Source organism: Gobio gobio (assembly GCF_949357685.1).
Source record: "Gobio gobio genome assembly, chromosome: 3".
Lineage (NCBI taxonomy): Eukaryota > Metazoa > Chordata > Actinopteri > Cypriniformes > Gobionidae > Gobio > Gobio gobio.
The window spans coordinates 42,079,932-42,358,842 of record NC_137099.1 but is presented as its reverse complement, the minus strand read 5'-3'; the positions used below and the strand labels follow the sequence as shown (position 1 = coordinate 42,358,842).

Here is a 278,911-nt window from a genome sequence, read left to right as displayed (position 1 = left end):
CTAAGCAAACTTCTTTCTAAATGACAAAGATTCTGCTATGTCTATTACCAAAGACTTGAGGGAATTTGGTGAACCTTTTAAAGTATGATCATCACATTGCAACATTCAAATCTGTGTTCGCACTGCTGCTGATCCAGAGAGAGCAGCTGTCATGTAAATGTACAGTATGAAGCAGCTTCACAAACAGACTTTTACATTATCATTATGTGTTAAAAACATTTAAATAACAGGGCTGGGAGCAAATGTGTACTGGGATGAATCTTTATAGTTTGAGCATGAACACTGATATCTATATGGTAGTGTACTAGTTATCAAAATAGAGCAAAACACCTTTTTGAAAGTATTTTAACACTTGCATGTATTGTATCGATTATCTTGTTACACCAGGAGGTGGCGACAAGTGACTGTTTTAAAACTGTTTTTGTCGTTGAATCGCTCATTCAAGAGATTCATTCACAAAGGCTGATTCATCCAATAATGAAAAAAGTCTTTATGAATGAGACATTGAATCCTTCATTCAACAATTTGTTCAAATTAATGTTTTTTTAACAGACTGGACATGTCAGAACCTATAGTAAATTATTTTGTTTAGTTATCTAATGTTTTTTTTTTCATAATCATGGCCGAATCACGATCTTTTAACAACATACATCTTCATTTAATATAACTTCTGAATTATATAACAGTTAAGAAGTTGATAATGAAGGCTAAGCTCTTGAATACCGAGATCATGAGGCTCTTGGAGCGTAATGAGGTGTGGAGGACCAGTATGCCTTCATATACTGTGAGGAAGTGCACAGTATCAGCCCATTGTGGATGGTTCCACTGTCGTAGTAATAACTTAAAGGAATAGTTCACCCCAAAAAATGAAGTTCTTTCATCATTTAGTCATGCTCTGTGGCACATGAAAGAAGATTCATTTAGTTTTAGAGTGTGAAAAATGACTGAATTTTTGGAGTGAAATGTTCTTTTTAAAAAATTGTTGAATAAAGTATTTTTTGCTGAATGCTTGTTAAAAGGAATCAAGCTGATTAGATTCGATTAAGGTGTCTTGAATTACACATTCACTTATGGTAGTGTATAACGTCACTGTCTGCAACACTGGCTGCCATTACTGAGAAAGTAATTCAGACTAGTGTCTTAACAGCACTTTAAACAGAGCTGTAAATGGTTTAAAAAAACAAAACACCAGTTCTTCACAGGCAGTTAAGATTTCAGAACATTTAAATGATTTTAATGTCAAACATTAGAGGATTAAAAAGCCATATCTTAATTTCTTTTTCAATAACCATAAAGAAGTCATTTTCTTCAAAAGCAGCCTTTCAGCTCTTGAAGTGGTCCTTACATATGCTAGTTGCACACGTTTTATGAAAATATGAACCAGCGCCGCTTCCGAGATGTATTTTTTTAGAGGTCATTAATTAATAGGTCTTCAGTGAAATGCGATATGATGTTTCTTGTGTTCAAATAAAATACGTCCTGTGCACTCTTGTCTTTTGACATAAAAAGCCATTTAAAAGATCAATTAAAGCTACACTATGTAACTTTTCCGTCCACTAGAGGTCGCCGGTTCAAAACAAAGGCGTAGTTTGATGACGCCTCGTTTGAGCGCAGAATCTTGGGACGTGATCTTCACCTAACAGCCGGTGGAAAAGAATCGGGATAGGACTCATCGGGATAGAAATCATGTTCATGGATGTGATTATTAACGTTACTGTAGTATGAAGCAGAGCAGGACCGAGTGTTGTGGAGCTGAGCAAGGCCGTTGGAGCGATTGTTAATGAGAAGATTAACAATCTTCTTTTTATTATGACACAGTCGCCGGTGCCACTTCCGGTTTTCTGGTCATGAGTATGAGGTAACGCAGCTCTGTTGATCATATTAGATACATCTGAGTGTGTTGATGTTATGACGTTACTCTGTGCGTTCTCTCAGCGGCTGCTATAACACTTGTTGCACACTGCAGTGAGAGTAAAGCATTTCTGCAAAATAAAACTGGAAACCGAGGGTAACGCAGATATGACGCAATCAACAGGCGACTCCCTCACACGTCCCGGTTCCTTGGTTAAAATAGCAATTTCTCACGATTTACAAATAGTTGGAAACATTTGGGATATTGTAAGTACTCAACTGAACAAAATGTATAACACTGGCCTAGTGGTTTTTAGATATTTTACTCAAAATGTTTTAAATATTGCACCTTTAAAAAGCTCTAATCACTTTTGCTGCCTTCACGTGCTATCAGAATCATCGTAAATACAAGTTTTTATGAGGTAAAAATTGCACTTGAACGCCCTCTGATGTCATGTATACCATGATATATTATTTTGATACCCAAATTCCCGAGATGGGTGTGCCATAAACTTTAAACATGGTGGCAGGGAGAACTACTGCCGTATATGATTTATTCCTTTTCACCCCAGCTAGATCTTCTAGTCTTGTTGTTAATGTAGTGCATATTTACATACACAAGTAATCATTTGAAGCGTAGGCTATTATATGTTTTATACACAGCAAAAATTGCCTGCATTTGACCGAAATTACAGAATCTGACATCGTAAATGTTTATGGTTGTCAGTGCATGTTACACTACATATAATTTTGGTTTTAATAAGATTTTCCCAATAAATAGGCAAGAATAAACATGGTGTCTTCCATGATTCCTGTTCATTCTGACAACATAGCACTTGAATGGAACAAGCTTGTAATCACGACTTCTGAAGTGGGAAGTAGGACATTTCCGATTGCATGTGAAAGGCAGCATTAGAGCATGAAAGTATTTTCTAAAAGAAAATTAACCCTGAAATAAATAAATGGAAAATAAAATGCATCTGTAGCCGCAATGAAATGTCCCTGATCCAAGTCTTCTGGCATTGTTGCGAAAATAGCAGCTTGGACGTTTTGAGATACACAGTAGTGGCCAAAAGTGATGCCCAAAGGGGATATTAGCAAAATATGATATACTGGGAAGGAGAATACACCAAACTTGGTAAACGACAACATTATTTGGCAAGAAAGGCAGTCTCCTGCATATCATGTAATATGGGTTTTATAGTGTCATGCAAAAAAATTACATTTACATTTATGCATTTGGCAGACGCTTTTATCCAAAGTGACTTGCATTGCATTTAAGGTACACATTTTTTGTCAGTTCTTGCTTTCTCTGGGAATTGAACCCATGACCTTGGCCTTGCTAGCGCCATGCTCTACTGTTTGAGCTACAGAAAACAGTTCGAGTTAATAGAAAAACAAAAAAAGCTCACAGGAAATAAAACATACATTGACTACAATGTAACCAGTATGTAATATTTTGTTGATTCTGGGTATTATTAACTTTGCACATTTGTTTACGATCCTCCTTAAGTTTTTTCCCAAAGTTGAGCTTTATTGGAAGACCTTACGTCACACATCAGGTGTATAATTTCCCATGTAAGGTTTTCAATGGGTTTAAGGTCAGGGGACTGAGGAGGCATCGATATGTTGGAAAAACCATTTGATCTCCAGACAGATCCTTCATATTGGACTACGTTGGGTTCAGCAGAATTCATAAGTATTGGTCCATTTTCAAAACTTTGTAGATCCTTCCAACACCTGCTGCAAACATGCATCCCCAATACCATTATGTTTCCCCTGCCAGGCTTAATGGCACCACGCATGCATTTTAAATTAAAGTATCCTACGAACAAACCTGACACCATCCTAGGTTGTTCAATTTGGACTTGTCGGACTGCAGAACGTGGCTCCGATCTTCCATACTCCAATCCTTATGTTCTTTGGCAAATGCAATGTGTTTTTTGCAGTTGATAAAAGTAATAAATGGTTTCTTTACTGGTACACAACCTCTCAATCCAGCCTCTTGTAGCTGTTGGCTTATAGTTCAAGTTGAAATTGGAGGTTCCTCACAATTACACATCTCATCCAGGTCTTTAGAAGCTTTCGAGGTGGTCCCACATTCAGGTGATTTTCAACCTTCGGACAAAATGCTCACTTGGTCAAATGCTCATAATAGATTTCCTTGACCAGCCACAGCACTTCACATTCTGCATGGTAGGGGTCTCTTTGAAATAATTATGTGGACATTGTGACCATTCACATCCAGCCCATGAGCAATATCTAAAACCGACTGACTTTTAGCCATTTACCAATATCCTCCTGGGTTGCATAGGACAGCGGTACTTTGATGTCATACACCGTCGAATAAGCCTATTATGTGTTTTATTAGACAGGTGAGCAGCTGTTTGGATACATTCATCGACAGAAAACTAATCATTGTTATATAGCTCAACACAGTCTTTTTGTTTAAATATTTTTTTGTTTGTTTACCACGAGTACCATGTTTTACCATGACTAATATCGATCTAGCTTAGTGTGCAACAAGTGTCTCATAGTAGCCACCAAGCGAGAGTAGCATTATAACATAACTTTCAACACACTCAAATATGTCTAATAAAACAGCACTGCGTTACCCCACATACATGAGCAGAAGAAGCGGAAATGTTTGTCTGTGGCATAATAAAAGCTCCACTGCTCTCAGGCCGTGTCGAGCTTGTCTCTCATTAGCAATCTCTCCAGTGGCCTCGTTCCGCTCCAACGGCTTTCAGCCCCACCCTGCTTCATACTACAGTAATGTTAATACATCTTTAACAACGGTACACAAAACTGATGGTTCGGTACTTGGTTTTGAAGTCACGGTTCGGTACAGCAGAGAGAAAACTAAATATAAAATTGCTTTTTTTGTTTGTTTACTGAACAAAATATTGTGTCTGTCCTTAAATGAATTCAATTATAACAAAAGTTTCTTAAAGATAAAAAAATATATCTGCTAATGCTGTAAACTATATATATAGGTAGCCCTTACTTGCACATTACTATAATATTAAAGGTTAACAACAGAGCCCAAACTATTAGCCTAAATTCAGCTGCTATTTATTTTAGATATAATAAACACTCAAATAACACATTGTTTGCAAACATGTAAACTTCACATTAGGCAGTTTTTGCATTAACTTCCAAATTCCAAAATTATGCTTTTACTCCAATTCGTTGTTGAAATATAATAATTTATACACAGGAGCGGCCATTTTCATGACATTTATTTAAACATACCGGTACATTAAATAATCAAGACATCACTAACTGGTCAAGTAGAATATAATGAATAGGCTAATATAGTGCATATATTTAGCAAAATAATGTCTCTAGTAAACTAACAGCTGTGGACTTGCCTGAGGTAAATGTAATGCTACATGACATTGTTTACAAGCTGTTTTATTGACGTATTTCCACCGTTGAAACACTGAGTGATTACACGAGATATGTTTCAGTAAGTTGTAATGTATCCTCAACAACATACCTTCAGATGTTAATTCATGTTTATTCTTTGACTAAAGAGATGATCGCCTACACAGTGATCTGTCACGTCACATTAAAGAGCGTCAAAACGGCATTTATTGTTTGATTTCCGTGATAAAATGGACAGAATACTTAATATGTTCGTGTGGGAACTCGGATAGCCGACTATTAAAGATTGCATTCGGTACACATGTGCACTGTACCGGAAGTCCTGTACCGAAATGGTTCGGTACGAATACGTGTACCGTTACGCCTCTATTTAACACATTAGCTCATCCGTGAATATAATTTCTTCCCGAGTCCTGTCAGATTCTTTTCCACCGGCTGTAGAGGTGGAGACAACAACTCAAATAATTCCGCGAAATCCAGGCTTGTGATCGAGCTACGCCTTTGTTTTGAATGTGACCTCTAGTGGCGAAAATTACATATTGTGCCTTTAATAATATAGTTAATAGAGTGGTGCAGGTATGGCGTCACTTTGTAGGCCAACCGGCAGTTAGCATCACACTGGATTATCGCAAAAAACAAGCGCTGTGATCAGCTAAAGTTTATGATACTTGCATGTTTTGTCCATCAAGATAATTATCACAGATGAACACAACTTTTTATTAATTTTGAAGCCTAAATGCAGTCACCAGAAGCAAAAAGCTAGAGGTAGGCTACGGACTACACCACGGTCGCTTGACTTCAAAGTCACCATCACTAAGCTTTTTATCTAAAAACATTTTCCCCGAACGTTTGAGGAACGTTAGGTTAGTTTATAAGAGCACAATTATGAGCATAATGAGGCTGTAAAAGCAGACTGAGTTTACCTGTTTGGCATGATGACATTTAATCTCCCTGACAACCTCTGTAGTCCCATTTAGCCACTTGTTAGCAATCACCTTTTTCAAGACATGTAACAGCTTCAAAAAAATCACGAGTGGGGTAAAACTGATGTATTTTATGTCGTAGAATAAAACGGGAAAATGTCTTGAGCTTGTGTTCACCACAGACAAGCTTAGTATGACACACTTCGTTATGTTTCACTGTTTCATGACAAATGATACAATTGAAACATGGAACATGTACATTAGTTTTACACTTTAGGGACAACTTCACAACATGCATACAATATATTTAACTAAAAGTTTGAATAAAGTGCGAAAAAGCCAATTTTCCTAGGTCAGACATCACTTTGGGCCACTACAGTATATATTTGCAGAAGAATGTTATATATGTCTAAAACGTCATTTATTTGTTGGTGAACTATATCCCTGACTACATAATAATTGCAGGTTTTGTGACAATATTTTATGTAGCTCATTCTATAACTTTGTGTGGCTGCTCATATTTTCATCTCTGAGTTTGATGCATTGCAGTATTACACCCACCTGATATGAGTGGTGTCATTGCTGACACAGAATAGGCCCACTAAGTTTATACTTGAAATAGTAAAAAAAAAAATCATGTTCTTCCATTTTTTTCTCTGAAATACGGTATGTTGTTAATACTAAAGGTCACAAACACCTCAAAGCCTAAATTAAAAATACAAGTTGGTTGATAGATGCAAACTGCACAATGCGGGAAGTTATCAGAACTATCATTCTGGGTGTATGATGGTTTTTCCCTTTGATGATTTGATTTGGGTGATGAGTCTGGAGGTGCTGCTAAAAATAATTATTGTAATGGTCTTTTGCTGGAAAGGAAAGTATTCTGTGTGAGCAGCAAAGGGGGTTATAAAATGCCTCAAAGAAAGTTTACAGAAAGCAGATGAAAACCTGTTCATGTGTCAGATGGTGTAGCTGATGGAGTGCTGCAGCATAGTCTGTTTGAGAACCAAGTGCAATCATTCTCTGGAACACAGCGCACTGACAGCCAGCCAGCCAGACAGCACTGTCTAAGAGAAGACAGACCAAAGCACAGCAGCCCTCTTTAGAGGTGAAGTACAGATACCTAAAGAAAAGACACGGGTAACACATCAAATTGATAACGATGCTAGTTTTACTCTGTTACATTACATATTGTGAGAGGATATAGTAACACTTTTAACTTGATTTTACAGACAGTGGCCATCTGAGAGCTGACAGAAAATTATAGGCAGATGATAAGCTCCATAAGGCATTCGATTCAAATGATAATATAATATAATATTCTCAGCATAAAAAAGAAACGTCCTCCTACTTTCAACTGCTTTCCCCCCCAAATTTCTGAATGTGTAAATATTTGTATGAACATAAAGATTCAACAACTAAGATATAAACTGAACAAATTTCACACACGTGGGAGTATTGATATCCAAACGGTCTTTATCTGGTGTGGCACCAGCTGTTTTACTGTGCATCTCATCCTCATGGTCTGCACCGGATTTCCCTATTCTTGCTGTGAGATGTTACTCCACTCTTCCACCAAGACACTTGCCAGTTCTTAAATATGTCTGGGGATACATATGGTTACACGTGGTTTACTTTACTTAACTTTATTTTCTTTGAAGGCAATTCTTTATGTAGACAGCAGTATACATATACATACATACAGCAACACAAAACACATGAAATAAACATTTCATAATAAGTAATTTAAAAACATGATTGCAGTATACAGTGCTTTAAGTGGAAAAAATAAAGTGCCGGTACTCACCAGAGGGGGCGGGGCTTTGTTGGGGGCGTGGCTATGGGGGGATTGTTTAGTCAATAATTCAAGAAGGTCCGTATTTTAAAGCTCTTTCTAACTTGTTCTCAGCCTTAGAACTTACATATAGTTCTTGTAATTGTGTAAATATATCATTTGTTACAATAAGGGTTTATTTACAAAGCATGACCATTGACGGCACCTCATGAGGCTACCATGCAGGCCAATGTTCACTTTTTTCTTTCTTTTTTCTAATCAAATAGCAACACAGTTAGAAACTATAGCTGGGTCATTCCTGGTATGCGGTAACATTTTGGCTTCATAAATGTTTGAAAAAAAAGTACATGATTTTCATGTTTTTAGCATTCTACCAAAATGGTGACATGTTTAACTAGTCGGAATACATATTGGTCAAGCTCAGGGACTAAAAAAATAATAATTATGGGTAGATTCATTGTTCAGACAGGGGCCGTGAAGGTGTTCCACCCTGTTAGGGACATATACATAGTTATCACAAAATGTTAATAATGTAAATGTTAAACAATAACAAGTTTTTCTTGGGTAGTATATGTCCCTTATGCCATCATGGTATTTTTTTTAAATTCTTGAAACAATAACAAAACTATTATTGATGAATAGAATGTCTTGATTATTAAGAACAGGTACTTTTTGTACCCATTTTTGCCAACAGGATGGTAAATAATAAAAAAATGTGTTTAAAAACATATATTGTATATGCTTTTAATGATCCTCACCTCCCAAAATGAAACATAAGTATGCAAAACATTTAACGTTGCTGTCAAATTATTATTTAAAAATGACTCGCCTAACAGGGTGGAAGACCATAACAGTGGATGAGTTTTCCATCATTGTCCTGCATGATTTGCCATCAGTAATGTGTGGCACTGCACCTATATAACATGGTTTTATATAATATTTATATATGCATATATGTGTTTATAGAATTTGCAATATACACAAAATACGATTTATTCTATTAGAATTTCCACCCTGTTTGGTTTATAGATCTAACAGGGCGGAATCAACAGGGTGGAAAATTTTAAGATAAGTTAGCCGTAGCTCTTTGAGGGATCAACGTTTAGCTAACTAACCTTTTACAGATAAACAGAACTTTTATAACTATGTCAGATATGTTTTAAAAAAAATTTGACCGGACAAACATTCTTCATAACAGAGCCTAACAGGGTGGAACTTTAAGAGTGGGACAAGCAGGATAACATTTCAAAAACTAAAAAAAAAAGGTAGAGGTGAGTTGAAGCTTACTTAATTTTGTACGGTTGAATTCCAGCAGGAAAAACTAATTATGTGATTTCCTGAAAATTGTCTCAATGAAATTGTGGTCTTTTTTGGAAGTCGAGAAATACATACTAACAGGGTGGAAGATGACTTCAGGGACACAGTAAATGAAGACAATTGTAAAAAAAAATAATAATAACTATAGTTTCACATGATTTATATGTATAACTAGAGGTAGTTTAGCCTATTCTATAACATAATCTAAAAATTTTTTGAGATTTTCATCATTTCATGGTTTATAGTTCTTGTGGAAGTTGATTACTTTGTACTGAGGACATGATAAAATTGAATGCATATATCAATAAAAAGGTGTGTAAAATACAAAATAGTATTTTTAATACCTATTATATCTGTTTAAGAGATAAAGAAGACCTACATTTATAATTTAAGCCATTTCTTATGTGACTCATTTTATAGAAAATATGAGTAAGCAAATCATAAAGACAGAAAAGTCACTGTATAACAGGAACGACCCAGCTACAACATGCGGATGTTGTCATCGGTAGAAGTGGTGCCACTCTCGTCCTCGTCCGCGGCACAAGTGCTTTGTATTTTAACCAAAGATTTTAAACGAGCAGCTATGGTTGCGCGTTTCCAACCCAGTCTCACGTGGTGTTTCACACACCCTCTCCGGACCACTTTGAGTTGTTGACACTGACAGCGGCAAAAGCGACGCATGCGCTTTTCACTTGTAAAACTCAAGGGTGTATGGGTAATGTAGTCTCTGCTCGCAAATGAGCGTACCGGTACGCTAAAAGCACGTTCTGGGCGCACGGAGAGGTGGCGGTACGCTCAAGAGCTATATTTGGAAGTGGCGGTACTGAGTACCGGCGCGTACCGGCCCACTTAAAGCACTGGCAGTATAGGTATAAACATTTTTTTGAAGGGGTCATAGAATGCCATTTTTGTACAAGTTAATATGATTCTTTAGTGTCTAAATGAAAAGTTTGTAATATACTTTAATTAAAAATTCTCATTAGTATTGTAAGAAAACACTCATTTTACCTGGTCAAAACTAGCTCTGTTTTCAGCAAGTCATTTCAGTGCATGTGACTTTAAATGATAATGAGCTTTGCTCACCCCGCCCCTCTGTTCTGTGGCGCGTTCAGTTCAAGCCTGTAGTGCTCCTCTCAGAAACTGAAGCTTCCGTGCCTCGATCGCCCCCTGGTGGCCGGTCCCAGTATAGCTCCTAAACCCCACCCCTCCATGTATTTGAATGGACGCGAGACACACTAAACAATTCAATTACACTTCAAATAATTGTTTTCAAAAGATGGTTTCTGTCATTTTAGGCAGTTTTTATCACGATGATTTCATTTCAAGTGTTCGTTTTTTAAATAAGTTTAGTTTTTAGTGAGTTTTTTGATGCTATAAAAACGGGGGGTGTGACGTCATGATTGACAGCTGAGATTGACGGCTTCTCTGAGTGAAGTTGTCACTGAGGCACTAACAGACTTTTTTCGGGATTTTGGGGAGGAAATTGGAGCTTTAGCTTTCATTTCTACATTTCCATAACTGTTTATTTCACACCAACATTATGAATTGTTCTGCATCTGTGAGAGTGTGGGCGGGATTTTGATAATCGCTACCAATAGCTACGCAACAACGCTACATTTGTATTTGCATTTGCATGTCATATGGTCATCTTTTTAGCATTTATCTTGTCAGTGCTGTAAATTTTATTTGGGGAATGAGCTAGATAACTAGTAACAAAAAACCGTTGTGAAAAGCCGAATGATTTTCTTTTCTTATTTCAAAATAAATATGTGTGTGTATATACAGGGGTGTAACGGTACACGTATCCGTTTCGGTACAGGACTTCCGGTACGGTCCACTTGTGTACCGAATGCAGTCTTTAACAGTTAACAGTCGGCTTGTTTTACGCGCGTTACAGACTTCAACCCGAGTTCCCACACAAACATATTAAGTATTATGTCCATTTTATCACGAAATTCAAACGATAAATGCCGTTTTGACATTTCTTTAATGTGAAAGATCACTGTATATCACTGAGTCGGCTTGGGGAAAAACAGTCCATTCCCCCACAATGGAAATTCATGGCGTTAACCCAGTATAGCCTGTGTTGAATCACTGCCGCTCGACAGAGCAAGATATATATATATATAAACTGAGCCGTATTGGGTCAGATCGTCCGTACAGTATCTGTGACGATATACGACCCAACAGAATCAATGACCAGGGGTGTCATTTTCTCGTCAAAATACATGCTGCTCCCCCAACCCCCAAATATGACATGCCTACTTCATTAATCACCGTATTAATAACGTCTTTCGATGAAAACGTTAATTCAGTGTTCCTGAATTTAATGGATTAAATGTATGTATTAAATACATTTAACGTTTTAAAATGATCATAAAATGTGTTTTGTGCTTTGAAATTGATATTTTTCTGAATATGCCGTGTGCAATGCAAAGGGCGTTTTGTTGGGGTAACAGTTTATGACCTAGGACCAGAAGTGAAAAGTGAAGACCAAGAGTCAGGGGTGCAGTTAATTAAAGAAAAATTTACTGAAGAATAGTTTGCAGTTTCATCAAGAGAAGCCAGCTTCAAGTCTCTCAAGGAGGCTGCAAACTAAACAAAAAGGTTTATTGAAGATAATGCTGTAAACTATAAAGGGAGCCCTTACTTGCACATTATAATATTAAAGGTTAACAAAAGAGCCCAAACTAGCCTAAATTCAGTTGCTATTTATTTTTAGGTATAATAATCAACACTCAAATAACATAGTACGCAAACATGTAAACTTCACATAAGGCAGTTCCCTTTCGAGGGAACTCCCACTGCATCGGTAACGACGAATTTGGGGACACTCCCTAAGCAACAGCGCGTCTGAAGTATGAATGAAATCAGGCCAATCCTGATTGGTGTTGCGTCATGACGTAACTATGACGGCGTACCCGGAAGGTACATATAGGGCAGCCCAGGCATAGTAATGGCAGTTATCGCTCTTCAGCATAGCGCTCTGTGTGAAATCTGTCTGTCTATTTATTGTTGTTTGTCAAAAAGTGAAAGTGTGTGTGAAATGGCGACTGGAAAGTGAGAGAGTTTAAGCAGTGTGTGCATCCGTGTCCCCGTTACATGTCGGGCTCGGATGCACACCTGCTGTGTGTGCAGTGTCTGGGTGTTCAGCATACTCGGGCGGCTCTCGAGGGAGCCGCTTACGAGCGTTATGAAAGCTGACACTCAGGCTGCTCCGCTCTCGGCTGGCCGTGTTCAGTGAGACCAGCCAGCCTCGTGAGCCCTGTGGATCGGTCCCGCATCCGCCGAGGCGGTCCGGCGAGGCCGGTCATGGGGCTCACGGATGGACTGTCAGCGGGACTTGGGACTGCTGAGGCATCTTCCCAGTCTTTGTCTGACAGTTCAGATGTTCTCCTTCCCCGTGTGGAAGCCCGCGCTGCGGCTTCTTCCCCCGGGGCGGAGGACCCGATGCTTCAGCGGTCTGATTCTGAGGAATTAGACGCGCTCAGCATCGAGGCAGTCAAAGTCATGAAGCACTCCTTATATATGCAATTAAAGTGAACACACGCGATCGGTGTGCATGAGATACTGGATGGCTACATTTAAATCTGAGGATTTAAATGAAATATGAGCTGACTCTGAGGAGTTAGATATTCAGCCTGTCATCATGTTTCACCGTATTGTTTGAAACTGTTTGGCTTTTTTTTTTCTCGAGGGATGAAAGCCAATTGTATTATGACGGCTTGAACCACGTTGCTGAGGCAACGCGGGGTTTATGAGTCCATATAATACAAATAAACAGTTCGTCTGATGATTACGGCCACATTTAATTCTGAGGAATTAAATAAAATATAATCTGACTTTGAGGAGTTAGATATTCAGCCTATCATTCAGACTTTGTTTCACCTTATTGTGGCTGCATTTAATTCTGAGGAATTAAATTAAAATATTATCTGACTTTGAGGAGTTAGATGTATTTTAATGCAGCCTGTCATTCAGTTCAGTTGGCACGGGGTTGGTGATTATGATGGCATTTAATTCCAAGGAATTGAGTGTCGTGTTATCCGACTTTGATAAATTGGATACTTTAATTCTGTCACCCAAGCGTGTTTAACTTGTGAACTGGATATTCATCTAAGATGGAGCCCTCCTGAAGTGATGTCGTTCTCGCCGCCTTGTGGCCTGCGGGACACATCAGGTTTAGGCAAGGGCTAATCGCAGTGTCCGTCCCTTAGATGAGGCCCCTGCTGGCCACCCCCCTCTCCCGGGTAGGAGCGACCGAGGTCGTTTTCCCCCAGGAGCTCTCGGGAAATCAGTGCTGTGTTCCCGCCGTCAAAGACGCTTCGGGCCTCACTGATTTCCCGCGCACGCACGCCGCCGTCGTCGCCTCCAGTAGGACTTGCGACTGGGCAGCGAACGTGTGCGCCAACCGAAAAACGTTCTCGACTGCTCCCTGCCGGTTAGCCGCTTCAGGGGGTCGGGAATGAGTTTCGGTTGACACCCGAGGCCAGCCTCGAGAGGCTGGTTCCCTTAGTAGATTATCTCGGCGCATGGTCATGCCTTCCGAGTGTGTCTACGTGGGTCCTGCAGACTGTAGAGCTGGGTTACAGGCTTCAGTTCGGTTCTCCTCCCCCGAAGTTCAACGGGGTGGTCCGGACTGTGGTCGGCCCAGGGCAGGTTCGGGTTATGGAACAAGAAGTACAGCCCTGTTACCCAAGGAGGCCATAGAACGGGTCCCTCTGGCAGACAGGAAGTCCGGATTCTAATGCCGGTACTTCATAGTTCCTAAGAGGGATGGCGAGTTGTGTCCAACTTTAGACCTGAGGTACTTGAATCGTTCTCTGAGGAGATTCAGATTCAAGATGCTTAGCAATTCCTCCATTGTGATTCAGATCCAGTCTGAGGACTGGTCTGTCACGATGGGTCTGAAGAGGACGCATACTTCCCTGTATCCATCCTTCTGTGTCACAGGAAGTTCCTGAGGTTCGCTTTGGGGGCAAAGCGTACCAATATCGGGTTCTTCCAGGCGGCCTAGCCCTTTGAGACTCTACACGCAGTAGCGTGTTGACGCCTTCTCAGAGAACTGTGTTCCTGGGAGTCGTATGGGATTCTCTACGTTGGGGGCACAATTGTCTCCCGCACGTATCGAGTCCATACGGGCGGTGGTCTCTAGAAGGAAGCTAGGCCACAGCATCACTGTGAAGCAGTTTAAGGACTGCTGGGGCTCATTGCGGCTGTGTCCAACAGAATATCTCTTGGCCTGCTGCATGAGATCCTTACAGTGATGGCTGGGAATCAAGGGGTTTTCCTCGAGGGGAAAACCATTCTGTATGATCAGGGTAACGCGCAGATGCCTTCGTTCCCTAGTCATATGGAAGAACCTTGGTTTCTGTCCCAAGGGCCAGTGTTAGGAGCGTCCTGTTGCCGGGATTCCGTTTCAACAGACGCCTCCCTCACTGGCTGGGACGTGGTCATGGCAGCCGCTTGCGAGAGGTCTGTGGGAGACCCGGCATTTCTCCTGGCACATCTATTGCCTGGAAATGCTGGCGGTCTACAAAGCTCTGAGGAGCTTTTTCCCGGACCTCCGCGGCCACCATGTCCTGATACGGAAGTAAACCAGGTGGCTTTCCTTAAGGGGAAATCTATTCTGTATGATCAGGGTAACGCGCAGTGGCCTTCGTTCCCTAGTCATATGGAAGTAGCCTTGGTTTCTGTCCCAGGTGCCAGTGTTGGGAGCGTCCTGTTGCCGGGAATCCGTTTCAACAGACGCCTCCCTCACTGGCTGGGACGGGGTCATGGCGGCCGCCTTGCGAGAGGTCTGTGGGAGACCCGGCATTTCTCCTGGCACATCTTTTGCCTGGAAATGCTGGCGGTCTACAAAGCTCTGAAGAGCTTTTTCCCGGACCTCCGCGGCCACCATGCCCTATACGAAGTAAACCAGGTGGCTTTCCTTAAGGGGAAATCCATTCTGTATGATCAGGGTAACGCGCAGTGGCCTTCGTTCCCTAGTCATATGGAAGAAACCTTGGTTTCTGTCCCAGGTGCCAGTGTTGGGAGCGTCCTGTTGCCGGAAAATCCGTTTCAACAGACGCCTCCCTCACTGGTTGGGGCACGGCATCAGGGGGTTGAGGTCGCGCCCTCTATGCAGACTGGCGCATCACATCCTCCTGTGGTCCCAAGGGAAACTGTTGTCCATCAGGGCAATGTATGTCCCGGGGGTCCAAAATCAGGGAGCAGACATCCTGTCGAGGCAGGGGCTGAGGCCCGGGGAATGGCGACTCCACCCGGAGGTGGTGGAGGCCATGTGCGAGAGATTTGGCCCAGTGGAAGTGGATTTATTCGCGTCTCGAGAGACGACCCACTTTCCACTGTGGTTTTCTCTCACGCATCCGGCCCCTCTGGGGCTGGATGCCATGGTGCAGACATGGCCGAGGCTACGTCTGTATGCATTTCCCCCGATCGCTCTGCTCCCGGGAGTCCTGGAGCGGGTCCGTCGACAAGGCGCCAACCTGCTTCTGGTGGCGCCACGTTGGCCGACTCGGGTTTGGTTCTCGGACATCATATCTCTGCTGGCAGGTCAACCCTGGGAGATTCCTCTGAGGAGGGATCTCCTGTCTCAGGCAGGGGGCACGATATTTCACCCCCGGCCCGAGTTATGGAACCTTTGGGTCTGGCCCCTGAGGGGGCCAGATACCTAGAGGCTGGCCTGCCGGCCGATGTGATCGAGACCTTACTCAGTTCCAGGGCTCCATCTACAAGGAGACTGTACAGCCTCAAGTGGAATGTGTTTTCCACTTGGTGTAGAGAGCGTGAGGTGGACCCAGTTAACTGCCCAGTGGCTTCAGTGCTGGAGTTCCTCCAAGATCGTTTCTCTGCAGGGCTTACCCCGTCCACACTCAAGGTGTACGTGGCTGCCATTGGGGCTTTCCACACACCGTTGGGTGATGGGCCTTTGGGTAGGCACCAGTTGGTTGTACGGTTCCTCCGTGGGGCTCGGAGGATGAGGCCTGCGGCTCGGTCCAGAGTCCCAACCTGGGACCTGGCAGTGGTTCTCGAGGGATTGGCTGAGGCCCCCTTCGAGCCACTAGAGTCAGCAGACCCAAAGAGCTTGACCCTTAAGATGGCCTTTCTCTTAGCCATCATTTCTCTGAGGAGGGTGGGGGACCTTCAGGCCTTGGCGCTTACGCCGACTTGCCTGGAGTTTGCCCCTGGCGAAGTGAAGGCCATCTTACACCCTAGGGCCGGTTATGTGCCCAAGGTGCCATCAAACGTGGTCAGGCCTTTGGTTCTTCAGGCATTTCATCCTCCGCCTCACGTGACGGCGGAAGAAGGGAGGCTTCACCTGCTCTGCCCGGTCAGAGCCCTTAAATTATATGTGGAGAAGTCTGCGCAGTGGAGGAAGCTGAGCAGCTATTAGTGTGTTTTGGTTCATCTAAGAAGGGGCTGCCTGCGTCAACCCAGACTATTAGTAACTGGATTGTCCAGGCAATAGCCACGGCCTATCAGGTGCGCAACCTGCCTTCACCTATGGCCGTGAGGGCACATTCCACCAGGGGCATGGCCTCTTTGGTGGCCCTCCTTTCTGGGGTCCCCTTGCAGGACATTTGCGAGGCGGCCGGATGGGCTACTCCACACACCTTTATTAGGTTTTATAGTCTGCACCTCCCTGCGACGCCCGGTGCTAGGGTACTCCAGTCCTAGCTGTGCCCGGTTTCCGGCTTCACACTAGGACTGGTGCTACCATCGGTGTGGCCTAGTGGGTACTCGTTCCCCAAATTCGTCGTTACCGATGCAGTGGGAGTTCCCTCGAAAGGGAACGGCTCGGGTTATGTATATAACCCTTGTTCCCTGAGAAAGGGAACGAGCACTGCATCTCGTCGCCACACCTCGGCAGGCCTGGAGCGCATGCTTCATCGCGATAACTGCCATTACTATGCCTGGGCTGCCCTATATGTACCTTCCGGGTACGCCGTCATAGTTACGTCATGACGCAACACCAATCAGGATTGGCCTGATTTCATTCATACTTCAGACGCGCTGTTGCTTAGGGAGTGTCCCCAAATTCGTCGTTACCGATGCAGTGCTCGTTCCCTTTCTCAGGGAACAAGGGTTATATACATAACCCGAGCCGTTTTTGCAATAACTTCTAAATCTATTTATAAAATAGTTTTTTTTCTCCAATTCGTTGTTGAAATATAATCACTGAGTGGCTGTCATTTTCATGACAGGTTAATTTAAAGTCCTGTACCGAAACGGTTCGGTACAAATACGTGTACCGTTACACCCCTAGTGTACATATATTACTTGTTGACGCTTTCACCCTGGATTTAGGCACATAGTGACCTTCCAGATTCTGGAGCAGGCGCCAGCTTGCCCAGAACAACAAGTCCAAGAATTGCAAACAAGTCTTTTAGGATGCCAGTAATCCACCTCCAATGCTGATCTGTAAAACGGAATACAGTGCATATACACAGAGACACAGTCTCTCCAAGGTTCTTTAGGGTTTCAGTAAAAGGAAATATAAAAGGAAATAAAAAATAAAATAAAATGAAAGACAAAGATCCATATTTTATATCTGGAAGCCGGGCTAAGTGAGCAAGCACTGTTACTGCAATCCTGTCGAGTTAGGGGTGTGTGATACCTCCAAAATCTAAACACACGACATGTTCTGAAATCAAGTGTTTAGAGACACATCACACAGACCCTCAGTCACACTCAGAGACCAAATACAAACTTTAGAAAATATAAAGGAAGAAACAATCATTGGTCCTATTGATTAAGCAAAATCATTACTGAAAAGAATCATTAAAAATCATCATATAGGAGGAAAAATATTTATTAAGGCTTTGTTTAGAAATTTATTTAGGATATATTCAATTATAAGTATGTGTACAATGTGTAAGTATGTTTGGGCTAGAATAGAAACATTGTCAAAAGCCTAACATCCAGTTATATCATGAGCTGTTTGGCATCAATGCCAGGTTTAGATAAAGTTTAGACATCCGTCAGTTTTCTGTTGTCTTGCATGCATGTAGCTTTATCCGTTTATTAGTTTTTCTTGTTAGTACAGCCATGCACAAATTAATTCCTAGTTCAACATTTACATATTACGAAGCAAATTTGGAGTGTTAGTGTCACAATATTATTCAAATTACTGACAATAGCAAAGTTTTTTGTTGTTGCTTTTTTATAGCAACCGTCTTCATCAAAAGACTGTGTGGTTTATGAAGTAGCCTATAGCTATTATGTTGTGTAATATTTGTGTGAGAAGCATGCATTTTGACGAGAAAATGTACAAGTGTCGTACAAATAATGTGACTATCAGCTTGTAAGCTTGAAGCACAAGCATGAGCCCAGCCCTTCCCATCATGAAATAAAGAAGATTTTTGAATGTTTTGTACATTAATAACTTCATGCATTATGTGGCTATGTGATCACTCATTGTGAAAAACTGCTTTATCGATAAATTGACTGCATTTCTGACGTCGTTAGAGTCCCGTGACAAGTATGACTTTATTGGCGTTTTGTTCAACAAACTTTTGTCATTGCAATTAATTAAATATATTTTTTTTAATCTTTACAATAATACCAGCATCATGTATAGTGCAAATGTTTAAAGGTCTCATGACGTGGATTTTAAAAAAATAAATAAAAATGTTTCCTGATGTGTACTTATATTGTTAGTATGATTTTTACATCATAAAATGTCACAATTTAGAAATAAAAGGGGTTTTTCTATCCTGATTTTAGCCCTCTGGCTTGAATGCTCTGTTTGAAGGGGTGTCTCTGCTGTAAGACTTCAGTGTAAACACCCACTGTTTTGATTGGCTGACATTTGCATTTGAAATGCGTATTACATGTGGAACCCCTCTCTTTGTTTGTAGCTTGCACATTTCTGTGCACTTCAATTTGTTGTTAAGACAGGAACAGTCGGGAAGCTTGCAGATCCGTGAACACTTGCAGGTCATAAGCTCCAGAACAGCCATTGGTGCTGGGGGTCCCCGCATCCAGTCTAAAATCAGCATACCTGTACAAATAAGTGGATGATATTGCTCATCCATTTCAGTGAGATGTCTAAATGTCTAGAAATTACCTATACATATTTATTCTATTTTATTATTAGTTATTAGTTATTGTATTTATTAGAAGTTTGGGAAGGCTTTACACAGCAGACCTGTCCAACAAGAACATGGCCGCCTCCATCACCCTACAGCTCTCTGAGGGCCTTGAAAAGATTGCCCAAAGCTTGCTACCTGGCAAAATGAAGGTCTGGTGTTACCATTTTACCTTTTACCATCGCTTGATGTGGCCCCTCAAAGTGTGTGACATCGGCATATCAGCAGTCCAGAAGAAGGACTCAAAGGCTAACAACTATATCGGGAAGTGGCTGGGCCTTCCCCGATGTCTGTCAAATGTAGCCCTGTTTGGAAGAAACACCTTGAGGCTCCCAATGAAATCCATCAGCTTGGGCTACAGGCTGAAGAAGGTGCGGCTGGTATTCAAGCTGAACGACTCACCGGATTTGGCAGTGCAAAACAACATGGCCCAAGTGCAGACTGGAAGGAAATGGAAAGCATCACAGTCAGTACACCAGGCCATTCCCCACCTAAACACCAGGAGCTTGTCGGATTGGTGAAATATGGCAGGGCAGGCTTCGGTCGGGAAACACCACCTAAGATGTGGTCCAAAGCCTCAAAGGTAGAGAGAAAAAACCTGGTGATCTCCGAAGTTGTGAGGGAGGAAGAGGAGGGCTACAAAATAAAAGCTGTGAGCCAATGTCAACAAGGGAGATTGGCTAACGGCTTTTATTTTGTAAAACAAGGAGACAAGGGAGATAGACAACCTGGGTGGCTGTCATCGACAGGGCTGTGACGTGGGCTGATTTGTGCAGGATGCCTCAGGCAAGGCTGAGCTTCCTAATCAGGGCCATGTACAATACCCTACCAAGCCCCCAGAATCTGCACCTTTGGTATGGCTCAGAGAAGATCTGCCAGCTTTGTGGCCATTAGAACCCCAACTTACAGCACATCCTATCCAGCTGCAAAACGGCACTGACCCAAGGACTTTATGGTTGGCGTCACGACCAGGTCCTACGAAAAGTAGCTGAAGTCATCAAGGCACGCAGATTAGAAGCCAACAGGGCCAGCCCAGCAGCAACTTACGGGCTGATCCAGTTTGTGAGGCAAGGGGGTGAGGCATTAAGCAGCACCTCAAAGGAGTGTTCCTTGCTGTCACCCGGCGGCAACTGAGAGCTGATCTTGATCACCAACTGAAGTTCCCACAGCAGGTCACCATAACCTCCCTCCGTCCAGACATTGTGCTTCATCACAAGAACTGTTATTATGGTTGAACTGACTGTGCCATGGGAAGATGGCCTAGAGTCTGCTTTTGAGAGGAAAAAGGCAAAGTACGCAGACCTATCAGCTGCATGCACAGAGGCACGGTGGCACGCTGTCATGTACCCAGCAGAAGTCTGCTGTCGAGGCTTCACTGGAACTTCCATGCAACGGCTCCTGAAGTCCCTAGGTTTCAGAGGTGCCAGGTTGTCAAAGACACTAAAAGAGCTAGCAGAGACAGCAGAGCAAGGGAGCTTCTGGCTCTGGCTCCAGAGAAAGGACGAGGTGTGGGGCAGAGAAGGATCCTAAGGCTGGTTGCAGGGGGCAGTAGGGAGACGTCCCAGAGATGTTCCGGGATTAAAGGAGCGAAACGTCAACGAAGGCTCTGATGACTCTGCAGCCAGCCCAAATGGTACCGTCGAAAGTGCGTCAGACTGAAATGCCTTGCATGTATTCTTACCTGTGCTTACAACTAACTAAGCATACCTTTGTCATCAGTTGTCCATCCATGTCCATTCTGTTGTCACCTTTCCTGACAGCTGCTCTCCTAATTGTAACATCAGCTCTCAACTCTGTGCATTTTGTCAGGTTCTCTTTTGTCCTTTGACCTTTCAACTACTTGCTACATTTGTTGCATAATATACATTTGGCCTCATACACCCTTGATGCCGGTGGACCCTAGTCTAGTGGATTTTCTTAAGTCTTCTGTGAGAGAGGTTAGAGTCATCATCCGAACAGTGTATTAAACACACTGGCTGTGTACCACTTGCACTTTGTTCTGCCATATTTCTCTATTCTGTGATGTACATTACTCTGAAAATAACAGAAATACCGGTATATCAAGAACAAGGAACATTTAAATATGTGGTGCTTAAAATAGCATCAGGACTAGCCGTTTCCAATTATGCTAGTCTGTGCAACAAAGTATTGTGAAGTAATCTGGTTTTAAAATTTCAGCCGTCTTAAAATACTTTCATCTCTGTATCTCCACACGCTCAATCTTTTTTTAATTACTCATGAAGTTGTTATTGTATAAAACAGACATCAATTGCAAGAGTGGACCTTCTGCTTCACAGTGACACTAGTACTGTGAAGCAGAAGATTACTCCGATCATCTTTGTTCTACAAGCAAGGTAGCCTACTAGACCTTGCTTGTAGAACAAAGTTGATCGGAGTAATCTTGATTTGAAAATGCATCAAATTAAACAAAGTTGCAATCATCTGTAATTTCTTCACTCATTTTCACAAAGCTGAGTCACAGCTGAATAAGTCGCAAAGTGCTGGTAGCCTCCTAGGTTAACACATATCAAAATAACCAGCAGTATTCACCTTTTCAGATGATGCTAGTGGCTTATCTGTACAACAAAGTATGGTGGTGTAATCTGGTTTTGAAACTAGCACCAGTCGTTGTTCTTGCATAATATACTATTTAATATACAGTATATGCATTTTATTTTTCAAATTACTATGTCATGGATTGTCCCACCATCATGGTTCTGATATCACCAGATTACAGATAGTCTTCTCTATCCATATCTGAAACGATATCCTCCCTAACATCAATACATTTTGAGATAGATATACAAATATAACAATTTAATAGATGCAAAAATATGTTTTCTTTAATATGAAGGCTAATATAAAACATATACAACAAAAATAACGTCAAATTATGGCAGATCTGGATAGCCCTGACTGTCCTGAAAAAAAATCAACATAGCATGTATGGCTACCTCTTACAATAGACTTCATACAAACTGTAGGACGATAATGACAAAAATAATGATCGTCCCAAAAAATTAGTAAAGCTACTAATTTTAAATGGTTATCATGTTTCAAAGTACTTTTATGGACTCTACAAACAAACTGGTACCAAAGAGATTTTGCCACCTTAGGTGGTACCAAATTCTGGCTTGGCCCATGGACTATAAACGGATATGACGTTTTGTTCAAAAGGCAATGCGGCGCGCAAGTGAACGCGATCATCTCTTCCTAGTCAAAGAATAAACATGGATTAACATCTTTAGGTATGTTGTTGAGGATACATTACAACTTACTGAAACATATCATACCTCGTGTAATCGCTCAATCAGTGTTTCAACGGTGGAAATACGTCAATAAAACAGCTTGTAAACAATGTCATGTAGCATTACATATACGTTACCTCAGGCAGTCATTCAGTATCCACATTTAGTTCACCTATATATTCATTATACTCTACTTAACCCAGTTAGTGATGTCTTGATTAGCCTGTTTAATGTATGTTGAAATAAATCTGTCATGAAAATGACAGCCACTGTGTATGAATGATTAAATTTGAACAACAAATTGGAGTAAAAACATAATTTTAAAGTTAATTCAAAAACTGCCTTTTGTGAAGTTTGCATACAATGTGTTATTTGAGTGTTGATTATTAAAAATAAATAGCAACTGAATTTAGGCTAGTTTGGGCTCTTAACCTTAATATTAAAGTGATGTGCAAGTAAAGGCTCCCTATACTAAGTTCACAGCATTATCTTTAAGAAACTTTGTTATAATTTAATTAATTTAAGGACAGACACAATTAGTAAATTAGTGTAAGAGGAATTATGTTAAGTGTGGATAGAGGCATGCTGTCAGAAAGATAAATAGAATTATATCAATGTGAGAAATAAAACATCTGAAGGACTAAGCACATTGATTATGTCAGTTTAAACCAACTACTTATCTATGATTATAATAAACGTCTTTATCATCTATAGTATGTCAGAAATCAGAGGGAAATCTCTCTCTACATAAGAACAGATAAGGGACCAATTCTGTTAATCTATGTAGTTTGTCTTTGTAAGAAACACTAGTGATTGCCACCAAGAGTTTCAACAGTTTGTGCCTTTTTTTTTTTGGCATCACCTTTGTGTGTGTGTGTGTGTATATATATATATATAGTGAGGAAAATAAGTATTTGAACACCCTGCTATTTTGCAAGTTCTCCCACTTAGAAATCATGGAGGGGTTTGAAATTGTCATCGTAGGTGCATGTCCACTGTGAGAGACATCATCTAAAAAAAAAAAAATCCAGAAATCACAATGTATGATTTTTTAACTATTTATTTGTATGATACAGCTGCAAATAAGTATTTGAACTTGAACACCTGAGAAAATCAATGTTAATTTTGGTACAGTAGCCTTTGTTTGCAATTACAGAGGTCAAACGTTTCCTGTAGTTTTTCACCAGGTTTGCACACACTGCAGGAGGGATTTTGGCCCACTCCTCCACACAGATCTTCTCTAGATCAGTCAGGTTTCTGGCCTGTCGCTGAGAAACACAGAGTTTGAGCTCCCTCCAAAGATTCTCTATTGGGTTTAGGTCTGGAGACTGGCTAGGCCACACCAGAACCTTGATATGCTTCTTACAGAGCCACTCCTTGCTTATCCTGGCTGTGTGCTTTGGGTCATTGTCATGTTGGAAGACCCAGCCTCGACCCATCTTCAATGCTCTAATTGAGGGAAGGAGGTTGTTCCCCAAAATCTCGCTATACCTGGCCCCGGTCATCCTCTCCTTAATACAGTGCAGTCGCCCTGTCCCATGTGCAGAAAAACACCCCCAAAGCATGATGCTACCACCCCCATGCTTCACAGTAGGGATGGTGTTCTTGGGATGGGACTCGTCATTCTTCTTCCTCCTAACAAGTTCTATTTTGGTCTCATCTGACCACATGACTTTCTCCCATGACTCCTCTGGATAATCCAAATGGTCATTGGCAAACTTAAGACGGGCATGGACATGTGCTGGTTTAAGCAGGTGAACCTTCCATGCCATGCATAATTTCAAACCATGACGTCTTAGTGTATTACCAACAGTAACCTTGGAAACGGTGGTCCCAACTCTTTTCAAGTCATTGACCAGCTCCTCCCGTGTAGTTCTGGGCTGATTTCTCACCTTTCATTGAGACCATTGAGACCCCACGAGGTGAGATCTTGCATGGAGCCCCAGTCCGAGGGAGATTGACAGTCATGTTTAGCTTCTTCCATTTTCTAATGATTGCTCCAACAGTGGACCTTTTTTCACCAAGCTGCTTGGCAATTTCCCCGTAGCCCTTTCCAGCCTTGTGGAGGTGTACAATTTTGTCTCTAGTGTCTTTGGACAGCTCTTTGGTCTTGGCCATGTTAGTAGTTGGATTCTTACTGATTGTATTGGGTGGACAGGTGTCTTTATGCAGCTAACAACCTCAAACAGGTGCATTTAATTTAGGGTAAAAATGGAGTGGAGGTGGACATTTTAAAGGCAGACTAACAGGTCTTTGAGGGTCAGAATTCTAGCTGCTAGACAGGTGTTCAAATACTTATTTGCAGCTGTATCATACAAATAAATAGTTAAAAAATCATACATTGTGATTTCTGGATTTTTTTTTTAGATTATGTCTCTCACAGTGGACATGCACCTACGATGACAATTTCAGACCCCTCCATGATTTCCAAGTGGGAGAACTTGCAAAATAGCAGGGTGTTCAAATACTTATTTTCCTCACTGTGTATATATATATATATATATATATATATATATATATATATATATATATATATATATATATATATATATATATATACGCACAGTTTGAAATGCACTGAGGATCAGTTCCTTTTCCACTGAGTAAAGTACATCTCTCCTTATGTAGCAACTTAATGACCTAAAAGCTATAGTTTCCTGTAAGCTTCATCTTCAAACTAGAAACAAGTTTGACACTTTGAAAAACAAAAGTCCTCCATGCCAGTAAAGAGGCTGTTCAGTGTGAAGGCAAAAGTTTTCAGACCAGAGAGATGCAATCTGTCCGATATGGTGTTTGGCAAATCATGCTCAGCAAGTGTAACAACAATGACAGGTGATGTAGGTGTTGAATAAATGAAAACATACCTTTTACTTTCTAGCATATTTTACATTATCCCACTCTGACAGCTACTTCTTATGTTTCAATATTTCATGTAACCGTAATGTAAGTGTTGGAAGATAAATAAATTGAATATATTCAGTATATGAAAACTTAAATTACTGACAAATAATAGAGCAGCTGGTTTGCCATGGTGCTTTGTCTGATTTAGCTCAGGTTTAATATAGAGAAAAGGCCTGCAATGAGCTCTCTTCCCGCCTCTCTCCATTTCAGCCTTGATAAAGCACTGGTCTTTTGTCAAAAGCTTTGTAAGTGTAGATAAAAACTTTGATCATAAATGTAAAGGATGCCCTCTTAGAGAAAAGTGTACAAAGTGGAATGAACTAAGATAATGTCTTATTTCATTTGGCGCATTGTCTCCATTAAAACCCAATCTAATCTATTGCATGAATTGATGTGCTGATAGCTAATGAAATAACCTGAATGCAGGATGACATTTTAAATGAACCGCAGCAGACTTCACTTACCTTTATGTTTGCTGCAGCATATGGAATGTGACACATAGAGCTCCATTAAATATCCATCAAACTTGCTTCCCATATGGTTGCAGATTACAAAAAAGAAAAAAAGAAAAATGTGGAACAGGGACCAGTAACACAGGTGAGAAGATCATCAAAGTGTTACAGTTGTGATTATGAAGTGTTTAACACTCTTTATTTGCAATGTTCTGATCATGTTTAATTGCTGATCCACAACCATGTCTTCAATTTAGTACTGAATTGCTTTCGTACACCAATGTTTGGGTGTGCTAAAGCAGTTCAGTTGATGAACTGGAGAAGTTCTGTATGGAGGAGTAGGCCAAAATCCCTGCTGCAGTGTGTGCAAACCTGGTCAAGAACTACAGGAAACGTATGATCTCTGTAATTGCAAACAAAGGTTTCTGTACCAAATATTAAGTTCTGCTTTTCTGATGTATCAAATACTCATGTCATGCACTAAAATGCTAATTACTTAAAAATCATACAATGTGATTCATTTGGATTTTTCATTTAGATTCCGTCTTTCACAGTTGAAGAGTACCTATGATAAAAATTACTTCTACATGCTTTGTAAGTAGGCAAACCTGCAAAATCAACAGTGTATCAAATACTTGTTCTCCCCGCTGTATGTATCAATTTTGGTCTGTTTTGAATAAAACAGATGGCGCTGCTCGCTATTGCAGTTTCTAGTCGCTTTAATTCGATTTGCCGCCGTTGAAGACGGACGCAAGAAGCATCGTGTTGTCATTCTTATATTGAAAGTAAGCCACATTATAACCATAGACTGTAAAAAATATGGATGTAGTGTCCATGACATCACCCATAGGTTTCTGAAGAGAGTTTTTGAAGCCTCAAAGTCGGCCGTTGCCATCTTGGCAGCGTGTCACTCCCGGATAACAGAAAATGGGCAAATAGGACGGGACGTGGCTGGAGCTGAGGTGACGTAATGATTAACAGACAGCAGACAAACGGCAATCCACCTGTCACTCAAAGTGGCCACGCCCTTAATTATGCAGAACTTTAAGGCTTTCTATAATGTAAACGAATGAGTTATAAAAAAAAATGTGTTGTCATGCGCAGGTCATGAAGGTCAAAATTAGCCCAAAACCACAAATTGTACCAGGCTGTAAACATGTTTTTTTTTTTCTGCTGTAAAGTTGGGCTTCTTAACATGGGGCTCAATGAGATTCTGCTCCCTTTTGGAGCCTGTCTCTAGCGGCCAGTCGATGAATTGCAGTTTAATCACTTCCGTATTGGCTTCAAGAGAAACTGGGGGAGGTTGCCGCTTGATTAAAACACACATAATCTTCCTAATACATCTAACGTTAACCTAACACAAATTACTTTCACACTGCCAATGGCAGCTTTTTGCTGTTTTCAATCCAACACTTTCCATTGACTTTGCATTGCGTTAGGCTGCCTCCTTGTCATTTCGGACTTATAACAAAAAACAGAACAATGTCCAAAAGCTGACAAAGTGACAAAGTGTACAGCAAACAAGCAAAAAAACACAGAAATACGTTTTTATAAACTGTCGACCCAAAAAAACGAGCGTTTAAGGAGACAAAAGTGGATACAGGCAATAAGACGTGAAGCATCAGCAGGAAGAATGGGTAAATTTTGGGATCCTGACACTCAGTATGCCTATGTGTGCAGTAAATATTATCACTGTTAAGTCAAATATCCAAATTTCAGTTTTATATATGATATTTCCCGTCGCTGATTATGTTCAACTCTAGTGGGTGTAGTTCTCAGTGTAATAATATGTCGTGCTCTGTCTCAATTGCCTGTATCCACTTTTGTGTCCTTAAACGCTTATAAAAACTTCTGGGTTTTTGGTACTGGGTTTTGTTTTGCTTGTTTGTTGTACACTTTGTCACATATCAGCTTTTAGACATTGTTCTGTTTTTTGTTATAAGTCCGAAATGACAAGGAGGCAGCCTCACGCAATATAAAGTCAATGCAGAGGGCATGGTTTTCAAATTATGACACGTGTCGCTCTGTCTCTATGTGCTAGTGGCAAACAAAGGGAGATTTTAAAACCCCTTCAGACCTGATTTTTTTACACGGAGCAATTTTTTTAACTCTTCAATGTAGAAATGAATCTATAAAACAAAAATTTCCTACAATTTTTTTTTTTATTAGATTTTAATAAAACAATGTCACTACAATGGACATCATGACTGAAGCAACTTAAAAATCCTAATATTTTAACCATACTTATGAACTAGAGTTTGTGAACTAGTGTTGAAATGGTGTTCAAGAGTTGAAAAGAACACACACTGTAAGAATGAGCAATGCAATAAGAATGTAGAAAAAAGGCAAGATGAAATAAATTCTAAAGAAAAACGCCCCAGTGTTTACAAGCGCTCATTTGTAGACTAATACAAACCCCCTGTAGCAAAAAAAAAAGGTAAAACAATGATGTTGGATGATTTTAAAGTTGAAGATGGAGTGTTTTTTGGGTAAAGGGCGTTTGTATTAGTCCTTGCGTTCACTTGGGGCGGTACTTCCACCTACGTCTAGTGAGTGACGTTTTTTCGAACAGAGCCTCTGAAGCGCTTTGAAACTGCATTGATTTGGACCTTCAACATTTTGGTTGCAATGGAAGTCAATGGTGGATAGAAAAATCCTGGAATGTTTTCCTCAAAAAACACTATAAGACATGAACATCTTGCATGAGATGGGGGTGAGTCATTTTGAAGTGAACGAATCCTTTAAGGGTATTAAAAATTATATATAAAAAAGTTACTACGCAAAAGGACAGTTTAAATCCCTACATTAAAATGATATTGAAGAAAAACAAAAACACAACTGTGTTAGTGTTACAAGATGAGAGGATTGTTCTGCAGGAACACACACGCACGCATTCGCCATGGACAGTTTTTTACAGTTACTACTCTCATAAAATACGTGAATTACATGTTGACTTTTAAACCTAAATTTAACATCCAAAAGCAGATATTTCAGCTAAATGAATGTTTTTGCGCTGAATATGAATTGTTTCCCTCTCTGTGTTCTGTCTGTTTGACGCACATGTGCCCACCGCACCGGTGCTCGTTCAGTGAAGTTTGAAGCTTAATGCATACTATAAGGATTTCATGCAAAATGTAATTACTCGCGTTAATTAGTAATATTTACAGATAAGGATATAACCTCTGTTCTCTAGATCAGTGGATATAACCTGTAAAATGAACGTTTTGCACTGAGGACGCACACGCATCTGTCAAAGAAGCGCATGACCGTGTATGTTAAACACTAATGTATTAGCTTGAAGCTTAAAATAATGAATTCTCAAGTTTTGGACGCTTGGATCATGTACCATTCCCACAGCAGCCCACTTTGTTTCCTCCACTACTTTTAGATGCATTTTGTCCATAGAAATGCGTTATTCATTGCTGTAATTTGCCTCGACTGGTGGAAATTGTTGGCAGACCCTACTAATCGATAATGAGAATCGTTGTAGATGGTTTTCATTTTCGATTATTATCGATTTTATTGACTAGTTGTTGCAGCCGTAGTTTAATGCTTACTTATAAAGTTAAAGGGATAGTTCACCCGAAAATGAAAATTAGACCATGATTTACTCACCCTCAAGTCATCCTAGGTGTATATGACATTCTTCTTTCAGACGAATACAATCGGAGTTCTATTAAAACATGTCCTGACTCTTCCAAGCTTTATAATGGCAGTGAATGGCTGTTTCTGTTTTGAAGTCCATAAAAGTGTATCCATCCATTATAAAAGTAATCAGTACAGCTCCGGGGGGTTAATAAAGACCTTCTGAAGCAAAGCGATACGTTTGTGTAAAAAAAAAATACAGTATATATATATATATATATATATATATATATATATATATATATATATATATATATATATATATATATATATATATATATTAGTGCTGTCAAACGATTAAAATATTTAATCGCGATTAATCGCATTAATGCCATAGTTAACTCACAATTAATCACAATTAATCGCACATTTTTATTTATTCTAAATGTCCCTTGATTTCTTTTTGTCCCATTATTTTTTCTTATTTTAATGCTCTTATCAACATAGAAAAGTGGATCGGCTTGCTTTGTTCAAATGTTTGTTTTATTGAAAACAACATTGGCATACTGTAGTGTACGATTTCACACCAACATTCTCACTTGAAGCAGTCATTCACACTTGGAGCAAATAATCGCTCACACAATGTAACACTGTCCATCAATAAAAGGGTGAAAAAAAATACTTTGTTGCACAAACAGCCCCTTCAACAGCCCTTTCTAAGGGATCAAAACAGGGTGATACAAAATAAAATTACAAAGTGCACATGCAAGGTAAACTAGGACTCCGCCTATAGTGCAGTTAAACCAGGGGTCGCCAACTAGCGGACTCAGGTCCAAATCCGGACCGCGAAGCCTTTTGACGTAGGCTAATGAAACAGTTAACGTTGCAATGCTCACTGTTGCGTTCAGACCCAGACGCGCGGTCAAGCATGCAGGTACACCGGACGCGAATGACGCGACATGCACGCCGCTTAATTCGCGCCGCAGAATGTCTATTTGCGTCTTTGCATTGACTTAAATCACTCGCGCAAAACGCTTCATTCGCGTCCGGTGTGAATGCACCATCAGAGCAGAAAGCAGCGCTCAAGACAAGCACTTTTAGTTGAAGACCCCTGAGTTAAACCATGGCATAATACGTTTCTCATTTCGGCGTCTCACGCTTGCCATCCACGTCTACTCTTTTAATGGCCCAAACAAGTGTGGGCAGCCGCAGCGTGCCTGATGTTTTGTTTCCGGTCTAGCTACATCCGGAGTGGTGTTGTAGTTTTTCTAACGTTACTAGTTGCTGCAACAGCATGTGAAAAAACTACAAAGAACGTTAATCTCGCGATAAAAAAATTGACGCCGTTAAAATAGGTTTGCGTTAACGTCGTTAATAACGCGTTTAACTGACAGCACTAATATATATATATATATATATATATTTTTTTTTTTTTTTTTTTTTTTTTAACTTTACAAACTGTAATCTCTTAACTTAAGCTAATGCAGGAGTTCAGACTGCACGATTTTCAAACTCGTCAGATCCCTGCTCTTTTCACACTGCTTCTTGGTAGCATTCATTTGCTGCTGTGTTCACACTGCACGATGGATCGGCAACATGGGGTTTCACACTGCATGACTGCATCACACTCTCATTGGCTGTTGGTCATCGTAGATGTAATTTTCAGTCAGAACACATTTCACACAGCAGCATGTCAAATATCTCACGGCGTCTCCGACTTGTCTGAGATTCTCTCAGATCGCGTCTTTGATAATTCACATTGCGTGATTGTCACTCACGTGAACGAACGCCGATTTGCCTATGATTTCGGGCATTTGTCTGTGATTTCGCAAAACCTGCCAGCGAGTCAAAATCGGGGCTAAAATCATGCAGTCTGAACTAGACATAATTGTCGTACGCGAGTTCACGAGAGACTGGCGTTCCAGTGTAGGACGCATGTGACAAACTGTTAATGGAGGACCTCCTTTTGATGTCGAAGCACATAATCTTGAGACTTTCACTTTGTTGAAGCAACCTGGATATAAAATAAACACCACTTTCAGACTAATAAAATGTAGAGTCAGACAGGGAGTGGCCATTGGGAAAATGATTGATGGGCTGGTCATAAATTGGGCTGGCAGCACTTTGATATAAAGGTCAACAAACTTGCTTTTTGCGAGAACTAGCATATTCTCACCCAAGTGTCCTACGTCATACGCTAGAACGCCAGTCTCTAGTAATGTGAAGTTCAGATCATTTTACTGACTCTGATTTTTGAATCTCTAGTAATGTGAAGTTCAGATCATTTTACTGACTCTGATTTTTGAATCTCGTTCATCAAAATGAACTAATCTTTTTTCGAGTAATTTCATTCATTTCAGCAGAATATAATTAAAATGTTACATATAGCCAAATTCCGTAACACATTAATTTATGCAGTGTTGATCACATTTAGACTAAGGGCCCTATCTTGCACCCAGCGCAATTGACTTTGTACACCGACGCATGTGTCATTCCTGGCGTGCGCCTGGTAAATACGCCATAATAATAGCAATCCATAATGGAACTTGCGCACCTGCTTTTACAGGGAATGTTGGATGACGCTCGGATTGGTTTATTCACGTTACGCCCAAACCACACCTATGAATAATGAAGCTACTTCAGACCAACCCATTTTAGATTTGCGCCGGGCGCAAGAGCCATTTATCCCGCCGGGAAAATAGCAACAGCGCCGAGACCCGCCCACAAAGTTACTTGCGCTTCGCGCTTTGACACTTGCGTTTCAGATCGTTAAAATAGGGCCCTAAGAAAAAAAGGCCGAAATTATGAGAAACAGAAACCATTAATTCATTGCTTATCTGGGTCTTCATTCAGGCTATGCAGTCAGTTTACCTCACCTCCAGATCGGAGTCGTTTGTTCATCCCATGACAGCCACATAAGCTGAGGTATGCTGTCTGCTCTGTAGTACCGGATACAGAATTGATTAATTAATCTCTCGGGTCTTCGGGTTCGAGTCATTTGTTCTTTTGTCACGTAACCATATGTTGTTATTGTAGGTATCTTTGCTTTATCTAAGTGATTTTCCCCATCATACGGATAAAGTTTAAAGCATTACCAACTCTTTATTACCACATTCAATGTTATGGAAAAGAACCATTATGATTACCATTATAATTGTAAGAAATAAAAAAGCTACAATTTGAGACCAGAAACGCATCATGTAACTGTAAGAGTTAAAAACTTTTTTTTAACACAGACACATCGCTACACTTCGGAAGGCATTTAATAACCCCCCGGAGTCGTACGGATTACTTTTATAATGGATGGATACACTTTTATGGACTTCAAAACAGATTGTATTCGTCTGAAAAAAGAATTTCATATACACCTAGGATGACTTGAGGGTGAGTCATCAATTTTCATTTTTGAATGAACTATCCCTTTAAGAACAGATAGGGAACACACACATACAAATAAAGCATATTTTAAAAACTTGCATAGGGATGTTCACTTCAGATTAGATTTTGCCCAAAGGCTGTCCCAATTCAAAGTCTGCATCCGTCGAAGGACTTTGACTTCAAAAGCCACGCCTTCGAAGGCTACGAATGTCAGACTGAGTGTTGGTAAAATTGAACAGTCTAGTCAACTGAGGACTGTTCTTGTCGCCTAGCAACTGTGAACGCTGCTATTGATGAGTGGCAGTAATGTTTGTACTTTGTGCTGGGCGGCAGTGTTGGGGGTAACGCATTACAAGTGACTTGAGTTACGTAATAATATTACTTTTTCCAAGTAACTAGTAAAGTAACGCTTTACTTTTCAAATTTACAACAAAATATCTGAGTTACTTTTTCAAAAAAGTAACGCAAGTTACTATTTCACATTAATTTGACTGACAGCTCTCCTGTCCCCATGTTGAGAAAAATAAGTGCAGAGGCGTTGTGTGTAAACATGATGGTTATTGTAGTTCTAGACTAAATGTGAGCATTTATTTATCTCACTTAAACAATAAAGAATCTGTACTCCTCAAAATGAATAAAATCAGTCAAATGCAAAATCAGAATACTATGCAAACCTCCAATAATTAAATGTTAATGTAAAACAACTATTTTTATGCATAATCTACCTTTATATTTAATTGACCAATGTCTTGCTGCTGACATTTGATGATGAAAATTACTAGATTTTTTTTTTATTGGTAAAACTTTTTTCTCCTGCATCCTATTCTACCAGGATGGCAGCACAGCAGAGCTGCGTCCTCTACTGTTCATGTGGGAATTTGCATTTTTACCTCATTTTTACCTCAGGCTTATTATTTCAATTTTGGTATGAAGAGGTCTTTACCGTTGTACAAAAATATAACTTTTTTGTTATAAACAAAAACAAAAACAAGCCCAGCCCAGATGAGAAAAAGTAACGCAAAAGTAACGTAACGCATTACTTTTCTTAAAAAGTAACTAAGTAACTCAATTAGTTACTTTTTAAGGGAGTATCGCAATATTGTAATGCATTACTTTTCAAAGTAACTTTCCCCAACACTGCTGGGCGGTATACCGGATCATTTGACATAAAAAACCCATCCTAATTTAGAATAGGCTATTTTGATTTTCTATACTGTTTTTGACCCTCTCTTTGAAGAGTTTTGATAGGTGTGCTGCATTCAAGACTTGGAAGTAAACATCCACATCTATGATTGGGTAACAGTTTGGCATATTAAAATAATTTTCAGCATCTCATTACATGTGGTATTGTTTTGAAATATTTGCCAACAATGTGAAACTATTTTTTGTATTACATATACTTTATAAGTCTTGATTGTGGCAAATAAAGTTGAAGTTACCACAGTTATAATTGACAAAGGATGACTTATGGTGTTTCTTGTAATGAAATTATGAATAAATGTACCATCGTTTGTCACACTGTTGTTCTTATAGGCTGTTTATCGTTCATCCTTTTTGATAAAGTGAAAAACGTACATTGTCATTTGCAGTGTTGTGTTTTAAATAAAATGAAACATGTTGTAATGTAATTACTGATGACAAAACAGAAGATCTCTGTCACTGAAGCTTTTATTCAGGATTACAGCAAATAGCTTAGATCAAAACAATAACAAAAGCAATGTTCTCTACATGCTTTCTTCTGTATCCAGGAATCGCATTAACCCCATAAATGCAGAAGCAAAGGAAAGAACAGAAAATCACAACTATCATAAGTATTCAGTTTGACTGCGGCACTACAGTATAAATAATCATATATCAAACTATCTGTGTCAGACAAAGCATAGTGACACATCGTTAAAAAACACTGTTGTGTTGCGACATTGTTGTCGGATCCAATATATTCCACACTATGACTGATAGTAAAACGAAGTGAACAAACGAATGTCATCTGACTGGAGCTTCATTCAAAATAAAGTTCATCCACACTTTCTTAATGTTAGAATCTTTAGAGGCATCTCTGGTTTTGTTGCTGGAGTAATCCTAAATATTTACTACATGATGCACGTGAATCGGTGGGTGGGGCTAAAGAGGCAATGATGTAGAAGTAGGCGTTGATTTTCTTCTGCAGAGGCGGTCTTTTGTTGCACTACGACAAAAAAATGAAACCACTTGGGTTCAGTAAAGACTATTGAGGAATGAGGAGGTTTTGAGTTCTGAAACTTACAGGATATTTTTATAGTACAGTGACCTCTTATATGTCAAAAGATCAAGGAATTTGATTTAAATTATCCTTTAAATTATACGTTTAATTTCATGCCACCTTAAATTGTGTAACGTGCACACTTTGGGCCTCATTCATGAAACACAAGCTGAACAATGTTTGTGTAAATCATTTGAAAAGCCGTTATGATTTATTTTTATTTAGAAAGTTGCTCCCTACCACGTGTAAATATTGCATAAAACATCCAAATGTCTTGTTATTTTATATAACATAAATAAATATAATAACAATAGTATACATAAAGAATAATTGACAACGTGCCGTTGAATTATTAGAAAAATAATGCAGTCATGACTTGAAGAGGGGCGTCCGTTGCAAATTCCAAAATGTCATTTTTGAGCTGTAACGGAGGCTTGAGCCATTGATAGCAGACTTATGCTGTTATTAATGCAGTGAGTTATTAGAGAGAGAGAGCATGTGTAAATTACCTGTATGTCTCTTTCAACAGTGTTCAGCAGCAGCATCTAATACAAAACTGTAACATAACAGTGGCGTTATTACCTCGCTAGAGAGAAATGTCATGTAGCTTTTAAGGTGCTAAACTATTTTACTGATAAATCGTCAGAGCATTTCCGTGTTTTTTACGTGACAACACGTTTCTGTGCGAGTGCGTGTCCGTACTGTATGTGTGTGTGTGTGTTTGAGTGGGAGAGAGAGCGGTACAAAGAGAGAATTCTGTGGCAAAAAACATGGATTGTTTGCTATATGTGTTTGCTTGATCAGTGTCATTGTGTCTTTTGGTTATTTTGCTGTTGTAAGCTGTAAATAGACATCTGAAATAACTGAAAATTAGTAATTAGTTACGGTTACTCGTTACTTCTTTTAAAAGTAATTGAATTACTTTACCAATTACCGTATATCAAAAGTAACTAGTTAAAAGCGTTAGGTTAAAGCGTTAGGTTAACTCACTCTCGGCCGCTGGCCGCTTGCCACTTTAAAAAATAAAAACTTAAATTTAACAAACAAAAAATGCTCCACATTTTTTTTAAATGAACTTGATAAAGAAACTAAACATATTATAACTACTTTGACATTAAAAACTAAACTGAACTATTTTAATAGCTGCAACCATGTGTAATAGGGAGGAAAAAACAACAACCATGGGCTCCAGTCGATCTCGGGCCGAGAATTTTGATAAGCTGTCGGACACCTGCAAGCGTTCATTTTTCACAAAAGAGAGTAACGTGAGTAACGAACTAATTTAAATTTCGGTAATTGTAATTGCGTTACTTGATTAAATTTTTTTTGTTACATCCGCGTTACCGCTAAAAGTAGTGGAATTACAGTAACGCGTTACTCCCAACACTGGTCAAGACCTTCCTGGAACTACCTGATGCCCTTATTAAAAATCTTTAAGAAATTAAGAAATCTTATTAAAATTCTGAAAGAGTGTGGGGGTTGTCTGAAGGTAGTTCATGAATTATGCTCATGTGACCATCCACCTGCCTATAAATAAATATAGGTGATGCAGTATTTTGCTAGTCAGAATATACTGCACATCGTTTTCTTTATGGATTATTGTGGCCTTGATTGATTTCCGTTTGAAGCTCTGGAAGTGAGAACTTTTTTTGTTCCTGGTTGGATATTTTTAGCCCTCCTTGCTTCAAAAATGTTTTGCCTTTAATTCTGCATGCTCCGTTCACACATTAGCCATAGGTTCGCTCAAATCCTAGATTAAAATGGGTTAAAATTTTCCATGGTGCTTACACCAGAAAAGCACAAGATACTGAATTTGGGATTTTCCTGTCAGTTATAATCATCAAAATGAAAAGAAATAAACATTTTGAAATATATCAATCTGTGTGTAATGAATTAATATAATATACAAGTTTCACTTTTTGAATGGAATTAGTGAAATAAATCAACTTTTTGATGATATTCTAATTATATGACCAGCACCTGTATATTCCCAAAATAGGAAAGACAGGATATTTATGTATAAAAACATATCTTTCTGGAGACTTTGTGCAGAACGGTATTATAACCTGACAGCTTTTGCATTTTGTCATCTATAAAGAAAAGTTTTGTCTGACTCAAAGTTGGATCAGACGTCTTTGTAGAAAAATGTGAGAGAGGACTCGATACCAAGGCATTGCTCAATCAAAAAGGGCTGATGGCAGTTTGTGACTGCGCAAGCATAGTTCAGCTTAACCTGTCTGTGCTTTAAAAGAAACATTTTAATCCCTGTCACAAAAAGCCAAAGCTGTGAGAGAAAAAAAAAAAAAAGTTTCACATTGGCTTCCATCCAGACAGGCTGCAAAGTCAACAAGGTCTGATTACTACGGTTAATTAATTTTGATCTCCAAATCTATCTGCGTCTTTATTGACTCATTCAACTGGAGGAGGGCGCAAGGCCCGCCCAATCGTCCCAATGGCGGCTTACGATTGGTGGGTGAAGGTTTCTTGCGCGTGTCTTTTCAGCAGGGCAAAGTGATTTGATTCCAATTTATCTTTAAACCATATAGATTTTGGTTGAATTTCAGGTGATCTCAACATGAGAGAGAGTAGGAGTGGAGGAAGAGGGGGTCAATAGAGAAAGAGAGATGTAAATTAGGAAGATACTGAGGTGAGATTGATGCTAATTTCGTAAGAGAAAGTTCAGATGTTAATTTCCTTTGTTTTCTCAGAGAGTTGCAATCTCCTACAGTTCTTACTGTTTCTCAGGTCTTACAAGGCCTAGTTGCAGCAATTAAAAATGTTTTGTTGTGCAATGCAGGTGCTATTTTTACTGGATCAATTAATGTATTCTGATAATGCTTTGTGAAAAGTTTTCCACTTTGGAAGCAGATGAGCAACTTTCTCATCCTGTCTTATGGGTTAGTATTACTACTAGAATTAGGTACTAGCAACTGGTTATTGGTAACAAAATTATGGTGCACCTGCACCAGCTGGCAGCATGAAGTGTGACCCAAAAAATTTCTTTAACTTAATCCTCTTGCAAGACTCAATATTACACTTGTTTTAACCGCTCCATATATTATAATGGTTTTGTGTATATTTGAGTTTTTAATAGGTTTATATGTTGTCTTAGGGCTGTTGAGTTGAAGGAATTTCCCTTGCTGTGATTTTGAGTGTCTCAATATATTGATATGCAATATTTTCTGCATTTTAATAATCCAAACACTCTGAATCAACACGCAAACCACATAATGCGTAAACGAGAACTGACCAAGAACAACTGAAACACAGGGCTATATAAACTGGTAGAACAAAGAAAAGTAAACTAGACCAGTAACCAATTAAACAGTAGAAACAGGAACTAAAGGAAACATTCATTCTGATTCATATTGTAACACACTTTACAAGGCTCAACTGACCAGCAATGCATCACCAGGGTAATGCTTAATCTGATGCTTCACTTCATAGAGACCAATGACCAGCGCTGATGTCATTTATAGGAAATACCCTTAAATGTTAAAATTATGCTACGACAAACATATGTACTCTTCTCTTCGGACACCGCAAATGTATTTTATTCACAAATATATGACTTGACCTCAATAAGGACAGATGCAGGTAATCGTACATACTCAGTTGATCGCTCTCTCACTAGCCACATTTCCATTACAGATTTCCGCAAAACTTTAGCGATATTTTCTAAATGTCGGCGTTTCCATTAACCGATGTTATGCGGCTAAAAGTAATTTTCTCTAAATATCCTCTCATGATAAGTCATTCCAAAAATCATGGCAACGGATGTTGGCAGGTTTACATGTATCGCAGTCACCGCAGTAGCCATTATTTTTAATCAAAGGAAGTAGGGATTTCACAAGTACCGGTACTTCGGTACTGAAATTTTGAAAATGTGACGATACCAGCATTTCTGTAGTACCGAGTATATTCGGTTCCCACTAATAGGCAGCTGCTTTCAGTCGCTTCTGTGTTTATCTAAGCGCAGGGCTCCAGATTGTAGCTGAATATATATACTAGTGTCTGTGAATATTAAAAAGGAATTGCATAAACTGCATGCACACACACACACGCACGCACGCATGCGTGACACTCGCTGTCTTTTTAGCCTCTGCTGTGTCATCATATGAGGACATGAACGCATAAACTTAATTTCCATAGCCGCTCTGAGAGTCACTTCATGAGCATTTACCGTTTCATTTGACAAAACTATCATATGATGAACACAGACACTCAAACGTCTTCAAGGCAACCCGTCAAAATAAAAGTTTGGTTTGAACTTGAAGAAATTGAAAGAAATATATTAGGCTATGTCTCAATGTAATACCAAAATTGGTACAGAGAATTGGTAAATTTTTTTATGGTATTGGTACCGACTACTGGAATTTTGGTATCGTGATATCCCTAGAAGGAAGCATGTTATACAAGCATTAATGGCAAGGAAAGCCCCTTGGGAGCGGCCACGTATGAGGTATCTGCTTCAAGTTCTTGATAAATTGTGGTATTTCCGTAATTATTTTATGAGTTTAATAAAGAACTCTGTCTCCTGTCCAAACATACCGTGCCATATACGCCAGTGTACTACGCCAGGTAACCTGTAAATGCGAATACATTCTAGTTTGGGGAAATATTCCTTTTTCGAACTGCCTGAATAACCACTTCATGTGAGCGTAAAACGTTTTTGCGTTTTTTTAGGAGCTTTTGCGCAATTGACATGTTTCCATTGGGCGTATTTTAAATGTGCGTAATTTGAAGGGTATTGTAAACGCAGCTAATGTCTGTTTTGCCTTGTTAAGTGCAAATATACCGAGCCTCTGTACAAATCACAATGGTCTTAAGTCTTAAGTACAAAATAACCAGTTGGCAGAAAATTATTATTTTTAAATGTCACGGTTATTATCAATACACGTATATGGTGACACCCCTAATGTGAATATTGTAAATACAGCTTTTTTGCTGTTGTTTGTCTCACTTTTTTAAACATTCCCAACCTCACACAGTTTTAACTCCTGTAACTCAACCGATTAGGCTGATTGTTACACTTTTATATTTACTAGCTTAAATGCATATTGCCCATCCTGTACTGTTTGTCTAGACATGCTTGGGCCTGTCATCGCTGCTTGCAGCTATATTTTCTTTTGATATCCAATATCAGTACATCAAGTAAATTTTTCGTTATGACCCGACACCGATCTGATCTGTTTTACTAGCATTCATGAAATAAATCAGCAGTTTAGCAGTACAGGCTATATATCGTTTGTCACAACTCAACATCCAGCTCAGGGTGTTCCTTGAGTGTAAGATTGCTTTAAGAGTATAATGGAGCTCCAGTGATGAGAGCGCACAGCACCTGTAAGGCATTTCACCACGTGGCCTTGATTTCAGCACTTCAGACCTTCTCGTAAATGGCAAACAAAAGAGATGCGGTTGGCCTTATAAGACATGCAGCAGAAGTGACTGGAAAACCCATTACAACCAGTCAGGGTTTTTTTTGACAAGCCTTCCCATATCCTTTAAGTGTGCTTTGTGTCTTCTGCTCGGCAGCTGCAGCTGCTGGAAACATGACCACATTTGAGATGTGGGGCCTTTTGGACAGCGTCCCACTCTGGTTGAAAGCACTATGCCACTGTGAGCCTCAGACACTGTTATGGAAACACATCTGGACTGCTGCTCTCAAAACAGCAAAGGGGCAGCAAAGCTATTTCTCTGCAGTAAGGAATGTGCCTTTGCCCATGAAATCAGAGACCGTATTCTGGCCCAAATCCTTTAGGCTCTCTGCTTCATAAGAATACATTTATGAAACATATGGATAATTGATGAAATATACAGAATCATGAAACCGTGAAATTAGTGATTTCATAACAGTTTCCTAACATGCTTTCTTTGTATCATTTTATATTTATTACCTTGTCAATGTTTATTTTGTGATAATGTCCGAATATACAGGGAGTGCAGAATTATTAGGCACGTTGATTTTCTGATCATATTTTTTTTCCAGGCACATTTGACCAATTCCAAACCACAGTAATCCTAATAACTACTATTGATTTAGTATTTAATAATGTATAAGTGATATATAATTGTTCATGAAGGCTGGAAATGAAAATCACCTTATATTCAGGTGTGCAGAATTATTAGGCATGTTTTCTTTTACAGATAAATTGAGCCAAAAAAGAGATTTAACTCAGACTGAAAAGTCAAAAAGTATTAAATGCCCATGAGAAGGATGCAATACTAATGCAATACTAGACATTGCAGTTAAGGCGTGACCATTGGACAGTGAAATGCTCGTTGGGTCAGCAGGATCTGACAAAAACATGTGGCGGAGCAAAGACACCTGTTAAATGCAAAAGAATTAAGAATTAAGGTGAAGAATTAAGGGTGAAACCATCAGGAACCCTTTAGTCTCCAGCGCCACCATTTTCCAGAGCTGCAACCTACCTGGAGTCTCCAGAAGTGCAAGGTGTCAGGATCTCAGAGACTTCAGTTAGGTAAAGAATCCTAAAAAATGACCCCCACTAGATAAGAATCACAAGCTGAAGTGTTGTAAAATACATGAAGCCTGCTTTTTTATAGGCTTTATAGGTTGAGAATGACTCTTGAAGGACTAGCACCACATCCTCTAGTACCACTGTTTGAAGAATTCATCTTCCAGAATCTGGCAGTACGTTTTGGGAGTTCATTTTAGTCCATCCTGAAGTCCGTTTTGCAGAGATGGACTAAAAATGAACTCCCAAAACGTACGGGCAGATTCTGGAAGATGAATTCTTCAAACAGTGGTACTAGAGGATGTGGTGCTGGTCCTTCAAGAGTCACTCTCAACCTATCTGTCCATAAAGCCTATAAAAAAACCTTCTTCATGTATTTTACAACACTTCAGCTTGTGATTCTTATCTAGTGGGGGTCATTTTTTAGGATTCTTTACCTAACTGAAGTCTCTGAGATCCTGACACCTTGCACTTCTGGAGACTCCAGGTAGGTTGCAGCTCTGGAAAATGGTGGCGCTGGAGACTAAAGGGTTCCTGATGGTTTCACCCTTAATTCTTCACCTTAATTCTTAATTCTTTTGCTGTTAACAGGTGTCTTTTCTCCGCCACATGTTTTTGTCTGACCCTGCTGACCCAACGAGCATTTCACTGTCCAATGGTCATGCCTTAACTGCAATGTCTAGTATTGCATTAATATTGCACCCTTCTCATGGGCATTTAATATTTTTTGACTTTTCAGTCTGAGTTAAATCTCTTTTTTGGCTCAATTTATCTGTAAAAGAAAACATGCCTAATAATTCTGCACACCTGAATATAAGGTGATTTTCATTTCCAGCCTTCATGAACAATTATATATCACTTATACATTATTAAATACTAAATCAATAGTAGTTTTTAGGATTACTGTGGTTTGGAATTGGTCAAATGTGCCTGGAAAAAAAATATGATCAGAAAATCAACGTGCCTAATAATTCTGCACTCCCTGTATGTTATCTAATTTTTTCTCTTGTGGACATTGATATTCAGTCTCTGTGAATCCTCAAACTTTTCAGGCAAAGTACCACTCTCAGTCATATCAGAACAAAGCCTCATCACCAACAATGCTTTTTTTTTAGCATTACACGTCGCTCCAAACCTGTATGCATCCAATGTAGTTTGTCATTCTTCAAAATATAAGTTGAGTAAATTACAGAATTAACAATTGTAACAACCATAATGCCAAATTTAGATTAATCAATATCCCTGCCAGTTTCTTAATAGACCCTTTGCTGATCTGTAAAAATCCCTAGCATTAAAAAAAAAAACACATGCACCACACTAGTAACAAGACATTAGATCTAAAAAAACGTTTCTCTTTATTTTGATGGTCCCTTTAACACATTCCTTTGATTATAAGTAACGTTGCACCTACATGTCTACTAACTCTCATTAGTGTTAGAGTATTAGTAGACTGGTAGGGTTAGAATAAGTTGACATGTACTTGCAAAGTTACTTATAGTAAAGACTTCATATATAGGAAGACGGTGCACTCTGATTACTTATGCATGGGAAAAAGTGCAATTCCCAATATGGCGAATAAGCCCTGCCTTCTAAACAAAAGAGACAATCGTTGATTAGTACAGTCATCACGTCACTGCAGCCACCGTTATAAGCTCTGGCTGCTCTGCTATCCAATGCTCTCCATTGACTTTGCATTGCGTTAGGCTGCCTCCTTCTCATTTCAGACTTGTAACAAAAACAGAACAATGTCTAAAAGCTGCTATGTGACAAAATGTACAGCAAACAAGCTAAAAAACACATAATATGTTTTTATAAACTGTCGACCCAAAAAAACGAGCGTTTAAGGAGACAAAATTGGATACAGGCAATAAGACGTGAAGCATCAGCAGGAAGAATGGGTAAATTTCTCAGTATGCCTATGTGTGCAGTAAACATTGTCACTGTTAAGTCAAATATCCAAATGTCAGTTTTATATAACTGTCTCAATTGCCTGTATCCACTTTTGTGTCCTTAAAAACGCTCGTTTTTTGGGTCAACAGCTTATAAAAACTTCTGGGTTTTTGGTTCTGGGTTTTGTTTAGCTTGTTTGCTGTACACTTTGTCACATATTATTATTAAGTCAAGAAGTATTAAGTTGTTATAAGTCAAAAATGACAAGGAGGCAGCCTCATGCAATGCAAAGTCAATGGAAACAGTTTGATTGTTCATTGGTGATTTCAACTATGAAATTTTATCTTAAGCATGGCGAACAGTTTTGGAGAATTTAATGTTTATCCCATTCAAAGAGATAGGAGCTGACATCACACTGCAAAGGCCCGCCCGCAAGGTTTGACTGACACTGCCATTTTAACATAGGGTGTGTTCACACTTGTCATGTTTGGTTCGATTAAAACGAACCCTGGTACGATTGCTTGGTAAGTGCGGTTCATTTGAACATATGTGAGCGCTGCCATATGAACACTGGTGCGCACCAAACAAGCGGACCGAGACCACTAAAAAGATGGGTCTCGGTCCGCTTCCAAACAAACTCGGTTTGGTGCGGTTTGATTGATATATGAACGCAACAAAACGGACCAAAGACATGTAAACAAACCAAAAACAGGATGTGCTGTCACAAGATGCCGCTACAAGTCAGCTGATTTGACGACGTGGAAAGATTGGTGTATCCAAAATGAGTAGAGGGCAAACGTGGAGCAACGAGGAGGTAAAGTGCCTCATCAATATGTGCAGATCTTCTTTTCTGCATACCACGGAGGAAATTCTGGTGCTGTTTTGAACATTTTATGAGCTCTTTGTGAGTTCTCAGCTGGTAAAAAAGCTAAAACCATATGTACACGCATAAAGTGATGGCGTTTAATCCAGCACACAGCATTGTTTTGAATGTTAGGTAAGCAAGCTCCGTCGCAAAATATACGTCATAAGCCGACCAATCAGGTTGTGACCGTATCCCTATGCCTTTGGTTCGGTAACTTTAGGTTCGCTGTTAAAAATGCCAGTGTGAACGCTAAACGGACCAGGAGGACTATATGTTTTGTTTTAGTTTTTTGGTCCGGACCAAACGTACCAAACGAACCGAACTACAAGTGTGAACGGTGCGTTCAAAAGCATAGACCCGCCCTGTGAGACCTGGGGCCGGTTGCATAAACTGCTTAGACTAGTCTTAAAAGTTTGTCGTCTATTTTTTTCTTCAAGACTGTTCTTAACTTTATAAAGTCAGTTAGATAAAAAATTTGATTGGTCTAATTTGAATCAGAAAAGTAAGACTGATAACCTCTTGACTAATTGCTAGTGTGTCAAATTAGTTCTTAAGACACAGTCTAAACATAATGGCTAAGTTTATGCAACTGGCCCCTGTATGCAATCTGCCATGCACAGGAGAGATGTATATGCTATGCCTGGGGATATGCAGCTCATTTACATTTAAAGCAGTACAGACCAAAACAGCGCTTTTTATAGACAGGCCTCAAAATGACATTTTCAACACGTTATAATAAATTATTTGTGGGGTATTTTGTGCTGAAACTTCACAGACACATTTTGGGGACACCCAAGACCAATATGACATCTTGTAAAAAGGGGCATAATAGGTGCCCTTTAAAGGGACTTTGGTTATAGTCCGTAGAATGTCTGTTGGAGTACCATCACAATAAAGTGTTAGCAGATAAGCAGAAAGACTACTAAAACTCTAATGAGAGTTAGTTGACATGTAGTTGCAAAGTTACTTATAGTCAACAGAATGTTCAAAAGGAACCATCAAAATAAAGTGTTACCTATTTTTTTATAGTGTACAGAGAGAACAACGGCTCTATTGCATTCTTTTGCTGACTGGCTAAATGAGTAAAATATGAATGCGTTCACATTTGTGTAATGAACTAATAAATACACAACCATTTTGAATATTACATTTTATTTTTATGATTGATCTCTGTGGAGCATTAAACATGTTGAAGATAAAAGGTAATGAATCCAGCAGTGATCTAGTTTAGATTACATCAAAATTGCACTTTAATTGCACTCTAAACAGACGTGTCTATCAAATGGAAATCATGAGCCTTTTTCGAGATGCTGCATGGCTATAAAACAATACAAAAGCAAAATTGAGCAAAAACAAATAACATAAGAACACCAGTATACAACTTCCTCTAAATCCTCATTACAAATGAGAGATTGTAAGATAAGTTATTGAATTTACAGGTAAAATCACTTCAGTTTGTAGTATTTGTTTGGAATAACAGATAATACAAAATACACAAAATGTAGAGGCTGTTAAAAAAAAAAAAAAAAAAAAAAAAAAAAACAATGGTCGATTTGTCGCAGTAGCAACAAAGCTAATCACACACAGCATTTTCAAATGTTCAGTACTCAGACAAATTCAGTCACACAATGCACACATTTTAGGTTAACCAAATCCCACATCAGATCTGATAAGAGAAAACATTACTGTTAAGTGACTGAACTGTGTGATAACAATGGCATTTATTCAAAAGTTATAAATTAAATACTGATGATTTTCTGTACAGGCATCTTTCCTTTTAATTTAGGAAAAATTTTACAATCTCCCTCAGATCAGACCAGAGATGTGACGACTGCAATTATGTGTAGAGGCATCATCTTCAACATATACATTGTAGTGCAAAGAAATATCAAAACAGACCATGTACATATTGGCACTAATATGCTGTAAGAGAAAAAATGTGACCTTTCTTTGATTCATTGGGTTTACACTGTATGCATGCAATCAATGGCAAACATATCAGGATATTTTCTGTTCTCGCTTCTCCTCTCACAGACATTTATATCCTCGCCGCTACTCTGTAACATGTTTTCCCCAAATCTGCCTTTGTTGAGCTAGTTCTGTGTTTTAATAAGAATACTTTGACTATGTTGACAAACAAATGTTGAAAATTGGAATTTGTTCATACACACTGATTGAAGGGCTCCTGAGTACAGTGGCCATTCCTTATGCCAACAAATAACATAACTGTATCGCAGAGCAACTCAGAGAATCTGTGTAGACCTTTTAAGGTAAACACTTTGTTAATATTGCAGTGGTTCTTGTTCTGGTTATTACTAGTTTTTGAATTAAGTGCTCACCTTTTTTTTTTTTCCAGAGGGAAAAGTTCACCCTAACAACGAGCTGAGACCCTCCCCGATCAGTCAGTATCTGAGAATCCCAAACAAAACCTCACTGGCCCACAGGTGGGTAATATCTCCTTCAGACCTCCATTCACACATATATAGAAAAATATGCTCCACCGTACAATTACATGATTGATTAAAAAACTCGTCATAGGAAAACAACAAACTAAAATGGAAACAATATTTTCTCATTCATTAGTCAGAACATTTTATTTTATACAATCTTTAAAAAGCCTTTACAAAAACAGTATCTGAAGAAGGAGGCAGTCCATTTAGGCATACAAATTAAGACCCCCCCCCCCCCCCTTTTGGGGTGACTTTTGATCACTTTAATGTTTGTGGTGCTCTCAGATGAATACATTGGTTGTCAAAAGTAAAATAAATCCTAAATCAATCTCGTTCACATGGGTCATGATTGAAATCTCTTTTAGGTAACTGTCAAATACTTCGTATTTGGAGCTCTTTAAATTTCAAACTCATAAATTCAGCCCCATGCAGAACACTTCTGGCATCATAACATGATTATAGGGCAATATCTGTGTTCACTGGAAAAAGCCACGTTCTCTTTGCTCTCTAATGACCCTTTTGATTCAAGAGAGTTTGAGCTTTCTTCATGTCTAGGGAGTTTTTAGTCTTGATTCAAATGTAGGTGAATCAATGCTGCCAGTGGCTATAAACATTAATGCTAGATATGTCCTTCATCTAAAGCATTACAAAGGAAACTTTCTGAAGAAAACCCTATCTGTGTGTAGAAAGTGTGGCTAAAGCTTGATGTTGTCTCTCTGTACAGACAGTGAGGCTTTAAGCTTGAAACTCATTTCAATGAAATGACATTACTGTAAAGGAATAATTTAGATAATTTCTGGCAAACCTCTTGTTGGGTTTTTAGAACTCGAGTGTAGTATTTACTCAACCCACACCTGAAAAACAGCTACTCTAAACCTATTGTTGATTACAGCTGCAGCAACAGCATGAAACCACAGAACATATTTAGACAAACTGAAAAAGAGAGAAAAGAAAAGAAAAAATGGCAACAATCAGTTTCAGAGGATGGAAAGAGAAGAAAAACAATGTTGAGGATTTAACGACAGTACAGCTGATTTTATTTCAATTCGCATTACCACAAATTTTGATAAGATAAAATATTAAAATTCATGAGTATAAACAGTAATGCATGACAAGACGAAAAAGTCTCAATATTTGTAAGATTTTATTTTTATGTATAAACACTGTACATAAATTACTTTCTCTGCGACTAATATTGTACGGATAAGTGGAATTTTTTTTACTTAAAAAAAGAACCCATAAAGATATTCTAACATCTCTTGTCAAAGTACCGGTCAGTTATGAGATATATATTTATATATTTTGTTCTGTCAGTTTCCGCTCTCTATTCACCACTTGGGTTGGTTCAGGAATGAGATTGTACACTCAGATTTGATTATATGAACCACAACTGTGTCCCTTAAGAAATCAAAGCAGAAGAGAAACGATCAACTAGCTCACAGTCTGAAACCTCAGTCCTCACTAGTTGACCAAACATTTTGCTGAAAACAAGGACACCCAGGACAGTACGAACCACTGAATTACAGTCACTGCCTTGCGAAAAAACAAACAAACATTATATTAGTTCATCTGGGTGCAGTGGTCTTTGCATGTAAACACATTTGCTTTTTTTCCTCCATTTTTGCACTGACCAAGTCACCTTTAAGGTTTTATATAAAAAGCAAAAAAACAAACAAATCATAACTGAGTTTTTTTTTTCTCTGTGTGTTGCTCTCTTAGAGAGTCCATTATCCATTCAATGCAATAATGTGGACAAATATGTAGAATGGGGGTGTGGTTCAGTCAATGAGAGGAAGTGCCTCAAGTTTCTTTTTTGTATAATTGCAGTGTGTGTGGCACTTAGGCACAACTCCTCACTTCTCTGACATAGACCCTTTCCCTTAAGTCTGTGGGAAAGGCATTCCGGGAGTGTGTACACAGGAGAGAGGAGCTTGGGGAGAAGAGGGGCAGTAGTCTGTTGAACAGCCTGTGCTGTGCAGACTGTTACCTCTTCCCAATCTCGCTCTGCCTCAGGAACTGGACATTGTTGGCACTGTCAGCCAGTTCAGGGTACTGCTCCACTGATAGTACATAGTAGCCGTCATAACCCAGCACCTTCCCAGAGCTGAGCAACTGCCTCTTCTCCCCCTCTGTCCAAAGACGCACTCCCTCCTCCCCGTCACGTACACGCTGCTGCTCCCGCGCCCATGCGCTTGACAGTGCTCTTTGACGGGCCTGCTCTAAGACACGTGCCTTCTCCTCGTCCAGTGTCATGCCATATCGCACATGCAAAGCCAGTGCGCCGTACTGCAACTCCACATCTGCAAAGCGACGTGTCCGTCCATTGACCACGGTCGTGGACTGTGACACTGTTACGTTGACACCGTTCTCTAGACTCTTGCGACCGCTGGTGAGTCGCAGGGCGCCCAGGTCACTCTCGGGCAGGCTGGTCTTTATAAAGTAGTGTGTGTCACGGCCTTCTACTGTGAAGTGCAGATCCTCTAGATAGAAGGCATTGTTGAGGACAGTGGCCACTTTAATGCAGTCCTCATTTGCTATGTTCAGCGCATTAGTGGCCACTTGGCCCTTACTGGTAATGGCAAGCATCACACCTTTACCAATGAGGGATTTGACTGTGGCGAACCACAGCCAAGGTTTTTCCCGGCTTGAACGTCGTCGGCTTAACTGGATCTCTGGCATCCTCTCAAAAGATAGGAAAGCCTTGGCCTGCCTCATAACCTCCTGCTGGACCCCTGAGATGGACTAAAGTTAGCCGAAAGAGACAAAACAAATTAGGTAATTATAATTATTTGTATGAGCATATTTGTAAACATTGAGTTTCAACTTGAATTAAATGAATGCATCACATTCTTTTAAACTACAGTAGCAATTTTTTAAAGATCCAGCCAAGTAGTTTATGTAGCACAGAGAAAGTCAAACATATTCATAAGATTCATAAGGGGAAAAATACCGGTAGGTCGTCCCATAGTTGACTCTTCCTCATTTCCAGTGAGGGTTGGGTGAGGTCAAATTTAGGGATGGGAAATCCTGGGATGACATTATGCAGGTGAAAGCCAAATGTCACAAGCCAGATGTTGACATCTATAAATGAAAGATTTACAATTAAAGTCATGGTTGTACAAACAAAAAAAACCAATACAGTATGCCAGAAGGGCCCTCTCTTACCTGTGACATACTCCTTGACCTCATGCACCTTGCTGATGGGATTATTATTGCGGAACATGTACAAGTTAAAGGGAGCTGGGTCTTTGCCCACCCTGGTCCAGGTGCTAATATCTGGGGTGGTCCAACGGCCTGCTTGAATGTCATAGTCTCGCTCCCCAAAGTGCAGCAACCTTGTTAAAGGGTCATATAGTCCACCATGGAATCCAATAACCAACTGGAAGTCAGGATTAGAGTCAAAGTAGATCTCTCCATAAGCAGTATATTGCACCTGCTTGAGGAGAAGCCCATTGCTGCTGAACACTGCAAGTGGTGTTCCTGTGTTGTCACAAGCAATGTAAAACTCCTCGCCACTGCTGATCTCCATGGCAAACAGATGGCCTTGCAGGTCATAGTAAAGCGAGGTAATTTCAGAGCTCGAGTGGTTGTACACATGGGTGATGCGTGTTGGGTAGTTGAGGTCCGCATAAAAGAACTGAAGGTGCTGGCCCAGGCTGTTACGAGAGGCCAGGCGTCTTCCTAGCCCATCATAGCGGTACTGGATGGTCCAGCCACTGGATTTACTGTGCACCCGAACCAAGAGGCCCTTGGAGTTGTACTCAAAGATCTCTGCACCCCTTTGCCGCAGAAAGCCATCTTCATCCATACGATACTGCACGTCCCCCAGTCGCGTGATGCGGTCCCGTAGGTCATAGCGAAGGGGAGTGAGTCGCGCACTGTTGCCAGGGTTCAGCAGGTGCAAGTTGCCATTCAGGTCATAATTATACCGCCACATCATTTTTTCATTTAGGTAGACGGTCTGCAGCTGCCCGTCCACATCATACTCATAGCCATATTTGGTGGTGTTGGCGAAAGGGCCAATCTTTATCTCCCTTTTGGTGACACGGCCCATGTTGTCATACTGGATGGTGATCCAGTACATGAGGGAGCGGAAGATCTCGTACTGGATCTCCTTGATGCGGCCATGGACATCAAAGTGCTTTGTATAGGTCATCACAGCTGTTGATATGATCTGGTTAATGTCGTAATAGATGACGCCGAACTTCCCAAACTGCTCTACCTTGCCGGAGATGTCGTCAAACTGATAAAGGTCTATAGGAAGCGGGGTCTCGTTGATGACTCCTTGCATGCTGGTGACTCGGAAGCTATTGTCATAGGTGTAGTCAAAGCGGGCATTAACCATGCCATCCTCACTGAAGCGGAATATCTGCCGGTCCACCAGAGGACCTATCTGTCGATATCTAATAGAACAAATGAAACCCTCACTCTGAAGGTTGACAGTTTTCAGCACACCTGCCGTCTCATCATAGGTGAAGCTGACCCGTGTGCTGTCGTATAGGATCTCGGACAATTTGTTCTGTCTTCTGTACTTGTAGAGGACACGGCGGCCAGTGCCCAGGTGTGCCACCCGCAAGAGCTGGCCATCCTCACTGTAGTCCACCGTAACGGAAGCATTACTTTCGGGTGGATTGTAGATGTTGCGGTAGTAACCGACAGAGCGGATAGTTTGCATGGTGTGACGGGCCACACTTGGCATAGTGATGGCAGAGAGTCTATCCTGCAGATCATAATCAAAAATGTACTGCCGCTGGCTGTGTAAAAGCAGCACCATGGACTGTAAATCAAAAGGAGAGAAATTAACCTCAACAATTCATTACTCTTTCATGCTTTTCTTACATGCTATTAAAATGCAAATGGTGTGTAAAAGCAGGTATTAACGCTCCATTTAGTTATTATTTCTTTGCCTAATTGAGTTCTCCTTGACCCTCAAGCTTCTAAATACAGGTCTGTTGAATGTGCGTTGCTGCATAAATATAAAATGTACTGCAATTACTGCCTTTACCCTCATGATGTGCCCGTACTTATCTCAATAAGGTGGGTTGAAAACGTTTTTCGTGCTCTGAATATTGTGGAACTGGGGCATCAATAAAAAGGGGTTTTAAAATGCATCTGTATGCTAAGCTGGAAGCTTGAGGTAAACAAACAAGTCAGCAAGTTGTCTTTGAGTTATGAATGATGGAGGCCTCATGTTAATTCTGTGCCTGTTTTGGGTCTTGTTGGACAATGTGAGAGGTGAGTTGAAGCAAAGGATGATAAATAAGTGTTTCTTGCTGTGGGGCTTAAGTACTGACATCCCTAGAGCCTTTTGTTGAATGGATCCGAGATTGTGGCATTCAGAGCTGCCGCATCACTCTACGTATATTCATGTCTTGCTTGGTAAAATAAGCACACTGACTGACATCTGCAGATTTTGAGGGATATCCTTAGAGGCCTCACCATCTTGGGGAATTGCTGCAGTAGGTGTCTACCTTTGAGAAGCCTTCACCTTGTCAACCATACTTGGACAGACATTATTCTAGTTCCCTAGGCACTGCTGGTGGCGTATGTTTGATATCCTCTCACTGGTCACACTACCTGCACATGTGGCAGGCGACGGAAAGACAGACTATCCATGCATATTTAAGCTACACATTTGCACACCGTGGTTTTTCTTGCCACAAAACTTGTAGCGGAGTGCTCTCTTGGACACACTCACTTTTTTAAGTAATTGAAATTCAGTAAAAAATAAAATCATAATAATAAAATGTCCATATACAAAAGTGTATAGCTTTAGAGCTGCCAAGGTTTGAGTTTTTTTAGGGGTGGGGGGTGGGGGGGGGTTGTTGTAAAAAAAAAACAAATTTCACAATTTTAATTAATGAGCTTGCGATTTAATTATTTTTAAATCGATATTGAATAAAGCTAATAAAATCTTGATTCAATATCAATTAATTTAGATAAATATCAGTTACAGTAGCTACATGTTAATATTTCCCAAGGAAAATACAGCAAGCCCTTTGAGCTGGTATTATTATTAAAGATTAAAATTAACTACTATGTAATAAATATGTAATATAGTGGATACATTTAGCAAAATACTCATTTTTTTCTAGCTAACTAACATGCTATGGTCATTAAATGGCTTTCCTGAGGTAAATGTAATAATAATAATAATTAATAATAATTTGTTACATTTATATAGCGCTTTTCTGAGTACTCAAAGCGCTTTACATGGAAGGGGGGAATCTCCTCAACAACCACCAATGTGCAGCATCTGCCTGGATTATGCGACGGCAGCCATATTGTGCCAGAACACCCACCACACACCAGCTGATACACCAGGAGACCGAGTGATGAAGCCAATCAGTATAGGCCAATAGGCAAATTTGGCCAGGATGACGGGGTTACACCACTACTCTTTATCGAAGGACATCCTGGGATTTTTAATGACCACAGAGAGTTAGACCACAGAGAGTTAGGACCTCGGTTTAACGTCTCATCCGAAGGACGGTGCTTGTTACAGTATAGTGTCCCCATCACTATACTGGGGTGTTAGGACCCACACAGACCACAGGCTGAGCGCCCCCTGCAGGCCTCATTAACACCTCTACCAGCAGCAACCTAGTTTTCCCAGGAGGTCTCCCATCCAGGTACTGACCAGGCTCAACCCTGCTCAGCTTCAGTGGGAAACCAGTCTTGGGCTACAGGGTGATATGGCTGCTGGTAATGTTGCATGACATTGTTCTCCATTTTGATTGATAGATTACATGAGACATGATTCCTTTCAGTAAGTTGTACTGTATCTTTCAACATACCTTCTAATGTTCATTTGTGTTTATTTACTATTAACTAGTAGTAAAGAGGAAGAGATGATCTGTTCACGTGCCACTTGAATTGAGGCACTAGTGATCTGTCACGTCACATTTAAGAGCACCAAAACGGTATTTATTGTTAGAATTTCTTTTAAAAAAATTTGACAGGTTTTGAAAGCTGATACTTTATTTCATATCAAAAGTAATCTGCTCTGTCTTGTCTGTCGATTTCAGTGTCCTCTTTGCTTTTGCGATTTTTCACTGCGTGACAAGTTATTCTTTTCATATCACTCTTTGTCTCTTTCTTTATTGTATCATTATGCTGAGCTCAAACCCTGAGGTTTCCCTGCAGTCTCATTTTAAGACTTCACTAAGCCATTTCTCTCAAACATCCACAATGTCCAATTTCTCTCCTCTGCACACACCAGTTTCTGAAGTATATAAACCACCCGCATAACTCCACAGAAATGTCTTACCCTTAGATAACTAGGGGTCTTTGTAGTACAGCTATTTCTCTATTTTCTCTGAACCAACAACCTTCATGTTTTGTACTGCTGACACAGTTATAATGGTGTGCTTTAAGAGGACCAATTCAAAGGGAGTAACCATCAGTAAATCTCAGTTATGATGGAGTATATTGTGGACACGTTGAACTCAAAGAAACAAAATGTATTAATTACTTTGCTGCCATTTTGTTCCAACCCAGTATTCTGAAACAAAATTATTATGCAGAATGTCCAGTCTGCAGTTCTATACAAGGAAAGTGGAATATTTATACTACCAATTTCCAAAAAGTATTTACCCTTAAGGCCAAGCCTTACATAGGTTAGACTTACAATTGGTCATCTAAATTTGTGCTAGAGTATCAAATGTGGAACTTAGTACTTTCCAAATATTGTCAATCCATTTATATCTAATGCTGATTGAGAGTTTTTAAACATCCTTGCAAAATAATCATTGAAAATTTCTGACAAATAACAACACATATACAACACACCCTAGCAAATATTCTGGTACAAGAGGCCTATCTACTGTTTAAAAAAATATATAATCACAATTCTCACCTTGTCCAAATAGGTGTAACTCCAGGTTTTGCCATCGGCAAAGGTTCTGGAGACTATGCGTCCCTGGCTGTCATATTCTGCCCTCTCAATTGTGGGTCCTCTCTGGATGCTTGTGACTTGGCCAGTGCTGGAATAGGTGAGGTTGACAGACATCAGCTTACTGCTGGGCACCCACAGTGTAGGATGACCAGAGGCATCATACACAATCTTCAGAAGGAACTTTCGATGGTCGTCATATATTTTCTCTGTGCGCAGTGAACGGTCATAGTCCACAGACAGCAGGTTTCTACCGTTGACCTTTATGATAGGAAAACAGAATATTTTATTGATTAGAACATTAATTGCTAACATCAGGTCTAGTATTTTGGTGTGGAGTTGATTACCCCAACTTTAGAGACATATGTTGCTTTGAGGTCTGAATAGAACATACAAATTTCATTCATATTGGTCATCAATGCATTTTCAATCTATCTCCTAGTCTCACTTTTGCTTGCCACTCAGAGGCTGCCAGAGCAGTTTCCCATATAAGAATCATGGTTACTTTATTGATGCTCTGAGATGACCTGCTTCTTTTGTGGAACAAATGAGGAGGAAGAACAACAGAGGACTAACAATTCAGCTGCTCTTCCCGAACTCTTCATAAAAAAAAAAATGTAAAAAAAGAATTTAGAAGAGAAATAGTCTGGTTCACTGACAGAATTTGATGACTAGACAAAAGCTTTTCTTAAGCCGTTCTCTGATATATGTCTGTGGGTTGCGTAATGTCAGAATTAGTTCAAATAGCAATGTGGATATGTGGGTTAAATACGAATGCACATTTTAAATACCCATAATATAGCACTCTCAAATCAGTCATGCCAAAAAGAGTTTATGAAGAGTATTATGAAGAGTTTTTAACAGACATAATGTATTATTCTGACTACACTAGTAAACACATCTAACATATATGACTCTTGAGTTTTATAAATGACATTTTTACATACCCTGAGTTTCCTGCCGAACACTACAATCTTCCCCCTGTTCTGTTCTTTTCTGAAGCGCCACTCCACCAAGTTCTGTCCATTTTCTCCAGGCAGGGTCATGTTTCTTCTGGCCACTGTTGGGTTGGATGCGCCTGCAAGAATATGAGGCTCGGTCTGGAAGTGAGAGTCCATTCCATTGGCGTAGATGACCCTCATAGAGTTATCATAGCCCACCTGGTAGCTGTTTCTTAGTTGATCTATGAAGAGGAAAACAGTGAAACGGGAGGTCGTGGGAGGAAAAAGCAGGAGAAGATAGGTTATGAGGATTATGTTAATTATGTGGCAGGATCACCTGATTTTTATTCTCAAGTCAAGTCACATCATATTTAGTTAAGGCGGTTAGAAAAGGATTTGTAAAAAGAAAACCCCATGAGACATTAACTTATTTGGTGTGTGCTGTGGTTGCACTGTAACACATAAATACATAATCTTCTTTAATTTAATTAAATTCACTTTAATCTAATGACTTTTCTAAAATTCACATTTAGTCACCCTATTGCTGCCTATTACCTCTCTCTATAAAACTGTGTAATTTCTGCATCACCAAACAAAATTGCAGAAATAACATCAAACAGGTTTCCCAATCTGCTACTGGTTGAATAAACAGATTGCCTTGTCCCAAACTCAGGCCACTGGTTGAGCCAATTTGAAATGTTTTGATAATGCCACAGTGATTATACTTATTATGGAAATTAACTTTCAGATGTCTTGTTGTCTTTGCATATTAAGCTGGGCTAAGGTTATTAAAAGTATTTTAACATTAAAATAATTCAGCTTTAAATTGTGCTCTGCAGATGTATCATTTCAGAGCCCAGCTGTCCAGTGTGTTTTCATTCCCTGTGGTGCTGTGATTATAGTGAAACTATAAATTACCATCTGACAATTTTTGCTCTAATGAATGAGTAATGAGTGTTTGGTCATTAATATTGATTTAACCTGCGAGTTACAGCTTGATTAGCAGTGTGGAACATTTCCAAGACTTAAAGAAACAGGTCAGTGTAAAGCGGCATCAGGGGTCATTTAATGATAATACAGCAGAGACTTTTCATACCTTGAACCAATGTGTAAAACGAGTCAATGGAGGAGAGGTTGGTGGTGATGCTAACATCGTCGTCTCGTCCTGAGGTCTCAATGTCCACTGTCAGGGCTCTGTCCATCTCTCCTATCAGACTGGTGATAACCCCAGTCGGGAATGTCACATTGGTCAGGCGTCCCTCACTGTCATAGCTAAAAAAAAGAAAGAAAGAATGCCATTAGTGCACCTTTTGCAGTTGGACCTCACTGACATGTGGTCAGCAGTTCTCATGATGCAATGACATTAAGCAGACTAGTGTGCATGTACATTTTAGAGTCAGTCTTGTTTGGGCCTGCTATCTGACAGAGGTCAAATGGACAATCTGATTGTGTACACTCGTCAGAGAAAAATGTGACGTAAACAAAAGTGGAGAAAAAATGTGAAATGGGCTGTTTCTGTCCAGTGTGGTTTGCGTTTTGACAAATGCTGCCCAGTTGCCTTGCACACTCACAACTGGCCTGAGGATTTTTTTTTTATATAAAATGGGGATTCATTCTTACCCACAATCATAATAAAAACTTGACTCGTTGAAGTCATAATCATTAATGTCTGTCAATGCCTGCAATGTCTTTGTGGTTATTGCACGGTAGGTGCACAGACACTGTGTCCAACATGTTGGTCAGAAGGACCTACCCCAGACATTATGCAAAACCTTTTGGTACACCACCAGCCGGAAAATTTCATTCAAATTCATTTAGCATTTTCACCATCCTCTAAAAAGCATGTGGTGAAATTAAATGGTAGGGTTTTGTAACTATAGGCTGCATTTTTGCTTAAGGAGAAGACTCAGAGAGGCATTAAACCCTACACAGCAGGAATGTGCACTATAAAATCAATATATCAAAAAAGTCAAGGCTGACAAAACTGCATGTCTTAAAAAAAATCTTTAAAAGGTAAAAACTCAATCTTCATACAACCATTTTTATATTCAGTATTTCAGGGCTCCAGTCTAACTTTTGAGAGCAGAAGCACCGGTGCCACTATGTTCTAAAAATGGTGGCACCAGCACCTGATTTGTGACCCTGGACCACAAAACCAGCCATAAGTCGCACGGATACATTTGGTAGCGCTGGGGGGTGGGGGGGAACTTTTTTAACCAAGTTAATTTAATTATTAAATTCTCTCTTGATCCTAGCTAGCGGCTGGGTAGTTGACCACATACCCAGTACGCTGCAGTGGGTACCGTATGATTTCGGACTTGCTGCACAATGCTTTTCCAGGCTTTTACTTTAATTCGCTGAATCATAAAATTGCAATTATTTTGCATTAATAAATGCAGTAACTAATAATATTACATGCTTATTTTTTGGAAATGCACATTTGACAGTAATAGCACGGAGCTTGAGTTGAGATAAAATAATAAATAATAAAATAAAATTTTATTAACATTAACGTGTAAAAACCTAATTTTTATAAGGGAAAATGAAAAAAAAAAATCGGTCATCACATTAAACATAATTTAAATAGGATAATATTTAGAGCTTTGCTGGAAAAAGTGTGAAAAACTTAAAAGTCCTTGGAAAAAAAGTGCTTGAATTTCACTCTCAAAATGTTGTATGAACCCTGAAATGAATTATGTAAAAACATTTGACTATTTTTGCCACAATACCATGGTTACACTTAGCGTTACTACATTAAATCCATGTTAAATGTTGGTGATTTTTGGACTGAAAAGCCGAATAAATCTGTTGTTACCAATCTAATATTGGTCCGAGCTGATAAACGGTCTACGCTACGCAGCTCAAACGTGAAGCACGGTTTCATTCCACTTTCGTTTGCCCTTTGATGTTTTTCATATGCAACAAAAATGGCAGCTCTTATCAGTTGGGAAACGTAGTGGTGGCACCAGTGCGATCTCAAACTAAATTTTGTTGCACTGGCAAAAACAAATGTTGCAAAATGTGTCCATTTGGTCGTAGTCTGGAGCCCTGTATTTATATGCATATATCTGTGAACACACTAAACAGGAGATTGAATCAGATATAATAATAAAGAAGAGATGTGCTGTGCTGCAGTGTAAAGGAATTAGTTGAAGCACTCACTCATAAAATGTGGTCCAGCCAATTTGGATGCTTTTGGTGGCTAGCAGGCCGCTGTTACCATGGTAGGTGAAGAGCACTAGCTCCTGCCCCTGTGCTGTGAGGGTCTTAAGTCCTCCATTTGTACCAATTGTCAGCCAAATGACCTGGTTGTCAGGGGCAACAATGCGCACTGGCATTCGATTGGGGTCACGACGAACCCGAAGCGTATTTCCACTGCTATCTGTTACAGCGGTGACATCATCCTCATTGCTATAGCTAAAGTTGTACTTATAGTCACCAGTGACCAAGCTCATAGTATACTGATGTGTTCCGTTGGAGTCAAACACGTAGAGTTCTTGCGAGGCAGGGGATGCAACTTCATAAAGACCTAAAGAGCCTTGCGGAGGTCGATTGTGACGTATGGCACGGATTCTAATGTTTCCCAGGTCAGCTACGTAGAGTGTTCCATCAGGAGAGACCACCAGAGAGGAAGGACCATTTAGCCTTGCGTCTTTAGCATACCCATCACCCGTCTGGTAACAGTCACAGTTAGCGTCGTTCTTGCAGTCGCAGTCGGAGGGCGCTCCTGCCAAGTGAGAAATCTCACCGTCTGTGCTGACTTGTCTGATGCGGTTGATCTTCTTTTCATCCGTCTCAGCAATATAGAGCACACCGCTGTAGGACAGAGCAATGGCTGTTGCACCTTCTAGAGTGGTCTGGATGGCACGCTTTCCCATGGTGTACTCGATGCCCGGCACCTGGCAATGCATAGGTCTGCCTGCCACGATGCGCACCTGCCTGTTCTCGGTTATCTGTAGTACAACGTTGTTGTCAAGCACATATATAGAGTTGTCCATTGGGTTGATGGCCAGGTCTGTAGGCCACTCTAAACGCACCTGGGGAGAGGACAGATCAAACGGAGGTAAGATCACTTACAGAAACTTGCATGCATATACACAAAGATACGTTATTACATCTACCGCCTGCTCTCTCACTCTGTGCACAGTTGATGTTTGGGTCTGACACTGATGAAGAAGGATCTGTTACTTTGGAGGCTTAATACATTGGGTGCCTCTAGTTCATTCGATTTGCCTGTCGCTGGGTCATTTATTTTGCAACGGGATGCAATTCCTCAGCGCCTACAGGGAACAACTGTCTGGCAAACAAAAGCACAACCAGAACAACATTGTCCGCATGGAGGACTGGAATACCTCCACTGCTTCAACAAGGCTGTTAAAGAAGGTTTGCAAGGACAGTCTTGTTTGGATGTCTATTAATAAAATAAAATCATTCACCAGCACACGCATTCTCTCAGACATGCCGAGAAAAGTGCAAGTACTCTTCCGTTGATCATACATTGTCTTGTCTGTCGGAATTATCTGGTTTCAATATTTCTTGAATACCGTCTCGACAACTTCAATAACGCTGCCAAGTGCCAGTGGGGAAAAGTTATGCAACTGCATAATCTATAACTCGCTCTTGTGAAGATATGCTGACAATTTAATTGTCAGTCTGTTCCTAAAGCTTTGAATGAACACCGATGGTGACTTATTCTCAATGAAATCAACTTATATGGCATGATTGGGACTATCTTCAACTAGGTGTCTTCATTTCTTCTCATTGGTTCTCTTTCTGCTCTTTCACTCTTTCAATTCTTGCTATGAACCTGCCCCCTGACCACACAGGCAGGTTAAGCGTCTTTGAAGAGCACCACATTAAAGCGTAATGGTTCTGAACTACAGCAGCTCCTGTGGATAAAAGCTTTCTCTGCTCAGCCATGGCCCGTCTGTGATTCCACCTTCTACATAATGCATGAACTCAAGACCAGATTTTACTCGGGGCAAACGGATTTTACTTGGGTGCGCCACAACATGCCACCTAAAATGTTTCATCAACTCTCAGGTCAGTACTCCTTAGTAGACCTAATATTCAAAAGGACAACTTGGTAGCCTTAGAAGCAGACAGAGTACTTTGGTGTGCTCTGGGGACAAACTTGATTTAGACTGAACATTTTAAAACTCAGATTTAACTGAAGATTTCCTTGAAGAGTTTTTGGAGATATTTTCTACTGTCCCTATTGGCCTAACTGAGGTAAGTGACAGTTGTGTAGGATGAGCTGTATATATCCTTGATGATGCACATCGATGACTCGCTACAGCAAACGTTTGGGTAATTGTGAGGCTGACACCAACTGTCTGGGTCTGTCCATACTTCACTGAGCTTCACTGAGCCTGGACCCAAGGGTATGTTAGACAACCGCCTTATGTCTCATCCCCAACCTCCATCACTTAGACAGAGACAAATAGGGTTGGTGGGGAGACCAGAAAAAAGAAAGAGAGGGCAGGATTCTGCGTAATACTGTGGATATATTTCAAAGTTTACTAAACACTGCATATCACCCCTTTTTAAGCAAAAGGCCCTCTTGATGATAAAGAAAGTTGCAGTCTCACTCCTATCCCCACAACTAGGGTTGGGTACTGTTCATAACATTTACCATTCATAATAGCTACTTAATTAATTGAAAACAACCATATAATTGTTTTTCTTTTTAATTAAATTTCTATAAAAAGATTTCTATCCAGAATGTGCCATATCGGAGGGGGGTACTGAGATAAAACTAGTAGTAGTCGGCTGATTACGTGATCCCAACATGGAGATCACATGTTGAGAAATGCTCCATGTCAAATAAAGCAACTTTTATTAGGCTACTGATTTGACTGTAGTCTTCATCTCATGGGAGTGTTCATCATTTTAATCATATTTTTCAAATGTACCATTTATTTCTTTGTGTGAAACATTTTTAATGAGGGGAAAACTACCGAGTGGACCTGTCAACCTTGTCGTCCAAGAAATTCTAACTGATGATGTTTTCCATAGACTCATTGAGCTAAGCTGATTAGATGCATTTAGCATCAGAGGGAGAGCAGCCATGGGGGGGAGCTCCAGGTCTTCAAGAAGGTTTCGCTGGTTTTTGTTTGGGTGGAGGCTGCTACAGAGGGCTGATCCCAGGCTTTTGGTTTTCATTTCATTCTAAAAGTGTTCCTGATTTAGGCCTTAAAGTACTATAAGTGGTTGGCTAGACAAAAAAATAATAATTCCGACTTTTAATTTAAAAGTCTGTAAGCCACTTACAGGGTTCCGATGTTTAATAAGTATAAACAAATTGTACGTAAATACAAAATAATATTAAAATGTAAAAATAATACATTTGTAATAATTATTCAACAAATCTCCTCTGAAAAAAAAAGTATCAGGGACAACATAAAAAAATAATTCTGCCTTCCAGTTCAAATGAGGCAACAGTTTCAGTTGCTTCCAGCTTTTGCTTTTATCTTTGAAACAAGGCCAGTCATTCTAACACCACTTCAGTGATAAAGCCAGAGGATTAGGTTTAAACTGCTAAATCTTTGTACTGAGAATCACAGATCACATTCTGAAAAAAAAAAAAAAAAATCGAAGTTTGACCTTTCTGCCCTTTAATATTTTGTTTTAGCCCAGTGGCATAACTGGACTGAATTCAACTCTATAAATCATACAACTTTCAGGTTAGCAGTATTGCAGCTTTTCTTTGGTTGCAGCAATAAATGGACAAATTAATATTTAAGATTCAAGTGCACTATGCAGTGATGTAGAGCAGGTGAATATGGAGATATACCTGTCCGATATGCATGCTGGTATCACAGGTTAGAGGGCGAGCAGATGTAAGGTCATTAGACCCAAGCAGTGTTGAGATGATGCCATTCCGGTCTACTTTCCGGATCATGGTACCATCCACGAAATAGATGAACCCGTTCTTATCCACAGCAATGCCTACATAGATACGGGGAGGGGGAAGATGTGAAAGCTGCAAATAGACACACACACTGCACCTGCAAACAGGCGAAACACGACTGGTACACATGTCAAGCTTGCCCCTGTGGTTTCCAGGTCACTGAAGACGCGGCACTTGGTGAATTATTCACAATGTGCTTTGGGTGGTGAATTATTCCTGAGCTAAGAGTGATGTTGAGTGCAAGTAATATGCAGGAAGAAGTTGTTTTTATCTAGTCAGAGCTAAAACCAAGAGGCAAGGAACTAAACCCTCTGGTGCTCTGATTCAGAAAGGATCAAAGGCCTCACTCGTTCTCTCATAGAAATGTACTTAATAGCTGGATGTTTTTGTGTTGATAACTTTAAATGAAACCAATATTACTTTAATAGCAAAACAGAGGTTTTTGTGTGCATGTGTATGTGTGTGTGTGTGTGTATGTGAAAGAGAGAGAACAGAAGTGTGTCGTGTTTAGCTATAGTAGTCCATATTGATTTGCAGGTGTTCAGTCTCTTTACCTTTGGGTCCCAGCAGTAGCGCTTCGGTGGCCTTGCCTCCATCCCCACATCGAGCCTCGTCAAATGGCAGACACTGCTCTCCGGTCCCTGCCACAACCTCTGCGTTCTGCAGCAACTCTTTGGTTCCCGTTAGGGCTTTAGGCCTGAAGATTCGTCGTGAGTTGGTGTCCGAAACATACAGCTGGCCTGTCATTGGGTCTGTTGCTAAGTAGTATCTATGTGCAGGATTGTTGCTAATGGGACAAAGGTAGAACATTTGCAATTACAAGAATGGGAGTATAGTTCATTTATACATAAATATAAATATATATATATACAAACAGATACAACAACAACATTGAATGGATACATTTGAGACAGAATAAGAGGAAGTTCATTTAATCTGGCCAAATAACACAAGTGTACAGTCTGAAGCAATGGATAACTGAACAGATTTAAGTTGGCATGAAAAACAAAAAAAACCTTAAAAAAATCCTTAGGTTTAGTAGACATCTCATGTTTGTAACCCATATGATGATAATCATAAAATTACAACCATAAATTTGAAGTTCTAAGTTGGTGAAGGCCTATAGAAACATGATCACTGATCTTGGGCTATTGTGTTTTATTGTTGAAGAGAATGGCCCGGCCAGCTAGAGGGGAAAGTAGTTGAGCACTCTTTCAGAGTGAACCTAATGCGTTATGACTGGAAATCACTATAGTCTGACACAACCATAATGATGCCCACCAAACTGTCACATCCTTTCAATCATTTGCACTTCCCACCCACACCCCTACGACAAAGGAAAAAGCCAGCAAGCAACAAGAAGTGATGTATCTGTTGAAGAAAATCAACAACTTGTCGCAGTGTTTCAATTAGAAGCGACTAAGGACTAAGAATAGCGCACAGACACCTTGCAAGAGGGTTGGCTGCCGGGCAGGCCATTTTCGATATATATGCTCTGAAACAGACACCGTACAGTAACTGACTAACTTTTATTTATATTTTTAGATAACCTCACTTCCTGATCTAAAATCAAATTTACAGAGTGATATTGGGCTCCATGTTTGACCTGATCCATGGTCATTTTTTGGTTATCAGATATTTTGCGCTGTTCATAGGCATGCTCCCAATGTGCGTGAAGTGTGTGTACAGTAGTTTTGTCAAAAGTACCGGTACTTTGGTACCAAGTTGATATTAAATGTAACGTACCAGTCTTTCTGCAGTACCGGCAGTATCAAGTACTGGCCCAATACGGTACACGCTGATAGGCGCTGCTTTCAAATGATCCCATCTGTATTTGTGCGAGCGCTCTTTCTATTTACAATGTATTTTTGCAGCATTGAGCATTTTAGCCAATCACAGACAGTGATGCCAGTAACGCGTTACTTAGTAACGCGTTACCCTAATCTGACCACTTTTTCCAGTAACGAGTAATCTAACGCGTTACTATTTCCAAACCAGTAATCAGATTAAAGTAACTTATCCAAGTCACTGTGCGTTACTATTTTTGTCATTTTCCTTACTAAAAATATATATTTTTGCTTTCTTGTTGAGTCTCAGCAGGGGTTTTCCTGCATAGAGGAGAATTACGAGGCGGCCGCTCTGTCTCAAGACAGGCAGTCACTTGCTCAGATTAGGCATGTCGTGATCATAAATAATCATCAGAAATATATATTGTCACATTATCCTTCAGCAATCATTATTCGCATATTATTATTTGCTAGCAGCCTACAAAGTCATCTAAAGCAATTCCATAGCTGAATGTCTTTCCTCCGCTGTAGCTCAATCATTCTCCGTTCAGCAAAACTGCGCGTCGCGTTCGGTTCCAGTCAGCAGCTGCTCGGAAAGCTCACTCCATATGATATATTCCCGTTATAATACTTGATATGTTGATAAAATAATTGATCTTGCTGGAGTTTATCTAGCGGTTTCTGAAAGATGTTGTGCTCGAGCTACCCAGGTGACAACACAAGGACTATTAATTAGCATCACACGCACAATAACCGGAATTTAAAACTGTGAAGAAACAAATAATCAGTGAATGTTTGGACCGATATAGGCTACATAGTAGACTAGGATTTGTGCGCTCAACGCTCATCTTCTCTTTATGCCGTGAACTTTTCAATGTGCACTCGCGCTGCACTGCACACTCTGATTCCATGTTGCTTTAAGCGCATCATTCTGCACCCGGGATGCGCATAAGCGCTTTGTTGCCGTTCTGTTTTGAAGCGTTTCATATATTTTCATAGTTTTGTGCACTTAAAGATTATTAAAACATATATTGTTCTCACGTATCGATAAACTATAAATCTTGTAATTGTATATTATTTGTGTAGGCCCATATAATTATTTACATTCATATATAAATATAAATTAAAAAATTAAATATAAATCGTTTTTCATAAATGTATTTAATAAGAACACAAAGTAATTTGTACCTTTTCATTAACATGTTTAGATTTTATAAAATTAGTCAAAATATTTTTTTTGGAGATACAATTTCAGGAGATACATTGTTGACGTTACTATTAAAAATGCACTTCCAATAAAGTGTGGCAAAAACGGTTGTAATTTCTATGTTGAGGCTGCAGAGGTGTTGTCGGCAACTGATGAATGTAACTAATAAAGTAACTTGTAATCTAACTTAGTTACTTTTAAAATCAAGTAATCTGTAAAGTAACTTAGTTACTTTTAAAATCAAGTAATCTGTAAAGTAACTAAGTTACTTTTTCAAAGTAACTGTGGCAACACTGATCACAGACATGTTTGCAGTGTAGACAGTTTTTTGACTATATCGGGAGTTTTCACTTAGTCAGTGAGCTTGCGCTGCATCTGAACTGATGTGATATAAAGGCAGCACTCTTTGCTTTCTGGTATAACCCTTTCATAATAAAAAAAGTGTTATTTTTCATGCTGCTAAGTACACACTGCAAAGTTTCAGGAGTGACTTAAAATGAGAGATTGAATCTGAAACTGCGAAGTTTGACAAGAGGTGGGACAAAACAAATCTGATATGTCAAAATAGATCTGTGCATTAAGTCTTCAAGTGTAAGTGCAATAGACCTGCTACTTATTCTGTTACTTATAATATGTTTCTTAGTTTATCACTAACTTTTCATTAAAAAATTTTAATGCAACGTTTTTAATGCAACTGAACAATTTGAAGGCTACATGCTAGATTTGCAGAGCTTTCACATGTGCTAATTACACTATTTGAATCAGCATGAAGGGCTAAGAAGGTCTCAGGATAATGTTAGTTAGACGCCACATCACACTTACAGCAAATATAGATCAAACAGACTAAAACTAATAAACCATTTTGCGGTGCCAAATGAAAACAAATGTGAGTTCTGGGAGTGAAGCAAGGAGGGTAGAGACTTCGATATGGCTTGGTTTAAGGACACTGAGGTTTGGGGTCAGTAATCTTCTAAGTTTATGAGGCTCTGTGGAGCATTAGGCTATATGGGCGCGGCTTGATGACACATACAGATGGGCCGAGACATCTGGGACAAGAGGAAGTCTAAGGCTAGCCATTAGGTGGCTTAATAACTCTTAGCACTTATTAATTCAGAGTCATTAATGCTTAATGGGTCGTTTTTGTTACTCAGAATATAGCTGAAAAGATGGATGTGTCTAAAAAATACACCCTTTTAATTACGTCAACTGAGCTATTTTGCCCACACACAATGTAACCATATAGCGAAGCTGGCCTCTAATTCCATTTTAAATGATTTGGTGGGAGACGGAGAGGAATGGTTAGCATGTCCATGGGATTCCTAAATTTATCCCTGGTTGCAAATTTATTCAACAGGCTCTAATGGCTTTGGCTCGCCCACTTTAAATTACTCGCATTTATTTCCATTCATGAGCTCCATACGTCTGTGATTCAACCCTACAGAGGTTTCAAACAGAACTTAATGTAGGATATCAACATCTACAGCGCTCTGTACATCGCCTCTCAACTGGAACTATTCAAACATATGTGGGATGATGAGGGCCTATTTGCAGTGTTTATCAGGAACTTCTGCTTGTCCAGGGTGGAGACATTTGTAGCTGAAGTACTGGAGACATGTCAAGAGAGGTTTATGTCCTGAATCCTTCCTGAGAAAACAGGTCTACACCAGTGTCAGCTAAAATGGACATCTGTGTATTTTACTTAAACCTTTTCTGGCCAGAGAATCAAAGGCGCAGACAAAATTCATAAAACAAACTATTTCTTTCTAAGCTACATGAGGTATCTTTTGACTTTCTGGTATATGCAATATGCCACATTAAAAGAAAATGTTTTACTTGAGTTCTACATAAATGCCTCAGCTAAGCTACCCTTATATCCACAAAGTGAAGAAAGCGATTTCACAGAGCAAGACAAAGGGGTTGAAAGGAATTTCTCATTGTGTTGGGAAGACATGGGAACTTCCCCATGGGATAAGTGATGTTGATTTATAAACCACTGAAAAACTAAGATTGTGTTTGAAGAAAAACGATAGCCATTTGTTGAATTATTCTAACGATTTTGTCAGGAATTCAGATCTGTTGTCATAACCTGTACAGTGGTGTTTTCAATGGAACCACACCATTCATGCACTATCAACAGAGGAGTCTGAATAAGTCCTTACCATGTAGTGAAGCTCAAGTCTGAGACCACATTGAAAATATGGGATACAAAATGTAATCCTGGAATTATAGATTGATTTAAAAATTGACTACGTAAATTCTTTGTATAAAAGGTCAGATTTACTTCCAGAATTATTTCCGATGCTTCCAAAAAGCATCCTGTATGTGCAATGGATCACATGATTACAAGGTTTCACACAAACTTGTGGAAATCATGCAGTTGGAGTTCAAAAACATGTTCAAGTAAAATTCACACTCAAACTGTTATGCTGATAATATAATTTAATAAATATTACTAGTGGTCTTAGACTTTCAGACCTCACTTTCAAATCACTAAAGATTTGGTCAATGAGCTTTAAAGCAAATGAAGTATGCGAGTTAAATAATAACAATAACATCAAACATACTTTAAGAATGATCTCAAAATGTCATTTGGTACTCCACAAACATCTGAGGCAGATGATACACATTTACATTACTTCTGATGGCATGCAACAACCATTATGAGGAGACAATCACTTAAAAAAAATGGACTGCACGAGAATGGAAAGAGATGTGCATTAATGAGATGGCTTACCTATGTCTGAAATCTTTATTTCTTAGGATAGCAGAGGAAAAATAGAAGAGAAATAAGAGAGATAAGAAAAGGGAGAGTGAGAGTTAAACAGCAGAAGCACATAAATCTTGTCAAGAAAGGGAAAAAAACAGGTGTGCATATATTAATCACATAGACGGGAAATAACGCAGCGAGACGGGGCTGTTAACTGTACTTTGTCTTGTTTCTTAAACAGAGTTGGATGTGTGAATATTCCACCTGGGAACTGAAGAACAGTATGAGCTCACAGCACATGCTGGGGTTAACTGGCCCATAATCGCAAACTGATTGTGTCCCAGACAATGAAAAGCAATTCCTTAAACATTGCCTTTAGCCGCACAGAAGCCATGCTGTGAATATGTCACACAGAGGACCACCATTTCATTTGCTTCATCCATGTGTTTAAGTGCTTTAATGAAGGAATTTAATTTACAGGAGCAGCAGACACACAAAGATGATAGTGAAACCTGTTAAGTGCTGGGCCATTTATAGAGAACTCGTGTGAGTGCACATATGAGACATTTTTGTGTGGGTATCAAGTTGGGGGCAGATGAAATGAAAGGAAGATGATAAGATAAGGTTAAAAATACAGTAAGTGTCGATGACAGAAAGACACAGGGATGGAAAACATGAGATGGAAAGCGAGAGGCAGCTAAAAGGACGAGACAGACGATTTAAGGGGAAAGAGAAAGGAATACGAGATAAGGAAAGAGAGGAGATAAGAGGTAGCGGTCATGTATCACCGCAATGGCTAAATGAGGTGCTGCAGGAGAGCAGAGAGTGACATGGAGGGCCCTCTAGGCCCCGCCGAGTGTGAGGGAAGAATTTATGATCATTTCAGCGAGAGTCTATAAAAGACCCGAGACACAGTTCCGATTTCATATAGAGGAACCCTGAGAGCACTTTGAAAGAATATCTACACGTCTCTGTTTGTGTGGATGTGTGAGCCCACTCTAGATCTAAGGAAAGGAAATGACAGGTCTTGAGGTTTGAAAGAAAAGGGCACATGTGTTCACCTCATGGTTGTAATGTATCAGTTCTGCACCTCTGCACTTCATGGTGTTTTGATTATTCACACACTGTGATCACAGTCAGGAGAGAATACGGTTTGAATATTTCAGATAGTTTAGATTATTCAATTCATAAGCACGCTGCACTCATATATGCTAAAATGAAACCACAATTTTGTTCTTTTTTCTTTTCAAATGGATACTGAACCATCAAAACTAATCTTTCTATTACAGAGGTGGCACATTTGACTGCTTTTTGGTGAAAAGTTCCTGTTAAAGGGAAAATCTGTCATCATTTAACCCTCATGTCACTCCAAAACTATGCCTTTTTTATTTTCTGAGGGACACAAAAGGAGTACCGTGTTGTTCCGAATATAAGACGACCAGCACTTTTTCAAGATGTACCTTTTGGAAAAAGACTTTTTGAGGACCAAATCTTGTCTTCTATGAATACAATTATTTTCATATAGCATAATTTTTTTTTAATGTTATATTTAAAGTATGGTAAATACTGGTAAAATATACCAACAATCACATTTGAAAAGAAACACTTAATGGCATATCATAAAATAACCTGAAGATCTCATTTCCACAATGATTTAATCCATGTTTGATCCACATTACATATCTGATCCAGGGGATATGAATATTTTTTCCTTATGCCGATCACAGCGCTGAAAAGACAGCAGTTTCTCCTTGAAGTCAGAGGGCAAGCGCTGGGCAAGACTTGTTCTGCGGCATAATGCTAATCCATTACGGCGCATCATTCTTACGTCGCATCAAAACGGCCGCTTCGAAGAAACTGACAGGCAAGTGTGTCAGTATGTAGCCAAAATAAGAAATGAGGGACCTCGCAGGTGGGTATGTTCAGCTCTTTGGCGATATCCAGTGCCTTCAGCTGGATGACAGCTCTGGTTATGGGCAGGCCCTCATTTCTTCCCTCGGCCACACACTGACACACCCGTCCGTCATCTTCTTCGAAAGGAGCGCAGTAAGCTTTTCTTTGACTATTAGCATTTTTAAGACAGTCTTTTTGGGCTCGCCATCTTCTAACATTACACTCTGACACAGTGTATTTCTTGGGTGCTTAATGAGTGTTGTTTGATGACTCCGCTGCATTTATCAGTTTTGGGGGATACACTCGTTTTACACGTATTTGGCGATCCCCATTGTTGTGGGTGTATTATTGAAATGTAAAAGTCTAGAACCCATTTTTTCACCTTATATTCGGAACAATATGGTAATACAGGCTGCTCTTTTCCATACAATGAAAGTGACTGGAGACTGGGGCTGTTGAGCTTATTCATCATTCACTTTCATTGACTGGAGAATAACTCCTTTAGGGTTCCACAAAAGAAAGAAAAAAACTTTGAACTTTGTCACTTCTTGAATGATTTCACAAAAACTGTCATATATTAAAATTTGAGCTTAGATTAACATTTTATTACAAAATGCATCTTTTATGATATTTAGAGGACCAGCAGTTGTGTTGTAACTTTTTGCTGTAAAAGAATCGAATGCGATTTGAGTTTTTGAATGTCAACTGAAATGAAACTCAACCACAATAGATTTGGTGGCATATAAATGCCCTGTAACCAACACAATACAATTACATTTCAATAAAAAAATAAACATACATAGAATCAAAAGCTTCTTGAAATGATAAACTTTACGACCATATTAAAAATCTCAGTGATTAATCTCTTTGAAGAAACAATAAACTTTGTTTAGTTAGGTTGGAAGAAATACTCTGAGAGATAAACACTGTTATTTCTCTGAGCCCAGTAAATAAACATACATACACACACACACAGCCTTTGATGTGGGCTCAATAGAAGGCTTGTGGTGGATCATAAAAAAGCGAGGTATGGGAATATGTATTTCTTCTCATCTTAGGGGGGCGAGAGCACCAGTAATGAGTCACCCTCTACAGACGAAAACTCTGTCACTGTCAGCGCGTTCTTTTCAGACCACATGAGCCTTTTACTGGGCCGAGTGCCCCATATTACAGTCTAACAACATACAGTATTCATATCATTAGCACAAAGGCTACATCAGACTGTCTTTTATACCTCTTTTAAATCTCCTTCCATTCCGCTTTAACTAGCTTGCGTTTCTTACCTCAGCTCCATAACACTGGTAACGTTTCCTGAGGGAAAGATGCGTCTGATGTAGTTGAAGTCACCGACGAACAGGCTGCCATCAGATCCACAAGCGAGGGCCACAGGAGCCAGCAGTTTGTTGCCATCAGCCTGGCCATTACAGCTGGGGCAGGAGATACTGCGCCTGCGCCCATTACCCATAATGGTGCTGATCACTGGAGGCTGCTGGGAGATGAAGACGTTCTCACCGTTGCCTTTGTACAGTATGCCTGCAGGACAGGAAGAGAGGGTTGTGTGCGTGAGCTATAGTGTATCATAATGTAGCTGATTTTGGAAAGATGAAGAAGCTAGATTAAAAATTCATACCATGATCTAATGAATATTCACAGCTGTGATTTTTATAAAGTTTTTTATGTGTTTGATATACAATATTACACAACAGTAAGATCCAGTATTCGAATCTGATTGAGTAAACAAGTTCACAGTTTGTATCACTCCACCTCTCTGTGTTTGTAGCATTCCAGACAGCCATCTACATTATATATATTTATATATAAACACATAAGACATCATAGTGTGCATATACCTGACAACCCCCCACCAGTAACCTGAGAATAGGCTTTGCTCAAGGGCAGAAAACCCCTTTCAGGTATAAGCCTGGCTTTTTAACAGCTAGACCACACCAAAGCAATAATACATTAATCAAAGCAAAAGAAAAATAAAATGTACAAATTTAATCAGCAATACCCGTTTAGTAAATGAAAAGAGAGTTTATCTATGCAATATCTTATTACTGCTATAATAACTCATAAATCCCATGCACATCAAAAGAGATCTGTGTAGTTCATTCAATATTCTACCTCTTTATTCTTACCCTTGGCTAAATAGGATATTAAATTACTTTTTTTTCTCCATAATTTGTGTTGTATAAATTAGGCAGAAATAAACTGGGCAACATATCAAACTATTATGATGAACAATTAGGAAAAAAGAAATGCTTCTTATTTTACGTATTAGCATTTCTTAAACAGTAATTAATTTTTGCTTTTGAATATTTTATTCTCAGATGATTTGCACCTTAATGTAATGTTATCAAAGGGTGTTACCGTTTTCTGGTTCACAAAACTTTGGCTTATAGTAACGTAGCATTCTGATAATTCCACCGTTAATATATTCAGCAGTGAGAAAAGGGGCAATCTGGCAGCAGTTCAGAATCGATAAACAGCCCAAACACATGCTGCTAGAATGATTATATGGCACAGGCAACTTAAGCTAATCAATTAATCGAATCACATGATGAAATGACTTGGGTGCCATCACAATTATCTTTTTATCTTTAATATATCTTTTTGTTTTATTTCCCTAATATAAATTCCAAATATAAAAAAAACTAACACTGACCTGCTTCACACTGTTAAAATGATTTCACAACTGCTGTTGATTCTATTCTGACAAATATGAAATATGCCTGTACACATGCCTATAAAAATAGGGACAGCATCACTAATACCATTATTATTGTTTAATAAAGGCCAGTTAAACACTGTGCCACTAATCTGTGTGTGAACAAGTTATTACCCATCGTATCTAAAGTTATTTCCAGTTCTTCTCTCTGTGACAGCACCTCTTCAATTCTGAATCCAGGTAATACACCTTGGTTAATCTTATAGCCACAGCAATTTTGAATTTGCGTGCCTTTAAGTTTAAGTATATGGGCGAAATGCATACATGAATGTGTTTCTGATAGTCTCGCTGTATATTTGTGTGTGTGCAAGTTAAATGCCACAGGCTGTGGGTTTGGGCTGTGTGATGAGCTTGGTTGGCCCTAGGTTTGGATTTGATCGTCGATGTTGTGCTTTAATATTCTCCCTCAGGACATATTTTAATGGTGCACTAATAGCAACACCTGATCGACTCTATGCTAAACCCCACCACCGCTGCCCCTTCGTTTCCATTATTTTGTTTCTCAGCAGCATAACTAGTACCTCTTTTATTTTATGAGAGGCATTAATTGTATACATATAAAATGTCTGAATGGGTAAACAAAAATAACCAATGCTAGTAACAATTATAAAGTTAAAATAAGTAAAACCTTTCTACAACTGTACAAGCTCTGGGCAATCTGGGCAGCGGGGGGGTGGGGGTGGGGGTATGTTATCTGACACTAGAGTGGGGAAAAAAGGTATGAAGAGTGTTTTGATCTTTCTTTAATGTTGGTTAGGATCAAGAGGGCACCAGGAGAGGAGGGTCAGCAGTAACCACCACTAAAGCGTGCATTTATAGATCGCAATATCATCATGTAATATTAAAGTGAATTGCAAATACTGGAGGAGGGAAGACAAGCATCAGCACCGACGTGCTCACCAGTAGATTCACGTTTGGTAAATAAGCATATCTGTTGGTTGACATCTAGCATACCGCTAATAGGTTCTAATAAAATGAAGTCTGTCTCATCACCATATTTGAAAGATTACACTTTGCAAGCCTTTGAAATTAATACATTTGCAACTATTGTCAATAAAGAATTTATAAGCTATTGAATCTGCTTTCATGGTGGGCAAACATAAAATTTTAACAACTAGTTTTTGAAATGTAAAGTGTGTTGAAAGAGCATGTTGCTTCAGCATGTGTTCTCCATTCGTTTGAGCAGGTAAATACTGAATACAGCACTATAGTAATACCGTTTATTTAGCAAACAGAAACCAGAAGAAACTAAAAATGTTTGGCCTGACACTTACAGTATGAAAGCCCAGAAATAAAGAATATGTGATTTTGGTAACACTTTTTTACTATTGGGAACACATATTCACTATTAACTACGACTTTTGGGATGTAGAATAAGGTCATTCAGAATAAGGAATTAATATGTGCTGTATAAGTACAAATAAACAGCCAATATCCTAGTAATATGCATGTTAATAAGCAACTAGATAATAGCGAGAATTGAACCCAACCTAGTGTCAAGTAGAGTTTATATTTACATTAATACTCTAAGAAGAAGCACACACATCACATTAAATGGAAAGAACCAGCACAGAGAGCTGAGGATACATGACACCTGCTAAGCCAGGCCTCACAATTTCATACAGCATGCTGAATTTAATGGGGTTGCTGGGCTCTCGGTTCCCATAAAGCAAGCAAACAAGACAGAGAGAGAGAGAAAGGAGATGGAGGGCATCAGGCAAAGACAAGCGATTCGTAGACAGAGCAGAAATAACATGTGCCACCACAAACCGCTGTCATCCACTGTGAGTGCTCAAATTAGAGTCCACCACAAGTCTCCTGTCAACTGTGAACTCCACTAACTTCCTACTGCCTTCTCAGCACAACCCCTCCCAGACAGAGAGAGAGAAACTGTTCCCAAAAGTAGCTGCTACACTGCCTACATCCGAACCGTCATGGAACCTCAAAAGTGTCTGATTTGGGATGCTCGACATCGGCAGCAACTTGCGTGCCACACAAATAGCACTATGCATAGGAGAGACTCGACCCAACTGATTCCATTACAGTTTGAAGCACAGACTCGCACAAATATTAGGTCAAATTATTCATTTTAATTACACTGAAAAATTGTCATCAATAATCTTCAGTAGTGAATGAAATATATGTTTATTTGTAATTAATATAATTTCCACCATCTTAAAATGCTGCCTCTGCATACTGTTTTGGAACAGAGAAAAAGTGTGCGCCCAAAACTTGGAGAATGTGAGCGTCCGTGTACGACTCTTTGCATTTGCGTGTGTTTTAAGATAAGACTGGGCAGAAACAAAGAGATTCTAGAGAGTGAGAGGAAGTGTTCTTACACATGTCGAGTCAAAGTGTGCAGGTGAACTCAAAGTGTCCAAGTCAATATAATGTTTTCTAAAAGCGCCCTTGCGATCACAGTTAGCTGCTTATTGGGAGTTGCTTTGAAAACGGCGGGGTGTTCGAAACTGGGGTTGGGGGGGGGGTCTTCAAAGCTGCACTTCAAAGGATGACTTCATGCTGTGCTCGCTAAATTATTCACATCGGGCAACGTGCTGGAATTCTACATCTAGCTCCTCTGTGCGCTAATTATGAGTGAGATCAATGACGCCATCTTAAGCCCCCTCTCGGGTGTGCTTGGGCACCGGTCCACACAGCAGCCGCATCGAGGCCTAAACGCCCCCATAAATCTCAATATACCTCCTCCTCTGATCAACCACCCACCATCGATTAAGCCATTGAGCGAGGGATTGGCCGGAAGAGTGAGAGGGATGGAGTTACGTAGATGGAGGGCTAAACTACTTTTAGGCTACTCTGTAGCGATCCTCCACTAACAAAGACAAATTGGACAAAGGAGGCTCGTTGGCCCTGGGAGAGACCCACGACCTTGACTTCAAACCGAGCTTCTCTGAGGGTGGTCGCTCCAGATACACACACACACAGACACTTATATACAAAAACACATTTTCAATGGCTAATCGGAGCCATGCGCACGAGTCGCTCCTTCACGCAAGTTACTTGTGGTCGCATGACAATAATGAAACCCACACCGCACCTGTTTGATCTGCCGTACAACGGATTGTGGATAATAGTGCAAGCGGATATACATACACCCACATGCACAACAATGAATGTCTTCAATTACACATACACAAGTTATGACGGGCCCCAAATTGAGAGCGGCTTACAATGTGGGACGTGCTGGATTACTCATTCAGGCATGCAGAGAGACAGCCCTCCACTCATAATGATTGTGTGTACATGTTCCTTTGATATGCGTGATGTGTGTTTATATATAAATCCGACAGAGGGGGGCAGGCCATGAGTGGAAAGCAGTGATTTGCCAATAAAAGGCTGAATTGGAGTTTATAGCTGCTGTGTTTATGCTGGGTCAGAAACTGGATGAGATTACAGAGCTAGAGCTGTAGTCTACTCAATTTTCTTCCATTTACGCCTCACAAACCATCTGTCACTGCCTCCTTTTCTTTCTCTCAGCGTACCATTTCATGTCTCGTCTTCTACTCCACTTCCTTTGTCTCAACAAATCTCCTTCAGTCTCTCTGTCTTCAGACAATGCTTAGTTTTTCCCCTCTCTTTTGTAAGAATCTGGTAACACTGCAAATATTTGTGAGACATATTTAAATAAGACTGAAAAATGTGCCGCATTAAATTAAAAAAAAGTCCTTTATGTATTGGTTTTATTTTGAGCAATACATCTTTTCTCAAAGGATTTGTTTATCTTCACAGTCATAGCCACTGTGTCAGCTAATTTGAAGAAAGAAAAAGAAAGCTGTATGGAAAAGGAGCAATAAATCTTCGTAGAGCCGCGTGAAGCGTGTGGGTGTGTGTGCAGAGAGAGTGCGATTAGTGGTCATCGAGTATTACCAAAATCAATTTAATTTAATCATTTCGCCCTGTGTGTTCATTTCTCACATCTCTATGCTGTTTTTTTTGTCATTAATATTTCATGGAGCAACTCCTTCCCGACAGGTCCAAAGTCAATTTGAATAATGGGAAAACAGTGTGTTTGGAGTCAGGACTAAACTAGTGAAAAGCAGGGGATGCTATATTTATTTGTTTATTTTGGGTTCAGATTGTCTGTACCACACATGCGGCACTGCAGAAAAAAACAAGGAGGATATCTGCGAACATGCTCTCCCTCAATCACACACTCAGTCTTTGAAGATTTCCTGACTGGAAGTAATTGTGGTCCCAAAGAGAGGTGTCAGAATCTCTCCCCCTGACCTCCCGCTGTTAGGTGGAGGGAGGGGAGGTACAGTGGCTGAGCACTGACAGGGCCTGATAAGGGCAGATGAAAGGAATCGGAGGCTGAGATGGTGAGAGTGAGCGAGAGAGGATGCAGGTAAGCCCCGTAGGCAGTGGTGGTCCACATCAGAGAGCGAGGCATGCTTGGCTCATGCAGCCAGATTCAAAGTTGCATTACATGCCTGCACATGACTAAAGCTAAACTCAATGGGATTTAGAAAGGGCAGTAAAGTCTAGCATGGCTGAATTTGCTGTGCTGGAGTGTGTGAGGCAAACGTGGGTGCAGGTTTTTTTTTCTTTAAAAAAAAAAAGACAGAGGGATAGAAAGATGGAGTCAAAATGCGATTAAGGCACTTTTGCATGTGTGTGCGTATGCATGTGTTAAAAAAGGTTAGAGTAGAACACGTGTATATATATATATATATATATATATATATATATATATATATATATATATATATATATATATATATATATATATATATATATATATATATATATATATATATATATATATATATATATATATATATATATATATATATATATATATATATATATATATATATATATATATATATATATATATATGTGTATGTATATGCAGCAGGTGGTATAGCTAGAGCTCTTTAAGATAAAATGCCTGACTGGAGCCTGCACTAGCTGTGGTGTGTGGAAATCCAAAGCTGAACACAGACCCAGATTCCCTGAGCCTTATCAGAGGCCACAGGTCAAAACAGAGAGAGGGAGAAAGGGAGGAGGCTTGGCATTACTGTAAAAGAAAAAAAAAGCACTCTGCTCCACCTGAAACAGCTTGTTTATAATCGGTTTAAGGCAGGCATCCTCAAATCGCGGACCCTGGCTTGCTTCCAACCGGACCACGAGAAAAGATGACAACAGTAGCACCATTTTCCCGTTTGGAGCAGTAAACACCACAAGCGCTCAGGGTCGTTTATGATAATGATCTTTTGCCGCTATATCCTCTAATATTTTAGAGCCCCTTTTCATTCTGTGCTCATTGCTTCTCTCGCCCTCTGAAAACACTAAAGCGCTACAAGAGCTGCAGATGTCGCGGTGATTTTAACAACAGTAGCAAAAACATGGTGAGCTACATTTTTTTTGATACTTTTGCTAAAACACTTCAGAAAAGGAGAATGCAGAAAATATAGTTATTTTTCTCTGTCATACATAGGCCTACAGTAAATGACTCCGACCGTTCAAACCACTGGTTCTTTGAATAAGGACAGTGTTTTCTTTATTTGAAGAAAACACAATGTTTGTAAAAGCTAATGTTTTATGTATTTGAGGGGCGGAGAAGAGTGTCTTAGTTTGGTATTTGCCGTCTTGTTAAAGGCAATACAGCCACTTCATCCTTTATATCGCAAGATTTTGGCCAAATGTATTAAACAACTGTAAAACGTAGCGTCTACATAGCTACAATAAGCTTTGTAGCCTGTAAGTTGATAAAAACATAAAGCGAAGCACTTGCTGCCTCAGATGCGCCCACTAATGACGTAAAAAACACAAATCTCAGACATTCCCGCTGGTGAAAAACCTTTGACTATCCATTTGAGCTTGATTCTGGTAAAATGTTAATACTATGACACATGTGAGTGTCTGACATACATAAAGCCACAATACAAACTTTGACAACATGGTGTTTAATATTTTTTTTTTTCAAATACTGCTTCTTTCCATTTCCTAAATAGTAGCGGTTCTACACTAACCTTCGATTTTCACAGGGTTTCAAAACATACACCAGACTGAATATTACCTGCCACTTAAATGTAATGCTTTAATGGTTGGTGACACATCTTATGAAAAACTCCTGAGTGCAGGTATTTCACTCACGTTGGATGCATCAACATCAAATTTGCATATGCTGCACTATTTGAATTCATGATTGGTTGATTGCCGCACTCTCAGAAAAAAAAGATACAAAAGCTTTCACTGGGACAGTACCCTTTAAATGTCTTACTATGTACCATTTAGGTACTAATATGTACAATTTAGGTACCAATATGTACCTTTGAGGTACTAATAAGCACTATTTAGGTACAAAGGTGTAACTTTTAAAATATTAAACAGAACGATAAAATAACATTATTAACCAGTTAATGGTAATTTCAAGTTTTTAGTTTTTGTTTTCATTCCTTGAACCAGTTCAGAGCCCTGTTCGCTAAGGGCCACTCATGAGCACCTTTATGAAATCTAAAAAACAAATTGGACACCCCATGGTCTGGTGGATTTCGTCGGACACGCGACGACCATTGCAAGGGCACATTAAGCGAGCCATTTGGGACAGGGCCTTTGACTTACAAGTCTGTCCAACTGAATGGCAATATAAAATAAGCCCTGGTCTAGATGACGGTGCATATACTGTATAAATATTTATTATACAGCTCTCTGGAATACTTCATTTGGATTATTCCAACGCCGAATTGTGCGATCAAATACTTTTATATAATGATCACTAAACCGTATAATTGGCAAAGATTTCCTACACATCTGTGTTAGACTCATGTTTCCGCTTCCTGTCGGGTCCTGATCAACCTGTCGGGGTTTATTTTGCAATAATGACCAGCTGACTATAGATTAACTTAGCTCCTTTAGAAAAGACTGTGAATGTGAACAGATGGAGGTCACTAAAATAGAGAGATTATGTGTTTTAGTTTGTGGCTGGGCGTTGTCTGGTTGTAAGCATGCATGCGTTTTCCCCGTGAGACAGCATGAAATGTGCGGAGACAGAGTGAGGTCACCAGAGACGGGAAGCTAATGCAAACAAACACTCCTACACTTAACCAAACCTCAGAGGACCATACTGTAGGTCTTATTACTCTGTTCCTTTCATTACAACTAGACAAGAATATAGATACACTGCATGACTTTTAGGCCTAAAGCTTACAGCTAGACACATTTCAGATGGACACTTACAATTACATACGTTGTAGCTCCCTTGCTGCACACACTAAACGTTCAACATTTATGGATCTGGATAGCTACTATTAATTTCTATTAGGTCGTTGCAACCATTTTGAGACTACTGACAGTAATAATTGGTCTCAAATGGCAGTGTGCTCCTCTGAAAGAGTGATGGCAGACAGATCCTCCTCATACTAAACTGCACAGGAAAAAGTGGGTAGTACTTTATTTTACAGGACTGTTTCGCATGTACAGTACATATTTGTACTTATTGTAGTAATGACACATATTGGGTAAAAATAAATGCGGGGAGACGGAGTCCGGGGATTGAATTTTGGATGGTGTTCCAGTAAAAAAAAAAAAAAAAGGTAAAATAATCCACTCAATAGTCTACAGTAAAATAGCCACATAAACGTAGCATAATATATAATAATAAAACGAACCGGGATATTCTGTGATATTGGCTGCGTAATGTCAACTTTTTTGATTGGCCAATTCCGGCAGACTGCAGCCAATGGAAATGCTTCTCCATCGGTGCGCGTCTTATTTCTCACAGAACTTCAAAGCAGACCGCTTGAGGTAAGTTATCTGGAATGATGAACTGTGATTTTGACCGAAAATCTGAATAGAAACTGTTCCTTTAACAGATGCTATAACAGAAGCTTTGAAATGGATAAAGCTGTGTTAACGTACCTGAAACTATCCGGTCTGCAAATAATAATAACTAAATGATCATCTAAAAAAATTATCCGGCCGTCTTGCCCGAAAAAGAACTTGAATTTTCGTTATATATCGGGTGAAAAATGTAACAGGTCCTTATCAGGATCAACTAAACGCTGGATTTTCAAAAGTATGTGAAGTTCTGGGCTCCATTGTTGCAGTAAACTTGCACAACGTGCTTGAATTAATAATTTATCAGATGTCTGTCTGTTATTGTTGGGACATTGTTGAAAGCACTTAAAAAAATAAAAGTATGAAATAGTTATGGAAGTTTAAATTTACTGCAAATTAAACATACTGTAATAAATATTTTTTATTTTACAAAAAATGTTTTGCTCTAAAATTACTATAAAATCAAAGCCATGCATATGTATAACCAAGTTTTGAAATTGAAAGTTCCTATGAGATTTTGTTGATGCGCTGTACCAAAAATAGCCACCGGGTCTCATCCACATTCCATTGATTTTTTTTAAAAATGCATTCTCCTGTAACAAAATTCTAAATTTCCACAATTTTTGCAGTAAAAAAGGTACAAAGATGTCCTTTTAAGGGTACTGCCCCAGTGACAAACTGTTTTTTCTCTGTGTGAGTAATAATAATATTATTATTATTATTATGAAATGCTATTTTAATTGTATTCATATATTGGGCAAGCAATTTATGTTTTGAATTAGCCTTTATTAATATTTTCCAGTTTTAATTAAAATGTTTAAGTTTTAGTAATGTTGGTATTTGCTTTAATATTTTTTATGAAATATTTTTTTAAAAAGAAAGTCCTTACAAAAGTATCAAAATAGCTATATTTTCCTATGACCTTCCTATGACCTTCATCAATAAACAAGGTCATATACCATGTGAGGTATGCAAGGGTAATTATTAAATTACTATTAAATAAATAAAAAATCTATTTAAATGCTTCAAATTTTTTTTTCATTTCAGTTTTAGTAATTTTCATACTTCAGCTTCCATTATATATATATATGGGCTGGGCAAATTAACGCGTTAACGCAGGCGATTAATTTTTTCAGCTTAACGCATTAAAAATATTTAACACAAATAACACAGCGTCCGTTTTTATATCCATTTTTGCCTAGCGTTACATGATCACGCTCCTATTCATGCAAATGCTTCCAAGCGCGACAAGACACAAGAGAACGCGCTGAATGTCAATGTCCTGTCTGTGTGTGTGTGTGTGTGTGTGTGTGTGTGGCTGCGTCTCATGTCAGCTAATCGAGGGACACTCTGACACACACACACACACACACACACACACACACACACACACACACACACACACACACACACACACACACACACACACACACACACACACACACACACACACTCGACGCACAGACAGAATCGTGTCAGTCTCCTGCTCACATCGAGTTCTCTTTTGCTCTTGAACAAACAATAACAAAAACACAGAGAATTTTGAGTATTCTCATATTAGGAGTCTTAAATTAGTTAAATAACGTCTTAAATTAACTTAAAGAGTTGTGAGGAAATGAGATGCGCGGGACAGCGCGAGATCCACGTCATGTTCGTCAGCGGCCGTTCTTAAAGTGACAGGAGCACTGATGATGCCTGTCATTAATGTTCATCAAAGAACAACGGGAACAGAGAACATTGTAGCTTTAATGATGATTAATCTATATTTCATTTATTATTTATTCAGTTAAGAAAGGTGTTTGATAACTATTAGCCTACATTTCTGTATGTCTAACAGGGAAGGCCACAGGTAAAAATAACATTTATTATAATGGGTTTATGTAAAGATTGTTCACTTAAAGTTCACTTAAATTAAAAATTGTTTTTTTTAAAGCCTAATAAATGTTGACTTGAAATTGGGAGCTTTCAGTTATACTGTAATGTAACGTCATTAATGTTTCATAGAGATATCAGTATCAGTGATACTGGCCTTCACTGATAAAAAGATGCCATTACAACACATATTTAAAATATACTGTCTTTAAATTGTTTCTACATTAATTTGGAGAGTAACTGAAATAATTTCAATATCAAAATATTAAAAACTTAAAATATTAAAAACTTGCGATTAATTACAGAATTTTTTTTGATTAATTAGTTAATTTTTTTAATCGATTCCCAGCACTAATATATATATATATATATATATATCACACATATTTCTGAGTTGCATCATTTCTAATGTTAAGTTTTCATTTTATGTTTTTCATCTAATATTTATATTTTATTTCAGCTTTATTTAAATTACCAAAAAACTATTTTAATAGCTATAGGTTTAGTTAACAACACATTATAATTATTATTATGAGAAGCCTTGAGAAATCTCACTCACTCCTGCTCACTCTCTCTCGCTCTCCTTCACACACACCCACACGCACGCACACACTATTAATATGGGGCTTGAACTGTGGAACTAAGGATCCACAATCATGAATCAATGACATCCATCAGAGCTTGAATGGACTGCGGCAGTGCATTCTGGGATACTCTAGGTGGGACAGACACCTTACTCACCAGGCAGTTAGATATGCTAGGGATCAGGAGGTATTGGGTCTGCTGGGTAGAGGGGGGTCAGGGACAAAGCAAGGGCAACAGGCATGGAGATGATAGAGCGTTGGAATTTGAACGGACAACTGGCTCTCGGCCAGTGAAGTAAAGAGGGCTTAGTGTCACTCAGGATGCCAAAAACAAAAAAAGAGGGCCTGGGCAACTAGAGCTGACTATGCACCCATCCTGTAGTTGCCTGTGCAAAAGAATGTTCCGAATTTAATTTACAAAGAAACAAAGCTGCAGAACTAGAGTTAGAACTTTTAAATACACAAAGAAAAACTTTTTAAAGAATTACTTTGAATCAACTTGTCTGTGCAGTCAAAGTAAAAAAATAAACGAAATAACAACAGTTAAATCAAAGTCACAACAGTGCTGTGCCATTTCCCACCAGTCACTGCAAATTCATTTGTGTCAGTATCAGAAAATGTTACTGGCATCTAATCATGCCATATTGCCTGTGGGAAGTGTTCTCCCACACAGACAGACAGGTCAGATTATTCTGACATGTGATGGGTGCTTGATGACTGCTCAAATCATTATTTATTTTTGTTGATTATTTTGTTTCAGTTAACTTCTCAACCTTTGTTTTTATTTTTATTCTGTAATAGTTTTTGTTTTTTATTACTTATTTTTTCAGTCTTAAGTTGATTACCGTAATAAATAATTGTATCTTATGTTAATTATGTTAAACGCATCCCTATATATTATAAAGTATATCTATAATTTATTTTAAACTCACTCTCAGATTGAGATAAGCAGACTAGTACAATTCCTCAATGCCCTCCGTGTTTCGCTCCAGAGAGTTCATTTCCAGAACCATTACACTGTACTAGGCCTGTTCACATACCCCCATCAGAGGCCCACTTCACTGGGTAATTTATGGCCTGCCCTCGTGGATTCACCAGCTCCCAGCTGTCCATCACTGTCTGCGGCCGTCCCAGTGAGGACGTTTTTTCTTCTCTCACTAAAATCTGTTCTTTTTCTATGTGTCAGATCTCAAAGACTGACATATGAAGCATTGTTATATACATATTCAAGGATTTCTGAATCCATACTATAGACCAAATGCAAGCCACTGGCCCCTCTGCTGAAGCTCTGCAATAAACTACAAAAGTTGTATTGATCAAACATGAGCCATATTATATTTAAGAGCTACAGTAGAGAGGAAGAGTTTTTGTGAATAACATACATTTTGGTCTGTTCATCACACTAACCTATCGTACGGCTTCAGAAGCCTAGGAATAGTCGATATGGTTTACTTTGATGCTTTTTTGTCCCTTTGCATTGAAACATTACCACACAAGAAAATAAGAACAACATGAAGGTGAGTAAAAGATGACAAAAAGTTCAATTTGTGGTGAACAACTGCTTTAAGAGATGAGATTTTATCATGTAGCCAAATGGTAGCCATTTCAGTTTCAGTATGAGCTTACAACAAACATTTAGCCCTGGAAAGGTGAGCATGCTCGCCACCATTGAAACTATGATATAAGAACAGCTCATCATGTCCCCTTGAAAGGGCTCAAGGGTAGTGAATAAAGAGGTTCAACCTTTAAGCAAGGTACATGGGGACAACCTCTGCTGATCACCCTTTTAAAGCCTAGATGAGGGATGAGACTCCATAAGAATTCATCAAGGCAGTCTCTTCCCAATGACACGTGGCCATAAATGTTTGCTGCAGAGAGCACTCCAGACTGCTTCGTCTGGGTGAAGGTCACTCACATGGAAATGTCAAATGTCTCTTCATTGGCATTCCTGAGACAATAAGAACGCTGTGCCGATATAGTTCCACTTCATCAACGTCATTTAAAAGCAATGACACTAATGAGCGCTCATTTAAACCTTATTAAAGGTTTTATACCCATGTCATGTTAATAACTTTCAACACGCCTTATTTAGAGGAGGATGGAGAGGTAAGGCAAGTGTATTTTAATTTACTTTTGTTTATATTTGGGAGTGAGTGGGTAAACACATGGTTTCAGCTAATTGCCAAGATCAGTGAACTGCGCATCTTAAAATCAGAGTAGGAGTGCAATGTTTGTTATTCCTTGGAGAAGTCAAAGGTTAGAGGTGGGCTTACCATTCTGAACATCCAAAACGTGGTGTTTGTCCAGCATCCATCCTCCCATGTTTGAGGCATCAAGTTCATAACCTTGCAGGATGGCTGTTCTTTTCTCCCACAGGATCAGATCCAAACAGGACTCATACTCAAATCCCACAGATACTTCAGAGAGACAGAGAGAGGTTGGTGTTATTCATGTATGCAAATACATTGTATAAACATCATATCAAATGCAGCCTTCTAGAGAACCCGTGCAAAGTAATCAATACAGACTAAGTCTAAACACCACATTAAGAGGCATGCAGATAAATCATTATATAAACATTGAGCTGATAAACCGCAGTCGTTGCCAGGCCTAATCAGATGTCCTACACAATATCAATTCATCTCTACTGCAGCCTGCCTGAACACTGCAGTGTCTCTATCATAACTTTCGCAAATCTCATAACAGATCTGCGCTTCACCAGGTGCAAATCGTTTTAAAATTTATAACTGTTTTCAGCCGATCATATTAAGAAAGCGACCTTATGTCCCCCGGAGAGAATCAATACGCGCACTGCTATTCGTTGGGCAAAAAAATTACCTGCTTAATGCAATTGGCAAACCAAAGCCTGATGAGAAGGTGAAAGCCAATCAATACTCGTGGGACCTAGCTAACCCATTTACAATTTTACACAGTTCACTTTGTAAAGGCAGAATTCATTCCTGATTTAGTGAAAAAACATGTCATGTGGTTCAACATCTTTTGAGTTTGTTTATGTGAGGCGCTGAAAAGCATGTCTAGTTTAGTCTGGCCTACTGCCTGCCACATCATCAGCTGAAAATAAACGGAGGCGCTGTCATCAGCAGCTGGCCGTCTTTCTCAATGCTTACGTGAAAAACAAAGCCACAGATTCGCCTCGATCTTCCGCAGAACAGAAAGAGTTATGTTGTTCTCTGTGGTTTTGCTGATGGGTAATCATACAAGCTACAAAATACAGTCAGCATAAAAAATGCCACAGTGAAAAAAAAAATCTTTCAGAGGGGAAAAAAAAATCTTCCTGTGCTATTGTTGGCCTTAATCATAACTGCTTTGTTTTCAATTTACACTCCCTATTTGCATAGGTATATTTAAGGAGACATCCCATAATGCAACTGTCATAGTGGCATGGGCCATTAAGCACATCTACATTCTTGCATGTAACAAATTCAGCCTTTCTACAGAGGGTAATTACATTATTCCTCTACTCTGTGAATCTAGAAGAACAGCATGTGATAGATAGTGAGGTGGTTGTTTATCAGCTCAACAACACCAGCTAATTTAATATTAAATATTAGTAAAAACATGAAAAATGCTGCTAATTGGGAGGCATTTTTGGTATCGAGCAGAGGTGTGATGTGTCAATTTACACTAAATTAACAGTCAAAGAATCTTGCAAAAATATACTTGGATGAAAGTGAAAACGTTTTCACATTTAATTGTACATTCAATATTGAAAAGGAAAAAAAATAAATGAGTTTTGATGAGATTTCTGATTCACTTTGTACAGCGACCTGTTTAATCACAATTAATCTATCTATCTATCTATCTATCTATCTATCTATCTATCTATCTATCTATCTATCTATCTATCTATCTATCTATCTATCTATCTATCTATCTATCTATCTATCTATCTATCTATCTATCTATCTATCTATCTATCTATCTATCTATCTATCTATCTATCTATCTATCTATCTATCTATCTATCTATCTATCTATCTATCTAACAATCTATCTATCTATCTCTCTCTCTGTCTGTCTGTCTGTCTGTGTGTGTGTGCGCGTGTGTATTTGTCTCTGATCTTTGTGTATTTACTCACCCACAGCCTCTGACAGTCCGTAGACTCTTTGGTTGTATGCGTCCGTTTTGTCCCAGATGAAGGTGTAGGACAGATTTGGTTCCGCGGGGAACCACTTCTGAAAGAGGCGCCCCACCACTGCCACCATCAGGTGCACCTTCATGAGGTTAAAGGGGATGGTGGCTTGGGTCATGGTCACCTTGAGCACTGGACGGTAGCCAGCCGCCCGTGAACTCAGATACATGAGGTTCAGGTCGCTACCCGGAATCGCCGTCTCCTCCTGAAGAACCTGCACATCAAAGAGAGAAAGAGGTGAAGATAAATGAAAATGGGGAGAGAGAAGGAGTGACTTGGGAGCATCTGGAAGCGGCATTAGAGCCGAGGATGAGGACTCCGATTTTTCTCTCCACAGGATTAAAGCACATCTGTGCCTGTGTTTGCTCTGACCGCCATTTACTTGACATCTTGGATCTAATGAGGGAGATTTTCACGGGCGGAACATGCTTATATTTACATCACTGTCGGAGGCTATTACTGTACCGCATTCCACATGCTCGACCACGAGAAATAGTCAACAGACAGAGGAGTGTGGGCCACAACTTGCAGTAGAAGAGTTCAAACTGGATTGATTTCAGACTTCTAGACAGCTGGCACGTCGTACCAGATGAAGCACAAGCGTGCAGTTAGCGGCATTTAAAGGTGCCCCTGGTGAGGAGTCACCAAAGTTCAGAGCATTAGCGCTAATTTCTCTCCCTCTTTGAGATGCACAAAAGGAGCACAGGAGATGAGGAGCAGCTTGGATCAACAGAGAGATTCGGCATCACAGCTTTCTCCTCAAGTGCTTAATGAAAAGCCAGTCAAGCCACTGTGGAAAGACAGTAATCCCCCTGTCTTCCAGCTCATGGCATTGTCAAGTGTCCTACCGGGAGGGGACATTTACTTTTCTCTAACACAGAGGACAAAGGGAGCCAGAGGGAATTTCTTTTCTTTTCTTCTCTTTTTTTTGGTTTGGATGCCGCTGCACTTTTCCAGGGATCAGTAGAGGGGGCTAGATGGCTTTGGGAGAACCTTTGATATGCAGTCTGTGGCTTCGACAACAAAAAAGCCCAGGCAAACAGGAAACTAATGGTAGGTGGGGGATAAAATAAAAGGACAGCAAGTTGAGACAAAGTTTGGTGGTTTCAACTCACATTTTTCAGGTTTCACATTTACACACACAGACATGACCGTGGCATTATGCTCTCAATTTGAAAGGGCCAACGCTGCCACCCTAACACTAGCTGATGCCATCCACATGTGTGTGTGTGTGCATATCCTGCGTTCGTAGGTTTACTTAAAGGCATCTATAAGCCACAATGCATTCATGCTATGTACTGGCCTCCCCTCTGTGAACTTTGATTACAGAGTCTGAGCTAATAACATGCTTTACTCCGCCTGCTATAAAGCTCTTAATAAATGGCACCGCATGCGCTGCCGTGTCTCTACGTGTGTAGCCGTGTTATTCTTAGCCACGGGGGCAAGGGCCATAAGTGCATATGGCTGCATTAAAGCAAAATATTTTCTCATTTGCCAAATGAAAGGGAAGATGAAAAAGGCTTTGAAAGTTCATTTGATACAGCCCATTAAATGCACAGTAATAAAGACCAGATTGAGTTTAATCATCAGGCATTTTTTCACGGCAAGAAAGGAAACCTAGTGTTTCTGTGAGAAGCCAAAAAGCAGCCGAATCAATGCACTCTCTTTGCATTTAGAGGTGTTATGCCTTATAGGACTCAGTAGTTCCTAAAGCAGAAACACAAAGCAGGATGGGAAATCATATATCTTTCATTCACTAAACGTCTCATCTGATTTTCCACTGTCGCATAGAGCTTTTCTCTGGACGTGAAAACGTGCCGTTCTCCTCCAGCCAAATACAAATTTTTCCAGCCCTGCACAACGGCCAAGTGGAAGCAATATGCCTTCCCGTTTGGTGTCACGGCCGCTAAGCGTTACGAGGTCTGGCTGAAGGGGGCTGAGGGATGTCTGTTTGCCATTTATGTGTGACGCTCTGTGTAAAAAAAGACCTTGGAGGCCATTACAGCTGAGGCCCAAAAGCCCCATATTAAATGCTAACTTGGTTGGGTCTGATTACCCCTGTTTAGAGTTGCTCTCAAAGCAGGCTGTAATTCAAATCAGGGCCCATCTACTTTGATGAGTGGGGTTCCACAGAGGGGACAGACGCCCCTGTTGGGACCGAGGAGAAACATGGGAAGAGGAGTGTGGCCTGTTACATATGCTGCCGACAATAAGGAAACAATTTTTCTCCTTTATGTCTTGGAGCAAATCCGTAAGACAGCATATGTGTTGGCCCTGAGTGCTCGCATTACAGGGGATGTCTCCCCCCCCCGCCACATGCCACAGAAAGGTAAAAATGGAAAAGCCGGGTTATAGAAGGGATCAAATACACATCTGGACACAAGGTAGGGTGGAAGAGAAAATACAGACAGAGAAACAGACAGAACTGAGCCAAGTTTTGTGAACCTCTCAATCACCAAACAGCACTCATTTCACAGGAAAAAAAATGACTGAATGACTTTATTTTGCCTTTCTTTTTATAACTACAATTAGCTTTAAAGGATCAGTTCATTCAACAATGAAAATTCTATCTTCTCTCCTGATATTTCCTTTTTGGAAGACAAAAGGATACATTTTGAATAAAGAGCTGGTCACTGTTTCACATACAATTACAATGAATGGGGTGCAAAGGCACGATAACAGTATCATAAAAGTAGTAAGTAGTCCATATGAATTGTACGTTATATTCAGGGCTTGACATTAACTTTTTTGCTCACCAGCCACTGTGGCTAGTGGTTTTCCAAAGTAGCCACTCAGCATTTTCACTGGCCAAAATGTTGTTGTTGGCACTGTACACACCCAAATGATGAAATTTAGCTCTGATAAGGTTGTGTGTAAAGCTCCTTAATCTAGACAGAGAAACACTAACAGTTGCTTGTCTGAAAAAAATAAATAATAATTTTTGGTGTAAATATTATTTCTCAAGCAAAAGCCTAGTGAAATACATATCCATATTCTCATGTGATTTGACAGTTTATTTGATTAAATATAAAAAATATAAAAGCATCATACATGACACCTAGATGAACACTTTACAGTTGGTTTTATAACTGCAAGTAGGGGTGTAACGATTCGTTTTAACAACGATTCGATTCGTATCACGATTTGAGGTTGTCGATACGATTCAAGGACGATTTTGGTTAATTTAGAACGATACGATCCGAAACGATTCAGTGACTTGAAATCGATTCAGTAACTTTTTGGCCAAAAATTTTGTGACTGAAATAAATATCTGGATACTGGTCAGTGCAGGTGAAGTTTCCTAGATTCCTGTTGTTTCTTGTAAGGGAATCAGGTATAAATTAATTATGGATATAAACAAACAAGTAAACAACAATTAATGGCAAATGCATTAAAAAAATTTTGGAATAAAGTGCAACCGACAGTTTAGGTTGAATTAACAGGAAGTTAACCTTTTCTGCTCTCCTTTTCAATATTCAATACATTTTCAATAAAAGCACAGTAAGTGCAACCAACATTTCAACAGTAGGTTAACCTGCTACTTCTGCTTTTGTTTTCCAACATAAAAATATTACAATATTAATATCAAAAATAAAGTGCAACTAACTTCTCTTCAGGTTTAATTAATAGTAGGTTTACCTGCTACTTTTGCTGTTGTGTTTCAACATTCAAATAATATAAATACAATATTAATATCAAAAATAAAGTGCAACCAACATTTCTTCAGGTTGAATAAACTGGCTGAACCTGCTACTACTCTCAGTTTAATAAGCAAACAATATTTAACAAAAGATAAAATGTAACCAACTACTCTTCAATGACTCTACAGATTTTTTTTCCAAAAATATCAACTGATCAACATGATCTGACCGCAGAACACTTCTCTGTGCGTTCACTATGTCGCCAGCAGTACAAAAGCTCGCTCTGCTGGCACACTGGTGCCAGGAATGCACAGGTAACATTTAGCAAGGGTTAAAAGTACAGGTAGCTCTTTCTCCTGGTGGCTTGATAAATCTCGCTAGTTGGCTTCTCCTTTGCCATCCGCCATGCTATGTTTTGTTTTCTTAGCGCTGCTGCTGGTGCGAGGCGATGATGTCACAGATAGGCAGACTGAATCGAGTAACGTTTAATGCCTTTATCATTAAAAGTGCTAAGAAAAAACATCCATGTAAAGTCTGACGTGCTTAAATCCAATGCGTTATTTCCTATTATCGATACAATCGATTGATTACCTTTTAAAACGATGTTAGATCGATATATGTCGTCCGGAAGGCCAAGTTGCCGAGCACAGATCGATGTAGTTAGATCATAGGAATATAAATCGATACATCGATGTAGTAGATGAATCGTTACACCCCTAACTGCAAGTCATTCTCTTCAAATGCTATTTAAGCTAGAAACATGTATACCAATGTCGTATGTAACTTTTAGAGACGGTCCCAAAATTCATGAATAACGAACGTCCAACATCAAGCCAACTTTATGCCAGTCACATCAGATGCACTATGGTTCTACTGTGATCCTTGTTTGAAGCTATTTTGCAGCTGAAATAGAACAAAAACACTGTATGATGAATGAATCTCCTACGTACATCTCTGCTTTGTTGTTTATGATGAGAGTGCAGATTTCAGTGAGTGAGAGTGCGCTCTGAACAAAACTCTGGCGTTTCAGCGATGACTAATCTGAACGCCTCTGATTATTAGACATTGCATTCATAAGCTCAACAGAATTATGTGTAATTGGTTATAATGCTCAACATGATTATAACAGATGCCTTTTGAGAAGACTACAATAAAATTCAACCGGCGGCTAGTGGGAGTGACTGTGTTACACGTCATAGCTGAAATCCACCCGCAAATGGTGGGTTGGCAGGTGTGAATGTCAAGCCCTGATTATATTCTTCTGAAGCAACACGAAAGCTCTTTGATGAACAGGCCAAATTTAAGTCGTTATTCCTCATCTCCAACAAGCCTTTAACTGAATGAGTCAATCATTCATTCGATTCATTAAAAACAAAAGATTGACTCATTCACAAATGAAACACCCCTAATTCTCATTCACTTTCATTATATTGAAAAGAGTGGCCAGGATATACTTTTTATATTCTTTCGTGTTTTAGAAATAAAGACAAATCACACAGGTTTTGAAATACAAAGTTCTATTCCTTTAAGACCTTAAAAATTGTTTTGTGAAAGACACAAACTAGGCATGGTTTATATTAATCTCCCCAAAGACACGGTGCTTTATTTGGTCTGATGTGGGTCCAGCTTTCATTTTTACACACAGGCAGCAAGAGGCTCGAGTCATTTTACACAGATTATGGAGGGGATAGTCTGTGTGGATTTGCACTGTAAAAGGAACAAAAGGAGGGTGTGCAAGAGGATATAAAATGCTGACCAATATCTCCTCAATATGTGGGGTTACGCTGAGGGCTGTGGTGATTTCTAGGTCTCGCACTAAGATTTAAAACTGTTTTTCCTCAGAGTACAGCATGCTGGGTGCAGAATGAGGGCAGAGAACAGACTGTTTCCTCAAATTTTTTTAGCGCCATCACTGTTCTCAAAGGCTCCTTCTTTTGTGAAAAACTCAACGGTGCAAAGAGCATGTCTAAACTCATTGCAGATTCATACTGGCTACTGCCATACCCTCTTCTGCACATGTAAATAAATGACCATTCAGTTTACAGCTGAAAACAATGTTCCATTGGTGGGAAGGATGTTTCAGATTTGGAGATCTGCATCACCCACATTGTTAGCCTGGTCCTACCAGACTCTCGTACATTTCATTTGTACAGAGAGTCTGGACACTCTCCATTGACAAGCGTTTACTTCCTTGAAGGCGGGTACTCTGTTGAAGTTTAAAACTATTGGATCTGTCTAGAGCCTGTCTGGATCTGCCATAAGCAATCGCCAACGTTTGGTCGTGACGTATGTTGTGCGCCGTTCGCCTCTGTTTCTCACATGGAAGTCCGTAAAAATAACTGTGCAGATTGTGCACGCCACCTCAGTGATAAAACTTCTGCTTTTCTTTCCGAATAGGGCTTCAGCCAACTCCTTCACCACTAACGGAGCGAGCTGGAAAATCAAACTTTTCCCGAAACCTGTGGGGAGGAGGGCCACAACATCATGGCCACCAACAGAACTCAGCAAAGATTGTTCTTGCTCCGGCTTTAACTTCTGGATATTCGGCAGCGGTGCCACAACGGAATGAATGGCTTCGCTCGCATCTTTCTCCGGCGCCATTACTGAACTACAACTCAAACTAGCACACAACATCAACGTCATCGTTCTCAGCCACTCCCTTCTGTTCGCTGATTGGTCCGGTAAAAATTTGTTCGGAGAAAACCTAAGAATATACCGCAGTCCCAGACGGAGTACTGAAGGAAAATTTAAATTGAGCGGAAGTACGTAGGAGGGCGGAGCCAGGCTACCACATTGTGGCTTGCAAGTATGAAATCTCACAATCACCCTCATTTAAGGAGTCAATCTAAGCCTTACCTGTGTTTCTGGAATGATGGGGCCGTTCTCGGGCGAGGATCTGAAAAAGGTGGAGAGGGGTGTGGCCACGATGAGAGGGCTGGGTCGAATGAAGCCACTCAGGTCGCAGCTAGGGATGTCATTCTCCTCTTTCTTCATTACCAGCGTGTCCATTACGTAGAAGACATTCCAAGGGATCCATTCTGTACGGAATTGCGTCAGAAATGGCGCCCGCTCGAAGCTCAGTGTCAGTGATGCTCCGCCATTGGCCAGAATGTCAAACCTGCAAAGATGAAACAGGAGTGTACTTATAAATTTCAAGACTTATTTCATACAGTTCATACTGATATACACACTTTTTAAGAAAACATAGAACTGTAATACTCTCCTCATTAGGTATGCGTAATATGCAGGTAATGTACTGTGGAGGTGATAGAGTGAGTAACTGAGATGAATTAGACATGAGAACTGATGGCTAGACTTGGTTTAATTGTCTCTTCCTTTAACCTTCTTGATCCCAGTGCGTGTCTCCTCTGAGCCAAGAGCTTCTAAGAAGGCCTTTTCCTTCCTGACACAGGGCCTAGCTACGGTGAAAAATGCATGATAATGTGGCTGAGCCTTTTTATCATTGCATTTGTGTAAAAGCCAAAACTCTCCCTTGGCTCTCTCTCTCTCTGTGTTGCCATGAGAGCCTTATTAGAAAGGAAATGAGTCAGGAACTGAGAGTACTGTCCTATATTCCAATATTTTGCAACGGCTGCAGGGGGGAAAGCAAGATAGGGCAGAAAATATGCATATAGAAGGGTAAAGATTCGCTCACGCGTGTGCACACGTACACACACGCAGAGCATCTGAGCGCCTCTGAATGAGAGGCTGCTGGTGATTGGTCCCTAACAGCTGTGTGGCTGGTACTCCGATTCCCTGTTGAAGTAAGTGGACGTGGAAGAGGTGTGGGCACGATTATCCACTGCCATTTTTACGGTCTGAACTGCTGTGGTGTTCAAGAGCTGCAACAGCTGGCTGAGTGGGCTAATCTCGGACACACTCCCTCTATCTATAGCCTCCCCCCTGTAGTCTCTCTCTTTCAGTCTGGGTTTCCTCTCTCCAGTCCAACCTCTTCTCTCATCACATTTTCAATTAAACATATCTCTCTGGCAGTCCCTTTCTAGCGCCTCTCTCTCTCTGTCTCTGTGATGCATATCACAGTCAAACCCCTCTCCTCATTGCGGTTACAATGTGCTCACGCGCTGTATTTCTCACTTAAAAGAAAACAACTATAGGATGAGCCAAAATAATAATATATAATAATATAAAAATTGGGTAATTATGTTGTTGGTCTATAGAACATAAAGGAGAATTTTTGAAGAATATACTAGCTACTCTTTTTCATATAAAATTATTTTGTTAATTGTAATAAAGCTGAAATAAAATATAAATAATACATACATAATAATTCTAACACTATTATAAATATTGCCTTAGCAACTAAATAAAATAAGTTTAATTTGAACAACAAAAATGACTAAAACTGAAATAAATATAAATGAAAGCTAAATAGAAAGAAAAAAATGACAAAAGCACTATTTTAAAACTAAACTGAAAACATAAAAAATAAATAAAAGCTCATTCAAAATATTAATTGATACTATGCTAGTAAATAAATAACATTGGTTCTAAGGTGGCAAAGAAGTACCAAAGAAAAGCAGTTTTGTTTGCTACATTTCAAATCTACTGAAGCTTTGTGTTAGAAACAGATTCTAGAATTAACTTTGCACTAAAAATCGTCCACTGTAGCCCTCAAATCAAATATGGCACCCTTAGATGTGTTGCATCAGGTATGATGTCAATGTTGCCACAGAAGAAAGTAAGTCATACCGGTTAGGGAACGACATGTAGGTGAATCAATAAAGAATTTTCATTCAACTATTTCTGTAAAGACTTGACCCTTATAGAGTCCATCAACTGCACCTAAATGAGTTTTCTCTGTGATTCTATATTTAATTGCACTGAATTAAATTCAAATTTCATTTCCTCTCTGCCTTTCACCCATTCAGTACTGACACATGATAGTACATGATGGTGGGTCCTAACAGTTCCTTCTCCTTGAACAAAGATGTCTGCATAAAGAGCATGCTGGTTACAGTCCTGAGGCCTTCATGATTGCGGCGCTGCAGCTCCTTAATAACACCGGGATTGGTTTAACAGTACGGGAGAGTGCGGCCCATTGGCTGATTGATTCCACCCTTGTAAATCCAATGCATTTTAAACAGGCTGTTTGCTAAAGCACTGCTTCCTGAAGCAATGCCTGACATTTTCATGAGATGATCTTAGTAGATAAGACAGCACGCTATAAAACACATGCACACATACACAAACGGTTGTGGAGCCATAAGAAGGTGTGTATTCAATCAAAAAAAGTGTATTCAATGAAAGTTTTCCTACATTTATGTATATTTTATGCATAACTAAGCAGATGGTTTTGATGACATCTGTACTCTGTGCTGTATTATGACATTCCGTTTTTCAAGGACAGAAGCCGTATGGAAATGTGTATAGGATATGTGTCTGCTTGTGTTTTCAATCAACCTACATGCCATCCTGCCGTGTGATGGTGAATCCGTGGTCTGGGTAGTGCACAAAGGACACGTTGACTCCAATCAGGGGCGTACCATCTGCAGTGAGCACCTGCCCTCTGATAATGGACACCAGGCTGCAAAACAAACATACACGGTTGGTAAGAATCCCCCCCGCACACTATTAATATGATTTACAGCATGACTGAACATGGATTCACTAAGCTTTCACTGCAATGTTAAAATGCCTAATCCACTGTAAATAACTAGAAAGCACACAAAGTCTGTCTCTCTCACACGCACTCACTCTATGCTTATTTATGTGACTCTTGTGCCCCTGTCTCTACAGGCGGCCATAATTCAGTCCCCTAAAGGCTGCTGTGGGATTCTTATGCCCTTAAATCCCAAGGCAGTTTTTCCTTCGAGGAGCTTCATAAGGATCGATGTGTGCAAAGCTTTTATATGAAGAACTGTAACTTTCCAACCAGGGGAATAAATACCTAAAATACTCCCACTTTGGGTCCCACTTTATATTAGGTGGTCTTCACTACGATGTAAAAACATGTGTATGTACACAATAAGTGCATTGTATCAAATTATTAATTTAAATGTTAGTACATAGTAGTTAAGGCCACCTAATATAAAGGGGGTTTCTTTTTTTTAATGAACACTTTACTTTCAAATCACACACACAAAACAGCTGTCAGTTCAAAGCAACGGGTGCATCAGAAATGAACTGAGCAATGGGTTACAAGATACCTTTTTACATATTTTTACTTAAACTGTTGAACTGAGGCATGAATGAATGACCAAAATACACATGTACAGAGATAAATTATTACAAATATTATATTATTTTAATGTAATCAAATTATTGGAATCACCTTTCTTTCTCTGTAGATATTAATATATTTAATCAATTGAAATTCATTTATTATTCATTGGCGTATCTATTTTGACGACAATTTTTTATCGATTAACATTCCTAACAAAATAATAAAGCAACCTGGGTTTTTTTTTGCACAGGATGAGCAAGAGAGACCTGCTTTAGCTGTTAATCAATGGCAGGAAGGCGGAGTGTCACTTCACCACAGTGCTGAGGACACCTTGCTCTACTTATTGGATGATTTTCCAGGTCATTACTGCTTTTCTGGGGGCCTAATCAGCAGAGAAGCAGTGAATCAAAGTGTGGCATTGCCCCTCAATTGAAGCTGGGATAAAGGAAGTGAGGAAATGACCCCAGGGTCACATGCATAGGTAAACATTCCATAAATAAGCTGCCATTCCTCATGATGTGACCGTAACTCAGAAATCCCATTTGCTTTGTGTGAGATAATAAAACAATAGTGTCCAGTGTTAGCTGCCACAGTCTGAGTGTCCTAAAAGCATGCTGTAATTCACCCTCTCAGTGCTGTATTTCTCTCTCTCTCGCCCTAAACACCACACATCACACAACTACTAGCTCTGCATTTCATGTTCATGACAAAACCAAGGTTAATTGTATACAGTGATAGTTCACTTTCTCACCCCCAAGTTGTTCCAAACACAAAAGAAGATGTTTTAAAGAATGATGGTAACTAAACAGTAAACGGTAGCCATTGACAGGCAGGGGGAAAATACTATGGAAGTCAATGACTACCATCAACTGTTACCAACATTGTTTAAAATATTTTCTTTTGTGTTCAGGATGGGTAAATGATGATAATAATAAAAATTATAGTGACAGAACGGCTGCCTCTCCCTCGTTATTAGCGCCACCCCGTCCCTGAAATCGTCGCCCTTCGCCAGTTTCCAGGAAACTGGAGCGCGGAGAGACTCCCGCGCCGCCAAAGATGTGAAACGCCGGAACCGCTCTTTGTTCTGGAGACGCCGCTGACGGGCTAGGACCGGAGAGAGAAGCACGTGCGGCCGTCGGATCCCGCACCTTACCTGGACCTAATCCTATCCGTTCACTACCCTTCCTTCACTATTGCCTGGCACACAGAGGACACCAGATCCCCTGTTTTGTTTGTCACTTTATAACCCCTTTTTGAACAGTTTCTTTGTGTTAGTAAATGCCTCTTCTAGGCCTGACGCCACACCCACAGTGTCTGTCATTTGCTCCTCCATAATATATTAAATATATATGGGTGAAATTAAAATACAAGTGTGCAAAAATTATAGATTTTCACGATGTTGCCAGGAGGACATCTACCAAGTTGCTCTGGGTTATTCACTTCATTCTTAAAGAGATAGTTCCGCCAAAAATGACAATTCTGTCATCATTTACTCACCCTCAAGTTATTCCAACCCTGTATAAATGTCTTTGTTTGTTCTGCTGAACACGAAGGAAGATATTTGGAAGAATGTTTGTAAACAAGCAGATCTCGCCCCCCATTGACTACCATTGTGGGGAAAAAATACTATGGTAGTCAAGGGCTGCCGAGATCTGCTTGGTTACAAACATTCTGATGACAGAATTTTCATTTTTGGGTGAACTATCCCTTTAAAGGGGTCACACAAATGCACTCTTCTCCGCTTCTCTGGACCGCTGACCCTCTCAATGCTCCAGTTGTTTTCCATCCAAACCTCACTGCTTAAAACACCTTCTATTTTGCCAACATGCACCACGCAGAAGCTTAATCTGCTTAAAAGGCCCCTTAGTGATGGGAAGCATGTAGCAAAATGAAAACAAGACATTTTCATGTACACAGGCAGGGGTTTGCTGAGCCAGGCACTTAAGTGAACGGACGGCTGAAGATGACATAGAAGAAACATCTGGAGTGAGGCTGCTGGGATATACAGGGTGTGTGACAGATACTTAATTCCAGAAAATTGAGGATCTGGCACTTTTGTTCCGGTGGCATGTTGTTTTACAATGTTTATGCTGTGAATCAATAGGTAGTTACCCTGAGGAAACGCACAAACAACAACTTTTTCTTAGCTGGATTTTCTTTGTTGACCCAGAAGGCAGAATGAGGAGATATACAGTACCTGTCAAAAGTTTGGAAACATTAAGTTTCTTATGTTCACTATGGCTGCATTTATTTAATAAAAAATTGAATAGAAATAGAAATATTGTGATATACAATATTTCAAATTCAACTGTTTTCTATTTTAATATATTTTAAAATATAATGCATTCCTGTGATGTCAAAGCTGTATTTTTCAGCATCATTACTCCAGTCCTCAGTGTCACATGATCCTTCAGAAATCATTCTAATGATTTGGTGCTCAAGAAACATTTCTTATTATAAATATCAATGCAGTTGTGCTGCTTAACCTTTTTGTGGAAATGGTGATACTTTTTGCAGCGTTCTTTGATTAATAGAAAGTGCAATGAAAAGTATTTATTAAATAGAAATCTTTTGTAAAATTTTAATGATCAATCAGTCTCTTTTGATCAATTTAATGCATCCTTGATGAATACAAATATGAATTTCTCTCTTTTGTTAAGCAGCAAAGTTTTCAACGATGATAATAATAAGAAGAAATGTTTCTTCGGCAGCAAATCGGCATATTAGAATGATTTCTGAAGGATCATGTGACACTGAAGACTGGAGTAATGATGCTGAAAATTCAGCTTTGTCATCACAATTGTTTGAAAATGTAATGTAATTTCACAATATTACTGTTTTTTTTTTATTTTTTGATGAAATAAAATGCAGCCTTGGTGAGCCTAAGAGATTTCTTTTAAAAACATTAAAAATGGTAATGTTTCCAAACTTTTGACAGGTACTATATATATATATATATATATATATATATATATATATATATATATATATATATATATATATATATATATATATATATATATATATATATATATATATATATATATATATATATATATATATATATATATCATTATTCACAATAATGGCCTTTCTTCAGTCAGCCAAAATATATATCTGTGCTGTGTCCTTTTATCACCATTTGTCCTTTTAAAACAAAAAGCAGCCTAGGATAAAAAAAAAACCCCATGTACAAATCAAACTAAACTTCACAATGAATACAAAAACCAGAGACTGTAATGTTTACTTAAACATTTATATTATTTAGTGAGCGATTATTCTATTTTATCATGAGCTGGGAGGATGAGGGAGTCTGGTACACATGGTTTGTGTTACATTCGATGACTGCCAAACAAACTCTCTAGCCAAAATGACCGATATTCAGTGCAGATGTGCCCCGCGTGGGTTTGTGCATTTATTTTTAAATCACATTAGTCTACACCTCCCCTTATCAGATCAGCCTTTATCTTGCCACAGAGGTACTTAAAGGTTTAATGTCCTCACATATGGGGCACCGGCATTGGGCCTATTAAACTCTTTGTTGTAGCTAATCGTGTTATCTGTCATGACCGAATCACAGTTGCCAACCAATTTTTGAAAGTAATCAAGCTAACTTTAATGTGATTTCCATCTTAACAGAACATGTGCATCAAGTTATGCATAGGAGGCAGGGAACGAGATAAACAAACTGATCGTTATTGCATTATTATCACGTATCAGTCAAATTGAAATGTGACTGCGAGCATTCGTGGTGTCACAGAAGATCAGTCAGTCTGCTTTGTGTTTTTATTCCTGGTTCCTGCGGATATTAGCTTACGCACTGAATCTTGCTCAGACACAAGAAGGAAATTACGTTAAAAGCAGAAAAACTGAGATTTGCAAGGAGGGACTTGTAATAGCAACAGGCGCTTAATTGACAGAGCAAAAGGAATGAACGAGGTAAAACAGAGCCACGAAGGCAGCTGACCATGACAACTTATAAATGATTATATCCATTCAAGCAAACATAGAGAAGATGATTTGGACAAACCCACGCTCTGGATGTGACAACTTAATTAATAGCACTGCTTATTCAAGCGGGCTATTATCAGATCTAACATCTCTTTCCAATAACTGTTATGGTGCTCTCACATACACAATGCAAATTGAGGCGCATAATTTGTAAATTACACTTTAATGCAACTTCAGAAAATCTTTCTCTCTGTAACCCAGGTCACACGATTCTTATGAGGTTTTGTCAGCACATCTGTTTCCATGGCAACTGTATGAAGTCTTTAAGAGGGTTGTTGGAAGCAATTGTTGAGAGTAATGCGTTTTCCTTTTTATTAATGGTGGTTATAGCACATGGTCGCTCGCAAAGCAGAAACTGGATGATTACAACAAAACATCTGACATTAGGTCAGACAATCAATTAGATGTGTAATTCATATATCTATATTTTTTTTTTTTAATGAACTATATGACTTTTTAAATATATTTTTCATTAAAGTTCAGTTCTCTGCTAAGAAATATTATAAAATCCCATATTTGCTGGAAACAATATGGCTTAAGGTAATGATAATGGCTTATAGTACGGTAATGGTTCATTGTGTTCATTTAACTTTTCTGATTTGCAGTGGTGTAAATTATTTGAGTAAATGTAATTAGTTACTGTACTTAAGTTGAACTACTTTGTAGTTTGACTTAGTATCAAAGATATTAGCAACTTTTACTCTCTACTTGACTACTTTTTTTGAATAGGTAAATGTACTCTTTACTTCGATACATTTGTAATGAGTAATGCAATTACATGTTGCATTTTGCATGGTGCTTAACTATTTCTGCAGCAGTTTATTTCTATAGTTACAAAAGAACCATCATCTACAGGGTATTGAAGGTACTTTATGTTGAGCCATTTTGCCCTCATTCTCTCAAACACGTCAAAATGCTACTTGAATGCATTAGCAGTTGTGAAGCGATTGCTCTCCTCACAAATCAACTGTTTCTTGTTGTTTACTAGCATGTCTCTTTCGTGTTGAGGACTAATGCATCTTTGAGCCTACATTCAGTATGAGTAAAATGCTTAAGTACTGTTAAAATCAGATACACTAAGATTTTTACACAAGTGGTATTGAAATTGGTGACTTTTAACTTGTAATGGAGTCATTTTCGCTGTAAGGTATCTTTACCTTTACTTAAGTATGGTTTCCATGTACTCGTTACACTTCTGCTGATTTTTCTATCATTTCCTATCAAGTGAAATCTGATCTAAGTGAAAACGTATCATCCAGCTTGATTACTTTACTTCAAAGACTTACTGAACTTGGCACAATTCACAACACTCAATGCATCACAAAAAAAACCCCACTGTTTAAGTTGGGCTGGTATAAAACATGTTTAAATGATCAATGTAAGATGAAGTGCATCACTTGCCCAATAAGGCTTGGGCCTTTATGGCATTCTTACTGATGAGCCCAGATACACGCCTTTCTATTTCATGTTTAATGTGCTAATCGCAGCAAGCACAGCCATACCTTCTGTTAAACGGGTTGTCTCCGTTAATGACATGCGTGCTCTCTGGGCCAATGAGGAAGCTGATTTGCTGATAGAACGACTGGGCGGCTTGCTGTGGGCTTGTGGGTTGGTTCTGGCTGATGATGTCGATGGGGTCAGGAGAGCCACGGCAGAAGGGTTGAGTCTGACACGAGCTCTGCAGGCAACAGTCTGGATCCATACAGTCCACCAGGCCATCTGCACACACAGACACACACCTAACTTAACAATGCACATAAAAAATATGAGGTGCTAAGTGTTCAAGAGTCTTATAGTATATCCTGTGTCCTGTCTTACAGATCCTGTCACACGCTTATAGTGTGAGAGAATAGAAACGTTTTTGCATCAATGCCTAATACATCATCCACCCATTTGTTCTTTCACCTTTAGGGTCAGAAACATGACAGCAATATCCCTTCTTTCTTCTTTCACATTGTCAAGACTCTCTCTTGTCTCTATCAGTAAACACCTGGTTAATGCTTTGTGTGGAAATGCGATCTGATCTCCCGCAGGTAAGTGCCATAAACCTCTGCCATCCATCTCAGCTAGTTTATAAAAAGCCCTGTGTACATCTGGCACACTGTCACAGGGGGGTTGTAAAAGAACACATGTGCAAACACACACGCAAACACGCGGTTTTGTTGCACTAATCAGTATGAGACCAAATCTTTTTTTTTATAGCACCCTGAGCTGAAACTGCTCTGGTGAGATCGAGGCAGAGTGTCTGAATGTTTGTTTTGCCTTACGAGTGTCCCGGCACCCCCTGCCAAAAGCACCACGCAACTTCATGTGAGATCTGGACCTCTCGTAACTCTCACACTGCTTAAAATCCGGTCGGCTATGGCCAAAGTCAACACGCACATGCAAAGGTTCCTCCAGAGGGAGCAGAATCTGTTAACATAGCTTGTGTAGGTCACACAAAACAGAGGTCACGTAATAGGATCTTTGGACACGTATACGTATTTAAGGAGAAACGCATTCATTTTTTTATGTTTGTTTATGTAAAGAACTATATGCTCTCATCTACAGTACCTCTTTGTAATAGCTATTCAAAGGAAGCCAAATTCAAAGAAATCTGCAAAACGTGGCACGATTACTGTACGTCTGAGAATATATCATAACCTTACTGTATATTTTTCTTTCCGCTTTGGAAAAACTTCAAAGCCTCTTGTCAGGCTTCCAGAGGACTGTAAATCCTTCAGATTTAAGATGTTACAGACCACATTATCTCCAACTAGAAAAATAATCTCCTCAAATACTTTGGAATTGGGCTGCGTTTAAAGGTTCATGCATTCACCTCAGCGGAGATGATTTCTAGGCATTCTGGACCTCAAGCATGCAACGGAACCTCACATGTACCAAAACGTTCTGCATCCAGACACACACGCCCTGAATGCAAGATCAGCGGAGAAGGATTTACGGCTACTCGCCCCTCGAGCAGGCCTGTCATTTTTGTTAAATGTAAGTTAAAAGAGATGCTCTGTCATAGTCGGTCTTCCTGATGTCTATCAAGACAAGAACTGGAACCTTCGGACTCTAAGCTAACTTACAGTTTTGAGATTTACTTGTCTTTGGTCTTGGGCTCATGTCTTGTGTGCTGTATTCTGATGGGATACCCCAATGAGAAACAGAGTGACTCTTCTGAATCAATACATGCTTACTTTTCTGTTTTTGTCCGTTTGTTTAGGACGGCCATAACAAGATTGGTGTGAGTTTGGTCAGTTAAAATCTGCTTAAAAACTTTACCACAACAAAATGTATTATGACTTTTACTCAGGGTGAAGATATTACAATGTCACAATATGTCAGTTGTCTCATAAACAATTAAATATGCACATTTTACGATTTTCCACCAGGGTTGTATACTTGACCTGATTATCATTGACAAATATGTATGTGTTATTTAAATAGACGTTGCCATATGCATTTATGTGTGATGCATCCCATTTAAATTTTATAACATTTATGTGTCCAGTCACCGGAGACCTCACCTCCTTCATTGTCCTTGCCGTCTGCACAGAGTGTCTCCATGGCAACGTCACAGCCAGCCCCTCTCCAGCCTGGTTGGCAGACACAATGCCAGCCGTTCTGATCCAGCGTGCAGCGGCCATTACTGTTGCACAGTCCTGGGCATCCCTCTGCAGAGACAGACAGAGCCGTCATACACTAGTACGGATGTGTGCGTGTGCAATTGTGTGTTAGACTGAGCCACTATGTGTGTGTTTTAAAATTTATGTGACAGCATTCTCTCTGAAAGTTGTTCTGTTGCCGTTAAAAATCGTCATAGGTAACCACAGTAGGACACAATGTGCCTTCGACTTGTGAAACACAAATGGTAATCCAAACAGAGATACACTGACATCGTCGAGAATGAAAGTAAAGGTTTAAAGGTGAACACAGACTGACGCTGGACTTCAAACAGGCCTAGTGAGATGCACAGAGGCTGTAGATTCACATGGATGTAACGGATGCTCTCTCGACACAACCAATCATTTCAAAAGGGATGGCATAAATTTGTGAGAAAATCAAGGTGAGATTCAAAAGGAAAAAGAACCAATTGAGGAATCCAAATGTGAACCCATAAAAAGAAAATTAATTAAAAGAAAGAAAATTGAATTTAGAAGAAGAGATCAAAGGAAGGGATATAAAAGGGTGAGCGAATAATAAATCAGCAGTGGCATCCATGTGAAGCTACGGCACACAGAGAATCCCAGTGGCATAAAGTATAGGGTGGACATCTGAGCTGGCGAGAGAGTGTGTGCCTCCAGCGCTATACTTTCTGCCCAGGTCACATTCCGCCGGACGGAATCAGAGGAAAGCGAGAGAGGCCAGGGGGAGGGAAGGGGAGGACTGTGGGAGAAGCTAGGCTAACAAACACCAGGGGTCAGGCTGCGGGATGCATGGAGACAGGACCCACAGGATTCCCAAACAAAACTCAAGGACCACAGGTGTGTGTGTGTGTGTGTGTGTGTGTGTGTGTGTGCACTTGTCAGTAATTGCGTGTGTGCATTTGTGTGTGTGTGTGGCTTGTTCAAGACAAACAATGATGAATTTGGCAGATATAAAGGACGACAATAAATAGAGCGAGGAGACTAGAACATAGACACGCTGACATCGTGCTTCAAGACAAAAAAGTGAAGGAGGGAGAAAGAAAGAAAGAAAGAAAGAAAGCAAGAAACAAGGAAAGAAAGAAAGACACAGAGAGACAGCGGAGTGATTGCTTGAGACAGTCTCCCTGGGGCATTGGTATGCATTACCTTTAAATCCTATCCTCTCTCCTATTATGGGGCCGGGAGGGAGGAAAATTCGGGAAAGAAAATTAACAAAAAGAATCTGAGCACTTGAGTCCAAGTGAAGGACGATTCAGAACACAAAAACACAAAAGGGAAAGAGAGAGAAAGGAAGCAAATGACCATAAAGAGAAGGAGGAAAGGAAAGAAGGGCTTTGACAAGGAGGAAGGCGAGATGTTGAAAGAGGAGTGGGAGCTGTTTCGACTTTGGCCGACTCCGTCTGGAAGATTGCCACAGCGTGTATATTGTTACTCAACGCATGAATAAATACCATCCTGAGATACACTACGCGTCTGTTTAGCATTGTATGAGTGAGAAAACGAAAAAAGCAACATGGAATGTGGTAAAACGTAATAAAAACAAGCGAGAAACATGTTCCGAGCTAACATACTGAGGTGGGGAGTAAAAGTATCAAAGTAAGCCCGTAAGAGTTTAAGAAACATCTTAATGTTTAAAAAAACCTTGTGAGAGTTCTTGGCGGTCTGATGCACCATATGCCAGTATGCGAGTCTGGAATCACACTTGGCTTAGCACTGATTTAGCCCTGTGAAATCATTTCCAAAAACACCTCAGTAACAGTAAACAAGAATCTGCTAGTATCTCTTCTCTTGATCTCCGTTTACACCACCAGCTCGTAGTTCATCATAAAATAAACATGACTGATCGTCATTTGCGTGCAGGTTTGGCCATTGTTTTCAAAATGAACTCGAGTGCGACTCTGGGACACGCGGAGGAGATGCTAAACTGCAGATGTGGAGCTGTGGTGATTTAGTTGGGGCGAGGGGGATGGTTCTGCAAAAGTTGGAACATTAGCCAAGGAGAGCGCTGAGGACATTGGATTGGATTTCTGACAGTCCAAAAAAAGAAGCCAATGAAGAATCACAATAATAGCAGACACGCAGAGGAGAGAGAGAGAGAGAGAAGAGGTTATTAATGCGCCATAAAAATGTCATAAAGACCTCAATCCGGGACACAAGAGCTCAAGGGAGAGAGAAAGAGAGAGAGAAAAAGGAGAAAAGATACAGTACCTTGGACATACGTCTCCGGGTGAGCTTTACAGGGAGCAAGAAGAAGAAGAAAAAGGAGGAGAAAGAGGATGTTAAAAAGGTGTGAAAAGACAGTCAACCTGAAACCCACATACAGAAACTAAGAGCTTCTTTAGTACTGCTGGAAGATGTCGTCATTTCCAAAATACATCTTTCTCTATTGACACGCATTCAAAACGAGTGGACATGCAAACCGATTTCTCCTTTCTCGCAGCAAAAATTATTTTTCAAAGTTGTAAATAAACAAATATTATTAGACTATTTCAGTCTTTCTACTTCAAAATATCACATTTAACAATGTGTTAATTGCCATTTCTTTGTAACTATTTGTGTGAACATTGTTTCAAAGTAAATCCTACACCAAATGTTTTTCAGTGTACTGTACAACTCTTTTTTTAAACAAAAACCGACACAGACTGGGTTAAATAAAGCAAAAACACGTCCTCTTGGACTTCCGTGGTTCTCAAAGCCCAACGGTCCCCTGCACAATCCTCTGCGACACCATTTATGGAACAAATAAAAAACAACACCCGCAGAAAATGACTCACTGTTCCTGTTCAGTATTCACTGAGAATTCCCATAAATCGGTTTTCAAATGTGTGACACTATCACTCATAATGCATAAAGTAAATAACACAGGCATCATGGGATTTACAGTACTGTTAGAAAAGCGCACTGAACGGGGCCTCACATGCTAATTGGAAATTGTATCCCGATGATTGACATGTGGTTCAAGAATCCTGCTGTATGTTTGCCATTTCACGTTTCACATTGTCATCACATCAGGTCTATTATTCTTGAGCCCCTCAGTGTGTGAGTGAAATATTATATGGCCCTGAGGGGGGGGGGGGGGGGGGGGTAGTGTGTGTTGGTGGAATACTGTATGGATAAGCTCTGAATCATCCGCATGTGTGTACGAGAGCAATCATCTCCTTCCTGTGGCTAAATGAAATGATTTCTGACAAGGCTTTAGGAGAAACCCTGTGCGGCGTGTCATAACATTACATATGCTAAGTCACAACAAATCATCTTAAATAAAAGTTCACCTTTTAATACAAACATAACAACAGAAGCTTCATTAGCTGGATTATGTTCTTAAGGAAGACACTCTTATGTGTAAAGAGAGAGAGAGAGAGAGAGAGAGAGAGAGAGAGAGAGAGAGAGAGAGAGAGAGAGAGAGAGAGAGAGAGAGAGAGAGAGAGAGAGAGAGAGAGAGAGAGAGAGAGAGAGAGAGAGAGAGAGAGAGAGAGAGAGAGAGCGTACTGATTAAATTCCTCGGGTGTCTCGTTTCCACACACTCACTGTTATGTCTGGGAGATCCAGAACGTAGACAGTTGTAGAAGACCAGGCTGCGTATCTATCCCTGAATACACAACGGGTTAAGAAAACACAAGCTAACGCATACTCCGAGCTGGAAACTTGCCAGTGAGGGCAGCCAATTACTGGCTAATTACAACAAACTTTTGTTCATTTACATTGATGGTCCTGAAGGGAGATATATAGAGAGAGAGTAAGTGAAGGAGAGACAGAGGAAAAAAATAAAAAAAGGCAATCATCCCTTTATGGACATCAATGCTTCATTATTTACGTGCACATTCAAAGAGCTCTGATTAAAGTGACATTAATCTGGAAACAATTATACATCCCGTCCAGCGCGGTTCAGTCACTGTTTCTCCAAAAAGAAAAAGAAAGAAAGCCTATATTAATTTCCATTATCCTAATTGCTATGCACAGCCACATGGTGGTATACATGCCCCCACAGCTGTGGGCATAGCCAGTGTGACATAGAGGCCAAACATGTGTTTTAATCACGCTCATGGACACCTCAAGCCATCCCACAGAACCAATCAAACGTTAGCAATGTGTCAGCCCTCTACCTGCCCGCCAGCTGCCCTGCCACTGTAATGACAGGATAGCGCACGCCACCACCACCACCTCCATCCGCAGCATTCGACAGACCGTTTGATTCCCGTTCCCTTTTCAGAGCATGCTTGGATTAATATGCTGTGAAAGGGCGTTTCATTAATTAGTGATTGAAATGATAAAGCGTGGACAATGATTTGTAGATGTACAGTGCGTGCTGTTTTTGCTTTAACCCTCCATCTTGTTTGACATGAGGGGAGAATTGAGGGCATTGAAATCAAGATGATGTAGTTGTGTGTTAGCGTGCTGTAGGTTTCACTATTGATTTCTTTGTAGGTACGCACGTGTGAAAGCATGATAATAAATGGGAGGTTTTGAAGGACAGGCGCTTCAGTACTGCATGAATGGAAGGAATTTGTTTTCGACTGCATGGAAGGTACTCTACCGATCAAATGTCAAATATACTGTATTAATTAATTATATGTATTAATTAATAATACTGAATTTATAAAAACTGTTTAAATTACATTTTACATAACTATTTTAACATATTTTAAAATTCATTCTGTACCAATGTACAGGTATCATCAATTATTATTGGTACTCAATTATTAATAATGGTTATATGCTAAAAACATATATTTTTTTGTAGAAACTGTGATTTTTTTTAGGATTATTTGATAAATAGACAGCATTTATTTGATATATATATTTTTTTTTTCAATTTAAAGGTGCACCATGTAAATTTTAGCGGCACCTAGTGGTGAGGTTACGAATTGCAACCGCCGACCGCTCACCCCTCCCTTTTGAAGCACATGGAGAAGCTACAGTGGCCGACACAGGACAAAGATATCATCGTCTGAGACAGCAGTAAGTAGATAGCACACTGTAGAGCAGTTTGTCTGTTTAGGGCTACTGTAGAAACACAACGGGGCAAAATGGCGACTTCACTGTAAGGGGACCTGCGGCGTATGTAGATAGAAATGGCTCATTCTAAGGTAATAAAAACATAACAGTTCATTATGTAAGGTCTTCATACACCACTGAAAACATAGTATTGCATTTCTGTCAATATATTCCCATAAATACTACACACTGCACCTTTAATGCATCCTTGCCAATTAAAAGTTTATTATTATTATTTTTAAATCATACTTAACCCCTAATTTTGGACAGTAATGTATCATGGTTTCCACAAAAATGTTAAACGTGACACTGGTGCTGAAATAATTTGTCACAAATCTCAATATGGCAGATGTTGGGAAAAAAAAGTCCTGCCTTTAGAATAAAACAGCCAATGACCAAGGCATTTTTGTTCTAAGACGTGCATGTCCATCAGCTGGACAAACCTGAAAAAAAAAAATGCTGTAGCCAGATTTGAGCTATAGAAGTAAAATTTGTGATACCATGGTTGTCAGATTTTATTTGTGATTTGGCATGTTATTGAATCCTAACCTTGTCAGGCAGTTTGGAGATTTCGGTCTTTCCTCATTCAAATTGCATGACTACAAAATAGCTGCCTGTGGGCCTTATCAAAATGGCTGCTGAGTAAACCGATCTGCTCCAATAATGCTTTTGATAGGATTCTTCACACCACAGTTCAATTTGTGCACTTTTACAGTATGAAAGTTTGACAAGATTATTTTGGATGCAGTTTTGTGTGTGGGTAGATTTCTGTATGCACACACACATATAGAGGGGCTCCTGCAGGGTTGACTGATGTGTGTGCAAATCCATGGCTTTCTCACAGTAAGAGTTGTGCTTCTGATGAATGATCTGGAAGGGCCCAAGGCCTAATGAAGCATACAAGTCTTAATAAAAAAAATCTTAAATGTATGGAAGTGGAAGCTTTTGACAAGCCACACTTCACAAAAAAAAAAATCTATTTTCTTTAGTCATAAAGAGTCTTTAAAGAGCTATTAACAATGAAAGCTCCTAAGAAAATGGGCTCACATGAGTATGTTCGTGTTCCAGAATATGCACCATTTATTCACATTATACAACATGCCAGCATTGTGATTCATCATATTCCTAAAGTTGTTACTAAAGTGAATGCTTGAGCTCAGAGGATGTAGAAATGATGCATCTCAGAAACATATTTAGTGAGTATATTTACTTATTTAGTGAGTGTAGCTCGTTAATTTACACCAAAGTCATTTTAAGTCAGTTCACTCAGTTACTATTTTCAGTGATGCCACTACTAATAGGGGAAAACAGAAATTTCCAAAACTGTTTGTCAAGATTAAGTTTCAATAATTTTTTGGTTGTAAATCTGAATAAAAATAAATAAATATACTGCTAATGCACATGCACATTTTAGAGTAAACAAATGGATGTTTATATAAAAAAATATGACTGGCTGAAACGTGGACTAGATGCCATTTTGTATTATGATTTCTAATGATCTATAAGTGGACTCAAAAAACGACAATGTACCTCGACGCACTAAATTGAGTATGCTCTGAGAAGACCTATTAACTCTCAACAACTCCTGAAATAATCAGTTATCTAAAAAGAGCATCGCAGCCTCCGACAAGAGAAAGTGCAGTTGGCAGACAGTGTGTTTTGGGTGTCATGAGAAATATTTTATGCTCCTACTCTCGTTCTCCCCCTCTCATGAAGCTCCCCAATCATTTCCAAATGAATAAACAGATCTGTGTCACACTGAGCTAAATCAAACAGATGCCTCTTTTAAAATCTGCTGTACTGTCTGGATAAGTTCACATTACAGACCGTAATGCTCAGTTAGGATTAGGGCTTGATGATATATAAAATATTCTAGATTTTACTGAGTATTAAATTAAGTAACATTGTGAATATTGCAGCATAAATTAGCTTTTTATATGGGCATTACTTTTCCTAAAGTGCAGTATAAATCAGCCCATATACCTCAGAAAAAAAATCGGTATCATTTTTTGACAAAAATAAATTGAGGCTACTATTGCCATGTAGTGTGTAATTTATGACTGTATGACCCCTACATTTGAAAATGTTGAGAAAGACTTCATGTTATAACAATAAAATACGTACTGAAAATGTCTGGATGCTGCCGGTCAGTGTGAGAGCTGTCTTACAGTGCCGGTGTCTAAGTGTCTTTGTGTGAAAGAATCATGATGCAAGTATGTTGTAATGCTGGCATGTGTGTGTGGACTCACTGTGAAGAGGTCTAATGAGAGTGAGTGGGTGTAGAGGGACAGGGAAGGTCACACACACAAACACACAATTCACACATACACAAACACACACACCCCTACGTGGAACCAAGAGGCCCCTTATCTCAGTCTGACATATATGATGTATGAGGTACCATAATTCTTTTAGCTCCCTCCTGTGCTCGCTCTCAAATACACACACACACACACACACACACACACACACACACACACACACACACACACACACACACACACACACACACACACACACACACACACACACACACACACACACACACACACACACACACACACACACACACACACACACACACACACACACACACACACACACACACACACACACACACACACACACACACACACACACACACACACACACACACACACACACACGTGCACACACACACTGCAATGCATGTACTCAGCAAAGAGGGACAAAGTATCAACCTTGGCCTAAAGAGATATATTCAATCGTCCAAACTCTGGAAGCCCACACACAAGGTAAACTCAGCCTGTAAAGTGTTTTCCACATAAATTCATTATACTGAATAAACACTTTAAACTTGAAGTGTTTAAGTTTTTTGATGTTAAAATACTTTCTCCAATCACATCTTTAATATACAGGGACAACTATAAGTAAACCAATCGCAGGTGAATACCTCTGAAATGTGTGAACACATTTCTCTTTTTGTTAGAGCATCCAGACCAGCCTAATACAGCAGCAGTGGCCCAATGGCGTGTGCAATTTCCTTGGCTGACCAACGACACGCAGGGTAAGTATTCAGCAAACATGTTTGATAACAGTCATTATGTTAACAATTTCATTTGGTGATGCTAGCAGCACAAATTTCACTCTTCAGCGTAAATGAAACTTTTAAATTGACCAATCCATTAAAGCCACTGACATGTACTTTAAAATATGGTCTCCTTACGGCCATTTATAATGTTTAAACTTAGAGCAACAAGGTCATTAAATGATCAAACTCAGCAAGCATTTTTGCACAGTAAAGTTTAGAGTCGGGTGAGTGTGGTGTGTAGGTGGCTCGCTCGAACAGAAGAGCAGGACAACATTATGTGCTAACCGTGCTAATTTGGAAGACGAATAGCAAAATGCTGGCCAGATTCTCATAAAGCTGCCTGGCGAAACAGGCCTGCCTGAACGAGGCCGAGTACCTCGATCACTCGTGTTGAGTAATGGAGCAGCTGACGTACCCTGCTGAGAGTTGAGCTGGTGGAGGATTTAGCCAACACGCTAACAACAAATGAACAGATTTAGAGACTGACAGCTAAGCAACATGTAGATTTTGAGTAGAGGCACGTGCAGAGGGACTTTATTTAAAATGTAAAATGTAATTAAAATATATTCATTTATTTTTTAAATAACATTTTATGTTTTAATTGGGCTTTCTGGCTTTAATTTCAGAGGTAAGTGAAGACCTGAAAAAAATAAATAAATGATGGACAATTTGGTGCTAGACCAGCACCAAACCAGAACTAAAACAGCAGGACACATGATATCCAACTTGCCATGACTGTTTTTCTTTGAGATTTAAATAATGAGCAGAATTTAGTGCTTGTGTAAAGACAAATTGCTGTCGTTTAGCCCCCTGATTTACAGAATAGGTGTTCCCAGAATAGGTGTCAAGCTTGCATTGACTGCAATGAAAATGTCAACCCTTTGATAGCAAGCAAAGGTCAGGGGGAAGGTACAAAACAGAACAAACACTCATAGTCCTTTTCCTGTTGAGGTGGAAGAGCCAAAGCAGGTCGAGGAAAAGAAGGAAAACAAAGGGAATTTGCAATCAAAACAAGTTCAAAGATATGAGGTAAACCCTCATAACAAATAGCAAATAGCTTCGATAAAAAAAACATCAACATCAGCTGGAAATAATGAGAGAGAGAGAATAAAATGTACACATTATGTAAATACACTACAGTATATGGCAAAAAAAGTATGTGGACACCCAAACACCAATCATATGTGCTTGGTGGCATAAAAATGTAGTTTATCCTCACATTTCTTCAATTCATCTGAGAAGCCTTTCAACTAAATGTTAGAACAAGGCTGTGGGATTTGCTCCCATTCAGACACCAGAGGAATCAGTAAGGTCAGATGCTGATGTTGGTTAATGGGGTCTCCCAAATTCATCCCAAAGGTGTTCAGTGGAGTTCAGGTCTGTAAGCTAGTTAATGTCTTCCATATCAGACATAATTTCTGTATTGAATTAGCTTTATACACAGGAGCACAGTCATTCTAGAACAGAAATTCACTCGTATTAGGAGCCAACTTTGTTTAAAAGAGGGTATTCGCATTCTGTTGGCTATGTAGTGTAAATACTGATATACTGATGGTTGCTTGTCTTACCGACGGTGCAATGTTCTCCGGTCCAGCCCTGGTGGCATTCACATTTGCCGTCCTTGCATGTTCCGTGCTCAGTGCAGCGTGGGTGACATGCTTTCAGATCACATACCGAACCAGTCCAACCCTCTTCACAGCGACAGCTTCCTCCTATACACACACCGTGAGAGCCACAGTCCACTGCACACACCTCTGCAAACACAAACAAAGGTGAAAAAATTAAAATCACTTTTTGTTCTGGGCTGCCGCATAGCCAAGGACTATAAAAGGTCATACGGCCTACAAGGAGGTAGCACATTTCAAAAGCAAGTCTCCTCTACTCAAAATAACAAGAGCAGAGGTTACATTCCTGAGAACAGTCAAGACCAAGTTATTGACTTAAAGTGTGAAAAACTTATGACAGGAAATAGATAACTGCAGACCCCTGCTGTGTCTAGCGGGCTGTGTGGCGGAGGGGAGACTGACCGCCCCCACCTCAATCGACACCCCATAACAATGACATATCTCAACCTTGTCTGACCCACTGGAGTGCGCGCGCTCCTCATGGCGGTGGGGTGCTGGCTAAAGGTGTATGATTGGGGGAAGGGAAGGAGACATCAGAGCGTGCAGACACGAATGTGAATTGACACGCTGAACTTTCCACCCGGACCCAGAAGACATGCCTCCCACATAGATTGAAGCAAACACATCAAGCCAAAATAAATCAATTCATACACACTCCACGGACTGCCAAACATCAGGAGTGCGTTTGAATGGCTTTTGGGATCAAAGCAATCACAGAAGCATTTTATTAGCATTTCTTTTTGCAGGTTTGTTGCTCTTCGCATGTTTACAAGAAATGATTCTGAATTGACAAAAGCTTCCATAGAGAAATTGTTGTCAATAGAAACTAGTTTCATGTTTATCATACCTGGACGTAAATGCAACTGGCAACAAAAGCTGACAAGGGAAAATTGGATGCATTTTGAATGATATCCTGTGGAAAAGTGTCTGATAACGATTTGGATTCAGATTATGAGTTTGTGTACGTGCTCATGTAGACGTGTGTGGGTTTGGCAGAATAGTAGATGAAGACAGACTGGTGCAAAGCAAGCTGTAGTTTAACATCCCACACACCATTCCACCAGAGCCTCGCAGTCTGACACACCCTGTCATGGTAGAAACAAAGCACTAGAAAGACATTTCCTGATAAAGACAAATCATGGGATGGGGTATTGTTAAACTCCTTTCTTCAGCCTCCTTTCTGCAGCGCTTCCTGACAAGGTGTGAAACCATGACATGACACTCAGCCAGAGCTGGTGGAAGTGCATTGAGACAAGGAAGCAGAAGTGAAGAAATGTGGAGAGAATTTCCCATCAGCCCTTGGGTCAGGTGAGTGCCAGTTTGTGGTTGGCTTCCCTGCTGCGTGCTGTTATTATGCCTCCTGCAGGTGGGCAGGAGTGACGCACCTCTTCGCCGTGTATGTGTGGGCGCCTGAGTGTTTTATCCTTCATCAGACGAGACTCCGCTGAAGTTCACCTCAGTTTCCTTTAAAGCGGGAGTATGATTGAAAGAGAGAGAGGCTGTGCACAAGGAATAAGTTCACACAGACAGATGGAGAGCAGCTGCTGGGAAGTACTTCTGGAAAACTGACGGCTCGAGCCGTAAGCCTGCTGCAACTGTACTATATCAATCTGGATTACTGTCTTTGCAAGAGTTGCTGCCAGAGAGTGTGGACTGAGTGCCTGAATGTGTCCCTGTTAGACGGGGAGTCATGAGGGGCAATTCCTGGCTCGCTTGGTGTCCTTCTTTACATTATTGTAAGAAGGCTTAATTTAGTACATTGATTCCCAATGTGCTTCGTCAAACTTCAAAAATCAATAGACTAAAAAAGCAAAACATCTATCGGAATTAATATCATGATTTGGTAACACTTTCACTTAAATTAATTTCATGAACTAACAAATGAATATTTTTACAGCATGTATTGATAGGCTAATGTAAATTTATAAATATACTAGTGTTGGTTGGGAATGTATGTTTGTTTATAATACATTATCTTCTTTTAATTAAATTTATAAATTAATTATTAATAACATAAATTACTACTACAAATGTTAATGTTTGTTCATAATACATGGACCAAATGTTAAATTATACCTTTATTTATTTACAAGTTAAAATGTTAAAAGATGTATTAGTGTATGTAGAAATAACAAGACAAAAAAAAATTGTAAAGAAGTGTTATTATTTCATGTTAACCATTAAAAATAAGAATCTTTTGGAGAAAAAAAATATAATATATACAGTGCATGTTCTATTTTGTTTCATTATTTAGATTTATTTTTATTTTTAAAGTGAACTAATATTTAATTTGAATAAAAAAAAAAACACATTCTGGTTAGGTGACGAAGTGCTGACCAAAGAAATGTGATTTCTGTCACAGCATTCTAGATTTTTTAAATTTTTTACTTACAATAACCGCATAACTTAACTTTCCAAGATTACATTTGGCTCAAAAAAATAAAAATAAAATACTAAGGGGGCACATGCGTGACACTTCTGTTGACACATGCCCTCCTCTCAAATATTTTTTCCCCCACTCTATCATTATCTAAGACAAAAGGGGCAATACTAATTTTATAAACACTTTTCGAACAAAATCTGTCCCCACGCAATAGGCGTTTATCAGCATTTACCACAACACTGCAGCCATTAAAGTGACAGAGGGGGAGCATGCAGGCCTCATTCATTTGCACTGCACTAATTGAAGATGTACGGCTAATTAATGGAAGGAAGGGATGTGGCGGTTTACAAAGACATCAGGTGGTTCTTCCTCGATCGAAATGGGGTGAGAAAGAAAGGGAGTGAGATAAAAAGTGAGTGAGAGATTGCTGCGTGGGGCTCAAGGGTGAAATAGTATTTTCATTAGACACAGATTGCTGCTGGGAAAATAGCATTGTATAACTAAAAGGCTGACCATGGGTGAGTCCTAAAACAGCAGGAGTCCAATACTGCTCTTATTACAGAGATCAGTATCGTCACTCGAACAAACACAAGACGTGCACACACATACCACACCAGCTGCGGCTGAGCTTTTGATCGACTGAAAGATATTTCATAATGATAGTGTATTTAAGGTTGACTCAAACGTGCCTTTGAGAAAGACTGCTGACAGATTAAACAGAGGGGAGGACAGAAAATCTCAAATAACAGCCTGCTAATGCCTTTAACAACAATAAGCAGCCATTCAGTGTATCAAATAAAGCAAGATAAAATAATAAAGTGGGAAGACCGACATATTGAGGAGGTGGGTGCATGAGTGCATAAAGGGTACCGATGGAGCAGTCGGGTCCAGTCCAGTTGGCGTCACAGGTGCAGGTGCCGCTCTCCGTCTGGTAGGTTCCGTGTCCCGAGCACTGGTCCGGGCACATAGTCTTCAGGATCTCGCAGCTGTTGCCACCCCAGCCTGGATTGCAATGGCACTCTCCATGGATACACACTCCGTGAGATGAACAGGAGGGATCCAGGCAGTCCACTGTGTGTGTGTTTAGAAAAGAAAGCAAAAACTGTTAGTTAGCAGGCTAGCAAGACCATGCATGTTGACCATGTTGTTTTTAATCCTCCATTACAAGCAGTTTTTTTAATGTTCTATCCCATTTTATTGCATAAATACTTTATTACTGAAATAAAATAAACTTTTTTAAAAGTGACTCATCTCAATGGAATCCATCATTTGCTAACTGTCAAAGTGTGTATAGCATAAGCTTCACATTATATGGCTCTCAAAAATCCCCCCCTTCCAGTGCACACACATTAAAGCAGATTCAGACAGAACATGTAGCGAAGCATGATGTATGTGCCGCTCAATGTGCTCTCAAAGAATGTGCTAGAGATCTCGTTGGGAGAAGTCCGCTGCTACAGATGGAAAAGCAATTTTTAGGGGACAGAGGAGCAAGCAGGGCTGAGTGCACAGAGTGGGAAAGTGCTACGCATTGCTTTTCAAAAGCCATAAGGGACTACTGTGCAGGTGTGTATGTTTGTTGTGTGTGTGTGTGTGTTTATGTTTAATAGCCCTTTGGGAGAGGGCTGAGGTTCAGTAACCTCTGATTGTGTGGTAGTTGATGGGGCTTAATCATGCCATTGATTGACAACAGGCCAATTCATGACCAGAAAATAAAGTTCCCTCCATAAATTGCATTAGTCGGTTTTGTTGTTCGTGCCAAATCATTACAATCGAGCTGCAGGAATGAAATCTTTCTGGCTTACAGGGAAAAAAATAAAAATAAACACAGCACACTCCTACATGCTGCGTGCCGAGTCACGGTAACATAAACACTATGCACAAAGCTAATTTTGCTAATTAAGAAAAATCAATTGTAATCTAAAATTTTCCCCACTCACGAGGCTGATGGGTAAGGGACCTGCACATCAGTGGGGACATCAGTGTAATTATTTGCTCTGTGAAGTGGAGAATGGCAATTGTTTCTGGAATATTGAACTATTAACTCATGGGTAATGATTATTGCAGGGACAGTAAATTATCAAAGAAGGTCACAAGCAGAAGAGTCCCTTTGATGGCTACAGACAAGGCGTTAGGCTCCTCATTAAGCAAAGTGATGCTGAAAGGCGATATGAACTGGACAGATTTTTTCTCTCTCAAACACTCAAACAAGCCCTTCTGTCTCTCTCACTTGCTCTCTTTTTATCAGGTCTGGTGAAAAGCCTGTCCATGTCCACAGAGACCAAGCTTTCAAACACTTCTAGAGGAAAAAAAAAAAAATCAATCCCTCCTCGAACCAATGGGTAATCAGCGATCGCGTTGATAACACATTATCTTGCACATCTTTGATGGTGTAATGCAGTGGGGTTTAATGGCAAGAACGCTGAAAATAGCAGTGTTAGATAAATGCTTCCATTATGGCTTCTGATGGGTCTCTTATGAACTGAGACTTGAGATGCTGAAGATGTCTGTAAGGAGGGAAACAGCTGACAAAATCTGCAGAACTCTGCAAAACAAATAAACTGTTTTCTAACATCAGACAATTCAATGGAGGGACTACCGGTGAATAAATTCGTTTTTGATGTTTAAATATATTCATAAAATACAGAAATGAACAAGCTCGGGTAAGACCATTTGCTTTACAAAACCACTGGTGTTTGATTTGTATCCCTGACCTTCTTCACAGTTGTCTCCTTTATAGCCAGTGTTGCAGGCGCAGGTGCCCATGATGCAGATTCCGTGTCCGCTGCAGTGAATATCGATGCACTGGTTGCTAGGAACGTCACACTCTGTCCCCTTCCATCCACTGTAACAAAGACAGCGCCCCCTGGAGTACTGCCCATTGCCACTGCACAGCACCGGACAAGCGGCTTTGAATAGAAGAACAAAAAGCAATTGGGCAAAAAAGCTTTCATGAATGTAGATTGACATTCATAACATTCAACAGGTGAAGTTTTCAATGCACGCGATTTCTTTATGGATCTTCTTTAAAAATAAATAAAACCAGACTGATAAAATAAAGCAAACAGAAGATGAGGAGAGAGAAAAAAAAAACAATAGCACCAAATTAATAAACAAAATAATACAATAAAAAGACCATAGAAATAAAACAAATTGTTGCTTCCTCCTGGTAATAAGAAGCCATTCAAGCTTGGGAATTGAGTCCCACCATAAGCCTGCTAGCCAGCCGTACTTGTGCATATGACAATCTGAAACCAATTATGAATAGCGACATTGGTTGTTTATTTCTCCGGAGACTCGTGTGTGACTGTGTGTGTGTATGTGTGTGCACGCGAGTAAGAGAGCATACCTCGTGAGCAATCAGGCCCAAGGAACCCTGGGAAACAATGGCATGTTCCTGAGCGACAGTCTCCGTTACCATGGCAATTGTGCGGACACTCTGTGAGGGTATCTAGGGGGAAGAATGGAAGTGTGTGAGAGGGAGCCACAGAAAGGAAGAGGGCGAGAAAGAAAAGGAGAGTGAGAAAAGCACTAATTGAGGAGACAGTCTGTGGAAATTAGCAGGCATTCAGACCCCCCCATCTTTAATTAAAGGAGTGCCAGATGCGTGATTAACAAAAACCTGCATCTAGGCTTACTCTGCCTTAATGAACCAATCAAAGCATTATTACCACCAATTAGCAGCCAGACGCTCTGCTTAGAGCTTTCTTTACACTGCTGGATGGCCATTAAAACACACATACATACACGTTTGTTTTTTCTGTCATAGTGGGGACTTTCCATTGACTTTTGTTTTTATACTGAAACAATGATAATTGTCTATCCTTTAACCCTAAATCTAAAACTCACAGAAACCTTTCTGAAGTTTTCATGTTCATAAAGACATTATTTAGCATGTTCAATAAGCCGTTTTCCTCATGACAACCGCAGCTGGTGCCAAACAAAGCCTGACGCGTAGGACACAAGTTTGTTTACACTCACATCAGCTTCTGCTCAAGTTTACTTATCTGCATTTATACACTCTAAAAAATGCTGGGTTAAAAAATGGACTAAACCAGCAATTGGGTTGTTTTAAACCAGTGAATGGGTCGTTTTAAGCTAGCGGTTGGGTTAAATGTTTGCTTAAAACAACCCAATCGCTGGGTTAAAACAACCCAATTGCTGGGTTAGTCCATTTTTAATCAAACTTGGTTTGTTTTTAACCCAGCATTTTTTAGAGTGTATATTATTAAAACATGCTTTTTTATATCAATACACGAGGACCCGAACTAAAACAGAGAGCGAAAATGACTTTATGATACTATTTCTTAAGCAGTAATACATATTCGTCGTACACCATGAAGAATAGTACAACGGCGAGAACATCAAGTATAAATGCCTTGTCCTCCTACGAAGAGAATTGCTAGATACATACATCTAAAGAAAAACTATGGTTGTTAATAGAATAAAATCATTAATCTCATGATTAATCTTTAGATATTATTATTGTTATCATCGTTATTATACACAATTGTACTCCAAACTTTTCTGTGGCCCCCTCAGTCCCCAGAAGCCACTTTGTCTGGGAATGCTGCTCAACCAATCAGATTTGAGAACTGGATCTAGCTGTTGTATAATAGGAGATCAATCAAGCATACTACTAGACGCACAACGGTTATATAGCCAGTCACAGATTTAATTCCACACTGCTACCGCACTCTTTTTGACTCTCTCACTTTGTGTGTTGCCAAGGTGACGTCAATGACTGTGACATCACCTGTCGATTCTTTCATTAAAAGAAGCAGCCCATTGGTGTCTAAGTCAATTCTGACAGGGTAATAAACTGCACCGGTCTCTTGTCGCCAGCCCGCTGTTATAACACCACTGAAGCATTTAGCAGAGCTCTCAGACAACCCCACTGCAGGACCATATTATCTCGCTACAGAGAAATAATCAATTTTAATTTTCAAAAGGTTAACTTTTTACTCATTGAAGCATAATCAACCCGCTTTTAAAAGAGGAAGCTGGCTGTAGTCCCACTGACCATTTTTCATGTTCTAGTCTTTGTGATCAAATTTAAGGAAATTACTCTTGCTGAAGCCTATTTTTATGAGTTCATAGTGGAGGTGAGAGAAGAGGGGAAATGGAAGGGGAAGAGAAGGTGAGAAAAAGAGAGAGGAAAGGTCCTGCAGTTCACCAGGCAACACTTTGAATCAGCTGCCGCCCACTAGCCACTTAAAGCACGGATCGATACGGCTCTGACCATCATTATAAACACTCATCTGTGAACACTCTTCTCTTTATCTCTCTCAGTTCATACAAATATCCACACAGGCGGAAGAAGTATAATATAAACTACTTGTCAAAAGTTTGGAATAATTACGATTTTTTAATGTCTTTGAAAGAAGCTTCTTAGACTCAACAAGGCTGCATTTATTTGATCAAAAATACAGTAAAAAACAGTAATATTGTGAAACATTATTACAATATAAAATAACTGATTTCTACTTATTTATAAATGTATTTATCTATAATTTATTCCAGTGATGGCAAAGCTGAATTTGCAGTCATTACTACAGTCTTCAGTGGTCCAATGATCAAAAATCACTCATATTTGCTGATTTGGCACTCGATTGTTATTTATTATTGGTGCAAAATTATTTATTGTTTTTATTATTACCAATAATGAAAATAGTTTTTGCTGCCTAATATTTATGTGAAAACCATTATAAATATTTTTTTTTCAGGAGTCAGGAGAGAGCATTTATTTGAAATATAAATATTTTATATAATTTTAAATGACTTTACTATCACTTTTGAATAATAAAAAAATAAAAAAATCTTTCTCTAAACAGAACAATAATTTAACAGTAATTTTACATGAATTTCAGAACGTCTTAGTATTTTGCATTCCTCCTTTTGGCTCTACTGACGACAACACTCAAACAGAAAGTTATTTTGAAGTTTGTGTAAAACCTGATGTTCATGTGATTCAAAATTATTTGAGAATGTTCCAATGGGGGCAGGAAAACCTGACATTTTGTAAGATAACATTCTTAAAAAATTCTTATTCATTTTGTCATAAAAAAATACAAAAATGTCGATTGATAAAAAAAATTCTGTTATTAATCGAAATTAATCATGATTAACAAAATCTAACATTAAAGTTTTTAATATATTATTATATTGTAATAATTTCTCATTTAATCTCCAAATGAATGTAGAAACAACATAAATCAGGGCTCAATTTTTTCTATTGGCCGAGTCAAATCAGTTCAGATTTTTACTTTCCCTGTCAAAATGCACAAAAAGTTATTGTTTTTGTTGTTTTTGACCAATGTAACCTTTTAAAGCGTGCTTTAAGATTTTAAGGGTTCTGGTTTAAAAGCATTTGCATGAAAAAGAGCATGGTCATATAATGTAACGCTAGCCAAAGGATGATGGGGAAAAACGGATGCTGCGTTAATTGCTTTAAATACTTTTTAACGTGTTAATTTTGACAGCACAAAAAAAAAAAAACACAAAAACAACGTAATATAATATATATGTATAGTTATGGTTTACCTATGATGATTGTGTTGTAAGAGACCTGCTCAGTATTCTTGCCATCATTGTAGAAGGCGAGATGCCAGGTGCCTGAGTCCAGGAAGCGGATGAACTCTGCCTCATGAACGTTAACTGAACGAGCCTTCCTGGCTGCTCCTTCCACCTCCACCAGTCCTCGCTTTCCTATCAGACGACTGCCGTCCAGCAGCTCCACAAAGTCATACTGTGCACAAACGCACACACACAGAATCAAATCCCACTTTAATCACAGACTTATTTATTGGTAGAGCAGAGCATAATGCAGTAACAGCAAATATTCACTGCAGCTTCACCTTGAATATACCAGTGCACCAAAGAATTGGTTCTGATACTTGTAAGAAGAGCATGTGGCTCTAATACTTCTAAATTCCAAGAAATTGATGTTTGCAAATCACAAAAATATGTTTGGAATCAAGAGGGCGATTACACTCTGGTATCTTCTTTGTGAGTCTTAGGGGAAGATCTTTAAAAAGACACTCTACCTTTCAGAAATGCTTTATGACAACGTTTTTTTTGTCACTTCGACAGAGAAAGAGTTTGAGTCAAAGCCTCTGATGAGTTTAACATACGTGTCTCAATTTACAGAGCATTAAAAAGATATTTGTTTCCTAAGAGACCCTTAAAAGAATGACACAAGAGGAAGAGAAGAAGAATAAGTGAGCAAGAAATTATAAGACAACGTCTGACAAAACGAGAAGACATTTCGATCAGTGGAGGAAAACAGTCTCCATGCCTTTGTCTATCAATAGAACTCGAACCTATCCTTTATTCAGCCTTTAAGAAACATATTGATTTATGTGTGGCAATTAAAGCACTGGGTCAGTGCTATCGACTCTTATTGTGGAGGCCTCCGCAGCCAATTACCTCTATTAAGCATTTACGTTTTTTGTGATATACCCTTGAAGAAACCCAAGCTCTGTTGTTGCTTGGCAAAAAGAAAGAAACAGGACAAGGAGAAATAATTGGTTTGCTTGCGAAGGCCAAGCGCCGTTTTTAATCAAAGCGGGCAAAACATGCATAGAAGTATGAATTGCTTCAAGTTTGAATTACAGAGATGAGGCAAATGGGAATTGGACGGGATTGTCTGGCTCTACCGTGTAGCTTTGAAGGTCAGGTTTGAAAGTGTCTCAAAAGTGACGGTCCTTTTAGTAAAGTTTGCTTTTTGCCATTTGTAGCAGGTCTGTGAGCCTCATCTAACAGGATGACAGTAATTGGAATAGTGGGTGTTGTGTTATTTCTTACATGCGGTTACACTGAGAACTATGACTGTAATTATGAAATGGAAATTACAAGATTACAATGTGAAAAACAGCATCCTACAAAAGATTGCTCAAATTCTCCTGATTCTGAATTATCGGCATTGAAAAAGATGCAATGGTGCTATTTTAAAATGTAATTTTGGCTAGTCATTGGGGGTCAGTCAAAATACTGCAGGAGGTCCGTAGAGAAGATATATAAGGCAGCATCTAACTAATTCTAACTAATGCAATGAATATTCATCTGAATGATCTGCTAAGCATTTTATAATGTAAAATGCAAATGTTCTCAATGAACATTAGGAATAAAGTGTTATGGAGTATTCCCTGTCTGTAATACTTGAATACCCCTCATCTAAACCAATATATCAATTTCTCGGTTAAAGTGGAACATTCATCTTAACAACAACAACAAAAAAAGGTCTGATACCTGAGTGTGTGTGGGAGGCAGTCCTTTCCGACCGTAGACCCCCACCAGGGCACCTCTCTGAACGGAGATGTTGAATTTCAGGGACTGTGGCTGGTCAATGAAGAGCTGAGAACGCCAAAAAGTTCCTGGAGGGACGTCCTGCACCGCTCTACGGCCCACATCCACCTCGCCTGTGTCTATGGTGTTATTCTCTTGAAAGTAAACTCCTAGAGAGAGAGAGAGAGAGAGAGAGAGAGAGAGAGAGAGAGAGAGAGAGAGAGAGAGAGAGAGAGAGAGAGAGAGAGAGAGAGAGAGAGAGAGAGAGAGAGAGAAGAGAGAGAAAGAAAGAGATGACATTTGTAAGATAAAGACTAATCACATTTATGCAAATAACCTACTGAAAGAGATTTGCAGCAACTAGAAGTCATTCATTTTCAGCACATGTGATCAGACCCCATTAGATACTGTGGTCGAGTACATGCAAGATGGAAAACAAGCTAACCGTAACTGTGAGCAATTTCCCTGTTCTATATGATCTGCCTCTGCACATATACAAGGATATAATTAGAAAATGACTGTGTGGAAAACCATGTTGAACCATAACATTTGCATTCAAAATAGATTAATCTAAAAATTAATCTTGAATGCATTGTTTATAGGCAATAGATTCCATTTGTGATCATATGTAAGGGCTATGATTTGCAGGGCAGGAAACAAAGAAGATTAGAGCAACCAGCAGCAGGAACTACAACCAACAATGCAGCAACTAGTTCACATCACAGTCAAGTGAATGATCTATACAAATACTAAGCAATAATCTGTGTTCTAAGAGGACTTTAAATACAGGTGTACTGTATATGAGTGAATGTATAGCTCTATCTCATGAGTTCCTCCATTACCAGCGTATAAGATTGTGTGCCAATGCTCTTGTGCTTCTTGCTATAGCCTCAAGTGTGATCAAACATTCATGAGGTATACAAAATCTGATATCAGAAAACATTAAATCACTTCACACAGCAGTTAATTAGCATCTTTAAACCAACTCTTTCTGACCCTCACTCCCAAGATAACCATCATAGTGAATTATCCAGCCAACAGTAAAGAAAATTACTGTTATACACCATTATACCCCTTCAAACGGTTATTTCTCTCTCTCTCTCTCTAGCTCAAGGGTGCATGTCCCAAAAGCATTGTTAGCCAACTATGGTTGCAAGTTCCGCCGTAAGCAACATTTTTCAACAATTTGATGGTTACGGTAGTATGGAACAGTAGTTCCAGAAACAGTTGTCACTAGCTAGTTAATTTCTCCAATGATGAATCATACTTTGGTCGTTAAGCAGTGAGTTGTATAGGAAACGCACCCCTGGTCAGCAGGCAAGTTCATTTCCTAAAGGGACCTTGAAGAGATTTTAGAATAAATTTAGCTTAGTTCATAAAGTTCAGCCACAATGGTAATTGTCAAGCTGCTGTTTTACAAGAGCAGCTAAACTCTAAGTGTCTAAGTCTAAGTGAAGCTATTTGACTTTGCAGCGCTTCCTTTAACAAGCGGGAAAGCTAATGTCTAGACATTACACACACAAGCGCACAACGAACTCACCAACAGAAGCGTCAGCCTATTCCGACCCCTCACAACATGTTACAAGGCAACAGTGCGGAATGGATCAGTAATGGGAGAAGGAGAATAGGCAATGCTCATATGCTAGTTAATGGAGAGCAGCTGCCATTAATATTGAATTAATTATTATTGCATAATTCCGTAGCACGTGGGCACTAACCGCACGCGTGTTGCTAATGCAGTCAGCCGGCTACATAAAGAGCATATTGGAGTGAATGAAAGAGTAATTAGAGAGGACTTGCTGACTGTTAGTTTTAATGTGAGCTCGCCTGTGGCCCTAAATGCTCTACAGAGCAAATAGAGAGAAGCCATCTGTGAAGCTCTGATCAACGGTATTGTCCACAGGATAAAAAGAAGGGGATGGTGCACTTAAAGAATGCCAGTGGAAAAGGGATTTGCTTTCCGTGTGTGCCAGGGATGCCTGGGGTGTTTTTTTGGACATGGATATTGAATTGGCATTTGCCCATGAGAATCACAGAAAAGTAGAAGGTTTGTTTTGGCTTGATGCAAAGACTCCCTAAAGCCTTCTACTTCTCTTTTTTTAGCGAAGAAGACTACTCATACTTCTCTTTCTCTTTCCTCATCTCAGTCATGTAATTTGCCAAACCGTCTTGTTTTTTACTGTTTAAATCTGTGGGTAAGACACTAAATAACATTCAAAGCTGCTGTAAGCGTATTTTTTTGTACACTATGCATAAAATATATCTACTATCTGACAGATATCACTGAAATGGATGTCCTTAGAAATGACACTTGTCTCTGGCCCTGTAAACAGACAAAAAATATGTTTCAATTGCTGGCACAGAAATGAAAAGAACGGTTCAACAAAAACAAAACAAAAATTGCTGTTCTAAAAGTACAATGTTATTTATTTATTTATTTATTTATTTTCATGGGAAATTTCAATATTAGATTTGGTGGTGAAAATGTTTATGTTCTACATGATCTTTAGTTTATTTTTTTTTAGTTTATTAAAGTTCCTCTTACAAAGCTTATGATTTCAGAATACATCACACCAATCATATGAGTTTTTTGTGTGTAATTTTTAAAGCTCTGATATGCACTATAGGAAAATAGAAAAGATCTATGTGAAGTCATTGAAAAATTATTTAAAAATAGTTTTTTTTGTGTATTCAATACTTAAGCAATTGCTCTTTCATCTTGAACAAATTAAAAGAAAGGAGAATTGTTGTTTTCTTGCTGCAGTGACATACGACTAGATGTTTGTGACAGTGTTTGCACACAAGTACTCAGTCATGGTCATGCAACCATACACAAAAATGTCAAAAAGGGTGTCCATTTTTAATTTTGTCATTGGGTATTGCGTGACTTTCTCCGGTGTCTTGTTGTACGACTCATTAGACAGCAATTTGCTCCAACACTGCACACACACGGTGAGTTTCAGTCCACGGCAACAACAGAGTCAAGATTCTGGAGAGGCACACATACACAGGATGCTCTCTTCCTTTCAAATGGATAGACGGAGCACAGCTGAATGGAACAGAACGCAGGGTCTTGAGACGGGGTCTTAGAAATAACTATTTTTAACTTCACTTGTCATATTAAAAATGCAACGAAGCGCTCAATTTATTACAAGTGCTGTCAAGTACTCCCTTAGACAAACTTACTGAAATGTACATCAGTGACAGAATTCAACTTTTCCATTAAGAGGAGATATTTGTCCTCTTAAATTGATTTCCAGGGGCATTTATAAGGGCATTTTTCCCCTAACCGTATGAAATACATGCATAATCTTTTATATGAAATTCTTACTTTTTAGATTCAATTAGAATAGTAGTAAACTACAGGTATGTTACCTATCAAATGAAATAAGTACCAACAAAATCCATCTTTGCACTGCAGAGGTGGCACAGAAGCTGCATATAAAATGGCTTTTAGATGTATTTACAAAGACAGCTCAGCTGCAACTACAACTGCAAAATTAATGTTTTAAGATAAATGTTTTAAATATAAAGTTTTGAATGAAGAGATATTAAATTATTTAAAAACGTGAAGTTATACTACAAGTAGGTCGCAGCAAGTTACTGTCTTAATGAGTGTCAATGTTCATTCATTCAACAAGATTAATTCAAAATGGCCCATTCATTCAAGAACAAAGCAAGTGGCTGTCTTTATGAATGGATCATTGAATAATTTACTCACCCGATTTTTAAAAAAATGCTGATTGAACTTCTTATTTATTGAATGTGCTAATATTCGGAAAAACATTTTAAACGTTTAATTTCAGTTAATTTCTGACCTAATCTCTCCTCAAATTCCCTTTTAATTCATTTGTTGCTGGCTCTCTCACTTTAGAGCTATTATTCACTCCCTTCTCAACACTCTATCTATATGTTTTCATTGTCATCACCCCAGTTTCTCTCACCATTTCTGCTGGGCCCTGAGAGACATTAACATCACCACGTATGATTTTGCCAAGTGTCTTCCCTCATTCCAAACGCATTCAGTTGCAGATTTAGCAGCTCTTTATGACTTTCAGAAAAGTCACTTGAGCAGTTTTTAATTCACTGAACCTTTGGAAGTGTATCTGGGTGTGCATTAGGGGAAGTGGTGGTATATTCATTAAGAGCGTGTCATGCTCAGCTCTCTCAGTTGCTGCAGTGGGACTGAATACAGAGTCGCTTCGATGATTTGTTTCAGAATGGTGTTACACATAAATAAGGCCCCATGAAACAATGCTAAATGGAACGTTAGGTTCCACTTCTAGGCACGGGGGATAAAAAGTGGGATGAAATTCAGTTTTAAGAGGAAGACTACAGCTTTCATACATCTGCGTGAGGATAGTGGAGTCTCTGAAGGGTGTGTATTTGAGTACAAAGGAGTGAGTGCGAGGAACAGTAAATTATTTTCTGAAAATTAAAACGGCTGGTCTACTTTAATTTCTCAGTTTTATGGAAATCAATCTCTAAAAAAACAGCAAGTGCTCGCATGCTAATGTCATTCCCTACAGCCCTAGTTGAGTACGAACACACATACCTCTGAAGTGAGGCAGGTAATCTAAAGCACATCCTGTCATTTAGGAGAGAGACTGCACTGAGGCCATTGTCCCTGCTTTGAAAACACACACACACACACACACACACACACACACACACACACACACACACACACACACACACACACACACACACACACACACACACACACACACACACACACACACACACACACACACACACACACACACACACACACACACACACACACACACACACACACACACACACACACACACACACACACACACACACACACACACACACACACACGAGGTACACAAGCACTTGAAGCTCTTTTATGGAGTGAGTGCTTTTAGGTCAGCTGTCTCTCAAAGAAAGGTGAACTGCAGATGACAACAGCAGTCAGTTATTACTCACTCTTTCTTCACTGGAGAAGAAGAGACAGACAAATGAGTGAGTGTGTGTACATATTTCAAAGGGTCTACAGCAGGTATGTAAGTCAAACTTTGCTGTGTGTGAGGTATGCTCAGTCTGTCAGTAAGAATATGCCTCTGTGTGGATTTGCTGCAACTGTATTCATGTGTCTGTGTGTGTGTGTGTGGGCAGGTTTTCAATCCTTGTGGGCATGAAATGTCTGAAAATCTCAAAAAATTGCGGGGACATAATTGTGAGAATAAATGGATTATTAAAGAACTAAATAATGTCTTAATAAAAGAAAATTATAAGATAAAAACAGACAGAAGTCATAATTAGTCTGTTTATAACTATACAGCAGTTAGTTCTGGTTCATTTGATTGCATAAGAAGTGATTTCTTATTTATAGAGCAAAAGCCACTTACGTTCACAATCGTGCTGTCTTTCTTGTGTCATATTGCTTCATTAGCTTACATTAAAGACCCCATGACATAGAGACAGAGCGACACGCGTCATAATCTGAAGACCACGCCCACCGGGGGGGAAAACAATCAAACCGTCTCCATTGACTTTGCACTGCGTGAAGCTGCCTTTTTGTCATTTCGGACTTATAACAAAAAACTGAACAATGTATAAAAGCTGATATGTGACAAGGTGTACAGCAAACAAGCTAAACAAAACCCAGTAGCAAAAACCCAGACGTTTTTATAAGCTGTTGACCCAAAAAACGAGCGTTTAAGTACAAAAAAGTGGATTCAGGCCATTGAGACAGAGCGCGCGGGCCATATTACACTGAGAACTACAACGACTAGAGGGGAACGTAATCAGCGACAGTAAATATAATATATAAAACGGACATTTGGATATTTGACTTAACAGTGACAAAATGTTTACTGCACACATAGACATATTGAGGCATACTGAGTGTCAGGATCCCAAAATTTCCCCATTCTTCCTGCTGAAGCTTCACTTCGTATTGCCTGTATCCACTTTTATCTCCTTAAACGCTCGTTTTTTTGGGTCGACAGCTTATAAAAACTTATTTCTGTGTTTTTTAGCTTGTTTGCTGTACACCTTGTCACATATCAGCTTTTAGACATTGTTCTGTTTTTTGTTATAAGTCTGAAATGACAATGAGGGAGCCTCCCGCAATGCAAAGTCAATGGAGAGCGTTGGATTGTTTTCCCCCCGGTGTGGGCGTGGCCTAAATACGCTCTGTCTCTATGGCTTGATGAGCAAGTTTTCGGGACATTTCTCATTCTTGTTCCAACTGGACAAAATCTGTGTTGTGCAGTCCTTAATATTTTTGGTCAGTTTTCAAAGAGAATACACTAACGTTCAAAAGTGTGGGGATTTTTAAATATTTATAATAATAATATTTATTTAAAAAAAAATATAGTTTTATTTTTAAGGCATATTGATCAAAATACTTCTTTTTCAAATAAATATTGTTCTTTTGAACATTAATCAACATTTCCTTAAAAAAAAATGTATCACGGTTTCCACAAAAATATTAATCACATAAATAAATAACATTTTAAATATGTTAAAATAGAAAACAGTTATTTCATTAAATTGCAATACTATTTCCCAATATTACTGTTTTACTGTATTTTTTTTAATTAAAGCTGCAGTCCGTAACTTTTTTGGGTTAAAAATTATCCAAAATAATTTTTTGAGCAAGTACATAACCAGCCAGTGTTCAATACTATCTGCTTACCTTAGCTCCATTTATAACAGCTTGTAATAATGTTTTTAATTCCAGTGGTACTGGTGGATTTCCGCAGGAAATTCAAGCATGTCTTTGCATCATTACGTCACATCTGTACACATTGAGAAGGTGTCCCGGCTAGTAGGCTATATTGCGTGTGAGGATGTTGGAGGTGGAGATTTATAGCATTTTCTCACAGCACTTGATATAATTAACTTATCAATTTGATGGCGGATTCAGAAAGGTTCAAACGACAATCACCAATGACAACTGGAGATTCACCCGTTGTAAAATGCAAAAGACTTCGGATTTTTGGGGTGCGTCTCAATCAGCTCCCTAGCTCAGTAGTCAGGGCACTGATCAGGACACAAGTCAACGGGCTGACTCCCTGATCAGTGCCCTGACTACTGAACTAGGGAGCTGATTGAGACACCTTCGGAGTGACTACAGAAAAAAAGAGACTGCAACCGGGCCTATGCGAAAACAAGGATAAAAATGGCTTTTGAAAGGTGGCGTGAACTCCGTGTTTTAAAGGGGTTCAAAACGGACGCAGAGACCGCTTTTTTCTGCTGGACAAGACATTTCAATGGTTCAATTATGTAATAGAAGCACACTTGTTCGCTTAATTCATACAGTTACTGAGTTTTCTTTGTTGTGCCTTTCTCGTTTTGCTATGTGCATTATTGTAAATATAAATTATTTTGCTCTAGCTATGAGAGGGAGCAGTTCTCTAATCCACATTCATTTGTTGGTATATGACAGTCAGAAATTAGACTGCACAGAAATGGAAACTATACTACAGGTAGCCCTAATACACATTAAATGTAGTCACGCTATAACAATTTATAAACTAAGTATAATTTGCATGGTTTGACGATGATAAGCGATCGTTAGATTTAATAATCGCGATTTACTGCAATGCTTTTTTCCCCTTAGCTGGTCAGAACAAAAGTGGATGTTATCTACTTGTTCAGATGACATTTTCCGGTGAAAATGATTATGTTGGTCATACTTTCAAAAAGTATAATCTGTGATTATGAATGACAGTATCCACACCGGCGCGGTGACTGACAGCCACACATTCTCCTCAAAACATTGGATTCCTCCGCGCTGTGCCGTGCCACAAATCACGTAAAGTTGATGATTCCGCGAAAAACTGCAATTGCAGATTTCGAACAGAGATGGCGACAAAGAGGAAAACCTACGGACTGCAGCTTTAAATAAATGCATCCTTGGTGAGCTTTTTTTCTTTCTTTTCAAAAACATTGAAAAAACCGTACCGACCCTAAACTTTTAATCTGTACTGTATACTAAAAGCTTCTGTAAGTATAGGTGACTTCTCAACATGGACTAAAAGCCAAAACTCTATCTAATGCTCATTTCATGGGGCCTTCAAGAAGAATAGAGGCAAATGTGAAGAAACAACAAGGATACTGGTGCAAGGTTATGTATGTGCGCAAATATGCATGTACGTACATATACAGTATGTTGACCGAAATCGCAAGACTGCAGTTTTTGCCCTGCTGCCTGTGTGTACGTGTGACAAGTCCTTCACAGACAGCGGCAGTGGTGGTGTTGGTGGGCACGCACTCCCAGATCAAGGTTAAGTGAAGGAGGTGGGGGTGTTAGCTGCTGTCTGTATTGATTGAAAGTAAGCTGTGTGATTGTACACATTGCTGATGGCTTCATTAACTAGCTGCTCTTCTACAGGGCCCCCTCTCATCTTGTTTGGCCCTTACAGCTGAACAAAGACCCACCGCTGGAAGCAAATTCTCCTGCCCTGTTAACGCATTAACATTCCTCAGCAGCCAATGGCATACAAATGTTTATTTCTTACAGTGATAAGGAGATCGAGGTACAAAACAAAAGACTGACTATGCAGAATGCAAATTCTGCTCAAATAACTTAACCTGATTGTGTCACTGCTGCTTAAGGGGAGATGAATGACTTCTCCTTTGCTGTGTAACTAAACAGCCACTGACTTCTATATAAAAACATCACAATCAATTTACCTGCAATTTATGAGCAATTGATAAAAGGACATCCAATTTCTTAACTCTACTGTTGGCAAATAGTCATTATAAAGAATGAAAATCTCCTATCGCTGATGCAAAAATGTCCTGATCTAATGCTACATCACTGAAAGCGTGGACACTTCCATCACCTCAAGAACAAACACATTACTGTAAGGAGCATCATCATAATGGCCTTCAAACATATGGCCATCCATCTTCACAGCATGAGCGTGTGTCCCTCTGCGAGAGTGTGAGTGCTTGAATTAGTACTTAAGTGAGGGAGACCTTGTGGGAATACACCTGCCTGTGGGTGGGAGAAAATGATAGCTCCTATTTCTATGAGGTAATTTATTTCTTATCGTATGTGATATTTAGCATACACTTTCAATCATAAGCTCCAAAAGCTGTGTAACAAACTAAAAGCTATCTCTTGCATTTTAAAGGGGTCATGAATTGCATTTTTTAAATTATTTATTCAGAAATAAAAGGCCATTTTTGACCCTGATTTTAACCCTCTTATTTGAACACTCTGTTTCAAGGGGCGTGCCTGCTGTGAGACTTCAGTGTAAATGCCCACTGCTATGATTGGCTAACATCTTTGCATATTAAATAAGTATTACACGTGGAACTCTCTTGAAAACTTTTACTGCGTTTTTACTATTACAGCTGTTGAGATTAACTAATAGTGAAGTGTGTTTATTTTAGCATTATATTTAGATCTACTCCCATCAAAAGGTTGCAGCTATAAGCATGTAGCCAATGACAGAGATGTTTGTTGAGCGCTTGAATGCAGTGATGTTGTCACTGCAACACGATTTCTGCTCGATTTTGAGACAAATATGTTTCTTCTTCTTCATAATGTGACAAAGTCCAAATTGAGTCGTTCTCTGAGATGTTAAATACAAGCTGTTTTTGGACTAATGAGGAAGTTCTGAGTTCTGAAACTTACAGGATGTTTAAATAGTAGAATGATTCCTCAATTCATGACTGCTTTAATATGAGCTGTTCTCTTAACCTGCCACAACTTCAACAAGCATTTTGTCAGTCACATGCTGAGTAGCTCCGCCCACAGTTAAATCTTATTGGTTCCTGCATAGCACAGCTGTATATTAAACTTCAAATATGTATATGTACCAGCAATGGTAGACAGAATGCCTCCAGAAAATAGTACAACATTTTTATGCAAACTTGTTTATTGTTCTATGTTACATTTCTAATTCAAAAGAAAACCATATGCTACAAACCTGTGACTTGCCTTGTGAATTTTAGTGCAGACAGACTTAGTAAAACTCTAGCAGGCATGTATTAGTCAATGCATTTGGTAGGAAAGCACTTTCCTTTGTGTGATGCATGTACTATCAATGTTTGGGGCAGACAGCCATATTTACTCACACCATTTTATCACACCAGGTGTTCAGAAAACCCTACAGCTTACAGGAGAGAATCTTTATGAATGTATAATGGAAGTCAACCCTCTATTGTATTCACATGCCGGTAACCATGGTGACAGTAAATATCAAAGACAGTGACTTCCATAACACCGGCATGTCTTATCACAATTGACACGGTGTTATTTAATAAACAAGTCGAGGTGTGAGTTCATCTGTGAAATTCTAATTAACCGACAACAGCTTTCAATTTTTAACTGAGTGAAGAACACAGACTAGACCACAAAACTGATAGGAGCAGATCTGGAGGAAAGAGAGTGACTGAATAAAAAACCATATATATATTATATTATATATATATATATATATATATATATATATATATATATATATATATATATATATATATATATATATATATATATATATATATATATACAAAATTTAAGTGAATTTGTGTTAAAAAAAATAAAAAACATCTGCCACTGGGATATGAAAAATAAACTTAATTAGAAAAGAAAACAAGTTTATTTTACTTACTCCATTGGCAGATATTTATTCTTGTTTTAAGCATAAACTCACTTAAACTTGATAGATTTAACAGAAATGAAAATGTCATATTGTGTCATCTTGCTTGTTAAGTAAATATATCTTGATTGAAAGTGGTTTAAAGTAAGCATGAAATGAAAAGCCACCTCATCTATTTTCTAAATGCACGTTATAGATCGTAATGAGAATGACTCCGTGTATGTTTCTTTCTTTCTCTCTTTGTAAAGTAATTTTGAATCAACATTTTTAGACATCTCTCTGGTGATATATGCATTTTTCTTTTACGATAAAAAACAAAAACGTAAACGAGAGAGAGAGAGAGAGAGAGAGAGAGAGAGAGAGAGAGAGAGAGAGAGAGAGAGAGAGAGAGACAGAGACAGAGACATATTCTGGGTAAAATGCCAGGGCATCTCACAATCCTCACTACTTGAATTCATGGTCTGAAAGGCTCAGAAAATCTCAAGAACCCATTAATTGTGCATTCTGCACATAGACCCCTCTCATATTCTCCCATTAAAACACTGTCTTCTTTGAACTCAATATTGTCACCTAAATTAGTTTTTTGGCTCATCATCCTGATTCCCAGACTGTTACTGGACGTGTCTGAAACCACCGTGACAGCCGACACATCAAAGCAGCCGCCCTGATACTGTAAGACTAGTGTCTAAATGCTGAGAAATGCAAGCCCGTTTCTTTCGCACAGATAGAGAGGTTTGTACTTATCTCAGATCACTAAAACGCACATCCGAGTGCCAGTAATGATGGCACGGTGCAAAGAAAATGGTTTTTGGAGTGTGTGATTTCCATTTGTGTGGGAGTGTTTGTGGCTTTTTTGGGGGGAGGGGGGACAGTTTGGTGGAAGTGTGTGGGGGTGTTTGTTTAGCTTGAGTTATGTTTACTTAAGGGAGTGTGGGTCTTCATGGCGGAGGGTCCTAGAGGTGTAGTTGTGTAGGAGTGAGTCTGTTTGGTAATTTTCTCTAGCCTATTACTGAGTGTGTTCTCCAGCCTGTTTACTAAATGCAAATGTATTTTGTGCAAGAGAAGGGGCTTGAACAGATTATGCATGTGCCATATTATGCATCTGTGCGTGAGTGGGTACGTGTGTGTTTGACCCTTACTGTTCTCGGTAGACAGGGCAGTAACTGCGTTGGTTGCCGTGGCATCAGATTTGACCTGGCCATTCTCAAAAGCATAGCCCTCAGTCTCCTGCAGCTGCCAATTCAATCCAAAAAGATGCATGGCTGTGGAGAGAGAGACAAGGGAGAGACATTATCACTTAAGGATAAAGGAACAGGATGCAATGGATTGTTGAGAGAGTGAAAACACTGTAATATAATCAGTATAAAACACAATTTGCATGGGCAAATCAATTAGATTGTTTTGGATGGTTGCCAGGGTCAGTTGCTATAGGGTTACTAGGGTATGTTGATATGGTTTTCTAAGGGGTTTCACCCCCAAATGTCCATGACTTTCTGGTTCCTGGATATGACCTCCATCAATGTCTATGGGATCTTTACTGTCCATCAGGATAATTGTAGGTTTGATCACTTAGAAAATGAACACCATGTTTTTCCTTATCAAGTCATATGATTTGCAGCACAAACTTACATGCTAAATATTAATATTTAAAATAGTAGTGAGAGTAATAGTGAAACTTTCCTGTGTAAACAACAGTAACAATAGAGAAAATATGCTAATTTTGCTTAAAATCACCATGGACAATTCTTATCTTTCTTTTGATTCAGTATTTATTATAAATGATTAATCATTTTTATATATTCATGTGCCCTCATAACCTTTAATCAAAAACATTGATGTCCACTTGCAACAACATCTCTTTCTTGATGACATGTACCAAGATACAGGGTAATTTATAATTATGCCCCTATAATGAACTGTTGAAAGAAGTGAGAATAAAAACTCCTTCATGTCCTGTATTGACTTATTTGTGCTTTATTTTGTATTTAAAGGAACTCTTTAAAGAGTCATTGTCGTGTCAAGTGACAACACCAATTCCTTCATCAAAGCTCAGGTTAAGTTAAAACAGCTCTAAGATGGAAAATCTGCCTCAGCTGATGAATTTAGTATTAGTGACTGCAAAGAGTGTGCGGCTGCAGTAATATGTTTAGACAGCTGCTTTCACTGTCTCATTTCACTTGTTCCTGTAATGTCTGAATGTTCTAACCAAACCGGTCTATGAATTGGCCCATGTTCAGCTGGGGAGATTGCTGGGGAGGGAAGGGTTCAGTAAACGTGCGCATGTTGGATTATTTTAAGGGTTTGAAAATCACACTGGCCTTCTATACCTCTGACAAAAGTTTCAGTTCAGGTATGGCTAGAAACACAATCTGGCTATCGTTCAAGGTGGGTTTGCCAAATGTTCTCCCACGGATTCCGTAACAATTCCCTGTGGGTAGCATGACGACCTGGGTGAATCAGCACCCATTTGAGCATGTTTTGTTTCCCTGGTGATGCCTCTAAAGCACATGCCTGGAAAGGTTATACAGGATAGTGTACAATATGTAGGATGCTGTAGGAACTAACAGTGATCATTATATGGGGAACCGGTTGGCTGTAAACTGAGAGGAAGTACAGCGAAATGTCAAGGGGTTGACAAAAATACTGCTCAAACATAGTAATGGAGCATTGGGCAGGTTATTCATTTTGTAGACATTAAGAAAAACACTGCAGCGATTTGTGGAAGCTTTCTCCAGTTCAATCTTAAACCTACCAAGGATCAGACCCGTAATATTTACATTGCTATCCCAGAATATTAAAGGGATAGTTCACCAAAAATGAAGATTTTTTTTTTTTGGTTCCAAACATAAATAGAGGGATGTTTTGAAGAGCCCTGCGATTTTTACAATGCAAATATGACTAATATTTGCATTAAGATGTTAAGGTTCTAAAAGGAAAAAAGCACAACCTGTGTGCTATATTATTAATATAATCAGTCACAGTCTCATTCACAGATTTGTCTATGCATGAATGATATTTGACCACTACCATACAGCAGAGGACAAGATTATAAGTGACTTAATTTTTGCCTGTTTCTTACACAAAACAGCAGTACAGCTTCAGGAGACTAAAATATAACACGTCATTTTTTGTCCTATTTGGAGATGAATTGCCTGTTGTTCATTGAATGGCAAAAATAAGTGCAAGCCATAGAAGAATGTAAGCCATACAAGTTTGAAACAACATGAATGTGAATAAATATAGTTTCATGTTTGGCTTAACAATTCCTTAGTTTAACTATTACACTATTTGCAGCCGTAATCTAGCAGTAATTGTAATGTCCCTGTGATTTGTGATATCATTAGTTGGTTTTGTCTAGCATTTAGTATGAGAATCTCAAAGGAGCTACTGTATATGGGTCCCTGTATGTGTGTGTGGTAGCTGTGCTGAGGTGGGCTGCTCTGAGGGGACAGGCTGATCCTCTCTCTGAGTAACAGCAGTGTTAGCTGCAGACGTTGGCTCTAATAAAGGTAATTTAGACCTGCCAACAACCCCCACTGGGTCTCTTCATGCCCCTAGAGCTCACGCACAACCTCCCCACATAAATCATACTCCTCTCTGTGCTGGTGCATTTGTGTCTGTTTACTTGTGTGTGTAAAGTTTCTTATGTGTGCTTGTTTTCTAGGACTGTTGGATTTTGCTAGTATTCCTAATACTGTATGTGTAGATACAGCTCTCTAGCTTTTCAAAACATTATACATTGGAGCAGTAATGAGACAGAGTATAGAAGAGTTGAGGTGCGACACAGTTACATTAAAGTATGTGAGCAGTAATTGGCTTATGAAATTCCTTAAGCTAATTCTCCCAACTCTCTTTCTATCTGTTTCTCTCGCACTCTTTCTCTCTCATTAAATTAGATACCCGCTGGGTTGGCCCATTCATGGAGCAGCCGATGTCCAGCACTCTGACCTGAGCAGAAGCAGGGGGTTATGGGAGAGTGGGCGGTATTGACTTCTCCGGCAGAATGACGGCAACCCCCTGCTGATCTGATCGAGCTGCTCGCACACACTTTTGAGCGGGTGCTCCATTAACTTTCCGCATCATAAACGAGGAATGAATGTGGAATGCGCAAAGTCTCTCACCCCTGTACCGGATTCTTATAGTTAATGAAACAGGTTCTTGGCGGTCCATTGGATTCACTTGTTGCAATGTCTGAAATTGAAACTAGTGTGAATGAATAAAAAAACCTTAAAAAGACGGATAGAGGATGTGCACACACAGATTTGAGCCGTGGGGCGTTCAGGAACGATCATGCATGTGTATGGAACACATCCAGGCTATTAGAATACAAATGTGCCTAGTGCAAAATAAAAAAGCATCTAGTTCTCTCAGCTGACAAAGAATGTATATGGGCTGTTAAGTTTATTTCCTTGTCTCCTTTTCCTCGGTTGTCTCGCGAGTGCTAAAACAGCTAAAGGTGGGCGAGATCATGGGAGGTGGATCGCTTTGTTGATGAGCCCTGGGTACAGCGAGAGATGAATGATAGAGCAGGCTTCAGAGAAAGACCAATTCTACATAGTTGTGTGAGGAAAGAGAGAGAGAAAGAGGGCAATGGAGGGAATCATAATGCCTGATCAGTTTGAAGGTGGGCCGCTACTGCCTCAGGTGTGTGCAGGATGAGTACATGAATGAATAAAAGAAGAAGGAAGAGTTCTCACCAGGGCAGAGTTCACATGCAAAACAGAAAGAATTACAGTTCAGCTAAATGCAAGGCAACTTAAGGCAGGATTGGCACATGTAACCAGTGGGACTCACAATGCTATCGAGGACCCAGTGATGGAGTATAGCTACATATTTCTCACTATATGTCACTTATGATCATTAGCAAGAGGATGGGGAAAAGCTGGCTTTCTGTGACTCAACGAGAAACTATTTTAAGATATTAGTGGGAGAAAAACAAAAGCAAGCAACACCAAGAGAACTGATAAAAAAAAGCGACAGCCGTGAACCGTTGCTTTAACAATGAGAGATACACACCAATGAATATAAAAGACTTTCTGCAGCAATAAATCAAGGGCAAAACCAAATGTCCTTCCATCCCTCAGGGTATTGTGTTGTGAGTACAGCCGCTGACAGCCTGTCCCCTGAGCATTTCCAAATCACCCACACAAATTACCTCAACTCTCACCGTCCTTATTTACAATCAGACACTTTTTGCAAAGAACCAATGCTACATTTTTGTATGCCCATTTATGAAAAAAAAAATTATGTGTTTTCAGATATTTCATCAGTGTCAATCAAAATCGATAATTCAACATTTTTTTAAATTACAGACTATTCATTACTCTAAAATCATGCAGAGAAAATCATAAGTGGGTAGGACAAAGCAGCTCGCTAAACTGTGAAAATAAGAGTGTGCTGTGGAAAGACTGTGAGTTAGTAATTTCTCCAGAGTGTCACTACTCATTCATGGAGACAGAGACCGAATGAAAAACTCTGCCTAAATGTAAAATGCTTTTCATAGGTGCGAAAAGCTGTGAAGTATTTATGAGTGGCTTCCCCATCTTTTAAAACACGACTGAGGAACTCTTGGCATGCCATTCTTCCTCTGGCGGGTGTTTAGTCCACTGGGGCCCTTTTATGAGTTTCTCCAGCCTTTGGACTCAATGCTTAGAGCAATGTGGAGAGGCCATCAGCACTCTGTACAGAAGATGCAACTTGTTCACCAAGGACATCACTATTTAAAAAAAAAGGGAATAGTTGAGGTAGGTAGTGTAGACGTGTTGGTTGTCATGTTTTGCTCATGAGTTATTAAGGTTAATCAAAAATAATTTACCATGATATTTTTCCTGTTTTGGCAAATAGTCTACTGTATATTATATATTATTCTGGAGATCAGGGGTCTCATTTATGACTTGACGGGAAAATTTGCGCACATGCACGCAAACTCTGACCCATGCGTACAAACTCTTTTAGAAAGAACTGAGGTAAAACCAATTTAAATCTCTGTTTTCATTTTGATATATACATTTACATTATAATGTTCCTGTTTCATTAATGGTGATATGCACTGAAATAAGTGAGTTAAACTAAAATTATATGAATTTAGATAGACATGTGGATGTGCTACTTATGATCAATTTTCCCGTGACATGCTGTTTTAATGACAGCAAGGATTAAATATAGGCTAATTCAAATAATTCCTCTTTAAACTAAACTGCAGATCTCATGACAAAATATTTTTAGCGAGCACGATGATCAGTGATGCACACTTTCTTCAATATTACAGACAGGTTTGAATAGGTCCAATGATAATAGCCTACTGTACAACCGCAGCTGCACGGAGATGTTGACTTTATATAAAGACATCTTTAAAAAAATTATGAAAAATACCACTGTATTTGAAGGATACAACTTGAAGAAAACTGTAAGATTTGCACGTTTCCTTTTTAAAAGTCTGTTCACAAATTTACAAATTGAGTATGCTCCATATATGGTGATTTCGGGGAGGAGACGGGGTGGAGTTGTACGTACGCACAATTTTCTGCTGACTGGGATTTATAAAGGGATTTTTGCGCAGGTTCTGGCATGCGCACGGTTTTATAAAAAACTTTTGTGCATATGCAAAATCTAGCTTTTGAAATCTGTAATCTACGGAAAGTTTTAAAGATGAGACCCCAGGTCTTAGTCTTAGAAATGCCTATATAAAAAACCATTTGTAATTGTCCTAAGTGTGAAAAGATGGATCTCAAAATCATAGTCAATGCTGAAAGGCATTTCATCTGGCATTTCATCCGGGCTATTCTAAGTAAAAAAACTCTCTTTCAAGAAGCTCAAGGAGCAGTTAAGTGAGTAAAAAACGACCGGTCTCAGGTCCTATTCAGTTAACCTATTGTTCTAGTGAGATTTTAGTGGCGGTTAGAGGAGCCCGTCCACATGTTTGAGGCATCTGGGTGAACCCCCCATCTAGTATTAAAGCCATCCTCCGAGGACATGGTATTGATCGAGCATTCATGAAAAATCTCTACGTGGCTATGTTAACACTGTTGAACAAGGACAGAGGGAGATAAATCTGATTTCCCCATCCTCTGTCTTTCCTGTTGTGTGGGTGTGGGCTTAGTGGAGAGGGCTGGGGTCTGACACACCAGATGGGACTGACAGAGAAGAGGCTCTGGGTTTTCTTAGTAGCTGGAAGAGCTGCTGACGCATAGCGTGCAAGGCATTGTTTGCTGTGTGAAACCAAAGAGGAGGATATGTTCTCCATCTGCAATGTTGACAGTGTGAGACACGGTGAGACCAAGACGCTGCATACATTGAACTCGATTTACTCAAGCTATAATGCATTGTTATGCATAATTAAAGACACATCCACCTGCAGAAGAACCATTACATCATATCAGTTTTTACAATGAAAGTTACCTGTTTGGCTAAGTGTTTACTTGATAAATGCTTAGATATGTTTCTTGGTTGTCATGCTCTATGAATCTCTCTATTTTGAATATATACTATACAAATATTCAGAGAGTAGGGTACTTCTCCTTTGCATAGTCTGTTTAACTCAATCAGACCGGACAAATTACAAGTACTAAATCAATATAGTGCAGTAGCATAATATTTAAATTAGAGATGCACCCATACTAAATTTCTCTGCCAATACGATAGCCGATTATTCAGAATGATATCGGCCGATACCAAATATTTCCTAAATAATGCTGTAAACTATAACCCTCTCATTTGGTATAATATTAGAGGTTACAATTAACAACAAATGTATTATAGTCAGCTGATTTTTAGATATAATAATTACACTCAAATAAAAACTGAAATGTTTGTATAAAACTCATTAGCACTTGTCTTAATGGAAAGTTTATTCAAACATATAATTAACAGTAAAAAAGCTCCTCTCTAATGTTTTTTTTATTATAGCTAACTAAGGAACTGTGAGCACTGGAACACATTCCTGAGGTAAAAGTGACATTATGTGACATTGTTCACAAGCTGTTTTATTGACGTCGTTCCGCGGTTGAAACACAGATTAAGTGATTACATGAGACATGATACATTCCGGTAAGTTGTACTGTATCTTTCAACATACCTTTTGATGTTCATGCATGTTTTTCAAGATATAACTTGTATTAATGTGGAAGAAAAGACTAGCGCTTTGCTACAGCGATCTGTCAAGAGCGTCAAAAACCCATTTATTGTTTGAATTTCGTGAGAAAATGGACAGAATTTGAAAACCGAGACTTTGTTTCTTAACAGAAGTAACAAAGCACAAAGCTCTTTGAGATTATTGGATGGGAGGTGATACAATATGATATAATGGTGGGCGAGTGATATAATGTTTGATGTAGAAAAAAAACACAGACCTGGCAACCCTGGCTTTAACTATGGGTGATAATAGAGCTTGCTTTTTTAATTGTTAATGCGTTATTGTTGCATTAACTAAATTCAACACAAGAGAGATTTTCTTCATACACAGTATTTCTGCGTCCGAATTCGAATACTTCCCTACTATATACTTTAGTACGCGAAAAACAGTACGCCAACAGAGCAGTATGTCGGAATTCATAGTATTAGAAAAACAGTGGGCGAAAAGGACCCGGATGACCTACTACTTGCGGTGAGATTCTGAAGTGTGCATACGATGGAAACTTTACTATCCCATGAGGCCACGGGAGAGGATTTATGAATGGAGGTGAAGGGACGCAACTGTCACTAGGAGGTCACATGATAACGACAACATGGCTGATGTAGTACGCCTGGATTACAGTCATACTACACTAATTCATACTATATAGAACGCACTTTTTTAACGAAGTCACGAAGTAAGTTCAAATTCAAATGTAGTACCTACTCACATAGTACGTGCTTTCGCGTGCAGCATATGAGTTACAGTCTGAACAGTTTTTCCGCACCCTTTTGATTGACCCTGATCATAGGCTGTTTATATAAAATCTTTTAACGGCCGATGCAGATTGTTGGCCGATATATCAGAGCATCTCTAATTTAAATAATATATAGATTTATTTGTTTAGCCTTAACCATTCAGAAGTTCAAATATATGTGGCCAGGCTGTAGTTTTAAGAAGACACTGATCATATATTATGATTATATGTTTTTTTAACAATAATGGAAATTCTCATTATTAAGTGCATAAGTTATGCAGTAAACTATTCAAATAGTTCAAAATAACAGAAATATATATATAGCGTATATATATATATATATATATGCCTATAGCGATAACAACAAAGCATAAAATATCTCAACATTAGATAGTAACAGGGGAAAAAAGTTGATCACGAAGCAGCACAAAGCCAGTTACACAGCTTATTTTGTCACTGGCACTGTTTTCAGTAAACTGCTGTGATGTGTGTTTCGCTGCTGTGCAGGTGGACACTATTCAATTACAGTGCCTTGTTCATATTGTATCATATTTTGTTATTCTCCTGCGGAAACTCTGCCCTATGTTTAAACATATTAGGATAACAGTTAACTTATCAGATGTAAGTAGTGTCGCTTAAAGATTGTCAAACTCTTTAAGTAGGTCTAACTATTATTAACCTAAACTTTATTAATTCTGCGCAGTAATTTGGGAGGAACAGAAGTCATTTAGAAAATGGAAAGCCATTTGGTAAATCTATCGTCAAGTCCATTTGTGGAAACATCTTGAACAGGAAGAAAAAGTGTAGTAACAATGTTCCATTACGTATTCCCATAACATCAGTCGTTTGAAATAACAGGTTTTGGAACACAAATTCAGAGGGATAATGAGGTCTGATAATGAAAGCTGGAACGGGACAGGGAACAGACACAGATGAAAGAAAGTGAGAAGAAATCTGTTTTTGGGCTTGTTAATGTTTGGCCCCTACAGGGCACTGCCATGATTAGCTCTCCATATATTTCCATAATTTCTGTGATGCTCTTAAATGTCCTGCTGTGTGCATCTTCAGTAATGATCAGAGCTGCTGAGGGTCTGACCAGAGACACCCCGTTAGTTGTAAGCCAGACACAGTACAAACACTATCTTCGTAATGTCGCTGATAACAGCTAACAACTATGTCATTATGGCAAACAAGGCAGGGACTTTAAAAAAACAACATTTCTAAAAGTCACACGATGCATTTCTTCCTGCAAACTTTTTACTTACATTTCTAGATGTCTGAATAGGCCACATTAATTGATGCTTTCTCATAAGGCCAGTGTACAGCTAAGAACATCATTTTGAAGATGAAGATACAGAATGAAAAAGATGGCCATTATGGGCCAATTATTATGCAACCCTGTGTGAAAAACTTTGCAATCGTGTCTTGCTCTCTTTCAGTCTCTCTAGAAGGCTGTGATCTCTGCTCTATTAGCAGCTGTATTGACAAAAGCAGCAGACCTGGCTGTGGAGTGTCAGTAAATAGCTCTCTGGAAGCTTCTGAACTGTCTCGAATACAGTGGAATAATTAACTCTGAAATGGATTTGGCTTCATTTCTCTAAAGGGTAAAATTAGCTTTTGTTATTCAGCCACTCAGCTTGTTGATCACACAGAGAATCCAACTACTTTCTATAAACCTGTTGAACACGGTGCTAATGCTGCACAGGCTTTAATACTGTACATCTTGTCAATACCAGCAGCGAAAATTTTAACTACAAATGACTTCTCTCAATGTGACACAAAAGCAGACAATAATGAAAGGCCATTGAATGAACAAACACATTCCAATTTGGATGTGATAGGGGCTCACTGATGCTGTCCTCTCATCCCTTTATGACTTTATGATAAAAGGGGGCTGCTGCATCTCTACAGCACTGAATAGGTTTGGAGCAATATTGCAGTGAGAAAGGGAAAGGAGGGCACTTCATTTCCTCTTATTGACTTTGGAGGCCAGTCTTGACACCATCAATACAAAAAAATTGTGTAGAAGTGTGCCTGTCTGGGTGTGTGTGTCCTGTGTATGATAACTAAGAGGTGAAACCTCTCAGGTGAATGGGAGTAATTTTGTCCTTTTAGTACAGTTTAGATTAGATCATATTGCACTTTCAACAAATATTAGTTGTTGGTGTCCTATTACGTTTTTTTAAGCAATAAAGGTGTGCAACCAGTGCATTTTGGACAGAGAACAATATGTATATTCAATCAATCATAATATTAACAACAATCTTTGAAAAACGATATTACTTGCGCTGACTGGCAACTCCGAAGCGTGCGCCTCAGACAACGCATGATCCCGATATACACTGAATTATAGCATTTCAAAATATTTAGTGTCTTGGCGAGTATTCAGGCAAACATTATCTGTTAAGTCTTATGTGAACGTTTGGTTGACTGTCGAGGAAAAACATGTGTAACACTGATGTGTAACATTATTTTAGATATGCGGTACAGTAGGTCTTAATATATAGAAAGTCTGTTTCAGTAATGTTAATCAAACAATTGTGGTATCATGGAGAAAAAAAAGATGAATACAAATTTTTCCTATAGCTATTAGGTGTTGACTTGGTGTGTGTCAAATTTTGTGTTATTACCAAGGATTTTAAGGTATGGTTGCTTGGTGATTTTGTTTTGAAACCTTCAGAAAACTTCAATGTTTCTCAAAACTGACTTTTCGGACTCTGTCGACTTTAAACAGGTGTAGCTCAGTCATATTTTTCAGATTCAAACAAATCATACTTCATTTTGAAGAGAACACTTTAAAACTTTTTTCAAATTTGCTTAATTGCGACTCATTTTGCCAGCACAGGTCACATATAATGCAGTATTAATGCTGAATTCATGATATACACATTTATATATATATATATATATTAAAAATGTAGTTATAATGTATCATTCAAATAACAGTTATTTTCACATTATAGTAATTAGTTTTTTTTTCACATTACAGCAGGATAACGAGATTTAGAGGATGCAAAAAAATGAGTTCTTAAAACAGGCTTAATTTTATATATGCAAAAACAGTTGTTTTTTCTACGGATTTTGGAGTGAGATATGATGTTATTATGATGTTTTGCTTCAGAGGGTGTTGTGTGTATTTGTACATGCAGTGAAGGAAAGCCTGTTTATCTCTCTCTTTCCTGCCTTTCTTTTGTCATGCGCTTCCCTTCTCTCTTCAGTAATAGAAACATTACAAAAATGGCCGGGAGTAAAAAACACCCTCTCACATTATAGCAGACGAGTGTAGTGTGAACTGAAGAAAAACAAAAAGAGGTCCCATGCTTGCTGGAACACTGTCTCTCCCATGCGTCTTTGAGACAAACCAGCCCACCACACTGCAAAACAGCATCTCTACAGGCCATTCACAAATCCTCTCATCAGCAAGGCATTTGTATGGAATGAGGAAACAACTGGCTCCATTCAGAGAGGAAGCTTAAACAAGGCATTTGGCACACAGTACATGATAAATACTGAATGAAAGCGAACTTAAATCTATGATGACGGAACAGGAAAATAACAAAATGTTTGTCGATGTGGCCACGTTCTGCTACTATGGCAACATGGACACATTGTGCAGGTGACTGAGTAATGAAAAATTGCAGTGGTTTCCATGGCAATGTAATTGACAAAGCAGTTGATTTTTAAATAGTACTCCACAGTTTGTGTAATAACATTTTGCAGGCTTGCTAAAGAGGGTAACCTGAACAAAATTATTGCTACATAAAGTTGCATAGAAATCAAGTGGCAGTAAATATTCTGAATATTACAAGGCAGAGTGGTTTTGTCAAGGAGCTACAATATAGGGATGTGCAAAAATACATATGAATTGAGTTGCCTGAATGACCAGTCAGGCCCGTTCACACCAAGAATGATAATTATAACGATAACTATAATAGTGTCCACACAGTGCACGATAAAGTTTATTTTAAACGCACGCTGCAGTTTTGTCATCTGTTGCTTTAAATGAATTCTGATTTGTATGTATTATTCATCAGCTGAAAAAAAAACATCATTCTGAAAGTGATTCCAATTATATCATCCCTGCAGTTACCGTTATACTTGTGGTTTGGACTTTGCAATTCTTTTACATTTAGAACGATTTTTAGAATTATATCATTATAGTTACAGTTATCGTCCTTGGTGTGAACAGGACTTTAGGAAGCAATAAATCATTATTTAATAATGGAATATTATTATATGCAATTAAATAGAAATAATTATAATTAAATAAATTAGGAAATGAGTTATTATTCATTTGAAATGATTACTATTATTTTTTAAATGTTATATATTATAAATTGTAAATATAATATACTATTATATATGTTTTTTCAGAGAGGGTTTTACTTTGTAAACTGTCTGAAAGCTAAATGAAACTTTCAGCATGCTAATAAAAACCCCTATACATAAAAAATTAAATAAATGAATACAACTAGTCAACTTCACTAGTCAACTAGTCAGTTGTTGGACCTATCTAGCTGACCCAATCATACTCCAAAGCATCAGGGTTTCACCTACCAATGCAGTAACAGAGCAGTACAGAGAGCAGCACGGAAACAGCCATGGCACTGAGGGCTGTGCACCTCCATGAGCAGTACTTAGAGGACTTCTTGAACTTGAAGGCGCTGCGGGAGAGTGTGTTGCGGGGCAGGGGCCGTGTAGGGGGCGAGTAGACCGCCCCCGTGGCCATGGTGTAGCCTGGCGTGGCCGTGCTGAACAGAGGAGTGGTGCCGGTTCCTGTCTTAAAGAGAAAGTGCCTGAAAAAGAGAGAGAGTGAGAAAGATAAGAACAATGAACATTTACTCTAGTTGTGACAGACATTTGACTCATTTAATAAGATTTTGTTTCTCATTGAACAGCTTTAGGCTGAAAGAAATTCTCTGTTGCAGTTCATAAAATCAGATAACTTTTCATAGAAAGGTCAGTATATTAAGTCTAAATTAATAGTTATAGCAGCACAGATTGTTCACAAAGTGGGGTGCAGTACAGGAAGTGAGGCCTACAGCCCTCGCAAACCGCCGTGCTCCTGTATGTCTCCCGCTAAGCTAGTGTCACCCTCTCCTACTGATTGGCACTTAAAGTATGATTGGCTAACAGAAGCCCTTGGCATGTGGTAATTATGCAGGGCAGATATTGCCAGGACATTTATTAAGCTGACCCTTTCTGTTTGCTTGAACACCACAGCGAAAATCTGTCTCTCTTCTCTTTTCTTTTCAACCTTTACCGAACATATCTCAATCAAAGCCCTAGTGTTTGACTTCCCTTTAGCCTGCTGTGCTTCTTTGCCCAAGTGAAAGTGGAGAAATGGGAAGTGTGTGTGTGTGTGTCAGTGGCACTTTCCACTATAAATCGGGAATCAGCTGACTGGAATTGAGAGGTGAAGAAAAGGCATTTTTTAATCAAAAATCACCAACGATATTGTTTCCTCAGTTGAAGAAGGAATTTAAAAAATGTATTTAATTAAATTTAGCAATTAAATATCATATCCCAGGTGATGGACTGTAGACCTAGTGGCAACCAGGACTAGATGTCTATATCTACAATAAATTGTCTATATTGTCCAACTGTAAAGTTTTGAAACAAAGGTCCAAATGTATTTTGTATTATATATATATATATATATATATATATATATATATATATATATATATATATATATATATATATATATATATATATATATATATATATATATATATATATATATATATATATATATATATATATATATATATATATATATATATTTATATATATTTATATTTATTGTATTTGTATTTATGTATTTATGTATTTGTCTTATTCTTATTCTTTATTTAATGACCACACAGCCAGGCTGGTGGAATTTGTTTTCAGTACAGCTCTGTACATAGAGCTGTACTGAAAACAAATTCCACCAGCCTGGCTGTGTGGTCATTAAATAAAGAATAAGAATAAGACAAATACATAAATGTGCATTTTCTCCAGCAGTACTTTTGTATAATATATATAAAATAATTTTCTTTTTTTGGTGTGTGTGTGTGTGTGTGTGTGTGTGTGTGTGTGTGTGTGTGTGTGTGTGTGTGTGTATGTGTATGTAAAACTGTATATTAAAACGATAGAATAAAAAGTCAAATATTAAAAATAAATAAATTGTATAAGGCAATCATACAATCGCATACAAAAGCATACAATTTAACAACTATTTAATAGTGAATTTCATTGTGACAACTTCATCCATATAATGTCATGGTACTTTAAATGAAACAGTGTAAAGAAACAGTGTAAATGTTTAAAAGTGTTTTTTTTTTTTTTTGTCAAAACTTTAAGATACATGTATGTGCCTATACAGAAATAACGGTCAAAATAATAATAATAAAAATAACAAAAAAACGCAGAGAAAAATTCACTTGAGTTAAAAGCCTACACATAACCCTCTTCCACAACATGAAACCCCTTCCTTTTGTTAAACAAAACAACTCACAAGCTTGCAGAGCTAAGCAATTCTCTAAAACTGCATGGTTGTCTGTTCGATTGCATTCCTTATGTTGACAGAATGACCCATGAAGACACTGAACAATGGAACAAACAGATGATTCGAGCTGCGATATCAAATAACACTGAGCACTAAATCCAATTAGCGAGACAATTCATTCGACAATCTCTCTGCATTCTAATGCAGCGACAGAGAGAGAGAGAGAGAGAGAGAGAGAGAGAGAGAGAGAGAGAGAGAGAAACTGTGCTCTTGTTTTAGTGTAGTAAATAGTTGCTGCCAACTCACTGTTACTCCAATATTATCAATCAACCTAATCGAAGCCAAGATGCTGTGCAAGGCAGTCAGGATTTAATCTAGTAATGCAAGAATATCAATTAAAGAATTAGTCAGATTAAAATATTAAAGGCTGTGTAACTTGATTTATGCAAGTGGCGAATCGATTAGCATATTAGTGGATTTTTATTGCGACTTAATTTAGAGCAATTATTCCTAAGCAAGTACCAGTGTCAGAATCGGCCGCCAATCAAATGCCTCTTGATAATTTGCATTCACTGGCTAACCGAACAAGGGAAGAGATATACGATAGGTGCTTGGGTCAGTGCATGACCGCTTTGTCTAAATTCGTTTGGCTCAATATGGGACTTTGGCCATTTGGTTGGCTCAGTGCTGGCCTTCTGTTTGGGGGTGGCTGTGATGGGGCGGGGAGTCTGGAGATTTAGCACTTTGGTTGGCTCAGTGTTGGGCTTGGCATCAGCAGCTGGCACCATGAGAAAACTCAGGAGCACATACCCGTCCCCATAGCCGCCCTCGTGGCACACGGGAGGGAACACATCCATCTCTATTAAGTTGTCATGCCCGTTTTCAAGAACTGCTTGCTTTGCTAATTTTCTACATGAGAAAGACAAACAATTAGAATAAAGGTCGTCAGTGCTTTCTGGTGATGAGACAGTCAAGGTATTTCTAATTATGAGTTTGGCAGCAAATCCACAGAGAAAAAGCTTCCCAGAAGGCAGTCAGTCATAGCTGAATGTACACCGAATGAAAGACAGACAGTCGTACGCAAACCTACACACATGAAAAGACTCATAAAATAAATATACTGCAGTTTTATGTTCAATGTATCATTCAGTTTTCCTCTAAATGGAAGCACTAACATGCTCTGATAAGGAGGGGATATTTATTATGGTGAATAGAGCCACAGAATTACTCAAGCGCACTGAATGACTGTAAAGTGTTATTGGTAGGCTCTCTACATCCACTATGAGCTAAGTGTGAGAATATATTAATTACTGTACTTTCTCTATAGTCAATAGCATCCTCTGAGAGAATAATGGATATCTCTAGTGATGCATATCATCTGAAGCAGTGGTTTTCAATTGGTGGGTTGTGACCCTGAAATTTGTTCCAGATCTGTTCTGATAGGGTTGCGGGCAGCGGGGAAAAACAATGCTAAAGGTCAAAAACAAAATGCAGCTAACCATGTAATTGCGTTTTGTTAGGATATAAAAATAGGCTAATCAAATTATATGAGGGAGAAAACAATGCTTCCCATATATTTTGTTGTTGATATCAAAGGCCGTGCGTGCATCATCCTCTACTGTTTTTTTGATAGAAATTCATCTGTCGCTTGGTAGAAGACTGTGAAGCAAGGCAGATACCAACATGGGCAGGTTGTGTGACACAAGCCCTCATCCTCATAAAAACATGGGGAAAAAACTACAAGGTAAAGGAAAATATGGCCGAGACAATATTAAAAGGTTTTTGCTGACTGCAACATGTGTTGCGCAGTGACTTACTTGCTGCTGAGACATTTAGAAGCGAAAAATAAACCAAATAATATATTTGACTTTAAAGGCATTTTTGCTTATTTCTGCGTGCTTAACATTGCGCCAGCCGAAGCCAAAAAGTAAAACCACTTGAGAACCACTGATCAAAAGCAATGGGGCAATTGTAGAGTTTTTCATTCCTTTCCTCAATTTTTTTTTGTGGAATGAAAACTGATGCATAGGATTCCAAGAGTAATTCGGTACGACTTTACACATAGCCTTTTGGTTTTCCCCACATAACACCACTATGACCTACGCTCTAACCAACTCACCCTTCTGACCTCATAGCAGGAGTTCAAACCTTTACTTCAAGTTTTTACAACAACTGACTTGCTGAAATGTAACTCAATAACATGACTTGACCATATGTTTGTTCGTCTTGAATTACACTGAGTGGCCTGTTTTTATACAAACCACAAAACCGCTTTTAAAATGACTTGTGTAGTTTCAAATTCATTTTTTGCCCTATTTTTGAGACAATGAATAGAAAAAGATACAAAGCCAAACTCTGGGAACTTTAACACTTGAAAGACCTATTTACTGCAAGTCAATTTGGCATAAAAATGATAAAGGTTACATTTTATTATGATTGCTGAAACTTTCAGTTTACTTCACAGTTCATATGGCGTTTATAGTCATTTAACATTTTATTGTTTTAACACAGTTAAACGGGTCAAAACAATAAGAGGTGGTGCATGCTTGAAAATCATTTTTAAATAAATGCTGAGATTAGACCCTCAGTAAAAATGTTAAGAGATACTAGGTTCACTGCCCACTTAAACGAGAGCTAATAGAAGACACATGATGAAAAAGAGATGTAGAATCTCCAGCTGTAGTGTCAGGGGATGGACTGGGGCATCTGTTGTTTAGGTAGGACGGGAATAACGTTCCTTTGACATAGAAGACAGCGAACAGGGATTTCTGAGCATGAGGGATGGGATAACCATTGGTAATTGATTACAGCAGGCATGACACCAGGCTGGAAATTGCTATGCTAATCCATGTATCTCCTTTCACGTTTGTCATCCTCTGACAAATACTTTCACAGAAGATTTTGGTAGAGCAGACGCATAAAAGAACTGGAAAATAACACAACAATGGGTATAATATAGCGGCGTAATCAAAGAAAATACAAATTCTAAAATTTTCAGTCATTACTATTCGACACAGTAACATGTTTAGATGAGTTATTGTGATGAACTGTATAATGTGGAAACAGAATTTCCTAATCTTCTGACAAGGACCTATGACCTTCAGAATAAATACACAGTTCTTTTGTTCTTAGATTTCTTTTATATCGCTTTTTTGCTTCATTTTTGCTAACCAACAGTCCTGTGCGTCACACTTTTGAAAAAATGATATCTATCTTCAATCTACAGCACATATATCTACAGTGACATATAACATCTCAACACGTACATCAACTATCTCTCTCATCTAAAAACTATAGTAACAGGCCTGAATGCTGTAAAAATGCATCTTTCCACTCCACGTCACAGTGTGGAGACAGAAAGAGATGGAACAAATGCAACAAAAAAAAAACCAACAACATTATAACCTCTATGTGAAGGAAAATGCAAATAGTGGCTATTGTTATTCTCAAGGAGCCCATTCTTTTGATGCTGCCTGCAGTGTATTCTTCAGCAATGCTACTGTGAACATTCGCAAGTTATAAAAGTGACAAAGGACAAAGTGTCAGTGCTGAATGATCCATAGCACTTACATAAGCCTGTACAGAGAGGCATCTCACAGTTGCTGTGTGTTTAGTCTATGCGGATTGACCCTGACTGTTTCCTGTTCATATACTGGGGGTGGAGATCAGATAAAATAACAAAACATCAGAAGGCTCATGACAATTGGCACACTTGGGGTAGACACAGAATTGTATGTAATTGTACTCTGCACGCAATCCTCTATGAGTCATCAGTCTTTCATACTTGTTTTTAATTACAATAACACCTATTGAAAATATTTTGATGGATGATGCTTTACTTTAATGGCAATTTGATGTCTGGTTTTGTTTTGAAGCAATAAATCACTACTCTTCAAAACCACTTACCAAAGAAAAAGACAAACAAAGTAAAGAATCAGTAAATGTTCATTGAGCACTTTCTCAGTTTACTGCCTTTTGCTTGAGGAAGTTTACAGGAGATTTGTGTAAGACTGGGTTTAATTACTTTTGCTCCTTACAGCAGGCTAACATCTACAGAAAATGAGCTTTCTTGATAAAATGCAATGAGCACTTCCTTCTCTCTTGTGATGGAGAAAGTCGTGAGGTCTATCTTTAGCTGTCTAACCTCTGAGGCATGACATGGGAACTGACCTATGAGTCAAAAGTGCTTTGAGATTCACATGGGGGACCCCGGTGTGTGGCTGATGTGCACTTTGCTGGTTATCTCCACATGGAGAACAGCTTGAAAATAAAGCCGTTTTGCTATGTGTAAAAATGAAATCACGGCCAGAACAGAGTATGTTGAAAGAGCCGTTATTTTGCCTAGAGCGAGGTTTTGGAATGTCAAGTGCTTCAGTTTTCTCCCTCATTTCAAGATAAATCCATTACCACTCTATCACTAGCAGAACACAACGGCCTCAAAAGCAAGAATTCACCACGCATTGAACAGCGGTAATAGATTATCAGCAGTCAAATGAAAGATAGATGGAATGTAAAGATGATCAAAAGTACAATAAAACAGATATAGTCAAAAATTAATGATTGCCCACATTTTTGTCGAAATGCAAAAGGAACAAATGGACAAAAATGTATGTAATATTTCACTCCCTCTCAAACGTATGTACAAAAATGAACTTATTTCATCTAGAAAATTGGAAACTGGGCACAATTTTATGGACTGGAAATTGAAAGCCTGGAGTGGATTTGGAACAGATTGATGGGAGAGTAAGTTGGATATACTCTGGTCCACAAGCAGGTTCGCCAATTGCCTGATTTGTTTTTACATTTGAAATACTCAGAATCTGAAAACATCCTTGTGCAGAGATCTTGAGAAATTTTAATCAGTTAAGGACCAGCAGGTGCCTCAAGAGGCTTCTCATGTTTCTCTTTCCCCCACTTTAACAGCATCATCAAATAGCATAGAGAGTAAAGACAGTAGAGTGAGGTAATTGACCGTACGAGAGCCATGATTGTTTAGACTAAATTGTCTGTTTAGCACAAATTGTGCACAAATGACAAGAATGTGGAAGCATATGCTGAGAAGTGATCTGTATTTCACCACAAGGTTCATGACAATGTCAATAATGCATAAAAGGTACAGTCAGTAATTGCTAAACAATGCCAACCTGAGCCCCGGGAAACAATCGTTCATGCTTGTAAACACAGGGAAGCGGTCTTAAGGAAGCATATAGGAAATGTGTCGTTGGAGCAGTTTACTGGACCTAACAGCCTAACAAATTCTGAATTGTTCCTGTAATGAAATTTATGTAAAACAGCAAATAAATAACGTCAAATAACAACTTATCCGTTAAATTAGCAGGCGTTTAAGGACTGGATTGCGCAATTTTCTCCAAAAGCAAATGCAGTCTACTCAGAAACTCCTGCCTCAAACAAATCAATGGACTTGTTCAGAGACACATGTTGTGGAGTGTTTGCATTTCCACACTCTGACAGGACGTTTTCAGCCATTTACTAGTGCTGATGTTTTTCATTATTTTCATCTAAACTTCACTGTTGTGCCTGTCGAGGAGCTGGATGTTTTGTATATTTTAACTCTAAAAGTCAGTCTGTATCATGTAAACAGTTGTTAAGTAAGCTCCATGTCTAACTTGGAACACGGCACCTTTTGAACCAATGCTGCCACGCAGACTGTGTGTTTTAGAGCGTAACTGAACGAGTGTGTGTTTATTTGGTAAGAAGATGCAAACACCATAGTTGGATTTACAAGCATCTGTGAGTGTCAGAGAACCGTGTGTGTGGTCCAGTGTGTCTTTCTCAGCGAGATCTCAAGATATAAACAGAAATTTAAGCTCTCTTGCTAATATCTACATAAATCTACATAATTCTTTGTCAATATGAGTGGAGGAGTGCCAAGGATAAGGTTTCGAGGACATGATGTGACCACAGAGACAGAGAGAGAAGAACAAAAACAAATAGCAGAGTGAAAGTTGGAAAAGAGATAGAATGCAAAACAATAAGGGTGAACAACAATGGACTAAAGTGCACACATCTTGCTGTGGTTGACACCACACAAAGCAAAAGAGCAAGACAACCGCATAGCAATAAAACAGAACTGAAATACAGTATAAGGTATGAGAGAGTGGTGAGGAAAACAGAGAAACAGAGGGAAAGTCCATAAAGGAAGTGTAGCTGTTGGACATTCCTGTTTTGTGATCACTGTGTCCATGTGAAGGGCCATGAAGTGAAACTTGAGGGCGGCGGTGCAGATGCAGGTGTGTTATTCCTGGATCTCTTAACACCGTGTTTTCACTGGCACTCATAAAATATAAACACAAAAGCAGAACCCGCATGCCTTTAGACCTTAGTCAGAGTACATGCCATATTTAATTTAACGCAATTACAAGGATTTGAGGGTGATGTACAGTCTGTTTAATGGGTTGACTTAATGTCTTATTTTTAAAAACTTTTTAATAATATTTCAGTAGCCTATACCAATAGAGGTCAATAGAAAATTTCACAATTTATTATTAAATGTGGTATTTTTGTACGGTTTGTGTATGTTGTCTAAAGGCAAACCAATTGTATTTACATGAAACCTTTTCAAAATATACATTATCATTAGGAAGTGCATTTGAGCATTAATGCGTGAAGCCATATTACAGCATTACACACTACCTGCACTGCAGCAAAATACTGCAGAAAGGTACTGTTACATTTACTTTATTTCAGTATCATCTTGGAAGCAGTTTCGAAAAGACGATTTTCAATATTTTGTTGGCTTGATATTGAGGTACCATTAGCCACTGAATTAACTGTACGTCTATCTCTCAAAGCCTTGCTCCCATTTACATCAAATTTAATATGCTGCCTATCCAGACTATGGTCTATGGCTTTCAGGCTGTGGAGAGGAACCGAGGCTGTCTCTCTTTCTCTTGACTGCCTTTCATCAAGTATTTTTAAAGAATGGCAGTAAGACATCTAGCACAATGACAGCATCACTTACCAAGGGCTTCAAAAAAGTTTCTGGAACGAACGTTATTTCTCCCACTGCACCCACCCCCACTCTATCTGTCTCAGTGCTTATATCACGCAGAATGAATGAAAGGAGCGCTAGGTGGTAACATCCCTTAATGGGATAGGCTTAGTCATTATATATACAGTGTCACTAGAAAGAGTATATCAAAAACAGAGAGAGGCCATTACGCCGCTAACGTGCAACTCCCCGAAACAAAGCGCTCCCTTCTGCTAGTGTTTAAAGACCCCTCAGAGTATCCTCCGAGCTTACATCCACACTGATTTATGGGGGGAAAACAACCAAGCCGTATCCTCCCCTAAGCTTGGCGAGGCCTCAGTCACTCACACTCTGGGATGTTAGCAGAGTCAGCAGAAGCACTTTTTGACACTGCCATATTATAAACCGTTTTGTGAGACTGATGATAAACAGAAACCTTATTTTGACTGATGATGGTCAAAAATTAATCTATGAATGATGAATGTGAGTTATACTATCAGGCTTGTTAGTATGCCTACTTGTTAACTGGATGCATTATAAATAAAAGCCATGCAGTCATTCTGCTTTGAGACAGATATGAAAGTCACATGTTCTGCTGTGTGAGCAATGTCAAATAAAAGATCTGTCCATATCACAGGTCACACTTTGTGGGATGTAACTGTGCTGGTGCGTGTGATTGCGTAACTGACCTACTCTCCAGCGGCACATTGCTGCCCAGGACCCAGCTGTCCTGCAGCGGCACTGACTCGGGTGTGGTTTGCAGTTCGGCGGGGAGGGCGGCCGGAGGGGCCGGGCTCACGTTCCTGCGGCTACTCAGAGAGTTGTGGTTCAGCGCCGTCACCGACGGCTGCTGCTTGTGCGGAGGCGGCACTGGTGGCAGTGTGGACTGGCCCTGCAGGTGCTGATTGGACGGTTGATCTGCGGAAAGAGTAAAACGAAACTGGGTTAACCAATGGCGAGGCGGCGTAGCCACACTCTGCACATGTAATCAGTTGTCCTTGGTAATTAATCGTGGCAGTAAGGCAAATGTGTCTGGATGAATGTGCTTTTGCCAAAGAACATCTGGGACATATTACAGCAGGGTGATGATAACTTACCCACCCCCACCAGCTGTCGAACTGCTGAGTATATGATGACAACGACACATATGCATGCACTCATACACATATAAGCATATGATCGAGACAATTAAACATCCGCTTTCAGATGTGCCGGGGACCCCGGCGGCCCTTATCTGTCATAATTGCAATAAATCCACCCTTGGGTTTGTTCGGGATTGCATCATGTTAACGAGAAGTGTATGAAAAAGCAGCATTTTGAGTAGTGGAGATTGTGAGCAGAGTAGGCGCTTCATTGCCTGAGCTTAAGGCTGTGTTTCAGATGTAGATCACCACAGTTGAAATGCAAATATCTACCCTGCAGCCAGTTCAAAATGCTTATTTTAAAAAAATGCAAAAATCAAGTTTATTTATATTAATTGTATTGTACTGGTAGAGGCAATTGCATAGACAAAGATACAGTGTATGTTTTCTCCTTATTTCACCCCTTTCTTAGCATCTTTCTGTCTTTGTCATCTTTCCTTCTCTTTCCTAGGCTCTGTTTTCACCTGATTATAAGATGTGTTTTCGTCGATCTGATCCCAAGTGGACAATCTGTGCGTTTACATGCACCCTCATAATGCGATTATAATGGGATTTCGGCAATATTGTGATTAAACCTCATGTAAACGCAATACTTTGATCAAACTAATGCGATTAAGATCATAATCGTAGTAACCGTATTCGCATTAAACGATCTGGCGTACGCCGATTTTAATCACAATAAACAGGCATGTAAAACACCGTAATCGCATTATTACCGCTCTGACCAAAGTGCGCATGCGCTCGGTTCTACACTTCATGAATAAACTCCTTGACATTATTCTGACATTTCCTCTTCTTTAAATCACTAAACTCTGTCAACACAACTCGCTGCACAGTCTCTGCTCAGCATCTTCATACAGACGGCGCAAAGAATGTGATGGCAGCGTAGACAAACTCGGCATTGCTGTGTTCTTCAGGTCGCCGAATAATATCCAGTACGTCCATAAAAATGCATTTCGAATTGGATGTGAGTAGATTAAAACAACTGACAGCTTTCCTGTAGCTCAAACAATAGAACGTGGCGCTAGCAATGCCAAGGTCATGGGTTCGATTCCCAGGGAAAACAAGAACTGACAAAATTTTAAAAATGTGTACCTTGAATGCAATGTAAGTCGCTTAGGATAAAAGCGTCTGCCAAATGCATAAATGTAAAATGTAAATGTAACTGACCTAAAATGTAAATGCATACTGTATGCCTATAAGTGTGTGGCATAACCATACTTATTGGCGAATAATCAGAATAATGAAAATTGCATGTAAACAGGAGTGAAGAGTTCAGCTTGTGTCATTTAAGCATCTTACTGCGATTATTAGAAATATTCACATTTTTGGTGCACATGTAAACGTAGTCAATGTTAGATACAGGTGTAAAGGGGGTCTAAAACATTTGTGCTTGTCCAGTTTCGACCACTTCCAGAGGTAGTCAAAAACAAAATGTGTTCGAACAGCCACAAAAGACCGCCTACTCACTGCCCTCTGACCTCACATGTTTTGAGAAAGTGACCACCGGATCACTGAAAACACATTTTAATACCAGGTGTAAACAGGGCCCTAAAGGCTTTAGACATGCAGTGCATTAGACTTGACGTGTGTCATTGCCAGAGGCACATTATCAGAACCTTAAAAGCACTTTTCCAAGATCCTTAAAACACAAACTTCTCTGGTTGTAGCAGAGAGGTGAGAAAAATGGAAGGTTTAAAAGACTGACTAAGCTGTGTACTTAGCATTAGCCTACAAATGGCTACGTCGATTTCGAGTCAGGAATCTTAAGCGGCATTTGTCACATCGTGAGGGATCACATCCTCGTCTAAACCTCTGCCGAGTCAAATCTAGAATGAGAAATTGAGAGCAAGAGCAAGAGATTATGTGCTGTAACTTGAGGCCACAAAATCCTTTTCCTTGAACATAGATAAGATGAAACACAATGATATGTATGTGCAGCAGCTTTCCCAGAAAGACAAAACCATTGCTCAACTTCCTGCACTCTTAGGTGTTATTCATATGGCCTTGTTTAATGGTAGTTTGATACAGCAGGGTTGCTATAAGAGCCAAACAGCGAGTAAGTGAGTGTGCACTGCGGTTGAGAAGCTTTTTGGCAGATTTGGACTGCAGCAGAAGAATTCTTCTCTGGTGCGAAAAGGCCTTTTCATGCTTCTTTGACCTTTTCTAGTGCTGCCTGTATGTGTCTGTTTCCTTCACTCTCATCTCCTGTTTCTCTCTTTGAAACATCTAAAGGCTTGATGATAATCGTGCTAGCAAATTATAGTACAGTAGGTTATAAGAATGGTTTTTGACAAGGGCTCTGCCTTACTATCTCTTTGTCTTTTCTTTACTTGTTTCTTAGTCTGAAAACCCAAAAGTTGTCACTGTGTAATCAGAATATTAGACCCCCCCCACCAAATTAATATACAGTACATATATATACTAACATAATAAGTACAAAAGGAATGATCTATTACCATTCATTTTTGTGTAATTCCTAATATTTTTTCTCACACAGTAAAATAAATAAATAAATAAATGTGCAAAATACACAACAGATTTATGAAAAGTTTGAAAACCTCTACTGTAGGTTGTTCAAGGTTGCCAAGCAACATTGGAACTTGCCACATTATTATAAAATTCAACAGATGTTGGTCACACTGTCACAGGTGTGCAAGTATGCATACATTTATTTTACAATGTCAGATTCGCAGGTTGAATTTTCTGCAAAAATAACACTTTTGTGAGATATAAAGTTAGGATGATATGTATGATTTTTGTCAAACAGCCCACCCCTAATGATGATGTGATTTTAGCCCGGCGGTTCAGGTGTGTGTGGCTGATCATGAATCAAAGAGCTCAACGGAGGATGTTCTGAGGATGTTCTGACCACCCCCGCAGTACTGGGATACAGTGTGCTCTGTTCAAGTAAAAATGTGATGTGCTGAGAGAATGAGGAGGGTAAGAAAGGGTTTGCTGAGAGGCTGAAAGAAGAAGACAGGTGTGGTATAGATTGCTTAAGGCTACGCATAGATACATGAGTGCAAATCTGTTGGGAATCACAACACATCTAGCTTCTAGCTTTTGTCTGAGGTCTGTACGCATGTACTGTATCCCCCTAAAAGTCATCCACACAAACACAAAACCTCATGATGGGCTGTAACCCACACACACACACACACACACACACACACACAAAAAAAACAAGGATTGATCTATTCTTTGTCCAAAACAAAGCAAGTACCTGAAACCCAGAGGCGGTGAGAGTGCACAGACAGCTTTCAGATTGGATTCTCATAACATACTTGAGAGAGTGCTTGGGTACATTTCCATAGTCTGGGTGTACGTGTTCCATTGGGTCCTATCTACTTTGCAGCTGCTGACTTCAAAGAGCACAACAACAAAATCAAAAACAATGGAGGGAGAGGAAAGAGGGACTGTTGAGCCTGTTAAAATTCAATTTCCAGCCTCCTCTGCAACTGATGGCGCATGGTACTGTTCACTCCCATGATAATCAGACTGTCAGACACACAATCCTTTGTCGGAACGGTGCTTTTCTGTACTCAATTCACTTTTGCCCTCATAAGTAAACACAACTCTATATGCTTGCTGTGCCATTATGCCTAACACTTTTAAAGAGGGGTGACAGAATTTTAGCCCAAAGAACAAAATGGCACACTGTGGAGTAGTCTGACAGGAGTAGTCTGATCAAAAGCTTCTCAATTTGGAAGGAAACATTCCTATAAATAATATAGCATTGGAACTGTTTAGAGCACATCTATATGGAGGTTAACCCACGCATATAAAACTGAAGTAGGACAGGCAGTCTGACAAAAAAAAAAAAGAAAAAAAAGAATCTGCTAGAAGATATAGACTGTTACATGTAAACATAGTTTGTACTGAGGTTCATTGGCCCATATGGGTGTTGCTTAGATATACAAACAGTAGGTTAACATGTTTCATTTCATATTTAATATATTGAGCATAAGTGTAATATAGCATTGGCCAAAAATATATTTTTGCGAGAGAGAAAAAATGCACAAGAGCTGCATAAAATATTAAGAATTGTTTTCAGAGAATATATGCGATTGACTCAAAAGACACAGTGGGCCAAAAATATGACTGTTTTGAGTATATTTCTTTTTATCTTTAGTTTTGATAAAAAAGTGTCATCTTTTATATTTTCATCTTTTATTGACGTCTTAATTTTCTAATGTTTGAAAAAAAATATTCTCAATAAAAAGGGTGTATGACAGACAAATTAAAACGATTTAGTCAAACAGTCATATTGTTTTTAAGGATACATCTAACCAAATTTAGTATGCTTACAGCAAGAAAATAAACTGACAGTGGGATAAGAATGAATATATTTACAGTACTGTATTTAGAGAAAATCTTATCTTACACAATTACACAAGTAAATGTATCTATTTTAAATATACAGCACATTTGCAGTGCACAACCACAGCTAAGATTTCTCAAGTAAAATAACAACTTTCAAATCTTCGTTTTAATCCAAGAAATTAGAGTTAAGACCTGAATCCACATGATACAACAGGAGACATCACATTGTATTTAATAGTCTCTGGCTGTTTCTTGCCTGGCTATCAGAAGTTGAATGAAATAAAGAGGGAGTAAATAAAGCGTAGGAGGAGACGATCATGTGTGCAGATCTGACACACTCAGCATTTTCAGCAATTGCTTACCTTATCTCCATTTAATATTAAGGAAGAAAGGTACATCATGTATTTAGATATATTGTACGCTTACAGACACAGACACAAGCTCAAACACACACACACAAAAAAACTGTGGGGCGACAACTTTATGGCTGTTCTCCGAGACAGCTCTCCAATACATCTCAATTTCGCTGCCATATGTTTGCAACACAGGTGCCATTCCAGAGCGTGGATGGACATTTGTCACGCAGCAGGCCCTGTTAGCCCCATCACGTCTGCCGCTCTCCAGGGACTCTGCATACAGACCCTTTACATGCCCAGTAACACTGACTTAAGCCCACTCTCTGACCTCCAGGCCTGACCCCTCTCAAAAGCTCATCCACGCTCAGACGTCAGCCTGCTATGGTCTCCTCTGGTGAAGGGAAATTTAACCCAGCCCGTGTCCCTCTCCTACGTAGTAGTTGGAGTCATGTCAGTCCCTGACGATGGATGGGACAGATGCAGGTTTTATGGCACCGAAACACGATCACTGACGGATGACCCTGCCTGCTGTAACTCATGGGACGTAGCCTGTCATGCTGGTGTGCAGCAAAAATATTTTAAGAGCCATTTGATTAGGATTTCACAGGCAGACCTGAAATTGCAGCCAGTGCCGTTTATCTCTTAATGGGGCTGAGTGATAGCTATTAAAAAAAAATAATAAATGAAAGTGCTGCTTATCTGTACCAGCACATCTCGGGCCTGAGCTTGTATTTCAGTGATGGTTCATCAGCAGACATCTGACCTGCAGTGGATGCGTGTGTGTGTGTGTGTGTGGGAGACAGTGTGTGCAAGGAAACGGAAACACTAATGCCCTGACACCCAGAGTGTCAGTGCTTATATCCGCACTGTCAAACTCTAGATTACCTCACATGTCCTTCACCCACACCTGTCAGAAAGCTGGGAGCATTCAGAGAGGCCTGTCATATCGAACATCAACCCCCCTTCTTGTCTTTTCTCAATGCTCATTTTGTAAACCTTTCCTCCTAAAAGAGGCTTTACAAAAGGAAGGCCTGAGTCGCTCAATGGGGAGTGTCCATCACCGTCCATCAATGTCTCTTTGCTGCGTTGGCTCACAATGGCGGAGTTGGGCGATGTAGTCAGACAGGAGTTGCGTGTTATGGGAAGGAAGAGAAGTGAATGGCTAAATGGGGTCTAATAGAGCTGTGTCCTGTGAGAGGCAGAAAGCCAAAGTAGGACTGAGCTTTTGAGACGGGCTGTCGGTGGTATATCCACAGTGGGACATTCATAAGGGTAATGAGACCGTTTATTTACGTGACATAACTTGTGTGGCTGAAATGGGTGTGAGGACGAGAGAGGATTGGTTCTTTCAGCTACTACGGAGGATGGGAAACAGAGGAAAGAACAAGGTGGTGTTCCCATGAGTCTGTGATTAGGGAGAGTGGTATCGTCTCTGATATCTAGAGCACGTCTGGGCCGAGGCAAAACTCACTGTAGATGTAGCTGGCCACCAGCTCCACTGCCCTAGATTACAAATCACACACTTGACTTAAAGGATTAGTTCAGCCAAACATGAACATTCGACCATCAAGTCAATCTACAATTCAAAAATCTACAATGTATGCAATATATTACTCTTCTGAAGTCATACAATAGCTTTGAGTGATAAAAAGACCAAAATACATTGCTAAAAGATATTTTCTATAATATGATAATATCCATCTTCAGTGGATTGTGACTAGATAGAACAAATCATTCAGACCAGTTTTGTGAACTAGACAATCTGATTCATTGAAAAGATTAAAAAAAAAGTCATGATTCAGATATGACATCTCCCATGACTTACAGTGCATCCAGAAAGTATTCAAAGCACTTCACTTTTTCCACGTTTTGTTACGTTACAGCCTTATTCTAAAATGGATTAAATTCATAATTTTTTTCTCAATTCTACAAACAATACCCCATAATGACAACGTGAAAGAAGTTTGTTTGAAATCTTTGCAAATGTATTAAAAATAAAAACGAAAAAATTTACATAAGTATTTACAGCCTTTGCCATGAAACTCAAAATTGAGCTCAGGTGCATCCTGTTTCCACTGATCATCTTTGAGATGTTTCTACAACTTGATTGGAGCCCACTTGTGGTAAATTCAGTTGATTGGACATGATTTGGAAAGGTACACACCTGTCTATATAATGTCCCACAGTTAACAGTGCATGTCAGAGCACAAACCAAGCCATGAAGTCCAAGGAATTGTCTGTAGACCTCTGAGACAGGATTGTATCGAGGCACAGATCTGGGGAAGGGTACAGAAAAATGTCCACAGCATTGAAGGTCCCATTGAGCACAGCGGTCTCCATCATCCGTAAATAGAAGAAGTTGCAAGAAGCTGATGGTCACTCTGACAGAGCTCCAGCGTTTCTCTGTGGAGAACCTTCCAGAAGAACAACCATCTCTGCAGCACTCCACCAATCAGGCCTGTATGGCAGAGTGGCCAGACGGAAGCCACTCCTTAGAGTTAAAAGGCCGCCTGGAGTTTGCCAAAAGGCACCTGAAGGACTCTCAGACCACGAGAAACTAAATTCTCTGGTCTGATGACACAAAGACTGAACTTTTTGGCCTGAATGGCAAGCATCACGTCTGGAGGAAACCAGGCACCGCTCATCAACTGGCCAATACCATCCCTACAGTGAAGCATGGTGGTGGCAGCATCATGCTGTGGGGGTGTTTTTCAGCGGCAGGAACTGGGAGACTAGTCAGGATCAAGTGAAAGATGACTGCAGCAATGGACAGAGATCCTTGATGAAAACCTGCTCCAGAGCGCTCTGGACCTCAGACTGGGGCGAAGGTTCATCTTCCAACAAGACAACAACAACCTTAAGCACTCAGCCAAGATAACAAATGAGTCGGTATGGGACAACTCTGTGAATGTCCTTGAGTGGCCCAGCCAGAGCCCAGACTTGAACATTGAACATCTCTGAAATGGCTGTGCACCGATGCTCCCCATCCAACCTGATGGAATGGGAGAAACTGCCCAAAAATAGGTGTGCCAAGCTTGTAGCATCATACTCAAAAAGACTTGAGGCTGTAATTGGTGCGGAAGATGCTTCAACAAAGTATCGAGCAAAGGCTGTGAATACTTATATACATGTGATTTTTTGCATGTTTTTTTTTTTAATCATTTGGAAAGAATTCAAACAAACTTCTTTCACGTTGTCATTATGGGGTATTGTTTGTAGAATTGAGGGGAAAAAATATGAATTGAATCCATTTTGGAATAAGGCTGTAACATAACAAAATGTGGAAAAAGTTAAGCGCTGTGAATACTTTCCGGATGCACTGTAAAGGTACAGTAAGTGATTTCTGAGAAACACTGTTGATATTTGAAATTAACCCATACAAATACACCCCTGCCTTCATTGCTATTCCCCCAAAATGCCCAAACACACAATGGAAGTTTTGCAAAAAATAAAGTGAAGATGACAAACAAACGACAAGGAAAAGCAAAAAAAATTGCATACAGTAGACAAGAGCAAGAAAGAGTTTGTTTGCACACCAGCTCCAGACAAACAATGACACTCAAAAATTACAACAACAGCGTATCTTGGTTCTGTGAAACATGGACCAGAAACAACAATAAAGCAGGTCCTAAAGCTCATGCCTGATCATAACCCTTCTTTTTCCAGTGATAATCCTTTTCTCTTTTGTAATGTCTTTCAGCCATTTCTCTTTCTACCATCTTTCTTCAAATTTCCCTCTTGCTCCCTCTCCTCCCCCATCATGAGTGTATACACTCTCTACTGCTGATTGGCTACAAGAGCGTTGCGGTGCTTGTTCTGATCCACTTTCAACAGCGTTTTACAGAAATTGCCTAATGCACTGTTCTTCTCATAAATATATTGTATGGTTTCAGAAGACTTGGATTACAGCACACAAGTCAAATGGACCATGGGTTTGTAAACATAGAAGTGTAGACATAGTAAATTATGACATAATTTTTTGTGAACTATCCCTTTAACAAACATCTCATAAGAGAGAGAGTGGTTTTGAAGGTTTGGAGCTCCTGGACATGTAGAGTTGTGCATTTTCATGGACTGGTGATTGAAAAATTTGAAGAAATGAAGACTGAGATGTCCTGTCAGATGTGTTTTGAGTTCTTCTCACTCATTCTCTCAGGAGGACTCTGATGTGAGAACATCAAATTTTTTTAAAAAGAAGAAATGAGGAGTTCAGTGTTACTTTATTTTATTGCAGCATGTCTGGCATTATGATAAGTGGGATTACTCGCTTTCCTAACTGAAAGGCCTGTAAAATGTCAGCTCTCTGTCGTCAATATGTGTCAAGATGCTAAATTGACATTTCAAAAGCGCACCAGTCGTTGAAAGCTAAAGCTGTCATTCGGGGGGCTTGGCAGGAATGGAAGGAAAGGTTATTTGTCAACAATGTGGCGGCCTGTCATGTTTCACCTTGCAGAACTTATCTCTATTTCATTGGCGAGGGGATTAATGCAGACCGCAGTGGGGAGTGGGCGGCCATGCAAAAAGCTGAGTGACATATCAAACTCTCAACTTCCCCACAGATAAACACATTACACAAAGATGATTCGCATCACTGGAACACAATGCAGCCAGACAGACAATGTCAAGGCTTCCCTCATGTGTGCAGATCACAGACGTCACATCTAATGATGTCACAACAAGATAGACGACAGAACTGGTGGACAAGGTGGAAGTTTCTTAAAAAAAATAATGACTAACAGAAGCATCATGCCCTCTCCGCTTTTTGAACAGTGTTTTTCTTAAAATTTTGAATCACGATTAATCGCACTCTTGTTGCATACGTCATTTATCTCATTAAACACATTCATTTTGTCATCATTTGCTATATCCAGCAAAGTAAACAATCAGAAAACTGTATTTTCTGCAAGCTTCAAGGATCATTGGAGACTCCAAAAGGACACCAAATAACCAAATATAAGGAGTCCATATAATTATATTATATAATACATTTATAAACACCCATGAAAACAAACAATACAGAAAAAAAACCTTACAGAATTCACAGTGTATAGTATGTGTACAGAGCAACAACAATGAGATTGTTTTCATTTTAGACTAGTCAAGCTGCTATACTGAACAGGACCACACATGCGTTAACGGTGACAGCCCTAATATATATATATATATATATATATATAAAAGCTTGATTAGCGATAAGCCAGAGCTAAACTACAGCAAACATTTGACACTAGACTATATTTTATGATGAGAGGCTAAAATGTGTGTTTTCCTCTATAAAAGAAGAGAATAAGCCTTTGCTACTGTATGCAAGTCTTGTCTCTTTGTATTGGATCTGGACCGGACACCACATCCTCTGATCAATGACCCAGACAGAATTGAAAATGCCTCTTTTGTGAAGCGTCTATGGCTGACAGGTGTGTGTATGTGTGCGACCGGGGGACTGGGGGTGGAGGGGCAATATGGGTGCATCGAAGAGAAAACATCCATTCTTCAAAAAAGGAGGTGGGGAAAAAAAGAAAAAAGGTGGGTGATTCAAGGTCTCTCCTGCTGTCTTTTTCTATTTTGCCACCACCAATGCGGGCTTCTGGCCTCTAACAGCCAATTTAGCATCAACCCCCAACAGAGAACAGCCATTACCAAAGAGTAATGAACAGAGGCAGAAAGGACAGCTCACCACTCGACTCACTCGGCAAAATTTCGACCAGTCTGTGGCACTGTGGGAGATATGTGGGCTCCCACCATCAAAGAAAAGCAGACGGTGGCTTTGAACGGTTATTAATGGCGGCATGTCTGAGGTAAAGTAGAGGCCCCTCATTTTGGGCGGCGCTTCTAAAATTGTAGGTCAAGCAAATGGAAAAGAGAAAGCTGAGTTCCCTGTTCCCGCTCGCCAAGGATCAGCGCTCGTCAAACATTCGGACAGTGTGCTATTTATAAAAGATAAATATCAGCAGGTTGTGACATTTATCTGCCTGGCTGTCTATGATTTTCTGGGGGACAAAGTGGTTTTTAAATATTGACAAACTCAAAGGAAAATCATTACTAGAGATCAATCGAACCTCTAGCCTGCGTGATACTCTGACGGGAAAACAGAAAAAAAAAGAAAAAAAAAAGTATTTTCTGAAAATAAACGGAAAGCGAAGGAGAGGGAAACAAAGAAAAGTAATTACACCATTCAGAAGGTTGTAAATTTCTCAAACTGTCAGAGTGCGTGTTGGTAGTGAAAGGCAATTTAAGATGTACCAACAAAGTGGAAGGAGTCTGACATTAATCCTCAGCCTCAGAGCTGAATTGCAGGTTCATAATTTGGCGTAATTCAGAGTAATTGCTGTGGGGTTTAGAGGGATATTATTTCTTTTTCCCACTTTGATGAGTCCCCTGATATTACCACTTGGAGGTGAATTCAAGTGCAAGGTTGTATTTCCGAGGCAATAACGCATGAGTTGCAATGCTATATGATATTGTATGCAACATCAAATTGAATGCAGAGCTGTGATAAACAGCTTCCAATTTGAGATGAGAAAACCAGAGGAAACGCATTTAAAAAGTGTTATCCTTTCAACAACCTCAGGCCTATTGTCTTCTATGTGCCAAAGCTGGGTTGGAAAATGTTCATGGGATATTTTTCCTGTAGTATCCTTCTTTTCAGTGCTAATTCAACAGGTTTTGCTTGGCTCACCGTGACCAGCAGGAAGCTCATGAATATCCACGACGAGTATGCTCAAGGTTAGGGGTTTGTTCAGGCAGGGTGATCATTTACAAGCTGATGGGTAAACTAATCGCTAGCTGTGCCAGGTGCCGGACAACCCATTGCCTTGTTTGACATCGACAGTTCTCTGGAAGAATGCACATTATTTAAAAAGCTGATGACGAAACGTTTTGGGTGGTAATGTATTTTTAATGAGCAGGTGAGAATGAATGTTTGCTGCAGCAGACGGGTGCCAAGCAACACAAACACACACACACACACACACACACACACACACACACACACACACACACACACACACACACACACACACACACACACACACACACACACACACACACACACACACACACACACACACACACACACACACACACACACACACACACACACACACACACACACACACACACACACACACACACACACACAAACACACACATGCCTTTTAATGAGGCGAGCAGGGTTGAGTGTTACACTGAACTGTAACTGACATACAGTTGCGCTCCCAATTACAACCAACCCGTGCAAGGGAAGTGGAAGCTCTTCCTCCCAGCCCAATGAAGTAAATGTTACACAAAGAGAGGCAGACAGACAGGCAAAAAGACATATTACTGGTGTCAAAATGATTCCATGCAACCTTGGTGCAACCACACAAAGACCTCCAAGCAAGACAATACACAAGGTTCCTTTCAGAATGAAACAATATTAATTTTTAACACTTAAATCCATTATAAATAACACTATGTGGAATCACCAAGTTGCATCACATTTGTGAGTGATGGAAGAAACTTCAAGAATGCACACACACACGCACAGGCACACACACACACACACACACACACACACACACACACACACACACACACACACACACACACACACACACACACACACACACACACACACACATATATAGTAGTAAAGTGAAAAAAACAAACATTTATGTAGAAGTTACACACGAATACAATTTCTCACGTATACCATTTTTAGTTTGGAATAATCAAGAAATGAATAAAGAAATTATTTTCAGCAAGGACTCATACATTGAATATTACAAACTATTTATTTTGTTTCAAATAGATGCTGTTCTTTGAACTTTCTATTTATGTATCAAAAAATGTATCAAGGTTTCCACAAAAATATTAAGCGGCAAATAACATTGATAAAAATAAGAACCATTATTAATAATTCAGCACCAATAATAACCAAATCAGCATATTAGAATGATTTGACATTGAAGACTGGAGTAATGGTTCTCTAAAATATTGCAAACCTTTGATTGTTATGTATATGCAAGAATCTGCTCATCCAGACATAAACTATTTTTTGTGTGCAAATGTATAGGCTTATATAAATTTCACATAAAGTCTTATATTTGTCTGCGACCATTTTTTTTGTATTTAACCAAAATTAAATAAGATCTAGCTGTGATTTTGAAGAAAATGTCCTGTTTTTCCCTGTAATGTGTGAAGCCCTGTACAATGCAAAGTCTTGGCATCTGAATAAAACTCCTCCTAGACCAAACAGCTCCCAGAATCTATTTTCAGAGGTGTTATTCTAGCCCTTACCTAACCTCTTTCCAGAAAAAAGCACTGTTTGAGAGAACGATGCTTCTGATCTGCATCCAACCCTGATTCATCAACTTTTACAGCCCCATTGGACCGTTACTGCCCCCCATCTGGAGCTGGATCATAGTGAATGCTCTCATGTTCATTCTTCAGCAGGCACTAATGTGGTCGTCTAATTTAAACTGTGGCCCATACACCAGTTGTCTCTCCCTGTTCACCGAGAAAACAAGGAGGAAGTGAAGAGAATGGAAGTTAGAAGCAAGAAAGCGAAAAACAGTAGGAACTTAAGCAACTTGCGTGGCTGAGTGAGCAAGGCACAGGAGTCGGAGGCTTCCGTCGGCCCCGGTAAACGTTATTGGAGTTCCTGTGCTATAAAATTGCAGCTTTCATGCCCACTGCACCTGACAATAGCAATCGGTGCGTGAGAGAAGAGGAGCCCGACAGGACTGGTGACCCGAGGCTCAGTTTGAGAGAGTCCGCACCACGGTGCACTGGCAGCTTCAGCAGGCCCCCTCGGCTGCCTAATTGACAACAAGAGTCCATGTTGGATGGGTTACGCAGGCAGAGTGTAATCACTCTCGACGGACTCTTGTTCGCTGTCTGTCTGTCTATCTATCTTACTGATGCGTATTCTGCATTTCGAGCGGGTCTTGACCCGATAACAAAAGAATAGGGCATGCTTATTCTATGGGCCTTTTCTCAGTTTTTATTTTTATTTTCTCAGAAAGAAAGGCGAAGTCTAACATATGCAGATGAATAGATGCTCTCAGAGAGGAAAGCTATTCAGTCAACATATTTACTGTATTTGGTTTTTTTACTGCTTAATATTTTTGTGGAAACCCTGATGATTTTAAAAAAATAGAAATTTCAAAAGAACAGCATATATTTGAAATACTAATTTTTTGTAACATTATAAATGCCACTTTTGGCCAATTTAATGTGTCCTTGCTGAATAAAACTTCTATTTATATGCATAATTTAACAAATTATTAAATTCAATTTGATCGCTCAAGATGCATGAAGTGACTAAATACAAAAGCTTTTTATCCAAAGTGACATGCAAATGAGAACAATAGAATAAATCAAATCAGTGCTGTTATAGATAGATAGATAGATTCTTCCGTTTCTTAAAATAAATAGGTCAAAATAGCTGAGAGTATGTCACTTGAAATAAATAAATAAATATTATTGCTCCAACTTGATTCACCCCTTCCTTCCTCTCTCTCCTCTGTCTCCTCCTTTCCTGTTCCTGTTCTGCCTGAGTTCATGTCTTTAATATGGAGGACTGCAGACAGGAGCTGGTGCACTGACCTGCTGTCTACTCTCAGACTATTAAAGCCTCTGAGGATGTGTGCTGGAGCCTTTTTTCAACCTGTCCCACCCAACCTCCCTCTCTCTCTCTCTCTCGCTCTCTCTCTCTCTCTCTCTCTCTCTCTCTCTCTCTCTCTCTCTACCCTTATTCCAGTTTGATCTGCTAAGTGGGCAGGGCACCCCTGCGTCTCCGCAACGATCAGCAACAGCACCTCCACTCATTACAAATATTGATGATCGCTTTAAATGATGAGATGTCAGTGCTTGGAGTGCTTCCTGATCCCCACTTGACAGCCACACGCAAGTCGGCCTAAAAGACTTACTGGCGGTAAGCGTGGGGTTTCCTAGTCAAGCCTGCATCACTGTGAATCCAGATGGTTATCGAGAAAGCCCCTCACTTCAGATAAAAGCTCATCCATTATGAGCAGCCTAACACTGATCCAATTTTTTTCTTCTTTTAACTTGAGCTGCTTTTGATTAGAGGCCTGGATCACATCGTATGGATGAATAGAAGGTGAGTTTTCTTTAAAAGCTGCATACTGTAAACATCTGGACATGTATGGTCCTGTGTGAGCTCAGATGTAAAGTCTGTCAACCTTCCTGATGTCACTGCATGGAGACATAAAGTCCTATATCCTATAAAGTGTTTCTTAAAACAACATACTTTCCTTATGCGCTGCAGAATGTAGGAATTATGCAGAGGAGAGCCCTAAATTTAATTTGCCACGCTATTCCCCAGAATAAACAATGGTGAAGTAACTCTGTGCATTCCCCTCATAAAGCAAATCTAATCATCCTCATTATGTATAAATACTAGGCCAAATTAAATGTTTCTGTTTAAGGCAGGCTTTTAGAGGTAAAAATACACCAATGTCAACAACACAGAATGAAGAAAGTGGATCTTGACAGGTCTGCTGGTGATATTGCAGGTTGATATGTCAGCTTAAACACAAGATAGCTTTGGATTGTGTGAAGCACAATTATAAAATCATTTATTTATAAGTGTTTATAAGTTTGTAAAGTTTTAAAGCAAATGTCTCACTAGCTGACTTGAAACAAATCGATTTTAGTCAGGGTTTTGCTGAAACTGCTTCTGCCACTCAATGATTAAGAATGGAAAAGGGGTGACAGACAAAATTAATATCTGTGACATTTCTCTCCAATTCACTGTCACATGAAGTTTGATGAAGTAACAAAACTAAAGTACTGTGCAAAAGTCTTGGGCTACTATTCCATTTTTTGTTTTAGCAATGTTATAATGACCATATATAATTATTTCTCAGTTTATTATATAATTATTTCTTAGTTTATTAAATTATTCATGTTTAATTGAAAACAACCAGAAAATACAGAACATTTCTATGAAGTAAAAAAATCAGGGGGAAAAAACAGGCTAAGGCTGAAGGTATTCAGTGCGACCTTCCCTTAAACTTGGGCAATAGCAGGAACCTAAATGGAATGGAACTGTAATTAAAGGTCCCGTTTTTCGTGTTTTTTTGAAACTTTGATTGTGTTTACAGTGTGCAATATAACATGTGTTCATGTTTGATGTGTAAAAAAACACTGTATTTTTCACACAATTTACTTATCTGTATACTGCTGTTTTCACTGTCCTCAAAACGGCCTGAGAATTTCCTTGTTCTATGAAGTCCCTACTTCAGAAATACGTAACGAGTTCTGATTGTGCCAGCGATTCCCGTGTTGTGATTCGACAGCAGCTTAGGGCACGTTACCCGGAAAGGTCCCGCCTCTTACCATAACGGGGAGATGAACGCGCTCAAACTACAGCCCCTGAAGGCCAAACAAAGGTGATTTGACTCCGGGATGAAAATAACAGCGTATGAACGACATGGCGACAAACGCAACAGAACCGAACCGAACGCAACACTTCCTCTTCTCCACGAGGGATCAACAAGACCACGCCGTATTCTTGTGGGCGGAGGCTAGTCGACAAACTGTTCTACTGATGTAATTAAAGCAGGATGTACATGGATGTAGTCCAAACTGGCCGTTCGCTGTAGGCTTTTAAAGGGAACTTCTGTTAAATAAAATATCTCGCTTGGCATTGAACTTTGAGCTTTATAATTTTACAGGTATTATTTATGCTCTAACAGCAACATTACACACTAACTAAAGTTTGAAAAATGGGATCACGAAGAACAGGACCTTTAATGTCATTGCTAACACCTGTATTTGCCCTCCTATTTCATGTCAAAATGACCAACTTTCAATCATAACATCCCATTCAAAATGTCAAAGGTCGCAGAATTCGACAGACATAAAATCATAATTTTGCATCAGCAAGGCCACTCTCAAAGGGAAATCAGCAAACAAACTGGATATTCAAGATGTGGTATTTAAGCTGTTATAAAGAAATGTGAAGAATCAGGAGAGGTCAAGGACTAAAAAAGACTGGAAGGCGAAGTAAACTTTCAAAATCTGATGAGATGTTTCTCAGAATTTTTTCAGGTGAGAGACCGGAAGAAGTCCAGCAAGGACCTCGCTGAGCAAGTTGACCCTTCTACAGTCCGAAGGCTGTAGTATCAGCAATGGTCTTTTGTGGAAGGGTAGCAGCCAAGAAACCACTTTTTCGGAAGGGCAACAGGGTGGAAAGGCTAAGATATGCTGCTAAAGCTCACAAAGTTTGAAATGAAGATCCGTGGAAAAGAGTATTATGGAGGGACAAATGCAAGTTTGACATTTTTGGGTCCAATCGTCGACAATATGTGAGAAGAAGAATTGGAGAGAGATGGAAGAATGAGTGCATGTGGCCTTCAGTGAAACATGGTGGAAGGTCTTGTCCTGGTTTGGGGCTGCATTTCTGCCAGTGGTGTTGGCGATATTGTCTGAATTGATGGGATCATGAATGCTGAAAAGTACAGACAGGTTTCAACTCATCATGCTATTCCCTTTTGGGAGGCGCCTGATCGGGAATTGTTTTATTTTTTTTATTTTAACGATCTAAGCACATGGTCTAAAGCGCACGGCACAATTTCACTAAGGGCATGTCCGAATCCACTTTTGCTAGTTTAATGACAGGAAAAATGGTCAGCGCGCCCGTCGCATGGTCTAAAAGAGCTGTCCCTATTTTCTTAATGAGTAACAGGTGTGTGCTAGCGCCATCGTGGATTCGCTATTTACATGGCGGAATTTCAAATGGAAAGACTGAACACTTCTCCAGAGAGGAATCCTTTTATTTTTGCACCTGCCTATAGACGCATATTACTAACACGCTCTTTAAACAACAAAAAAATATTGCGGCATTAATGGTGCAGTCATTTTCAGTTGCCTCAAAATAGCAACTCGCCAACAATGCGCCTGAACACTCCTCGTTTTCAGACCAGCACACCCATGGGCGCACAAATGGGCGTGAGTGCATTTGCTAATCAAATAAGGTGGCGCAGGTCATGAAAATGATGACTGCGTTGGACTGAAACGAGCAAAAAACACTTGCGTTGTGTCTGGCGTCGCATTGTGCCGGGTGTATGATAGGGCCCGAACAGTCATGGACTGGCCTCCTGGAGTCCAAACCTGAATATTATAGAGGAAGTAAGGGATCACCTGGACAGAGAAATAAATAAAAGACAGCCTAAATCTAAAGAAGAACTCTGGTGCTGAGAGAAGCCCGGTATAATATACCAGAAGATTACTTCAGAAAACTTTAGGACATTCTCCCCAAAAGAGTTCAAGATGTACTTAGTGCCAAGGGAGTCTCACTAAATACTGACTTTTGCCCGAAGAAGCCATTTTGTTCTTTTTTATTTTGTTCTTTTATTTTATTGACTGAAAAATAGACATGAATGGTCATTAAAACTTTGCTAAAACAACAAAACTGGTGGTGGCCTAAGACTTTTGCACAGCACAATACACATAGAATTAGAATAAAATGAATGGTTTTGTGAGGAAATCTTTTTGATCAGATCACAGCAGGACAGTGTAACATTAGATTATTATATTTTCATTGCTAAAAGAAGCTGATTGGTCACTACCAAGGCCACATCTGACTGCCTTTGATACTTTTTAAACTTTGCTAGATGTTTTCAGAGGGTCGGCAGGGAGTTTGGTTGCTGGGGCTGTTAACACTCGCCCGCTGAGAGACGCGGCGGCGCTTACAGACTCCCTCTGATTCTCCAATGACTATGTAAATGAAGCGTACGCATGAAAAAACGGCTAGTGGGACGCTGGCTTAAGATGATGTTGATGACAGCTGGAGCTCCTAAGGCTCTCAAACAAAGACACAGGTCATGGTGCATGAGGACAAGAACACACCAGCAGAGTGTTTGTTTGTGTTAGTGCCTTTAAAGACACAAGATGAAAACAATAACAGGAGGAGGCTCAAAGCATAGCTGCTGGAGAGATGGGAACAGAACACATAAAACAGAATGCGCTCGGAGTAAAAGCACACACATTCTATCCGTGGCTTAGTTTTTAAAGGGACAGTTCAACCAAGGAATCATAAGATATCTTTAAAAACCCACATGGCTTTTTCAGTGATAGCTTCTCTACCTATTATATGACTTCAGACATCTTGGAATATAGTGGACAAATAATATGGGCTACTTTTTTAGAATATTTATGGTGCTTAAAAGGATCTGGTCCCCACTTTTATTGTAAGAACATTCTTCCAAAATTCAGCTTTTTTGGTCTACTTACAGGTTGGGAATGACATGAGGGTGAGTACATTTTAATTTGTGGGTGAACTATCCCTTTAACTTCATTGAAAGTTCAGTGAAATCTAGCAGTTCTCAGTCGAACATGATTTTAAGCATGCAAAACTGGTTTTTCGAGTGCAATTTGAAGTCCATTTAACGTCCCCTAACCACTGAACACCACTGATTGGATGTGACATTCTCTAATAAAAATTCAGAAAAGGCCCGTATACAGTTCGCTCCAGTGGTTTTTACTGGGAACACATAGCCTTCATGCTTTCCTTACTTCGCAGACCTGGGAGGACAGAGCGAGAGAGAGAGAGAAAGAAAGAGAGGGCTGGTCACCTTACCATTACAGCTTTGACTGGGGACAGGCTGCGTTACGGGTCTATAGAGAACAGCCGTGTACTCTTCTTCCGAATCAGAGTCCTGCACCGCCTGCGTGGTGGCATTACTTAGGACGGAACTCTGGTTGTCATGGAGATTGGGTGAGGGTGGTTGCGAATGGGAATGCTCAGTGACTGATGGACTGGAGAGAGAGGATGGCATGGGAGAACCTAAAGAAAAGAAAACCACTTTAAACCAAAGGAAAAAAAAACAAAAAAAACAACTGCAAATGAAAAGAACCAACACAGAGCAGGTACTTTAAAAATGCATTACTTGTAAATATATTTTAAATAAAGTTTGAGTTGTTTTTTCATGCAAATCAAAAATGAAGCACATGTTTGTGAAGCTGTATCAAATGAATGCATTAACATTAATGCAAGCAGCGTGAAAAAAAATCCTTCATTGCTACCAAAAAAAACCAAAAAAACAAACAGCAAAGAATGATGGTTTGCAGCTAGTATGATTAAGCATTCTGTTTGTGATGTTTCTGCTCCACTAGCTGTGGTCACATGGAAGTTGGAAATGTTTGCCCACAATTGTCTTTAAAGCCACAGCATTGGAGCGTTGCATAAAGTTATGAGGCAGAGGAAACCAAAACACACACTCTCTCTGTCTCCCTCTTTCTCTCTCACACACACTTGCTTTCAGTGGCTGCCAAACTCCCTTCATCTTCATCTTGGATATACCTCCGCTTGTAGTCCATTTACCATCAAATCAGCCATTAGCAAATAGATGCTGGTACGTACATTCACACACACACACACACACACACACACACACACACACACACACACACACACACACACACACACACACACACACACACACACACACGCATTACACAAAAGCACACATCCTCACAGTATTAGACTGAAGACGCAAGTCAAATATCATGACCATAATTAAATGAGAAGGAAAATAATTATTTTGTAACAAAACAGCCTGATATATAATGAGAGAAAGCCCATATTTCATGCTATTCATTTGAAAATCAGCGTCTTTCAGGGTGTTCTTGTTGTGTAAAAAGACTTCACTGTTTTCCTCGCTCATGTCTTTCTGAAACCAATCTCAAAGACACATAATGACCTTCCCAAACCAGCACAAAACACTGACCTGGGCTCAGTGCCACCACTTAGCATATAATAACAGCTTATCAGACATGGTCAAGGACCCCTGATCTAAGAGCAGTCATTGGCAAAGGGTGAGGGCAGTGAGTGAATAGTAATTAAGCTGACTGACTCTCAGCTCCCTGTCAGGGTTCTGGACACACTCATGAGACAGTGAGCAAAGTCACCTCTGCTTCTGTGGCGTGTGGCTTTGGAGTCCTGCATGCAACCTAATTACCTTCCACTCCTTACATTACTCTGCATTGTGAGAGAGAAACAGAGAAAGGCAAAGGATATCGAGACGAAAGGCCAGTGTGTGCGCGAATGATAGTGAGAGAAAAAGAAACAGCGAGGCCGAAAGAGTGGGGGAGAATTATTATTTTGTAATTATTGCCAGCTTTATTTATATATTTATGATATGAAACACAATTACAGGCAGATCCTCTGGGAGCAGAGCTCACACCCGCCTGCCAATCCCAAACCAACAAATTAAGTGCCATTAACATTATGTGCTGCCACACTGATATACCATTGTGTGTGTGTGTGTGTGTGTGTGTGTGTTGAATTTACTGAGCTCAGACCAACTGACTAAAGCACTAAAGTGTTCACTTCACGCTTGACTGAACACTGATATAAAGATACACATTAAATGGCCTCTGATTCACCACTGCATTCATTACACATCAGATGTGTCTATGATTAGTAACAAGGCTCAATCGTTGCAACAAAAAACAACAACAAAATGTTTCAAATGAATTAATTGCAGCAGCAGCAGCAGCAGCAGTAATTTCAATGTTAATAACTGTTCATTGTTTCATTAACTGTGCAACCTTTATCCATTGGTACTTTTTGTTTCAGAATTTTGTGTATAACTGAATTAAAGGGGAATTTGCATTTGTCTATAATGTACACATGAATAACTTAATTTCATTAATTATAAAGCACAAAGTCAGCTAAATAAATGATTATTTCAATGAGTGTAATTAATTATCATGGTTTAAAAACAACCACTTAAAAAAAAAAGAAACCTCAAAACTATCGGTTTGTGGGAGATGACATCTATTAGTATTAGTAATCATTTGGTGCACAAATGATGTATTAGTGCATCCCTAGTTTTACACTTTTAGTTGGTAACACTTTACTTTAGCCTAGCCTTTACTCTAACACTAGCCTTTATGTATGATGCATCGCAAAAGTATTTTAATGCATTAATTATGACTTTTAATGCACCTTATAATGCATTGTATGGTCACATGACTAATTGTAAACACAGTTATAATACATCATAATACTTATGTCAAGCCTTTGAAAGTATAATGCATTAAAACAACCGATTTCAAATGTAACAAAGAATCTGAAAATGATAATGCATATTATCTTTGGTTACAGTTATTTATGAAAATATATATTGCATTATAACTAGGAGTGTGCAATATTGACAAAAAATCTCAATATATTCTGGGATTTTCTCGATAGCGAAAGACAATATTTTGCTGAGTGTGTTATTGTGCTGGTACTTTGGCAGGTTTAGGACTGCCATGGTCTGCTGACTCCTAATGTTTATGATATTCTTCATATTCTGTGTGGTTGTTAGTTCACAGAAGTGACAGAAATCATCTTTACCTTGATAAATAAATTTTTTACATCTTTTGTGTCAATTTCATAAATTTAAAAAAAATGAATTATAATAAGACACAATAGGGCTGTTACCAATCAAATTAAATAGGTATCAAACACAGAAGCTGCATCTGAAGTGGCATTTAGATCATTTACACAGACTGTTTACTGTTTGATCATTTACACAGCTCAGAAGTGACAAATTAATAACCTGCAGTTATGCATACATTATGTTTTGATGTTTAAAACATAAAATGTTGAATAATATTGATATTTGAAATGATTTAAAACATGAAAAGACACTTTAACTGTGAAATTAAAACCGCCAGTAGGTGGCAGCAAGTCACGTTTAACGAGTGAGTCATTGAGATTCAAACAATTCATTCAAACAGCTGATTCATTCAAGGAACGAAGTATTTGAATATCTTAATCTATATTAGTCATTGAATCATTGATTCAATTGATTCGTTCAAAAAGCTGATTCATTCAGTATGAAAACAGTGCTGCGTCTTTGTTTTGAACTATTTTTCGGTGGCGAAATAGAGCAAAAACAGGCAATATGGAAGTCTAAACTGTAAGTCACTTAATATTAACTTCTTTTTTAGTAAACTTGCATAAAATCAATATCACATTTGAAAAACTGCAATCTTTGTGTGATATCTTATTAACTATATTATATGATATAAATATAAAACACAGTGAAAGCATGTACTCTAATGTGCACCCGCACTAGTCTAATCGACAAAACTACATCATGTAGTGTGTGCGTGCACTCGCTGGGTGTGTGTGAGGGATATACTCGATAATGTCAGATTGCACATCATTAAAACAACAATTACGATTTTATCGCAGACGATATATAATCGCACACCCCTATTTATAACATACATTAAGAATACCTTTATAATGCATTATACATAAAGGCTAGCGTTACCAACATTTTCATAAATAATTGTAACCAGAGTTATGATAGATTATAATGCTTATGTATTCAAGGTTATACAATAAGTATAATGCATTGTAACATGACACATGAAATGTGTTAATCGTGTTTTAATACATCATACATGTTAAAGGTGTAACTGAATTACTAAGTGCTAAAATGCATTATTATAATGGTTTAATTATTCATGAAAATATTCATTGTAAGGTGTATTTATAATAGTAATACAACAAGAATGCCTATTTTAAACAATATAAAATGATACAGAAATGGCTGTGACGAATATGTAATAGTCAGTACTACAGTACGATTGTGATTGTGATACTGCTTTCATACAGTTCAATAAAAGAGAAATTAATGTCAAGTAACATGCATTTTAGTTGCAACACAACCTGCTATTTTGTTATTTATTTTATGGCTGAATCACAGCTGTAGTGATGCTCAGTACAACAGCATTCTAGTGAACTAAAATCACAAGTAAAGTGCTACTGATAATACTAAAAAGCTTCAGATGGTTTGCAGCGCACAAGCCTTTTATGGTGTTGAATCCAGCTGTTGAATGGACTGAAGAAAGTGAGTATGCATGGGATGCTGTGTAATCCCAGTTTCGCAGCTTTTTAAAAAATTCATTTCCTCTATCTTGCCGCCTCTCATCCCACTTTCATTTGTTCTCTCTGTGATAACCCCGGTTCTGTCTGTGGTTTCATGCCAACCTGCTACATCAGCACTCTCTACTGCCTTCTGCTTCTAACACTCACACACGTGAGCAGATCAAATACAGATTGACCCACTCTCTCGTGTGTAATGATTTGTGAGAGCAGACGAAGAACTTGAACACAGCCCATAATCCAGTGCAGCTGTCAATTAAAGCCGAGAGCAGAAAGAAGAGATGAAACCACTGTTGAAACGCCAAGACGGGAAGTGTTTTTTTCTCTATTCTTCCAGTGCACAAACAAACCAACTCGCAAACACAACAGAAGAAATGGCCATTTTAGTGAAAAGAAGGAGACATGGACTAGTACTCACATGCTAGAGGATCAATTCAGCCATACATACACATCAAATTTGCCAAGCATAATAAACAGTTCTATTGATGAATTCAGCAGTCAGACAAGGAATGTGCACACAGAACTTCACACAAAGCTCCAAAGTTTCCACAGAACAGGGACAACTCTCATAACATTCTACAAATGAACTTCTTAGACACGATGTGAAGTGAAATAAATGATTCATATTAATAAACTAAATTGAAAAGTTTTATGCTGAGTGATACATTAGCCTAATTGTAGGCGATTAACAGGCTTGAGTTTATCAGCATTTCACAATGGAGTTGAATGTTTCTCATCCTATTAAAGAGTCAGAATGATCTGTTTCATAAACTTCTAAACCTATAGGCAAATAAACTGCATTGCGCACACACTTTTCTGGAGCTCTATGCTTTTAATACAGCACCTGCCATCGAAACACCCCCACACACACACACACACACACACACACACACACACACACACACAGAGCACAGAAGAGTCAATGATGAGGGTATTATTTCCACAGCCTCATCATTCCACGGCAGTAAACTAAAGGCGCTTGTTTGTCAGTCATTGATTTTTTGCTCCCTTCTCTTCGTGTGATTTTGCCCAGCATTCTTCAGCATTCTTTTTTTTTGCTTGACACCAGGTCAAACCTAATCAGCAACTTCCTGTGCCGCTATGTGTGTGTGTGTGCGTGTGCATGCTGTGTGTGCAACCTGTCTGTTCTACTGCTCTCCAATGCCTCCTCATCGCCAATCTTATATGCAGGCCTCTAGGTTTTCATATTCTAATCGATAGCAGCCCGTGCCTCGGTGCTAACAGGAGCGCTTAAGAAAAGCCGCGCTGCTGAAATCACTAACCGTCTGTCTCTCTCTTTCTTTCTCCTTCTCTCTTTGTCTGTTTACCCGATCCTCAGTGGAGACCAGAGAGCACAAACAAAGCTGAAGGACACACTTTATAACAAGCCTCAACAAGAACAATGTGCGGATACATCATACACAAGCATATACAACCAGGCATTATGGCCCGACATACCACAAGCTTTGTTTTTGTGATGTTTCGTTATCTAGAGCGACACGAATTCAAGCCAGGCGCTTTAAGAGAGAAATAAGTGTCTGGTGGGGTTGAGAGTTAAACAAGAACCACACACAACAGTTGACACATCACAGTAACAGAACTGAGCACATACACAGACTTTGATGCATATGAAATGAATCATTGAGAAAAAAGACAACTGTGAATTTGGAGTTTTTGCGTGGCTGTATGGACCCCCTGCAGGGTGGGCGCACTGACTAACACATCAAACTGCTCCATCAAACAGGATGAATAGACTGGATGCCTTTAGAGATTAAATGCTCATTATAACTAATGTGTTTCTATCATTGCATTGACGCAAATGGAAAAATGGAAATGATATTGTTGGTCACTTGAATAATAAGTGCACCCTGTATAGTTATCATTAGACATGTCTTACCACAAATCATTTGTAAAAGAAACACATGAGTTCAAATGAAATTCAAGGATGTTGTGTATATGTGTGTTTGTGCAGCCAATCAAGAAGTCAGCAATCATGACACGGCTAAGAAAATAAGGATTTTTTTCCTCCTGCTGCCCCGGGTCAAGTAATTCGGATTTTTACCTTTTTACATTATCATTATTTTTTAATAATAAATAAATAATACAATACTATTAACAATAAAACAATACTACTGTAACATACTGCTAATAATATAAAAATGTAGCAAAATTGTTTTTTTTTGTGGTCGCATAATAACATAACTATTATATATTTAATAATAATTACAAAAATATAATGTAATATTACTACTATTACTACTACTACAACTGCTGATAATAATAATTATTATTATATAACTACCATATATAATATACAGTATATAATAAATATCATCAAACATTACTTAAAAATTGGCATAGTAATTCAGATTTTCTTCATAATACTATTATTATACATTTATATTTCATTTAATGTTATTTAAAAGAGAAAAGGGGTACAATAAATAGCCTAATTTATTTATCTGATGCAATCGATTATTCCAAGATTATCACAAATCTTTTTCGCAAATGCCTCACCTATTTTAGACTTTTTGACATTTAAAACAGCACAACTCGCAACAAAATGCAACATAGAAAACAAAATTAAGTTTGCAATAAGTTTGAAGTTTGCAGCAAACACAGGATGCAGCGACAACACAGCGGTGGCCTTATCCATCAACTGGGCTGAAATGGCCCTGGGCCATCCTTATTGTTGAGCCCTGCATGTGCATCATTAAAACCACTCATGCAAAGAGTAGGCCTGAACACCAGCACTTATGCATGTAGATAGAAAGAGAGAGAAGAAGAAATTGCTAAAGGAAGATGGAGGAAAAATGCATGAGAAATGGACGAGAGTGAGAACGAGAGTCTGAAAAGAAAAGAAAAGAAAATGAGAGGGAGAGATAGTGTAACTCTCTGTCCTATTTTCTATCAGACTGATCTTTCAGTGGCATTTTATCCCTCTTTCTGATCTGCCTGTAGAATTATAACATTTTGGAAACACACTCGCACACAGACAAACACAGGGAAGCTGCGGGTTGAATACCAGAAAGCTTGAGACTGTTTGTGTCTCTTGGAGTGGAACAATGCCTCCAGTATCCCTTGCTCTCTCAATCTCTGCCTCCCCTTCTCTCTTTTTGCTCCCTCTATCTTTCTCTATCATAGCTAGCTTCTCTTTTCCGCAGCCCTTTTCCCCTTCGGGCGACATGTGAAATGAAGCAGAGATGGTCCCTCAGTGGTGAGGAACAGATAAAGGAAGAGAGAGAGAAAGAACAAGAAAACGGTTGAAGAAAGAGATAGACTTATACCTTTACACCTGGGACTTCTGGCTGGCCTAACATGAGAGAGACAGACCATGCTCCGACGATGCTCCAACAGGAAACAGATTCACAATTGCTTAGGCACACAGAATTGGCAACACACCTGTTTTCGGCAATTCAAGCTCTGTTTTGTGATCTAGAACGTTCTGTATTACGTGTTGTGAAAAGTGTATAATTGACCATATTTTACCTTTAAATACAAATTCAGATATTTATTTTTGACGTTTGACATAGAATTTACTGTTATAAAATACTATGTAATATTATTATATATTTATAAATATAAATAAATATAAATCTAATATATTATATATACTATATAAATATTGTTAGGCTACATTAAATATTATATTACAATTACCATTGTAAAGTAAAAAAAATCTGGTTCTGATTTGTATTTATAATTAAAATTAATGGAACATTTAATTTTTGAGAGCAAATATGTGTAAAAAAAAATACTGTTTTATGTTAACTTTGGATTTAAATTGGATTGATGTGGCAACAAATTAATTAAACAGTATTAAAGGTGAGTGATCTATCATAAATACCATTAATAATTATGAGTGTTTAAATATTTGATGTCTTGCTGAGTGCTAAAGGTAAGCCTGGAGGTGATGTGCTAGAGGATCAATCTGAGTGAGCTAGGTTTAAACTTCATTACCAAACACCACAGTCTGCAAATGCCAATATTTCAGCAACAATCAAAAACTGCTGAAGCTCTCTGCTTCTCTCTGATGCTTTAGCTCTCTGTTCAGACTCTATCATGCACGCTCTTTCTCTCCGGCCTTTTCTCCCTCCTTACAAGAAATTCCTTGTTGCAACTGAAATACAAAGAGACTAAATCTATAAACACCAATATCGCTCTCTCTCTCTCCTCTAACTTCAAACTCCTCATTCCATCTCCCTCGTCTTCTCCCAGATCATCACACATCTCATAATACTGTACATCTCATCTCCCATCTCTTGCCTCCCTCTCAGCACTCATTTCCTCTCCTTTCTCTATAAAGTACAGCAGGTCATAGTCCTGTTTGTTTTTTCATAGACAGAAAAAATGCATGCGTGTGTTGGTTGAGCATATCGTCATTAACTACTATGAAGTAGCTGTTTGAAAATATTGCTTTCTAAAATAAAAATGTGAGTTTGCTAAAAACGAAAGCTAAACTGACACTACAAATATGCACTACATTACAAATTACATTACATTAAAGCAGCATGTAGTAAAACGGTCAGAGCAAATAATAGTGCAGCCATTTCCTTGAAATGTTGTAAACAACACAAATGCTAGAGTTTTGTTTAGTTGATAAAAATGGCCATCAACAAACATTCAGTACCATGAAATTTAAAAACAAATCCAGGGACTAGTTGTTTTCCGGTGTGGGCCGACTGGCATGAGATCTGAGCCATTTCAGTCTATGCTGCTGAATCATAACTGCCTTAGAGATGCCAGAGTGACGGTAGTCACAATTTACAGCTAAATGTAGCAGCAAAGACACATTTATAGGTGTATTTCATTGTCCACAAGTACTAGCTGTTGCTATGAATTTGACAAATAAAACTTTAAACTTAAACATTGCCATCGTGAAGCTGTTATTTTCATTGGGGTACAGTTTATTTATGAAGTCTAGTATGTGTCAGCATAGACTAATGGAACAATTTGTGGTGTTATGTTAAATCATGTTATGATACTACAGATGCATCCCAATTTGCGTACTTATGCACTATTCTATGCCATTTTGTAGGGGTGGGAATCTTTTGGTACCTCATAATTAAATTCAAATCGATTTTTTAGGCCACAATTTGATTCTCAATTTTGAATCAAATTTCGATTTGATATATGCATAGATTTTATTGTAGTTTACTGTTCTGTATTACTTTTCCTATTTGATTGCCATAGAATAGGTCTTGAAGAAAAAAAAAATCCTACTGAATTAAATGTGAACCCTTTCTTTTTTTCCCCCCCATTTTAGTCAACCCAATATTATAAAACAAATGCCATTTAAGCTGACTGCAATCATTACACACATGACTGGCAGTCTTTTGTAATAAAGTATATATAAAAAATATATACAAATTAAATAAACTAAGTTTTCCGTGTACAGTAAGAATGAATGCATGGGTCTAATAGACTATTACACATCCGATTTGCTCCCAACTGTTTAAGTTTGCATAGGACATAACAGAATGTGATTACGTGAATACTCCACACTCACATGTGCATTGTGACATAACTGTGTGTGTATTTGACCATCGAAGCGCAATAAGCTGTGAAAGAGAACTAAATTCAGAATAGCATGAATCTGAGAGGCGGCATCTGCGCTTCGGTTATGTACCTATCAGCGCGAGCAACGCATTTAAGTTCCTTTTTGTGGCTTATTGCGATTAATAAGACTATAACGTGTCAATAACTTTTAGTACTGTGAAGTTAAAGAAGTATAACACTTTAGAAAATCGATTTTTGAAATTTGTGAATTGATGCAAATCGGTGGAAGATAGAATCGCGATTCATATGTGAATCGATTTTTGCCCCACCCCTAGCGTTTTGTAGTATAAATGGTGCAAGTAGTGTTTTTACACTGAAAATTCCAAATAGTCAAAGTAAATAACCAGATGATACACTTACTTAACCCAAAAAAAACAAAAACAAAAACAAGTGTGAAATGTTGGACACTTCATGCACTCAGCTGTCTCTACATAGCGGTGGGGCAGGGGCTATCAGACTCCAAAATAACAGTATAAAATTCATACACTACATGGTTGAGTACATAGTGCATAAGAACATTGTGAATAAATGCAGTGTATATTATGTAATTTGGGACGCAACTTATGTTATGAAAAAAAAATAAATACACAAAGAACCACTAAGACATTGAAATCGAAAACCACAATAAGTAAAAAAAAATCGAAACCATTATACTTGTGATGATACACACACCATCCGCAATGAAGCCTGTAATGATGCGCACATAAGTGTCAGTCTGCAGGCTAATGATGATGTTATCTAAGGTCTTCGCCCCTTCCGCAACAACACCCTTCAATACCTGGCCAGCTTCCTGTGATCGATCACCTCACGAGCCGGGCCCCCACCTCGCCTCAAAAAGAAAACAATCCAAAGCACATCTCTGACACTCTGCCTGTCAGCCTCCAAAACCCAGCAAATGAAGACGGATTTTCCTTAATTGGGTTTGGGATGACTTCAGCGCGTGCGTGATGATGGGGGGAGAGCTATAATTCCGCCATTATGATCCGGAGACAGCCGTGTTTCATTCCCGCACAAAGTGCACTATTCGATTTACAATGATTCATGCCGCAGCGATGTTAATGGTGCAGACGGAAGTGTGCGGAGAGCGAACTGTGGAGGGTAGCGTTTATAAAACCAGCTAACCTTAGTGTATGCGCATATACACCCGCTCTCAAAAAAATAAACGTTAAGCAAATGATTGAACATTATGATGCATACAGTCGTGTTTTTTTTTTACATCAAAAATCAATATTTTATGTGCAGATACTGTGTGGTTAAAAAAGTATTTTAAATGCTAACAAAAAAGTACAATAAAATACATCAACACCATTGATTATTTGTGATCCCAGTCTTACTACAGAGTAATAAATGTCTTCGTAGGACATAAGAAGGGAAGGTCAACAATCATCCATACAGAAACATTTGAAGACCACTGAAGACGAGTAGCCTAAAAGAATGGTGGGATTATGGAGGATGAATAGATGAAAATATGTCAACTTGAGAACTGTGCATGAATACGCTTCTCCGAGCAACACCGCAGCTCTCCACTGCCATCATAAACGAGCGCAACACACCTCTAAACCGCAAGGTTATTTCAACATTTTATAAACAAGTGAGAAAAATCATATATACAAATATACACACTCATGCATACTTACTCACAGTTCCAGAGACTTCTGCCTTGAGTCTAATTGGATCCTTCTTATGCTGAGAAAGCCAAAGAGTGCTCATCAACACATGTGCTGTTAAAACAACCAGGGCTTGCCCAGTTTATGGCTGTAACCAGCAAATGGGAACAGCAGGGTGCTGAGGGAGAGCCTGTTAACAAACACGCACACATAATCACATGGCCAATTACAACGAGGGGTGCAGGCAGGGTCCTTCAGCGGGTCACATGTGGTTAGTTGCCACAATGGCATAAAATGCGAGAAAAGTTTTGGCCAGTCGAGCGCTCTTTGTCAACAGATTACTGTGGCTGAGAATTTTACAGACAATGCTGTTGATCTTTGATATGCAGATATTATACAAACACACACATGCACACACAGCTGTGTGTAGGAAGAGTCCTTCAACCACTGTATATAATGAGCTGGGAACAGCGGTCTTCAGAGTCGTGTCGAGGTGATTCAACAACGTGCCAGAATAAGGGATTTAAACAAATGCAAAAATATGTGACTGGGTTCAGCCCAAGTAGTTAAGCAAAGAGGGCCAATCCACACCAGCTGGAGATAAGCTGGCTTTATCAACCGGCTTTCGGAAGCAGATATTTACTGTATAGTTATATCAGATGGAGATATACTCTATGAAATAAAATGTCATGCTTGTGATGTGGTTAGTGCTGGTTTGCTGATAGATAGATAGATGATAGATAGATAGATAGATAGATAGATAGATAGATAGATAGATAGATAGATAGATAGATAGATAGATAGATAGATAGATAGATAGATAGATAGATAGATAGATAGATAGATAGATAGATAGATAGATAGATAGATAGATAGAAAAGGAGGACAGAGAGACATTCTATATGTGACATGAGTAGGATGATAATGGTTTCAGAGGTCAGCTTGGTCCCCAGGCCACCACCCCCACATACTGAACTTTGCACCCACAAATTCAATCTCCTCTCCAGTCCAGCATGCAAACCGTCCCCGGGGAGGGTTTGGACCCACTCACACCCCAGCTGCTGAACTAGCCAACTAGAGTAACCTCAATCTGCCAATAGCAACAGTTTCTTTTTACTGGGTTATATTGTTAAGAGTAGACTTATATAACAATTGACTTAAATAACTCCCATTCTGGTAACACACATATAATACACAATCAGCCTAAGGCTGCCTAAGGCACGGGGGCATTGTGAAAGAAGATGCACAGAGAGATCAAAAGGTTCTAGTAGTTAAGTCCTGGTGAAAGACCTGCACATCCAGAGGTGAGGGGTTGAGCAGAACGGTCAGAAAAAAACCCTCTAATCCTACCCTATCGCTTAATGTAACTGAAGGAGAATTAAATTGAGAATCAAAAGGGGAATTAGGGTCAGTTAAGAAGAGAAAGCATTACAATTGACACATCTATGTCAGAGAGTGAGGGAGAGAGAAAGAGAGATAGATTGAAAGATATATATATACACAGGGAGTGCAGAATTATTAGGCACGTTGATTTTCTGATCATATTTTTTTTCCAGGCACATTTGACCAATTCCAAACCACAGTAATCCTAATAACTACTATTGATTTAGTATTTAATAATGTATAAGTGATATATAATTGTTCATGAAGGCTGGAAATGAAAATCACCTTATATTCAGGTGTGCAGAATTATTAGGCATGTTTTCTTTTACAGATAAATTGAGCCAAAAAAGAGATTTAACTCAAAAAATATTAAATGCCCATGAGAAGGATGCAATACTAATGCAATACTAGACATTGCAGTTAAGGCATGACCATTGGACAGTGAAATGCTCGTTGGGTCAGCAGGGTCAGACAAAAACATGTGGCGGAGAAAAGACACCTGTTATCTGCAAAAGAATTAAGAATTAAGGTGAAGAATTAAGGGTGAAACCATCAGGAACCCTTTAGTCTCCAGAGCCACCATTTTCCAGAGCTGCAACCTACCTGGAGTCTCCAGAAGTGCAAGGTGTCAGGATCTCAGAGACGTCAGTTAGGTAAAGAATCCTAAAAAATGACCCCCACTAGATAAGAATCACAAGCTGAAGTGTTGTAAAATACATGAAGCCTGCTTTTTTATAGGCTTTATAGGTTTTATAGGTTGAGAATGACTCTTGAAGGACCAGCACCACATCCTCTAGTACCACTGTTTGAAGAATTCATCTTCCAGAATCTGGCAGTACGTTTTGGGAGTTCATTTTAGTCCATCCTGAAGTCCGTTTTGCAGAGATGGACTAAAAATGAACACCCAAAACGTACTGCCAGATTCTGGAAGATGAATTCTTCAAACAGTGGTACTAGAGGATGTGGTGCTGGTCCTTCAAGAGTCACTCTCAACCTATCTGTCCATAAAGCCTATAAAAAAACCTTCTTCATGTATTTTACAACACTTCAGCTTGTGATTCTTATCTAGTGGGGGTCATTTTTTAGGATTCTTTACCTAACTGAAGTCTCTGAGATCCTGACACCTTGCACTTCTGGAGACTCCAGGTAGGTTGCAGCTCTGGAAAATGGTGGCGCTGGAGACTAAAGTGTTCCTGATGGTTTCACCCTTAATTCTTCACCTTAATTCTTAATTCTTTTGCAGTTAACAGGTGTCTTTTCTTCACCACCTGTTTTTGTCTGACCCTGCTGACCCAACGAGCATTTCACTGTCCAATGGTCATGCCTTAACTGCAATGTCTAGTATTGCATTAATATTGCATCCTTTTCATGGGCATTTAATACTTTTTTCACTTTTCAGTCTGAGTTAAATCTCTTTTTTGGCTCAATTTATCTGTAAAAGAAAACATGCCTAATAATTCTGCACACCTGAATATAAGGTGATTTTCATTTCCAGCCTTCATGAACAATTATATATCACTTATACATTATTAAATACTAAATCAATAGTAGTTATTAGGATTACTGTGGTTTGGAATTGGTCAAATGTGCCTGGAAAAAAAATATGATCAGAAAATCAACGTGCCTAATAATTCTGCACTCCCTGTATATATATATATATATATATATATATATATATATATATATATATATATATATATATATATATATATATATATATATATATATATATATATATATATATATATACACACACACACACACACACACACAGTCCCTCAAATCAGGATCAGAGAAAAGCATTTCGTAAACACACCTAAAACATTTTTTTAGGAACAAAAGCTCATCATGTTTCTGGGACATTGTCAAAGACGTTTCTGTGTGCAAACACTACGCTAATTACAACGGAATGGGCTGGTGGCTTTCATATTTCACAATGGAGCTGGTACCCGCATGATCACGTGGCTACACAGTCACTGTGCTATGAAGACGTTGCCGGACAGCACATAATAAATTAGCTGTTGCTCCAGATAGAGGTTTTCTTTCCTTTTGTCTTTAATAGAGCGTGCTGTGAGCAATTACCTCTGCGGAGAGGCCTAATCTCTCAGCATTAAGCCAACCAGCACCGCCAGTGCTACCTCCTGGGCAAAATAGCAGGCCGAGGCCTCTCGGAGAGTGTAATCTCACACGCGCACATACACATACACAAAACACCCAAGCCTTTCATTATCCTCATCCCTTGTGATAACAAAATCAGTCAAGGAGCTCGCCACCAGCCAACACCCGCAGCACACCTGCCATACGGCCTGCGCTGTTACCGCAGGAGACCGCAGCTAGGGACCAATCAGAGGTGTGAAGACGGTCACCGTGGGACAGCAGGCCGGGAGATGATGCAGCTGAAGTGTCAAGGGGTTTCATCAATCACAAATCATTGTGTATGGAGGAACAACCGAGTCCCTGAGCACAGAGATGTAACGCTGGAAACAAATTAGACTCTCGATTTCTGCTAGCTCCCTTCCATCTTGCTCAAATAAAGCACCTCAGCAAAAGCTGGTTTTGAGCTTGTATAAGTGGATATACATTTTTTAACCGCTTACCGTGGATAGCTTGTGTGCCGTCTACAGCCTAGTATGCCATTAATTTACACATCCATAAATACATCAATCCCACTTGACAAACAAACTCGCAAACATGTGCTTTTAATTGGGTGCGATGACTATAGAGTCTCAGAGAGAAGATTTAATAAGCAGGATTAGTTTGGTGAATGGACAGGTGACGGTAATGCCACCTAAACTGGGTCAGTCGGAGGTGTCAGACAGCCTTACAGGAGGCCAGAGGCTTATCCGTACAGTCAAGCCCCCTCAGGGTCAGTCTCAGCTGGCTGGCACAGCTCACTCTGAGGTGTGAGAGAGCATTCCTTTTTTTCATACGTTGCCAGCGTGGCTTTTCAGAAAATGGTGCCGCTGTTGTCTGGTTGGTGGCAATTCCCTGGGAGCAGATGTTCAAATGGCACCAGCTGAGAGCAGAGAGCGGGAGAGAAAGAGAGAGGATGGCGGATTGGGAAGCAAACAAAGGGAGACCTGCCTCGCACACCCGGACCAACCACAGGGAGACAACACATCTGGCCCGGGATGAACAAAGAAGGACGGAAGGCACTAGGACATCAGCAGGACGCTTCTATCTTTACACGGGAGGCTTTCATCCTGCAGATGACGCCAAAAAATATGTACACTACCCCGTGGAGTGCCTGTGGCAAAGACGAAGAGCGAGGGTTGATGCTGGGTGTCAGATGGAGCGACGGGTGTTGCGTGCCCACGCATCTGGCCTGGATCTCAGTTGCGGTCATTGAGCCCCCAAACATCCAGGCAAGCACACTCCTTCAGATACACATTAGAGGCTTAGAGAGCCACTGTCAGACAACTGCAGTAAACACGCCTCAGATCCTAGATAAAGCTCTCCACAAAAGAGCCCATCTGCACGAATGTGGATGTGTATGTCTATATGTGTGTGTGCTCGTTCTTCCTCCTCAAACAACCTCAAAACACAGCTTATCCTGACAACAAACAACATGGCTGTCAAATTGCAAAAGCCCAGAATAGATTCTGCACACAAAAATCATGATCGTTAACTCGTGAGACCGAAAAAAAAAAAATTATATATATATATTGTAGTACAAAAAATAAGCGCCTCATTCAGATAATTTAGAAATGTGATCCAGATGTGATTCTTGCCAGGTTTTGTGAGCTTCATTCATTACTCATACAACGATCAGGCATAACATGACCACTGATAGTGACACTTATCAGTGAATAACACTTAAGGAGTTAACTCTTCATCATGGGATATATGAGGCAGCAAGTGAACATTTTGTATTCCAAGTTGATGTGCTAGAAGCAGGAAAAATGGGCAAGCGTAAGGATTTGAGCGAGTTTGACAAGGGCCAAATTGTGATGGCTAGAATGGGTCAGAGCATCTCCAAAACTGCAGCTCTTGTGGGGTGTTCCCGGTCTACAGTGGTCAGTATCTATTAAAAGTGAAGGAACAGTGGTGAACAGGGAGAAGGCTAGACAGGGTCATGGGCGGCCAAGGCTCATTGATGCATGTGGGGAGCGAAGGCAGGCCCGTGTGCTACATTCAAAAAGACGGGCTACCGTAGCTCGAATTGCTCAAGAAGTTAATGCTGGTTCTGATAGAAAGGTGTCAGAATACACAGGACTTAAAGGATCTGCAGCTAACATCTTGGTGCCAGATACCACAGCACACCTTCAGGGGTCAAGTGGAGCTCCTTCCTCAATGGGTCAGGGCTGTTTTGACAGCAAAAGGGGGACCAACACAATATTAGGAAGGTGGTCATAATGTTATGCCTGATTGGTGTATTCCCACAGCTTGAAGAAAATGGCAAACAATATGTGGCTGCCATTGTTTCCTGCAAGAGGGGAATAAAAAAATGAATCAATGTCCTGTTCTGGTTTGATCCCTGTCACCTAGTAGTATATCAGACATCAGATCCCGTACAGGGAATCATTTTCGTTTTGCTCTCCAGATCAACATGTGCATTTGTGTTTCCTGTAAAGGCAGAGCTGGATATTTACGATAGCTGTTCCTCATCAGATAAGAGCCTGCATCTCTACTCGTAAGGATCACCTTTCTCTTCACCTCTGTGTATCTCATTCTTTCTCTTGCTTGTTCCTTTTTCAGGGGGATTCAGGTCTAGTTACATCTACTGAAAGGGTCTGTTTTTCTACTCTTTCTCGTGCTTTTAAAGGTCTTCCACAGTGCTCCCTCTATTTTCTCGAACAACACCAAATTTCCACTGCTGTACCCCCTCCCCTTAACCTCTGTTAAAATTTAACACACTCATTCTGTCCAAATACCATTCGGCCTGTCCTAGCCCACTATCTTTCTCTCTTCTCTCAGTGTAGTAAACTGAATTTACTTGGCAATCGTTAGCTGCATTGATACCTGAATGGTAATTAAACAGAATACTGTGTATGAATTCCCTGGTATGATTGTGCCCTTTGTTCCAAGTGCTGGATGTGGTCAGTGACCAGTGGACCGGATACCACTCATACCTGCAGGCTCTATTTGGCAATGAAAGGCTCTGGAGCTGCGGTTGGGGTGGGGGAGTTTTCAGGGAGCAGCCCACACACAACAGCCCCTCTGTCTGCCTGATTTTCTTGAGCGGGGAGATGCATGTGGTGCAGACATGTCAGTCTCAGCGGCCCATTTCCAAATTACCCTCTCTGTGTGTGCGAACATGGGAAGGAGTGTGTGAACATGCTGAGTGGCAGGGGCTTGTCCTAAAGGCTGGAATGCTTGTCAGATGCTCCACAATCCCCCGAAAGCCTTGAGGTACAAATCTGCTCAAGTGTGTGAGAATCAATATGATGCAGGTTCCTTAGGCTCGGGTTAACATCACATCAGTTACTTTGCAGTTAAACCTCACTTTATCCAGGTCAAGAGAGCGCGGCTGAAACAACGCAAGCACAATGTGTTCAATAGTCACAGGGCAGCAAAACTCACAGTAGATTAAGAGATTAACATGCAACGTGGAATGAAACTGCTTTGTGCAGAACAGGACACAACTAAAAATTAATCTGTGAAGGATTTGTGAAATTTAGCGGGCAAAGAAATGTCAATTTTCTATTCTTAAAAGTGTATGAAGCACTGCTCACTTCAAATCAAATCATTTTCAAACCAAGCCATTTTTTGTTGGTCAAGTAGGCAAATCCGCATGGCCATCTTGAACTCCGTGCGAAATCTGCAGGGGGAAATCTTTCGCCCACATGAAAAATTCTATCGAAATGACTTGGTTTCACCTATAAATGTGATCGTACCTCGGAAAATTTGGCCTAAATATTATGCAGGATCGCATGTACTGTATGCTTAAACAAAAGTGTCTATGTAATTAAAAATATACTGATTCACCCATTTTTCGTGTGTGCTGTGCGTCATGCTTATTCCAGTGCAGTGTCATTAGCCTAGCACCTTGCTATTGTCTAATCCTATTGGAATTAATAGTGAGTCAAGTCTCCTGTACTCCTGTACCAAAAACTATAGTGCTAAAAAGCACAGACTTGAATAAAAAGGCACAAGCACATACACACACACACACACACACACACACACACACACACACACACACACACACACACACACACACACACACACACACACACACACACACACACACACACACACACACACCTTAGCATGCGTGGCTAAAGGGTTTGTGTGACCTCTGAGCATTGAAAAAGGCAGCCCATCTGATGCCTGTCTCTGTCTACCTGATTGGTTGACCTGAATTCCTTCATCAGAAGCATTGCAGCGATTGCCACGGATAATCTACACCACTGGATGACAGTGGAATTACTACAGTATGATGCATTTGTATGCCTTTATTTGTGTGTGCTTTGCTTGGATTTAAGGACAGAGAGGAGAGAATTTCCAGATATTGAGGAGCTTTGAAGAGCTTCCAACAGGTTTTTTGATGAAATTGAAGGGCTGAGATGTCAGGTTATGTCAGAGGGTATGTGGGAAATATTCCAGTCTCAACCCACCCACTCTCTCTGTCTCTCTCTCTCTGTCTCTCTCTCTCTCTCTCTCTCTCTCTCTCTCACACACACACACGTCTAAAGCACTATGGTGATTGAATATGAATCCCTACCTGCATTACCAAACTGATTGATTCAAACTCTCCCAACTGCAACCTCACAAATATGATGAAATGCAAATATAAATGGCCCAAGTAAACCCGATGCTCATTAGACCCATTAAAAAAATGTGCGTTTCCCATTGTGAAATAAATCTGGTGTCCTGTCAAGCTAAGTGAGGTTGAAATCTGAGAGTGTGCCCGCGGGTAAACATAATAAATAAACACTGTCCATAGCTCTGATTTAACACACACACACACACACACACACACACACACACACACACACACACACACACACACACACACACACACACACACACACACACACACACACACACACACACACACACACACACACACACACACACACACACACACACACACACACACACACACACACACACACACACACACACACACACACACACACACACACACACAAACACACGCAAGTTCTGTTCCAAAACCTAGTCAACTGCCTACTTAGACAGCATCTGAAAACATCTGATCCAAACCCTAGGCTGCATAATTATGATTATGTTACATTACTTTAGATAAACTCTAAGGCAGCATTGCTTTTGCAGATAAGTTAAGAAAAAATACTATACATATACTAAACTTCAATACTGTGAGTACTGAGCTTAGTCTAATAAAAAAGTAGGCCTACTATTTCACTGCATATTTTCTATTAGTTTTATGTATTTTTATACTTATTAGAGTCTCACAATGTTAGATTAGCAAAATGCTACCAGCAAACACGTGTACTAATCTAACTTATACTTAAATGTGCCGTTCTATACTGCAAATATGTTTTTTTTATAGGGGAAAAACAATGTTCATTTCATTTTTAAGTCTTTGGATAAAAGCATCTACCCAATGAAAAATGTAATTGTGATAAATGTAAATAGGCACCATTGCTTAAAATCAGCAGACAAAATAACAGCCACAGTGATGGACAAGAGTTATTTTTCTGTGCACTGCTGAGATGAAACAGTGTTAAAAATACAGATTTGTGTTGATTGTGTGATAGGTCTATTTTCTGCTCTCTAATGGTATCAAGTTGAAAGGCCATCGGTGGGCTGAGTTAGAGCACTCTGTAACAACTACTTGACTGACTGGCCTCTGGAAATAAAGTGTGGCCTTCATTAGGAGGGGGGCAAAGCCCAGTTCCCTACTATTGACTAATGAGAGCACCTGAAAATCTCACACACACCCTCTGATAGGTCCCTCATTATGGAGGTGCCGGGTGTTAATGTGGGGCAAAACTCTCTTTTGCATGATAACAATGTCAGTTTGTACACAGCTCGAGTCCCCATGCCAGAGCCCCTCATACACATTACTGAAAGAGAGAAAGAGAGAGAGAGAGAGACGCCACACTTGCACGGCTGTATGAGCCATTAGCATCCATCCTCCAGCTCCGCTTCAAAGTCAGACACACATATACACACACCTTTACAGCAAACAGGCTGGCAAGGTAAACAGGACACAATGGGCCTTTAGAAAGCTTAAATAAATGTTAATTAGCCATCAGTTTGAGCAGGATGTGCCATAATAAAGTCCCTGGGCTCACTCTCGGCCAGAGCCAAGGAGATGTTTTTGGGCTGTTTAACGTTACTGGGACACTGTGTGTTCAAGCAACTCAGTAAACAGATGGTGATTAACCGCAATACTAAAGCCCAGCGCACAACAGAAGACTTAGTCAGCATGCACAGCATGAGAGAAAAAAAAGTTACGAGGACAAGACACTGAAATAGACTGAAGAGCTATTTGGGGATAGATAGAAAGAAAGGAGAGAGGGAGAGATGGATGCACCTGTGATCTGTGTGAATGCTGGCTTAAGCTTGATGCTGGCACAAAGTGTTAAAGAGATGACTCAACAGAGCAAAAACATGAGCTTGAACTGACTGTTTGGTGGGCGATAACTGCGTGATCCCTGCGTGAAACACTCAGGCCGGGTATCGACAACCACCTCACGATATGATACGTACTGCATATGGCACGATACAACACAACTCAATAGATCGCAATAGCATAAAAGTGATTGAAACTGTGCCAAAAAAGAGAGATGCTTTTCAAGAAGAGAGAGTGAACCTGAGATAATCTCATAGAAGAAGCTCTGATCACATTAAGAACTGCTGATTTGGATCTGGAAAAGTACACAAATCAACATAAATAATTAAAAATAATATTGATACAATAAAGTAATAATTGATCATTCCTAATGAAGTAATAACTGTTTCAGCACAACCCAAATTAGATCAGTAACATTTGGTAATATATTTATGAAAAACATAAAGATATCCTTTTTAATCATTTTAATCATATCATTTTAATCATTATTTCTCAGATGTTTCTCTTAAATTTCTTCCACAAATCAAAATACACCAAAAAAAAATACAACAACTAACATATAGTCGCTCACAGATATTCTAAAAGATATTAAAGCCACCTTACTTGTAATATGTATTTTCTATGTATTGTTATATAAGATTAACTAAAAAATATCTATTATATAGATATGTATGATTACATTTTCTCCCTGAAGCGCTGTAACCTAAGGTCAAGAAGAGCACAATAACAAACACCCCCACACACTCAACCAGATACAGCATGGGTAAAGTGTAGGATCTCACTGTTTTTCCATAAGATCTTCAGGCTTCTCCTCTGAAGAACCACTCGGTTAGCCTGAGGTGGAGGCCGCTAAAATGGCCCCCTATTCTTTGAGCTTCATCATGCGGACTCGTATCAGAAGACTGGAAAAGACGCCTGCTTTTCTATGCGTTAGAACCTGTGCTGCCCAAGTGCTTTTAAGGCTAATGAAAAGCCAGCAGCGATGAGATGCAGTCAGGCAGAAGCTGTGCAAGTACAGCCACACAACATCACCAAATTCAATCGCAGGGGCCAAAACCGTGGCCATTGTCCCTGTGTCATGGCGTGATGTGGGCTATTTGACATTGTCTTAGTGTGTCAACTCAGATGGCCCCTCTTTTTTTCACCGCCGGCCAATTAGGTCAGTCGCTAAAATACCAATGCTGGCAGTACTGTCTCATCGCATGTTAGGGATTCATATCATGTCTGTAAATGTGTGTGTGTGTGTGTAATATCGTTCCCACTCAAGTATATTAACTGTCAGTGTGGCTTGTGAAGTGTGGGATTAAAACAAATAAAGCAAATAAAACAAGCGGTACTTCAATAGGCAGATCATTTAAATGTATTAGCATTTTAATGGAAAGATAAGGATTCTCTTCCTTTCGTTCCATTGTCTCCCTCTTTTCACACTCTCTGTCACTCGTGTAAGCACTTAACGTTGGTTGTTACCTAACCTTTTTGTTTTGATCAAAAGGGCTTTCAGAAAGGGAGGCGACCTTGATCTCGCCAGCTGACCTGCCGTTTGCAAATGCAAACACACTTTAATTACTGCACACATTCACATACTCAATGCTGAAAACCCTTTCCATGCACCCAACAGAAGTTTTTCAAAAGTGCATATTATGGGGTAGGCTCTGTTATGCCCTTGGTTTAAAACCATCTGTCTTCTTTACAAAGGTGCTGGGTAACAGTTTAACAGCATGATCGAGATGCTCTTCAACTCCCACCAAAGCTCAGATAAAAAAATGATTATGCATGGCTCCTCTTTATGTTGACATTACAAAGCTTCTTGTGAACTTAAAGAAAACTGTGGATCTTTATGTATAAACTATTGGAGGTATTTCTGTGCCTTTATATAGAGGCCTGGAAATCTTAAAGAATACTTCTTATAGGATTACACTCCACAAAGGACTATTATAGAAAAAAGGAAGATAAGACTACCAAAGGGCATCATTGCAACATTCTAACAATTAAACCAAAGCAATGTGACCATGAACAAAAACACATTATAGAGACAATAATAATCTTTCTTACATCAACTTATGAAATGGACGCAAAGGTTTCCACGGTGTGAAGTTACTGTCATTCTGCATATACGTTTGTATGTTTTAAGAAAGAGGGATTTTTATTGAAAAAGATGGGTTTTCTGTATCTCAGCCTACGGCAGAACAGGAGCTGGGTGCCTTTCATTTTAATTTCTACTTTGTGTCATGTTCAGAGAGAAAGGCTTACTGGTACACACATGATTTCCATCTCCAGTGGGAAAATGCCACACAAAGCAAATGTACATCAAATAAATGGATAAATCTCTAAGTGTAGCGCTTGTCTGTTGGTGCTACATCTTGTTATTGTGTTACTCTATCCTGTTATTCTACTAGCGCCAGAAAAATCTGACATTTCCTCTGCAGATTGGGAACAATGAAATAAAAATAGTCAAATGTGTAAAAGCTGAGAGTATTACACTTTAATTGATAGCTGAAAGCATAAGAAAATTAGCCAAAATATTTTTTTGAATGTACAAAAGGTGTTCAAATTCTGTGGGCCTGTTAATGGCTTCCGTCTTATAATGCATCCATTTCACTAAGCCAGGTTGTATGGGGAAAAAATGGAAAGGAAATGTTGGCTGAATTGTAAATTGATATTATAAAAAATTCAATGGTATCCATAATTGTTTGGTCTTTTTGTCTGTGTCTGTGAGGAGTGAGAAGTCAAAGCGTGAAGCCGCTCTCCAACAGGCTCATCTGAGATGGCATTCATAGCTCAGTGCTCAGTTTCACTAATTGTGGGATTAAAAATAACCTGATCCTGCAATCCATCTCTCGGCTGGTTCTTTTTTCTAGCTCCTTGTCTTTCTTTCCCACATCCTCTTTTGGAAGAGGAGTAAAAAAGAAGAAATGGTGACTGCATTTCATAAGAATCTTCTCCAGTGTGTATGAGGGCACGTACACACTCACAGACAATCCCGCAGTTGAAATCGAGAGCCCAAAATATTTCATCACCTCAGAAGAGAATGAAAGCCAAGACATCTGGGGATTGTTCCATGAGAGCTCCTCAAACGCTGCCGAGGTGCCACGGCAGACGCCATCAGGAATGATTCCTTTTCTGTTCCCTTTCCTTCTTTTTCCAGCTTGCAGCCGAGCATTTGTCATTCCATCATCCCTTCATCTGTTCTATCTCTGTTCTGTCATTACCTGTGTCCCGCGGGCTGACTTTTGGCTATTGTTGCCAGACACCAGATTGAACGGAATGCTTGCAATGTCAGCAGAAGTGTGGAGCGCTTTTTTGTCCCCCATACAAACTGTTCTTTCGGTCTGTTGAAGATGATGGTTCATCTGGGCAAGAAGGTTTTTTTGGGGGGTGTGGGGGTGTCCACACTGCTAGTGACCAACGGATGGAATGTAGTAAACCACTAGAGGTGTAGAGCTGTGTTCGATGCATCGGCACATACTACTTGTTGGTATGTGTATCAATACAGCTGCTTCTTTATCGATTCCGCAGCGGTGGACCACGCAAATACAAGAATGAAAATGTGCTGAAATTAATTAATAGAATATAAAATACAGACTAGAACCAGGTTTAATCTGACCCGAGGAGGAACATAACTGCGGTTGCCTGAAATCAACGAGAAACAATCCCATAATCAGAGCTTCACATTTGCGCAATGTGGAAATATCTGTGTGTTTTACCTATTTTTCACAACCTGGCAACCATGCTCTGTCTTTACTGTGGATGAAAGTGCTGGCTTTTCTGAAAACACTGGTAAACTTGCAGTTTAGCAATCTCCAGTTTGATATTCTATTCACAGAAAAATGTTTCTGTGTGTGTGGAGTGCGATCTGTGTGAGTGTCTGAATGTGTGTGCGTCACGTGAGCTACAGTGAAGAAAAAGCATTAGTTAAGAACGCTTCTAATTTTTAACGTATAGATTGTGTTAATTTGTGCAATGATAACCTACCAGCAATGTAAAGATGATTTTATAAATATATTAGAATGAGTACATCACAATATACACCGATCAGGCATAACATTATGACCATTATGGCAGCCTTTCTAATATTGTGTTGGTCCCCCTTTTGCTGCCAAAAGAGCGCTGACCAGTCAAGGCATGGACTCCACTAGAACCTTGAAGGTCTGATGTGGTATCTGGCATCAAGATGTTAGCCACCCGGCCATCCATGTGATGTAAAAAAAACCATGATTCATCAGACCAGGCCACCTTCCATTGCTCCGGGGTCCAGTTCTGATGCTTACATGCCCACTGTTAACGCTTTCGGTGGTGGACAGGGGTCAGCATGGGCACCCTGACTGGTAACTGACTGGTAACTGGCAACAAACTGCAATGTACTGTGTATTCTAACACCTTTCTATAAAAGCATTAACTTCTTGAGCAATATGAGCTACAGTAGCTCGTCTGTTTGATTGGAGCACACGGGTCAGTCTTTGCTCCCCACGTGCATCAATGAGCCTTGGCCGCCCATGACCCTGTTGTGGTTCACCACTGTTCCTTCCTTTGACCACTTTTGATAGATACTGACCACTGCAGACCGGGAACACCCCACAAGAGCTGCAGTTTTGGAGATGCTCTGACCCAATGGTCTAGCCCAGGGGTTTTCAAACTGGGGTCCTCCAGAAGATTCCAAGGGGTCCCCAGAAAATTTCAGAGAATAAAAAGACAAAAAAAAAAAAAAATGGATAAAGTCTACTGAATATTATAAATGTTTCATTTCTAAATGTTTCTCTCCTTTCTTGCAGTATACATTACAGAATTGTATATGTTTGCTTTGTATCTTTAGTTTGTTTTTCTCACTATAGTCCCCTTTATCTCGCTCACTGGGGTTGTAAGGCGGTATTCTTAACGCAATACTAAGCTGCTTACATACATTTATTGTGAAAGTTGCTTATACAAATCATTTTTAATCGAAAATGTTTTTTTCAGGTTTATACATCCAACATTAAAAGCCAATTTAAGTTGAGAAACAATATGTTGTATTTATAATGTCACCATTACTATTTATCTAACAGTTTAAATGTTTTTTTGTACATAAAAATAGATGGATTTTAGGAAGGGGGTCCCTCATAAAGGTTCATCATATTTGGGGGTCCTTGGTGTCATAAAGTTTGAAAACCCCTGGTCTAGCCATCACAATTTGGCCCTTGTCAAACTCGCTCAAATCCTTACGCTTGCCCATTTTTGCTGCTTCTAACACATCAACTTCTAGGACAAAGGCTGTTTCTCAATACCAAGTACGCAAACTTCTGACTTGCGTCCTTGGTAGTTCAGACTTGCCAAGTTCGACTCAGGAGAACGAACTCCTGAGGACGGGAGGACACAAGTCCGGTACTCTGCTAATGGAACAGCAGCGTTCTTGATAACGTCACTCAGCTCGCTCTCACTCCAGTTATCTCTCTATGTATATTTTAGGCTATAAAATGAAAGTCATGAAACACCACTCTGCCTCTTTTCATTTTAATTTAAAAAAATCTTAAACATACTAATAGCCACACAAATATGGTTCAGGCAACGTACCTTGATTATCTTCACTGCATATATAATTATTTATAACCAAACTAAATATAAAACACAACCCTGCCTCTTTTCGTTTACATTTAAAAAAAACATTTTAAACATATTAACATATGGTTCAGACAATAAGCGTGCATATAAAATTATCACTGTAATAAAATTAAATATGACATAAAACACAACCCAGTCTGTTTTTGTTAAATGTTTGTATGATCAATAATAGCCATTATAAACGTATAAGGTATAAGAAGCTATACAAGAAATAAAGCAAACAATTCAGTCAAACATACAAAGTCAGCGTTAGTGGGCTACAATGGTAAAGTTAAATAGCCTAAATATATAAAGTCACTTTGCCCTCAGCCAAAGCGATTTGCCAGGAAACAAATGATAGATTCATGAGATCAAAGATCACCAGTTAGATACACAAGACAAATTATATCTCATGTTTAACCACTACAGAGACATAAGAGACAGCGGCAGACGTCAGAAGGACTAGCCGAGGAAAGGCTTCTCTCAGCGGGGTTAATGAGCGCTGATAGTATAGGCGATCACTTCATAAATAAACCACAGATTTGAGCTTTAAACAAGTATATTCTCGCCTGAAAGTGAGTGAAAAGTGAAGTGACGTGTGGCGTGAAAGTGAAAGGTCTTACTGAAAAAGTCCTAAAACTACATTTAGTGACACATTCTAACAGTAGTATTTAAATTACACCGGTTTGCTCATCCACTATCGACGCTTGTTGGTTGGTGCGAGATGCTTTCTGGGATACCCGTCTGTCTCAAGTCTGCTCAAGTCACCTCTCGATGCATCCTCGATAAAAGTGGCGGATCCAGAACACATCCAGGGATTTGAACTGTACTTGGCTAGATGTGAACTTTGAAATGGAACAGTACTTGGGCAGTGACTGACTGTATTACCTATTGTTATACAGTGGTAGAGAGGCTCTTCATAACGCAGACGGCAACTGCCAGCTCTGGCTCTATAGTATGCAGTGTTTAATAAACAGCTGTTATATTGAATTCTGCTGAGGTGAAATTTAGTGCAGATCTGTATTGTGATATATCGTGGCCTCTGTATCGGGTTAATATAGATCAAAGGGTGTGCTTGCACTAGCACTTTCATTACTTTTCACAGACTTTTTAGAGGCAGCATAAATGCAACAATATCTTATGGTCTTAGTTGTATAAATAAAAATACTAAACAAACAATTAATATAATAACTTTTCATGCATTTATTTGGATAAACCTACACTGATTACAACAAAACTATTAATGTTCATCTTTACTGTAGTTGTCAAATGGACAACCAGTCATTAAATACACTGATACAAGTTCCATACACAACAACACACAACACCACACAAAACAACAGTTCTTGACAAAAGTAATAACTTGCGGTTTACTAAATGTTACATTAATTCAGATATTTAATTACTGTTCAGATGTATTCTACATATAGCTACAGTTATTTACTAAAAATAAGATGCTCAGAAGAGCCGTTTGTTTGGAAATCTGACTACACTGGTCACAGTGGGTTTCTCACTGTAGATTCAGTGGTGTTATGGCGCTGCTAAATTGAAGTGTTGGAGTATTTTAGTATGGGTGATTTGTCAGCGTCAGTGGAACGCAATGCACGTTTGAGGACTAAGGGCGAGAATTAACAGGACACAACACGAAAATCATCACACATTATGAAAAGGTACAGCAACAATGTAACACCCATGTAACCATTGAGCACAGTTTAAGGGTGGACCGGTCAGCTCTGCATTCAAGACTTGCAGTAATTAATGTGGTCTACAGAGTATACACATTTTTATGCCCCTGCAAGCTATATATAATGAATGCCTCTTCCTTAGAGATAATTTGCTGACTAAAAGAACATATATTGAAACAAACAACCTTGAGAAGGTGAGCTGGTCTCTAGATAAACCATTGCTTTCATTCTTTCTATCGATCTATCTATCGATCTATCTATCGATCGATCGATCGATCGATCGATCTATCGATCTATCTATCTATCTATCTATCTATCTATCTATCTATCTATCTATCTATCTATCTATCTATCTATCTATCTATCTATCTATCTATCTATCTATCTATCTATCTATCTATCTATCTATCTATCTATCTATCTATCTATCTATCTATCTATCTATCTATCTATCTATCTATCTATCTATCTATCTATCTATCTATCTATCTATCTATCTATCTTACCTATACATATATACAATTTTCTTTTAGATGAAAAATATGTAAAATGGTATATATATATATATATATATACCATTATCATGACATTCAATTACTCATACCGTGATCTTACAACCTCATTTCTAAGGTTGAAATACACTGCTTAATTGCTCGCCTAAATTTAATTCCTAGCAGAATATTTGCCCTTAATGATGCAGAAGGAAACAGCATGTCCACACATTTATGATTTCCCCTCAAATACACACACCTCTTTTCTCACCAACAACTGTATTACATGATGCCAGGCTCCTTTGAAACATGAATATCTTGAAGAATAATAACCATTTACATCATGCTGTTGGAAAGGGAAGAAGCGGATACTCGCCCCACAAAGGCAATGGCATTTTGGGGATGCGTGTGTATTTGAGTGTGAATGTGTAATAGTCTTAGAGTTAGGGTTAGCTGCTCATCATGTGGAAAGGGATATCTAGTTAAGTGCAGTGTTCCGTCCTATTGAGGGTTTATGATAATATTCAGCGGTTGTCTCTGTAGGGTAGTGTGGGCGAAAACTTTTTGGCTACACTTTCCGCCGCACCCTGCGTGGTAAAGCTGCATGCAGCATGTTGTGGACACGTCAAACCAATGGCGTGAGAGCCAGCCTGCCATTTGCCCTTATGTTAGTTTGCCTTCATTTTCTGTAATAAATTATGCTGTAATGAATCTATTTCAGAAGGAAGACGTGCAGCCATTTAAGCCAGTTCTGCCGTTGCTTTAGCCTCAACAACTCTTGGAAAAACAACTTGAAAGACTATCTTTTTAGATTCATGGACTCATGATTCATTCTCAATTACTGTAATTGTAAATGGTAAGCATTACAGATTGCTGCCTGCTCTTCTAAATCATTATTATTTCTTGCCCAGCATGACTAGAAATGTCCTGAAATGACATCATCCTCATTTTTTTAGTCTCCCACAGAGCTCAGAAACAATATAACCGATAACAGTCAGTTTCTGCATCCTCTCACCTACTTGAATGGCATCATTCATTCAACAACAAACACACTATCTAGTGGTTTATAATGTGTGTTATGTAAAGGCCCCCTAAGAAACGTGTCTGATCAGGGTTAGTTGAATCAGTCTAATTATAGGCCGGGGGAATTAATGGAGAGGTGGTGATATTGTGGGCATCAGCAGTAAGAACCTTTTATCCTCACTGACAAGCAACATTAGCAAACAAAGTGGAACACACCTCAGAATGTGCTGACCAGTTGAGGTGACCACATGGGAGAACATTACCACCCATCTTTTGCTTATACCCTTTAAAATGGAGGCTGCTTTCATCAATGACGGGAGATATATTTAAGTGGTCTTTTTCTGGAGCTATCAAAAGACCCTCTTTTTCAGCATTTGACCAGCAGGAGTGCCCAGCTGAATTCAAATGGCAAGAAAGAAAAAGAGAGTGAGAAAGAGACTCTGTATGTGTGTGTATGTGTGTACTCACACACATACAGAACGGGCATCTGAGACTAAAATGGCCAGAGGCAATGACTTGTGTTTTCTGAAAATCCCATCACTCTGATATTGGTTTTATCATTCTCCATTGTATCAAGAAAATTGCTGTAACATAATTATACGCTGATCACAACTAAATAACCAGTGTTTAGCTGGCTACATACACTGCAGCCAATGAGCTGCAATAATTACATAAAATATACCACAACATTAGGCGTTACACGTGGTTCTGTTTTGAAAAATGATATTCCAAATAAACACATTTTGAGAAGGGAAATGGCACTGTGTCTCTGCAATACAAACTTTACATTTATTTATTTAATTTTTTGGCGAGGGTCTAGTATTTTTTATTCTACTTTAATTAAAAGCAGAAATACTGTTTATGATGAACAAAAATCAAAGATGACAAACACTCAGAAAATGTAGGGGTAAAAAATGCTGCTGAGAAAATTCACTGCAGCTTCAAAGCGTTTTTGCCAGCCAACTGAGCTGACTGAGGTTCGAACAAACAATACATACCCAGCTACATAAAAAAGGTCAAAACAGCATTATGTTACTGCAAAAGATGAAAGAGAGAAAGATAGAGAGAGGGAGAAAAAGAGAGCAAGAGAGAGAATTTGATTTATAAGCTGCTGGTAGTGAGGGAGGGACAGCACTAACTACAGTTCCAATGGTGCACTGTCACACATAAAACTATCAAAATTACTTTTTCAACCTACAACAAGGACAAACACGCAAAAAGGAAGAGCGCGCAAGAGAGAAAGACCACTTGAATACAACTAGTGTTACATAAAATAATCACCATCGGTAATAAAAGTTTAACAAAAAGAGGTATGTTTTTATCCAGCACATGTTAATTTGTATTAGCATTACATAATCACACCTCAAAAGCCCCATTCGGAGGGGACTAGTTTCCCCCGAGGAGGTCAGGTAAATTTGTGTTTTACAGAAGCACTTTGTGATTTTAATAACATCTGAATAAAACACGTCTGTGTTTTTCTCAGACAAAACCTTGGTGAAAAATACAGAGAAAATTACCTACTGTTTTTCGCCTAAATCAGGCATCCTCTGAGAAATCAAATCCCCCACAAAAAAAGAAAGTGATTGTGGTATATTATTTTTGTCACAACACTTCTCACTTATTTTTATCCTATGTTGAATAGTCAAACTAAAGCTATGTCTCCTGTCTTGCTGCCTGATGCAACATCATTATGGATTTAGACCTTTTCATCATCTTTCTACAAAACAAGTCAATGTTCTACTCTTGGCATCCCGTCCAACATAAAAAGATCAAATCATATATATATATATATATATATATATATATATATATATATATATATATATATATATTTATTAATTGTATGCCTGTGACGGCAAAGCTGTATTTTCAGCATCATTACTCCAGTATTCAATGATCCTTCAGAAATCATTATAATATTCTGATTTTGTGCTTAAGAAACATTTCTTATTATCAATGTTAAAAACATATGTGCTGTTTATTTATTTAATTTTTTTTGTGGAAACTGAAACATTTTGTTTTTCAGGATTCTTTGATGAATATAAAATTCAAAAGAACAGCATTTAATTGAAATACATTTGTAATTATGTAAAATTCTTTAGTCACTTTTGATCAATCTAATGCATCCTTGCAGAATAAAAGTGTAAAAAAAATTTTTTTAAAGTAATTTTACTGTGCACATGACCTTCTGAAATGCCCACAAACAGACATTCCCAGTCCCATCCAAACCATTAAATGAAATTAGAGTTTGAGTTAAAGTTTGAATAATTTCCCATTCGGACTGTGTTTATGAAACAACACACAATCAGAGTTTGTTCATGACCTATCATTATGAACAATCATTTGACGGATCTGGACGTGAGCTCTGTGCTGACACCTCACATGGACGCTGGAGTGGAAAGAGATCGTAGGGGACAGAGGAAACGTTTCCCACCCATCTATGATTGGCTACTTACTACAGGGTTTCTCGCCTGTGTGCAGCTCAACCCCCTGTGACGAATTCTGTAGGCTGATTTGCTGACACACGGGGGCAAAGGACATTCCCCTCTCTCTTAAACCCCCTTCAGAAGTGCCCTAGATAACGCCAACATGATGTTCTAGGTCGCATCTATCAGCACAGCCCCTTCTCCTTGCGTCCCATTGACAGTAATGCTCATTTAATCACCTTAATGAGAGCGTGGAACGGCGAGAACAATGATGTGTGGCCACAGTCGTTTAACTGTAACTCGGATGCTTATGAAATGCCGTCTCTCCTCTTCCGTGTCAGTGTAATCTCATTTGGAATCTGTTTTACTGCCTTCAGCAGGCACATTCAAAAACCGCTGAATACACTCGCTAGTCTCACTCCGCGACGGCTCTGCTTCATTATACATGACTGTGCTGCTCGGTGGATGAGCCATTGAATAGTTTCTTTCTTTTTTTTCCCACTCGTCTGCACTAGATATAGTGGCATGTGTTGAAAGAGTTGAAGAGACAGGAGAAAGGACATCGAAGCTAAAGTGGACGTACTATAATCTGGTTAGTCCGCGTCACCTGCTGTAACCAACGGAGGTGTCGAATTGCTGACAAAGAGATTTTCCTCCCGCCGTCTCCCCGGTAATAAACCAATTTGTGGTACTCCACATTAGAGTGCCAACCGCCACTGTGGGGCACCAGCAGAGCCCGTATTTGCACATATATTACTGGTCCAATAGAAAATAGCAAATATATTATGAATATTTCCAATAAGAAAAAAAGCCAAATATGGAGCAAATCTACGTAAGCAAAACTGATTTAAAAAAACACACACACACACGTTTTGCAGCTGGCTGCATTGCTGGCTGGCTGATACTGTACACTAAAATACACACAGCAGTTCTGTGCGCTGACAGTAAATATAAACCGACAGAGATAAACTACAACAGATAACCCCCACAGAGATGAACAAACCCACCTTCGTTTCCCAACAGGGGAGAAATCAATAGTAAAAAATGACATACGCAGCCATTCTTACTCTCTTTTGCTATGTGAAGGTTAAAAAGTTTGAAATAGCAAGCGTAAATCCATGTTTTGGCACTGCAGCAGTCAAGCTTGTTTGTTACTGACAATTGGATTAATATAGTGAGTCCCACCTACAGCAGCATTTGTGTGTGTGTGTGTGTATGCATACACGCATTTGTTGCAAATAGCTGTGTCTCCGGACCCTGACCTTTCTGACCCCTCATTCAGCGCTGACGAATCGCCTTTCTCGTTCTCCCTCAGCAGCCATTACCGGCAGCCTAGAAGCCTCTCTTCCTCACTAAGCTGATCACTCTGTCATAGTCCAGCACCCGGCACACCGGAGTCTCACACACACTCACACACACCAGCAGTCCATCGCGGACAACGTAGGGAAAATTCTTCCGTTTTTCTGCATATTTAAAAACAATAAATAAAATTGAAATCTTTTATAGAATTGTACTATAATCTATTAACACTGCTACTTAATAAGAATAATAAATGATGCATGATGATGATAATAATAAAAAATAGCTAATTACAAATAATATTAAGTGCCATTAGCTCAGTAATTGTGATAGTATTTATGTTAACTGGTGATCAAGAGCTGATCTGCATTGCACCAAAATGTATATCAATACAATCTATTTATTTAACCTTTATTTTTCTTTTTTAACTATTTAACCGTTTTATAATTACCTTTATTATTATTTTACAAAAGTTCAAACTGAATACACACACATATATATATATATATACATATATATATATATATATGTGTGTGTTTTTTTTATTTTTATTTTTTTTATAGAATTTACATATCCTGTACACTGTAAAAAAAAAAACATGTCTCCAATTGAAAATTTTCTAGTGAGCGATCACATCTAAAATGTTCAGTTGGCCAAAATGAATTTCTTGAATTTTAATTGAATTAAATTGCATCAATTCACAGAAATTCAATTTGGCCAACTGAAAAATTTAGATGTGATCGCTCACTAGAAAATGTTCAATTGGAGACTGATATTTTTTTACAGCGTACACTTCGGTGTGTGTCTGGCTCTCTTGAGTGTGTATGCGTGTGTGTGTACAGGTATATGTGGTTTATGAGGACAATAATTTGTGTAATGACATGGGTATTACAATGTAATACCAATACCAACGTAAACCAAACGGCTTAAAAAACATACTAAACTGTGTTTTTTTTGTTTTTTATTTTAAATTGTGTGATGGGTAGGGTTAGTGTAGGGGGATAGAATATATGATTTGTACAGTATAAAAAACATTACGTCTATGGAGAGTCCCCTTAAAATATTCAAGAATGTGTGTGTGTGTGTGTGTGTGTGTGTGTGTGTGTCTGTGTGTGTTTCTCACAAAACTTTATTACTCAGTATCTAAACCAGACTCCATTAATTCTTGCTCAACCAGTAAGATCTACAAATACAGTTGCCATGATTTAATTAGGACAACAATAAAATCAAAAGAAAAAAGGCTTAGAAGCAGCATAAGATCTCCTCTGATATTCCTGAAGATATTTTACTGAATACTTCTGAAAATCTACAGAACATGTTTGATTCTAAATTTAGTAAGACTTTGAATCATAAGGAAAAATAGATTCCTCAAAGACATATTATTACCCTGGGAATATTGCAAAACTTATTATATAACAGAAACATAACACATAAAAACATACAGAAATATATAAAATAAAATGACAATGCTAAACTAAAACTATTTAAGTATTAAAAATTCTATTTATTTATTTATATTTAAGAGGAAAATGTAAATGCATACTAAAAAAAATCATATTGGCTGGTAAAATAATTTATGTACAGAGCAGGTCCTTTTTAAATCATTTAGAAGGTATTTTTTAATTCAAATAAAATAATCATATTGAACTTACTGAAATTATAAAGAAAACACCCCCAGCTCAGAAAACTCATTTGAGCAAAGAGCTAAAAAACATTTGACGACATTGTCTCCTGTAGTCACTAAGGATCTGTCAGTGAGCATGCTTACTTTTGGATTTCAGTAAATAATAAATAAGAAGGTGAAGATTTCCACATTAATAATTCCAAAACTTCCACAAACCAAATTCAGCTTGTTTGTTTGTGTGTATGTGTGTGTAGGTTTGGTCTCTGTTATCAGAGTGGCTGGCTGTGATAAAACAAGAGTTGTGATGAGAAAATAAAACAGATCAATAGCGTCTGTGATGTTATCTGGGTTTACAGTTAGAGCTGTCCAGCCGTAGGCCTGAGTTCTTCTAGATGTTTCTCCTTCAAGACAGCAGAACCCATCTGGACACCCATCGAGATAAGACTCGCTTATTCCACACACACCTCATCTCTCATCAGCTCCGCTACCTCTATTCTTATTGCTGTTCATTTATCTTAATCTATACGTCTCGGTCACTCTCTTTGTAAATGATGCTGTGTATCTTTCTCTGTGGCAGAGTATCTCTCAATCTTTTATTCCATCTTGCTCTCAGTACTCTATTTTATATTTTCTACCTTTTAAATCAACTTCTATTGTTCCTCAGAGGTACAAAATAATCACAAAGAAAATGATAAGAAAATCAAAATGACAGCTCTAAGAGATAAAATAAGAGACCAAAGAAAAAAAGAAGGACATAGAATGGGGTGCTTTACTAACAAAAGAGGAGCTGGTGCGAAAAAAATGTCAATCACTCCCTCTCTTTCTTGCACATCCCACATGTTGCAATTCATTTCATTTTCATTCATATTTTCCCCCTCATTTTTAATGAGAGAAAAATATTTCTGAAGAAATCTTAAAGAAGGCCGATGGCAGATGGAGGGCGGAGACGCCTGGGCCGTGAACCGCAACATTTTCTCTCACTTTTTCGCTTTTCCATTTAAAGCGCCACATGCACAGCCTCAACCCAAACCAATTTTGCCCTGCATGAATTAAATATGAGGCTTGGTAATGTTTAAAGGAGCGACCGAGAGACACGAGCCCGCTCAAACCGGCTCCCAATGACCCCATCCACTTCCCACCTAGGGCGCCCAAAACACCCTCCATCATCATCACGTAATAAAAAATAATAAAACAAAAAAATATATGGATAAGAAAATGTGACCTAGCTCGTTTTACAGCACAGTAAATCAGCTTATATTACTGGCTGGTATCAAAGGTAATTGAAACTTTTATTCTTTGAGTAATAGCACCATCTCCAGTAATGCACTCCATCAGCAAGATTACTGCACACACTGAACATATATCACACAAGGCAAAAAAGGAACACTGGTTGCTAGGAGATCTCGCCCCATTTGTAAGAGACAGAGAGAGAAATAGGGAGACACGAGTGGAGGTACAGAAAGGGAAGATGGCTTTTTCCTTTTCTTTTGTTATGCTTCTCCCTTGAAAATAATAAAAATAGTCAAACCATTCGTTTCCTTTCGCTCCGAAATCAGTTTTCTGTTTGGAATCAGAGGAGAAGCGCATGATCATAAATCAAATGTGAGCCTGATACAGGGTTTAAAGTGGAACCATACACTAACGCCTGCTGCAAAAGGTACATTAAACACCTCCGCACATGGCCCCCAACTCGATAGCCAATCTGACAGCTTATTCCTCATGGCGCTGGGGTCACAGGCTCTGCGTTGCATTTGATACACACAGTGGACCACTTTTTCCTCTTCATTCCTCTTTAACGTGTGGAGCTCCACAACTCAAAATCACTTGACGTTCTGAAAAGTGCAGGAGAACTTAAGCCACGGCAGATGAATGTGCAAGGAAACACGCTCTCGCACACACATTTGCAACTCACTACCACACACAATGGAAAAACAGACAAGGAGATGAAAAAAAGAAGTGGTGACACACTCAAGAGTCTTAACTAAATGACTATCCTGCACATATCCGCACATCGATCAAAAGCTTTTCTGACCAAAACCTGTAATTACACTTTTCAGAAGGGTGCGGATATCGGATCTATCACCATCCATCAAGCTGGCCGGGCGAGTGGACAGCGCGAGCGGTTCAATTGAAAAGGTAGCAGAGCGTGCAAGAAATTCCACGCTGAAGCTGTTTCCAATTAGCTGCACTGTAAATGTCCATTGTAAAGCGGCGGCACGCAGCAGTCACACAAGCCACCGCTCTCTGTCTCTCCCCCTCGAAGCTAATCAAAAATTAACTGAGAGGGAAAATAAGAGTAAAAAAGCATGTACATGAATCAGCTGATTGAGAGTGTGTTCAGAAGCACCGCGATCAAGGCGGCTCACAGAGGACGTGATTTTCAGAAATGCCGCACTGCCTTGTAGCATGTGAGACAAATCATTTTAAGTGCAAATAGTGCTCTTTAAAAAAAAATAATAATAATAATAAAAGCAGTGATGACAAAATAAAGCTTTAAAGTTTGTGTCTTAGTATTTCTGTCTAATTCAAACGAGCTGATTTTCTGACTCAAACAATTCAAATTACAGAACTACAATAGATGCACTAGACTCATTAGTCACTAAAAGATCCCGTAAACACGCACACAAACACATGTCTAGACCGTGAAGATAAAGACAATGGATGAAAAGAGAAATCAGACAAGCATGTGAAGGAAGCAGTGTGCGCAACAAGAATCGGACAGCAGAACAGTACAATCTACGAGCATGCATTGACGGGGGGAGAAGGGGGTGGTGTTCAGATGTTACCTTGGTCAGGGCTCCTCCAGCGATGACCTGAAGGGTTAAAATGAACCCCCCACTCCAGGGCTGTAGAGGGTCATCAAGACTCAGCACAGAATACTTAACGTCCTCTTCCCATTCCACACACACACACACACGCATGCAGCCGTTCACACACACACATGCACGGCAGCCAGACCTGCGCGCGGCACATATAAGAACGGTGTTACGATGTTCCCACAGAAGAGCAAAAACTCAAGGTGAAAAAAACTGAAAAATAAAAGATGAAAAACGCAGGATGACAGCAGACTCAACGGACACGATTGGTCACAGAGAGGTTAAAGAAGCATCATGCGGTCTGATTATCTCTGTTTCTAATACTCTGCGCTGTTGCTGCTTTCTCTCTCTCTCTCTTTCACTCTCTCTCTCTCGCAGAGGCTGTGCTGATCGCAGAGGCTTGCTGATGCACTGGGAAGTTTGCAGTCCTCGATGGAGCCCCCGTCACGCATGGCTGATCCCGGCACACGCTATTGGTCGAGCCTCTGTCAATCCGATACTCAGGGGGTGGAGACAGCGGTAGAGGTGGGAGGGAATAGGAGGGGTTTCGGAGCAGCATTAACCATTTGGAAGCCAAAAGAACGGTTCTTTCTCCAGTCACCCCCTTCGATGTGCGCGCACACACACACCTTCAACACAAACACAGACTCCCTGGGTCTGCAGCTGTTACTGCTGCTGTTGAGGGGGAACAAGAAAGCCCACCTTGACACAGTTCTTTCCTTCTAAAGTTTCAGTCCTGCTATTCTTTTATAAACTCTCCTTTTCCTCAAACACACACACACATCTGCATAGAATCAATTCAGAGTAACGACTACAAAAATGACAATCCGGTATTTTTCCTCACACAAAAGATGCTTTTACAATTAACGAAAAGCCTCTATTTTTGCACATGCACCCATGTGTTGAAAGCCCAGCAACTAATTGTAATTATTACAGCCACAATTGTCACTGATTACACTTTCAGTCATTTCCTGACTCAAATTGAGCAAATCATGCAAAACAAGAAGAGAAAACTGAAGAACACTTCCAGAGTGGCCCATAATGAAAAGCACAAGTGAAAGTTTGAGGGCTATTTTGTTTGATTTAGGAGCATGGCTGGGAGCGGGTCCAGTGTGAACAGAACATATTTGTGCATAAATGCATGACTTTATGATCACCCCCCACGGGCATGTTTCAGGAGAGGCCATTAGCTTTTCTACTCCACTGAGAGAGGCCGAGTCCCCCTACATTTCTATGCAGAATAACTATTTTTTTGTATTTTGCACTGGCCATTCCTAAATAATAAAGTATTTGCACTGGACGTCTGTGTCTCGGGGTTCTGTTGGCTCTACTCGACATGTGAGGAAGTGGGATATTTATGTGGCAATCTTCAACTTTCTAATTATTATTTGCTAAAAAGCAAGTGCTAATTTAAAAGAGCGATACAGTCCATTACTAAATATATTCTCTCAGGCATTCTGCCATTTATCTGATCAAATGGATTGTCAATGTTCTATGTGTATAAATGTGCAGACGGAAAAAAAACAAATGTACTTCTTTTACATGACGTTCAGGAGTAACACTTTCAAATAATCAAAGAACAAGTGGGAGCCTATATAGCCATCTCTCACCTCTTTCCCACATTTTCCCAGCATCCCTTTTTCACCCCGACTCCTCACTCTCGGCTGGTTCCTATCCCGAGAAATCCTATCGGAGGGAGTACTCGGGTTCGGGCCAAATTTCGAGTTTTAAGCCCTCCCCTCGGACAGCATGCCAAATATGCATACTCTTTACCCCATCATACTGACCCTAAACTTTTGAACGGTAGTGTAGTTCCCCAGATGTTAGCTACATATGACAAAACCTTCCTTTGACAAAACAGGGATGTTCAGAGAGAGAGAGAGAGAGAGAGAGAGAGAGAGAGACAGAGAGAGAGAGAGAGAGAGAGAGAGAGAGAGAGAGAGAGATTCCTAAATACAACTGCAAAAATAGCATTCAACTAAATGTTATGAATTTTATAAAAGTATGCTAGTCTTTGTAATTATAAACACTAAATGTGTGTTTCTGTTAGCTTGTCTATTTACACAGACACATGTTAGATGATCCTACACCAGATTATACTTTATCTTTACATCTGAAGGATCTGTAACAAGACACCTTGGAGATGCATGCATATACACACAGCAGTAGCTGAAAGACGTATAGCTAAACAACCATTAATATACGACAGCTCACTGTAAACGTATCTGCGTTTGGTTAAACTGTTAATATTCCACTCAAAAGGGCTTTTCTGCAAAGGAAAGGGTTATGAAGAGGGCGATCAATGCCTATTTAAGAAACAGGACTCATTAAAGCCTTGCACGTGGAGAGCTCGGAGCGGCTACGACACATCACAGAAAGCGTGACTCAACAATTGCTCTCTTTAATGATCGCTGTAATCTAATTCTAAACGCTCTCATCACTCTGCATGCACACGTGTATAAGTTTTGACAGCAGAGGTGATATATGCTGTGCTTTTTTAAATTATGTTTTTTTTTTTTTTTTTTACGTGCCTCTCTGCTCCACTTGCTTTTGCATTACAATGCAGATTGCACTTGTTTGTGGGGTGAGAGGGAAAGGATGATAAAAAAAGAAAAAAAAAATTCCGTTCTATTGTTTGTCGCGTTCAAAGCTCTACGGATAAACTTGCTAGACCATACGAGAGCATACGTGCGGCTTCTGCTTACCATAAATGCCTTCACACGGATGCCACTGTTGAATACAGGCACGTCCCGCTAAGCTTGACTTTAGCACTGTGCAGAGTTTATGTAGGCACTGGTTTGTGGAGCTTGCCACCGGATCATTAAGTTGCAAATTAAGCATAGTTGCAGAGAGAGGACGAGTATATCCATCAGTCAGTGAAGTGTGAGGGCCTGCCACCACAGAGAAACAGATCCTCCCGTCCGCTAATCCGCCCGGGGTGCCTTCTCCTCTCTTGTGTCCCCAGGTACTACACTTAACATTCAATTTTTATTCCTATTTGCTTGCTTATTTGCCTGTCTTCCTGCTATTCCAGCTGTTTACCATCTCCGAGAAGGTTGTGTAATGAGGTAAACAGTCCACTCCACGGTGACAGTGTTTCGTAGCTGCGGAGGGGAGAGATTGACACGGCCGATGAGGAGAACTGGAGAATGACTGACAGCTGATGGGGATTCGTCGAGGGACGACGACAGGTGGGTATGCTAATGTGGGTCACGCATGTACAGCGGGACCTTCCTCTATTACATTCTCTTTCTTTTTCACTCTCTCTGCCTCATTCTCATATTCCCACTGATGCCCCTACAGAGCAGGCCATGGAAAAAAGAAGGCTGTTTGCTCACACCGTGCCAGTCCCAGCGGCCCCCGGTGAATACAGCACCCCGCCAGCGCTCTTAAGCCACAGCGCAAACAAGCCACATGCACGCACGCTGTTTGAACTTTCTCCTACAGTTGCAACTCATCTCTCTGTGTCTTCTGGGTCTCGCTGTGCCTTTTTTTCTTAATACACACAGACACATATATTCCATTGGATTCTTATTTAAAGCCTGATCAGTGGGCTGTACCACAAAAAATAAAAATAAAAACCTGGTTGTGCCCCCTGACAAGGGAACTACGGCGTGCTCTATTCGGACAAACAAACACCAAACAAATCTGTAAAAAGCAAGAGTATGCTGTGTGTGACTTTGATAGGTATGGTGGTCAAAACCCCACAGCCGTCCCCTGTGGACAGTGGTCTGCATGGGGTGCGAGTTCAATAAGAGGTCAGCATCAATCAGGGGACATGTCACATCTCTTCCAGACCCGACTCTATGCTGACAGACCCGAAAGCCAAATGCAAGAGAGGGCGTGACCTTGGAGGTCACGAGGGGTCAAGTGACTTTAGGCTTGAGGAGGGCTGTGGCAAAGAGATTACTGGCGAAATGCTGAATTCTCCAATACTAATTCATTTTTCATAAACCAATAATAGGGAGCCGGCTTTTAGTGCTGAGAAAGGTTCGATACATGTCGCAGGCATACACACTCATGCTGTGATGTACGATTTATCTAGAGGGCAGATAGAATTTTAACTTTAATTCCCTCCAAGGGCAGGCTAGTTTAGTGCCGTAGATTAATATGCCGCTTGTAGGAGAGTCACAGATGGCTCAGCAACACAACAGCCAAGCAGCAGCTGCTTGCGCCGTGGCTGCGGTGGCATCAGTGCGTGGTCTTCACAGAGGCCTGGCCAAAAACACAATCCCTGCCTTTAGACAACAATGCAAAATCTGCTTCATATCAATCTCGAAGTAAATGAGTGGTGAAAAACAATTTCGTTTAGATTGTTAAGGTAATCTGGACACAAAAAGGGTCGTAAAATACTCACATACACCCACACCTGCGCATATTAAATTAGAGCCTTCTGTAATGTGGTATGACGGTCTATTAGTGCAATGTTTCACCGGTAAATACAGATATCGCTACTGCCAAACCTGTAGATGAATCAGATGACATGTAACAAGGCATAATGGGCTATTGATTTTCTAACCACTCAGAGGACATTGTCGAAAATGTAATGGACTTCGGATTCTTAATATGCCTTAATATTAATAAAACATTTTGTTATTTTTTTCATGTTAAGTCCTTGAACTGGTCATGGTGCTTTACTCAGCAGAACAGTTGGAATTGAATTTAACTGAACTGTATTTAAAAAGGCTGCACAATGATGCAGAGAAATGACTGTTGTAAATGGTTACTATTAGACTTATACTGCAGGCCTTTGTTTGCAGAGTATTGATACAGCAAGAGCCCTGATCCATTCTCTCAGAGTGTGCCGTCAATAGCCATAACCATGTTTAGAAATGGGACACAGCGTCAGAACTCATTAGAAATTCACAATTGTGTCTCGTAAAGTGATGCTGATGGAGATGGCAAACATGTTTCAGTATCTCTGCATAATTAGATGCAAATTAGCGTCAATTTCAGACAACTCTATTCAAACATCAAACAAGACACCGTAGTTAATTATAACTAAGACAGGAGGTAATTTAGGCCTGTGCCCTTGCACAGGTGTGAACAGACTTGCTAAAGGAGGAGAGAGAAGTGAGATAGAGGTGCGAGAGAAGCGAATGCCCGCTTAAAGTGGCTGTTGATTCACTCCTACCTGTTTCCAGCTCTGACGTGCTAATTCTCAACAGAAGGTGCTTGCAAAAACTACCTGTGCCAATTATTGCACATTTCTTCATTAGTGAGTGAGGGCATTAAAACTGATGGAAAGCTTGCTTAAATTTAGAGAGCTTAATTCAATTCTTTTCCAGCCGTATCTTTGAGCCCCACAGCACTAATGGGCACACACTAAGATTAACATCACAGTGCTAGCTAGCCTTTTAAAGCACTACTTCACAAAACTTTAAAGAAGAACTTCTTAAGAAGTACAATTACATGCAATTATCAAAACCGCTGTTGCAGAGGGTTGGCGATTTACACACAAAAAATTGCGACTGAAATGGCTTGCATGTCACTGATACGTACGACTGATATTACTTTACATGAATAAAGACTTCCCAGCCCCTTAGCGCGTGACAAACGACGCCAATGCTGAACTACAGCTGAGTTGTCCTTTTAATATCCCCCACAATTCTCAAATAATGACCGCCCACAGACAGATACGCATATTGAAGCAAGGTCCAAATCCGGTCTCCAGAGACAAAATCAACAAAAACAAAATAAAATACAAATCAAACTGCAAAGCTCACATTTTCCTGTCCATTTGGTATCACAGGGGGCGAAGCCTCATTTCCACTGCCACTTTCTGCCTGCCCAGAAGAAATGAACATTTTTGATGAAGCAAATGCATATGCCGGGAAGGCTTACGTGCTACGATTCAACAGGCGTCTCCCTCAGAGAGTCTCTTTTCTCTCACTGGGCATTGATCATGTGCTACATTTGCCTCTTGCTCACAGAATGAAAGGAAAAAAATGAGGGTGTATTTACAGGGGCTTATAATGATATCATATATCAGACTGACCCACTGGTGTAATGATTTGCAAAAATACCTCACTTAGAGAAAAGCAGAGGACAGTGCACGCTGGGCTGGACCGTCACTAAACAGCCCTTTCTAAGAGATGGTGTTTGGGAGCAGGGGAGGAATACGAAAATAAGGATTTATGTCATGTTGTATGATGTAATAAACATCTAAAAACCTCTTTGAGATGGCAGATGGAGCTCAATGCCAGAGATTTTCCTCTACAGAAATCAAGAGACTTCCCATGGTGCTGCAGCTCGTTTCTTGTGAAGGTGGGCGAGCAAGACGTTGTGAGTTTAGCTTATTATTAGGGCTACCAATCGACTGCGATATTTGATTATTGATATGCGGATAAATTGATGTGCACTGATCACAATATCAATAATTATGAGTATTGTATTTGTTAACATTAGTTCATGCACTGTGAATTAACATTTGTATTATTAACAAAGGTTAATATATCCTGTAAAATTTGCTGATCATAGATTGTTTGTGTTATTTAAAGCATTATCTGATGTTAACGAATGGGACATTACAGTAAAGTGTTACCAATATATTTGAGAATATTACTAATATCAAAGTATATACTGTATGGGTGCTCTTTGGCAGACATCTTACATCTTGCTATGTTTAAAAGTAGTTGTACTCAGAAAACATGTTTTAAAACCACGATACATTCTGTTCCACATGGTTGTGCTGCGTCTATCTGTTTTCTGAATGCCAGAATGTGTTCTGTTTGAATGGCTCAGCAAAAGCAAAGACACAATTTCTGCACAGGTCAGAGGGCATGGTGTTGGTTTTTAAAACTCATTATGTATAATTAACCAGATCAAATTAACACATTAAATTAACAGCCCTACTTATTAGTTAATGTATGATGAGCACTGTCCATTAAACAACTGACCGTCAGCAGAAAGTTTCATTGTCCATCTCTGTAATGCAAGATGGGATACTTCGAGAACTGAGCATCAGTTCAGGCCTTCCACTGAGACGTGAGCAGAAAAATAGAGTATCTATTGTCTCTAGTGCTCACTCTTTCTCGGAATATCAATATGCCACCCTCTACAGGAGACGTGCTCACTCATACACCCACACTATGGAACATTTTTACCTCTTTTCTCCCTCCTCAACCATCCCTCCATATCTCAATGTACGTGCACCCCATGCAGCTCAACACAAGCTGGATTATAGGGTGGGAGGTGTAGGCAGGGGGCAGACACAGCTGCTGCTGTCCCTTACGAGAAGAGACTCCCTGGGGTGACCCTTGTGAAAGAGGGAGGCCGGCTCAGCTAAGCCAGTTCATTCAGCAGCCCAATGGCTCCCTGCCGGGCTCAGGCCAGGGGCTACACCAAGTGAAAGAGCAGCAAAGGAAAGGGCAAGAATAGAAATGCATAGAAAGAGTGAAACGAGACTGAGAAAAAGAGCAAGACTGGGTTTTGGAAAGGGGGGTTATTGGTGGTGGTCATATTTTACGTATTCTTTTTTAAAAAAAAGTACTTTTCTGCTGTGGTGCGAGTCATGCAGATCACAGATAATTGTTGCGCTGTCAGAAAGATTTCCAGCACGGCGGTACGCCGATCTAACCCACAGAAGGGCTAAATAACAACAATCACCATGATCATAAAGAGCAGGGCCCACGCTGGAGAACTCCATTCACACTAATCAGGAGTCCCACTGTTTTAGTACGTCGGGCACAGCACAAAGACCTGCTAGCAGGACGCCTGGCCCGCCATCGCCACTGCAACCTGGCTAAATGGAGCAGGTGATTTCCCAGCCTCCCCCCGGGCCCGGCCAATCATACTCACAGGCAGGTGGAAGTGAGGCCGTATCAAGGTACACTGCGAGGGCAATGCTAAATAGTCCATGTGGTGGAAGCAGAGTGCAATGAAACCGCTGCTACACCTACACACACACACTGTGAGTTTCATCCCTGCTGCAGGTAATAGCAGGTTTGCGAGATAAATGAGGCTGCAGATAAGAAGGTCCAAGCAGATGGAAAAGGAAAGGGTGGGGTCAGAGCCAAGAATATGAACCCACATGTGTAACACTGGCTTAATAAGCAGGAGTTGTGCTGATGGCAGCAGCTAGCGATCGCCCCATAGGGAAGTGAACACAACCTCCTGCTGAACCCAACACATCACACACACTGGACAAGCATGGCAAAAATACAGCCAGCTTCGTCCTCTGAGCACAGAACAATGATGGGGAAAATATTCATAATTCCATTTCGGGCAAAGCTGCGAGGTGCTATGGCGCTTAGGGTAAAACTTGGGCTACAAGACATGCCGATTTGTAGTTTGGCTTGATTTGTAGCCTAATGTGACCTGCAGATTCATTTAAAACGGGCTTTCGGCCCAGAGACCGATGACAGTCTCCAGCGAGGGTAAATATACTGGCATTACATCATTCTGTCTCCCTGGGTCTTAAAGTGACACTGCCGCAATTCATGCCTCCTGCTTGCACTGTCAATACTGAACAGACAACAGGAACAGCCCTAAACATACACACTGTTCTTGCAGCTTGTTTTTAGAGCCAATTATCAATATGTGTGTATACAATGCCAGTTAATCATAAACAGCCTGAAATCAATGGTAGTTACGAGATTGTAATTTTACAAGAGTGGTAAGATGATTTAAGCTGCTGGTACTTTGTTGGTTGTCACACTTCTCAGCCTCAGTCCACCAGAAAACTGATGCTGCACCACATTGTTAGTTGCGCCCACAGTCACTCAACATTTCATGAATTGCTTTTCAATTGCATCCTGTTGGATATCACTGGGGTTTAACGGTTTGTGATATAAAATGCTTATAAAGATTGATGGAGGGGAATTTATAACCTTAAGCCACTACCTGTCGGGCTCACGTAAGTGTACGAGCGTGTTTATTAGATACGGTCTCTTCAATCTCGCTCTCTCTGTCAGTGTGTATTGTGTCTGACTCAGTCAACCTTTCTTTTTTATTGCTGCTGGGTTGCGCTTCTTGTTTAAACAGCCAGATGCACGCTCATGAATAAATTAATGTTTACAAACCAGATTGGCTGCCATAAAGGAAAGGTCAGGGAGGGTGTATGTGCTACTCTCCTTTTCTGTTCCTCACTGAATTTCTGCTTGGCCTAATGCAGCATTCTTAAGGGCAATGTTCTCATGTCCCGATTATCCTGCTGGAACCTACCTGGATTAGTGTTATTCCAACACTAAATCCGCAGCATGGCCCGCTGACCGTGGCTAGGGCTTTTCTGGCATGAGGTTGCACTTTTCACTAATCCAGGCTTCACATATTCTTCTTGGACCTAAATCTAACCCTAACCTAAACCACACATAAGGCAAATTTAACAGGGCAACATCTCCTGCTCAAGCCATTGTTGCCTCGCACACATATAAATATTTGACATCAATCTAACACAAAAAAAGCCCTTTATGTTGCACAATTTATGGGCTGTATTTAGAGTAAATGTAAAAATAGTTTATTTTATATTATAGACATAAAACTATAGGGGGTGAAATGCTAAACACAAACTCATCAGATAATGTGGACACCTCTATACACATAGACACACACCTCCTAAGCGACAACTGTGATCAAAGAGTGTGAAGTGGTGCTATGTAAGGGTCCGAGTGTCTTATAACAAACAATATCTGAGGGTAATGTCTTAGCCACAGACGATAGAGCTGTCATTCATCTGTGCTGTGTCTGTCACCTCCTGACATGCAAATTGCTCTCTTCAGAAGCTCTTGGCAAATAAAATATTCATTCTCTTGTCTATTATCTGCCACATTACATTCGCTAATCATTTTTCCCGCCTTGGAAAACTTACAGTCCGCCCTTCTCTCGCTCACCTCCGACTGTCTGCTGACAAACGCATCTCAATCTCCATCAGTGAGTGGCCCGCATGACTCTCTCCGCCAACAAATTATTAGCATCAAATCTCCCGTCATCTGCAGGCTATTTGTGGTGTGCCAACATCATTTCCTGCCCGGCGTGGCAAAATCGTTTGCGGGAGAGGGAAACATAAAAACCATTACATTTCCGCTCAAAAGCTGGATTCCCCACTCCACCCCCTTCCAAATGCCCCTCGGAAAGGAAACTAAAGATAAAGTTAGGGTACAAAAACTTGGGGTAAAAGTCAGGGAGCCAAGTTAGTTTAGTGCTAATTGTGTTTATAGTGTACGGAGAGATGGATCTTTTTAAACCACACTGATTGTGAAAGTATTCAGCCTCTCATTACTTCTTGACACTGTAATTAGTGCTAATGAGCACAAATTGCACTGTGTACTTACAAGTGTGTTTGTGTGCGAGTATGTGTTTGAAAGAAGCACAGTCATGTAACTTTCCATAAGGCCACAAAAATATAGTGGAAATATAGTATACTTAGTGTAGTATACTTTATATGCATCAAGTAAAATTAAAAAATTCAATAATAAAATAAAATAAACATATACATAAAAAAATATAAAATAAAACACACATAAAATACAGCCACAGAGTTACCTCCACAGATTGAGCTTTGTAATGGATGCTTAAATTTCAGACAATTTAAACTCTGACCCTGTTAGCCTTTGACCTTTTAAAGCACAGCCAATGATTACCAGACTGGTCGCAAAGCACATCATGAAATGGGTGGTGCCAGCGTGGGAAACAAGACAGAAAGTGTCTGATCCATGACACAGAGTGATATCCAGGACCTTTGCATCAAATTACGGGCCAGAACAAAATTATATTAGAGGCTTTCACCTATACCATTAAGGACCTTGCGGGGAGGTGGGCGGGGGGCATATCGACAAATCAGAGAGCAAATATCATAGAATACACATTAGATATCCTATGAAAATCCACTATTGTAATGCTCTTTTCATATGAAGGTCAAAGTAGGGCATGACCCTTGTGTTAAGAGGTGGGTTTGACATGAGTCAAGTGAAGGAGCCTTTATTTCTTAGTATATTTATGACATAGAATACATATGACACCATTTCCCAACCTCTTAAAATATGTCTGTTGGAAATGAATGGTGTTATTCCACCATATGGACCACCATAGAAACCCATCTAAGCATCTGTGCAACATTTTCATGATAGGTCTCCTTTCAGCTGGAGCTACATTACTCTAGCGAGCAAGGCAAACCCAGCAATCTTTTTGCTCTCTCTGCTAATGTTGGACAAAGAGAGAGAGTGACAGATAGAGAGCTAGAGAAAGAGCTACAGATGGCATGGAGTTCCTGCCTCAGATTATTTGGCCTCTCTCTAGTTCAAATCCAATAGCTCATGCTCAGCGTTGGCCCGCAGAGATCAGCGATTCCCCTCATTTCTACTTCTCTGTTATACTTCCACAGTAATTTGACTTCTAAACGTGCCAAATCACTCTAGTAAATCACACACATTCTTGCATGCACGCAGCGGTCATGCTCTGGGAACATATCATTTGGCATTTAGATATGAGAGCCCAAAAAACAGACAAAAACAAACACATTTCAATGACTGTCATTATCATTTTACTGTTCAAAAGGGGGGAAGAACAGAGAAGTGGCGAAGCATTTGAAGTCTTTAAGCGGCTTAGGGGACCGTGGACAATGGTGTAAAATGTTGGGCTTTCTTCGAGGGGCGTTATTTACTCATTTCACGCTTTGTTGGTCACGACTGCAGGATTCGAAAGGCGGCGGGGCACAAAAGGCCGCATCGACGCAGGGCCGGCTAATCTAGAGGCTTGCTCGGTTTCACACAACAGGCTTACTGCATAACGGCAGCCATGAACACCAGGGCCTCTATACAGCAGCCGGACAATCACCCACTTTTGTGCAGCAGCCCTGCTTTTCAAAAGCCCGACCGGTATTGGGGCTTTGTCTGGACAAAAATCCCAGAGAAAATGTTTGGTTGAACTTAGCTGGGCTTTTAACAGCCGGCAGACAAAGAGGTTAGCATGTAGAGCTTGAGAAAGAGACTTAGCCAATGCAGCACAGTCCCTTAGTTTCTGAGAATTAGGCACTTCACTCAAGAAGAAAATGAGAGGTCTGAGTGATCGTTTTGCAATGACCAAACTCCACTGTCTCAGTCTCAGTCCTGGAGGGCCGCTGTCCAGCAGAGTTTAGCTCCAACACCTGAACCAGCTAATCACTGGGCCTTGTAAGACACTGATAAGCTGGTTCAGGTGTGTTTAATTGGGGTTGGAGCTAAACTCTGCAGGACATGCAGTGGCCCTCCAGGACCGAGTTTGGAGACCCCTGGTCTAGGGTGATTCTCAGTTTTTGGTGGTATGTCCCCTCAAAAATGTCCCTGTTTTGTTTTGTGTTGTTCTTTTACTGTGCATTTAAAGGGTTAGTTCACCCAAAAATGAAAATTCTGTCATTAATTACTCACCCTCACGTCGTTCGAGACCCGTAAGACCTCCGTTCATATTCGGAACACAAATGAAGATATTTTTGTTGAAAGCTGATGGCTGAGAAAGGCCTCCATTGGCATTCAGTACACTTATACTCCCAAGACGGATAAAAGGCACTCAAAACATCGTTACAAAGTCCATCTCACCACAGTGACTCTACAATAATCTTACGATGCGACGACAATAGTTTTTGTGCGCAAAAAAAATCAAAATAACACCTTTATCCAGCTTGTTATTGCCTTCCGCGTGTGCCTCCATGACGCATGCGCGAGAATATGACGCAGATCCGGCGTTCGGACAGATGACCCAGAAGTGATTTGTTTACAATCAGAGGAAGACGCGCGTATCTCAGCTGTTGGATTCTACATTGATCGTGCTTTAGGTCTCGGCGTAGTGCTCAAAATGGGGTTAGAGTGGCATTTCATGGAATCCCGAGCCCCGGCGCTACGTCATATTTTCGCGCATGCGTCGTGGAGGCACACGCGGAAGGCAATAACAAGCTGGATAAAGGTGTTATTTTGATTTTTTTTTGCGCACAAAAACTATTGTCGTGTCATCGTAAGATTATTGTAGAGTCACTGTGGTGAGATGGACTTTGTAACGACATTTTAAGTGCCTTTTATCGGTCTTGGGAGTATAAGTGTACTGAATGCCAATGGAGGCCTATCTGAAGCCTTTCTCAGCCATCAGCTTTCAACAAAAATATCTTCATTTGTGTTCCGAATATGAACGGAGGTCTTACGGGTGTCGAACGACATAAGGGTGAGTAATTAATGACAGAATTTTCATTTTTGGGTGAACTAACCCTTTAAAACAGCTAGCACATTTAAATAATATCTAATTTTGTAGATCTTCATTAAGTATAACAATATAAAATATATAAAGTGTAATATAAAATTTCAATTTCATCTTTGAAATTCATCATATCTATCTATCTATTTTTCTCACATTGGAACAAATTAGACAAATTTGACAATGCACATAATTATTGATTTAATTTAGTTAGAATTCAGTGTTGTGACTGTCAGTGCTTACATATTGTTTTGAATGCCCCTTGTTGTTAGTCAGGGATCATTATTACGGGGCTGCCGTGAGTGATTCTTTACACCTCGCATTCTCTGTCATACTACTCTAAATTACAATTAGTCATCCAACATGTAATTTAGTGTAGTATGACAGCGTATGATCAACAACGGTCAAAATACAACAAAAATAGATTTTACCCCATACAATTTAGAATTTTTAGATCATTGAAAATGATTTGTTGATATATTTCAGAAATCTGGTCACCTTAAGCTAGTCAGAGGGTCATGTATCGATCATAGGGCTAACGGTAGCTTGCATTCTGAAGAACGTATGAGTGCTGCAGAGGGTTCATTTTTCCCCCATGGGGCAACAGGAGTTCCATTGCACTGACTGTTCCCTGTGATGGATATCTGTACATGCTCACTCCATCTTATCCAGTTCCTGTAGTCTCTCTCTATATACTACATGTCTCTCTCTTTTTCTCCATTACAGGTTCCCAATAAAACCACAGGGCACTGGACCCTCTTTTACCACTGGAAGCCTGAAGGTGACAAATAAGTTCACCCAAACAGCCCTCAAAGGTTAGGCCTGCATTAAACAGAGAGAATATATAGAAAGAGAAATCCAGAGAAAAGAAGCAAGAGGGAGGAATAAAGAGAGGGAAGGAAGACGACAGGCGGATTGATGGCAGGGCAGCGAGTCTGGTTTCACTCTAGGCTTTTCCTTAACTCCAAGGCATTATCCATTCAGCTGTCACACACACACACACACACACACACACACAAAGCCAAGTCCACCACACTGAGGGGGTATGGTGACACAAAATGGAAGAAAGTCCACTGCCAGACCGCTGTATCCTCCAAGAACCGGAGCTCTCCAGCTGAGCTAAAAGCAGAACAACTTTCTACTCTCTTTCTCACTAACTTTCTCAGTCATGATTTTTTATACTGTACAAATTATATATTATATCCCCCAACCCTAACCCTAAACATCACAGAAAACATTCTGAAATTTTACATTTCCTCATGGGGACATTTTGTTGGGTTTACCAGGACCAAATTCTTTTTTTTCTATCATGATGGGGACTTTTCATTGACTCCTAGTGTTTTAATACTAAGCTGATTATATTTTTTATCCCCTGTCCCTAAACAGAAAACTTGAGGGGTAATTTAAATATGGACATACTGTAGAATAGAACGCTAAGGATTTGATAAAAAGTTTATTATATTATTTACAAACCTTACCATATACCCTTGTAGAAAATGTTCTAAATAAATATTAAAATAAAACTATTTTAAAATAAATATATAAATATAAATACACTTTATAAATTCATTTATTCATTATTACCTTTTTTAAATTTGCATATGAATTATTTTTACTTTGTTTACTTTTTTTTAGATGTCTCCTAATGAAAATATATGAGGAAAGTCTTTACAGCATAGCTAAGCAGTCTTTTAAGTATTAAGTAATAAGTAATCCTACCCACACACAAGTCAATAAAAATACTCTGCTCTCAGGAAAAATAAAAAATAATCTCCATCTTTGCTTTTAGAAATTGTATTCATTATACCCAAGCTTTCTGGTCAAAATACACTTACACGGCAAATTAGAAAAGCGTTTTTTTTTGTCGCCAAAATGGGGAGAAGAAAAGAAGATCTGTTTAGAAATGTGTGAGGTGCTTCGAGTGGAAGCGCAATGCAGTTTAATAAATGTAAAACCATAATATATAATTCTGGTGATGGCGAGCAAGGGGAGGAAAAGTCCCTGGGCTTTAAATGAAATAAATGTATCTTCTTCTCCCACGGTAGAGAAGAGGGGATCACTCAAAAACATAGACAAAGAAAACTCATTACAACCTGGTGGTGTATGAAAGCGAGAGTGGGCCATGGACATAGAGCACTACACACACATCCACACAACTGCACACAGCATAATTGTTTGATTTGCTAAGTGAATGTGCTCTGTGAATCAAAAGAGCGTGTGTTTTGAGTGGGGAGAAGGGGACAGTGTGCAGTGTACAACAGCGCTGTGCATTAAGGAAGACCACCATAGAAACTCGACAGGGTTATTCTTTATTGATAATGAATGCGATTCTGAAGTCTGTTTTAACAAGGGGAAAAAGATGAAATACTGTATGCCATTTTCCTTTTAAGAAAAGAAACACATGTTTAATGACTGCAGTGGACCTATAGAGAATGAGTGATATTGAACTGTACTGTATGGAGAAGGTATGTGTGAATGATGATAGGCTACGGTAAAAGACAGAGTTAACAGGTCTTTCAGTGACGGGGAAATGTCACTGTGGTTGACGTCCACAAGGACTCCTAATGGCTATTATTGAGTATGTTGTATTTTATGTTGGCGGACTTGTATGTGATCACACACACACACACACACACACACACACACACACACACACACACACACACACACACACACACACACACACACACACACACACACACACACACACACACACACACACACACACACACACACACACACACACACACACACACACACACACACACACACACACACACACACACACACAGGATGAAAGGAGAACTTGACAGACCACCGAAATATTATAAATATTAACGCCCAATATGAAAATTTAGATAAAAGGCTGTTACTCTAAAATATACATTCACATTAGTTGCACCAGCCTACAGTCTTTGGCATGATTTGAGGCTGCAAAGCAAATAATATGATAGCATTGCTGCCTGATTTTATGGCTGATAAATAATTTATTGAAATGTAATCCAGACTTCAAACCATTCAAATGAACGATTTGCCTTAAAGTGATTTTTAGTATTATTGATAATTACAGCACAAAACGCGGAATCATTTTACATACTCAATACTTCCCTATACTACTGTTTAGAGCATAGCCAAAGGAAACAACTCCAAACTCACATAAAGCCCACACCCAAAACCAATGGTGCCATGAGCTTGTGTCTCAGAAGACCTTTCTCTCTCTGTGACAGCTGTCTGCTTGAACTAGTGACCAAGCAAAAAACAAAGAGGGAATGAAAAAACAAGTGAGATAGACTCGGGAGAGAGAAAGAGAGAAACAGAAAGAGACGGACACTAATCCAGAACAGCACCTGTTATTCTGTTTGTTCCCAGTGGAGGGAAAAGACAGTCTCTCTAAACACCTGCACATGGATGGAAAATCCGCATATTGCATGCATGGAGTGCACTTACAGCATGATATGGTGGTACCGCTTTAGCCTTTTGACCTCCATATGGTTGAGAAAAGCCCTTTGAGATGTACGGTACTCACTGTAGATTCTGCTGCTGCAGTTGTATATATACAGTATATATATATATATATATATATATATATATATATATATATATATATATATATATATATATATATATATATATATATATATATATATATATATATATATATATTCACACAGAATTATTAGGCCCGTCGATTTTCTGATCATATTTTTTTCCAGGCACTTTTTACCAATTCCAAATCACATTTATCCTAATAACCAATATTAATTTTGTATTTAATCAATTATAAGCGATATATAATTGTTCATGAAGGCTGGAAATGAAAAATACCCTATATTCAGGTGTGCAGAATTATTAGGCAAGTTTTCTTTTATTCTTCTGTTTGAAGAATTTATCTTCCAGGATCTGGCAGTAAGTTTTGGGAGTTCATTTTTAGTCCATTTCTGCAAAACGGACTTCAAGATAGGAGACGGACTAAAAATGAACTCCCAAAACTTACTGCCAGTTCCTGGAAAATAAATTCTTCAAACAGTGGTACCAGAGGATGTGGTGCTGGTCCTTCAAAGAGTTATTCTCAACCTATCTGTCCATAAAGCCTATGAAAATCACTTCTTCATGTATTTTACAACACTTGTAATTCTTATTAAGTGGGGGTAATTTTTTTAGGATTCTTTACCTAACTGAAGTCTCTGAGATCCTGACACCTTGCACTTCTGGCGACTTCTGGTAGGTTGCAGTTCTGGAAAATAGTGGTGCTGGAGACTAAAGGGTTCCTGATGGTTTCACACCTAATTCTTCACCTAAATTCTTAATTATTTTGCAGTTAACATGTGTCTTTTTTCACAACCTGTTTTTTCTGACCCTACTGACCCAATGAGCATTTCACTGTCCAATGGTCATGCCTTAACTGCAATTTCTAGTATTGCATTAGTATTGTATCCTTCTCATGGGCATTTAATAATTTTTTGACTTTTCAGTCTGAGTTAAAGCTCTTTTTTTGCTCATTTTATCGGTAAAAGAAAATGTGCCTAATAATTCTGCACACCTGAATATAAGGCATTTTTCATTTCCAGCCTTCATGAACATTTATATATCACTTATAATTGATTAAATACAAAATGAATAGTAGTTATTAAGATTAATGTGGTTTGGAATTGGTAAAATGTGCCTGGAAAAAAAATATGATCAGAAAATGAACGTGCCTAATAATTCTGCAGGCAGTGTATATAAATGTGTGTATATGTGTGTGTGAGTGTGTGTGTGTGTGTGTGTGTGTGTGTGTGTCCTGGTAAACTATACTTTATGGGGACAAAATGTGATGATGGCAATATCTGATGGCAATATCTGAAATCCTTATCCTTGTCCTTGTGTGGACATTTTCTGGTCCCCATGAGGAAAACAGCTTAAAAATCACACTGATGTTTTTGAAAATGTAAACAACGCAGAAAGTATTCTGTGATCGATAGGTTTAGGGTTAGGGTTGAATGTAAGGTGATAGAATATGCAGTTTGTACAGTATAAAAATCATTACGTCTATGAAAAGTCCCCATAAAACATGGAAAACACAACATGTGTGTGCGTGTGTGTGAGATGTTACATGAGTTTCCAACAGGCCTGCTCTGTGTCCTGAGAGGTGAGAAAACATGCTGTTTTAGACACACATATTACCAGCCTAAAGCTTTGGGCTTGATGAGTTCTTCAACAGTTAAGACTTAAGCATGTTTCTCATTTTTGAAAGTGATCATTTCTTTGGGCTGAAGAATTAAATAAATCCAAAATTACATTAAGGTCTGCTTTGATACGCTGGCTCCAGGGTTAGACACTGAGCGGGAAGAAGGAAGGTTGATACGAGCAGTGTAATTCCAGTGCCAGTGTGGGGTGGACTTTGATTACATTTAGCTTTAATGAGCAATGGGCTTTTACTACAGGTACAACAGATCCCATGAAACATAAACGTATATGGTTCAGACCAAGTTTGTACCGTGGTTCATCTCAAATAAACGGTGCACTCTTTAAAAAAATACTATACAATAACACTACCAAAAATACAGTGCCTGTGACACAAAAGAAACCGTGATACATTTTAAACATTAGACACCTGTTTTTTTTTTCTTCAGAAAACGACTTTATTAATGCGTTCATGCAAAGATGTGCTCAGTTGTGTCATTTCACAAATGCCATTTCCTGCTTTTGTTTTGATATGCCTTTTAATCATTTCAGTAGTCAAATGTCACAAGTGATATGGCATTTCTGTTTCTAAGATCATGTAATGACACAGTGGACTGGCACTGGGGGAGTGGGAGGGGGGAAAAAAGGCAGATTTAATATGATTGAAATGGTGAAAAAAAGTTGTTGATCTTAAGAATCGTGACGATAAAACAAGCTCACATCTGCATCATTAATTCTTGTTAACAGACATGAAAATATAAAGAAAATCGAACTCACAACCTACAGAGATAGCAACACATGAAAACAGCCTGTAATTTGTTGTGTGAGAGAGTTGTGTGGATGTATCAGTGTAAACACAGAGGATGAATCTGTTTAAACTTAGAGCTTCTCCGCTCTAAGCGAATGGGGTATCTGTCCTTTCTCTGGTGGCACGTCTAATTAGAAATGTCTTGTTTGTGTGTAGGCTTTGAAGCCGTCCCTCCATGATCAGTAAGTAAACAGTTTTTCTGCCTCAGATCCGTGTGAGGCCCATCTCTGGTCTGGGCTTACGTTTAATGCTTCACCAAAGAGGACCAGGGCCTGTGCAGACTACAAACACACCTTTTTTCATTGGATGTTACTCTTTCATGACTCATGCCCTCATTTAAATTAAGTCTCAGATGTCTGCTAAAGTTCCTGAAGAAGAAATTTATTTACACTTTCAGTAGATGCTTTTATTTATTTTTTTACAGTTGAGGTATATTTTGATGTTTTTTTTTTTAATCTTAGCAAATCTGAGTACAGTTTGAGATGGTTGAAATCACTTCTGAAATTTAAGAAGGGATTTCTTTTTCCTCAGGAGAAATATCTCCATTTAATCTCATTGCAGTCCAGGAGAAACAACTGAGATAATGTAATTTTCCTTCCTATAGGCAGGCACACATACATAGAGAGGCCATAAAATGTGCACACGCGCACACACACTCACAGATTCAGTTCACACGGGGTCTCAAAAACACAAACGCACGCATTGGAAAAACATTACAAGACGTCAGTGGGACGGTCTTTGGCTCAGAGAGGTGGAGGAGGCTATAAACACATATAGTGTTTCAATTAAAGTCCCCATTGCTGTGGCCCAGACTCAGTGCCAGCTGTGTGTGGTTACAAAAGCAATGTGGTGGCTCCTTCCAATAGCCCTAAAAAGGCAAAACCACCAAAGCACTTTGACTCCCTCAACGAGAATGAGAAGAAAAAAAAAAACGGGGATGAAACAAAAACAGAAAAGAGAGGAGCGGGGGACATGCTAAGTGGAGTGCAGCAACATTAAGGGCATATTAAAACAAGATGGCCGACAGCTGGTAATGCAGTTTATGTTGGGCGCAGGCTGTGCCGGCACTCATTAGGGCACAGTGCACCATCGAGCCGCCTCGTTCTCTCTCTTCCCCTCTCCTGTAGCCCCTGAAAAACACAAAGCTTCCTCATAATGTTCCCAAGTGTGTAAATCATTCCAAAGGCTGACACAAAGTACACTGTAAGCCGCAAAAATAATTAGGGCCAACTGCAGCTACCGCCTTTTCTTCCCTTCTGCTTTGGTTTCTTCTTCCCAGCCTTCAGCGCCCACATGCTTTCCCTCCGTCGCTTGCCCAGGCAAATAAAACCTACAGTCCGCACTAAAGCCAGGGGGACATTAAAGTTATAAAACTTGGCCGAGGAGGCATAAGGTGTTCCTTACTGGTTTTAACATGCTGGGGTGAAACATGCTATTTAACTTCCTCCCACTTTTCTCTGCAGACCTCTCATTTAAAGTCTAGGTGGAGCTCGTCTTACTTTTATGTCCCCTCACTTTAGATTTTCACATTCTGTGGCCCCCTTCTCTGACGCATTTCTCAGCTATCACCCTCTTTTTCTACTCCGACACGCACTCACTCTCCGTCGTGCTGTGGTTCAAATCTGATAGGATACTAGACAGGGTTACATGAGCCCTAAGGCTGCCGAAAAAAGGTGGGGGACAAGTAATGAGTGAGTGAAGTAGAGGAGTAGAGCGACATGACTTCACAGAGCTGCTGGCAGCGTGTCCTATGTTCTGCCCCTGCTAACCCGATGCCGGAAAAACAGGAAAATTCGGCCACACTCCTCTAAACAGCTGCCAAAACCTCCTCAACATGAAAGCCGGAGTGAGACAGCAGGAGGAATTCAGTCGGCTAGGCCCTCAATCCTGTCCTTATCATTCCATTACGCTCCAACACGGCCTCAGAGATGCACTTCACAAACCCACTCAAACACTCTGCAGTGTGGACACATGGAGAAGGTATGAAAAATGAGGGCATGTAAATGATAATAAAAAATGAAGGTTGGGAAAATACAGAATTTAATAACTGACCTGTCAATTCACGAGATGGAATTTGAATTGAATTGGACAAATCTCACAGTATGTTGAATTGAATGACAGGAAGTGTAATTTACTGAACTGCAGTTCAGGGTAATTCAACATAATAGCAGTTTCAATAGTCCACCACAAGCAACAAAGCATAAATTATTGTCCATTTATTTCCTGACATTTTGATCAAAAATGTTTGTGTGTGTGGGTTCAAAAGTTTGAGGTCAGATTTTGTTTCTTATAGAAATTATAAATTTTATTCAGCAAAGATGCATTAAATTGTAATTCATTGACAATTTATTGTAAGTTAATTTAATCAAATAAATGAGAGTAAAGTATTATGTACAGTGGCAAAACAAATTTAAACCCCTTGCAGAATCTGTAAAAATGTGAATAATTATAAAAATGACCCCGTTCAAAAGTTTATTAACCATTGATTCTTAATACTGTGTTGTTAACCTGGATGATCCACGGCTGTTTTTTGGGGCGTTTTGTGATGGTCGTTCTTGAGTCCCTTGTTTTTCCTGAGCACTTAAACTGCCCAACGTTATTCAGAAAAATCCTTCAGGAAAAATCTACAGTTTTCCAGCATATTTTTGGATATTTGAACCCTTTCCAGCAGTGACTGTATGATTTTGAGATTCATCTTTTCACACTGAGGACGACTGACGGACTCAAACACTATTAAAAAGGTTCAAACATTCACTGATGCTGCAAAAAGAAACAATGAATTAAGAGCTCTTCCTTTTGGTTAAATATCTTTTTCTTTTCTTTTTTCTCGTACTGCCCTTCGGAAGCAACAATAGATATTTACATGTTTCCAGGAAGACAAATTAAGTACTATTTTATATTTTATAATACTTAATGCATTGTGTTTCCTTCTGGGGCATCAGTAAATGTTTGAACCTTTTTTAACACTCTAAAAAAAAAAGTCTCGTAATCATAAGGGAACCTTTTTTAGTGCTATATAGCACCAATTTTGGTGCTTCAGTGGTTCTTCAGAGGTGCTATATAGCACCTTAGTCAAAGAACCGGTGAAGAACCTCTGAAGAACCGCTGAAGAACCTCTGAAGAACCGCTGAAGAACCACTGAAGCACCAAAAATGGTGCTATATAGCACTAAAAAAGGTTCCCCTATGATTACGAGCCAAGAACTATTTTTGGTGCAATATAGAACCTTTTTTTTTTTAGAGTGTAGCTGTGTCAATTGAGTGCCTCAATCATCATCAGTGTGAAAAGATGGCTCTCAAAATCATACAGTCACTGCTGGAAACTGATCAAATATGCAAAAGATGCTGTAAAACTGAAGAATTTCTGAAGAACGTTGGGCAGTTTAACTGCTCAGGACAAACAGTGGACTCAAAAACAACCACAGGACGGGTCATTTGTATAAATGCAGTTTTTTTTTGTCTTGTGGACTATATTATGTAAACATATTTTACGTAAAATATCTTATACAGTACTAAATAAAAAAAACATGCATTTTGTATGATTTCTCTTATTTTGTTAAAATTATTCACATTTTCACAGATTCAGCAAGGGGTTAACATACTTTTTCTTGCCATTGTATATATTATTTAAATGTTCTATTAAAAACTATATTTACAGAAATTACATTTCATTCCAACTTCCTCAAATTTGAATTGCAATTCCACATTCTGTTTTGCCAATTCAATTCAAATTGTAAATTTAAAATCTCAATGATGCACAATCCTGACGGGCATTGGGCATGACAGCTGAGACTGAAACAAACAAACAAACAAAAAACAACATCCTCTGCATACTCGGCGTAGTGAAAGTCATGCTGACTGTACGATCCAAAAAAGTAAATTTTGTGTAGTCGACCAGCTTGGTTGCTTTAATTAGTTGACCAGTAAATTGAGCTGTTGAAGCTGACCAACAATCACAATCATTTAGATGAATATGGTTGACCAAGGTAGTCTTGCTGGTTTAGTAGGTTGGGAAGCTTAGTGGGGACACCAGAACAGCACCATCCCGAACACACCATATGCTGGGGACCACCTACGCTTGTCTTTTCAGCAGGGAGTTAAAACACATACAGATGAATCCTGCACACAGTGAAAGAGCGGCAGTCCTCACAGCAGTGTGAGATGGGAGACCTGGGGACTTAGTACAGCAGCTTAGCAATGCAATACAGCACATTAGCATGAGAGATTACATGCTGTTTAAAGTGTGATAGGGCTTCAAGGGTGAGGTGTGGTACTATGGCGGAGAGAAACTTGAGTGTGTGCATCTCCTCTCCACTTTCATTCTTCAAAAAGGAGGCCATTCGATAGAGGACAGCTTGTGTCGTTGGATTCTCCATCAGGGGTCAAAGGGAGAGTTGCTTTTAACTAATCACATTATTCCAGAGAAAAGCGAGAGTGATTGTGCGCTGTACTGTGATGGCATGTGGTGCTAACACAGGACGTGTGTGTGAGGTTGATACTGAGCGCATGTGTGAGGGAAAAGCACCACCTCTGCACCTTCTGTCACCTGAGTTTGTCATTCAGTGGGGAAGAACCGGATCAATGTAAGGCACACATTTATATGATGTGATGTTCCGAGAAATTCTCGTTTCTCATCTCATTTACGCAGACACAACTTGATTTTTGCAGTTCCGTTTAAAGCTGCTAGTGATACTCCACACAGCAGCATTAATGCAAATTATTGCAAATCAAGGATTGAGAGTATGCACTTAGTAGGTTGTAGTCTGGGCGCCTCTGTCAAGGAAAACTACAATGTACGATGGACCTCAGCAAGGCACCACATCCTCACTGTCTTAGTATAACCAATCCAATAATCCCCAATGTCTACAACAGAAAAGTCTGCTTCTTGCTTTATCTCCCAGGGGCAAATATGAACAAGGGAATAGGCTAATGCTAAGTGCCTTACTCTAATCACACAGCCAAGACAAACCTCATTTCTAGCGTAATACCCTCAAAAACCGTCCACATAATCCTGCTGACAATCAAAAGAGTCTTCACCCTTGCACGCCGCTGCTTCCCACTGGATAATATGGCCACCTTACAAAAATATCATCATTAGCATAAATCACTTTGATGGCTTAGCATCTGCCAAAGGGTGTTATTGACATTTCTAATGCCCATAAACATGATGTTCCTCGTCGATTTAAATTAACCCAAGTCCCTGAAGTTTCTTGCCTGGATCAGGTCAAATTTGTTCAGGAATAAAAAAAGAGAAACGAAAGATGCAAATTCCTTTCTTCAAGGCCAGCTCACCAGAGACCCGGCGACTGCTCTGATTAATTGACATTAATTTCTGTCTTCCAACGTTTTAACATGAGCATGTGTCAAGTTTTCACCCTGGAATAACAGCAACAAGCTTCCTTCTTGTCGCCTAATAACACCTTCTTTTGGGGCTATATGACAAGCGAATGGAACTGTGAAAAGAGGAGAAATTATAAGTTCTAAAAGGCTGATTGATTTCCGTAACCCTTCCATTAATATATGCTGCTAGACAAATACACTAATTCACACGGAATTGCACAAGATCGTTCACATTCAAAAATGCAAGCACTTATGGCCCGTTAACACCAACATTGTTAATTTTGACAGCAAATTTTGATTTAGTTTTAGTCATAGTCTTTTGACTAAAATGCCATTTAGTTTTAGTCATATGGTTTAGAACATATGGTCTTCTTTTTAATGAATGATATATGCTTTTTTTTTTTGTAAAAACTTGCATACACCACTCTTTATTCTTTCAAGCAGACATATTTATTTGTATAAATGAAGTATAATTAATCCTTATTAAAGCTATTAAAGGTCCTGTTCTTCGTGATCCCATTTTTCAAACTTTAGTTAGTGTGTAATGTTGCTGTTAGAGCATAAATAATACCTGTAAAATTATAAAGCTCAAAGTTCAATGCCAAGCGAGATATTTTATTTGACAGAAGTTCCCTTTCAAAGCCTACAGCGAACGGCCGGTTTGGACTACATCCATGTACATCCTGCTTTAATTACGTCAGTATAACAGTTTTTCGACTAACCTCCGCCCACAAGAATACGCGAAAAAGGGGGCGTGGTCTTGTTGCTCCCTCGTGGAGAAGAGGAAGTGTTGCGTTCGGTTCGGTTCGGTTGCGTTTGTCGCCATGTCGTCCAGACGCTGTTATTTTCATCCCGGAGTCAAATCACCTTTGTTTGGCCTTCAGGGGCTGTAGTTTGAGCGCGTTCATCTCCCCGTTATGGTTAGAGGCGTGACCTTCCCGGGCAACGTGAGCTAAGCTGCTGTCGAATCACAACACGGGAATCGCTGGCACAATCAGAACTCGTTACGTATTTCTGAAGGAGGGACTTCATAGAACGAGGAAATTCTCAGGCCGTTTTGAGGACAGTGAAAACAGCAGTATACAGATAAGTAAATTGTGTGAAAAACAGTGTTTTTTTACACATGAAACATGAACACATGTTATATTGCACACTGTAAACACAATCAAAGCTTAAAAAAAACATGAAAAACGGGACCTTTAAAGAGCAGGGAATGCCTTTCTTTTTTTCTTTTGTTGTTTGATTAATATTAAGGGCACAAATGGCATAACGTTTATTAGGCTGATGTCACTTTAAGACAGAATGCGCAGATCCAACGCACTGGCGCAAATCCGATATTCTCACAGGTGTGTAGGTTCTCTCAAGACATAACCGACTGTGTTTCCGTGAATACTCTCCAAAACGGACATTTTGACATAATGTTGTGCGTATTTGTTCATTCGGATGCGAAAGAAAGCTCAAATCTGTATTTGTGTGTGCTCACAGAAAACCGTACTGAATAGAGTTCTCTTTCGCGTCGTCACACCTTTTCAAATCTATCCATATTTCTGCTCTTCCCTTTCAAACGTTTATATTTTTGAACATTTTATGAGACATGCATCAAGTGCATGCTAACTCATGTACTCACTTTACGATTCAAATGTGCGCATCTACCACACACGCAGGACATCAGTTCTGACTGGATCTCTTCCCAAATCGTCCCTCCCTAACATTTATGTCTAGTATTTATTCGTTGACAAAAATATCAAGAGTTTTTTGTCATTCAAAACTGTTTTTATTTAGTTATTGTCTCGTTTTCGTAAGTGACAAAATGTTGACGAAAATAATGAAATTAACACTGCACACCAAGAACGATAACTATAAAGATAATGGTAATGATAACTATATTGGCGTCCACACCAATGAACGATAACAGTCTGTTTATTCTAAGCTCTCGCGCTGCAGTTTCAAAGTGTGTACAACATGTCATTGAACATGTTTTTGCTGTTCTTGGTGCATTTACACAGCTTTAACCAGCAGATGCCCTCAGCATGCTATGTTTCGAGTGAATCTAGCTAGCTAGTGTAATCGATCTAATCTAACAGTGAATTTAGCTGGCATAGTCAATAAAGTGGAACAAAAACAACAGCTAGTCTTTTTAACTGCAACTTCAAAGGAAGTAAAACAATGTTGTCAAAACTAGCGTTGGATACCTGAGGTAATTTTATGTTACACTGTTTGCTAGGCTAACATAATGATCTCATCTCTGTTAATACTCTTCACCATTTATTCTGAGAGTATAACTGATTGTTTTCTTTAAAGTATCTTTGAAAAGGATGTTTGACTTGTCAAACTGTGGTGGATATTTCTAGACTTCGGCGATTAGCTTTTCTGCAATGTCGTCTGCCATTTTAAATGTGCGAGCCCTAAAATTTGAATGGATTCTAATTGGCTGTGAGTGATATGTTGGCATTATCCCTCATCTTGACATGTTCTTTGACCATAATAAAATAAAAAATAAAGGTACATTTTAACCATGTTAACTTTTAACATTTTAACTTCATCTTTCCCGATAGAAAAAAGCCACCAGGCTCACAGTTCTCTGCTATTTTTATTAGTGAATCTTTTTGAATGTGACAGTTTCTCAACTATGTGGACTTATGGGACAGAAAAGTGACCACAGGCTGCACACTAAATCTCAGCTGATGCAGTATGTCACCAGGCTATTGTCATCATGGATACTAGGTATCCAGGCATCCATATGGGGACATTCATATTGTGTCAAGCAAGCTGAAATGTAATAAGTGACCTCATGTCATTGCCTCTCAGAGGTGGCTATGCACACTGCTGAACAGCAGCGGTAACAGGATGGACGACCTCTGACCTCCCAGTTGCTAAAGCCAGTAGTAAACAGGTTTGCCAGGGGCCCTATGGATCTAAAAGAGAGTTAAAGCTGTTATACAGGTCAGCCGGGCCAAAAAGGCCCATGACACACACATGCACACATTTCACAATAGCCTTGACAGATCTCAAGTGCCCTACGCATTAAGATGAAAATGAAAATTTGATTACATCCAAGTTACACTTATCCTTGAGTGGCCCCACTCAGCTACAAGCGCTGAGTTACGTGTACTTCACCTGATTATCCTATGCATAAAAATAAATTAGCGGGAAAATTGTCGAATATCTTGCTCATGAAAAGGAGGGCTATTGAGCAGTGCTTCTAGTGTGTGGCAGAATTGTTCTGAGAACACCTTCATAAACAGAATCGTTCCTGGAACTCTTGCATTATGGGATAGCATTTCACAGAAGAGCGCTAGCGTCAGAATCCATAATTGAGGTGGTGTATGAGAGCTCTGGAGGGCAGACAGGCCGGACGGCCATGTAAAACCCATAGACAGAGGCAACAACGCTGGTGCCACCAGCGGCTCCAGCATAAGAGGCCTCTCTGGCTAAACTACTGATAAGAAGCATAAAAATCAATGATTAGCGGCTGGCGCCTATGCTAACTCAGCCAGTGCTATTCATTTGGATCAAACACGGCCACTTCCGGCTCAGGCCTTGTGTACTTCTAATGTTTCATGGGCTCTTGATTTGGGCGATGCTCTTCACCACATTCATTGACGTTCTGCTAACAAAGAAGAGGGCTACAAATGGCCCTGAAGCTCTGCTGCAGCACTAGCATTCTCATAAGGATTAGCTAGCCTCTCTCAGAGGACGAGATAGGCATGAAAAAGCAGCACAAATTTATTTTAGTGCTCACATTAACAAATCATAGTATTCCCTGTACTTCACGCATAAGCAGCGGGGTGCTGCATGGCTGAAGCTTTGGTGCAAATAGCATGCTAAGGCTCTCTTTTTTTAAGGTTTGTACACTATTGAACTGAAATGCTTTGAAAATGAAATGGAAACCTTTTCATCTGCTGAGTGATTCGCAGTATAGCCTTTTATAAAGCAACATAAAATATTGAGCGAACTACTCACTTATTTTAAAAAAAGGCTTGGTCCTGTTTGGCTTGATACAAGTTGCATGCAGTGACAGGCACACAAGCAGCTTTCTGTTTATACACCAATTTCTGTTAAACCAGTTTATACACTACCCTTCAAAAGTTTCGGGTTGGTATGATTTTTTAAATGAAAGAAGGCTCTCATGCTCATCAAAGCTGTATAAAGTAATATTGTGAAATATTATTAAAATTCTAAATAACGGTTATATTTTAAAATGTAAAGTTAAAATTAATTTATTCGTGTGATGACGCATCTGAATTTTCCACTGCCATTTTTCCAGTCTTCAGTGTCACAAGATACTTGAGAAATCATTCTAATGTGTTAATTTGATGCTCAAGAAACATTTGTTATTATTTTTAATGTTAATGTTTTTGTAAACACAGTGCTAAATTAGTTTTTTTGTATGATTCTTTGATGAATGGACAGTTTAAAAGAACAGCATTTATTTTTTAACAAACAAAAATGCCATAAAAATGAAATCAATTTCATCAAACATGACAGAATCAATTGATCCTTGTTGAATAAAATGTAAAATAATCTTTCTTTCTTTCTTTCTTAGAAAGCTACAGATAATTTTAATTATCATTTGTGTGCAAATTATTTTATCAAAAATGTATAATTAAATTATTTAATTTCATTAGATTTCACAGCAAAGTTTGTAATAATTTTTAAAGGACAATTTGTTTTAATGTAACTTAATTCATTTTTATTTAAAGCAGTTTTTAAAAGAAATACTCCAACTCAGAAATAACTTGCATAGTAGTAACAGAGCAACTATGCCAACGTGAAAACCCAACAGTAATGAAGCTTTGCTTGTGAAACAAGCTTTTTCCCTCAATGAACAAGTTTTTTTTTAATGATTATGCAGCAGTAAGGAAAAGAAGGAAGGGTGAAAGGACACATGGATGGATGGATAAAATGATAGAGAGAGTCGATGTGAAGTCGATGTGAAGCAATAGCAAAATCTCAAGGGGATGAGGCAGAAATATCTGGCTTTTCTCCTTCTCAGCAGATACTACAGCGGGACTGTGGAATGGCGCCTCTGGGAACACGAACAGTTAATACATCACATGAGCCGGCACACTACAGTGTCTTTACCTTCTCTTTCATCTCCTCTGATTTTTCTTATTTATATATATTTTTTTATCTGTGCTGTCTAACCTCTATCCAGTCAGTGCCTCGGCACTCCTCCTTTTTTTCCCATCATTCACTTCCCTATATCCCTCTCCCTCTCCCTCTCTCTCTCTCTCTCTCTCTCTCTCTCTCTCTCTCTCTCTCTCTCTCTCTCGGTGTGAGCAATATACGGGTCTGTCACCTCGTGTCACATGTCAGCGAGTGTCTCTGACTCACTAGAGAGCTCCTCAGCTCCAAACAACTGACTCCATACATATCCCACAAGCCTCTGGGGCTGTCGCTCACACAGCGCCACACAGGGGACAAAGACAGAGAGAGAGAGAGCGAGAGAGAGAGAGAGAGAGAGAGAGAGAGAGAGGAATAGAGAGAGTTTGTGTCCTTGAAGCACTCAGTCAGCTCAGTGACCCTTCGCGCATTCAAGCAGTGAAGAATCGGACCGGTCTACAAAAAAAAAAGCCTCTCCCTTGCGCCACATTTCCCATATTCCTTTGTACTCTTTGAGAAAATGCAGGCCTTGGACTTTGAGGAGGAATGTGTGCATGTATCTGTAAAGGCTGTAGACAAGCAGCTCTGGGATGTGTTAAGGCAGAATTCCCTTGGGTTTCTCTCTGACACACTGCTGGTAAAGTGTTTCTCCCTGACCTCCAGCTTGGCCAGTGGATGCGGGCATATGCCTAATGGATGAATTACCTAAAAACGACAAGCAAAACACATCCCAAAATATAACAGGCATTAGAGAGACTAATAAATAAAGGTTCCTTGACCTTAGGAGATTACTAAAAACAACAAAGCGGCAAATGCTTTCTCTCATCCTGAGATGACTTTCAAAACGTAATCCCTTACTTCAGCAGGGGAAAACTGGAAGCTTTCTTTCCTGGAAGAATTATAAAAACTGGTATGATAGCCACTTTGAGTCGAAGGAGAATTAATTAAAGAGCAACAAAAACAAACAAGACACCCTTGCTTTTATGTGAATTTAATATGCGAAAGAGAAGACCTCCAATCGCTCCAAATGACTCTGCTGAAGGCGACTGGGCTGGCTTTCACCTGTCTTCGTCCTCACCACTGGGATCTGAGCTGTCATCTGAGGTTGTCAGTTCGCTATTGTTTATTTGTCAGCTTAAACGAAATATTTGTGGGACAAGCAAACATCGAACATTTACATTACTTTAGTTATAAATGGTTAAATGAAGCAGTCAGTGCGATATGAAGTGAACTATTTTCTCATTTCTGGACACAGACAATATGATTTCCCTTCATCCCTATGCATAACACAATGTCAGTGGCTCATTTCGTAATGTGTAGCCTGATTAATCTTCCTTGGACTCTTTCCCCTTTTTCTCACATACTTTCTGCAATTTCCCAGCTTCTCCTTTTTTCGCCCTCCCCCTTTCTCCTAGAAGCTATGAATGATTTCTTTGTTCAGACAGACAGGCTAATTGAGAGGGCCTTTTCTGAGTATCATTAAAAAGGATGATTGCCGGCCATCCAAAAAATTAATGTCCCAGGTGACCTATAAAACTCAATTGATCTTAACAGTGGGCAGTGGGGGGAGAAAAGAGACACACATTTAGACAGGCTTTCATCAGCAATTACACCACATTTTGTAATTAAATTATGTCTTGGTAAGCGTGGTAATTAAATAAGGTGTAGAAGGTTTGCTGGACTCCTGGCTAATGGCTAACAGAGAGAGAAGGAGGGAAACTCATGCCAGTAAAAGTTTCCAGACTACTGAAGTGCTCACATCATTACCTAAACGCAAGGACAGACACAGTACAACTGCACTTTTTTTACTGAGCATTCCTCTATGGATTTGAAAGCAAACTGACACCTAACCAATAGTAATATAACCCAGACAGACACGGTTTGTCTGCACTGGAGAAAAAACAAAACAAAACAAATATCAAATTTAAATACAGCACAGTGCTGTTCTTACGCATTTATCATCTGGTTAAGTGGATTACGAGTGGTTAGAGTAGGTTTTTGCACTGAAACACTGCACAGCAAACGGTGTGTTTAATGATTTTGTCCCATAGAGACTGAAATGCGACCGACATGAAGAGGGGAAAAAATCCCAGAAGTGTCTCCAGAGAATGACAACCACAGCTAGATTGTAGCAGAAATGAGTTTAGCATGGTGCTGAACTTTTAAAACAATGTGCCGCAGTGATGGGTGGTTCTATCTATCGCTCTGTTCTGTTTTACATCTGCCCTCTCTCACGACTTGAACAGAGCAACACATATCATCTGGGCTTTAGAGGTGCATTGTTAGCTTTTGCTGATTGTGACATATGGTACCACACCCCCCCAAGCGATTTGTAAGCTATTGATTCATTGCTATGTACTGGTTCTCCATGAGTGGCTTCTGCTTACGTTGCTAAGGCGAATCAAGCAGCAGACAAGAGTTTAAACAGCTTTCAAGTTCAGGCATGGGATCACATACATGCCATGAAATTCTTATATATGAGGCGTAGCGCAGAAACATACAGAAACACCGAATTCAAGGATCAGATTACTCGGTTCCTGTCTGTGTCTGTAATTTTGTCAGAGTCCAGAGCATTTGCATATCTGCATTTTTTCACGCTGACCAAAATCTGACATGGAGCCACATCGGTATTAACCCTAATCAGCATGCATAAGAATGCAAGAGCGCAAAAATACATTGTAAATGAAACCTTCTGGCCTTTTCCATTGCGCTTATCTGCTGGACTACTGCGAGGAAGCTCATACTTTGCACAGATGGCTAGAAGCTTTTTCTCTTTCTCCATCTCGCCATCTTTCTCCATCTCTCCTTATCCCTTTTAGACGTCCCCTCCCGTGCTGACATCATCAACCTCTTCTGCGAACACCGAAAGGGCACATCCTCCCTTTTTGTGAAATTCTCAGGCTGGAAACTTGATGTTCGAATTGAGACTGCGATTTGGGAGAGCAGAGGGAAATATACTCCTCTGCTGCACTCAATTCACAAGGGCAAAACCTCACAAGATGCACACTCTGTTCAAATACTCAGAGTGGTGATGAAAAGCCATATTCAAAAGTTTATATTTGAACTGATTTGAATAACCATCTCAAGGCACAGCCGAACGGAGTCCAGCGTGCAAGGCTGATGTCAAACGTCAGGGTAGGGTGGAATAAAAGTGCCTTGTTAATGTTCGATTACACAGTCTGGTTTAACATGGCCTATTGTGTGGAGCTCTCACTCACGGCTCGTGAAACTGTCACTCTGTCAGTCAAAGCCTTGCTCTGGAGTGTGCCACTGTGGAGAGAGTGCTCATTAATGACGGTGTGCTAGTGTAACAAAGCACGGTCAATGCCATTACGCCACTAGCGCTGCTTCATAACATCCCTGCCATAATGGTGCTCGTTTCAAACTCTGTTTACGAGCTGCAATTAACTTTACCCAGATCACCACTCTTTTTTTTTTACCTCCAGGTGTCGGGGAAAAGGAAATGACACTTTTTTTTTATTGCGAGCCAGAAAGCCAGGCCGGTGGCAACAAGGCGGGTTTCCAGTCCCGGGGCATCGGGGGCTTGTTTGGGGTCCAAAGCTGGATTCGGTTCTGATCTGATGGAATGACCAGAGAGTTATACGACACTACCACTGGACAGAAAAGAAACAATTGGAGCTTTTATCAGTGTCCAGGGCTGGCTTAGAGCTTCTAGCAGGGTCTGCTAGTAATCTGTCCAGTCTGGGGGGTGCAATTGAGGGGGGGGGGGGGGGGGGGGGGAGAAGGGTCATTTGCCAGTCTGAGTGTCCTACTCTCTTGTGCTAACAGAACACAGCTGCTTCTCGTTCACGCCAGGCTTACTGAGATAAGAGCACTCACACTATCAGCCAATGCTGCTATGTATACAGTGTATGGAGATTAGTTTGCACATACGCAAGTCCCGCTGAAAACACAATGAGGGACAACAACTAAAAGTGCTACTTGCTCATCGATTTACACTCTAAATGCTTCAAATACAGAGTTAACACATGCCTCACTATGCAGTAAACCTATGCAAGCTATGCAATAGAGAAACAACACTGAAAAAAGATATACTATGCATAATTAGGGCTATCAATCCTATGCTGATTGAACAGATGATTTGATGTTTCCTGACATAAGACCTTTAACCTGTCCACATTTATCCGTATTTCCTTCCTGTGCTACATCTGTTCTCAAGAATCAACTTGCGGTCCAAATAATGAACTTTTCTCTGCAGTGTTTCCATCCTGCTTCCTTTCTACTTGATCTTTCATTACAAAGCCTTGTTACCTGATCAAAAAGAATTAAAGAAAGAAAGAAAGATAGGAAGAAAGAAAAAAAGAAAGAACATCTCCAGTTCAATGCTGAATCACAGATTCTACATGGAGTGTTGTATTGTGAGCCGAATGGATGTGAAACTGCAGTATGTAGTCAACATTGACTGCTGTTTCTTCGTAGGACTTTGAAGCCCACTGATTGTAGTGTCTTTGAAGTAACCCTCTTCTGCACAGGCCTATTCTCAGTAAGAGCTGTAGGTAACTGTGCGTTTTACATTGTATTAGCTCTGTGTTTAAACTGAACCCATATGGGTCAGTTATGTGTGTGTGTCTCTTGTACCCAAGAGAGGAGGAAAGAGAGAACAAGTGCTTGGGTATGTGAGTTATTTTTGACTGGCCACATATTTTATATTCAGAGCAGGCCTCCATGCTCTATAGGTGTAAAAGCTATATACACATGAATAATATAATATAATATAATATAATATAATATAATATAATATAATATAATATAATATAATATAATATAATATAATATAATATAATATAATATAATATAATATAATATAATACAATATAATGTCATATAATATAATTAATATAATACAATATATAATATAATATAATTAATATAATATTTTATTATAAAAATGAATTGTGATTAATCGCATCCAAAATAAAAGTTGTTTAAGAAATATTTGCATATATATATACACTGTATATATGTAATTTTTCTTATTTATAAATATCTTTTTTAATACAAATATAACATTTTTCTTAAATATATACATGCATGTGTGAGTATTTATATATACATAATTATACACAGTACACACACATATATTATGTGTAAACAAACTTTTAATCTGGATGCGATTAATCATGATTAATTTTCCCCCAGCACTAAATATAATATAATATAATTAATATAATTAATATAATATAATATAATATAATATAATATAATATAATATAATATAATATAATATAACATAATATAATATAATATAATATAATATAATATAATATAATATAATATAATATAATATAATATAATATAATATAATATAATATAATATAATATAATATAATATAATATAATATAATATAATATAATATAATATAATATAATATAATATAATTAATATAATATAATATAATATAATATAATATAATATAATATAATATAATAATATAATATAATATAATATAATATAATATAATATAATATAACACGTTTGAAACTAGCAGAGTGAAGGATTTAATCATGAGAAAGATCAAAGAACAAATATCTTATATAGATGTGATTTTTAACCATCTTTGTATGCGTCGATTGGGCTGTCAAGCGATTCAAATTTGTAATATTATTAATTACACAATTCATTCATCGAATTAATTGCAAATGAATCGCACATCAAATTTTGCTGAGAAATTAACCCTAAAAAAATTTTTAAATTTTTTTTTTTTAAGGTCATTGTGTTAAATGAGTAAAGCATCAAATAGACATTACAAAGAGCATCCCTGGAAAATTATAATAATAATAATAATAATAATAATTCAACATAGAATTTATTACACATAATCTTTTAGGGTTCAACAGCCATGAGCAATGATGACATAATTTTTAGAACTATATCTTTAACAGGTTTATATTAATATGGAAACATCATTTTTTAAAAATGAAATGATACTCTAAAAAGAAACAAACTGTCAGTAGGTGGCAGTAAATGTCTAAATGAGTAAGTTATTCATTTGATTCATTCAAATGGCTGATTCATTCAGTAATGAAGTAAATATCTCTCTTTATGAATGGGCCATTGAATCATGGTTCCCCTGATTCGTTCAAAACGTTAATTCATTCAGAGACACCACTCGCAGAAGCACAGGCGTCCTGCTATGGCTTTATTGGTAACAAAAACAGACAATATTGTATCTAAAATACAGCACAATATTAACTTTTTCATTGAACTGTTGTATAAAATCAGTATCATATTTGCACTTGTGATATTCGGGACAAAAGCACTTGTGTGATATTGCTTAACTATCCGAGACAAAACTCATACAGGTGCATTTTTACCCCGATACTTGAAATGTAGAGCCATTCTAACTGCATTCCATCACACAGTGAGTTATTGTCCTGCTTCATGTTCGTCACCAATCAACTGTATGACATGTAAGATGAACTACGTAGGTCTGGGGCGGGGTGGTGTGTCAAACGCGTTTTAAACATTATTTTTCCTCATAACTAATTAAGTTAACATATTAAATCGTTAGTCCTAATACACACACACACACACACACACACGTGCTGCGTCCCAATTCGCATACTATCCGTACTAAATAGTATTCGAAAAAAGAATTAGTATGTCCCAAATCGTAGTATGTTGAAAAGAGTATTCCAAAGATTCCCGGATGGTCTACTATTTCCGGTCAGAATTCGAAGTGCAGATCGATGCGCACTCTAACGGCTGATATTGCCCACAACCCATTGCGAAAACTACAAACGCGGATAAAAAGTGTTACAAAACTACAAACATGACGGTTACGCGAGTCTGACGGCAAAGTAGAGAGGATTAGATAAAGGGGCTTGAGTGAGCAATTATCAGTATTTAACCTGACGAAAATATATTTATTCAATGTTAGCCACATTATATTTCACCTGCAACAGCATTGAGAACTTTTGTAATGATACGTTTGGCCATTAACTTTGCAAACACATGAGAGGAGTCTCTACATTAAAGACCCACGAATGGCAGATCAACGTGCTACTACATTTCTCTCCGATACGGTAGGAAATTAAATTGAATGTGGAGGATTTGAACTGTGACGATGATTGACAGGGCAGTTTAAACGGTGACGGGACACATAACTAAGCAACAGAGTGCGTTAAAGATGACGAAGTAGTACGTCCCAAAGCTTGCATACTTTTCTGCTACACACTCAAAAGTATGTACTTTTTCTTCACAAAAAGAGTACATACTTTTAGGACGTAGTATAAGTAGGCGAATTGGGACGCAGCAATGCACTCACCTAAAGGATTATTAGGAACACCTGTTCAATTTCTCATTAATGCAATTATCTAATCAACCAATCACATGGCAGTTGCTTCAATGCATTTAGGGGTGTGGTCCTGGTCAAGACAATCTCCTGAACTCCAACTGAATGTCAGAATGGGAAAGAAAGGTGATTTAAGCAATTTTGAGCGTGGCATGGTTGTTGGTGCCAGACGGGCCGGTCTGAGTATTTCACAATCTGCTCAGTTACTGGGATTTTCACGCACAACCATTTCTAGGGTTTACAAAGAATGGTGTGAAAAGTGAAAAACATCCAGTAGGCGGCAGTCCTGTGGGCGAAAATGCCTTGTTGATGCTAGAGGTCAGAGGAGAATGGGCCGACTGATTCAAGCTGATAGAAGAGCAACTTTGACTGAAATAACCACTCGTTACAACCGAGGTATGCAGCAAAGCATTTGTGAAGCCACAACACGCACAACCTTGAGGCGGATGGGCTACAACAGCACCACTCATGTTTTCTTGGCACACTTTAGGCCCCTTAGTGCCAATTGGGCATCGTTTAAATGCCACGGCCTACCTGAGCAGGGGGTCAAACACAGTATTAGTATGGTGTTCCTAATAATCCTTTAGGTGAGTGTATATATATAGTGGAGGAAGGTCACCTGGTCCAAAGAATTTTGTTTTCTTTTACATCACACGGACGGCCATGAACATGTGCGCCATTTAACAGGGGAAGTAATGGCACCAGGATGCACTGTGGGACAGTGAAAGGAGTGCAAGGTGTTGCACTGGCCTCCAAATTCCCCAGATCTCAATCTAATTGAGCATCTGTGGGATGTGCTGAGACCAACAAGTTCAATCCACTTCTCAACAGGACTTGAAGGATCTGCGGCTAAAGTCTTGGTGCCAGATACCACAGGACACCTTCCGGGGGTCTTTGTACAGTCCATGCCTCAGCCAGTCGGCACTGTTTTGGCAGCACGCAAAGGACCAACAACATATTAGAGAATTGGTTTAAACATACGTATGTATCTATTAGGGCTGTCAACGTTAACGCGTTAACGCATGCGATTACTTTAAAGTCCTTAACATGTTAAAATAATTTTATGCAATTAACGCAAATAAATTACAGAAGTACGTGAAGCTGCGTCATTAACTTAATGTTCGTCACGCAGTTAGATGATGTTAGAAGTCGGGAGTTTATCACAATCACACTGAGCATCTACAGCACCTGTGACCCTGGTAGGAGGAAATTTCCATTCTAACTCTTTAACCCGATTCTGCTTCTCTGTTTGTGATCAGGCCATTTTAAGCCGTTAAACTCAGGGAAAGTTTTCAGTGATCCAGTAATCAAATTCATTCAAACAGTCCAAAACAGCGCTAATGTAAAGAAGGCAAGGCTGATTAGGCTACATCAGATAGAATAGAGACTCGCATCGCGTTTTTAGTGAATTATTCATTCCATTGTTTGCTTTGCTTTAAAACACGAGCTCTGTCGTATTCTGCAATTGTTTCTGAAGAGTGCAATGTTGGTGTCGTACAGTAAGCGTGTGATAGTCTGTTATATTGATGCACAAACAAACCGTGTATGTATGCACTCTCGATCACTGATCGCACGCTGCATTCATGTAGACACATATCAGTACATTTGCGTTGTTTCTACACACACTCAGGAAGGATAATGTTTGATTTGTCATGTGTTGACGTTAGTGGTGTCCAGTTCGCGAACGAATCGTTCTTTTGAGTGAACCGATCGAACCAGTTCACCAAATCGGAGTGAACCGTTATAAACAGTTCGCATCTCTAGTAAGCACTAATCCACAAATGTGTAAAGTTATTTACTTTTTGACGTGTCTGACTCTTCCTCTGGCTTGAACTAAACCAACATCCCGGAGTTATTCAGTTACTCCAACAGTACACTGACTTAACCTACTGTTAAGAGAGAACTGATGATGATGAGCACAAGCAGCTGATATACTGAGCACGCGTGCAGCGTAGTGAGCGACGTTGTTGTGTTTAGAGTTGTTTTTTTGACGTCTCCGTGTGGTTCTGGTTGGTATTGCAGCTTGACTAGTCTACGTTTAAATTTACATTTTACATAAAATGTCTAAAATAGCAACAACAACGAGATTGTTTTCATTGTAGACATTTTATGCACACTGCACGCGTGCTCAGTATATCAGCTGCTTGTGCTCATCATCATCAGTTCTCTCTTAACAGTAGGTTAAGTCAGTGTACTGTTGGAGTAACTGAATAACTCCGGGATGTTGGTTTAGTTCAAGCCAGAGGAAGAGTCAGACACGTCAAAAAGTAAATAACTTTACTGTACACATACTATACACTGTGAATTCTGTAATTTACTGTAATGTAATGTCTTAGGTGTGTATAAATTGATTATATAATAGAATTATATGGACTCCTTATATTTGGTTATTTTGTGTCCTTTTGGAGTCTCCAATGATCCTTGAAGCTTGCAGAAAATACAGTTTTGTGAGAATCACCCTTCAATCTGATTGTTTACTTTGGATATAGCAAATTATGACATAATGAATGAGTTTAATAAGATACATGACATATGCTTAATTTCACAATAACCGCACGATTAATCGCATAACAAAGGTGCGATTAATCGCGATTCTTTTTTAAAAATCTATTGACAGCCCTAGTATCTATACATAATGCAGTATGATTCCTGTAAACACATTCACTACAAGTATGTGAGTGAGATAAAAACAAAGGAATAAAGAGCAAACGTATTTGTAAACAACTTTTAATCAAAGTCATATAAAGAAGTTAAAAAAAGTAAAAGAACACGACGAAGAAATTTAGTCATATGTATAAAAAAGTCAAAATATCTCCTTATTGATTGATACAATTATTTGAATCAACTGTTTCACGAATATACTTTGTATTTTCCCATTCCATGATTTGGCAGAGTAGAGACCATTCATTTCTATGTGGGTACTGATTTTTCCAGCCATCTTTAACATGGTAGCAATTTCCTTTGAATCCTAGGCATCACATTATTATTAGAACTGACCATCTTGCTTCAGTGGCTAATCAGGTGGTGAAATATATGTAAATATTTGCATTTTAACAGTGACTATATCTGGAAATCTTGAGATAATGAGGTGTGTGGAAATGACAGACTTGACACGAGTAGAGGACAAGCCATTAATGGAACTGAATATAGACCATGAACACTGAGATGACATTTCTATTCCACATCATATACTTTCTAGTAAATGTTAGCATGCAGCATACTTGTGTGTGCAAGTCACATATAATATGTTTACTATAGTGTAACTATTCAATCTACCTGCATTTACACACACACACACACACACACACACACACACACACACACACACACACACACACACACACACACACACACACACACACACACACACACACACACACACACACACACACACACACACACACACACACACACACACACACACACACACACACACACACACACACACACACACACACACACACACACACTGGAATTGCAGCCACAAGGCCCTTAGGAAGTGCAGTGTTTCTGAGTAAACACACTCTCTGTTATGTGAGCGATAAGAGTGTTTGAGTGAGCTGCTGATAGCTCATCCTTCTTACAAAACAGACACACACGCTGTTGTTACACTGCTGAGGTGAGTTCATGACCCTCACGGGAAAACAATGCGTCTCGGTTTAGCCTCCGGAGATGCCACAAAACAGTGGCCATTCAGCCATGGCATGGGATGAAATCAAACTGTAGTCATGCTTTTTTTCCGTGTTTTTTTCTTTTCTTTCTGAACCAGTCAAGGGACAGCTAGCTCTGTGACTGGGATATATCGTGGTGAGTTTTAGGCCAGAAGGCAAAAGTTTGTTTTCCAAAAATGTGTCTACTACTGCTGGCTTACTAAACAATTGGAACACAGGAGGAAATGTGCCCTGAGGGAACAAAACTGAAATGCTGGAAGGAGGACATAAGTGGACTATGTGAAGCTTTGTTTTCAGAAGGTGTATTATAGAACATTTAAGATATAATGCCACATAAAGGCAATACTAAAATATGCTTCGACTTGTCTCTGAAACTAGTATCAGGCAACAGTGCTGCCTTAGTTCTGTTCAACGGCAGTATCAGTGCAGACTTAAACTCTGCTGTTGTCATGTCAGAGTATATATTTCATGATTTACAATTGTATATATTTTTATATATATCCTATTATTTATCATTTAATTCCTATGTTTTCCTAATATTTTTGCTATGTTCATAAACTATTATTTAAATATTATATATTTAAAATTTTAAACACATTTTCTTATTTCTGTATTTGTAATTTATATGTAAAAAGCCTTTATGCATAATTCATAATTTAACTATTAATAAAGCACATCTTTCTGTGCTAAATATCGTACTAATGCAGTTAATGTCATTTTTGTAGTATAAAAATGGCAAGAAAGAGTTTGATTATTTTGCAGAACTTAGATTACTACCTCTAATTCTCTGACTTGTTATTATTTCTATTTGTCGGGTTTATGTCATGTTTTCTTGACCGCAAGAAAAACGTCCAGAGAAAGAATGAGAATGGATTCCATTTTTTTGGCAAGAATAAAAATTAAAAAAAAAGAGAAATTTATGATTTTTCCATTAGCAAAACAAATGGTATAATGAATACTTATCCAAACCACATATCTTTGTTTACATTACATTTACATTTATCTATTTAGCATATTTGTGTCTTCTTACAAATCGTCACCTTGGAATTCTATCAAAATTTAAAGTTGTGAACATATTGGGACTTTTTATTTAGGCAACAAAAAGGTTCTATCTACAAAGTCGAACTCTAAAGCTTGGTACATACTCTGCAAGAACAAATACATTTGTTTGTTTTCTCGAGGTGGCAAGAACAAGAACAAAGTTCGTTCTGGCCAGGACATTCCATACTTCACGAGAAAAGCAGGTGCCAAACATTTCCGTTTCTCCGCATTAACTGCGCCCACTTTAAATCAATCACACAAAAGTATTTTACTAAGTAAGTATAATTAATGTGGTCTACAGAGTATACACATTTTTATGCCCCTGCAAGCTATATATAATGAATGCCTCTTCCTTAGAGATAATTTGCTGACTAAAAGAACATATATTGAAACAAACAACCTTGAGAAGGTGAGCTGGTCTCTAAATAAACAATTGCTTTCATTCTTTCTATCGATCTATCTATCGATCTATCTATCTATCTATCTATCTATCTATCTATCTATCTATCTATCTATCTATCTATCGATCTATCGATCTATCGATCTATCTATCTATCTATCTATCTATCTATCTATCTATCTATCTATCTATCTATCTATCTATCTATCTATCTATAATAATTCTTATCCATCCATCGATCGAAGATCCATTGAACTTTCATACAACACTAATTTTGTTCTTATATTCTTATAAGTAAACTGTTTGTGTTTCTTGAAAATGATTGCAAGATAGAACCTTATAATTCCAAGTGGAAAGTGTTTTTTAGAATTAGAAGGTTCTATCTGCATTTGGCCTGTTCCAAAAATCCCCATTTACAAAATTGAGAGAATTTTGATATTGTACATTTAGAATACATTTAGGGTCTCTGTAATTTTCATGTATGAAAAAGACTTGTACCCCATATAATTTTTTGCTTTATGGAATGCAAAATGTTTGAAGCTCAATATCTCAAAAATGCTCAGAATGCAGATAGAGCCTTATAATTCCAAGATGGCGAAATGTTTCTTTTGGGGTACTCTCACAAAATCACTTGTCCCTATTAAATTATGAAAATGTTTGAGTATAAACAATTGTCATGCTTCAACGAACACCATGCTGTTTCACAGGTCTGTGAGGCTTATCTATGTGCCACGCACATCAGCGGTCTGGCTTAGTTATTTGTGGTGCAATCGTTGCGCAATGGCGTCGCTTTCCTCTGCAATCTTTCCCAACAGCCAGTTCCCATCGCCATCGCCCTGTATCTTCCTGTGCCAGGTCTCTTAGCTAAAACACTGATATCAATAACTTCGCAAAGATCAGAGGACAACAGCTATGGCAATCCCAGAGCACTTTAAACGGAAAGAAACAACAACAGCATTGCTTTTCAATTCGTACACGCACTCAGCCGCAACATGAATGTCATAACCCTTATATAAGTAACTCATTTTATAATATAAAACACACTTGGCCTTTTTCCGCACTCAAGCTCTGAGTATTTTTCTCTCTGCAGATATATTCAGCACCTGGTTATTGTTAAAGCGTAGTTGTTCTACAGACTTTTTGAAAATATTTATCTCTTTATAACCGATTTAATCACACGTCCAATTAAAGCGGCCCTGTCTGAAAAGCTTTAGCCTGCTAAAGTGGAAGCAGGATGCACTATACTACATATATTAGACACATAAAGACACTCCTAAGTTAAAAGGCTTTAGTTCCCATTTGCTAATTAAGCACTTTTGTAGAGTTTCCTCAAGTAATTAGATGACTGCGTTTTTAAATTGCAAAATGTTCGAGCTTGTTTGAATGCAATGCTTATTAATAGCACACAATTTTAACTGTGTTTAACTGTGTGTGTGTTCACACTTACAGCCAGGCAGCCTCCAAGAGGGCATTTCTGTGCCCTGAACTACCATGTCGGACTGACTAAGCCGGTTAGGATATTTACAGGATTTGCATTATTGTTGACACATTTTTCTTAATCTCATTAAGCAGACGCCTATGACCTTCTTTATATAAAACATAAGGAGAGGAGGTGGACACTTCATTCCACCAAGCAGAAAATCACTCCCAGAGGTCTCTATCACCTCTGATGATTCAGCAAAACAGCGCCACAGACTACCGGTGCTTATGGCAATGCAAGTAATAGAAAAGAGTGCTTGAGACTGTCCTGACACGATAAATCTGGCTTGACCGCTGGTCACTACTGCTGAGAAAATTTGGTGGATTTACAAGTCAGACACACACACAGAATGCAAGCTCTAGACCCAAACCAAATGGGTCTCTGTGAGCTTTCAAGTGAGGCATTTCAGCCCGAAGAAAAAAGTGGCAGGACGGAGAAGTTCCTGCTTCTCTCCTGTCAAATCCTTTGATGTAGCTTCACAGGCTCTTAAAAAACGGGACCAGTTTAGATGCTAGTTCTGGAACTTTCTCTCCCTCAGCGTGTACATGGACTAATGGCAGTGCAACTGCTTGCTTGCTCACAGCAGGACAACCTCTCTCATATCTGCTCTGCAATTTTTGATTAAAAAAAAAGAAACAATCTGAATCAAAACAGAGGCACATTAAAACCTCAGTTGGGGAGCGGTGCTAACGAGACCTCGAATAGTCAATTGAGGACTTTGGTTCTTTCTCCTGTAGTCAGGCCTCTCCCCCCTTCTCTATCCCTCTTCTCCTGAACCCCCTGTAGTGCGCAGATGTGTGTGTGTGTGCAAGAGTGTGTGAGAAGCTTCAAACAAGCTCAAAATCAAAAACAGATCCAGACAGAGGAGCAGGTGTCATATGATGGCAAGATGGCTGCAAATGACAGAGGAGGCACGGCAATTTCTGTTGGATCTAAAGACAAGTTGTATTGTGGTTTATATATTGATTATTTAAATAGAAATCATGATTTAGCAGGATACAACAAATTACTTACTTTTTTCTTTTAAAGGGGGTTTTAAATTATATGGTTCCCATGATTTTTTGAGTTTTTGATTATTGGATACAGTATATAAGAGGGATGAGCTGTATATACACACACATACACACTACCATTCAAACGGTTTGGGGCAGTATGAATTTTTTTTTTTTTTTTTAAGAAAATACAAATTGTATTAAGTAAGGAGGCATTAATTTGCTTAAAAGAGACAGTAAAGACTTTTACAATGAAACAACATATTTCAAATAAATACTGTTTTTTTTAACTTTCTATTCATTAAAGAATTCAAAAAAAAAAGTGTATCCACAAAAATATTAAGCAGCAATATTTTTAACATTGATCAGTAGAAATGTTTCTTAAGCACCAAATCAGCAAATTAGAATGAATTTTGTGGGATCACAGGAATAAATTACATTTTTTACAAATTTATTCAAATTAAAAAGTTATTTTTAAATTGTATTTATGCACAATTAATTTACTTTTTTTTTTTTACTGTATTTTTGATCAAATCTTACTGACCCCAAACTTTTGAACGATAGTATATATAAATATATCCACAAAAATATAGTAAAAATACATACAAAATAAAAATATATATATATATATATATATATATATATATATATATATATATATATATATATATATATATATATATATATATATATATATATATATATATATATATATATATATATATATATATATATATATATATATATATATATATATATATATCCTTTGCCTTAGTGTGAAGACTGAAGTGTGTGTGTGTTTGTGTGCCTTCTCTCTCCTTTCATTCGCTCCCTCCAGGGGAGTGAGCAGGTGTGCAGTGACCCAGGAAGAGGGAGACACGGGTGGGCATGCGGTGAAGCGCATCCCTGGCTCAAATGTCCCCTGGAGACAGAGGACAAAATATCCCTCCTTTGTTAGCGGCCATCTCTCGCTCGCCCTCTCCTTTCCTCTCTCCCTCTCTCGTCTTTTCTGCTGCAGTGGAACACATTGTGCTCAGGTGTTTCTTCCGACTCCTTCTCCATTACAGGATATTAAGTCCAAAGAGCGAGACCAGGCAAAGCGACTGCTCTCTATGCTGAGCCGAGAGTGTCTCTGTGCGAGTGTCTTTCTCTCAGTGTACTTTCTAATAGAGTTTAAGGGTGAACTTGGAAATGTGGGACCGGAATAGAGATCCTTTCACTAGAACCGTGTCTGACAGAGCTACACACACACCTCTTTCACTTATACTCTCAGCTTCTGGTTGACAAATCCCGCTTTTTCTCCAAATGGAATTAACCTCCACTGCGTTTGAAGTCAAAAGGCAGTGTCGCGAGGGCCGACGGCCCATCCGCACAAACACAATCAAGCTCTGAGGCGACAAGCTGAAAAATCTTGAAAGCTAAAAATGACTCCATCTTGAGTTCGGTGGAGAAGGGAGTCGGGAAAGAGGCCGAAAAAAGCCAAACAGTGTGTCAATCATTTGGACACACTTTGTTCCATGGTGACGCCAGGCACATGTAAACAGGAAATCCTTTGGTATGGCTGCAGAAAGCTTTTTTCAACAATCTTGTCAAGAGGCACCGAACTGGAGGAAAACAGTAGCTGAAGTGAAACCCAAAGATCTTGTAATGGAGTGAAGTGAAACAAACCAAGAACAGAAAGAAAATATTCTTTTTATTTTCTCCTCATGGACTCACTAACACTGTCTGCAGCTGTCTCTTGTTAGGACATAAGCCTCGGCAACTTCAGCATATGCCACAATTCAATGAGACAATTAGGAAAAAAACCACATGCACTTATGTTACATGTTAACACTTAAAAATGCAACAAAAAGAGAACAAAAGAAAAAACAACAACAATTGCTCTGTTTCAAAACCTAGTGATCATCTTACGGAGGAGGGATTAAAAAAAATGATAGGCTCTTACAAACTATACCAATAGTCTTAATTATGCTGCATTGAGACAAGAAGGTGGACAAAATTATTATTTTAATAACAATAATAACTATAAAGTTGATATTTTATGCAATAAATCAAAAAGATAAAATAGTTTTTTTCTTCCAATATTTTTTGTGTGCTATGTATTTTCCTTAAAGTATCAATTAGAGCTGTGGTTCTCAAACTTTTTGATTCCCCCACTGTCAAAAGATTGTTGCAGCTGTTCATGATTTACTGGATAAGGATTTAATTTATTTCTTGTCCAAATTTCTTACCGATAAAATATTTTAGATCAGTAAGATAAGGTAAGAGGAAGTAAGAGAGGGCCATGTCTAACACTTTTAAAATGAGACGACTTCTTATATTCAGGTAAGCCGTCGGTATCCAGGTTAATTAAAACCAATAAAATCATAAATAAGAAATATCTTGAATTTTTGTTGTTTTGTTTCATATTTAATCATTTAAGTAGGGAGGCACCCATACCAATACCAGTATTGATACCTCCGATACCAACATGCTTGTGACAATGAAAGACCGACAACATAGCAAACAGAGCAGAATGGATATTAGAGAAGGATGTCTTTAAAGTAAATGTATCGAATGAATAGAATGTTAAACAATTGAAATATTTGCATCTATATAGGCTGCTGTCAAGTGCACATGCTTTTTCACAGACATCGCTGGAAAGTTTATAGTTTGATTGGATGACAATAGCAAAGAAAGTAAAATGAGGAGCATATTACTAACGTTAACCAAAGGTACACAGAGCGAGAGAGAGCACACTTCTGTTGCATGCTCTTGATTGTTCCATGCATCCTTTGAATTAAAACTAAATCGTATGCACAAGTAAAAAGTAAAACATGAACTGTTACATGATTTATGTATAACGAGTGGTTGCCTACATTATTACAGTTAGGCGGTACAGTAATCACATGATGTTATCCATAAGTTTTCTGTGTGGAAAGATCTGAAGCACGTGCCTCTCAGACAGTGCGCAAATAACCTATTAAATTGAGTTCTCTTTCATGTCTTCTTGTACTTGAATGGACAAATTCACACAAAATTATGTCAAAATGTCCATATAGTCAAGTATCCTTGTAAACATAGTCGGTTATGCCTTAAGTGAACGTAAACAGAAAACGTGTGTAACAGTATGTTTGATATGTGCAGCTCTTAAAGTGACAGCAGCCAAATAAACCTACTGCTGTCTTTGTCCTCAATGTGAATCTAACAAAAAAGAAGGAGAACATCACTCACTGCTGTTGACTTGTTGAGCCCTGCTATTCTATTAAACATAATATATGATATAGCAATAATATGAACAGTAAAAGAAACAGTAGTTCTTACAACACATTTTAACAGGCATAATTAGGCATGAAAATAACTGAAGGAGATAGATTATATATATATATATATATATATATATATATATATATATATATATATATATATATATATATATATATATATATATATATATATATATATATATATGCTTATCCAACTAATATGATTCATATTCTTTTGGTTTCTCTGCTCAATATTTTTTAAAATGAAATGAAAATACAAGTATCGGTACTAAGTATCAGTAAGCACAAAATAATAAAAATATCTGTAAAAAGTGGTATCGGTGCATCCCTAACTGGAAGTTTGCCGGGACCCCCTGGTTGAGAACCACTGGGTTAGAGTATTGAATGTTTAGTTAAGCAAAATGCTAACATTAAATTCTATTGGAATAAACTAGAGTCAAGTTTCTTCTCTTAATTTCAATATGCACCTGAGATACATACATACATACATACATACATACTGTACATGCATATATACAGGGCTCTTTTCACAAATATCAACTAGGGAAAGTGATTATAAAATACGTAGAATAAGCTCCCGCTTATAGAGTGCATTCATTGCTCTGGTCATCAGAGATATGAGAGTTGCCCCACACATTCATCTCATAATGGAAGCAAATATAACAATCCTACACACTCAGCGTTTTGCTTTCCTTAATTAAGCCAAAAGGTGTTAATGAAAGTGATTAGATAAGGTCTTCTTAAAGGTTATTTGCGCACAACACCTGTTAGTCTAAAGAATATTAATAAATGAGAGTAAGTGACAGGAGCGTGTGTGCATAGGAAGATAATGAATGATTTTGCTCTTTATTTGCTTAGCTTCCTGCTTCCTTCAAAATGGCTGTCCTATACCTCACTGTCAGCAGCTTTAATTCTCAATTCAATTCATGAAGAAAAAAAAAAAAATGGAGGGGAGAAAAAAAAAACCTCCACTTCATTCTCAATTGGACCTGAAAAGAACAACAAGAAACAAATCTGAGGGATTTTAGTGTGAATAAAAATATAATCAAAAAAGCATGTGAGGGCGTGATGACATCTCCCCCCTGCCGAGGCCCCACTCTGGGAGAGTGGCAGCGGAAGGGTGGCGGGGAGGCCCAGAGGAAGCCTGTCACCTGAGTATTCTTTGAACCATCACAGCTGCTTTGTGGGAATGAACGACGGCACCAAAGAAAAAGAAGGAGAGATAGAGATAGATAGAGAGAGAGAGAGAGAGAGAGAGAGAGAGAGAGAGAGAGAGAGAGAGAGAGAGAGAGAGAGAGAGAGAGAGAGAGAGAGAGAGAGATCGTCGCTCCCATCACTTCTCCAGGTTTCAAGCATGATCAAATTTGCACTTCAAACCACTGGGGCCTGTTAACCAGCCATTGTGTGTGTTCGCTCATGCGAGTGGAGCATTCCAACGATGGCTAGGTAAGGTCTCCTAGCGCCCGACACAAAGACAGACCTTTGATTGGGCCGCTGGAGGGTCCCCTCAGGGCAGCGGAAGCAGTGGTACGGGTTTAAAGAGAAAGAGAGAATGCGGATATATTGACTTTATTCTGATGGCTATTGACTCTGCGGCCAGTCATGATAAGAGTCAAAAGAGTGTGATAATGCTAATATTGTGCAAGAGAAGTGTGTATAATCTATAAATATTTCATTTTATAGGGTCCTCTATATAGGACAATCTATCTTAAGTTTTGGAACATGGTAGCTCATTTCTAGCAGGTTCAAGCTGGCCATTTGGACATCCAAAATTTTGTTGGGCCAAGATAGTCTATCAGCTTGCACTAGCTAATGACCATATCAGACCAGCTAGATACCAGTTACAATGTTCCAAAACACAGCTATCAGCTTAAGTTGGATTTTCTAGCATGGTAGAGGAAAAAAACAAACATGTTCTCTTTTTTGGGCTAGTTGAATCTGGACTAAAAGGCTGAACGTGGCCCTAGTGTGGCTCCACTCACCGTTCTCACTGTCTGATTTGTTCTCGTGCTCTGTGTCAGTCAGGGTCAGGGCTGAGTTCGAGCGGCTGGACAAGCAGGAGTTGCGGCCAGACTTCACACCCCTGCCCCAGAGGCGCATGGCACGTTCCGGTGACATCACCCCCTCGTTCTCAGTGTCCATGTCTGAGCCTGCACCAACAGAGTAGCCGCGGTGGGGGAGGCCCATCTCTGCGCAGAAGGCCAGGCCACGGCGCGTGGCTGGTTCACATATTCCCAGCTGCCTCAGGTTAAAGTTCTGTCCTGTAAGAGGAATGTAACAAACAAACTGAGCATACATCTAAACACATGGTCTTCTATGAACATTCTGCAAGTGCCAAATATGAATAAAACACATTGGCATGGGAGGGAACATCAAATATTTGGCAGCTGAATAGTACCATTTTTTAGAATCGCAATGTAATATGTGAGTTTAACTGCTAAATAAACATTACAGTTATTTTGCTTGCATATCAGATGAAAGCAAAACAAATTAAAGTAAAAAAAAAAAAAAGATCTGTGTCTGTGTTACTTCAAAAGTTTTGGGTAAGATTTTCTTTTTAGGTAATTAATACTTTTCTTTAGCAAGGTTTCATTAAATTGATCAAAAGTGACAATAACAACATTTATACTGTTACAAAATAATTATATTCCAAATAAATTATTTTCTTTTGAACTTTCTATTCATCAAAGAATCCTACGAAAAAAAGTATCATGGTTCCCACAAATATATTTAGCAGCAAAAATGATTTAAACATTGATAATAAGAATTTTTTCTTGAGCAGCACATCAACATATTAGAATAATTTCTGAAAGATCATGTGACACTGAATTAAAATACTAAACAGCTATTTTAAATTGTTTTTATTATTTATTTCACAATATTACTGTTTTTACCAAAGTGTTTTTACAAAAAATGTAAAAACAAACTATAAAAAAGGAAATAATAATGGATATACTACTACTACTACTACTAATAATAATAATACCTTGTCAATGCACTCATATTTGTCCATATTACCTAAATAATTGTAATAAAATGCACTGATACACACACATACACACACACACACACACACACACACACACACACACACACACACACACACACACACACACACACACACACACACACACACACACACACACACACACACACACACACACACTTATAATGCAGCAACCGTTTGTTTCAAACACACTGAGACATTTTCCACATGCCCTAGTTAAGCAGAGGAAACAATCAATCAAAGAGACACTAAAAAGAACCCATTTAATGTTCTATTTTGAAGTCTGACTTCTGTTTTCTGCGATTACTTCTGCAATTATAGTATCAAGAGCGATGACAAATAAACTAGAATTCACTAATTCCCTGGACACCAAAAGCTTCCTTATAACACACACACGCACGCACGCACACACACACACACACACACACACACACACACACACACACACACACACACACACACACACACACACACACACACACACACACACACACACACACACACACACACACACACACACACACACACTCAATCAGCTGTAAGTATATGAGCACATAAAATTTATTTGTTTTTTTTTCTCACTGGAGGGACCAGGGAGAGCCTGAGAGGGCTCAATATCACTCGCGGGTTGAACGTCATGGTAAGTGGTTCTCATTGTAAGTACAGAGTGGCATCTTTCACGTTTGTGTGTGTGTGTGTGTGTGTGTGTGTGGGGGGGGGTTCAGGTATGCTTTGTTGGCCTGTTCTGTGGGGTGGGAACAGCCCATAGAGTGTTGGTAAAACACAAGCTGACAGGTAAATGGGCCTTGCTGGCAACTGGGGAGCCATTTGGGGAGTGTCGAGCAATGAAAAGATCCACAGCTCTAAAGAAAGGGGAAAAGAAAAGGAAAATAAAGGTGTAAATAGATAGCACAATCTATCTTTTTTTGTCTCTTTTTTTGGCATGGAGATTGTATCAACTGTCCCAAAAGCCAGACAGAAAGGAAAGCTTCTGTAAACAACACACACACACACACACACACACACACACACACACACACACACACACACACACACACACACACACACACACACACACACACACACACACACACACACACACACACACACACACACACACACACACACACACACACACACACACACACACACACACACACACACACACACACACACACACACACACACACACACACACACACACACACACACACTCTCTACAAGGCAAGCTAACACCCCATGTGTGGAACAAAGAGACTATCAAGTCTCATCAGACAGTCAAATATCTGCAGACTTAGCAGTCTGTTCCCTGAAGACCCACAATGTACTGCAAATGTGACTTCTGATAGGTATTTGGAACCACAGATATACCCCCAAGTTACCAGAATATCTTTCAGCTGAATGACTATGACATGAATAATAGTTCACCCTGTGAAAGCAAATAAATGAATACATAAATAAATGTTCTGGGCAGCATTGAAACAAGGACAAAATTGTGGGTATGTAACAACTCAAGGCTTCAACTCAAAAGATAAAGGATAACAGAATAACAAGCATGGGACTGTCATAAGATTCCAACTCCTGTTTTTGATATTTTTTGTTAAAATACAGATAGAAACTCTTTTCGCTGAGAACGGTGGGCAGTCACTTGACTAATCGTTATCCTGTAGCACCACGTATGTTCCCTGGCAGCCCAAGTTGTGCTAAGTGAGCTTGAAAATAAGCTTGAAAAATATGTTTCACAGTGAGACTGATGATGTTTTCTCTGTGCACCTTCTACATGTATTTTGGAAGGATGCAGATAAACGGCAGCAATTAGCCGTGAGAGGGAACACCGCGGCAACATGTCTAAACAGCCGTTTACACGCTCTTTAAAAATGTTTTAATGAACTGACTGCAGTCTCTTGGGCTGTGCAAAGTCTCAAACTAAGAGAAAACCGCCACTAAAATAAAAGATTATTTATATCCGTGTCAAGTTGGCACAGCTAGAATCATGATATATATCTGATTTTCTGTGATCAAAACTGTCATATTATTTATAGTAAGACTTCCTGTAGTTTGCACCATGTATGGAGGTGATAGAATAAAAAAAAAATACTCCTAGCATGCTGCTGTCTTCAGATGTCCAATCATTAGATAATTTCACAATTAAAATTTAATTACTTTTGGGTGACAGGCAGAAACACACAAATAGAGACTGTAAGGGGAAATGTGCACAGACAAGGAGACAGCTTTATCATGCCACAGTGTGTTAGCAGTCAGACTGGTACTTTTAGCACTTTAAATCTGGATGATGATTTCATAAATGTCTCCAGGCCGTTAATATCAGACCTCAAAGGCGAGATGACTACTTACACTAGACAATATATGCTATTTACACTAAGTGTGTATTGTGTTATATTGTTTATGGCATATAGATGTTTTAGCTGCACTAAGTATATGTGACTGCACTGGAAAGATTGCTCTAATTTCGCTGTACCTGTATAGTGACAATAAAGAATCGCGAATCGTAATAGATGCTATTTACACCAAGTGAAAATAACATTTTCATAGCGATAGATGATATTTACACAGTGCAAATAGCTGTAGATGCTATTTACTAAGTGAAATAGCATACCAAGTGAAAATAGTGATATATTCTATTTACACCATGTAAAAGTAGTTCTTTCCAATATGTGTCAATAGAAATGAGATGCTATTCATACTTTATTGTCACAGATTCATACTATTTGCACCTCAGTATTGTTTTACCTAAACAGGATGAAATAATAACAGAGTGTAAGTGATTGTGTAAGTGAAAATAAAACAAATTTGATTACAATTATTAAATGGATGCCGCCTTAGTGGAACAATAAAAGCCCTCCCTACACCTATCCCTACCAAATAAATGCTTTTATTATTATTAAACATTTCATTAGGCACTTTATTTCCATTTTTATAACATTTTCTTAATTTTCCGATGTGATATGTGATGGGAAAAGGGAGAAGAGCGAGCTCTGCAAAAGGCGGCTTCCACCCGGGTCGATTGCGTCAAAACCTAGATCTTTAAGCCTTATACTTTACTAACTTAACAGGCATTGTTAGGCGGAGCTAGTACGAATAGTACTTGCCAACAAGGCACGCTATTTGCACTTGGTGTAAATAGACACTCCGAATATATATTTGGGGGGAAAATTTAATTAAAATAAAACAAATTATAAGAATAGAAACAAAAAATATTATTAGAAAATATGATTCATATGATTATAAATATTAATTTACACTAATTTAATAATATTTATGTACACATATCATCATAATATAAATATATTTTATAGGTAATTGAAAATGCATTTTAAATGCAATTTAAATATTTTCATTGTACAACTAAGCATAATTAAAAAGAATTATGATAAAATAAATTCAAAGAACAAACAAAGTGGATAACAATTAAATACTAAATAACTGAGTAATCAACTTAAATAAATAAATAAATAAGGAAAAAGTAACAAATAATGTGTTGCTGGGCTAAAATATGCTAAACAAATGCTGAAGAACATGTTTAATTTCTTCTCCAAATTAAATATAATAAATAAATATACAATATAGTTATACTAAATATAACAATAATTCATTTAAAACATGCTTCCCAAAGAAGAAAAAAACTTTAAAAAAGGCTAAACAAGACTAAAACGTTACACAAATCAATCCATGCCATTTAAAAATAATAAAACAGATTCATTTACAGTTCATTAAATCCAAACTTTAAAATGTATCTTCACGTTAGACAGTGTGAAAGGACTTTATAAGCCGCTACGACTTAGAATTCATTTCCGGTTCTTTTTGTCTGGATCCAATGATTTCCAAACTCTGTATTCTGTAGAATTAGTCTGTGGAGCAGACTGCATTCCATGGAGGGAGCTTATCTGCCATGGTGATAGGTGTGCACGGCTCCAAAAACACTGAGGCCTGAAAAACCGCAGTGCCAGAGGAAAAGAAAAAAACAACCTTCCTCACATTTACTGACACTATATATTGCGGAAATATATTGGTCTTTAAACGGATCATTTATTTAGTCGTTTGCAAGCAGATCCTCGTAAGTTTTAATGGTTACGACTCTTCAAAGGACGCAGCGTAACATTTCAAACGATTTAAAAATGTTTTAAATGCATTTCTTTGTTAAAAAAAAAAAGTATAAGGAAAAAGAAGAAAAAACAACAATTTATCTTGGCCAAATCTAATCACTTCAATTAATTTGATTAAATCAAATACATCATAAAGTAAATATTCTAAATGTATCTGATAATGTTCAAAATTGAACCTAGTAAAGTTTTCATGTGTAAGTGACTACAATTATTTTAAGCCACAGAATTTCATGTTAAAACAATCACAGCCGCATTTTATTAGTATGACAATAAAAAAGGAAATAAATGAAAAAGAAAACCATTGATCCCCTGCATTAACAGGAATTAATAAGGGCTATTAACTACAGAAATAATCGGGGTTCCACCGAAGTTCAATTAAAATCATATAAATTCCAAATGAACACCAATTAGTGTAGATGAAATTGTACAGGATAAGATAATTGAACAATTATGGCTTTTCTGCTCAAATATTTATGAAGTGTTAATTTGAGTTTGAAAGCAATCAATGAACTGGTAATGACCTTTATGGAACTTTGTAATGGAACTGAGCGGCAGCACTTCCCAGCAAGGCTACATTATTTCAGATCTCAGTAATTCCAATCTGCCATTGTTGTGTAATGGCTAATTAACAATTTCAGTTCGCCTGCCTGGTCCTTTCTATTCCACAAATTAATTATCTAGGTATAGTATGGTATGGTAATGGTCTAAAGGCTAAAAATATATCACACGGGAGGAATTAGTTTCATGACGAATGCTGTTGCGTGCCAAGGTTAGGGCTTGAGACTGGGTTAGGTGACGTCTGCGGCAGGGTGATTATGGGGAGAGTGTTGAAGACCGTGTCGAGGCCGGAGTGCAGTCTCTCAAGAGCTCAACGGTGCCTGCGCTACATCTGCGAGCGCCTTTCACTCTCTCTCTCTCTCTCTCTCTCTCTCTCTCTCTCTCTCTCTCTCTCTCTCTCTCGCTCTCTGCGATTGAGTGGGCTACCCTGCATAATGGTTGGAGGCAGGCTGCTCCTTTACCCCCTGCTGTAATCTGGTGTCACTTCCTGTGCTTTCTAAAATAAACACACTCAACAGACAGAGCCTCTAGCACTCCAGTGACTGATAACAGCCAGGCTGACCTTCAGCTTAACACAACACTTACGTTAAGGGCACACAAACACACAGCGCTAACGCAGACAATCACAACACCTAGGAAAAAAAAACAAACATCTGACCCAAATCTACATTTGTGCTAAAACTCACCTTTACTGCTGTATATTGCGATGAAGCCTTACATGCAGAAGAAACAAAAAAGAACCAAGAACTCAATGAATGTGAGGGAGTTTATAAGCGCGGCTGTGCGAATGCTTGCGGACCCTCTGCGCTCATAATTAGTAATAAAACTGTGGCCGACCAGGGCACACTGCAAACTTCAGAACAGCGCAATAATGCTGTTTATGTTTTTTATGGTGCCATTCATTATTGCCAATGGGCCACATGGGCATATGTTATAACAGAAACTTCGGATGTGAAAATGAGAGGCTCGGTCGAGGGGTTTGGATTGCGCTAATCAGAGGAAATGCTTTATTTCTTCGCTCTGTCGACTAGACAAGTAGCAGAGTGAGTTTGTGTCCGTAAATCTGTCTAATCTGTTTTGAATCTGCTTCATTTTTCAATCAAACGTAAGTAAATGTTTTCTCAGGGAAAGCGTGCGGTCGTGCCAAACCAAACTTAATTTCCTCTAATTATGTATAATTATGGTTGTACATCCCATATATTATTATTTGAATGTGATCCATTCAAAAGCCGTTCTTGGCATATTTCAAGGCAAACGTTGTTGTTCGTTTTTCACTCTAAAGCTGTATGACATGTGACCTCTGGACTGTGTGAAGTCACGATGGATTCATCCTGCATCTCTGAGGTATGACAGGCACAGGTGACTCACCTTGGCGGCTGTACTCATCGGCCTCTCGGTGGACCATCTCTTTGACGTGGCCTCCGTACAGCAGACGCGAGGAGTCGTGGTCGAAGGCCTTGAGGAGCGTCTCGCTGGAGCTGTAGGACTTCTGGGTGGGCACGCGGCAGTCCTCGCTGTCGCCGGATGAGCCCGTGTATCGGCGTTCTTTCTCTCTCCTGCTCTTGGTCAGTGAGCAGTAGGGCCTGCGTTCTTTCACATCCATCCTGCCCGCATGACGCGGTGTAACGCAACGCGGCAACCAATCGGAGCGCTCGCTCGGCACAGGCTCCGCCCGACTGTGAGCTTACTGTTGTCTACCTGGAGAGTGAGAGAACATAGGGATGGGAGAGAGAGGGAGGGAGAGTGTAAAAAAAGTGTAAACTAGCGGTCACACAGCACTAAGCTGTACACTTAATCTTCCCAGGATTCACAAATCCTTTCCACCTTCTGGACTGTCGGGAGACGGCATGAGGGTGAAGTCTTTCATGAGACAGCGTGAGAGTGTTTCCCTCAGCCTGTGCGTTTGTTTTTGCACAAAAGCCCTTCCTTGAGATTTTGAATGTATCTTAATGCTCACCAAGGCTGCATATTTATTTGACCCAAAATACAGTAAAACATTAATATACATTACAATTAAAATTTACTTTTTATACTCATTAATACTTCTATTTATTTTATATTCTATTTATCAATTTTAAAATGTTAAAATTGGCAAAAACGTCTGACTTTTTTTTTGCAGCCATCCCTGCAGTCTTCAATGGCAAACGATCCTTCACAAATCATTCTAATGTTGCTGATTTGCAGCTAAAGAAACATTTATTATTCTCAAACTTGATGAATAGAAAGATCAAAACATTTTGACATTTTGTAACATTAAAAATGTCTTTACTGCCACTTTTGATAAATTGAATAAATTCCTTGCTGGATAAAAGCATCAATTTCTTTCATAAAAATATAAACAAATAAAATCGGGCTCCAAACTTTTAAACGTCGTCATAAATATCCAGATAAATATTAAGACATGTTACTGGTTTGAATGAATTTATAGAAAATAATCTTCAACACTTTCTAAAAATGTTCCATTTGTTAATATTAGTTAACCACATCAGTTAACATGATCTAACAATGAAAAACACTTTTAAAGCATTTATTAATCTATTTACTAATAAATTATCAAGATCAAATGTTGTATCTGTCCATATTATTTAATGGACCTGAGCTAACATGAACTAGCAATGAACAGTTGTATTTCTAACATTAACAGATTAATGAATACTGTAACAAATGTATTGCTCATTGTTTGTTAATGTGAATGCATTCATTAAAGTTAGGTAAGGAGACCTTTTTGTAAAGGGTTACCAAATAATCATTTGTTTGAACTACACTAATTGTCTATGACTGTTTTTACATGTAACCAACAAAGGAAATGCTATATATATATATATATATATATATATATATATATATATATATATATATATATATATATATATATATATATATATATATATATATATATATATATATATAAATTGCAGTAGTGCCACCACTGAATATTGGCTTCTGAAACGTCTAATCTTTTTGATTGTGTGTATGCCTTTAGCCGAGTGTGTGTGTGTGTGTGTGTGTGTGTGTGTGCACGTACAGTATGCTAGTCTGTGTATGTAAAAGAGACTATGGAGGGGTGCTTTGTTTTGGGAGTTGATAAGCTTAAGAGCAGTGCTGAGAGGTCAGAGCGGGACACTTCGGTGGGGGGTTAATTGATGACCGCTCTTTGTCGGCCTGTGATACGGCAAGAGTTACTGATAACAACGATACAGTCATTAGAAGACAGAAATAAAACACCGGATCAGTATATACAAAGCGGAAGGGATTGGGAAAGGAAGAGGAAAAAAAATAACCAACAACCTTTCATTAAACCCTGCCAGCAAGAATTAATAAAATCTACCTAAAACATCCTGGGAGTCGATGAAAAAAAAAAAAAAAAGCACATTAATGGGAGATGGTGGAGTAATAAATGATGGTGAGGGCCCTGGGGTGCGTTTCAAATGTTTATTAGTCCAAAACCCTCTGCTTCTAATTTTGGGTCCAGATAATCGCTGTACTTTAATTTCTTTCTTGGCTGGCCCTCTTTTGGAGCCCTCCCAACATGCATGCTTTGCTTTTCATGCTCAAACATATTTTTTTCGCCCTTCCTCTTTCATCCACTCTCTCTCGGAGACGGCACTCTTGAATTTTTGTATGCGGCATGCGTAGATGATTTAAAAAAGATTCCCTATATGGACGTGTTAGAGGACAGGAGATTAAAGGTGCCCCGATACAGAGGGGTTTGGATGTTTTACTAGGCAAAAATAGCTATTGCTTAATTCTATGTCCGACGTTAATGTGTTAGACCGCAGACAGAGAGAGAGAAAGAAAGAGAAGGTTGAAAGGCATATTAGAGGGGTAATCGCAATATCTCTTAAGTGTGAAGCAGTGTTTGAGCGTGTGTGTGAGTGCTCTGTTGCTGACTGAAATGGCAGAGAACGTTCTAAGGTGCTTCTGTTGCAGATGAGCGCTCTTATTGGTTCGTACTGAAAATGGGCATGAACATCTTTGATCTGGCATTAATGCTGTATGTAGACCTTTTCGGATTTTCAGCAGTGTTTCTGTTATGTGCATGCAAATTTCATGTGGGCCTGAGTATACATATTGAACACACACACACACGCACGCACGCACGCACGCGCGCACAGCAGAGACAAAGTCTTTTGCTTGTCAGGCCCATATGCTGATGTCACAGCAGTATGAATTACATTTGTTATAATCTTAGGCACCTAGTATGGAAATGTAGAAAGAATGTATTGTGTTGTTAAATATAAAATCAAAAGTACATAAAAGTGTGCTTATTCTCAAATGCTTGAATCAGTTCAATAATTAGATTTAAGATTTTTTTTGTGGATAAAAAAAAAAAAAAAAAAAAACACTGAACAAAATGATAAAAGGCTAAATATATTTTCTAATCAGCTGACTTAACAAAGAACACTTTTGTCTATTATGAATATGTGCACCTTAATTATCTGATTCTTCTCTGTCTTCATAAATGAATTAGAAGCAGCTGATCAACTGCATTATTGGTAATTAAATTCTTAATTAAAAATTGCTGCGGTTCAATGACTTGCACCAAGCCTTAAATAGGAAAACACTGACATCACTAATATGGCAAACTGTTACAAGAGGTTTGTTGAGGTAATTTGAGCATTGCATTGGCATGGGAGTCTGAAGGATCGTTTACGTTTGCAGTCAGACAGAGTGAATATGTTAAATTATCAATGAGGATATATTAGCATGCCATGCTTCAGTGCACACATCAGCAGTGATGTCCTGCACAAATCAGCCAGAATTATTTTAATAATAATACTTATCCAGGAAAAACTAATCCAAAATACAGTTCAAATTATTTAAATGTATTTGATTTGGGACCGTAGGAAAAATGCTAAAGCATGTCTTCTAACAAATTAGACAAGCAGTATCTCAAAATATTTACATTACATTACTTCCCTTCATATGGAGGGGCCCATGCTGAGCGTCCGACACGGAAATGTTATTGTGGGGCAACATTTATTTATGATAAAGAGCATTAATGATGGCTCACAGCACGGATGAAATCAGAATTTTCCTGGTTTGTGGGAACAGAGACCTCCAGACAGCTAGAGGGGACAAGACTCGACCAAATGAACCTGAAAATCTACAACTGTTCCTGTCCTGTTTTGTATGTTAATATAAAGTCCTCCTGAAGAAGCAACAACGGCTGCAGCTGATGTGTTTTCTCCCTTCATTTTCATCCCTGATCTCCATTACTATTTAAACAAACACAGTGCGACAGTCCACAACTTCCTCTGCAACAGTTTTAAACACCCACCAGACTGTGAACCCTTCGCATAAGAAACAGCATTAATCAGTGTGCCGACGTCTTTGTGTGTTTGTATAATGAGTCACTCTGCGTTGAAAGAGTATGTGTGTGTTTTATGTGTATGTGTGTGTGTGCTTGTCCGTGAGAGCGGATGCAGGAATCAAGTCAAGCGGAAAAGTAACACTTGGCTCAACAGGGGGATTTCAGCTTTAACCTGCTACAACCAAAGATGAATATTCACCATTTTCACATGTGCAAATGTGTGCGTTTGTGTTTCTGTATGTTTGCACATATCCCTGCCAGCTTCGTAAATGACCTTAGCCAGTGCCAGGTGACCTGTGTGTCGGTCCCTGTGTATTTCTGTGTGTGTGTGTGTGTGTGAAGTGTCATGCACGAGACCAGACAGTACGAGGACTAGTACGAGACAGACCAGTAATAAAATGGAAGTATTGTAAGACACAATATGGCGGCTGCAGCAACGGAAGTTCTGCCTTTCAGATAAAAGACACACTTTTGAAGAAACACTTTAAAATAGACACATTTGTTTACTCTAAAATGCACATTATGTGGACCATCCTGAAAACAAACTATAAAAAATGCATAAACATAGATGCAATTAACCTTAATTGTTAAATCAAAAAGGTTTAGATTTTTTCTTTAAAACAAGAATGTAATTAACTTTATGCTTTTATTATTAAATTTTTTTTTCTTATGTATTTATTTCTCTATTTTGCAATACTAATGATATATACATTTTAGACAATATTGCTGGTCACTTTGTCAACACTGAATAAAAAACTGGGTGTCTGATTTATTTTGAAATCATTTTTTCTCCAACCGCTAGTACATTTAACAAATAATTACAAAATAATGGCAAGTAACACATTAAATATATATATATTTTTTAAGTAGAACATACTCCATTAATCTTTGTTTAATTTACAACTTTAAAAAAAATCATGTTTACAGTGTAGGACAAGCCTGAAAAATAAATACAACTGCTGTCCGATTTTATTGCCGATTTACATTTTTGAAATGTTATATTCAAAAACCGAGGCTTTTGCACAACTTTAATTCGAAAATTTCCATTTTTTCTGTTTCAATGCACAGGTTAATATCCTTATCACAACAGCCAGGAAGAGAAAATGGAAAATCAAGAAATGATCAGTGAGAAAGCCAGCTAAATTACCGGCTGAGCACACTTGAAGATGACTTCATTCGGAAGGTTAAAAAGCAACTAAAATGAACTGGAGAAAAAATATTCCTTTTCCGTAACATTGCCAGAACACCCATCATATTCAACAGCTTGGAAACATCAGCTGGGCATTTCCACTTTTATGAGAATTTCTTCCCTCCATCTTTCTTCTTTTTTTGGCCGGTGGTAGGGTTGT

General features: G+C 39.1%; 1 protein-coding gene across 1 annotated transcript; it reads right to left on the bottom strand.

Annotated features, from left to right (window-relative positions):
* Window positions 1-45,555: 45,555 nt before the first annotated feature.
* tenm3 (teneurin transmembrane protein 3) lies at window positions 45,556-273,946 on the bottom strand. The gene is made up of 29 exons (XM_079811553.1): window positions 273,617-273,946; window positions 266,542-266,820; window positions 178,522-178,728; window positions 158,800-159,028; window positions 149,184-149,422; window positions 136,899-137,021; window positions 125,129-125,334; window positions 123,422-123,626; window positions 120,228-120,329; window positions 119,593-119,787; window positions 117,752-117,952; window positions 114,442-114,627; window positions 104,689-104,835; window positions 102,679-102,895; window positions 96,407-96,526; window positions 93,838-94,099; window positions 87,287-87,554; window positions 85,460-85,603; window positions 71,486-71,735; window positions 68,337-68,357; window positions 63,163-63,395; window positions 62,492-62,646; window positions 58,858-59,732; window positions 56,792-56,967; window positions 55,702-55,937; window positions 54,719-55,015; window positions 50,026-51,637; window positions 49,811-49,941; window positions 45,556-49,602 (listed from the first exon to the last, which is right to left on the bottom strand). Exons 1-29 carry the CDS (start codon window positions 273,849-273,851, stop codon window positions 48,844-48,846), a joined length of 8,310 nt encoding a protein of 2,769 aa, XP_079667679.1. The 5' UTR covers window positions 273,852-273,946; the 3' UTR covers window positions 45,556-48,843.
* Window positions 273,947-278,911: the final 4,965 nt, after the last annotated feature.

What these genes read in the sequence shown, in the direction of transcription:
- tenm3 (XM_079811553.1), bottom strand. Translation starts at nt 273,851, where the DNA reads ATGGATGTGAAAGAACGCAGGCCCTACTGCTCACTGACCAAGAGCAGG. An exon ending in AATGTGCCGCTGGAGAGTAG is followed by an intron (nt 149,423 to 158,799) that starts GTCAGTTACGCA and finishes TCTCTTTTTCAG; the next exon opens with GCACTTTCTCTTTAAGACAG. An exon ending in CGGCAAGGACAATGAAGGAG is followed by an intron (nt 102,896 to 104,688) that starts GTGAGGTCTCCG and finishes CTGTGTGTGCAG; the next exon opens with ATGGCCTGGTGGACTGTATG.